Below are 241882 nucleotides of genomic sequence, written 5' to 3'. Positions count from 1 at the left end.
TATGCACCTGTAGTCCCAGCTGCTTGGGAGGCTGAGGCAGGAGAATCGCCTGAACCTGGGAGGCAGAGGTTGCAGGGAGCCAAGATCGAGCCACTGCATTCCAGCCTGGGTGACAGAGGAGACTTCATCTCAAAAAATAAAAAAAAAAACAAAAAACCTACCAGAATAAATTATCACCTTGGACTGTAATTTTGACACCTCAAACAACTTTTAAACTAGTCTTTTTAAAAAGTACACTTAAATAAAAATCTAAACATAGGAGAATGTAAAGTGAAAAGTGAAAGTATGTCTTCTGTTCCCCAGAGGTAACTAGTATTAGGAATCCTTCCTGAAAATATCCATGCATATACTCGGGTCATCACACCCATGGAATCATTTTACATAGTATTTTATAAATGTTACTTAATATACTGATCCACAGTGCGTTTTCATGGTCACGCCATCAGTTGTAGGAGTATGCCAAGAGCAGATGGGCCTTGCCTTTGTACCAGAGGAGTCCATTTACAGTCGCAGGTAATAGAAAACCCAATTCAAACTGGCCTAAACAATGAGGGGAGTTTTTGGCTCCCGAAACTGGAAAGTCCAAAGGTGGGGTGAGTTTCAGGGTTGGGTTGATCCAAGTGGCTCAGTGACGTCAGCAGGATCTTGTTTCCTTTTCTGTCTGCTCTGCCTTCCACAGCATCCCCTTCATCTATGGTGGAGGGAAGGAGTCTACCACAGAAAACCCCGAGCCTCCCCCTGATGGGGGTGGTGTGGTGGTGAAGCCAGCAAGGGAAGGGACCCCCGCTTCCTCATGCTTCATCATCCCACTGAAACCATGTGGCTGTGAAATGCAGCATCCTCCAGGAGGGGGACGAAGGCTGGGGATGCTGCCAACTATTGCCATCGCGCTTCTGTGGATGGGCATTATAGTTGTTTGCAGGGTTTTGCACTTACAAGGACTTAGAAAAAATAAGTACAGTGTTCTGTTATTGGAATTACTTCTTATGGTGTATAAGAAAAAAACCATGTTTTTAGAGGCGTTCTCCTGGGAGGTGGGATTGCGTTTTAATGAGTAGGCGCTCAGGGCTGGGGTGTGCCTGTTGCTGCCTGACCATTGCTGGTGTGTGTGGGTGTAGGGTGGCAAAACCTCCTACCCTGTGAGGTTGTTTCAAGGATTAAATGAGTTGAGATGGGTAAAGCATCTAACAAAGATCCACATTATTTAGTATGCATCCCCTGAATTATTGCTAACATAATTTTAATGATTGGGAGATTTTATCTGTGGCTGCCAGTCCCTACGAAAAAGCTGCCTGGGTCGCATGTCAGACAGCTTAGACTGAACCATGCTGAAATGAAATGGTCCACTTCCCTGTCCCTTTAGGAACAAGGCTTCGAGGTCTGCGGCAAGCCTCAGCAGGCATTTAGAGTTCAAGGTCTGTTCGCTTTCTGTGCCATAGAGGTGGGGAGACAAGGGAGGGGGTTGCTTCTTGCCTGGAGCGCAGATCCTACCAGAAACCAACACAACCGAAGTTGCCTGGGAGCCCCCAGAAGCAGCAGAGTGGCCATCACCAGCCAAGGGGCAAGTAGGTCACAGAGGCCTGGGGCCCAGGAGGGATGGTCCATGGGGAGAAAGGGCATTATTGTGAACATCCGCGCTGGCGATAATGCGCTCTGAAGACAGCAGGACATCATGTTTGGACGGTTGGTGGACCCTATCTGGTCCCACTCATAAAGAGAACAGAGGCCCTGGGATGTGCTGGGACTTACCTGAGGCCTCAGAGTGGGACTGGGTGCTCCTCCGCACCTCCTATGAGGGAGGGTGTCCATCTTTGTGAGGATAGCTCGGCAAGGCTGGGAACCTGGGGGTGGTGCTGGGGGACATGTGTGAGACTAGCATGTGTGGGCCTTGCTTGGCTTGCCCTGGTGCCCTGAGAAAAACCTGGTATTTGAAAATACACAGGGACTGCTGGAAGGTCAGGAAATCCAGGGTTTTGTTCTGAGGCAGTGGAAGTGTTACGAGCCTGTGTTGTCCTCTCTTCTCGCTCCCCCTGCAGCCATTTCAGTCACACTGCCTTTGCACGGAACCCAGGGTTGCAGGCCACGTGTATAGATGCTGATTTAGGCCCAAGTACTCAGCTGTCAGCAGGAAGGACCATAGTGTTTTCTTCTAGTTTTAGATTTGTACTTGTTCTGTCTTTTAAAGTCAGAGCTGTGATCCAATATGGGAAGACGTGAGGTGGCCTCTAGGAGGGACTGAGCACCCTGTCCTTGGAGGTATGCAAGCCCAGGCTACACCCTTCCTGTCTGGGATGATATGGCTGGGGGTGGGCTTTGTGCTGCGTGGATCATGGCAAGCCTTTCCATCTCTGAGAGGTAGTGGTCCTTCCTGTGCCTTCTGTTAAAGATAATTTTTTTAAAAAAGGCATGACTCATAAATATTACATGTACATATGCCAAATCTTTTATTTAACTCAGAAATTGAGAGTGCTGCTAAGATTAACAGCCAGTTCAAAAGAGAAATCACAATGAACCATAAATCTATATGGAGTAAAGGAATGTTGAAACTGGCTGGGTTTTTTTTTTGTGGAGGAGAAAGGTCAATTGAACCTCATTCATATATATTATATGCACATCCATAGACAAGAATTATTTTGCATTAACTCTACAACTTAGTTGTAAAAATAACTCAAAGGCAATGAAAGTCTAGAATCAGATAACTGGAAGGATGCGCCCTAAGCAATGCATAGTTTTCTTTTTTCTTTTTTTTTTTTTTGAGACAGAGTTTCCCTCTTGTCACCCAGGCTGCAGTGCAGTGGTGCAATCTTGGCTCACTACAACCTCTGCCTCCCGGGTTCAAGTGATTCTCCTGACTCAGCCTCCCAAGTAGCTGGGATTACAGGCACGTGCCACCACGCCTGGCTAATTTTTGTATTTTTAGTAGATACAGGTTTTCACTGTGTTGGCTAGGTTTGTCTCGTACTCCTGACCTCGTGATCCACCTGCCTCGGCCTCCCAAAGTGTTGGGATTACAGGCATCAGCCACCATGCCCAGCCCCAATGCATAGTTTTCCACTGAAGACAACCAGAATCTCTGTTTCTTTCTCCAAATTTCTTTCCAACACTTGTCCATCCAGCAGAGCCATTTTTAAAATAGGATGCAGGCAGAAATTTAATGGAGTCAATATCTCATGGTGAAAAGTGAATCCTGAGGGGTTAGAGCATCCGCCAGGTGCCCTAGGTAAGGACCAGCCACTCTGGGAGGCAGCCCAGGGCACTCGCTGTCCTTTCAGTAGTAAATGGATCACTCAGGCCATGTCTGCTACCCAGAGAGCCTGAGTGTCCTCAAGTGCTTGTTAGCTCTGCCTCTCCATCCACTCCTGCAGACACCTCGGTGGCTGCATCCAAAACTGCTGAACTTTGCTTCTTTTTCTCCAACACCTAATTCCACGCACACCCAAAACTGCTCTGCTGCCTATTCCCATCTCAGCTGAGTACTGCCATCCACCCTGTGGCCAAATCGGGGAATGTATGTATCACCTGGGCTCTGAGGATGACATCAGCTCTTCTAAGTCAACAGAATGTCAGGTCTATTCTAAAAGTCTCATCTGACAAGGAGATCTTTAAGGCTTTACTCCCTGGGATAACCATCATGATGGATTTCAGTGTCATTCTGTCTTTTTCTTCAGGATGATTCCTGGGACTCGCCTTGTTTGCAACATGTGCATTCAAGTATCTTTTCAACATAACTGTGTTCTTGTGTTTACTTCCCTTCTCTGTGAATCTCAGTGATTCCTGGAAGATGTGGTTGGTGGGGGATGGGGTGGGAGGACTTTGGTAGTATGAAAAGAGAACCTGCAATGAATGTTCTAAGAAACTGGGGTGTTGGGGTCCTCTATCCCCTGGCTGGTAAACTCTCCACTCCTTCCTCTTTGCAACACAATTCTCATAACTGGAAAAGGTGTGCATTTAAAATTTGTGATTGCAGTCTTGAGTTTTATTTTCCCTGTACAATTCCCCGTTCCCCCCTGCAAGCCTGTACCAGGAGAGGTGTCAGTTGCCTTGGAGGCGGTGAGACATGTGGGTGTTCACTGTGGCCCTCAGGGGTGAGGCTGGCACTGGGGCATCTGGGGCCAGAAGTCCTCCTTTAGTCCCAAGTCTCTGCCACTGAAGTGCATCAGTGAGAGGTCCTCATAGAAAATCTACTGTGGGCACAAAGCTGCCAGGCTGATGGGGGTGGGGAGCAAACGAACACCCTTTTCCCCTTTTATATGAGAGGAAACAGACTCAGACTAAGGAACCTGCCTGCTGCCAGACAGCTGGGAGGTGGCAGAGCCAGGCTTACAGCCCAGGGTTTCCACTCTAGGAACTCTTCTCCCTCCCTCTGACGACACTAACTCGCAGGCCATGATCAGTGAGCAACGATGTGGGCAGGCACAGACGAGGCACAGCAGGAAGGCAGCACAGTGCCCATGACGGCCAGGAACTGGGTACCATTTCCTCAGCAAAATGGGATAGTAACTCCCACACTGCAGCTACGCGCTTGGGCAGTGGTTCACAAGGCCAGCAGCCACAGCATCACCCCAGACCAGCAGCAGCTGCAGCATTACCCCCAGCACTTGTTAAAAATGCAAATTCAGGCCAAGTGTGGTAGCTCGCGCCTGTAATCCCAGTAGTTTGGGCAGCCAAGGTGGGTGGGACACCTGAGGTCAGGAGTTTGAGACCAGCCTGGCCAACGTAGTGAAACCCTGTCTTTACTAAAAATACAAAAAATTACCCGGGCATGGTGGTGGGCACCTGTAATCCCAGCTACTCGGGAGACTGAAGCAGGAGAATCACTTGAACCCGGGAGGCAGAGGTTGCAGTGAGCCGAGATTGCGCCTGGAGTGTAATACTCCAGCCTAGGCAACAAGAGCAAAACACCGTCTCAATAAATAAATAAATAAAAATGCAAATTGTATGCCCCTTCCTTCAGGCCTATGGGACCAGAAACTGGGATGGGGCCCAACAAACTGTTTTAACTAGCCCTTGGGTGGTTACAGAAGGATGGAGCCAGAATAGACTAACCACTAGAACAAACATCACCTACACTTGGGAGGCTTTGAAAAATGTTTATTTAGCTGGGCGCGGTGGCTCACGCCTGTAATCCCAACACTTTGGGAGGCCAAGGTGGGCGGATTATGAGGTCAGGAGATCAAGACCAGCCTGGCTAACACAGTGAAACCCCGTCTCTACTAGAAATACAAAAAATTAGCCGGGGTTAGTGGCAGGAGCCTGTAGTCCCAGCTACTCTGGAGGTTGAGGCAGGAGAATTTCTTGAACCCAGGAGGTGGAGCTTGCAGTGAGCCGAGATCGCACCACTGCGCTCCAGCCTGGGTGACAGAGTGAGACTCCATCTCAAAAAAAAAAAAAAAAGAAAAAAGAAAAAGAAAAATGTTAATTTTTTTGCTCATGCCACAGTCTCCGGTAGTTGCTGGGAACTAGGGTGGGGAATTCTCTGCTCCACACAGTCTTTCATGAACCCAGGCTCCTTTCCTGTTGTGGGTCCAGCCTCCTGTAGCTGTTGCAGGCATCTCTAGTCAGCTGGTGGTTGGGGAAGAGGTGAGGATCAGGGAGGGAGGATGGGAGTACCCTGCTTGTGCTCACATTCTGCTGGCCAGAACTCACAAGCCACCTGAAATGACACAAAGGTCTAGCTGTGTGTGTAGGAGAAAGAAGAGAGTACAGATATTGGAAGACGGCAGTGGTCTGTGCCCCAGGTCCCATGGTTTAGGGAAGTGAACCTTGGCACTGGATTTCCTGGCTTTCTAAATCTCCCTTTATAGGGAACTTAGGGCCCAGTCTGTGGTGGGTGGATTTGCCTGGTTCACAGCCTCTGCTCAACCTTCTTTCTGCTCCACAGGACGGCCTGGAGATGGTGGGCTCCTTGTCACACTGGGTGGGGATGTAGGCTCCACAGGGCCAGAGATGCCTGTGCTCTATGTTCAGATTAAGGGACAGATGGCACATGAATTCCTTCAGTGCCCTCCACATTTGGTCACTAGGGAGGGGTAGGCTGAGCAGTAGCTCTTGGGTCTGTAGCAGTGTGACCCTAGAAGGACTATCCAGCTGAAAACAAGAGCCAAGGGTGTGGGGAGGGGAGGAGGGATGGGGGTAGGAGGGCAGGGGCTACTCAGGGTTCCATGAGACCTGGGTTTAAGTCCTGGATCCATCATTAGCAGCTATGTGAACTTGTGCCTCACTTGCCTCAAATATGAACTTGAGATAATGAAATTACCTTCTTCACAATACTGTTCTAAGAACTGAATGAGGAAAGGTTTACAATTCGGTCCTGGTTGTTCCCCTGGGGAGGGAACAGAGATTGGGGGCACAGGACTCCCCTGGCCTGGGGGAGACTGGCTCACTCAAGTTATCAGCCACTTGCAGGGCAAGGACCCTGCTTCTCCTTGCTCCGGGTCCGAATGGTCTCAAGCCCAGTGGGCAGGGCCTGTGGTGTGGATGGACTCGTCTGCAGTGAGTGAGGCAGCAGGCAGAGCTGGCAGGCTGTGTGGTCTTTAGTGGGTACCAGGAGACCCCAGAGGGCCTTGTGGGAGGCTGTCCACAGCGTGAGCCACTTTGCCATCTGGGGTCCTGGAGTTTCCTCCTGCCCTTTGAGTTAAAAAAGAGTCAGTCCTGGGCTGAGACTTAATTGTTCTAGCGCTGAGTGACCTTGTGTCAGGGGAAATTGGATGGGGCAAAATGTTTTCTAATTAGCAGGACTCACTGACCTTTCCCTCACTGTCAGCAGCTTCTCACAGGGAGGCGCGGAGCAAGGGGGCCTGGAGCCCCACATCTCTCTAATGGAGCCTATGTCCAACAAGGAGGTGGATGGCTGGATTCGGGGCCCTGGGAGGACTTCATGTGGGAAGCAGACCTCAGGAAGGGCCTTCAGTGATGGTGTGGCCCAGGATTCTCACCTCCTTAGTCTCCGGTCCTGTCCATCTCCGCAGCATCCTAGGCAAGAGAAGTGGAAAAACACTCAAGCCACTGGGGTGGTTAGGACACACTGGTGGCAATTGTTTAAAACCTTACCTAAAACAAGGTTAAGCAAAAGCAGTTTACAGGCTCTCATAGATGGGAAGGATGTGTGAGGGTCACATACTGAGAGGAACCAGGGCTGCGGCTGCTGGAAGGAGCCTTACCACTGCCAGTGTGCTTCCTCCCCATCGTCAGCATCTCTGCTCTCTGCATGCCGGCAGCTCTCTCTTAGGGCACGCAGACCTCTCCCCTGCGGGGAAGCATGACTGCCAGCAGCCCCGAGTTAGCGACTATCATAGAAACCCAGTGTATTTCTCTCTTGTTTATCGTTCTGAGACCTGAGTCACAGGCCTGTCCAGCACTCAAGACTTTTTCTTTTCTCTATTTTTTGAGACAGATTATCACTCTGTCCCCCAGGCTGGAGTGCAGTGGCCCGATCTTGGGTGCAAGTGATTCTCCTGCCTCAGCCTCCCGAGTAGCTGGGACTACAGGTGTACGCCACCACATCCAGCTCATTTTTGTATTTTTAGTAGAGATGGAGTTTCACTATGTTGGCCAGGCTGGTCATGAACTCCTGACCTCCCGCCCGCCTGGGCCTCCCGAAGTGCTGGGATTACAGGCGTGAGCCACCACGCCTAGCCAAGAATTTTTCTTTTAAACCTGGAGTTTGGAGATGCTCACTAGTCAGACAGAATCAGCCACCACAGCCCACTCCCTCAGCCAGTATTACTACTAAGTTAGTGAGGAACCAGGCCCCAGATTAAGAAGCAGAACTCACACTGTCATCTGCTGTGCGCCTGGCTGGCTCATGCATACCTTGTCTGTCTAATGTGAACCAAAGCCCTGTGGCGCACCCTGCTGATTACCCCCAGTGGTTATCCACAGAGGAGGAAAGGGAGTCATGGGAGGGAGGACCTGGGAAGTCTCTCGGCTGGCAGGTTGGGTGACACAGGTCCGGTTGGCTGCAAGCCTGGGCTCTGCTGTTGTAATCATGAATGGGTGTGTGTGTACAGTTGTTTACAATGTCAGCGTGGGTGTGCTTGTTTTTAGAGACACATGCCACTGATCCCATGGTGAGGAAAATCCCAAGCCCTCCCCATGATTTTTGCCAGTGTCTGGGGACTCCTGCTCCTGGCAGCCCATGTGTCCCCAACTCCTGTGTCCTTGAGGGACCTCTGTTGAGCCCTGCCTCTATTCTGGCAGAGTTAGAGAAAATTCGTTAAAAAAAAAATAAAGTTTAAATTCATTTTTAAAAGTAATAAAAAATTCTCACAGCACGAGTTTTGATGAGATTTGGGGCAAGGTGGGCCACAACCTTGGGTTGTATGGCCACTTCCCCCTCTTCTTCCCCTGTTGTCTCTGCAGCTCAGAAACCCCAATTTCCTGGCCTGTGTTATGTGGAGGAACTGAGCTCACCCCCCACAGCTTCATCTCCAAACCTAGCAAGGATCCTGCCCAGATCTGGAGCTCCACCTTTTAATAGAACTTATTTTCTCTCCTTAGAAAGCAGTGGGGGTGGAACGATTCTTTTTCCTGATGCAGATATGTAAAACTGGGACATTGCTACACATAATATTTTAAACCTGTCTTCCCTCTTACCAACGAACACGTCACTAGCACCATCTAGGCCAATACATTTCTCAACATCAATTTCAGTGGCTGTATTACATTTTATCCTACGGATGTGCTCTCGTTTATACTCTAAACCCCTTTTATTGAACACATCACTTACTCTGAAATTTTCAGTGTTATGATGGATGTTGCAGTAATTATTCTTATGTATGCACAGAACCCCCAGAGGACATGACTACTGAAGGGTGTGCTGGCAGGATCACGGGTGAGGATCTAGCAAATTGTCCCAGCTTCATTGGGACTGAGCTTTCACCCTCTTTGCACTACTTTGAGCTGCCATTTTGATCATATAATAATGATTTAGTAGAGCTCTTTTTTGGTTCAACCTACCTATTCTTGTATCAGAACTAAAATGTTTAATTTTATAAATTTGAAGAGTGGCACAATATAGAGTTCACTATTCCTCAGTATTTTCAAGGCTGCTTCTTATCTGTTCATTCTTTTGGTTAACTTGGGAATCATTTTATCAAGTCTCTACTTCCCAATTTCCTTTCAGTGTTGGCTCGAAATGATATTCAATGTATACATTAACTTGAGTTACATTTTGCTGCATAATACTGAGTTACATTTTGAGTATTATGTATTACTCATAATACATATTGAGTTACATTTTGCTGCATAATACATTATCCCCAAGTTTAACACCTTAAAGCAGCACATATATATCTCATACCCTTCTGAGGGTCAGGAATCCAGGAGCAGCTTAGCTGGGTGACTGTGGCTGTGGGTCTCTCACGAGGCTACAGTGAAACTGCTGGCCAGGGCTGGAGGATCCCTTCCAACCTCACTCCATGACTGTTGGTGGGAGGCTTCAGTTCTCCACCTGGCTCTCACAATATAATTTCCCCCAGAGTCAGTTATCAGACAGAGTGTGCAACCAGTAATCTATCTGTTAGAACATGTCACTTCTGGCATATTCGACTGGTCACTCAGCCCAACCCTAATACATGTGAGAGTGACTATGCAAGGGTGTGAGTTCCAGGAGGAGAGCATCATTGGAACCATATTGGAGACTGGCTAATACACAGATTAATGGCACATCTGACAATACGGGGTCTTTCTGAGTGTCAGTGTGGTGTGTTCCTATATGAACTTAATTCTATTAAACTTAATTAAATTCTAGGTATGCTCTCAGTGAAGATTTTTACTTTTGTTCATTACAGGTCCCCACACTGTTAAATTCATTCCAAATTAAAGGATCTTTTCTTTTTTTCACATGGCATTTTCTAAGTAATTGTTGCACTCATATAGGAGATGCTGTTGATTTTGACACCCATAATTTTTCAGTGGAGACAAGGCAGACACTACTCCAGACTCTCACCTGCTATCACCGATCCTTATGTGTGGCTGTGCCAGGCTCAGCTGTGCTGAGATGATGGGGCTGTCTGGCCATCATTGGTCATATGGACTTCAGATTTGAAAGGATTTTATGGAGAAGCAGAGTGCCTGATATGACTCTCTGGGACCCCCATTTCTGCCCTCCTTGGCTCCCACTGGCAAGGCTGACTCAGTTCCTATCACCTTCTCCTGGACTTTGGCCAGAGTCCACTGGCTGTTCTCCCTGCCTCCTGCCCTCTCCACACCAGTGCCCTCTCCACACTAGTGCCAGAGCTGCTTCCAAGAGATGCCTCAAAGCCCGCTTCCAGCTCAGGAACCCCAGGGGACATGGATGGTTTCTCCATTGCCACTTCCTAGCCTTCCTGGTATAGGCAGGTCTGGTTTGCCTGCAGGTCCCTCTCTGGGGTGGGTCCCTGCTCCATAGATGCTGAGCCTCCAGAAGTCCATTCTTTTATAGCACATTTGAAAGCCTTTGAAATGCATTATAGTTCAGTCATATGAATTATGTAAGTATATCCTACTCATTGTATAAAACAACACAGAATTGTCTAAACTGTCATCTTTCTCCCCATTCCAAGAAGGAGCTAAGAAGCAATGCTAAACAATTAGGAGTGTGATCTTCCATATTCTTCCCTTTGTCTCCACAAAAGCAATCAGATATACAGAATTTTAAAAATTACCCTGTGCACAGTATTCTGCATGGCGTCTTTTCATTTTCTCAACGGTGGTCACTTCCCTCGCCAAAACAGACAGTCGACTTCATTGTGACAGGAGCAGAGCTCCATGCTGGGCAACCCACCCCCACAGAGGGACACTCAGGTGGTTTCCAGTCACTTGCACAACATTGTTGCGTGCGTGGGCCTCCAGGGCCCGGAAGAAACTGCCTTCGCGTGCAACATTAAACACGCCACATGGGTTGATGAAAAATGAAAGCAAAATAAGACCAGTTGAAAGCCGGCAGAAAACCTGTGTGACTACTCCGTGGCTCCCCTGCCTGGTTTCCAGCCGCGGACTCTTGCTCTTCGGCGCGACCCCTGCTCCTGGGGTCCTCTGGGGTCCTCCCGCACCCAGGCCCCACACACTCGGGTTGCGAAGCCGAGTGCCTCCCCGTGCGGCCGCCAGGGGGCGCCCCAGGTCGGGCCGAGCGCCGCCCCCGCCCAGGAGAATTGACAGACGCGCGGGCGCCGAAGCTGGTCTTTCCAGAAACCGCACCGCGCCCGCTCCCGGGCTGCCATCCGCGGCTGGGTCACGCTCATGTCTCCGCGATTCGGTGTCTCTTGGCCTCCTGCCCCACTGACCTGGGAGTGCCAGGAATCACCCCACCCCCAGCGAGGTCCCCTCTGTTGCACAAAATGGGCGCTAGCTGGGGTCATTCTAGTTTGGCCGCCTCACCCTCCTCCAGGGTGGCACCATCACCATTCTTGCCCGCCTCCAGCCGGCCCATTCCTGCTGCTCCCTACAGCGTTGTCCCTGCCCCGTGCCCTCTTGTGGTCGTAGGCATCTTGCAGCCCGGGAAAGACAGAAAGAAGCTGCCCGCAGGAGCCCAGACCCTGGGTGCCTTCCTCCCCTTGTGTCCTCTCTGGACTTGGGGGTCCCCCACCAGCCACGGCGAGAGCGAGAAAGATAATAGCTGGGCGGAGGCTGGGGAAGACCCTCGGTCTCAGAAACTGAAGGGAGCCAGGACTCCCGGTTGGGGGAGTCAGTGCAAGCCCTGAGGTGGGAGAGGAGGGCGGATGAGTCCAGGACCACAGCTCTGCAGGGGACAGGCAAGTCCTGTGGCGGCTCTAGGAAAGTCTGGGTCACACTGGGACCTGCCAGCTGGACCTGGTTGGGGAGGGGTGGGGCGCCTGACTCTACTCCTGTGACCTGGACATTGCCCAGCTGAGCAGGAGCTTTGACCCTGTGGGCTTACAGCTCATCTGAACCTGCTTAGTCCATCTTCCTGTTGTGTTAAGGCAGAGGGGGAAGAGTGCCAACTCTCCACCCCCCTTCTATCACTCCTGGGTACCTGATCCACCTTCCACCCTCATGGGTAAGGAAGGGGACAGGAAGGTCACCAATCCAACCAAGCCACAGTGCCAAATCCTGTTGGTTCGTTTGTTTTCCCCTGGTTGGGTTATGTTTTCAAACCATCAACAGATTCATAGCTGCTGGTGGATGTCAAATTTCAAAATAGGGGAGTCCCAATACGGTGACTTGACCATTAGGAAGTCACAGGCAAGCCACTTACTTTCTCTGAGTTTCAATATCCTTGTCCCAATAAAAGGGCAACTGTGATTAGCTCTGAGCACATATTTAGGGTGAGCTTTCACCCTAAAGATCTCAGCAACAGCAGCTTCTACTCACCTTCACACATCAAAGAGGATGGGTTCCCTCCCAGCAGAAGTCAACATGCCGCCCTTCCAGTGTGCTTCTGATCAGGCACAGAGGAGAGCCAGTTTCATCTTCTTTCTTTTTGGTCAACTCCAGACATCTGCAACAAACAAGAAGATTAACAACAACCATTAAAATTGGCCCCTGGAGAGTTTATCTGTCAGCGCACGCATGGCTGCAGGATCTCATTATAGGCCAAAGGCAAAGGATGTCTGCTTCCTTTCTGTCCTGGAATTCCGTGATAAAATCCCCTCCAGTTGTTTCTACTGATTCCATTTTGTTTTCTTTCTTGGCTATAACACAGATAGGAGGAAAAATCTTTCCTCCCTCAAGGCAGAGTTTTAAACGCATCACCTCAGAATGCCAAATGTTCTGGAAAGGAAGAAAGTTGGCAGCGAAGGAACCTGCAGAGAGAGGGACTGAGAGGGCTGAAGGGCCCAGCAGCTCCTGGCAGGCTCTTCTGGTCTCTGTTTGAAATTGGCTGAAAAGACATGGAATTTAGTAGGCAAGTCTGCCTCCTTCTCCTCCTCTTATCTGCAGAGGAGAGATCGGTTCCCAGCTGGCCGGGGCAGTGTCATTGATACAGCTGGTGTCATTGTTACCTTCCACTAACAGATCACTTGACACCTACCGGCTCAGGCAGGGCTGGGACTGGGCATTTCCTGGCTGAGCTGGAGGCTTGGGCCCTCCCCATTGTCCCGGAACCCCAGGTGAGGCCAAGACATGGGCTCTGCTGGGATGCCATGCTTGGTGACCCAGCAGAAGGACTAGATTGCTCCTGGTGGGTGCTCCCCCTTGCAGAGTCCCAGCTGCCCCTTTGGGTCCTGTTGCCTGGCCTCTTTTGCTGTCCTGGGTAGAGGAGATGAGTTTGTCGCTGGCTGCAAGCTGAGGCCAACTGACGCTGCTGCGCAGAGAAGGGGCACCGAGAGTGGCCTCGGATTGAGGAGCCTGTAGTGCAGAGCAGCCCGTCGGGCCTTCCGCCTGGCCCTGCTTCCCCAGCCGGCTGCCCTTCTGGTGAGTGCATCCCAGGTGGCATCATGCTGCAGCAGATCCTGCACGACATGTACATCGACCCTGAGCTCCTCGCCGAGCTCAGTGATGTGCAGAAGCACATCCTCTTCTACAAGATGCGGGAGGAACAGCTGAGGCGCTGGAAGGAGTGGGAGACTTGGGAGTCCCTGGCCCAGGACAAGGGTCTCAGGCCTACGAAGACCAAGCGAGGTACGTGGCTGGGAGTCATGGAGGGATGGGCCACCAGTCCCCCAGGAGATAGAAAAATTAGCAGGGCCAGGCTGTGCCCTTCTTCAAGATGGGCACTGGGGTAATGAGGCCTGGGGGCTTGAAACCCTTGTCCTGTAGGCATCAGGTCCCATGAGCCTGTGCTTTTGTCTTTTGGCCAGGAACTTAGGGCTTCGAGGCTGCTGCAGAGGCTGCCCAGGGGCCCTTATTGGGGTAGGGGAGTTGGGACTTGCTTTGTCTTGTTGTAGAAGGCCTGAGTTCTGGGAAGACACCACTGAGACTTCAGATTGTGTTCCGACGTGGTTGGCAATGGTAGGGTGAACGAGGGCATGTTTTTGACCCTTACCATTGGTTCTTGGCCAGAGTGTGGTATAGACATGCAGTTCCTCTCTCCTTGGCACACGTGGCAAACCAGTTCTCGGCTAGGGCCCCATCTGTGGACTGTGCCTCTCCCTCCAGGTCCTCCGGCAGGAGGATGCTGTGGGTTGTCCCTGGAGTCCCACTGGGCATCCGGAGAGAGGGCATCAGGGAACATCCCACACAGAGAATGACCATCTCCAAATGGTCGTGGCAACTGCAGATGAGAAGCAAGGGCCTAGCCTACATTTCATGTGTTTTGTATGCAAAGTCTTGTGCCAGTCAGTCTTATGGACTGGTACACCTGGGGGTGAAGGAAGTCGTTTGGGACCCCTGGGCCAGAAACTGGCAGGCCGCTGAGGCTTGGCTTGGCACAGGACTCAATCCTGCTGGGGATGGTAGTTTCTGTGGATGCTGCCTGCACTTTACAGTTTGCAAGGCTTCGCCTTTTGAAGTTTTCAATCCAGGACAAAGTCCTGTTTCAGGGCTGAGCGCACAGCTCCCTTGGTGATCTGGCTCTTCTCCATGCCAGACTCACTGCTGGCCATTCCCCACCAGGTACCACAGGCCATGCTCGCACCATCTGGACATGCTTGCTCTTGTCTCTGGTCTTCACGTGAGTGGCTCTTACTGTTGGGAATGTCCTGCCTTCATCCACCTGACAGACTCCATCAGGACTGGCCCCCTGCCCCGGAATGTTCATGAATGCTCTTGCATAGGGCAGTACTTGCTCCTCTGTGGCTGCCTGGCATGTAGGACCCACCCCTACCCTGGCACTTGCCACCCTGTCATTGTCATTCCTTGTCTGCTTGCCTGCTCTCCAATGGGCTCAGAGGCACTGGCGTGTGAGGCCTTACTCCACTCTGTCTTCCTCCCCTGGGCCCAGCACAGAGCTGGCACATGGTGTTAAAGACACAGCAGGACCCTGCCGGGGAGGTTGGGTCAGAGCTGTGACTTGGCTGCAGGTGGCGGGTGCCAAGGCTGGGGCCTTCTGGACTGGGCTGCGCTGGCAGCTGCATCACTAACTGGTGGAATGACAAGCCACCTTGCCAGCCCCACCCGGCCTGAGCCCTGGGGACTCGCGTTGCCCGCATGATGACTCTTCTGGGAGGGAGACAGATGCCTAAAATTTTAACTGCAAAAATATTTGTACAGAGATTTGTCACACATTGACATCTACATTTTCATATATAAATTATACATTAAACTCATTTGAATTTCTGGTGCAGAAGGTCCTTTTTCTGGTAATTAATTTTCTGATTTATAAAGAATGGAAAAGCAGGGAAGCATGCTGAGGAATGTGTGTATCCCAGGTCAGGATCCCACTCGGATCCCGGCTCTTTGCTTTGGTCCTGCCTTCTGGAACTGTCTGGGCATGCCACTGCGGAGCCTGGGGGCTGGCCCCGCCCAGGAACCCGAAGAGCTTTCAGCTGGAGGGTCCAGGATGTACAGGATCTGCTTCATGTCCTGGGATTGTGATGAAGGGTGGCAACAGCTTGTGAGCTTTACATTGACTGGGTGCCTACCCAGCCCTTGATGCTCCCATATCCCTGCAGGGTGGCAGGGCAAGTTCCCTGATTTCATTTCAGTTAAGGAAGGTGAGGCTCAGAGAAGTGATGCGCTACATCCAAGGTCACCCAGCTGCTACATCTCATGACTTGGACCTGTGGTCTGGTGACTGATTTTTTTTCCATTCATTCACTTCCAATCTCGGGACTCCAATTAAACAAATGAGCTGTGCACACATTCACTTGTTCACTCATTCACTAATTCATTCACTTATCCAGCATTACTATGTGCTGACTTCTGTGAATGGGACAGTGCTTGTCCTGGAGACAGTGGATAGATGGATCATAGGGAACACAGCCGACTTGAGTGCCAAGGGTGAGGCTTGGTGCAAAGCAGCCGTGCCGTGTCCCAGGGCGGGAAGTGTGCGGGGACGGGCTCCACGGAGGAGTCTTCTCTTTCTTCCCTTGATGTTGCCAGAGGACTCAGAAGGTTCTCCAGATGCTTGTGAGACCCCAGCCCCCAGCTGATGTCCAGGCTCTTGACACTGTCTTGAGAAAGAACTCAGGAATGAGTCAGAATGATAGGAAGGGCAAGAAACTTAGTGAGAAGCGAAAGTACACATTTGAAAGAGAAGTGCGGACGTGCTCATGAGAATGTGTCACGCCCAGCAGAGTCTGGGTTTCTAATTTTATGGGCGTTTCTTTAATTAGGGGATGGAACAATTATTAGGTGTTCTGGAAGAGGAGGAGATTTCAGAGAACCCCTTGGGTTACTGTCTCCTTTCTCCCTTCTTTGAGTTTGCCAGAAGAGCCATGGACAAGTCACCCTGAGTGGGATTTCAGCCGTTTTTGCTCTCTTCCTTTCGGTTTCCTGCTATCTTGTTGTTTCTTTGTCTTGTTCTTGTTTTCGCTGTTGTTTGGGTTTTCCATGCTCCTGTGACCACCCAGTGCTATTCTTGTCTCATTGACAGGCACCCTCTTTCCTGGTCCCCTCCCCACACATTTGTTCTGAAGGAAGCACCTGCTGTGGCCCTGCTGAGCTGTTTGCCGGCCCCTTGGGATCCCTGAGCACGACCTGGCTCAGTCCTGGTCAGCCTAGAGTGACACTGGGCCCCCTCTGGGCCATTGTCCCCAGTGCTCTAAAGCCTCCCTTCTCCCCTCTTTTCTGGGAATATTCCTCGCTCCTGGCAAGCCTGGCTTTACCATCCATTGGGCTCAAGTAACACTCCCCGTGGCCCTACAGACAGGCAGGCAGGACAAGGTGTGCCTTGTGCCCCAGGACCTCACAGCCCCAGAGTTGTGCCTGGTGAGGGCACAAGTAAACACTGGTGATGTGAATCATTCTCGTTTACAGAACCTAGGAGGTTTTCTTGATTCTGGGATCCACATTTGGAACCCACAGGAGTAAGCTGGGGTGAAAGCTTAGAGGTGGACTGTGAAAGGTAGGAAGGAGAGGAGGCGAGGGCGTGGCTGGACACGTCACTCCTCTGAGCACATGGCGTTTCTTTTCTGTTTTCACTTTATGCTTTGGCAAGAACCCTCTGATGTTCTGTACTGTTGTGGATGGTGTGGACCCCTCAGCTTGGTAGGTTTTTTTTAATCTAACATCATGTTTATTGCTCTATTGCATTTCTGACAAAGTTTATTGTCCAGTATGTTGAGTATATTGAGACTCAGAGAAGGCATGTTATCACATTATATCCCAGCAAGACTTAAGTCAAAACTCTCTAGCATGGCCACGACCTGTGCAATCTCGTCCTCTCCTCATTCTGCTTGGCCACCGCAGGAACGCACACCCTGTGTTAGGAATTATGAACTTCACAACCCTGTAGACTCCTCTCTGCTTACTCAGTCATCCTAGGTTCTTGGGGCCAGAGCTGGATGTGACCTGGGGACACATGACTCAAGACACATGTCCACACTACTGACCAAGGAAGCTTCCCTGTTTGGACCTGTCAGTTCTATCTTTTTTTTTTTTTTTTTTTTTAGATGGAGTCTTGCTCTGTTGCCCAGGCTGGAGTGCAGTGGCGTGATCTTGGCTCACTGCTACCTCTGCCTCCCAGGTTCAAGAGATTCTCCTGTCTCAGTCTCCCAAGTAGCTGGGATTACAGGTGCCCACAACCACACCCAGCTAATTTTTGCCTTAAATAGAGACATGATTTCATCATGTTGGCCAGGCTGGTCTTGAATTCTTGACCTCAGGTGATCCGCCCGGCTGGGCCTCCCAAAATGCTGGGATTACAGGCACGAGCCACTGTGCCTGGCCCTGTCAGTTTTATCTTGATTGACAGTTTCTGCCACTGTTAAATTGGTTCCTCTGTGACCGCCTCCTCATCCTTCTGGATGCTTTTGCCTGGGAGCCAGACGTCTTTCCCTCCTACTCTTCCCACTCTCCTGTTTGTGAAGCAAGTCTGCACACTCAGGAAGCTGCTTCTTTCCTTTGGGTTTCCTACCAGGCAGCCAGCTTTCCTGTGCCTGCTCCCTGGCTTGCCCTCATTCCAGCCAGTGGAGTGCTCTGAGCCCAGTGGGGCTCCAGCCTCCACTGCCTCCATTCTCCACAGCTGGGCTCAGGATGTGCTCCCAGATGCAGTCCCGACCTGGAGCCTAAAAGGCTCATCCTCTTTAGCATCCTCTTTATTCCTCAGCATCAAATCACTCCCACTGCCCTCATGGAAGGTGTGTGACACCGTCCTTCTCACTGGCCATCTGGCTTCCCTGTTTCCTGGGCCCATCCGGTAACCACAGCAACCTTGCCTGCTGGGCTTGGGCCCTCCTGGCCCCCATGTGTCCTCTTTCCAGGCATAGAAGTCCCGACCTTGCATGCCAGCCCTGCCTAGACCCCTGCACGGAGCCCTGCACCTGCCTGCCAACATTCCCATGGTGGCCTTGATCTCAGTGCAGTCCCTGCCTCAAGCTCATCCCTACATTTCCTTCCCACAGCAGCCGCAGACCTTTGGACACACGAGTTAGCTCACTTATCCCTCTGCCTCGGTGGCTTTCATGGCACTCATGAAAGGCACAGGTCTTTGCTGGCACCTGCCCACCTCTTCAAGCTAACTTCCACCATGTGCATCCCACTGTGTGGAATGCTGTTTCCCCAGATCCTCATGAGGCTCTTCTGCGTCATTATTCATCTCTCGGTTGAATGCAGAGTTCTTCACTGGCCACCCACTCTCAATGAGCCGCATCCCAATCTCTCTCTTTGAACACCTGCCTACTTTTCTTCCTAGCACTTAGCATGTCTGCAAGTGTCTTTAAAAAATTATGGTAAAATACATGAAATTTACCATTTTAGCCATTTAAAGTGTGTAATCCAGTGACATTTAGTACATTCAGAATGTTGTCCAACTATCACCACTGTCTAGTTCCAGAACGTTTTTCTCACTTCAAAAACAAACCCCATAGCCATGAATGGTCCTTTCCTATCCCCCACTCTGCTCAGGCCCTGACCACCACTGATCTGCTTTCTGTCTCTGTGAATTTGCCTCTTATTCCTCTGCCTTCTCCTTCTCTTTCTTCCACTTGTTCCTCTCCTTCTTCTTCTTTTGCTTCTCCTCCTCCTCTCCTCTTTCTCTTACTTTCTCCCCTCTTTCTTCTTCTCCTTTCTCTCCTCCTCTCCCTTTTCTTCTTCTCCTTTTTCTCCTCCGTCTCTTCTCCCTTTTCTTCTTCTTCCTTTCCTCCTTTCTTTTCTTCTCCACTTCTCCTTTTCTTCTTCTTCCTCCTCTTGCTTCACATATCTGTTTGCTTGTTTACGGTCCATCTCCTCCATTAGCCTGAAAGTGCCATGAGACCATGGATGTTGCTTGCATTGTTCCAGTTTCTAGTCCAGCATCAAGAACAAGGCCTGGGGCAGAGTTGGAGTGTGCATGGGTGAGTAGCGGCTAAGGTGCCTACATGTGTGCTGTGACAGGGGTTTGACTGGGGACACAGATGCTAAAGGATTGCTTTTTTGAGTGAAAGGCTGTGTGCTGCGCATTGTGACCCCTCCACCCCACTACACATCAAAAATCCTCTCTAAAAGTATAGAAATCAGAATATATGTGTGCTTTGGGATTTGTTGTAGAGGCTGATATATAATAATATATGTATAAGTAATGACAAATCTGTCATCTTTTCACTTTTACTTATCTCTCTTTCCATTTTCTTATTTTTTCTCTCTTTTTTCTTTTTTTAAAAAGAAATTTTAAAAAGAAATACTTTTAAAAAGAAATATTTTTTATTTTTTATTTTTTCTTGAGACAAGATCTTGCTGTGTCATCCAGGCTGCAGTGCAGTGACGCAATCTCAGCTCACTGCAACCTCTGCTTCCCAGGTTCAAGTAATCCTCACACCTCAGCCTCCCGAGTAGCTGGGACTACAGGCATGTGCCACCATGCATGGCTAATTTTTGTGTTTTTTGTAGAGAGAGGGTTCCAGCATGTTGCCTAGACTGCTCTCAAACTCCTGGGCTCAAGCAATCCACCAGCCTGGGCCTCCTAAAATGCTGGGATTATAGGCATGAGCTACTGCGCTGGCCACTCATTCAATTTACATTTCTTGTTTTAGGATTTGAACTTGGGTTTTAGCCTGATCAATGCTCCTTTATTTGTTTGCATTTACTTGGTGCATATTTGCCTGTATCTCCCACCACAGCCTTTTGATGCCATTTTGTTTTAGGAGACTCTCTTGGAAAATGTACATTAAATAGCATATGGTATTTTAAAGCTTACTTTTGTAAATGTATTCAAGCCCATTATCTTTATCAGGAATGAAACATGATCTACTGAAGATGAGAAACATAAGCCTATTTTTATATTCTTCCCCATGATTTTGTTGGTGTAATCAAGGATGGTAAATCAGGTTTTAGTTGATTTTGTTTACATTATATATTTCATCTCTCAAGATTTATTTTTTATGCTCATAGTAGAGGTTTTATAATGAAATCCCAATAACAATAGTTATTTGGATGTTAACTCCACTTTGTCTGGTTTCATTGCTCCCTACATGTTTTCTCTCTGAGGGGCAGTGATAAATGCTTTATTTCCCCTTTGCCCCACTGTACAAGTGATTTGTCCAATCAAGCAGTGCACCCCTCACTGTTGGGATTCTTAGCACATTACACTGAAGTCACTAAACACCATGAGAAATTCTTGCTTAAAGCTGCCTTGCGCCCCATCCCTATTCTTGCTGTCATAATATGTTCTCGGGACACCACTGATTTTGGCATGCTGATTTTCCTCAACCTCCTTCTTCAGTTTTTCTTTGTTAGTTCCAACAGCTTTTTGGTTGATTCCCTTGGACTATCTAGGGAGCTATGCTGCACAGGAACACTGGGAAGTCAGTGGAGCACATGCCCTGGATATCTGGACCGTAGCTCTTTGTAGCTGTTGTTCACAACCCCTTTCCTGGACACTGGGGACAGTGATTCTAGGACAGCACTGGGAGGGGGAGGAAGGGGTTAGGGAGGTGACCGAAGAATCTCCTCCCTGGTGTCTCTTAGTGATGTTTATTTACCATTAGTGCCCCATTTCTTTTGTTAAGAAAACATTTCCTGTCACCATGCAAATATTCAAGGAACAATTCTCTGGAGGAAATACTTGATCACGTGTGTATAAGGAGAGAAAATGAGGTGTCTAAAGGTGAGGGACAGTGTCCAGAGCCCTATGGAGGACACTAATTATTTCCAGGAAGGCAAGAAGTAAGAAGCCTCTTGTGCCATGAGAGTTGGGAAGTTGGGGCTGAGTGTGGGTCTGAGAGACCAGTTAAGGCAGCAGGTGGTGAATGAGATATTGCCAGTTTCTGAAGGGGAGCCCCAAAATCAAACAAGAAGAAAATCATTAGAAGTGGATTTATGGTGACACAGGGCTGTCCACCTGACCCCAGAGAGATGTTCTATCACCTGTCACCTGTAGGTAGGTACCCCTTGAAGCTCTGGGGGGTATTTGGAAGGCAAGCAGACCCTGACACTCTTCCAGACTTCCCACCCAAGGGATGCTCCCTTAGCTCATTTTCTGAGGGATTCTACGGTGGGAAATAGTGTCATGGATCATTTTTCTTTTTTCTTAGACAGAATCTCGCTCTGTTGCCCAGGCTGGAGTGCACTGATGTGATCTCAGCTCACTGCAACTCTGCCTCCCAGGTTCAAGTGATTCTCCTGCCTCAGCCTCCTCATAGCTGAGATTAAGGTGCACGCCACCATGCCCAGCTAATTTTTGTATTTTTAGCAGAGATGGAGTTTCACTATGCTGCCCAGGCTGGTCTCAAACTCCTGACCTCACGTAATCCACCCACCTCGGCCTCCCAAAGTGCTGGGATTACAAGTGTGAGCCCCTGCGTCCGGCCTCATTTTTCCACCCTTGGGTGGGCTTGATGCTACTTTCAAAATGCCTATAGCATGGTGGATGGATCCAGGCAACTCAATTTCATCCTGATTCCACTGGGGTGGCTTTGGAAAGTCACCTATGCAATGAGAATAACAACTCTTTCCCAACAGTTTTTGGGAGAATTAAAAATGCTTCTTCAACAAGGGGGCAGCTTCTGCCACCATGTAGGCACCTAAGAGCCAGGTTGTGTTCGTCTCCTTCCTTTCTTGGCTCTGCTGGCAGATCCCCTTGGAATTAGTCTGGGCCTCTTCCTGAGTGCTCCATCGCTTGCCCTAGTCTATGGGACCAGCCACATCACTGCCTAGCCAAACTCAGTTTTTCTGGAGTCTCAGCAATGTGGGGGTGACTTAGGGAGTGAGGTCTTTCCTGTGAGTCTCAGATCATCAACCCTTGTGTACTTTACAAGTGTACTTTTACTTTTTAGGATATATTGGAAGAAATTCAGTTTTTCCAATGAAGGGTCACTCTTGATTCTTGGGATGCTGATGAGCTTTTCAGATGAATGATGTAAAGATGAGGCATCATGGTGGGTGCAGGAAGAGCCCACGGAGAATTGCTGTGATCTGCTGGTAACTGTCGGCACAGCCTGTGGCCTGGGACTCTCTGATTGTGATTGTGTGGCTAAACACAGGGCTCCCTCCTAAGCCAGCCAGTGGAACAAAGGCTAGGGATCTCTGAGAGCTGTGATGGGACTTGGGGTGTGTGTGTGAGTGTGTGAGTTTGGCTTGTGTTCTGCTGGCATTTGGGGCATGCAGAGAGATGCTGGGGCCAGACCTTTCTATTCCATTTGCCTGAACCATGAGATCCAGTATGGCCCTGCCGTGCAGTGGGTGCCCCACCCAGGTTTGTGGTCTTGACATTGGTGGGGCCTCACTTTCTGGCTCCCAGCCTCCTGTTCTGCCTCCAGATGGCAACCAGAAAGGTGAGACAGCTGCATGGATGAGTGAGCTCCTCAGGGGTGTAGTCTCAGCATCCCCCTCGGAGCTCAGACCCTTCATCTGTAATGGGCACGGGCTTTACTGAAACCGCCTCCCTCCAGGGGAGGTTGTGGGGATTGAGTGAGCCGTGTGCAAAGTGCCTGAAGTCCACCCGGCATGCACAGCACCTGCCGAGGGCTTCTGGTTCCTTTGCAGCCTGCCACCTTGCTCTTGTTTCCTTTCTGCCTTCCTCAGGCCCAGCAGTGAGGTTCTTAGTGAGGCAGCTCCACCTGCAAAGGCTACCAGGGCCCACTGCTCCCCGTCTTTAACACCAGTGCTTTCCGAAGCTGCAAAACCTCAGCTTACCAGGTGGGCAGTGAGAGGAGCCAGAGCAGAGGCCGCTGTGAGCAGGCATGGAGTCACCCATAGTCACCGGTGGCGACGGCACTTGGCACCTGACAGGTTTGGGCATCCCTAGGAGTAAGGGTGGTTTTTGTGGCTGTAGAGAAAGATTAATATGTGGAGCCCTTAATTGTCAGCTTTGAGTAAGCTGTGTCCACAAGGAAAGAACTTGCAGCCTTAGTCAGCTAAGGGCTTTTGGTGGGGAGCTGGGGGGCAAAGGGGACCCTGGAAGCTAAGGAGGATGAGTCGGGTGGCAGAGCAAGACCTAAAGGCAGCTGCATGCTGTAATATGAAGGCGAACTCCTCCAGATGGAGGGCCTGTCAGGCCTGTGCTAGGCTCTTGAAGGGCCTCAGCTTATCTTACCTCTCAGTGACCTGGAAGATGCACCCCTCTGCATTTCATAAAACCTAAGAGTGCTTGATTGAAAGACACACCATTGGCTGGGCACGGTGGCTCACACCTGTAATCCCAGCACTTTGGGAGGCTGAGGCGGGCGGATCACGAGGTCAGGAGATCGAGACCATCCTGGCTAAAACAGTGCAACCCTGCCTCTACTAAAAATACATAAAAATTAGCCGGGTGTGGTGGCGGGCTCCTGTAGTTCCAGCTACTTGGGAGGCTGAGGCAGGAGAATGGCGTGAACCTGGGAGGTGGAGCTTGCAGTGAGCAGAGATCACACCACTGCACTCCAGCCTGGGCAACAGAGCAAGACTCCGTCTCAAAAAAAAAAAAAAGAAGAAAAAAAAGAAAGAATAAAACACAAGGAAAAGAAAAAGTAAAAGAAACATGACTTGATTTTCATTTTATTTTATTTTATTTGAGACAAAGTCTCGCTCTGTCACCCAGGCTGGAGTGCAGTGGCGCGATTTTGGCTCACTGTAAGCTCCGCCTCCCGGGCTCACGCCATTCTCCTGCCTCAGCCTCCTGAGTAGCTGGGACTACAGGCGCCCACCACTACGCCCGGCTAATATTTTTTGTATTTTTAGTAGACAGGGGGTTTCACTGTGTTAGCTAGGATGGTTTACATCTCCTAACCTTGTGATCCACCCACCTCAGCCTCCCAAAGTGCTGGGATTGCAGGTGTGAGCCACTGCTCCTGGCCAACATGACTTGATTTTTAAAAATCTTAATAACAGATGCCAAACTTAAAAAAAGAATGAAACTGGATTTAAATAGAAAAATATTTGCAACATATATAACAGGCAAATAATTAATATCCAGAACACATAATGAAGTGCTCCAAATCAATTAGCAAAAGACAACCAATAGAAAAATGAAGAAATAAATGAACAAGCAATTCACAGGAGGGAAATTTCAAATCACAATGAAGATGCAAAAAGACATTCAACTTCACTAATAAATCACCTCCATGCAAATTAAAGCAATCAGATTAGCAAGAGTTAGAAGAGTCTAAGAGTAGTCATGTTAATAAGGACCCAGGGAAAGAGATTCTCTCCCACACTTCAAGGGGTGAGACACACAGCGAGACCGAGTGCCTGTCCCTTTCCAATGCTTCTGCAGGTTCCCGAAGAGCTTGGGCAGATGAGGATGGGGTGGTGGTGTCTTAGTCCAGGCTACTATAAGAAATTATCACACACTGAGTAGTTTAAACAACAAACGTTTCTCACAGCCCTGGACTCTGGATGTCTGAGGTCAGGGAGCCAGCACGGTCAGGGGTCTGGTGAGAACCCTCTTCCTAGATGCGGATGGCTGACTTCTCCTGTATCCTTACATGGTGGAAAGAAAGTGTGCTAGCTCTCTGGTCTCTTCTTATAAAGGCACTAATCCCATTCATGAAAGTTCCATTCTGTTGACCTAATGACCTCTTGCCCTAATTACCTCCCAAAGGCCATACCTCCTAATGCCATTACATTGGGACTAGGATTTCAATGTGTGAATTGCAGGGGTACACAGACATTCAGACTTTCAGACCGTTGTTAGAGAACAGAGGCTCATGCCCAGGGTCACACAGCTGGTCAGTGATCAGTGGACCAGCAGGGAGCCTGAGTTTCGGTGCAGTTTCCCTTTCCTTCCCTTCTCCCAGCTGCTGCCAAAAGCCCAGGGACTGTTTGAACAGGACTGGCTTTTGCTCCTCTTTGCATGGAGGGAGGTGCCTCTCCTGCACTGTTTCAGGGCTCCAGCTGGGGGATGCTGACCTGAGCTGCCCTGGCTTCCTCCCTTTTCCCTGGGATTCTTTTCTGTCCCCTCATTTCAGAATGCTAATGCTGTCCCCTCCCTGCTTCCCCATCTCTGCACCTCCCTGCTTCCCACTTTCAGCCTGGAGGACAGCAGGGGCAGCACCTGAGAAAGGCCACCAGTTGCTTATCTTGGCACTCCCTGTAACTCAAACCCCAGCTCTCACTCCAGCTCAGAGGAGCTGGGTGGAAGCAGGTTGTAGACTACCTGTCCCTCTGCTATCTCTCAGAGTGGCTAGCATTACTGCTTTCCAGGTTTTTCTCACCCAAGAATCAGCAAAGCTTCCTGTGGTTTTCCCATTTGGAAACAGATTTTGCCTTAGATGTTGGGGTCTAAATTCTTTGGGTTCGTTTTCATGTGTATTTACCCCATGTCCTGTTAGAATTACGTAATCCTAGGCTTTAGGCATTATTTATTTTTTGAGATGGTGTTTTACTCTTGCTGCCCAGGCTGGAGTACAATGGCACAATCTTGGCTCACTGCAACCTCTATCTCCCGGATTCAAGTGATTTTCCTGCTTCAGCCTTCCGAGTAGCTGGGCTTACAGGTGCTCGCCACCACGCCTGGCTAATTTTTTGTATTTTTAGTAGAGTCAGGGTTTCACCCTGTTGGCCAGGCTGGTTTTGAACTCCTTACCTCAGGTGATCCACCCACCGTGGCCTCCCAAAGTGTTGGGGTGTGAGCCACCGCGCCTGGCAGGCATCATTTATTTCTATCCTATTATTTCACTGGTGTGCTTTTTTTCTGGGCACCATGGTAGGGTTCTCATTCTCAAACTCTGGGATGCTAAAGATTTAGGATGTCCTGTCCCTGTCCCCAGGACATGTGCAGCTACCTCATTTTACAGATTAAGTGATTTGGATCTCAGAGCTTTTAAGGAACAGGACTGAGAGCGGGGTCTGGGTTCCTCACTGACACATTGATTCTGCTATGTCTCTGTATTGAATGAACTGCAGACAGGGAGTAGGGGTTGGAGGTGGGGCATTGTGGATTTCCCAGTGATAGTTACAGCAAATCCTACTACACATGGGGCATCAAGGCCCCGGTGAGAGCTGTTCTTGGATTTGTTCTTGTTCTGGCAAGAGAGGGTCCAGGCTTCATAGGAGGTGTGGCCTTGAGCTGGGGTGGGGAGTGCCATTCCACAGTTACAAAGTTGGAGGGCATGATGGTGGTGGCTTAGTGTGACCAGCCCCATGTTTGTGTTGCTCATACACAGCAAAGGCAGTGCTGAATACAACATCAAACAGCCTGGCACTATTGGCAGCAGCCCCTGTGCCCACAGAGTGCTAGGCTTTTGCCTTCTTTGTGCCAGAGGCATGTATGATGGTAAGAGTGTCTGGGTTCCAAATTTGGCTACCCACTTTCTAACTGGCTGGTTCCCACTTATTAATTTGACTTTGGTAAGATACTCATGACTCTCTGAGCCTCAGATTCCTCTTGCCTAAACTGGAGATGATGATGATAAGTTCTGCATCCCAGATTTGTGAGGAAGATGAAATGATGGTCCCAGTGAAGCAGGGTATATTGTAAGTACTTGATAAACATTAGCAGAGCACATTCCTCCTGTGCTTAGTGGGGTTCTAGAAGAACTTTTCCAGAAGACTGAAGTTCCAGAAGATAAAAGTTTACAGCTTAGAACAGAAGGCATCTGTGTTAAGAGAACACATTGCTGTTGGGCAGCCACTTCCTCGCAGGATTCTCTGGTCATTAAGTATGATGTTAACTGTAGGTTTTCACAGATGCATTTATCAGAGTGAGGAACTACCCTCTATTTCTAGTTTGCTGAGGATCTTTACTAGGAATGGATATTGAATTTGTCAAATGTTTTCCTGTAACTATTGAGATGATCATATTTTTTTTCTTTTTTAGTCTGCTGATAGGATTATTTTGATTGATTTTTGAACGTTGAACCAACCTTAAATTCCTGTGATAAAATCATATATGGTCATGATGCTTTATCCATTTTATATATTTCTGAATTTAATTTGTTAATACTTTATTAAGATTTTAAAAAATCTGTGTGATCAATATTGTTCTGTACTTTTCTTGAAATGTATTTAGTTTAATATCAGGGTAAGATCAACCTGAAGAAATATGTTGGAACATATTCTCTCCTCTTCCATTTTCTGTGTTTGTGTGCATTTAGTATTACTTCTTCCTTAAATGTTTGATGGAATGTACCAGTAATGTCTTTCATTGTGGGCAGATTTTAACATATAAATTCAAGTTCTTTAGTGTACATAGAGCTATTCAGGGAGTATGTTTCTTCTTTAGTGAACTGTTGTATATTTTGCATCTTTCAAATAATTTGCTTATGTTATCTAAGTTATCAACTTATTGACATAACGTTGCTCATAAAATTCCCTTGTCTGTAGGATCTTTAGTGATGACCTCTCTTTCATGCCTAAAAGTTGTGTCTTCTCTCTTACTATGTTGATCGATCTGCTGAGAAATTTTTCAGTTTCACTAATGGCTTCAAAAACTAATTTTCATTTGTTTTATTGTGGTTTCTTTTTGTTTCTCTGTTTTCCATTTTATCAGTTTCAACCATTATCATTTTTATTTCTTTCTTACTTTTACTTTTGGATTTAATTTGTTCTTATTTTCAAGTTTATTAGTGTGGAAGCTTAGACCACTGATTTGAAACATTTCTTTCTGAATATAAGCATTTGATGCTATAAATGTCAGAGCCCTGCTTTAACTACATCACATCAATTTTTACATGTTATTTAAAATATTTCTTCAATTAAAATATTTCATAATTTACCTTGTGATTTTTTTTAAATCCATGGGCTACTTAGAATTGTGTTGTTTAGTTTCTGAATATTTGAAAAAAATTTTTTCAAGTATCTTTTTGTCATTGATTTCTACATTGATTCCACTGTGGTCAGAGAACATAATATACATGATTTCAAATATTTTATGCTTGTTGATTTTTTTTTTCAATAGCTGAGAATCCTATCTATCTTGGTGAATGTTCTGTATGTACTTGAAAGAGAAAGTGTTCGGCTATCATGTGAAGTGTTCCATAAATATCAGTTAAGTTGGTTGATAATGCTGTTTAGATCTTCTGTAGCTTAATTTTTCCTACTTATCCTATTAATCACCAGAATAAACTTTTTTTAAAAAAAGCAGCTTTATTGAGATGTAATTAATATGCCATATAAACCAACATGGCACAAGTATACATATGTAACAAACCTGCACGTTATGCACATGTACCCTACAACTTAAAGTATAATAATAATAAATAAATTAAAAAATAATAATAAAAAAATAAATTAAAAAAATGCCATATAATAACCATGCATTTATTTATTTATTTATTGAGACAGAGTCTTACTTTGTCACCCAGACTAGAGTGCAGTGGTTCAGTCTTGGGTTACTGCAACCTCCATCTTCTGGGCTCAAGTGATTCTCCCACCTCAGCCTTTCAATTGCTGGGACTGCAGGTGGGTACCACCACATACCCAGCTAATTTTTTTTGTTTGTTTTTTGGTAGCAACAGGGATTTGCCATGTGGTCAAGGCTGGTCTTGAACTCCTGGGCTCAAGTAATCTGTCCAACTTGGCTCTCCAAAGTGCTAGGATTACAGGTGTGAGCTGCTGCACCCAGCCTTAAGTCATGGACTGAAAGCATACAATTTAACACTTTTTATTATGTTCATAGATGTGTGCAACCATTTGTTGCTTGTACTTTTGCTGTCATATTTAAGAAACCCTTGTTTCTGAGGTCATGAAGGTCTAACCTTAGCATGAATATTTATGCTTATATCTATATATTTTCCAAGTTATTAAGATAGAGTAGCACATAATATTCTTTTATAATCACTTATTTTTTTATATTGTCTTTTAATTTCTAATGGTATATATTTTTGTTTTATTTAATTTTTACTTAGGTTTGCCAGGCAGTTTCTTATTTTATTATGTTTTCCAAATAACAAATGTTTAGTTGTATTTATACTATATATGCTTTGTATTTTACTAATCTTAGCTTTTGTCTTCATTTGTTTCTTCTTCCTACTCTCTTTTATCTTATTTTATTGTTCTTTTTTTAATATCTTAGATTAAAAATTAGTGTATTCACATTATATCTTTTTTACAATGCTTTTAAAATTTCTCATTATAAAACATTTGAATGAACAGGCACAAGAGAAAATAATGTTATAGGCCGGGCGCGGTGGCTCAAGCCTGTAATCCCAGCACTTTGGGAGGCCGAGACGGGCGGATCACGAGGTCAGGAGATCGAGACCATCCTGGCTAACACGGTGAAACCCCATCTCTACTAAAAAATACAAAAAACTAGCCGGGCGAGGTGGCGGGCGTCTGTAGTCCCAGCCACTCGGGAGGCGAAGGCAGGAGAATGGCGTGAACCCGGGAGGCGGAGCTTGCTGTGAGCCGAGATCCGGCCACTGCACTCCAGCCTTGGTGACAGAGCGAGACTCCGTCTCAAAAAAAAGAATTAAAAAAAAAAAAAAAAAAAAAAAAGAAAATAATGTTATAAATACCCATGGGCCCATAGTATATTTATCAAATGTTAACGTTAGTGCCTTGTTTTTATTTAAACAATTCAGATTCAGTTGAGACCTACTTTGGTGCCTTTCTACAATCTTGCTCCCCATCTCTTATGCAACCTTTGTTGCAAATTCAATGTTTATCATGCTTATATCTGTTTCTTACTGTAATATAGACTTTGTCCATAAGTAATATGTTGCTTAATCATTATATAAATGGCATTATATGATTATGCTATGATAACCTGAATTTAATTTTGTGGTTCTGCATTTTTTTCTTTTTCGAGACAGGGTCTCACTCTGTTACCTAGGCTGCAGTGTAGTGGTATGATCATGGCTCACTGTAGCCTCGACCTCCTGGGCTCAAAGGATCCTCCTGCCTAAGCCTCCTGAGTAGTTGGAACTACAGGCATGCATCATCACGTCTGGCTAATTTTTTTACATTTTGCAGGAATGGGGTCTCACTGTGTTCCTAGGCTGGTCTCAAACTCCTGGGCTCAAGTCATCCTCCCACCTTTGCTCCCCCAAAGTGGTTCTACATTTTCAAAAGAGTTGTAACTATGTTGTTGAAACCTTTTTTCTTGCTATATAGTACTGTATTTTTAAAAATTATACCTTTTTTTTTTTTTTTTTTTTTTTTTTTTTTTGCAACAGAGTCTGGCTCTGTCACCCAGGCTGGAGTGCAATGACACCATCTCGGCTCACTGCAAGCTCCACCTCCCAGGTTCACGGCATTCTCCTGCCTCAGCCTCCCAAGTAGCTGGGACTACAGGTGCCTGCCACCACGCCCGGCTAATTTTTTGTATTTTTAGTAGAGACGGGGTTTCACCGTGTTAGCCAGGATGGTCTCGATCTTCTGACCTCGTGATCCACCCACCTCAGCCTCCCAAAGTGCTGGGATTACAGGAGTGAGCCACTGCCCCTGGCCCAAAAATATACCATTTTAAAAATTGTATTTAATACCATAATGTAGTATTTATTTGAAGTCATTGCAAGCAACCGTAAATAGACTGGTACACTCAAAGTCATCACTTTAGCTCAGGTTTTCTATTTTTAAAAAATTTAAAAAATTTTAAAATTTTTACTTTCAGTTCTGGGATACATGTGCAGAACGTGCAGGTTTGTTACATAGGTATACATGTGCCATGGTGATTTGCTGCATCTATCAACCCATCATCTATGTTTTAAGTCCTGCGTACATTAGGTGTTTGTCCTAATGCTCTCCCTCCCCTTGCCCCCTACCCAAAATATACCATTAAATTTTTTTTAAAGACATATATTTGTAAAAGAGATGTAACTATATTGTTCAAACCTACTTTCTTGCTATATAGTACAATATTTAAAAAATATACCATGCTTTATTTTTCTGTTTTTACTTGTTGGATATTTATCTGGTTTCCAGTTTTTTTTATTTTGAACAATGTATTTATCAACTTTCTTATTCAGGCTTCTCTAGGCAAATTTGTAAGACTCATTAAATTATTTGCCTAAAACTGCTATTCCTTAGTAATAATTAAAAGCATTCTCAACTCTACTAGATATGGCCAAATATTTCCAAAGTGGTTTTATCAGTACCTTCCCTTATCAGCAGTTTGTAAGAATTAGTGTTGCTCTAGATCTTCTCTGACACGTAGGACCATCCGACTTATTCATTCTTTCCAATCTTGTAGGAGTGTGTACACTTGTTTTAACATGCATATCTTTAATTAGTGGTGACATTAAGTATCTTTTAACGTATTAACTATGTTTTCTTTTCTGTGATGCTTGTTTATATCAATAATCTGACAGCAATGTGTTGTGCCGCAAACAACAGAAAATCGAATCACCAGGGATTTCCATAAGTAAGATTTTTTTTCCCCCACCTAGAAAAAGAATCTGGAAATAGACAGACCTGGGCCAGCTTAGTGGTTCTATGATATTAATATCTCTGGTTCTTCTTTCATGATCCTCTGATTGGCTTAGCATTTTGGGTCTGCAGTGGCTATTGTGCTTCCTGACATCACATCTTCTCTTTGGTATGAAGAAGAGGAGAAAGCAAGCCAGGGTGGTGTCGATATCAGGACGGCAAAAGGTTTCCCACAACTCCCTGGTAACCTTCTATTTACATTCATTGGCCACCCTTATCTGGCCGACTGAGAAAATTAGAATTTTAACCAGGCATATTGCTGTCTTGATTAAACTCAGAGTACCAGTAGCAAGGGGGCAGTGGAGGGAGGGGTAACAGGTAGGTAACTAACAGCGTTTGCCACAATATCTGTTGCGTCTTTTTTTTTTTTTTCCAGACAGAGTCTTGCATTGTCGTCCAGGCTGGAGTGCAGTGGCGGGATCTCGGCTCATTGCAAGCTCTGCCTCTCGAGTTCACGCCATTCTCCTGCCTCAGCCTTCGGAGTAGCTGGGACTACCGGCGCCCGCCACCATGACCAGCTAATTTTTTTGTATTTTTAGTAGAGAGGGGTTTTCACCGTGTTAGCCAGGATGGTCTCAATCTCCTGACCTCAAGATCCGCCTGCCGTGGCCTCCCAAAGTGCTGGGATTACAGGTGTGAGTCACTGCGCCCGGCTGCAGCTTTTAAAAAAAATTTTTTTTTTTTTTGAGACGGAGTCTCGCTCTGTCGCCCAGGCTGGAGTGTGGTGGCCGGATCTCGGCTCACTGCAAGCTCCGCCTCCCGGATCTACGCCATTCTCCTGCCTCAGCCTCCTGAGTAGCTGGGACTACAGGCGCCCGCCACCTTGCCCGGCTAGTTTTTTTGTATTTTTTAGTAGAGACGGGGTTTCACCATATTAGCCAGGATGGTCTCGATCTCCTGACCTCGTGATCCGCCCGTCTCGGCCTCTCAAAGTGCTGGGATTACAGGCTTGAGCCACCGCGCCTGGCTTTTTAAATTTTTAATTTATTTTTAATTTTTTAAAAATAAGGCTGTTCATTTTTCAATTAATGTATAGAAATTATTTATTCTTAGATTTTTTTTTTTTTTTTTTTTTTTTTTTTTTTTTGAGACAGAATCTCGTTTGGTCACCCAGGCTGGGGTACAATGGCATGATTATAGCCCACTGCAGCCCTGAACTCCTGGGCTCAAGCCATTCTCCAGCCTCAGCCTTCCAAGTAGCTGGGACTATAGGTGCACACTGCCACACCTGGCTAATTTTTTTTTACTTTTTTAGAGACAAGGGGTCTTGCTTTGTGACCCAGGCTCGTCTCGAACTCCTGGCTTTGAGCAATTCTCCTACCTTAGCCTCTCAAAATGCTGGAATTATAGGCCTGAACTACCGTTCCTGACCAAGTTTACTTTTTATTTCTATTTTTGATTTTTGGATTTTGTAAGAAAATTAAGCTCTGATACATTGGCGGTGATTCTCAAAGTGTTGTTCATGAATTCCTGGGGTCTGTGACGCTTTTCCTGGAGGTCTTCAAGGTCAACACTATTTTCACAATAACAGTATGAGATTATTTACTTACTTTTTTTTTTTTACGTTTGTACTAATAATGCAAAATCAATAGCGAGTGAATCTTTGGTGGTAGTCATTGTAGTTTTCACCATGACACACTCACAATAAAATCAATGATGGTTTCACTTCTTGGTGAAACAGTAAACTTCGTATTGTGTGACAAAATGGGAAGTATGCGTGAACCGTTTCTGTTGCAAACTGACGTATGATGAGTGTCTTGAGAAAAGCACGTGTGATTGTTCAAGTTACTTGCTGAATTAGCCTCTTTATTTGTGGAACACCATTTTTACTTCAAGGAACATTGACAGACGAGCTATATATGTTTTTTTCAGACTTGGGTTTTTGAAAATAAAGTGAATCTGTCCCTTCAAGGAAAACAACTGATAGAATTCATGCCAATGATAAAAATTCAGCTTTAAAGCAAAAATTAAAGTTTTTGAAAACTTGTGTCTGCCACAATGGGCTTATTAGTTTCCAAATACACAATGACTTTTCTTATAAGATTCATGGTGATATTTACAAATGTGATTTTTCAGATGTTGCAAAATAAAATAAGTCAGTGTTTGGAAGATCTGCTTGACTCAATGAACCAATATTCTTCAAAGAACCAATGAGTAATGTTGCAAAATTATGCATGGGTAAAAGATTCATTCAAAATTAAAAATAAACCAATGGATTTTCAACTTCTTTTGCTTTTTAAATATTAAACTTTTTATTTTGAATTAACTTTAGACTTACAGAAGAGTTGCAAAGTAGTTCAAAGAATTCCCATATACTCAGTTTCCTTTTATGGTAACACATTATGTCACTAAGGTACCCTGATCAAACTAAGAAATGAACATGGCTAATAAATACTAATACAATAAAATACAATAAATTCATTGATATGGTTTCAGATACTGCATTGCAACTAACATTTAAGAAATTACTACTTGTTTGAGTTTTGATGTAGTATCAGAGATTATCTGAAAAAGTGATTAATTCCCTTTTCTTTTTTCCAACTACATAACTGGATGAAGTGCAATTTTTCAAAATATACTTTAACCAAAATTACATTTTGCAACAGACTGAATGCAGGAGCAGATATGAGTAGTCCACCTGCATTCTATTAAGCTGGGCATTGAATAGATTTGCAAAAATGTAAAGCAAGGCCACTCTTCCAATTACACACGCGCACACACACACACACACGTAAATTCCAAAATCTCCTAATCCCCCTCCCTGCCCACAGTCCCCATCCCCTAGTAACAACTTTAAAAAATTCCACATGTGAGGTAATGTGGTATTTGTCTTTCTGTGCCTGGCTCATTTCACTTAACATAATATCCTCCAGGTTCATCCATGTTGTTGCAAATGACAGAATTACCTTCAAAGGGTGAATAATACTCCACTGTGTACAAGTAAGTCCTCACTTAACATCACTGATAGATTCTTGGAACTGCGACTTTGAGTGAAATGACAAATAACAAAATCAATTTTTTCTCATGAACTTTTTAACAAAATGACATTGAACGAAATGACATTATTTAAAAGACTGGCTGTATGTTGTTCTGCTTACAGTTGCAGTTTCCAAGAACCTATCAATGATGTTACATGAGGACTTACTGAGTATGTGCCACATTTTCTCTATCTATTTATCTGTTTATAATCACCTAGGTTGATTCCATATCTTGGCTATTGTACATAATGCTGCAGTGAACATGGGAGTTCAGATAACTCTTCAGTATACGGATTTCATTTCCTCTGGATATTTACCTTGTAGTGGGATCACTGGATCATAGGATACTTCTATTTGTAATTTTTTTCAGGAACCTTCACACTATTTTCCACAATAGCTGTACTAAGTTATGCTCCCACTAACAGTGTAAAAGGCTCCCTTTTCTCAACATCCTCTTCCACATTTGTTACCTTTCATCTTTTTGATCATAGCCATTCTTACAGGTGTGAGGTGATATCTCAATGTGGTTTTAATTTGCATTTCTCTGATGACTTGTGATGCTGAACAGTTTTTTATATACCTGTTGACTATTTGTATGCCTTCCTTTGAGAAATATCTATTCTAGTCTTTTGCCCATTTTTAAAAATTGGGTTATTTGTTTTCTTCTGTTGAATTGTTAGAGTCCTTATATATTTTGGATATTAACCCTTTATCAGATGTATGGTTCACATATATTTTCTTCCATTCTGTAGAGTATCTCTTTACTCTGTTAATTGTTTCCTTGGCTGTGCAGAAGCTTTGTAGTTTGACATTATCCCATTTGTATATTTTTGCTGTTGTTGCATGTGTTTTTGGGTTTATATCCAAAAAATAATTGCCCAGATCAACGCCATGGTTTTTACCCTGTTTTTCAATTACATATTTGTTTTATAATGCATCACTATTTTTCATTAAATGCAGTATATGTTAATATATGATGATTTACCATTATTTGAAATAAATATTTAAAATTTTCTGAGTTTTAATTAAGGGAAATATTGATAGATATAACCCACAACAGAAGCTCTTTGTGATACTCAGTATTTTTAAAGAATGTACAGGGGCTCTAAGAGCTAATTATTTGATAACTCTTGTCCTAAAGGATGCATTATATGTGCTGAGTTAACTCTTCCACAAGGCATATAGGTTGGTACTATCTATATACCATCCTTAGGAAAATTGAGAAAAGTCGTCATTCAAATTATGTTTCATAGGGCTTATTTCTCTTACAGAACCCCAGTCGAGAAAAATTGTACTGGATTTCCATATGTTGGTACATATAAAATATGTTGAACTGCAATTAGTAGCTAAGCCCTCTATAGATGTTAGCTGTTATTATTAGTTTTATTAATAGTTGTGATCATTTGATGGTTACAGGTATTTAAATGTTTTCTCTCATTTGGTGTTTTGATTTTTTAAAAAATTTATTTTATTATACTTTATGTCCTAGGGTACATGTGTAAAACGTGCAGGTTTGTTACATATGTATACACGTGCCATGTTGGTGTGCTGCACCCATTAACTCGTCATTTACATTAGGTATATCTCCTAATGCTGTCCTTCCCCCTCCCTCCACCCCACAACAGGCCCCGGTGTGTGATGTTCCCCTTCCTGTGTCCAAATGATCTCATTGTTCAGTTCCCACCTATGAGTGAGAACATGCGGTGTTTGGTTTTCTGTTCTTGCAATAGTTTGCTGATAATGATGGTTTCCAGCTTCATCCATGTCCCTACAAAGGACATGAACTCATCCTTTTTTATGGCTGCCTAGTATTCCATGGTGTATATGTGCCACATTTTCTTAATCTGGTCTGTCATTGATGGACATTTGGGTTGGTTCCAAGTCTTTGCTATTGTGAATAGTGCTGCAATAAACATACACGTGCATGTGTCTTTATAGCAGCATGATTTATAATCCTTTGGGTATATACCAAGTAATGGGATGGCTGGGTCAAATGGTATTTCTAGTTCTAGATCCTTGAGGAATTGCCACACTGTCTTCCACAATGGTTGAACTAGTTTACAGTCCCACCAACAGTGTAAAAATGTTCCTATTTCTCCACATCCTCTCCAGTACCTGTTGTGTCCTGAATTTTTAATGATCGCCATTCTAACTGGTGTGAGATGGTATCTCATTGTGGTTTTGATTTGCATTTCTCTGATGGCCAGTGATGATGAGCATTTTTTCATGTGTCTGTTGTCTGCATAAATGTCTTCTTTTGAGAAGTGTCTGTTCATATCCTTTGCCCACTTTTTGATGGGGTTGTTTGTTTTTTTCTTGTAAATTTGTTTCAGTTCTTTGTAGGTTCTGGATATTAGCCCTTTGACAGATGAGTAGATTGCAAACATTTTCTCCCATTCTGTAGGTTGCCTGTTCACTCTGATGGTAGTTTCTTTTGCTGTGCAGAAGCTCTTTAGTTTAATTAGATCCCATTTGTCTATTTTGGCTTTTGTTGCCATTGCTTTTGGTGTTTTAGACATGAAGTCCTTGCCCGTGCCTATGTCCTGAATGGTGTTGCGTAAGTTTTCTTCTAGGGTTTTTATGGTTTTAGGTCTAACATTTAAGTCTCTAATCCATCTTGAATTAATTTTTGTGTAAGGAGTAAGGAAGGGATCCAATTTCAGCTTTCTACTTATGGCTAGCCAGTTTTCCCAGCACCATTTATTAAATAGGGAATCCTTTCCCCATTTCTTGTTTTTGTCAGGTTTGTCAAAGATCAGATGGTTGTAGATGTGTGGTATTATTTCTGAGGACTCTGTTCTGTTCCATTGGTCTATATTTCTGTTTTGGTACCAGTATCATGCCGTTTTGGTTACTGCAACCTTGTAGTATAGTTTGAAATCAGGTAGCGTGATGCCTCCAGCTTTGTTCTTTTGACTTAGGATTGTTTGGGCAATGTGGGCTCTTTTTTGGTTCCATATGAACTTTAAAGCAGTTTTTTCCAATTCTGTGAAGAAAGTCATTGGTAGCTTGATGGGGATGGCATTGAATCTATAAATTACCTTGGGCAGTACGGCCATTTTCATGATACTGATTCTTCCTATCCATGAGCATGGAATGTTCTTCCATTTGTTTGTGTCCTCTTTTATTTCATTGAGCAGTGGTTTGTAGTTCTCCTTGAAGAGGTCCTTCATATCCCTCATAAGTTGGATTGCTAGGTATTTTATTCTCTTTGAAGCAATTGTGAATGGGAGTTCATTCATGATTTGGCTCTCTGTTTTTCTGTTATGGTGTATAAGAATGCTTGTGATTTTTGCACATTGATTTTGTAACCTGAGACTTTGCTGAAGTTGCTTATCAGCTTGAGGAGATTTTGGGCTGAGATGATGGGGTTTTCTAAATAGACAATCATGTTATCTGCAAACAGGGACAATTTGACTACTTCTTTTCCTAATTGAATACCCTTTATTTCTTTCTCTTGCCTGGTTGCCCTGGCCAGAACTTCCAACACTATGTTGAATAGGAGTGGTGAGAGAGGGCATCCCTGTCTTGTGCCAGTTTTTAAGGGGAATACTTCCAGTTTTTGCCCATTCAGTATGATATTGGCTGTGGGTTTGTCATAAATATTTCTTACTATTTTGAGATATGTTCCATCAATACCAAATTTATTGAGAATTTTTAGCATGAAGGGCTGTTGAATTTTGTCAAAGGTCTTTTCTGCATCTATTGAGATAATCATGTGGGTTTTGTCTTTGGTTCTGCTTATATGCTAGATTATGTTTATTGATTTGTGTATGTTGAACCAGCCTTGCATCCCAGGGATGAAGCCCACTTGATCATGGTGGATAAGCTTTTTGATGTGCTGTGGATTCGGTTTGCCAGTATTTTATTGAGAATTTTTGCATCGATGTTCACTAGGGATATTGGTCTAAAATTATCTTTTTTTGTTGTGTCTCTGCCAGCCTTTGGTATTAGGATGATGTTGGCCTCATAAAATGAGTTAGCGAGGATTCCCTCTTTTTCTATTGATTGGAATAGTTTCAGAAGGAATATACCAGCTTCTCCTTGTACCTCTGGTAGAATTCAGCTGTGAATCCGTCTGGTCCTGGATTTTCTTTGGTTGGTAGGCTATTAATTATTGCCTCAATTTCAGAGCCTGCTATTGGTCTATTCAGGGATTCAACTTCTTCCTGGTTTAGTCTTGGGAGAGTGTATGTGTCCAGGAATTTATCCATTTCTTTTAGGTTTTCTAGCTTATTTGCGTAGAGGTGTTTATAGTATTCTCTGATGGTGGTTTGTATTTCTATGGGGTCAGTGGTGATATCCCCTTTATCATTTTTTATTGCATCTATTTGATTTTTCTCTCTTTTCTTCTTTATTAGTCTTGCTAGCGGTCTATCAATTTTGTTGATCTTTTCTAAAAACCAGCTCCTGGATTCATTGATTTTTTGAAGGGTTTTTTGTGTCTCTATCTCCTTCAGTTCTGCTCTGATCTTAGTTATTTCTTGCCTTCTGCTAGATTTTGAATGTGTTTGCTCTTGCTTCTCTAGTTCTTTTCATTTCGATGTTAGGGTGTCAATTTTAGACCTTTCCTGCTTTCTCTTGTGGGCATTTAGTGCTATAAATTTCCCTCTACACACTGCTTTAAATGTGTCTCAGAGATTCTGGTATGTTGTATCTTTGTTCTCATTGGTTTCAAGGAACATCTTTATTTCTGCCTTCATTTCGTTATGTACCCAGTAGTCATTCAGGAGCAGGTTGTTCAGTTTCCATGTAATTGAACGGTTTTGATTGAGTTTCTTAATCCTGAGTTCTAGTTTGATTGCACTGTGGTCTGAGAGACAGTTTGTTATAATTTCTGTTCTTTTACATTTGCTGAGGAGTGCTTTACTTCCAACTACGTGGTCAATTTTGGAATAAGTGCGATGTGGTGCTGAGAAGAATGTATATTCTGTTGATTTGGGTGGAGAGTTCTATAGATGTCTATTAGCTCTGCTTGGTGCAGAGTTGAGTTCAATTCCTGGATATCCTTGTTAACTTTCTGTCTCATTGATCCGTCTAATGTTGACAGTGGGGTGTTAAAGTCTCCCATTATTATTATGTGGGAGTCTAAGTCTCTTTGTAAGTCTCTAAGGACTTGCTTTTTGAATCTGGGTGCTCCTGTATTGGGTGCATATATATTTAGGATTGTTAGCTCTTCTTGTTGAATTGATCCCTTTACCATTATGTAATGGCCTTCTTTGTCTCTTTTGATCTTTGTTGGTTTAAAGTCTGTTTTATCAGAGACTAGGATTGCAACCCCTGCCTTTTTTTGCTTTCCATTTGCTTGGTAGATCTTCCTCCATCCCTTTATTTTGTGCCTATGTGTGTCTCTGCACGTGAGATGGGTCTCCTGAATATAGCACACTAATGGGTCTTGACTCTTTATCCAATTTGCCAGTCTGTGTCTTTTAACTGGACCACTTAGCCCGTTTACATTTAAGGTTAATATTGTTATGTGTGAATTTGATCCTTTCATTATGATGTTAGCTGGTTATTTTGCTCATTAGTTGATGCAGTTTCTTCCTAGCATCGATGGTCTTTACAATTTGGCATGGTTTTGCAGTGGCTGGTACCAGTTGTTCCTTTCCATGTTTAGTGCTTCCTTCAGGAGCTCTTGTAGGGCAGGCCTGGTGGTGACAAAATCTCTCAGCATTTGCTTGTCTGTAAAGGAGTTTATTTCTCCTTCACTTATGAAGCTTAGTTTGTCTGGATATGAGATTCTGGGTTGAAAATTCTTTTCTTTAAGAATGTTGAATATTGGCCCCCACTCTCTTCTGGTTTGTAGTTTTTCTGCTGAGAGATCCGCTGTTAGTCTGATGGGCTTCCCTTTGTGGGTAACCCGACCTTTCTCTCTGGCTGCCCTTAACATTTTTTCCTTTATTTCAACTTTGGTGAATCTGACAATTATGTGTCTTGGAGTTGCTCTTCTCGAGGATTATCTTTGTGGTGTCCTCTGTATTTCCTGAATTTGAATGTTGGCCTGCCTTGCTAGGTTGGGGAAGTTCTCCTGGATAATATCCTGCAGAGTGTTTTCCAACTTGGTTCCATTCTCCCCATCACTTTCAGGTACACCAATCAGATGTAGATTTGATTTTTTCACATAATCCCATATTTCTTGGAGGCTTTGTTCATTTATTTTTACTCTTTTTTCTCTAAGCTTTTCTTCTCACTTCATTTCATTCATTTGATCTTCAGTCTCTGATACTCTTTCTTCCAGTTGATCGAGTTGGTTACTGAAGCTTGTGCATATGTCACGTAGTGCTCATGTCATGGTTTTCGTCTCTGTCCGGTCGTTTATGGACTTCTCTGCATTGGTTATTCTAGTTATCCATTCATCAAATCTTTTTACAAGGTTTTTAGTTTCTTTGCGCTGGGTTCGTCGTTCCTCCTTTAGCTCTGAGAAGTTTGATTGACTTGAAGCCTTCTTCTCTTAACTCATCAAAGTCATTCTCCATCCAGCTTTGTTCCATTGCTGGCAAGAAGCTGCGTTCCTTTGGACGGGGAGAGGCACTCTGATTTTTTGAATTTTGAGCTTTTCTGCACTGCTTTTTCCCCATCTTTGTGGTTTTATCTACCTTTGGTCTTTGATGATGGTGATGTACAGATGGGATTTTGGTGTGGATGTCCTTTCTGTTTGTTAGTTTTCTTTCTAACAGTCAGGGCCCTCAGCTGCAGGTCTTTTGGAGTTTGCTTGAGATCCACTCCAGTTAGGCTACTCCCAGTTAGGCTCTCCCAGTTAGGCTACTCGGGGGTGAGGGACCCACTTGAGCAGGCAGTCTATCCGTTCTCAGATCTCAACCTCTGTGCTGGGAGAATCACTACTCTCTTCAAAGCTGTCAGATGGGGACATTTACATCTGCAGAGGTTTCTGCTGCTTTTTGTTTAGCTATGCCCTGTCCCCAGAGGTGGAGTCTACAGAGGGAGGTAGGCCTCCTTGCGCGGTGGTGGGCTCCACCCAGTTCAGACTTCCTGGCAGCTTTGTTTACCTACTTAAGCCTCAGCAATGGCGGGTGCCCCTCCCCCAGCCTCACTGCCACCTTGCAGTTAGATCTCAGACTGCTGTGCTAGCAATGAGGGAGGCTCTGTGGGCGTGGGACCCTCCGAGCCAGGCATCGGATATAATCTCCTGGCGTGCCGTTTGCTGAGACCCTTAGTAAAGCTCATTGTTAGGTTGGGAGTGACCCGATTTTCCAGGTGTTGTGTGTCATGGTTTCCCTTGGCTAGGAAAGGGAATTCCCTTCCCCCTTGCACTTCCCGGGTGAGGTGATGCCTCATCCTGCTTCAGCTCTCATTCATTGGGCTGCACCCACTGTCCTGCACCAACTGTCGGGCACGCCCCAGTGAGATGAACCTGGTACCTCAGTTGGAAATGCAGACATCAACCATCTTCTGTGTTGCTCACGCTGGGAGCTGGAGGCTGGAGCTGTTCCTATTAGGCTATCTTGGTGCCCCTCTCTAGGTGTTTTGATTTTTTTTTTTTTTTGAGACGGAGTCTTGCTCTGTAGCCCGGGCTGGACTGCAGTGGCCGGATCTCAGCTCACTGCAAGCTCCGCCTCCCGGGTTTACGCCATTCTCCTGCCTCAGCCTCTGGAGTAGCTGGGACTACAGGCGCCCGCCACCTCGCCCGGCTAGTTTTTTGTATTTTTAGTAGAGACGGGGTTTCACCGTGTTAGCCAGGATGGTCTCGATCTCCTGACCTCGTGATCCGCCCGTCTCGGCCTCCCAAAGTGCTGGGATTACAGGCTTGAGCCACCGCGCCCGGCCGGTGTTTTGATTTTTAATTGTCTTTATGATATGTTTTTGTGTGTAGAAATTTTAAACTTTAATCTGTATTCAAATTTATCAACATTGTATCTTGCAGCTTATTCTTTTTATGTCTTATAGAACAAATTCTTCCCTTCCCCAAAGTTATAATGATATGCTTTTATATCTTTCTCTAAATGTTTTCATATTTCCAAGTCTTCTTTTTCACAGGCTTAGGAAACCACTCATGTCAGGATCACCAGTGACCTCCATGTTGCTGAATCCAGTGTCCAATTCTCAGCCCTCACTTCATCTACCCATTAGCTGCACTTGCAAGTTTCCTTACTTCTTGCTTCCTGAAATTGTTTCTACACCTGGCTTGGGATACTGCACTCACAGTTTGTTCTCCTGCCTCACAGGCCTCTCTCTCCAGATCTCCTTTGGGTCTTCCTCCTCTTTAAGTATTGGAGTGTCTCTCCTGGGACAATGTCCTTGGGCATCTTCCGTTTTCTACCACTTCTCACTCTCTAGCTGATCCCATCCATTTCCTTGGCTTTAAATATCATCTGTACACTGATGACTCAAAAAGTTTATTTCTTAGTTCCATCCTTTCCCCTGAATCCTATTTGATTCAACTGCCTGTTGAATGTCTAATAAGCATGTCAAACTTAATTTGGCCAAAACAGAATATTGATATCTCCAGCCTCTTTTTCCCATGTTCTCCATTTCAGTAACATAACCATTAATTTTGTGTCTTAAACCAAAAACATTCATTCTATTGTTAAAAGGAAAACTTCAGCTGAATTAAATTAAAGGAATTTAATTGAGGAATGAATGATTTGCCAATCAGGCAGCACTCAGAATCACAGCAAATATAGAGAGACTCCAGGGATGTCTTGTGGTCAGAACAAATTTATAGACAAAAAAAGGGAAATTGGAAGTGAGGTGCAGAAACAAGTGGATTGGTCACAGGTTGGCGTTTGCCTTATCTGAGCATAGTTTGAACACTCAGCAGTCTATGAGTGGCTGAAGTATGGCTGCTGGGATTGGCCATGACTCCCCTGTTGTTACAGGCTCATACTCTTAAGTTAGGGTTTCAATCTTGTATACCTATTAAGTTAGGTTATAGTTCGTCCACAAGGACTCAAATAGAGAGCAACAGAGTCCTTCTCAGACCATTTTTAGTTTACTTTCACACTATCTAACTATATTTTTGTACCCATTAACCATCCCCACTACCCCCACCCCCAGCCCTACTACCCTTCCCAGCCTCTGGTAACCATCGTTCTATCCTCTATCTCCATAAGAACTTTATTTCTTTTCCTTTTTTTTTTTTTCTTTTAAAGAGACATGTTCTTGCCCTCTTACCCAGGCTGGAGTGAGTGCAGTGGTGCAATTACAGCTCACTGCAGTCTCCAGCTCCTGGGCTCAGGGCATCTTCCTGCTTCACCCTCCCTACTAGCTGAGACTAGAGGCATGCACCACCATGCCCAACTGAAGAACTTCATTTCTTAAAGTTCCTTATTTTTCTCAGATGACAAGAAATCTGGAGATGAGATGTGCTGCAATGGGTAATGTTAATTTAGCTGCTCGATAAGATCAGCAAGTATCCCTTCCATTCTATCTTTTGCCTCCCCATCCTTAGCGTGTTGCTTTTTTTTTTTTTTTTTTTTTTTTTTGAGACGGAGTCTCGCTCTGTCACCAGCACGTTGCTTTTATCCTCAGGGTTGCAAAAGTTTTCCAGGGGCTCCAGGAACCATTGCTTCATTACCAGCAGGAAGAAGAAGGTGGGGTAAAAGAATGAAGAGTGGGCCGGGCGCGGTGGCTCATGCCTGTGATCCTAGCACTTTGGGAGGCCGAGGCGGGTGGATCACGATGTCAAGAGATCAAGACCATCCTGGCTAACACGGTGAAACCCTGTGTCTACTAAAAATACAAAAAAATTAGCCCAGCCTGGTAGTGGCGCCTGTAGTCCCAGCTGCTCAAGAGGCTGAGGCAGGAGAATGGCGTGAACCCGGGAGGCAGAGGTTGCAGTAAGCCAAGATCATGCCACTGTACTCCAGCCTGGGCGACAGAGCCAGACTCCATCTAAAAAATAAAAAACAAAACCAAAAATAAAAAACAAAACCAAAAAAACCAAAAAAAAACAAACAAAAAAAGAGTGAAGAGTAAAGAGGTTTCTCCTAAGACTTATCTATTTGTTTGGAGAAGAACCACCCTTCACTGGAACATCTACCTATATCTTCTTTGTCAGAAATGGGGACATCTTGTCATTCATAGATGAATCACTTGCCAATGAGAATAATATTACCTGATGGGATTAGATCAATTTTTTTTTTTTTGAGATAGAGTCTTACTCTATTGCCCAGGCCAGTGTGCAGTGGCATGATCTTGGCTCACTGCAACCTCTGCCTCCTAGGTTGAAGCGATTCTCCCAGCTCAGCCTCCCGAGTAGCTGGGATTACAGGCATGCACCACCATGCCCAGCTAATTTTTGTAGTTTTAGTAGAGATGGGGTTTCATCATATTGGCCAAGCTGGTCTCGAACTCCTGACCTCAGGTGATCTGCCCACTTTGGCCTCCTAAAGTGCTGGGTTTACAGGCGTGAGCCACTGTGCCCTGCCAGATCAATCGTTATTTGTCCTTTGAGGCTGGGGTCAAAACTCCCCTTTCCTAAAATAGGGGGGGATCTCTGCTGCTCCCTGAACCACTTGGGGTTCTGTGGTGAGGCAAGCATGGAGGGTGGGTAGTTAATTGGCAGTATCTGCTGTAATAGCTACCCATTTTTTGTTGCTTTACCTTTTCCCCTTGCTTAGCAGGATTGGTAATCCTCTTATCATTTATTTTTACCCATTATTAATTTGAAAGTTTTATAATTCTAAGTAGTGATTGCCTCTCTGTTTCTATCAGTCACAATTAAATCGCTGTTTCTTTGCTACTATATTGCTTGTAACATACTTAAAAATAGCAATGTACTCCTATATATATCTGGAGAATTACTGCTGCCATGCGCATATAGAAAAACCTGAAATTTCAGTAGATTAATATGATGAAGGTTTATTACTTAACTATTTCACGGTTTGGTGTGGATTGGGTATTTCTTCTGTGTGACTTGCTTTCAAACATTGGCTCATGGATCAGGCTGCTTTTTTCCTTGAAATTCCACCATTTATTTCCAGCTGGGTGGACAAGAGTGAAAATGTGAAGAAGGCACACCAGCTGCTAACTGTCTTAGCCTGAAAATGGCACAACAAATCCCTTCCCTGACATTCCGTAGACTAGAATTCAATCACGTGGCCCCACAGAACTGAAGGGAAGCTGAGGAATGTAGTCAGTCATCTGTGGGCTGAGGAAGAGACATGGGGTGGTGGACATTGCATTGTTACCGTCCTAAGTTGTCATTCTGGCCATCCACACATTTCCTTCTTCTCCTGCCTTAATACACTCACCACCTCTTACAGGGGACGCCTTCAGGTCCCAGCCAGTCACTGCATCCAGCTCAAAGTCCACTGTCTCTGGGGTTCTGCACTCGTCTCCATCAGGTCTGAATGTGCTGAGGAGACATCATTTAAACACCTGTCCTCCCTAAGGCACTGTACACAGTGTTGGAGCAGGGTCAGAATACCCACTAAGGAAATGCCACCTGGAGAAGTGGAGAACGTGAAAGTCACAGTCTCCAGTCTGTAGCATTTCTGAAGTCCTACAGGTCAGGACCATGAAGTTTCCCTGCCTTGCAGTGAAGATAACTCCTTGAGTGAACATTGACTCCCGCCTGGATGAGGCTTTTTGTCTATAATTCCCCTCGGCCTCCTCTGAAGCGAGTGTTGAGGATCACACCCTCTAGACCAGTGAAGCCTTTGAAACCTGCCTGCTGGTCATCAGACTTGGATGCCCAAGGGCCATTTAAGACATGAACAACCAAAGATTTTTTAATCCAGGCTCAAAAACTTAGGTGGCTTCTGTTTGCTTCCATGTCCCAGTAACGGCATCTAAAATTCTTTTCTAGACATATTTCTCAACTTGACATTCTTCCTTTGCCCCTTCACCTTTGCGCCTCTCAGTTTCACCTGAAGGACATCTTCCTTGAAGCTTTTTCTAAAAATAAGTGTGAGAGATCACACTTTTTTTTTTTTTGAGACAGAATCTCGCTCTGTCGCCCAGGCTGGAGTGCAGTGGTGCAATGAGAGATCACATTCTTAATGTGGCTGTGTCAGTCTGGTTTCTCCGAGGAGTAGAGACAGGATGGGATTAATCATGCAAGGTTTTATTAAGGGAAATGTCTGGGAAAGAAAAAGGGCAGGGAGCTGGAGGAGGCTGAGGGAGTCATTACAAGCTTGACCTTGAGTGAAGGAGAGGGCAAGGGACAGTGGGTGGAGGTGTTGTAGGCAGTTGTGCAGTCCAGGGAAAGCGATCTTTCGGCAAGGAGGTGGGCGTCTCCTGGGAATGAGCCTGGCATCCTCAATAAAAGGCTGAGCAGCCTCTGGGAAGCAGGGCCTTGGGCAAACGCAAGGGCACAGGAGTTGCGGGGCCTGGTCAGTGATGCTCCCTGTGGTTGAAGGTGGACGGAGCACATCCTCATGGTCACCACAAGAACTTCACAGAGCCTGACCTGCAGGTGCTGTGTGCCCTTCATCACTTTATTCACTTCAGAAGTTTTCCTGTGCTCTGTCATGCAAAACCTTTAAAAATCCCATCTCTTGCAATGTGGGTCCTGCTATGTGATGAGATGCTTTTTCCAATCGTACAACATCTCAAATTTCTGTATTTGCTCTATTCCCTTTTCATTTCAGCTTGCAAAGCACTCAGTTCTTTCTTGAATTCGTTTCTTTCTCTTAACATCTTGCCAAACACAGTCACTAGCAACCAACACTTATTCCTCATGTTCTATTTTTCAACCTCCTCCCTTAGAATGAAAAGTTCAGAAAGCATGGCGTCTGCCTTTGAAGTTACAGTGTCTATCTAGCTTTTTAAGTGAATGTTTTGCTGCTGCATAACATGGATCTCTAGCCTGTTAAATATCACTCACCACCCAACTGCTATGGCTGTAACACAGTTTATATTTCTGTTTCAGCAGCACCCTGCTTCTGGGATACATTTTCATTTTAGTCCTGTCATCAGTGGAATCTGCTGCAATAGGCAAACTGAGAAATCTCAGTGGCTGAATTTAACACATGCTTATTTCTTGCTAGTGTTACAGTCTGTTGTGGGCCAGGGAGACTCAGGGCCCCAGGCTGCGTCATCTCATTCCACCACCTGATTCCTTGTTTCTAGCCAGTGGACGTGAAGGAGAGAGTGCAGAGCGGGCCCACTATCTCCTAACTGCCCTGGCCAGGGAGCGACACAAGTTTCTTCCTTCAGAGAGTGCTGCAATGTCCCTTGATGTTCTTGTAGCAAAGTCCAGAGCTTGTACTGCTCACAACACAAGAGCCAATAAGTTGAGAGACAAGGTGTGGGGCAAGGAAAGCAACTTTATTTCGGAGACCCAGCAAACCGAGAAGATGGCAACTAATGTCCTAAAGAACCTCCTAAGCTAATATGAATTTTGGGTTTCTTTTATGTTAAGGGAAGGGGGAAGAGGTGGGGGGTTGACATGGAAGGGTGAGTAATGACTGTGGACATCTGGGTGGCAGCGAGGGTAAACTTCTTTGTCCTTAGTCAGGTCACAATGCTCTTATACATTTTTAACATGACATTGTTACTTGTGTGTACACCCTCTTTGTCTCCTGAGGGCTTCGTTTTGGGGAGGGGCTATTATCATCCATGCTTTAAACTATACACTAAATTCCTCCCATTGTTAGCTCGGCCTATGTGCGGAGGTAAGCAAAAGCAGTTAACCTAAAAGATATCACTGCCGGGGCCGGGAGATTAGGAGTAAATTGGAGCTAGTCATCCTCGGCCTCCTTTTCACTGTACATTCTCTCTGCTGGAGATAGAAAGAGAGCTCAGTCTTGGACGCCCACCCCTGCAGGGTGGTGTGGCTCTTGCATTTCTCTCTAGAGGAATAGGGAGTGGGAGATGGTTGTGGACCTGCCAGCAGGCCAGTGTCTCACTGGCATTCTTTTTGTAGATGACAGTGTTCTGTAGTGTGATGTTATGGTTGTGTACCACTCGGCAGCTTAGGTCATTCCTTACTGATTGGAAATCAAACCTGTTTCTTCTTCCTTCTATTGTGAAGCAGCAAGTGACAAGCACATCCAATGGCTCCTAGGGGCAGATGGCGAGGTCTGGGTCTGGATCATGGGAGAAGGCCCTGGTGACAAGCCCTACGAAGCGATCTCTGAGGAGCTGATTGCAGAGAGGGCGCGGCTGCAGGCACAGAGGGAAGCTGAGGAGCTCTGGTGAGGGTTGCTATGGGGTGTTGGGTGGGGCCTGGGCATGGAAGCTATGCTTAGCCCCCTACACGGCTAATTCTTGTATTTTTAGTAGAGACAGAGTTTCATCATGTTGGCCAGGCTGGTCTCAAACTCCTGACCTCAGGTGATCCACCCACCTTGGCCTCCCAAAGTGCTGGGATTACAGGCGTGAGCCACCACGCCTGGCCTTAATGATGGTATTTTAATTGAGAAATTCTAAAATCATGTAAACAACACTGAAAACTATACAAAATAAAGAACAATTCACACCCACCCCCTAAGGTAACCACAGTGAATGTTTAGTTAATACATGCTTTGTAAATTGTTTTATTCACACCTTGACAAATTGACTTATAGATCCAAAACGCAACTTAAGATTACTATATGGTACAGGTATTTATTATAGGATATGAGAAACCAAACTTATTGATCTTATTGATGGACATTTGGATTGTTTACCATTTTTTATATTATAAAAATCCTCTGACAAGCATCTTTTACATGCATCTTTGTTTTATTATAAATTTATTATTTATCATTTTGTTTTGTTTTTTTGAGACAGGGTCTCACTTTGTTTCCCAGGTTGGAGTGCAGTGTCATGATCAAGGCTCACTGTAACCTTGATCTTCTGGGCTTAAGTGATCCTCCCTCCTCAGCCTCCTGAGTATCTGGGACACAGGTGCATGCCACCAGACATGGCTAATTTTTTAAATTTTTAGTAGAGATGGTGTCTCACTATGTTGCCCAGGCTGGTCTTGAACTGGCTTCAAGCGATCCTCCTGCCACTGCCTTCCAAAATAATGGGATTACAGGCACGCACCACCATGCCTGACCTACATGCATCCTTGTACACTTGCGTGAGTGTAGAAAATCTAGGAAACGGGGTTTCTAGCATAGTTTTCCTGGCTTCCAGAACAATTGTGCCAATTTACACTCCCATGCTTGAGACTGCCTGTTTCTCCCTGTCTTTGCCAACATTGAATTCTGATAGAACAAGGAAAAATTGCTCATTGTTTTTATTTCAAGTTCTATTGTCATGTGGCCTTCAGTTTTTCACACAAGCTTATACCTGTGGTGCTCTCTTGGTAGGAGACAGAAGGAGGCAGAGATCACCAAGAAGTTCCGGGATGCTCTGGCCAACGAGAAAGCCCGGATCTTGGCGGAGAAGTGGAAAGTGGAGATGGAAGACCGCAAGGCGGCCAAAGTCTTGGAGGAACGCATCCAGGAGGAATTCAAGGTGGGCCAGTGCATAGGGCCCCTGTGTGCGGCCAACTGATTAGCCCCGAGACCACTGGGACTGGCCTCTGGTTTGGATCAATCCTTGGCCATTGGTTGGTACTGGGTGCTTTATGAGAATAGAAATCTGTCATGTCTGAGCAGGAAGGACATTGACACACCATTTGGGCCAATCCACTTCTTATTTTACAGATGAGGAAACTGAGGGTCAGACAGAAGAGACTTGGCCAAGTTCACAGGTAGTAGTGGTTAGGGATAGAGTCAGGATCAGAACTGGGGACTTTTGCATCCCAAACCACTGGTCCAGAAATGAGGCCTTGTTTGGAATATTCAGGTAATAATAACACTCTTCTGGAAATATTTATGAGGATTCAAGGAGATGATATAGTCACATTTTGTGGTCTAGGATAAGGACTTATTGGTCTATTGACAGGTGCTGGTTAGAACAAATAGTAGGTTTTCTGGTAACATTGAGCTTTTTTGTTTTTTTTTGAGACGGAGTCTCGTTCTGTCACCCAGGCTGAAGTGCAGTGGCCGATATCCGCTTGCAGCACTGCAAGCTCCGCCTACCAGGTTCACACCATTCTCCCACCTCAGCCTCCCCAGTAGCTGGGACTACAGGCACCCGCCACCACACCCAGATAGTTTTTTGTATTTTTAGTAGAGACGGGGTTTCACCGTGTTAGCCAGGATGGTCTCGATCTCCTGACCTCATGATCCACCCACCTCAGCCTCCCAAAGTGCTCGATTACAGGCGTGAGCCACCACACCCCGGTCAACATTGAGTTTTTTAATGGAGGTCTAGAGTCATCCTAGGGACATGACCTTATACTGCTAGAAGCCATGGCCAGAGTTTGATGGAGTTGTTACCTGTGTGCAGAGAGTCATGCAGCTTTCAATATACTCATGGCATTTTCCCATTTAAAAAATTTTAAAACTTTGTTTTGCCCCCATACTAATTAGATAGTGGGGACATTGGCCTTTTCTTTTCTTTCTTTCTTTCTTCTTTTTTTTTTTTTTTTTGAGATGGAGTCTCGCTTTGTTGCCCAGGTTGGAGTGCAATGGCACAATCTTGGCTCACTGCAACCTCTGCCTCCTGGTTTCAAGCGATTCTTCTGCCTCAGCCTCCTGAGTAACTGGGAGCACAGGCATGCGCCACCACGCCCGGCTAATTTTTGTATTTTTAGTAGAGACGGGATTTCACCAGGTTGGCCAGGCTGTTCTCGAACTCCTGACCTTGTGATCTGCCTGCCTCGGCCTCCCAAAGTGCTGGGATTACAGGCATGAGCCACCATGCCTGGCCAATGTTGGCCTTTTCAAATCATGTATGTTGCAAATATTTTTATCAGCGTTGTTTTTTTCTTAAATTTGGTTTCACTATTTTCAGATGTACATAGGATTGAACTTTTAATTGGCTAAATCTATCAGTCTAGTTTTTTTTCATTATTTGCTTCATGCTTAGAAGGATCTGTGACATCACAAGCTTTTAAAAATCTACATTGTTTACATGTCTTTCCTGATTTTATTTCTCTCCAACTAGTTTTCCTTCACTTTGGAGGGTATTGTAATAGAGGGCTCTTACTTTATTTTCTTCCAAATGGTGAGCCAGTAGTTCCCATATTATTTATTATGTAATCTGTCTTTTCCCTTCTCATTTGACTTGCTGCCTTGATTGGATTCTTACTTTTTACTTACTTGTGGGCCTTTTTGTGGGTTTTCTTCTCTGATTTATTATTCCTGAGCCAGACTTAATTGTTTAATTATTGTAGCTTTAAAATAAATTTTAACATCTGTTAAGGTAAGAACCCTACCATTACTCTTCATTTCCAAAATGTCCTTGGCTAATCTCACCCATTTTTTTTTTTTTTCTGCCAGGGAAACTTGAATTATTTTATCATTATCTCCCATCCTCTTAACAACAAAGACCTCGGTGACTTTCATTAGAATTGCATCAATTTATAGCTGTCTTTGTGAAAAATAGACATTTTTACACTACTGAATCATTGAATCTTCTTATTCAGAAGTATGATATGTTATTCAAAGCTTCTTTTTGTCTTTGCTAATTTTTTAAAACACCTTTAAAGGTGCTGACCACCTAATCCCAAACTTTTTCAATAACTTTTATCTATATACCTATATGCTTCTGCTTTTTGGACCTTGGTAAAATTTATTTTCTTTAAATGCTATTTTTCTTTGAGATAGGGTCTCACTCTGTTGCCCAGGCTGGAGTGCAGTGGCACAATCTCAGCTCACTGTAACCCCTGTCTGGGCTCAAGTGATTCTCTCACCTCAGCCTCCCAAGTAGCTGGAACTGCAGGCATGCACCACCATCACACTCAACTATTTTTTGTGTTTTTTGTAGAGACAGGATTTCACCATGTTGCCCAGCTGGTCTTGAACTCCTGAGCTCAAGCCAACCACCTACCTTGGCCTCCCAAAGTGCTGGGATTATAGGTGTGAGCCACCACGCCTAGCTATACATTTCTTTTTTAGTTAAACTTTAGGTTTAATATTCGTTGTTGCTATTGTGAATGAGATTGTACCCATTATTTTTAAACCTATTGCGCTTGCTAGTTATATATTTGGATCCACAGCCAGTGGTTGAGACCCTCAGTGAACCTGAGAGTCTGGCCAGATGGCCCTAGTGATCCACCATGAGTGTTATTATTCTCCTTGTTTAATTTTCCCATGAGTTGTAAATTTTTTAGCAGATTTTCCTGAGTTTTTATTATTAATTAATTAATTAATTTGTTTGAGATGGAGTTTTGCTCTTGTCGCCCAGGCTGGAGTGCAGTGGTGCAATCTCGGCTCGCTGCAACCTCCACCACTCAGGTTCAAGTGATTCTCCTGCCTCAGCCTCTCAAGTAGCTGGGATTGCAGGCACCCACCACCATGCCCAGTTAATTTTTGTATCTTTAGTAGAGATGGGCTTTCACCATATTGGTCAGGCTGGTCTTGAACTCCACCTACCTTGGCCTCCTAAAGTACTGGGATTACAGGCATGAGCCACCGTGCCTGGCCTCTTGTGAGTTTTTTTTTTTTTTTTTTTTTTTTGAGACGGAGTCTCGCTCTGTCGCCCAGGCTGGAGTGCAGTGGCCGGATCTCGGCTCACTGCAAGCTCTGCCTCCCGGGTTTATGCCATTCTCCTGCCTCAGCCTCCCGAGTATCTGGGACTATAGGCGCCTGCCACCTCGCCCGGCTAGTTTTTTGTATTTTTTAGTAGAGACGGGGTTTCACCGTGTTAGCCAGGATGGTCTCGATCTCCTGACCTCGCGATCCGCCCATCTCGGCCTCCCAAAGTGCTGGGATTACAGGCTTGAGCCACCGCACCCGGCCTCTTGTGAGTTTTTTAAATGGAGTATAATGTGGAAAACAGTATTTGGAAACAGTATTTACCCTCCACACATTTTATTTTTTTTAAATTTCAAACATGAAGAAAAGTTGAAAGAAAAAATAAAATGAATACTCACATATTCTCCTTTTAAATTCACCAATATTAACATTTTAACACATTTGCCTTCTCTCTCAGGCAAATGTGGTGAAATGTTAATAATTAGTGAATTTAAATGGAGAATATTTATATACTCACACTCATATACACTTTGTTGTTGCTATTGTTTTACTAAACAATTTTAATGGAAGTCATGGATGATGATACTCTAACCCAGGGGTTGGCAAACTATTTTCTGTAAAGGCCCAGATAGTAAATATTTTAGGCTTTGGGAGCCAGCTGTCTCTGTCACACAACTACTCAACTCTGCTGTTGTAGCACAATAGCAGCTACCGACAATATAGAAACAAAAGGATGTGGGCTGGGCACGGTGGCTCACACCTGTAATCCCAGCACTTTGGGAGGCTGAGGCGGGTGGATCACTTGAGGTCAGGAGCTGACATGGTGAAACTACTAAAAATACAAAATAGTAAAAATACAAAAATTAGCCAGGCCTGTAATCCCAGCTACTCATGAGGCTGAGGCAGGAGAATTGCTTGAACCCGGGAGGCAGAGGTTGCAGTGAGTGGAGACTGAGCCACTGCACTCCAGCCCTGGGAGCCTTAGTTTGCAGATTCCTGATCAAAACCTAAGAAGTTCAGCATGCATCTCCTATGAAGAAGGACATTTCCCTCCACAGCCACAAAAGTCATTATCACACCTATTGAAATGAACAATAACTCCATGATAGTATTTCGAATCCAACCCACAGTGGAGAGATACTTAGTTTATGTTGCTGGGTTTTTCATATGATTATTTAAGTCTGCTGGGGAAGAAAAGCAATTATTTTTATCTCTTTCCTAACCATGAGAGCACCTGCTCTAATTTCTGGCCTTCCTCTTCCCCAGATGGGGGCTGAGCTCCAAATACTGGAAGAGTGGCTCTGTGGAGCTGGAGTCCTGGGGCTCAGCTCACGAGGAGGTCATGAAGGGATTAAGGTATGCGTGGAGGTTTTCTGCTCAGTGGTCTCCTTGAGAACCTCAGTGACAGAGTGGGTGAGAAATTGTGAGATGTTCTATGCTGGGGCTCACGAAGGATCACTAGGGCCATCTGGCCAGACTGTCAGGTTCACTGAGGGTCTCAACCACAGGCTGTGGATGTTATTGCCAAGGAAGGTTATGACTATTATGTGCTTGTTTTGGTTCAAATATTAATTTGCTAAATGTGAATGTTTAAACTTTGTTAGAAATAGTGATCCTGATTTGGTATGTCTTCATTTTGAAGAGCCTCAGAAATGCCTTGGAGAAGCTCATTAGAGCAGTGTTAACAACATTAGAACAAGCACTGTGCAGTTGAATGGTCCAGGTTCATGAGCGGAGGTATTTTCTGTTCACTCTGGCTGTAAGTGCACTGCCCTTTTGCTGTGTGGAACTCTTCATCACAGGAAATAGTTAAGCCTAGGCTGAAACATGATCTGAAAGGTTTCTGTGGTAGGTTAAATGGGATTTGTGGCAAATTGTTTGCCCCTCCTCCCTTTGAGAGGTGGGATCTAGTCCCCCTCCCCTTTTGGCTGCGCCAGCCTTATGACTAGCTGTGATGTGTAGAATGCAGTAGTAATGACTGATACAACTTTTTTATTTTTTAATCTGAGATGGAGTCTCACTCTGTTGCCCAGGCTGGAGTGCAGTGGCATGATCTTGGCTCACTGAAACCTCTGCCTCCTGGGTTCAAGTGATTCTCCTGCTTCAGCCTCCCAGGTAGCTGTGATTACAGGTGCACACCCACACACCGGCTATTTTTTGTATTTTTAGTAGAGACAGGTTTCACCATGTTAGCCAAGTTGGTCTCAAACTCCTGACCTCAAGTGATCTGCCTGCCTCAGCCTCCCAAAGAGCTGGGATTACAGGCATGAGCCACTGCGCCCAGACTGATATAACTTTTGAGGAAAGACTATAAGAGAGTTGCAGTTTCTACTTTTCTCTCTCGTGATGCTCACTTTTGGAAGCTGTCCTATAAGAATCCCTACTACCCTAGACTACATAATGTAGGGAAACCCAAGCTAGCCATGCAGAGAAGAAGAGACTACATGGAGGGGCACTGATGCACCAGACACATGAGCGAAGCCTTGGTTCTGCCAGCCCATTCCAGTGAATGACCCCAACCAAGTAATTGACCTCAACTGATACCACATGGTGCAGAAGAGCCATCCAGCCAAGCCCTTCCTGAATTATTAACCTGCAGAATCATACACAAATAAATGGTAGTTGTTTTAGACCACTGAATTTTCTTTTTTTTTGAGACAGAGTTTCACTCTGTCACCCAGGCTGGAGTGCAGTGGTGCAATCTTGGCTCACTGCAAGCTCCACCTCCCAGGTTCATGCCATTCTCCTGCCTCAGCCTCCTGAGTAGCTGGGACTACAGGTGCCCGCCACCATGCCCGGCTAATTTTTTTTTTTTTTGAGACTGAGTCTTGCTCTGTTGCCCAGGCTGGAGTGCAGTGGTGCAATCTCCGCTCACTGCAGACACTCTGCCTCCCGGGTTCATGCCATTCTCCTGCCTCAGCCTCCTGAGTAGCTGGGACTACAGGCACCTGCCACCATGCCCGGCTAATTTTTTGTATTTTTAGTAGAGATGGGATTTCACCGTGTTAGCCAGGATAGTCTTGATCTCCTGACCTCGTGATCTGTCCACCTCAGCCTCCCAAAGTGCTGAGATTACAGGTGTGAGCCACCATGCCCGGCCTTAGACCACTTAATTTTCTGGTAATTTGTTATTCAGCAGTAGACAACCAAAAACAGCTTCACCAAGGGATTTATGCATGGGTTAGAGATTGGCTTAGATAACCAACCTTCCTTCCCTCCTTCCTTCCTTCCTTTTTTTTTTTTTTTTTTTCCACATAGGGTCCGGCTCTGTCACCCTGGCCAGAGTGCAGTGACGCAATCTCAGCTCACTGCAACCTCCGTCTCTTGGACTCAAGTCATCCTCCCACTTCAGCCTCCCAAGTAGCTGGGACTACAGGCATGCACCACCATGCCTGGCTAATTTTTGTAATTTTTGTAGCGATGGGGTTTCACCATGTTGCCCGGGCTCATCTGGAATTTCTGAGCTCAAGCAATCCACCCATCTCAACTTCCCAAAGTGAGATTTTTATTGTGTTTTTCAACAGTAAGGTTCTAATATTCTGAGTTTTGCTTGTAGGAATGTACCAACAACCTTCATTTAATACTTTCTTTTTTCCTGAGAATGTAAGGGGAGGCTGTTTGTTGTGGGGGAAGAGGGGAGAAATAAACTACCGGCTCTCAAAAGCTTACAGGGTGCCAGGGGAGAGAGAGACAACTCCATGAGCAACGCTTAGTCCCAACCACACCCCGGGGAGTATAATGGAGGGCAAAGGAGTAACTTTAGAGGTCTGGGCATGAGCAAGCACAAGAGACAGAAAGGAGAGCTGTAGAATGATGAATAGTCTGCTGGAGGGAGAGATAAAAATTTCATGATGGATGGAGCCAGACATAAGCCTGGAAAGGAAGTGGGGTGTGGAGCTCTTAACTGCTACATTAAGGAGGTGGACTTTACTCTGTGGGCAAAGCAGGATCTTGATACAAAGAAGGGTGTGGTCAGATCAAATTTTAGGAGCACAACTGATAGCAATGATGTGATTCAAGTGATGAGTTTTCAGGCAAGGAGACTAGTTAGGAGATTTTTGCAATGGTCAAGGCCAATGAGCGAGGGTCTGGACAAAGTCTGTGACAATGAGGAAGGAGAGAAGGGGATGGATATAGCAAAATGGTGGTGGTGAACTCAATAGGGCTTGGCATCAATTAGATGTTGGGATGAGGGAAAGCAAAGAGCAAAGGCATCCAAGTCCCAGGCTGGCAGATGGGGACATGGCAGTATCCTCCCATCATGGGGAGCTGGGGAGGGTGTGCAGGTTTGCAGGAAGGAGAAAGTGCTTAGACTGGCTCCACTGAGGGATTTTTACCCCACAGAGAAGGGAGATAGGTGGAGGCTTGAAGAGAGGTGACAGCTTGGGTGAGAAGCTGGGTGATGGAGAGAGATGGGCTGGGCTCACTTTCGGCAGCTCATGTTGAGGATGTAGGCAGGTTCTGTTAATTCTCCAGGTCATGGAAAAGGTAATAATGACAACTGCATTCGAAAATGGAAAAAAAAAATTCCGGAATCTTTGTATTGGGTTACAGAGGGAACTCTGAAGATGGAGACAGCTGGAAACCAGTTTTTAAAAACCATTCTGCTGTGGCTGGTGCCATTTGAATGTAATTTACGTGCATATAAAAGTGTTCCTTTAGAAAAAAGGAGATCCTGAGGCCAGATAAAATTTGCATTTCTTTCCCCCATGCTTTCTTAACTCCTAAAATTGCTTCTGGACATTTCTTCTTCTGTTCAAGACCACAGAACACGGCTCAATAAACATCCTGTGCTCTCCTTCCACCTGGGGTCCTGTGACCTTCCTTCTCTGCTTTTAATCTCCCTCCCTCCTCCCACGCCTACCTCTTCCCGGTTTTACTCTTAAGGAACAGACATGGTTGATACTGTTCAGTTGTATATTTTCTTTTTCCATTTTCTATTCAAGGCTACTCTCTTTTTTTTTTTCTCTCCTTTAAGTTTGGAGTTCATTTTGGCCACTTAATGAACTCCTATACAACTTTAAAATCGATTACTGCTTTATTTCCAATAAGATTAGAAGTGGTGGGAAAATTTTCTACTTCTCAATTTTCTCTTGAAAAGTTTAGACTTTACCAAAACTTCTCTAGGCAAGGCTGACGCCGACAAAACAACATGATGTGGTGTACCCAGTCCCTCCTGGGGATCATCACAAACCCTGTCTTCTCTTTACCTGATTGATAACTCATGCATTTGTCTGGTCAGCATTTATGGAGCACCTGATATCTGCTGTGTCCTGTGCTGTGAGCTGGCAATGGAGGAATGAACAGCATAGGCTTGGTTCTGCCTATGATAACACTGTGGTGTTATTGGGGTCAGACTAACAACAAAATGAAGATGCCTTTATCACCTGAAAAATGATGAGGTTCATAAATTTGGAAAGGGGAGCTTTACTTCTCATAAAGGGTTGCAGCCTGCAGGTGGCTATTCGGAGAGGCTGGGAAGTGCAGCTTCTGGTCAGAAGCTGGTAGCAGGCACTTTGAGGCAGGGAAGAATGAGACAGGAGTTTATGCTGACCAGGTTAGCTGAGTCTACATATTACAATTAGGCCCTAAACATCGAAAGGCAAAGCAGAGGGCATGAAGGCCCTTAGGATGCATCCTCTGTAGACTGGCCAGAACCACTCTGTGGTTGGTGGTCTCTTATCAGGAAGGAAGGCTGGTCAGTTGTGTCAAAACCATGAAAAGGGAGGGGCAACATCAGGCTGTTGGTTGATATCAGTCTTTCAAAAGGGCTGGTTTCTGTTTAATCCTTAGGGAAGAAAGCCTAATGGGTGGTTACAGAGGCAAGTCTGACCTCCTCTCCCATTATGGCTGTGAACTCAGTTTTTAGTTTCTCGGGGGTGCCCTTGGTCAAGAAAAGGTCTGTTCAGTTGCTTAGGGGGCTTAGGATTTAAAAATTTTTTTTCATCTTCCAGAAAAGGCATTTGTCTTGATGACATTTTCCACAGGACTGTGGCAGACCCTGGCCTCTGTGGGTTCCTGTGGTGTGCTGTTACTGATGGGTTTTGAGGAGAAGGGAGATTGAATAAGCTGGATAGCTCAGAGGGCTTTGGGCAGCCAGAGCAAGGTGATTAATTCCTAGGCAGAAGGGGAGTGTTTGCATATCTGGCCTTTTGGCTGCTAAACCTCAGAAAAATGGACTTTTCTTTTAGTAGTATCCGATGGGTCAGAGAATTCTGATAGTTGAAACAACAATGAGAATTTTTAGGCAATTTCAGCTTTGAGCGTTATTTTAGCAAGACCACATGTAATGCTGTTTATTTGTAGTTGCAAAATGTTTTCCTTTGTCATCCCCATCCTTGTGAAGAGCTTGCCTTTATCACAGTAAATGACCAGTCTGAGTCTGGCTCTGTGGCCCAGGCTGGGGTGCAGTGGCCGGATCTCAGCTCACTGCAAGCTCCGCCTCCCGGGTTTACGCCATTCTCCTGCCTCAGCCTCCCGAGTAGCTGGGACTACAGGCGCCTGCCACCTCGCCCGGCTAGTTTTTTTGTATTTTTTAGTAGAGACGGGGTTTCACCATGTTAGCCAGGCTGGTCTCGATCTCCTGACCTCGTGATCCGCCCGTCTCGACCTCCCAAAGTGCTGGGATTACAGGCTTGAGCCACCGCGCCCGGCCATTTTCCTCTGAGATGGGCGGTTGCTGTAGGCCTCTGGTTCCCTGGGTGGTGTCCAACTCTACAGGTGAAGAAGAACTGATTGAATGTGGCCCTACCATTTAACTTGCTGCTTCCTGTTAGTCACAGCCAGTTGAAGTAGGACCATTGCATTGTAATCTGAGGTGGCTAAGGGCCACTTATCTGCCATATACCAGTCATACACTTTTCCACTGTATGCCAGTCATTTCCTGGGCTCCTATCTCCTTGTTATGGGCTGAGTTATGTCCCTGCTAAAATCCATATGTTGAAGTCCTAATGCCTGAGACCTCAGAATGTAACTACATTTGGAGATAAGGTACGTACACAGGTAATTAAGTTAAAATGAGATCGAGTGGGTTAGACCCTACTCCAATATGACTGCTGTCCTTATAAAAAGGGAGATTTGGACACAGACGGGCACACACTCAGAGGGAAGGCTGTGAGTGACACAGCAAGAAAGCAGCCAGCCAAGGAAAAGGTCTTCAGCATGAAGCCAACCCTGCCACAGCTTGACTTTGGATTGTAGCTTCCATGACTGAGGAAACAGAGTTCTGTCGTTTAAGCCCCCTCAATCTATGGTACTTCATTATGGCAGCCTGAGCAAATGGATACGTACCTTATCTGTACAAGGCAGTGGCAGCACGCAGTTGACGTCCCTCTGGCTCTGACACACCTTAACTGTATTTTCCCTGAGACCTGCTTCTCCCTGGAAGACCCCAGTGGGTCAAGGGTGGGTCCTTTGGTATATTTCAATGGATCAACAAGCAGATAAAAAGAGATAACTGTGCATTTTTACTCCGTTGTTTTAAAAATGACAAGATTTTTGTTCCTTCTGACATGACATAGACTGGGGACTTTTCTCCAATTCAATGATTAATTTTTTAATGCAAAAAATAGACAAAATTCTGACTTCCTTATGACCCACTCTCTAAGAGCTGGGAATTAAGGGCTAAAGAAGGTAAGTGACTTCTTCTAATTGTTCACCAAAAACTTTTTCATCTGTTTTTTCCAGGCTACCACCTCCCTCCCTCTGGCCAGAAGAAGAGGGAAAGTTGAAAGGGAAACGTTGGGGTGTTGGGGTATCAGGCAGAGTAAAGGCAGCAGGAGGGAAATGGGGAGATTAAGGAGAGGTCTGAACTCTGAATGGTGGGACCTGCAGCCAGGGTTGCCCCTAGGGTGTACAGAGCTGGCAAATATTTCCCTTTGCAGTCTTTGTTTATATTAAAAATCTGAGTCACATAAAATCAGCCTTTTAGCACTATTCTGGTGACCCAATCTCACGTGATCCTGTGCTAAAAATACTGTGCTGGCCAGCAGGATTCATCTGTTTGCTAGGCTACCCTTCTGGAACCAGGACCCCCACACTGGGGCCCAGGATGACTTCATAAATAGGAATCCTGGAGTTCTTTGGGACATCTGCTCAATCCCTTGATAAGGGAGATGATCAGAGAGCACCCTGAAGGAAAGAACAGGGAGTCAGGCTCATGTAGAACCTATTCTGGGCCTAGGGCACCTTAGTTGGACACCACCACCTGCCCTTACCATTCCTGGGGGTCTGACTATTTCTGGCCAGTCCTGAGGGGAGACTTGAGGAGGAAATTTACAAGAAGGTGCTTTAAAGCATGGGTTTCTGTGAAGCATGGGGCTTAGGCCAGGAGCCCTGCTTGCTGCGGGCAGTCCTGCCTGCAGTCTGCTCCCCTCCAATTCCTGGACTGCTGCGGATGATACCACCCAGGAAGGACAGAGGAGAAGACACTGAATAATCTCAGAGAAAGGGCCTCTAGATACTTACATCTGAGAGTCCTGCAACATGGCTGGTTCCCCCTACGATTGCCCTAGAGCAAAGTCCTCCTCTCAATGAAGCCTGGAGCATGCTCTCTGAGTTTCCTATTCAGATATTTACTTCTCTCTTGAATATGAATAGTCAGGGAACATCAGACAGCTGAGGAAAACCTTTCACATGTATGACAGGCACCAAATCAAACAAACTTAAAAAAACCACACGCACACACAGAGGAAACAGACCTAAATCAGAGTACGTGGGAAGAAAAAGCTCTAAAATCCTCAGAGAAATGAGTTATCGCATTCATAAAACAAGTGCAAGATGCAATGAAGAGAAAAGAACAGCCAAATAATAAGAATGAGAGCTTGGAAATTACACATGTGATAGCTGAAATTAAAAACTCAGTAGAAGGTTTGGAAGATAAGGTCAATGAAATCAACCAGGAAGTAGAACAAAAAAGACAGCAGATGGAGCTGGACACAGTGGCTCACGCCTATAATCCCAGCACTTTAGGAGGCTGAGGCGGGCGGATCATCTGAGTTCAGGAGTTCGAGACCAGCCTGGCCAATGTGGTGAAACCCTGTCTCCCTAAAAATACAAAAATTAACCAGGTGTGGTGGCATGTGCCTATAATTCCAGCTACTCGGGAGGAATTGCTTGAACCTGGGAGGTGGAGGTTACAGTGAGCCAAAATTGTGCCACTGCACTCCAGTCTGGGTGACAGTGAGACGCTGTCTCAAAAAAAGAAGAAGAAGGAAAAAAAGACAACAGATGGAAAGCAAGAGAGGAAAACGATAAGGCAGTTAGAAGATCAACTCAAGAAAACCATTATTTGACAAATAGGAGCTCTATAAGGAAAAACAAGAATTGAGAAGAGAAGAAATTATCAAAGAAATCCTAAGCAAAGATGAATTAGACTGGAAAGATAAGAAGCTACAGACTGAAAGTACCCCCAAGTGTCCAACACAATCAGTGCAAGAAAATCCACACCAAGGCACATCATATTAAAAAGTTCAGAACGTCGGTGTTAAAGAGACCCCAGGGGCTTCCAGAGAGAAAAATAAATGCCTTGTGCAGAAGAATGAGAATCAGAGTGGTAGTTCTGGATGATAGAAGACAAAGAAGTCTTTAAAATTCTGCAGGAAAATTATTTTTAATCAAATTCTGTGCTCAGCTAAATTGGTAGTTACATGTAAATGTGGCATATAGACATTTTCAGACAAGACTCAGAAAGTGTCTCTATGCATTCTTAGCTGAGAAGTGCTAAATGTTGCTGCAAAATGGCGGAGTGTTCAAAAAAGAAGCAGGGGCTCCAACTCAAGGAAGGTTGAGAGGTGTGTCGTTGGTGGGTGGATGGAGAGGAGCCTTAGGTGGTAACCAGTGCAGATGGGAGAAAAAAAGATGGCACCCGGGGTGGCGTGTCCCTTGGAAAAATAACTTTTGTATTGTCTGTTATAAGAAAAAGCACTTGTTAAACACAGAGAATGACTTACTACATCTGGGAAAATTTTGGGAAAATTCAATATTCAGCTTCGAGATGTATTAACTCAGGAAAAACCGGAAAAAAAGGACTAGAAAGAAAAGGCTTCCATACCTAGCATATTTTACTGAATTTAAGTTACCATTAATAGCAAAACATATCATTATTTAAGAGGAAAAAATTGTTGCTTATTAAAAAGCAAGCTGTAAGTTGTAAAATACATCCAAATTTCAGAGATGTTACAAAGTTAAAAAAATGTACTTTTTGGAATTGATGAAAATAGCATGCTGTTTGGCTTTGCAGCAAACTATTTTGATGCTGATTATTGATTTAACCACAAATTATGAGGCAAATTTATTGTGAGGCTGAGGAGACAAAAAATAGGGAGTATGGGTGTTCACCTGTGGGAAATGTAAGTGCTAAATATGCATGTGCCAAAAAAAGAAAGGCAAGATTTAACATCTAGATTGATAAATTGATAAATCAAGGATTAGCAGCATTAATCAGACATATGGACGTAGCCCAACAAAGGAACAGCTAACATAGTTGAAAATGGTGGCCTCCAGCATTGGTTTAAGGTTGGTTGGATTGGGTTCTGGTGAAGTTATTTAGAGACTGCTGATTTTCATTAGCAGCCTGTGGTCCATAATGCACATTTAGCACATACATATTACTTTGATGTAAACAAAGGTAGAAGAAAATACACACAGACACAACCTTTTTAGAGCTCAGGAGTGGGACAGAAATGGGAGATTTAGGGCCCCCAAATCTACTCTCTCTTTAAGATACTTTATCCAGACTTAAGGTTAAGACATAATCATACCCTGCTTCACTGGCTTTCAGGAAGAGACCAGGCGCCCCTCACTGTGTCCTTCCTCCCTCTTCCTCCAAAATGAAAGTACACCTAAGGATGGCACGGAGTCCTCTTTTCCTTTCTTTCTTTTTTTTTTTTTTTTTTTTTTTACAAGATGGAGTCTTGCACTGTCACCCAGGCTGGAGTGCAATGGTGCAATCTCAGCTCACTGCAACCTCCACCTCTCAGGTTCAAGCGATTCTCCTGCCTCAGACTCCTGAGTGGCTCAGATTACAGGTGCACGCCACCATGCCTGGCTAATTTTTGTACTTTTGTATTTTTTGTATTTTTGTATTTCTTAGTAGAGACGGGGTTTCACCATGTTGGCCAACTGGTCTCAAACTCCTGACCTCAGGTGATCCGCCCGCTTTGGCCTCCTGAAGTGCTGGGGTTACAGGCGTGAGCCACCGCGCCCAGCCAGGATGGCACAGAGTCCTCTTACCTCTGCAGTAAGATGTGGAGTTAACACATTGTTCCACATTTCTTTCTTTCTTTCCTTTCGCTCCTTCTTTCCTTCTTTCTTTCTTCCTTCCTTTCTTTCCTTTCTTCCTTCCTTTCTTCCTTTCCGTCCTTTCCGTCCTTTCCTTCCTTTCCTTCCTTCCTTCCTTCCTTCCCAGGCTGGAGTGCAGTGGCACGATTTCGGCTCACTGCAACCTCTGCCTCCTGGGTTCAAGCCATTCTTGTGCCTCCTGAGTTAACTGGATCTTGTTTTTTCTGTTTTTTTGTTTGTTTGTTTGTTTGAGACCGAGTTTTGCTCTTGTTGCCCAGGCTGGAGTTCAATGGCACGATCTCAGCTCACCGCAACCTCCTCCTCCCAGGTTCAAGCGATTCTCCTACCTCAGCCTCCCTAGTAGCTAGGATTACAAGCAAGTGCCACTACGCCCGGCTAATTTTGTATTTTTAGTAGAGATGGGGTTTCTCCATGTTGGTCAGGCTGGTCTCGAACTCCTGACCTCAGGTGATCCGCCCGCCTCAGCCTCCCAAAGTGCTGGGATTACAGGCGTGAGCCACCGCGCCCAGCCTTTTTTTTTTTCTTTTTTAACTTTTATTTTAGATTCCAGAGGTGCATGTGCAGGTTTGTTACAACGGTATGTTGTGTGATGCTGAAGTATGGGTTATGATTGAACTCATGACCCAGGTAGTGAGCATAGTACCCAATAGGCACTTTTTCAGTCATTCCCCCTCTCCCTCTCTCCCACTTACAGTAATCCCCAGTGTCTGTCATTCCCATCTTTATGTCCATGAGTACCCAGTGTTTAGCTTCCACTTATAAGTGAGAACATGCAGTGTTTGGTTTTCTGTTTCTGTGTTCTTTCACTTACTATAGCGGCCTCCAGATGCATCTATGTTACTGCAGAGGACGTGACTTCATTCTGTTTTATGGCTGTGTAGTATTCTGTGGCATTCCACCTGTTTCAACCCATTTTCTCCTCACCACCACCTTGTCAGTTAGTTGGCATGATCACCACCACTTTATTACTAAAACACCAGGGTTCCATCCAGGTCCTGCTGTTTGCGGCACAGAAAGTCAGTCACCTAGATGATGAGTATTGCCCAGGAAGAAGGCTTTAATTGGGTGCTGCAGCACAGGAGATGGGAGCTCAGCCTCAAATCCATCTCTATCTTCCTAACTGACTAAAACTAGGGGTTTATGTAGCAGGTAAGAAATGTAGCAATGTGTATGAAAACAGGAAGTAGGGAGGAGCTAGGAAGCAATCATCTCATTGTGGGGTCAGGCATTGTGGTGATCTGGTGAGTTTCAGTAATTTGATACTTTTTGAGAGGCCTGAGGGATCCTTTCCTGAGGAAGCAATTCAAATAAAACAAATAGAAGTTTCAAGCTTTAAGAGGGACAATTTATGTGTTTATCCAAAACAACTGTCTATGGGACTACTGGGTAATTTCAATTTCATACACGTAGGGACTGAGGCTGGAGAGGCCACTGGTGCACTCTCAGCCTCACCCACTGCAGAATCCCAGAGGTATTTCTTTCTTGTTTTTCTGAAATGTTGTGTCATCTCGTGTTGTTCTGTCCCCATGACATTTCAGAGGAAAGAGGAAGAGGAGAGGAAGCGAGGAGAAGAGCAGATTCGCCTCCAGGAAGAGCAGAGGGCAAAGGAGCTCTACTGGACCCTGAAGCAGGCTCAGCTGCATTGCCAAGCGAGTGAGAAAGAGGAGCGAGAGTGGGAAGAACAGTGTGAGTAGAGCTTGTGCCTCAGGCAGGGAGACCAGTCGTGCCTCCCCACCCACCTCCTCCCACTGCTGATTTGCTCAGTCGTCATTTCTGTTCACTCAGCCACCCCATCGGCATTTACTCAGGCCCAGCTGTGTGCTCAGTCCTGCTAAGAATTTAGAGGGTAAGTTAGGCTTCATCCTTGAAGAGCTTACCTGCCTGTTGGGGATATTTCTTTTTTTGTTGTTGTTGTTCTTTTTTGAGACAGAGTCTTGCCCTGTCACCCAGGCTGGAGTGCAATGGTGAGATCTTGGCTCACTGCAAGTTCCACCTCCCAGGTTCAAGTGATTCTCCTGCCTCAGCCTCCTGAGTAGCTGGGATTCCAGGCGCCCGCCACCATGCCCAGCTAATTTTCATATTTTTAGCAGAGACGGGGTTTCACCAGTCTCTACTGGTGACCAGGCTGATCTCAAACTCCTGACCTCAGGTGATCCACGCACCTTGGCCTCCCAAAGTATTGGGATTACAGGCGTGAGCCACCGTGCCCAGCCAGGGATATTTCTTGTATTAAAAAAATAAAAGCCTAGCCTGGGCAATATGAGACCCTGTCACTACAAAAAAATAAAAAGTATTAGCTGGGCATGGTGGTGGCATGCACCTGTAGTCCTGGCTACTCGGGAGGCTAAGGTGGGAGGATTGCTTGAGCCCAGGAGGTCGAGGCTGCAGTGAGCCATGATTGTGCCACGGCACTGCAGCCTGGGTAACAGGGTGTGACCTTGTCTCATATTCTACCTTTACTGAGCTGCCAATAATTTCCTGGCTCTGTGCTAAGCCCTGGGGTTCCAGGGATGAGGAATAACAGTCCTCATCCTGTAGAAACTCATCAAGAAGAGCAGCAGACAGACACATAGACTAAGGGCTTGGAGGGAGGATGTGGCACATATAATGTGGTTGTCCTAGTGGGTCTCCAGAAGAGGTGTCATGAAGTGAGGCTTGCTGGTGACACAGGAATAAGCCAATCAAAAAGGCTGGGAAGGGGGCTTAGGTAGAGGCTCCCGCATGGGCAAAGGCTTGGTGACAAAGGAACATGTCATGCCTAGGAAGTGTGGGGTGGTGAGAGTTTGGGGAGTGTCAGGTTGGTGAGAAACTAGGTGGGAAAGGGGAGGTGGAGCTAAGTTTGGAGGGCGGTACTTACATGCCTGGGATTTGTTTTATTTGGGTATGGTAAGACATGCAGGCCCAGAAATGAGGCGTGTAAAGGAAAATGTTTTTACTCACAGGTCCCTAGAGACGGGAGACACGGCAGGCCATGCAGGGCTACATGGGGAAGCCCCAGGGTGGGTCAGGAGGCAGAGGGAGTGGGGGAAAACACGGGCAAAAACATAGGCAAGAGTGTTTATTGTGATTTCCTGGGGAAGGGTAAGGAGAGGCAGGCTAGGCAGGCTTAGGATTGGCCAGTGTAAATAACTAAAGTGAGCTCTTGGGTGTAGGGGCTATCTCTAGTTTTGCATCATCTGGCTGTGGGGTGAGTAAGGCAGGGAGACAGTGGCTCAGAGTGCGAAAGCCCAACAAGGGAGGTAGTTGTGGGATGGGCTTCCGATTGAATGGTTTGCATATGAAGGTGCACTTGCAGGCAAGCCCTTTACTGTCCCTAGGAATTGGCTATTCCTGGGAGGGGCAATCTCTCCAGAATCAGAAAGGCCTCAGAGGTCAAAAAATCAGAAAATACAGAAAATGAAAAGGCATGATTAATACACGTGGACAGTGGGAAACTCCCAAAGGTGAGTGACATGATCTGGCAAGGTTTTGGGAAGAGAGCAAGGAGGCTGTTGTGATGGTACACTTGAGTGATGATTGCAACTAGGGCCATACGGGGAGAGCAGAGACGTGAGGTGTCTTCTACTGGCCAGCCTTCTGGTCCTATCTTATGCCAGATTCATTAAATAGACTTGAAAATGGAGATACAACTTACATACCATAAAATTTAGCCTTTTAAAGTGTACAATTTAGTGGTTTTTAGTATACTCAAAAAGTTGTGCAATCATTGCCAGTATCTTAATTCCAGAATATTTCTATTACTTCAAAAAGAAACTCTGTATCGATTAGCAGTTACTCCTCCCCCTACCATATCCCTGGAAGTTACTCATCAATTTCTGTCTCTAGAGTTGCCTATGATGGACATTTTATATAAATAGCATCATGCATTATGTGGCTTTTGATGTCTGACTTCACTTAGCGCAATGTTTTCAAGGTCCATTCATGTTGTAGCAGATATCATTCCTTCCTTCCGTTTTATGGTTAATAATATAATATTCTAATGTACGCATATACCACATTGTTGTTCATCCACTTAACAGTTGATGAACATTTGGGTTGTTTTCACTTTTTGGCATTTTGAATAATGTTGCTATGAACATTTGTGTACAAGTTTTTGTGTGAACATATATTTTCAATTCTCTTGAGTATAACCTATATGCCTAGGAGTGGAATTTCTGGGTCATATGGTATCTTAATCTTCTATTTCTATAACTGAATATCTGAGACTGAGTGACTTACAAAGAAAATAAATTTATTTCTTATGGTTCTGGAGGCTGGGAAGTCCGAGGTTGAGGGGCTGCATCTGGTAAGGGCCTTCTTGCTAGTGGCTACTCTTTAGAGTCCTGAGGCAGTGGAGGGCATCACATGGAGATGGAAGGTACACTAACAGCCAAACTGGCTTTTTTTTTCGAGTCAGAGTCTTGCTCTGTCGCCCAGACTGGAGTGCAGTGGGGTGATCTCAACTCATTGCAACCTCTCTCTCCCAGGCTCAAGAGATTCTCCTGCCTCAGCCTCCCTAGTAGCTGGGATTACAGGTGGGTGCCACCACACCTGGCTAATTTATGTAATTTTAGTAGAGACAGGGTTTCATCATGTTGGTCAGGCTGGTCTGGAACTCCTGACCTCAGGTGATCCACCTGCCTCGGCCTCCCTAAAGTGCTGGGATTACAGGTGTAAGCCACCATGCCCGGCCCAAACCGGCTTTTATACAGGCCTGCTCTCTTGATAGCTAACCAACTCCCATGATAACCCATTAACCCATTAATACATTAATCCATGAAAGGATTAATCCATTCTTGAAGGCAGAGTCCTCATGATCCAATCATCTCTTAAAGGTCTCACCTCTTAACTGCCACACTGTTTTCCAAAGTGACTGCACCATTTTATTTTATTTTATTTTTATTTTTTATTTTTTTTTTGAGACGGAGTCTCGCTCTGTCGCCCGGGCTGGAGTGCAGTGGCCGGATCTCAGCTCACTGCAAGCTCCGCCCCCCGGGTTCCCGCCATTCTCCTGCCTCAGCCTCCCGAGTAGCTGGGACTACAGGCGCCGCCACCTCGCCCGGCTAGTGTTTTGTATTTTTTAGTAGAGACGGGGTTTCACCGTGTTAGCCAGGATGGTCTCGATCTCCTGACCTCGTGATACGCTCGTCTCGGCCTCCCAAAGTGCTGGGATTACAGGCTTGAGCCACCGCGCCTGGCCCCATTTTATATTCTTACCAGCAATGTATGAGGAATCTAATTCCTTGGCATCCTTGACAACCCTTGTAATCTTTTGTGTTTTTTATTATGAAAGCCTTTCTAGTGTATGTGAAGTGACATCTCATTGTGGTTTTGATTTGCATTTCCCTAATGACTAATGATGTTGAACATTTAAAAAATGTGCTTTATGGCTGTTTATATATCATCTTTGGAGAAATGTCTATTCCAATTCTTTACCCATTTTTGAATTTTTGTTGTTGAGTTGCAAGAGTTCATTGTATATTTTGGATATTAATTTCTTATCAGAGATATGGTTTACAAATATTTTCTCCTATTCTTTGGGTTGTCTTTTCACTTTCTAGATAGTCCTTTGAAGCACAAAAAATTTTAATTTTGATGAAGTTCAATTTATCCATTTTTTTGGTTGTTTATGATTTGTGTCTTATCTAAGAAACCATTGCCTAATCCAAGGAAGGTCACACTGGCTTACACCTCTCTTTGTTCTAAGAGATTTATAGTTCTAGCCCTTACATTTAGGTCTTTGATCCATTTTGAGTTAATTTTTGTGTGAGGTAGGGTTCCTACTTAATTTTTTTTTCATATGGCCATCCAAGTTGTCCAAGCACCATCTGTTGAAAAGACTATTCTTTCTCCATTGGATGGTATTGGAACTCTTGTTGAAAATCAATTCACCAAAAATATGTCTGTTTCTGTACTTTCTGTCTCTCTCTCTTTTTTTTTTTTTTTTTTTTATTGAGACGGGGTCTCACTCTGTCACCCAGGCTGGAGTAAAGTAGTGTGATCTCAGCTCACTGCAACCTCTGCCTCACAGGCTCAAATGTCTATCCTCCCACTTCAGCCTCCTGAGTAGCTGGACCACAGGCATGCACCACCATGCCTGAGTTTTTTTTTTTTTTTTTTCATATTTTTATTAGAGATAGAGTCTTGCCATGTTGCCCAGTCTGGTCTCAAACTCCTGAGCTCAAGCAGTCTGCCTGCCTTGGCCTCCCTAAGTGCTGGCATTACAGGCGTCAGCCACCGTGCCTGGCCTGTTTCTGTACTCTCAATTCTGTTCCATTGATTTATATGTCCGTTTCTTATGCCAGTATGACATAGTCTTGATTACTGTAGCTTTGTTGTACATTTTGAAATTGGGCAGTATTAGACCTCCGTGTTTGTTCTTCTTTTTCACGATTATTTTGGTTATTCTGAGTCCTTTGTATTTCCATTTCCATTTTAGAATCAGCTTGTCAATTGTTGCAATAAAGGTAGCTGGAATTTTGATAGTGATTACATTAAATCTGTAGACCAATTTGGAGAATATTGCCATCTTAACAATATGCAGTCTTCCAATTCATGATCACAGAATGTCTTTCCATTTATCCAAGTCTTTAAAAATTTATTTATTTATTTATTTATTTATTTATTTATTTATTTATTTTGAGACCGACTCTCGCTTTGTCGCGCAGGCTGGAGTCCAGTGCTGCAATCTTGGCTCACTGCAAGGTCCGCCTCCCGGGTTCACGCCATTCTCCTGCCTCAGCCTCCCGAGTAGCTGGGACTACAGGCACCCACCACCACGTCCAGTTAATTTTTTTGCATTTTTAATAGAGACTGGGTTTCACTGTGTTAGCCAGGATGGTCTCGATCTCCTGATCTCATGATCCCGCCTCGGCCTCCGAAAGTGCTGGGATTACAGGCGTGAGCCACCACGCCCGGTGTAAAAATCGTTTTCAATAATATTTTATGGTTTTCAGTGTAGAAGCCTTGCCTTTGTTTTGCTAAGTTTATTCCTAATTGCATATTCCTTCTGATGCTATTGTAAATAGAATAGTTTTCTTAGTTTCATTTTTGGGTTGTTTATTGCTAGTGCATAGAAATGCAATTGACTTTTGTATATTGATCTTGTATCCCGTAACCTTACTAACCTTGTTTATTAGCTGGAATGTATATTTTTATGTTCCTTATGATTTTCTACATACAGGATAATTTCATGTGCAGATAGAGATAGTTCTTCCTTTCCAGTCTGGATTCCTTTTATTTTGTTTTCTTACCTAATTGCTCTGGCTAGAACTTCCAATACTATGTTGAATGGAAGTGGCAAAAGGCATCCCTCTCTTGTTTCTGATCTTAGAAGTAAATTTTTAGTCTTTCACTGTTTTGTTTTTTGTTTTTTTGAGACAAGATCTCACTTTGTCACTCAGGCTGGAGTGCAGTGGCATTATCTTAGCTAAGTGCAGCCTCAACTGCCTGGGCTCAAGTGATCCTCCTACCTCAGTCTCCTGAGTAGCTGGAACTATAGATGCATACCACCACATCTGGCAAATTTTTATATTTTTTTTTAGCGACGGGGTTTTGCTATGTTGCCCAGGCTGGTCTTAACCAACTGAGCTCAAGAAGTCTGTCCACCTCGACCTCCCAAAGTTCTGGGATTACAGATGTTAGCTACCATTTAATATGATGTTAGCTGTGGGTTTTCATACAGAACCTCGGGTTGAGGAAGTTCCATGCTTTCTTAGATTGTTGGGTGTTTTCATGATGAAAGGTGTTGGATTTTGTCAAATGCTTGTTCTGCATCTGTTGAGATGATCATATGTTTTTTGTTCTTTATTCTATTAACATGGTGCATGCCATGGCTGAGTTTCATATACTGAGCTAGTCTCACATTCCTGGGATAAATCCCCCTTCCTTATAGCATATAATCCTGTTTATATGTTGCTAGATTCCATTTGCTACTATTTTGTTGAGGATTTTTGCATCTGTATTCATAAGGGATATTGGTCTGCAGTTTTATTTTCTTTGATGTTTTTGTCTGGTTGTGGTATCGGGGTAATACTAGCACAAGCTGGAAAGCACAAGTTGGAAAGCACAAGTTGGAAAGTGTTCATTCCTCTTCTATTTCTCATGATGAACTTGTAAAGAGGAATTAATTTTCCTTGAAACATTTAGTATAACTCACTAGTGAAGACATCTTAGGCCTCGGGTTTCTTTGTGGGAAATTTTTTTGATTACGGATTTAGTCTCTTCACTTGTTATGAACCTTTTTCTCTTGAATAAATGCTTCTTGAATTCCTGTAAGCCTTTGGTTAATTTCTAACAATCTGAGAAAGTTGGTTCTGAGGATTTTCCAGTGTTTTCATTGTTTTATGGTGGAGAGGATTTTCAGAGGTCCTTAATTCACCTTTTCCACTGATACCTTTTTAAGTTGACATATAATTAATTTGGTACCAGTCCTAAAACACCCAGAACTTCTGGGACAAATTTGGGGCCATAACTGGGCAGTTGGGAAGGTGGATGGGTGGAAAGTATTTAATTTTGTGTTGAATCTTTTTTTATTCCAAGTGACCTAGCGTGTAATCAAATGCTGGAAAAGGAATAAACCAAACAGAATCTAAAAAAAAATTAAAATTTAAAATTTAATTTTTATTTTGTACAATTTTTGCACCATGAGGCAGTTGCAAATTTTAAGACACCAGTGTTCCTTTTGCTTCTCAGCATTGATGTCCTGAATCAGATTTTCCTAGGTCTCTTGGGCCCTGGCAGACAGAAGGCTGTGTGCCCAGGCCCAGAGCGGAGATTATCCTGTATGCAGATGTCTCAGAGTAGCAATGCCAGCACAGTGCAGTGCAAACTTCATCTCTCAACCAGGCCTTCTGTTTCTCTCTCCTAGGGACTTACTGTTGTATTTACAAAAGAGCTTGAAAACTGGGCTGTCTTTGCTCTCCAAGCTCCCTTATGGCCGCTGTTTTCACACGTTTATGCTGAAGCCCATCGGGTAAAGAAGGTGTGAGCAGCTGGCTCAGGTGAGGAGAGTGAGGGGTCCAGGGACCATGGACCTGAATCCTCCCCGCATCCTGTGGCTTCAGGGACCCCTCTGTGAAACCCTTTGGGCTGTGTGTAATATATTTTCAATACTGTTGCCCTGGCCTAGTGGCTGCCTTTAGCTTGAGAATTTTTTTTCTATTAAGGACAGTTCCCCTCCTACCTGAGTGACTGCTGCACTCAGAAGCTCTTTGAATCACTGAAAGCCTAAGGGATTGTGCTATCCACATAGAGCCAAATCTCAGGCCCACCCCAGCAGTGTAAGCAGGGGACAGACTCCTCTGTCCTCTCCTCCTGGAGCACCAGAGTGGCGAGTCCACCCAGTTCTTCAATTTCTGCTTAATAGCGTGTTCAGGGAGTAGTACTGTCATTGGTTTGTGGGAGGTGGAAAATGATTGGTTCCCTCTATTTGGAACAAGAATGGAATCACACTATGGAATGCATGTGTATGCAGTTGAAATTACAGTGGGATTTTGCTTTTAAGTCTCAATTCCTTGTTACTTGGGTATTGGCGTGCCCTTGGGCTGGGGAGCGGAAATGTGGGTGGGGTCTGTTTGTATTCAGGACCATGCCTCCTTTTCTCTGTTGACCACTTCCAGCCTTGGGACCTGTTTCACTGTTACTTCTTCCTTTCAGAGTTAAAATTATACAAGTGCAACATTGTGGTCAAAGCTCATTTTTTATCTGGGGCAGGCTCTTAGGCGATGCCTCAGGGGCATATGCTCAGGAGAGAATGTTCCCCTTGCTCATTGATAACGACTGGGCAGCTGCTGTTGAACTGTTTCATGCCCATTCACACATAGGTTGGAGTTGTTTTAAGAATTGCCAAATACTGCTAAAAACTGTGCCCTCACTAAATTCATCTGAATGCCCCAAACCCTGAGAGTTCACAAAGCCTTAGGACATTCATTCTCATGCGTGGGGAACAGCCTCACAGCAGAGCATTGGCATTCCTATTGTATTGATAAGGAAACTTAGGCTCAGACTCAGTAGGGAGGTCAGGGCATCAGGCACAAATGAAGGCTTTTCTTTTTCCTTACTTTTGGTCTAGTGTTCTGGCCTGCAGGTTCGGTATCTCGAAAAGCAGCCTGTAGGAGGGATGTCTTTGGTCATTGGCCTCACAGGCCTCCAGTGGTCCATGCACAGGAAGTTCCTCATGGGTTCTGTCCTGTGGAGTCTCTTAAACATACTGCTAGGCATTCCCAGGACTGCCGAGGGGTGGCTGAGGTTGCGGGAACACTAAGCAGACATTACATTCTATAACAAGTTTGTTTGAAATGACAGAATAAAGGCAGATGGAGGCTCTATCTTTACTGAAGCTCACTGCTGGGGGTAGCTCAACATTGATCTTACTCACCGAACGTTTCCCTGCAATGCTTCCTCCTGCCGCTTGGGGGATATGCTTGTCATTTGCACCCAGTAAGACTGAGGAGCAAAAGTATACGCTTGGCCTTGGGTATCCTTGCGTTCTGCATCTGCAGATTCACTCGACCTCTGACAGCAAATATTTGGAAAAAAACAACAATAACAACATGACAATAAAAACAAAACAAAAATACAGCATAGAAACTATTTACATAGCATTCATATTGTATTAAGTATGGTAAGTAATCCAGAGCTGATTTAAAGTATATGGGAGGGTGTGCGTAGGCTATACGCAAAAACTACACCATTTTATAAGAGGGGCTCAAGCATTCGCAGATTTTGGTATTCATGAGAGATGGGGAATGGGGTTTCCTTGAACCAATCCCCTGAGGATGCCGAGGGACAACTGTACATCAGTTGAGCTCCTACTGTATGCCAACCATTGTGTTAGACATACTTCCTCCCCTCAAAAATCTCAGCCTGGAAGAAGAGGCTTACATGCCTGAGTTACAGTTCAATAGGTAGATGTGCCAACATAGGTTTGTATAAAATACATGGGGAGGCTGGGCACAATGACTCATGCCTGTAATGCCACGACTTTGGGAGGTTGAGGCGGGCAGATCACCTGAGGTCAGGAGTTCGAGACCAGCCTGGCCAACATGGTGAAACTCCATCTGTACTAAAAATACAAAAATTAGCCAGGCGTGGCTGTGTGCACTTGCAATCCCAGCTACTCGGGAGGCTGAGGCAGGAGAATTGCTTGAGCCGGGGAGGTGGAGGTTGCGGTGAGCTGAGATTGTGCCATTGTACCCCAACCTGGGCAACAGAGCGAGACTCCATCTCAAAAATAAATAACATAAAATAAAATATATGGGGAGAGAGTGAATCCCTTTCAGAACGGAGAGCATTTGGAAAGACTCTGCAGAGGAAATGGCATTTGGTTCAGGGAAAATGGGTGGGCGAAGAAGGTGGGACAGGGTGTCATAGCAGAGCAAAGCAAGGTCATTGTGTGCATAGGTCATGGTACGTGTTGCAGTGTGGTGGCAGCCTGGGGTTCCAGTGATGAAAAATGAGGCTAGAAAGATAAGATGAGAAAGAGTTAAAAAAGAATTCATTCATTTAAATTCAGGACAAAAGAAGAGGCAGATGGAAAGAGGAGGCAGAGCAAAGGTTTATACTGACAAAAAATCATTAACCATTACAAAGCGGTCACCAGAGGCTACTGCAGTGTGTGGGAAGGAGCACTGGACTGGGAGTCCTGTCCTAGCTCTGCCCACTTACTAGTGTGACCTTGAGCAAACTCTTGCTCCGTTGCTCAGTTTCCTCATTTGTAAAATGGGGTTAATCATGTTGAGCTGAGGCCTTTTGGGAGGGTGAAATGAGAGAGAGGAAGTAACGGTGCTTTCTAAGTTGTAAACGTCTGTGTTCATGAAGTGCACTTCTGTTTTAGCTACACAATGGGATGGAAAGTTAAGAGCGGGGCTGGTTTCCCATTAGGGATGGAGAATGGAAATCATCTGGCCCAGGAGCTGCTTGATTGCTCATTAATGTTCTGTGTGGCAACTGAAAATGGGAAAGCCTCTGAAAAACAAAGAAGATGTGATAATTCAGGCCCCATGGTTTTAGTTCCTCATCTTAGCCTTTCTTAAAGAATGATGAGTTAAACTCCAGAGCCTGTCATTCAAATCCAACAAAACCATTCTGCACTCAATTAATTTAATATGAAAGATATAGTGGCCCATTAATCTAAGGGGGAGCAGCAGTTTTTGATAAAACACCCAAATTAAATTCTCCAAGTTAGAAAAAAAGGAAATTATCCCATTTAGTATCACTTGAATACCATTAGTTATTCCGTTCAACAGAGAATTCAGTCAGTTATTCAGCAGAGCTCTGGCTTCTGAGACTCTGAATACATCAGGCAGAGAAATTCATTTCATAGTTTTTCAACTGTGAACATGTAGGAGTGTGGAGTTAGATAACATCTAGTTGCCCAGAGATTTAGAGATGAGCCAGCCTGACTTGAGAAATGCTATTATTTGTAAAAACTGGACATTTATCATTGCTGCAGTTACTAGGTTAGATTTTGGAGGATTTTGGATAGAATACCAGGTTAGATTAAGCAGGATTTTGGAGTCATCAGAGGGACTTGTGTTCACCTCTGGCTCCTTGACCTGTGTCATTCCGGTTGTGGCCTTTAACCAACAATCTGCACACTGGTTGTCTTGCTTCTTGCCAGGTTGTTGACAGCGCGGAGTGGGAAATGTGGGCTCAGGCCCAGCTTGGGGTCCAGTGATGTGGGTTCCATTCCCTTTCCTCTTAGAGTGTGCACCAGAGTCGGGGTCAGTGATACTGAACTGCTGTAGGCTTGAGACAGGTAGAGCCGCAAGGGGCTTGTCGGGGTAGAGTCTGGACTGGGAGTGGAGTGGGCACAGCAGAAGTTTGGACTGGGAGGACAGCTGAAGGAGAAGACAGCCGAAGGGCTTTCTCTATCCCTTCATGGGATGGGACATCGTGCAGTTTCTCCTTGGACATAACTGGCTTGAAGTGCTCCTTAAACTCTAGGTGGCACATATTTTTGGTATTATAACTCGGAATAATGCTAGCCTGAGCTCCCATGTGGCCGATTCGTGTCCTGCTTAGGGTCTTCTTTCCTCTTGAATTGCTCAGAAATCCAAGCCCCCAAGCCGAGTCATTACAACATTCATAGGGGTGTGAAGTGCTCTGGTCTTAAGGAACTCCTGCAGTGGCTCCTGGAGGCCACAGGGGGTCACTGTTGGCAGCCATCTGGCGTTGCTCGCAGGGTTCAGGACCACAGGAGTGGTTGGCTGCCGACCTCAGAAGCCTCAGATAAGGGTTGAGAGTCCTTCCTGTAGGCCCAAGTTTAGCTGTGGTCGAACTTTGCTTACCTCATCTTGAGTGCCAAGCCCATTCTTCCACCCAGGGACCATGGCTCCAGCAGGCCGAGTCACAAAAGGCCTGTGTGATTCCCTTCAGCATCTCAGCTGCCTGTTTTCCCTCCCCAGGGGTCGGAGGCTTTTCCTACTCATACTTGTTTTTTCCATTCTCTGACAGGAGCCCTTGACTCCACACATCCCCTCCGCTCTCACATCGCTTCCCCACCTCCACCCAGGGACGGACTCTTTCTAAAGGCGCCATTTCAGCCTCTGTATCTCACAGCAAACACGACAATAACAGATAATATTTAATAAACCTAGCCCATGCCAGGGCTTTTCAAGCCTGCTATGTACTGTCCCATTTACGTCTCAAAGCAACTCAGTCAGGTCCCCACTTTATAGGCAAGGAAAGAAGGTGTAGATAAGGTAATTCAGGTGGCCCAAGATCACACGGAGCAGAATTTAAATACATCCACATTCACATACAATTCAAATCTTTACTGATGCCTTTCCCCATATTATAGGATTATTCATTAATTTTCAGGGACATTGTTCTATTCACACAAGGGATTACTACAAATTAATGTTGCTTTGAAACATGGAGTTTCTTTGCAGGATGTAACCGGATCATCTGAATTCTATAGGACACTGAACTTTTTCCGTCTGGGCAGGGGAGTAGGGTGGGCCTGAGATCTCTGAGCTGAGCCGGTTGGTCTGAGTTGGTGAACACGGCTGCACAGAGGCAGGTCTGTAGCTTGGTGGGAGTGTGGTGGAGCTACAGTGCAGAGTAGTGTGTGTGTGTGTGGGTGTGCTGGGGAAGGAGCCCACTGAGCTGAGAAAGTAAGGAAAGTAGGCAGGGCACTTCTCAGGGTCTTACCTGACAGGCCAAGGTGTTTGTATTTTATTCTGTGTGCAGTGGGAGCCCCTGAAGCCTTTTGAGGAAGAAAGTGGTAAGATTAGAGTTGGGCTTTAGGAGAATGGGTTTAATCTTTGTGTGACAAACGGCTCAGGGCCCCACCTGTCTGAATGCCAAAAACCCGGCTCCCTAGTCTGCATATAATTTCCTTCTGCAACCTGCCTGCCTGTCTGTCACTGAATGTCACTGTCTCTCAGGGGCTGTAATCTTCCAAAAGTCATGGTCCTTGTAGGGCACGAGCTTCTAGTTTTTAGTTTGCAGTCAAATGTCTGCAAAGCCCATCCCGGAGCATCCTGACCTTGTTGGAGCCTTTCGTCAACAATACAAGGCAGGTATCATGGTGTTCTTAGGGTCTGGAACTTACAGACCTCCCTTTTGAGTTTCAGAAGCCACAACATATGGATGTCTTCTCAGGGCCTCTTAGCAGACACAAGACCCTTCCTTGAAGAACACAAGAAAATGGAAGGCCAGAGGGAGGGGTGTCTTGGAGTCTTGTAACATAAGGAGTGACAAACCACTGAAACCTCAGTTTTCTCTCTGCAATGGCCTCTTCCCTTTTCTTTCTCTGGAAAACTCTTATTGATCTTCCCACACCCAGTCAAATTATTTCCTGTGATGACTGCTAGCTCCCTAGTAGCATGCGAGGCTGCTGCTGCCCCTGAACTCTGACAGTACTTCATTGGTCTCTTTTTTAAATGATGCTCACTACTTTTTGCATTATGCTAGAGATATTTGTTGGTCTTATTTTCCCAGCTTGCCTCTGAGTGCCTTGAAAGAAGGATTTCCTTCACTATTATCTCTGTATCCAACTCAGGGCCTAGTGCAGCGCTAAATACTTGAGTTCCATCAGTCATACAAAAATATGTATCGCCTGCTGACCGTGTTACTAGAATACAGCAATGAATAGACCAAAGCAGACTCTCCACCTGCCCTCGTGGAGTTCACAGCCTAGTGGATATTCTGCATGGGACACCCATGGGGCCACTTCCATAAATACCTTCTGAGGGACAGACTTCATGCTGCTTTCCTCAGATCTGGGAGATGTTCTGTTCCCAGAAAGCGTTCTTTGACAACTCATGAAGTAGAAATGCTTTCTTTCAGGAACAGGGCAACTGACCTTTATCCTGCGAATACTAACAGTGCAGTTCTTGGTAGGTGCCTGCTATGCATGTGTTGAGTGGCATTGGAGTAGAAACAGACTAAGATTTTACTCTGAGAAGAGAAGGTGACCCACTGGGGCTGGGGCATTAGCCTGGTACAATTAGAAGAACAAAGCCAGCAAGAGGTTTTTGCAAAATAGTTGGATTTTAGAGGCAGATGGGGCCTGCCGAGATGCCATGAGACTACAAAATAATTGGTTTTAATTCCAGAATTTGCCTGTAATGGGTTTTGTTCCCTTTCCCGCATTTTCCTGGTCCCAGACCTCCCTTTTGAGATTTAGAAGGCCTTTTCAAGGCCACTTGGCTGAGACAGGACCCTTCCCTGAGGAGCACAAAAAGATGGAAGAGGTCGTGCATGGTGGTTCACTCTTCTAACCCCAGTACTTTGGGGAGGCCGAGGTGGGAACAAGAGTTCAAGACCAGGCTGGGTAATATAGTGAAGCCCTATCTCTACAAAAAATTTAAAAAATTAGATGGGCATAGTGGCGCACACCTGTAGTCTCAGCTACTCAGGAGGCTGAGGTGGGAGGATTGCTTGAGCCTAGGAGGTCGAGGTTGCAGTGAGCTGTGATCGCACCACTGCACTCCAGCCTGGGTGACAGAATGAGACCTTATCTCAAGAAAATGAATATATATACTTACATTAATATATGTATATGTGAATACAGAGGGCTAGCGAGCTGGGTGTCTTGGGGTGTTGTAAGCTGTTGGAGTTATCAAAAGATCCTCTTCCCCCTCCCCGCCCATACACTCACCTACCAGCTGTCAAGGTCATGGGAAACCAAGAAGGAGCTCCAGAACTGGGACACTAGTGTTTCCAACAACTCATCTTGCAGTAGGAGGAAGGATGGTTCCTGGCCTGGTCCACTTACCCAGTTGGGCAAATTGCTGTCCTTCCTTGGGCCTCAGTTTCCACATGAAAGACATGAGGAGGTTGGGCCAGATGGTCTTTCAATGCTGCTTTGTTTTTTAGTAGGAAAGAGCTCTGGTGTCAGATACACAGGGTTTTAAATCGAAGGTAGCTGCTTGAGTGATGGGGCCATGGTGGGGAAAGAACTGTGTGGGTTTTAGAGCCGGGCACACCTGGGTTTCTGTCCAGGTTCTGCTCCTTATTAGCTGATTTACTTTGGGCAAGTTACTTAACCTCTCAGAGGCTGGTTTCCTCTCCCATAAAGCAGAAATAGTGATGTGCCCTCCCTGGGTGGTTGGGGGAAGTCCCTTAGATAATGCAGGGAAGGCTCCAAACCCAGGACTTGGCACTGTCAATGAGGGTGACGGTGGTGGTGTCTGGAGATGCTGGCCACCTTGACAGGTGAGCTGAGTGGGCAGAGGATTTGAGGAGCTGCTCTGAGCAGGACACTCCCAGGAAGAAATACATAGGGAGATGGAAATTTCAACTCCAAGGTGGCTTGGCCATTCTGGAATGGCGTCACAGGAACAACTAGACAACCCTAAACTGTCAGGGTATCTCTACCTCTGTAGGGACAGGCTTGCCCTAGGGCTGCTGCTAGGGGTGGGCGGGGCCTGCCTGTGATTCTGGGTTCTGAGCTTCTTTGCAGCCAGGTGAATCCTGAGGTTCTTGGACTATTAGGTTGGTGCAAAAGTCACCGCGATTTTTTGCCACTACATTGCAATTACTTTTGCACCAACCGAATACATCCTGTCTCAGCTGGCCTAATGCACTGCCTGGGCTGCGGATCTGGGCTAACGCGCTGTTTTCCTGTTTCCAGTGCGCCGGTCAAAGGCGGCTGATGAGGAGAGGAGCCGCCGAGCCCAGCGCGCCCGAGACGAGTACCGACGCCACTCGCTCCGTGCTATCCAGAAGGGCACGGTCGCCGGCCTCAGCTCCATGTTCCGGGAGCTCGGCCAGAGCCATGAGCAGGAGGCAAGACTCTACCACCACCTCCCCGGGCCGGGTCCTCCGCAGCCCCTCGCCCTGCCGGTCAGGTGGGTCGAGGCTCCACGTTGGCGTGGTTGGGGCAAGGGCCTTGGATTAGGGCATGGAACACCGGGGTCCCAGTCCCGGTTCTGCCCCAGATTTGCTGTGTAGTTTGGGGCTAGCATTTCCCCTCTGGACCTCAGCCCTAGTCTGGGGTAGGAGAGGGAGGAGAGGTGTGGGAGTTGGAGATTTGTAATAACTTTGGAGTTCTGAGAGCTTTGACCTTTTTTTTTTTTTTTTTTTTTTTGAGACGGAGTCTCGCTCTGTCGCCCAGGCTGGAGTGCAATGTTGCAATCTCAGCTCACTGCAACCTCTGCCTCCCAGGTTCACGCCATTCTCCTGCCTCAGCCTACCGAGTAGCTGGGACTACAGGTGCCCGCCACCACACCCGGCTAATTTTTTTTTTATTTTTTAGTGGAGACGGGGTTTCACCGTGTTAACCGGGATGGTCTCGATTTCCTAACCTTGTGATACTGCCGCCTCGGCCTCCCAAAGTACTGGGATTACAGGCCTGAGCCATCGCACCCCTACGAGCTTTGACCTTTTTAAGGTCAAGGATTCCTTTGAGAATCTGAAGAAAGCTGTATACCTTCTTCCCCCTCAAATTTGCAGATATAAAGACCTAGAATGTTTGCATACAGTTTGAGACTCTAAGGGCCCCAGGCTAAGAACTTGTAATGAGCCTTCAGATGGGTGAAGCATGGCCGGGCAGCCTGGACACAGGGCTTGATGACTCTCGGAGTCCCAGGCAAGCCGGTTTTTCTCTAATTGGAATAGTAGGTTTGCAGTTTAGCATGGTTGGATGCAGGCGGGTCCTCACACACATTTGTGTCTCCTAAGGGTTTGCAAGGGCACTTAGATGACTGTCCGAAATTGCCAGGACCAAAGGTTAAGAGGTTGCAGGGAGCCTCTCTTCCTTCTACCTGCCCCCACCTTAGGCCAGCCCCAAGGTTTGGCCTCTCTCCTCTTGGGTGCTCCGGTCCCCAGATCATTGCTGAACAACCACTGTCCCCAGGAGGGCCAGAGGCTGGGTGGTGAGCACCTGGCGGCTCCCTTAACCTCAGGTAATCTGCAGAAGAGTCCAGTCACCCCCAGATCATGAAGGGGTGTCTGAGTTTTGCTTTAATTGGGGTTTGGGGTTACTCATAACTTTATTCTCCCTCTGCCTACAGTGTAGGGACGGTTGATGATGTCTTCATTTCTTCCCTCCCACCTTCTCACCCTTTCCTTTCTTGTCAAGTATAAGATTCCCAAACCAGAAGGTTTAAAAAGGTGTACTGAGAAATGGCTGACTCCCTCTCTCCCTCCGTCTACTCTGTTCCCCCGTCTTCCGGAGGTCACTACTGTTCTTAGTTTTTTATGTATCCGCTCACTTTATTTTTGCAGTTACCATCATGAAAGGCCTTATTCCTCCTCTTTTTTTTTTTTTGTAGAAAAATTGGCATTTTATGCATGGAGTTCTATACTTTGATTGCTTTCCCTCATTTAACTAGTTTTTAGAAGGCTTTTCATATCAATTCTTACATTATCTATTTAGGTTTTTTTTTTTGTTTTTGTTTTTTTTTTTACAGGTGCATAGTATTCTACTGCACAGTGTGTTGTAAATTATCTTTTTATTGTGTTGTCTTTTCCTTATTGATATCTAATAACTTCTTACATATTAGGGAAGAGGATTCTTTTGTCTGTGATAAACATTTTTTTCTCAGTTTGGCACTTATTTTTTGATTTTCGTGATGAAATTTTTTGTCGTGCACGAATTCTTGATTGTTACAAGGTCAAATTTTCTTGTATATTTTCTTTTTTTTTTTTTTTTTGAGACAGAGTCTCACTCTGTCTCCCAGACTGGAGTGCAATGGCGTCATCTTGGGTCACTGCAACCTCTGCCTCCCAGGTTCAAGCGATTCTCCTGTCTCAGCCTCCTGAGTAGCTGGGATTACAGGCACGCACCACCATGCCCGGCTAATTTTTGTATTTTTAGTAGAGACAGGGTTTCACCATATTGGTCAGGCTGGTCTCAAACTCCTGACCTCAGGTGACCCACCTGCCTTGGCCTTCCAAAGCGCTGGGATTACAAGTGTGAGCCACTGCTCCTGGCCTCTTTTATATTTTCTAAATTTGAGGGCATAGTTAGAAAAGCCTTCTTCCCATCTATGCTTTCTAAAACAAACCTAGACATTTTCCCTCAGGCCCATTTGATGGAGCCACATGGACCATGGTGCAGCCTGGCTCTGGGCTGGCTGTGTGCAGCCAATAGGGGAGCAGTGGCCTCACTCCCGAGGGAGCCTCATAGGGGACAAGCAGCTGTGCACACAGGGCAGCAGGCCCAGGCAGTGAGAAGGCCTTCCTACCAGCCTCTCTCCTGTGGCGGCCCCATGGGGTGGGTCCCTATGGCCTCACTGCTCTCACCTCTCTGGTGCCTGCCAGCACACCTCGTCTGTCTGTGCTGAGGGCAGATGCGTGCCGCTGATGGGAGGAGAGGTTCAGATTCAGGAGTGAGGCTTTGGGCCAAGTGGCCTCCTAGAATACACATCTAGTATTTATATGCTTTTTTTGTTTTGAGTTTTGAGTATTTATTATCCTTATTTTAATAAACTTTATTTAATTGTATATTTATTAGATTTAAATTTTTTTAAACAAAATTTGAGACCGAGTCTTGCTGTGTCACCCAGGCTGGAGTGCAGTGGCGGTCAGATCCTGGCTCACTGCAATCTCTGCCTCCCAGGTTCAAGTGATTCTCCTGCGTCAGCCTCCCAAGTAACTGGGATTGCAGGTGCGCACCATCACACCTGGCTAATTTTTTGTATTTTTAGTAGAGCCAGGGTTTGACCATGTTGACCAGGCTGGTCTCGAACTCCTGACCTCAGGTAATCTGCCCACCTCAGCCTTCCAAAGTGCTGGGATTACAGGCATGAGTCACTGTGCTTGGCCTATTACATTTAACTTTTAATGATGTCTATGTTTAACTGGCTTAGAAAATTCCTGAAAATTTAACAGTCAGCTCTTGTGGACCAATACACAAGCTGCTCACATATCTTTTTACCCAGGCTGCTGGTATGACTTTGGCTAGTAATTTCACTGCTAGAATCTATGCTAAGGAAATTATCTGCAAATTGGAAAAAGTGCAAAGATGATTATCATAGCATTATTAATAATGGCAAAAAGTCAGAAGCAATGTAATCGTTTAAAGTGAATTTTGGTTAAGTCAACTCATTGGAATGTTTTGTGTAACTAAAAGTGACTTCTTTGAAGGCTTTATAACAGGGGAAAACGCCATAGATTAGCTGAAAAAGAAAAAAGAAGAAGTGCGAACGATCTAATTTATATAGAATGATCAAAATTTTAAGGTATATAAATGTAGCATTTATGTTCTGGGGGAGTCAGATTCCCTGCTTAGAAACGAATTCAAATCGACTGCTTAGAAACAGAGGGACAAGAGTGTGTGAATTTATTTTTTGCTGTTATATATAACTTCCTATTGCCTTCTAAGGAAAGCGAGTCCTAGAAACTGAAGGAGTTTTTCCCCACCAAGCACAGCTATTTTTTGGGGGATGCAAATGTGGAGGAAGAGGCTGGGTGAAGCAGGCTGCCCTGCACTGCTTAATGAAGAAGAAAGACATTTGAACTTATGAGAAGGAAGAGTGTGAGGACTGGGAACATAGGCCGGCTGACTGTAGGGCTGTAGAGGGTAAAGGAAAGTCCAGAGTGGCAGTGAGTGGGAAGACAGGGTGTGGAGGTCAACTCTACCGATGACGGCTGTAAGCTGTGCAATGTAACCTCACCCTCTGTCCTTCTGACGTCTTTTCTCAAATCTACAGTGTCTGCTACTGTGTGTGCGCATGCGTGTGCATATGTGAGTGTATTCAGTTTAGGGCGAGTAAAGAAATGCCCTGTGGATTTATTCTGGGCTTGTAAGGAGGTACACTGAGCACAGTGTCAAAATGTGGGTGCAGGGCAAATACGTAGACCACATGAGAGGACAGCTGACATTGATTTTATAAAAAACAAGGATAACCGTGAATTCTAAATGCCAGTACTATTAGGTGGATAACAACAACAAAATAAGAATTTACCAGGCTGCTGTCACTCAGTTGGAAGTGGCGAAGAGGCTGTGGTTGTTCAAGGTGGGCTGTTGCCTTGTTCTTCAGATGCTGTATTATTATTATTATTATTATTTTGAGACAGAGTCTTACTCTGTTGCCCAGGCTGGAGTGCAGTGGCACGATCTCAGCTCACTGCCTCCTGGGTTCAAGCGATTCCCCTGCCTCAGCCTCTTGAGTAGCTGGGATTACAGGTGTCTCCCACCACGCCCGGCTAATTTTTGTATTTTTAGTAGAGATGGGGTTTCACCACAACTCCTGCGCTTTTGTAAGGCAGCACCAGGACAGTGAACAGAGAGAGAAACTGGAGAACCTCAATTTGCTCTGGAAATGGCTGAGATTCCCTGCCCAGCAAATAAAATGTATGACACAGGAAACGGAGGCGGAAGGAAACAAAACAGCACATTGGTAACTACGGATGGAATGGGTAAGGGACTGACGACATGGAGGGCAGGAGGAGGAGGGGCACGGGAAGAGTTTAGATGAGGGAGTAGACCAGGCCAGACTGGTCTTGACCTCTCAAAGTGCTGGGTTACAGGTGTGAGCCACCGCACCTGGCCCAGATGCTGTAGTTTTGTGCCATGATTTCATGCACCATGGTGTTACTGCATTGTACTTCACCACATAGTTGTGGGTGCCTGTCACGTGTCGTGTGCTGCCAGCTCTTACTATGCTTTCAGTGTAGCCCGAGTGCAGTGGGGTCTCACTTCGCCCAGTCTGTGTACGCATCTGGGAACCGCAGTTCAGACACGATAACGGTGACAATCGTGGCTCACCTGTGAGAAAACTTTAAAACGTATCTACTCCCTCGTCTGAACTCTTCCCGTGCCCCTCCTCCTGCCCTCCATGCCTCCAGTCCCTCATCCATTCCATCCGTAGTAACCAGTGTGCAGTTTTGTTTCCTTCTGCCTCCGTTTCCTCTGTCATGTACTTTTTATTTTCTGGGCAGGGAATCTCAGCCATTTCCAGAGCAAATTGAGGTTCTCCGGTTTCTCTCTCTGTTCACTGTCCTGGTTCTGCCTTGCAAAAGCACAGGAGTTGTGGCAAAAGCAGGCATCCCCTCAGAGGGCGGGGAGGGAGAGGTAAGGAGGGGATAAGACCCAGAATTCTTTCTGAGGGAGAGAAGGGGATGGGACACACTCAGTTACTTTCCATCAGGAGCCTCCTTCATCCATGCTGGTATTTATGCCCTGGCCATGCTCGAGGGAAAATGTGCCTTTTCTTTCCCTCAGACACCCCCTCCTAGCCTTTTTTCATTCCCAACTGTGTGGCTGTTTTTTGAAGCAATCGGTAACAGTTTTCTTTTAAATAAACAATAACAGGTGGTACATTATAATCTACAAAATGCCTTCAAATACTTGGGCTGTTTTAATCCTCTTTGTAGGCATGGATGTGGGCACCGTGCTTATTCATTCTCTCATGGCTCTCTCCTGCCCCTTCTTCCACCCCCCTTCCTCCTCCTCCTTTTACCTTCCTCTCCCTTTCCTCTTTCCTTCCTTCCCCTCTTCTTTCCTCCTCCTCTGCTCTTTCTCCTTCCTCAATCTTCTGCCCTCCCCGCTTTCTCTCTCTTCAGCAGGACCTGGGAGCGCCCGCTGCGCCCAGTCTCCAGAGATGTCATCGTCCGCTGGTTTAAGGAGGAGCAGCTGCCTCGCCGAGCTGGCTTCGAGAGGAACACCAAGTTCATCGCCCCCTGGTTCCATGGTAGGACCATTTTTCTGGGCCCTGTGCCAGATGATTTCCACATCCTTGCCTCTCTCTGGGGTTGGGGAGGGTTGCCGAAGGACTGTTATAATCAGGGCACAGAGGACTTTATGCAATCTCCATTCTGCCCCCGATATCTCCCAGCGGGAGTCCAGGAGGCTGCAGGCCCCAGGGATGCTGAACGGGCACTCCCAACTCTTCTGGGAAGGGATGACCATGGCTCTTGCCCACTGCCGTCACCTCGCAGCCTCCGTAGCCATCAAGGGCTCCTCAGAGGCATCTTCTTTGTGGTCCTAAGACAGTGAGCCCTGAGAGTTGCATGAGTTCCTGGTGTGCAGGACCCCTATCCCCGGATCCTGGCCACAGCCTGTCACACTGTAGGCTCTGGATACGTGCTTGTTGATTAGATGACAGATGGCTGAATGAAGAGGTCAGCATCACCTAAACATAGACTATTAGGGCAGGGTGGCTCCCTGAAAGCCCCTCCTTGCCCACGTTGTTTCCAAAACTCTGGCCTTGTTTCTGTTCCTCAAACAAGCCATCCTCTTTCCCGTCTCAGACGCTTTGTGCTTGCCGTGGCTCCACTCACGTTTTCTGTTCTTCGGCAGCTCTTTGCATGGCTGACACGTTCTCATTTTCCATCTCAAACATCCCCTCCTCAGAAAGGCCTTTTCTGAACTCCTTACCTACAACAGCCTTCCCCAGTGTCCCTCAGCTCACCCTGCTCATTTCCTGGAGAGAGTGTGCCCAGTTGGTGTTTATCAGATTTTCTTATTGTCTGTCCTCCCACCTGAATGTGAGCCTGTGAGGTTAAGGACCTTGTTTGTTTTCCCCGTCCCTGGCTTAGTAAGTATCCATGGGAAGAATGGATGAAGGTGGGAAGAAAATGTCTGGGTTGGGATTAGATCCCAGGCTTTCCAGTTCCAAAGAACAGCCCTTGCTTCTCTGCATTGAAAATCTAGAGCCACACATGTGTGGGTCAGGGTAGCCTTCCCAGCCAGTCTTAGGCTTGGTGAGGTCAGGGACCTTATGTCTTAGGCATCTCTGTATTCACCCCTCACTCCTGCCTCTCACCCAGGGACCAAGTACAGAAATGCCTCCAAGACGGGCTTGCTACCTTCCCCTGTTGCCACTGCTGTTGAGCTCTCCAACCCAGTGAATAGCATCCATGTCACGTAGGTCAGATTGGATATGCCTCGGTCACAAATGCTTCTGAAGTCTCAGTGACCTCCACCAGTCAAGGTTTATTTCTTACCCATGTTACGTGCCCTTTGGGAGTTGGTTACAGACTTTAGTCTGGGCCTCAGCCTGAAGGAGCTGCCTCTATTGAAAATGCTGATGGTCGGTCGGGTGCGGTGGCTCATGCCTGTAATCCTAGCACTTTGGGAGGCTGAGGAGGGAGGATCACTTGAGGTCAGGAGTTCGAAACCAGCCTGGGTAACCTGGTGAAACCTTGTCTCTACTAAAATATAAAAAAAAATTAGCCAGGCGTGGTGGCAGACCCCTGTAATCCCAGGTACTCAGGAGGCTGAGGCAGGAGAGTTGCTTGAATCTGGGAGGCAGAGGTTGCAGTGAGCCGAGACTGCAACATTGCACTCCAGCCTGGGCAATAAGAGTGAGACTCCATCTCAAAAAAAAAAAAAAAAAAAAAAAAAAAAAGAAAACGGTGATGATCTCACGACAGAAGGAACTGAGAGACTTGGAGAACCACACATTGGCTCCTAAAGCTTTTGCAGGGCACTGACGTGAGGTTGTCACTCACATTCTGTTAGCCAGAGCCAATGTGGCATCCACGTTACAGTGGATAGTTTTGAAGGATAATCTAGTCTGTTGTGACCGCCGTCCACTTTCAGACCTCTTTCTTCTCCCAGGTCACCACACATCTGGCAGAAGGTTGCACTGGCTCTTTAGGGCTCAGAGAGAAGACAGCACTCATGGCTGACTGAGCCATGTGTCCCTGGAGCTGGTGCTGGGGATTCTCTGCCTCTCCCTTCTGTCCCAGTTATGTGTCCCTGTAGCCCCGGTAGAGCTTCCATTAAGTCACCACTGTGCTTTTTATTCAGACGTTACTATGGTCACGGAAGTGCAGCACTGGCATCTTAGGGAGCTGCGGAGTGTCACTCAGGAGTGGCACGTGGGTGAGGGTGGGCAGCTGTGCCAGGTGCTCCAACTGCCTTTGGTAGCCAGTGGAGAAGGTACGACTGAGGTGCTCAAATTTATTTTTAGCTTTGTTTTCTTCTTTGACTTTTTTTTTTTAAGGTAACTTTTATGTTGTCACAGAACCAACAGAACCAAGATTTAAGTCTCATAATTTATGTAGCTAATTTCATGTTCTTCTGACAGTTCTACCATAAAGCGTGCAGAAAAGTTGCTGTTACACAGGCTGGAGCTATTTGGTGACAGAATTTTCATTGATCTGTGACAGAAGGAAAGAAAAAGGCTCACATATGGAGGGTGGCCAAGTAACTTTGCTTAGAAAGGATTGTGTCATATTCTAAGATTATATCCTTTCCTCAGTTTTAGTGTTAAAATGTCCTATCTTTTATGAATTGATGGTGATAGTAAGTCATGGTTAATTTTATATATTGCCTTTGCTTGAAAAAGCAAAAAGTTAGCAACCCAGGACCTCCCCCACCCCTGCTTTTTTTTTTTTTTTTTCCAACTTTACTCACTCGTAAAATCCCGAAGTCTGGAACAGTGAGTGTGTTCCAACTTCTCTTTCAATATAGGAATTCCCTGATGGAGGGGTTAGGAGTTCCTCTGTACCAATTCCTACAGGGGCAGGTGGCCTGCACCAGTCTAATTGTTAAGGAGTTTTTGCTGCAGGTTGGCAGGGGACTGGCTCCGCTGGGCTTGATTGGGCGTCTCAGCTGGGGCATCTTTGTACCATGGAACTCTTACGCTCTTCCTGGGACCAGTGGGCCAGCTCAAGCGTGCTCTTCTCATGGTGACAGGACGGACATCAGAGAGCAATTGGAAGCATGCCAGGCTCTTGAGCCCTAGTCTTGGGGCCAGCACCTTGTCGCTTTGCCTTAATACCTCACAGAACTGAGGAATGGGAAAATATATTCTGTCTTTTTCTTACAAGGAACTGCAGAGTCCTATGTCAAAGGGTGTGGCAACAGAGAGGGAAGAAGAATTTGAGCCAATAATGTAATCTGTCAGAATCCCAATACAAGTCTTTTCTTTCCTGGATAGAAGAGTCTTAGTTAATTTAGTTAGATTTCAGATGCAGGTTAAACATGACTACTCGGATGGTTTCCTTCCCTTTCCTCAAACACATGTGGATTTGTGCCAGTGTTATCCAAACAGCAAGTAGACAGAGAATCTGAAGATATGGGGGTCCATTCTAGAACTTAGCAGCTCTGTGACCTTGGATGTGTCCTTTAAATTCCCCGTCTGTGAAACTGGCATTGTAACATCTACTTCACAGGACACTTAGGAAGACTGAGCCAACAGCAGTGCTTTGTCCACCATAAAAAGCCACGCGAGTGTGTTTCCTGATGTTTCCTGGGGTCTGGGGTCAACCACCAGAGGCTCTACCTCCTTTGGGAAATCAGGTTTGGGGAAATGGACTCAGAGGGCAGAGTGAGAGGGCACCGGGAACAGGCTTTTCTCTGGGACCACAGGGTTCTAGGTAAAGTCTCCTGGGTTACAAAGAGTGATAGTAACTCCTTGTTTCTCCTTTGTTCATTGTTATGTTCCAGGAATTGTGAGAGAAATTTGTAGTTATAACTACTTGCGAGAAGTGCCAGTACATACAAGTTTGGCTTTGGGGGAAAAAAATCTATTTTCGAAATTCAACATGTATCTAAAATTATTAAGAATGTTCTCTGTCAGAACATTGGCTCAGTCAGAACCCATTTCTCTTCCTGAGCTTTACTTCTACAAAAACAGTCACAATGTGGTCTATGATTTATTGTCTGGGCGACAACCTATTGGCTGCCTTGCTGCTTGCCCTTAGGGAGGCTTGGCACAGAATGGGACTACCCGGTGGGTGATGTCGTTGGCATTGGTAAATTATCTCCATGTGACCCTGCTCAGGTGCTGGGAGTAGATCTCGTGTGTGGCCTCACCTGGGCTTGGCTGGGCCTTTGGCTATCCTCTGTGGGGTGTTAGTGGCATGCTTCTTCATGAGCAAGCACAAAGGGGGGACCCCACCTAGGAGGAGGCACTCCCTAGCCATGTAGACAGTTCAGGGATCCCAGCAGTGAGGGGCAGCTTTCCTGTGAGATGCGAGAGTTCCAAAGTAGAATGGACACTTCTTCCCACCTGCTTCCACTGCGACCTCAGAATCTATTCAGAGAAGAATGCTGAAGGTCACAGAGCTGCTGGGGTCTAGAATGGGCCCCACATCTTCAGACTCGTCTGGATTGCTGTTCAGATGACAGCACACAAACAAAACATTGCTGTATTTGAGGGAAGGGAAGGAAATATAAATCACAGAAGTCATTTTAATGATTACTTCGGGAATGTTTATATTGGAAAGGAGAAGCTGTGGGGAGGAATGGGTAGAGGAACAGAACCACCGCTCAGTCTCTGGAGCTCTGTCTTGAGAAAGGGGGATTACTGAGAAGGTCAGAAGGGGACTCCTGGTGTGTGTGGCTGTTTTTGTGTTGCTGTAAACAAATACCCGAGGCTGGGTAATTTATAAAGAAAGGTGGTTTAATGGACTCACAGTTCTGCAGGCTGCACAGGAAGTAGCACCAGCATCTGCTTGGCTTCTGGGGAGGCCTCAGGGAGCTTTTACTCATGGCAGAAGGCGAAGCTGGAGCAGGCATGTCACGTGGCGAGAGTGGGAGGAAGGTGGGTAGTGGCAGGGGCCGCACACTTTTAAACAACCGCATCTCATGAGAACTCACTCACTGTGGTCAGGACCACACCAGGCCACGAGGAATCTGCCCCCATGACCCAAACATCTCTCACCAGGCCCCACCTCCAACACTGGGGATCACGTTTCAACATGAGATTTGGTGGGGACAGATATCCAAACCATATCACTGGGGATGGATGGGGATTCTGAAGAAACACATTTCACTTTAGTAGAAGAAAGAACATTTTTGATGGCTGCAGCTTGCTATTGGGCAGTCTTGATGGGGACTGCCCCCAGAGTGGGGAGTGGAGGGCCTTTACACCCTCTGCTCCTGACCTCTGCCGTGCAGTGTGGTTCTGAGGGCAAACACTGCTGACATTGCTCCACGACTGCTGGCCCTGCCCCTGCCAAGCCACTGAAGTTTGCTCAGGTTGTCATGAGCGTTGGAAAGGTTGGCCAGGGCCTGGGGCTGGCCACAGGGTGGGTGACTGGGAGTCTGTGGACTGAGGACTGAGGATGTTCTCCACCCTGTGACTGTCGGACTTCACCTTGCTCATTTCTCTGTTGATATTGTGTTCATGGTGTAGAAACTGAGGTGTAAGCAATGGTGATCCCCTCCTGGGTAACCCTTCTGGGAGCCCTGTGGATGAGGGGCAAACCCACTGGCTGTCCTGCAGGGAGGCAGCCCCCAGAGAGGCGGAAAGGACTGTGTCCTGGGAGGCAGCAGCTGAGTGGGAATGGAGTTTGGGGTTGGCCCCTCTGACTGCATGCACTGGGAGGGAGGTCACCTCTCTGAGCTGCACGGAGCACGAAGGGGTTGGACAGGCTGGCTGCTGCTGACCTTTGCCATCCTCGGGCATGATGCTGCCACACAGTCCTGCATCCCATGGCACTGCCAATGACTGCATGAGCTGGTCATGGTTAGCCCTTCACAGGTGACCCCACTGAGGACCAGAGAGCTTGAGAAACTATCCCACATTTGTCCAGCAGTCAGCAGGGAAGCTGGGATGAGAAACAGGGTTTCTGGCTCTTAGTTTTACCTATTCCATTCTGGCTGTGTCTTTGCATATACTGCCATCCAGGGATGGAAACTGGGACAGAAACGTGCCCTCTGTGCATTTACAATCCCTTACTATATATTCGGTGAACTTCTTTTAGGCTCGGCCTGGGTTCTTTATTTTAAATCTCACCTCTCCTCATTCCTGACCTTGGCAATCAGAGCTGGCACTGGTTTCCTGACCCAGCTTGAGGGAAAATCTGGGAATGCCCTGTTTGGTCTTTGGGATTACTCCCAGGAACTAGAATTTCTGGAGCTAAGAGGGAGAGAGTGTGCCAGTCCAAACCCCTGTTCTTGGCTTCTAGGATTAGTGGGAAGACAGGAGATGCTGGTGAAGATTTGGAATCTGTTGAGAGGTGGGAGTTAAGATAGAGTTTTTGGGATCTTGGCAGTGTGGACTCAGGCACTAAAATTCACGTTTAGCAAGGAATTGCTGAAGACACCAGGAGTGGAGAAAATAATAACACCCAGTACATAGTGGTGTTGTGAGGATGAAATGTGTCAACATTTTTAAGTGTTTAGAACATGGTGTCATGCAATAAATGCTTTGGTTTGTTATATGGAATAGACAAACATGGTGGCATATCAGGAACCGAGGCATGTGCAAGGTCGTTCATCTCTTTATGGCATACAAAGTTATGTCACTGCTAAAACTCAGAAATAAAGAAAAAGACCTGTGCACAAAAGAAAGATGACAATGATTTAGCCTTCCAAAAAAAAGTGCAAGTCTGAATTTTCTTCTATTATGAGTATGATACCCATCTTGAAACATTTTTAAAAGTCATTAGGTGTAACGCAGGGGCCATTTGGAAGGTTGGTTAGCATGTCACAATCCATCATGGCAAGCGAGATTGCTAATTTTCCTCTCTCGGGCAGAATTTAGAATGGAAATTTTCTACCAACTCTGATCTCAAATGCAAAACTTTCTAGAGGAGAAAATAAAGTAGGTCAGCTGACCCACTTTCCTGTTAAGTTCTTGCTCTAGCGGTTCCAACTAAAAAATAAAGGAATATTTTCTTCCTTTTTTTTTAAGTGTGAGCTGGCTATCTAGTCTCAAAAAGAGACTACAAAGAAGAATGAAGCTGTTTTTGCTTTAGGAAAGCGTAGATTGTAATGGCGTTCCTGAGATTTTAACCCTTTCCTATCAGCTGTCTGTAGTTCCAGTGTCCACTCTGCTTCCAAGCCCCACATCCTATATGGGGCTGTGTCTGTCTGGTCCACAAAAGTACCTTTTGGATCAGTGGCATCCCTGGGCAGAGGACATCTGACTTTTTACTTCTTGTCAGGTGTACATTGACTGGTATCTATGGGATGTGGTGGTTAGCCTCACCTGTGTGATCACACTAGTTTTTGTGTTTTGACTAGTAATTTGGGAACACTTACTTTGCACTGGCATTGTGTCAAGTAAACCTTGAACATCCAGTATTTCACTTACTTCCCAAACAACTCTCTGGACTGGGTAACAATGGTAGCCATTACGTACATAGTGCTTACAGTGTGCTGACACTCTTCTAAACATTTCTCATATGTTCATTTATGTAATCCTATGTGACATCACCAGGCACTTGCTACTAGCATTAGCCCCATTTCACAAATGAGGAAGCTGAGGCACAGAGAGGTGAAGTCAGTTGCCCATGGTTATGTTTTTAGTAAGTGGGGGAGGTGGGATTCAAACCCAAGTGATCTGGGTTCAGAATCCATGCTCTTACCTGTGATGCAGTGCAGCCTTGCTGCCGTCTCACAGCTGAGGGGAAGGTTCAGTAGCTGTTCCAGGGCACACGGTGCTCTGGGGAATCAGTTCTTTTTTAGTCCAGGCGGTCTCCTTGAGGATGGAGAGGTGGCCATTTTCTTTAGGCGGTGCCCAGCTGTCTCTGGGCTGTGGAGCCAACACTGCCCTGCCTTACTGCTAACCGGGAAAGTGTCTGCTCCTCCTGAGGCCGGTGCCACCCTCATAGAATTGCTGAAGAGTGCCATCTGAGTTCCCATACAGTCTGCAAAGTCCTTATGCAAGAATTAGGGTAAAACAGGGAATGGAGTGTTTCAGATTGTTGTTACCTAGACAGGGGCAAGAGAAGGCAGACTCACTGAGTAAAGGCATGTAAATAATTTGTTGATTATTACTGTCAAGCTTGTGTTGAGTGCTAAGTACAGGGTGTGTGGTAATGAACAAAACTGATGCCTTCCCTATCCTCATGGAACTTACATTCACTTGTGAGAAACAACCACAAAAAATTCAAACTGATGTAACCTGAAAGGGAATTTTCAGCTCCTAAGACGGAAAAACCCACAGATAGGTCTAGCTTCAGGCTTTGCTTGATCCAGGGAGCTTAGGCTTTTCAGCAACCAGCCTCTCCCCATCTCTCAGCTGTATTGTTTTCTATGTTGTTTTCATTCCCAAGCCTGAGGTTGCCTGAGGTTGCATGCCTGCATTCTCCCAGGCTCAAATCTAGCAGAAGAAAGGGCCTGCTTCTCTCTCAACAGCCCCAGTACTAGTCCCAGTAGTCTGCTTTGTTGGGTCCGGGTTGGTCACATGTTCACTTCTGGACCAATCACTGTGGTCAGGCAGGTGATCTGCCTTGATTAGCTAGCCCTGGGTCGTATGGTCATGCCTAGAGTAGGTAGATGGAGAACACCCTATTGGAACTGCATAGACTGAGAGTATGTGGCTTCCCAAAAGGTCACAGTTCCCTTGCCAGAAGACAGCCACTGAATGATACTGGGCAGGCAAGACCAATCTGTGTCCACCACAGAGGGAAAAATTACCTGGCTCTGTTCTAGTGAAATTGTCAGTCTAGTCAGTGAGACTGACATTAAACAATCATGCCATCAATTTATACATCCAATGGAGGTCAGTATTATATAGGATCTTGCTGTAGCCAGTTTCAGAAGTCATTTTCCTGGGTGATACCATTCTCTCATGAACAGCAGCACTGGTGATTAGAACCTGGCGGGTCAGCTTGGAGCAGACATTCATAGGCATGGATATTGCCTCTTGTGCATAAATATATCTGGTACCAAGAAGCTCGTCTAGTGAAACCCTTGTCTCAGCAGTTAGCCATGGTTAAATTTCATTTGGCGTTATAAAAAAATGAAGGCATTTGAGCTCATTCATCATAATCTCTGTGGCTTTAGGACAGTTTTGAGATACTGTTGAGAATGAAGAGCTTAATAATTCCAGCCTCCTTAATGATATCATCTGGAAAGTATGGCGGTAAGAAAGGAAAGTCACAAAAATGAATGAGAAATAGCTAAGTGGTAATGGAGGTGTTGTCAGCCGTTGAGGTGTAGCTGCGGTGAAAGCTTTAAGAAATATGCACGTGAGATAAATTGAGATCCATAAAAAGTGAAACGTCGTGGCTGGCCTGCCAGCGTTTCTTTCTTTTGAGGGTGAAGTCCTAACTGAGAAATAAAAAGAGCTCATTTGGTTACTCAGGTTCAATTCTGAGCTAATAATTTCAGGGAATGGAATGGAGGTGGAGGGGCTGGGGACAGAATTCCGGGTTGGCTTTGAGGATTTGCTAACTTGTGGATTTATGGCTCTATTATTGCAGAGTGTTTTCTGAAAGTATACTTACAATGCCTTTCCTTTTCCAGGGTGCTGCTGATTAGTGCTGATGGAGTAAATATTGTAATAGTGAACGTGAAGTTGTTGGCGCTCTCTGAGAATGTCTGTATGGAATCCAGGGAGACGAATAGGGGAGGTGTCAGGAAAGATGCACCGGGATTTGTGCTCAGGGCACAGTAAAAGAGGAGTTAGGCGCTGATGGGGCCACCGGGGCTGCAGTGGCCTGCCTGTGATAGTCAGTGCTGGCACAGGAAGGGTGAAAGCAAGCCTGGACTTGTTTGTCAGGCCAGTGTTCCTCTGCTCTTCTGCATTCTCTGCCTTCTCATCTTTACTCACTGCAACCTGTAACCATGGGAGAGAGGGTACCTACCCTGAAGGATCTCTGTCCCTGTGTCACAGCCCTGTCCTATTCTGTAGAGGCCCAACTGGGAGTGCTATGGTCAGTCTGGCAGCCTCAGGTGCTTGGGCTCAGAGGAGCTCTGGACACCTGCACATGGGCTCAAATGCGTCTCTCCTGAAGTCTCCATCAAGGCCTCTAATCTAAATGCTGGGCTTCTGCCTCAGTTCCCTTAATTATAACTCTGTTCTCTTCTGCCACTGACTTTGGACTTTGTGGCTTAGGCCAAGGCCTGGCTGCAGCAGCCACTGTGGTCCTATCATCCATTATCCACCTGAGATTGTTTCACTTAATATGACCAATAACTGTGGGTGATACTAATGCAATTTCATCTGACCACTTAAGAGAGGTTTACGTGTTCAAGATCAGGCCATAGTGTCAGAGAGATGATTGGAAACTGCTTTGTTTGGCTTTAGCACCAGCTTTCAACAGGATAGTATACTTCATCTCTTAGTCTTTGGGGATGGATTTACCCAAACTGAAAAGACCCTGTCCTGGAGTCTGGGCACACTTCTGTTTTGCAGATGTTTGCAGCCACTCCTTACCCTCCACATCAGGCTTCTTTGGGAATTGCTTCTTGAACTGTGGTCAGCCTTAAAATTGGTCAGGGCTTGGAAGTGCTATCTTGGCTCATCCAAAACAGCAGTCTGCTAAGAGACTTCAGTAGGCTTTGTGGCAGGAGCAGGTTATACAAATCCAAACCTTGCCCACACATTCTCCAGGACATCGTGTATGGAAGGCTGATATCGTTGGGCTCTGTGTTCCCACCCAAATCTCATGTTGAATTGTAATTCCCAGTGTTGGGAGAGGGACCTGTTAGAAGGTGATTGGATCATGGGGACGGTTTCCCCTTGCTGTTCTCATGATAATGAGTGAATTCTCATGAGATCTGGTTGTTTAAAAATATGTGACACCTTCCTTTTCACTCTCTCCTGCCCCCATGTGAGATGTGCTTGCTTCACCTTCACCCTTCCGCCATGACTGTAAGTTTCTTGAGGCCTCCAGCCATGAAGGTCATGGAAAATGGCCATACTTCCTGTACAGCCTGCGGAATTGTGAGTCAATTAAACCTCTTTTCTTCATAAGTTACCCATTCTCAGGCAGTCTTTATAGTAGTGCAAGAATGGATCAATACAAAGACTCTGGATGTGGAATCTGGATGTGGGTTGTACCTGAGGAGGACAGGTTGCTTACAGTCTAATAACAGTACAAGCCTTGTGAATATGACTGACTTAAAAAAAATGCTGCACCCCATCCCAGCTCTGCCATTTATTAACTACAAGACCTTGGCAAGTAACTCAATCTCTCTTAGCCTGATTTTCCACTTTACAAAAATGGGGAGAATAAAAGTATCTATCTCAAAGGATTGTTATGAGGATTGAGTGAGCTAGTGCTTATCACACTCTCAGCACAGTGGTTAACATAATGCTAGGATTCCATAAATGCTAGTTATCAGATTGTAATTTTAATTACTCAGTGATTTATTCAACACTCTTTATTGAAGGTCTACGTTCCAGACACTGTTCTAGACATGAAAATGTAGTAGGGGAAAACCCCACAAAATTCTTGTTCTCATAGATCTTGTGTTTGCAAAATTTTGAAATTTTAAAATAAACTCTTATGGAAGCCATGTTTCTTGCATAAATTATACCACACACTATAGTTTTCTTGTTCTACAACTTTTCTTTTTATTCAGTTGTCAATGTATCTAAGAGATTTCTGGTCATGTCCATGTAAGTGATTCTCAACAGGGTGACTGTGCTACCACGGGACATTTGACAGTACCTGAGGACACATTTGATTATCATAACCGGGACGTGCTTTTGGCATCTAGTGGGTAAAGGCCAGAAATGCTGCTAAACATCCTGCAGTGCACATGACGGCCCCTGGGACAGGCAAAATGTCAGCAGTGTTGGGAAACTGTCTATATTTTTATCTACATCTCCTTCAGACTTAAATTTTTTTCTAGGAGGAACTGCAACAGATGGAGCTTCTTGTTTACTTGTTTTTATAAGTGATCTCATCTTACTTTGGACCTACATTTCCTGTTGATGACTAAAAATAAATAACTTAAAATTTCCAATTAAAGATAATCCTATGTCTAGTGTAAGAGTCTCAGTTTAACTGTGGTTTTCTAGCAAATATTCAATCATTTTAAGCTCAGCGTCCTGCTTCTCCTTGCTTGATGGGTCTCTCCAATGTCATTTCCCTTTGTCAAATGTTGTCTGGGTACAGGGAAAGCTCACAGCCTTGGGAGGATGCCAAAGAAAGGCCCTGGTCAGTGGCTCATCTCTGAGCTGTGTCTTGTTTTAGCACATCTACTGCTGATGGTTCACAGCTGGTGGAAGGATGGTCTGATCTCCAGTACAGCGGGGGTCTGAGGGTCCCCTTCTCTGCACTGATCATCCCCTAAACATTACCTGACCCCACCTTGACTCCTCCTGGGGTCTCTTTGCTATATAGCTGGGATTACAGGCACACACCACGAGGCCTGGCTAATTTTTGTGTTTTTAGTAGAGACGGGGTTTCACCATGTTGGTCAGGCTGGTCTCAATCTCCTGACCTCATAATCTGCCCACCTCAGCCTCCCAAAGTGCTGGGATTACAGGTGTGAGCCACTGCACCCAGCCGACTCGTGCCTCTTTTCTTGGTGGCCCCTTGGGGAGCTGGACTGTTTTAATTATTTCTACCACTTAAGAAGTCCTAAGTGCTGAGAGTTGAGTTTATTGGCCGTCTCTCCCCTGCCCACACCCATGGCTTATTATCGTCAGAAGACACAGGCTGTTCCTTATTAATTTACTTATTCTCCTTCATTTTCATTCCCTTTCCTCTCTAATAAGCAGCCGTTCTGATAGGCTTCATGTGTATCCGTTGAAAGGGTTCTTACATATGCATTGTGTATATATCACCCACAGGGAAGTTGTTCTGCTCCTCTCTTTTTCACATGATGATGTATGTGATTTGACCTTGATTTTTCTGTGGCTAATTTTTACATGAAATTAGGTTTCTTGAGTTTTTCCAGTAAAACAAGGGCCAGGGAAGCATTTCTAACTCCATGGTGCTGCTGCTTCTGTTGTTTTTATGTGGTGTTCACAAATAGGGCAGCTTGCTTTCTGGAGTCTCCAGGCTCTGTCCCTTCCCCATGGGTCTAAACTTTTTCTTTCCTCTATTTGCCTGTATTTTGCTCAATTTTGATTTCACTCACAGTGGTGGCAGGTGGCCCTAGGGGGTCTCACGGTGGGCCCCTTGCACTCACCCAGGGTTGGGGAGGGCAGAACTCTTCCGAGTTTTCGCAGCTACTCTCAGTTGGTCTCCTGCTTTCCAGTGAATTCTGTTGACTGCTCTTGGATCCATTAGCCACCCTTGTTGTTTATTTCTTCTTTCTCCTGGGTAGACACTGGTATCATGAAGGTCTTGTGTTAGTGGTTTATTCCCACCACCATTATTATTTGGGGTTTTCTTAGCCCATTTGAGCTGTTATAGCAAAATACCTGAGACTGCATAATTTATTTTATTTATTTATATTTATTTATTTTTGAGATGGAGTCTCTGTTGCCCAGGTTGGTGTGCAGTGGCGTGATCTCATGTCACTGCAACCTTCATCTCCCGAGTTCAAGTGATTCTCCTGCCTCAGCCTCTCTAAGTAGCTGGGATTACAGGCGTGTGCCACCACACCGAGCTAATTTTTGTGTTTTTAGTAGAGACGCGTTTTTGCCATGTTGGCCAGGCTGGTCTCGAATTCCTGACCTCAGGCAATCCGCCTGCCTCAGCCTCCCAGAGTGCTGGGATTATAGGCGTGAGCCACCACGCCAACTGGATAATTTATAAAGAACAGAAATTTATTGCCTTATGGTTCTGGAGGCTGGAAAGTCCAAGATCAAGGCATAGGCAGGTTTGGTATCTCTGAGGGCTCAGTCCCCACTTCAAAGATGGCACCTTGAATGCTGTGTTCCCTTACCACATAAAGGTAGAAGAGAATGAACCTCCTCCTTCATAAGGGGTCTAATTCCATCTATGAGGCCTCCACCCTCACCACTTAATCATCTCCTAAAGACCCCTTCTGTTAATACCATCGTATTGGTGATTAAATGTCAACATACGAATTTTGATGGACACAGACCATAGCAAGGCTCATGAGGATACCACATGACTAGTTTTGTTGTAAACCTAGTCCATGGACTTTGGGTTTTGTTCTTTAGTTGCACTGCCTGTTCTTATTTGGAGATTTGGAGAGATTTTAAAATGATGTTGCTGCCCCTGCAGGTATCTTCGCAGAATCTACTCCCCTTACCCCATACTTACCTATGTTTACATGAACAGTGAGGTGCTTTAAATATCATTTGTGTTTCCTTATCTCACTGAGCACCATACAGTTAGATGCATGCTGTGTGTGGCTCTGTTATTTCCAACTGCTGCACAGTACTCCACTGGGTGTATCGGCCTAATTTCACTGATCAACTCCCCAAGTCATAGATACTCAGATTGCCTATAATTAATCATTGAGTTCCTTTCACTGGATCCTTATGAACTTGTGCAGTATCTTTCAGCAGTGGAGCTGTTGGGCTGGAGGGTGCATGTGCACTTTATTTAACTAGGCGGGGCTGATGGCTCTCTGGAAGGCTGATCTAGTTTCCACTCCTCCAACCATGTATGAAGGTTGCTCTACCTGTATGCTCCAAATCCCACACTAGAATGTGGTAGAACTCCTGATCCCCACCATTCCTTACTGGAACTTGGTGAGGCTGGCAATCACCATCCTTAGACCTCTCTCTACACATACCATTTCTGTTTAGCTGTGGCTACATTATGCAGGCACAGGGTAACTGATAGACTCTCCAACAGAAACTGGGGTACAGGACATCCTGCTTTCAGCTACCTTTTCAGATTCTCTGGTGTGTGGGTTGCCAAAGAGGGATTAAGAACAGCTCCTCCAGTTCTTCTGTACCTCTTCCCAACTGTAGTCTAGAAAAAGCTCTTTCCTTCTCTTCCCTGTCTGGCAGGGACTTTCATAGGACCTATCCTATATCCCCTCTAGAATAGGTCTATAAAACTCTATGTTCAGATCTCCAAGTATTGCTGTGAATATAGAGGGAGTTTCTAGAATGTGAGAGTCACTTTTTATATCTCTGCCATTCCTGGCTTGCAAGACTACTGACTTTCTAGCCCAGAGTCTCAAATCTGGCTACATATTAGAATCAACTGAGAATATTTTCAGCCATACCACTGCTTGATGTAGCCCAAATAAATTAACCAAACTCGCTCTAGGTGGGACCTGGACATCAGCCAAGGCTGAGAACCATACTTCAGGGACACAAGATAGCCAGCATGGAAATTGAAAACTCATTAGTGACTCTGTTGTTGTTCTAGGTCGTAACCTGCCCTGCCTCCAAAGGACATTGACCAATTTTGAATGAATGCCATAGCAGTCATGTGTGGGAAGCTGCAGAGCAACAATATTAAATTATTTTTAATATTAAATATTGAATATTTACCATATATATACATATGTGAAGGGCATAAATAAAGCTTAAGTGGGAATAGCACCAAATCCTAAATCCCTCACCTGTGTGCTTCTCTCCATTGTAACCTTCTCTCTTTAACAGATATGATCCCTATGCTGAACATTTTGTCCATTATTTCTTTGCTTCATTTATTGCTATATATTAATCTCCAAATGTTTAGCATTGTGAGCTTTTCAACCTAATATAAATGGAGTCACAGTGTATTTATTTTTCAGTTATTTGCTTTTTTGATGCTTCATTGAAAACATTTTTTTTCTCCTTCCGTTTTTCCACCTCTATTATTTGGAGATTTTACCACTCTCAATGTCTATCTTCCAGTAGTTAATTTAGACGATTTAATATGTACACTTAACAGATTCTAAAGTTAATGTGGTTGTCCCTTGGTTTCTTTGGGGGATTGGTTCCAGGAACCCCTGTGGATACCAAGATATGCAGATATTTAAGTTCTTTATGTAAAATTCCATAACATTTGCATATAACGTAGGTGCATCCTCCTACACTTTAAATTATTTATAGATGACTTATAATACCTAATATGATGTAAATGCTATGTAAATAGTTGTTGTAATGTATTCTTTTTATTTGTATTTTTAAAATTGTTTTATTGTTTTTTATTCATTTTTGGTTTTGAATTTTTTTTTTTTTTTTTTTTTTTTTTGAGACAGAGTCTCACTCTGACACCCAGGCTGGAGTGCAGTGGTGTGATCTTGGCTCACTGCAATCTCCACCTCCTGGGTTCAAGCGATTCTCCTGTCTCAGTCTCCTGAGTAGCTGGGACAACAGGCCTGCGCCACCACGCCTGGCTAATTTTTGTATTTTTTTTTTAGCAAAGACGGGGTTTCACCATGTTGGCCAGGCTGGTCTCAATCTCCTGACCTCAAGTGATCTGCCCACTTCAGCCTCCCAAAGTGCTGGGATTACAGGTGTAAGCCACCATGCCTGGCCTGTTTTTGAGTAGTTTTGATCTACACTTGGTTGAATCTGCAGATGCAGAGCCCACAGAAAGGGAGGGCTGACTCTATATATCTTTACCCTCTCCCTAAACAGAATTTTGAAACTCCTACTCTCTACTGCTAAGATATCATCTAGTATTATGGTTCCATCTTTTTCAAAACCTTAAATTATCTATTATTATTATTGTCTTGTAAGTCAGCTTTTTTAGATTGACCTACAGTATCTGTGCTCATCATTTGTTCTGGTATCTCAGATTTTCTATCCAGGATAATTTTTTTTCTTCCTGAAGTGCATCCTTTAGAATTTCCTGTAGAAATCAACCAGCTCAAATTATTTTCTGAAGTTTTTTTTATTTTTTCCTTTTCTTTGAAAGGTAGTTTCATTAAACACAGTTATTTTTCTCTCAGCATATTGAAACTTTTATTCCATTGTTCTCTGGCTTTTATGGTTGCAACTGAGAAGTCTGCTGTAAGGCTAATTATTTATTCTTTGTAGTGATTTGCATTTTCTCTCTGGTTGACAAAAGAAGAATTGAATATCTTTGCCTAGTTTTATAGTATGTGTCTGTGAAAATTGTTAACTATTCACTCTTAAAATGTTGCCTCCTCTCCTCTCCTGTGGGGCTTGGATTCTATATATGTTAGACTTTCCATTCCATCTGCCATGTGTCTTAACCTCCTGAGATTTAAATTAAGCTTCTCTCATGTTAGATTTATATAAATGCCCCATGGATGTGTCGTTCCTGGTCCTCACTCTGATTTTTCACTCATCTTGTCCCTTCTTCTCCCTCACACCTCATTACTACTCCTCACTGCTTACACAGAATCTATCCGACCTTCAAGGCCCACCTCACATTCCCGTTCAGTGCCTCCACAGAGCCTTCCCTGATTTCTCAACCTCTTCCTTCTTGTTTATTTCACAGCATTTACCATCCTTTGCATGAGACAACATGGTACAGAACAGAGAGAGCACTGGACTTGGAGTCCAAGGACCTGTGTTCAAATCTGCCTCCACCACTTAATAGATTCTCTGTAACTATTAAGCTCTGTGATTTTGGGTGAATCCCTTCTTTTCCTGACATTCAGTGTCCTCAGTTGTGAACTGGTGATGAGGGTTGGTAGGAAGACCAAAGGAGAAGGGTCACAGAGGCCCCAGATGGTGCCCAGTGCTGACTGTGACATAAGCGTCTCACAGGAGCTTCAGTGTGTCCCTTTACCTCTATGCCTCAAAATGGAAGCCATTTCTGGGAGGGTAGGTGTCAGAGAGCCAGATATCGATGGTACACTGTGAAATGTAGCCATGAAGCAATTCTTAAGTGAGGAAGCCCGCACTGAGCTGAAATCCTTGGCTCTGAACCATAATCCTTAAATCCATATTCTATACTTGAACATTCTTGTATCTTTCTTCTGTATAGGAAACATCAGTGGCTGTCCACTGCCTTCAGAATTAATCCTCTCAGTGGTATGGAGAGCCCTTTGGAGCTTGACTGCTGCCTATCCTACACCTCTGGCCACTGCCCAGCTCCCACCTAACCCCCCCCCTCCAGCCACAAAGAGCCACGTGCTAATGACTTTTGCAATCTTCCCTCCTTGCCTTGCCCACTCTTGTCCCTTTCTGGACTCAGTCTAACCATCACTTCTGCCCCTGGGCTCCAGAACTGGTTGGGGCGCCTCCCCTAGGTGCAGCCACATTTCCTGATTCAATAGCTTATGTGGCCTTTATCACCATTGCTCACAGTTAGCCCTTTATTTTTATATTAAAAAATTCTCATCAGTCTTCATTTCTGTCTAGAGTCAGAGCTTCTGGAAGGCAAGAACTGTTTCTCATTCACTGCTGACTCCCAGGTGCCCAGCTTGGGGCCCGGCTTCTAGATGGCACTTCATACATATTTATTAAGGGGAAGAAGGAGAAAAGGAAGAAAAGGAAGGAAGTGGGGAGAGAAAATGTTCCTGGAAACTATAGGAGAAACAATGTTTACCATTGTCTGGGAATGAGAACTGGCTCAGAATCCATCTTCAGTTGCATTCTCCAATATTCATTCTAAAATTGTCACCCTGGAGCGTTGGCTGGTTAGGCTGCATCCCTTAGCCAGGCCCACTCGTTAGTAGTGAGAAAGTTTCAAGGACTCTGACAGTATGCTAGCTCCCTAGCTGGAAGGGGTGAGGTGGGGCCCTCCCCTGTTTCCTCAGCCAGGAGGCTGTAGAGTGCTCAGAAGAAGCCGAGGTGTGATTCATGCTTATTTCCCAGACACACTGCAGTTGGCTGAGAGGCAATCCAGTGGGAGAGAGAGATGAGAGGGTGATATGGTTTGGCTGTGTCCCCACCCAGATTTCATCTTGAATTCCCACGTGTTCAGGAGGGATCCAGTGGGAGGTAACTGAATAATGGAAGCAGGTCTTTCCTGTGCTATTCTCGTGATAGCAAATAAGTCTTATGAGATCTGACGGTATTATAAGGGGGAGGTTCCCTACAGAAGCTCCTCTCTTTGCCTGCTGCCATCCACGTAAGGTGTGAGTTCCTCCTTGCCTTCCGCCATGATTGTGAGGCCTCCCCAGCCATGTGGAACTGTAAGTTCGATAAGCTTTTTAAATTTGACTAGTCTCAGATATGTCTTTATCAGGGGTGTGAAAACAGACTCATACAGAGGGCAAAGTGAATGGGGAAGGAAAACATAGCTTCTCCTTGCAAGCATCCTATACTCATTCTCTTGAGGGGTTGGGTTTTCTATGGAATGCTGTTTGCTATCCTGAACTATGAGGTTATATTACCTTTGGCTTTGTGCCAAATTGCAATTTTGATTTCTAGGCAAATGTGTTAGGCCATTCTTGCATTGCTATAAATAAATACCCTGCCGGGCACAGTGGCTCATGCCTGTAATCCCAGCACTTTGGGAGGCTGAGGCAGGTGGATCATGAGGTCAGGAGTTTGAGACCAGCTTGACCAACATGGTGAAACTCTGTCTCTACAAAAAATACAAAAATTAGCCAGGCATGGTGGTGCATGCCTGTAATCCCAGCTACTCAGGAGCCTAAGGCAGGAGCATTGCTTGAACCTGGGAGGTGGAGGTTGCAGTGAGTCGAGATCATACCACTACACCCCAGCCTGGGTGACAGAGCGAGACTCTGTCTCAAAAAAAAAAAAAGAAATACCCAAGACTGGGTAATTTACTAATATATAGAAAAGAGTTTTAATAGGCTCCCAGTTCTATAGGCTGTACAGGAAGTATGGCCCTAGCATCTGCTTGGCTTGCAGTGAGGCCTCAGGAAGCTTCAAATCCATGGTGGAAGGCAAAGGGGAAGCCGGCATATCACATGGCGAGAGGGGGAGCAAGAGAGAGAGAGAGTGAGGGGGAAGATCCTACAGACTTTTAAACAACCAGATCTCACAAGAACTCACTCACTATCCTGAGGATAGCATCAAGGGGATAGTGCTAAACCATTCATGAGAAATCACCTCCCACTAGCCCCACCTCTGACACTGCAGATTACAATTCAACATGAGATTGAGAGAGGACACACATTCAAACTATATCAGCAATATCAAAGAGGAGGCAGAATTCACAGAGACCTGGACAGTCTCCCAGAAATGGCCCAGCTAAGTTTATGGCACAGGCTGGGGCCCCCTAGGAGGAAGTCACCTTCAGCAGCCCATGTTTGAGAGAATTGACTGTGTGTGTGTCAGGGGTTGTGGGGTGGGGGGGACACAGCCTGACAGTCCTATGACCATTGCAGCTACCAGCACCAGGCAGTCTGTAACACTAACACATGTGTAGAATACTTAGTGCATCCAGTGCAGCTAGTTATATTGTATTAGATATTTAATGTGATTTTTAAGCACTGTACTAAACATATTCATGTATTAACTTATTAATTCTCAAACAGCCTTAAGATGTAGCTGTTATATCACTACCACTTAATAGATGGGACATCAAACTTGGTTTCAGAGAGGTTGAAGTCACCTGCTCTTAAGACCACCCATGGAGTAAGTCCCTGGGCTATGATTTGTGTCTGTGCTCTTGATCACTGTTCCAGAATCCCTGCCAATGTCTCAGGCATAGAGGATATAAAGATGAGGTGTCTGTGTCTGTCAGGTCTTCTGTGAAGCAGAAGAGGAAGAGATTGATTGGAGGAAATGCTTGTGAAAGACACAGAGGGGGAGGGTGTGGGAGAAGGTAGGGAGAGTCTTCAGAACATGGTACACATCTGACACCTGTGGAGGGAGAGAGGGAAGAAGGATGACTGGTAAGGGAGCCTGCTCCTGGAGTGCAGCTCAGAGAAAAATCTTGGCCAGGCTGATTGAAAGCCCCAGAGCAAAGACTGCCTGCTCGAGGAGTCCTGCCTTGGGTAGGAATGGTGGCTCTAGCACTCCTGTGCCCTGCCCTTGGCTGGAAGCACCCTGGGAAGAGCATGACCCCATGGAGGATCCTGAAGGGCACGATGCTGCTCCCAGCAACAGGTCTCTGTCTTGGAGGGAGGCCTGGGCAGCTTGCTCCCATGGCAGCCACAGGCCCCAGCCTTGAGCTGCTCACAGCCTATTTACTAATCTACTGTAAGGTTTTGGCAGGATGTTACAAAAACCCAAATATGGGATATCCAAGAGAATCTCCTGGGAGATAAAGGATTTCCTGGTCAGCTGAGCAGGTTGCACACTGAACAGGGGGACCTGAGGGGTGGGGATAGTTGGGGAGAACAGAGGATTGATGTGCAGGCACCACCTTTCTCAATCAAGCTGTAGGCTTTGTGGGTTTGGCCCAGAGAGGCATGTTTTTCTAATTCAATTACTCAGAAGGTCATCTTTTCCTAACTTGCACAAAGGTAGAGTGTAGGCTGCCCATAGCCCATGATTCTGGGGGGAGAAGAGGATGGGGCTTTCGATGAGGAGTCAGGGTCAGCTGGAGTGAAGGGGGCTGGGATGTGGCCTCAGTTCAAGGTCAGCTTGTGGGGAGCAGCCAGTACCTAACAGTGCAGTGAGCCCAGAGGGGTAGGTTGAGGCGGGGCATAGAGCCTGCTGTCTGCTGTGCCTGAGCCTGGGCTCTGCTGGAAGTTGGGGGAAGCTGCTCAAGGGTTTTAGGTGGGTGAGACACATGACATCGTCACTTTGGTATTACTGGTCATTTTGGCATGTTAAAAAGTCAGGTTTCCAAAATAACATGTGTTGGCAAGTGTTGGAGGAAAGAGACCCTTTGCACATTCTCTTAAGGTATGAAAATACTTAAAAATTAAAGTAGAAGTACCCCATCATCTCAGCAACCCCATTACTGGATATTTATCCAAAGGATATGAAATCAGTATGTCGAAGACATATCTATACTGCCATGTTGATTGTAGCATTATTCACAATAGCCAAGATAGGGAATCAAGGGAAGTATTTGTTTATTTATTTACTTATTTATTTTTGAAATAGGGCCTTACTCTGTTGTCCAGGCTAGAGTGTAGTGGCATGATCATAGCTCACTGCAGCCTTGAATTCCCAGGCTCATGTGATTCTCTCACCCCAGCCTCCTGAGTAGCTGGGACCACAGGCATGTGCCACCATGCCCAGCTAATTTTTTGTAGATTCCGGGCCTTGCTATGTTGCGCAGGCTGGTTTTGAATTCCTGGGCTCAAGCGATTCTCCCACCTTGGCCTCCTAAAGTGCTGGTATTATAGGCCTGAACCACCACACCAGGCCCAACCTAAGTGTCTATTAACAGTTGGATGGATAAAGAGATATGGTATATGTGCGCAATGGAATAGTATTTGGCCTTTAAAAAGAATGAAATCCTGTCATTTGTGACAACATGGATGAACCTAGAGGACATTATGCTGAGTGAAGTAAGTCACAGCAAGACAACTTACCTCATGATCTCACTTATATGTGGAATCTAAAAACATTGAACTTCCAGAAGCAGAAAGTGGAATGGTGGTTACTGGGGGCTGGGAGAGGCGGGCACTGGAGAGATGTTGGTCAAAGGACATAAAATTTCATTTAGACAGGAGGAATAAGTTCAAGAGATCTATTGTACAGCATGTTAACTACAATTAATGATATATTGTATACTTGAAAATTGCCAAGAGAGTTTTTGTTTGTTTGTTTGAGGCAGAGTCTTGCTCTGTCACCCAGGCTAGAGTGCAGTGGTATGATCACAGATCACTGCAGCCTTGAACTCCTGGTTGCAGATGGTCCTCTTGCCTCAGTTTCCCAAGTAAGTGTGCATCATCATGCCCAAATTATTTTTAAATTTTTTGTGGAGATGGTTGTTGCCACAAAAAGTGTGGAGACAACAATTGTGGCTATGTTGCCCAGGCTGGTCTTGAACTACTGGGCTCAAGTGATCCTTCCACCTTGGTCTCCCAAAGTGCTGAGATTATAGGCATGAGTTATTATACCCAGCCAAGAGGGTAGATTTTTAAGTGTCTTCGCCACAAAAAGTAAGTATGTGAGATAATGCATATGTTAATCTTAAGTAGATTGATTTAGCCATCCCACAGTGCATACATATATCAAAATGTCATGTATACATAAATATATACAATTTTTATTTATCAGTGAAAAAGTAATAAACATTACAAAAAAGACACTTGTTTAAAAGAAAAAAAAGTTGAATCGTATTTAATTTGACTGTAGTTTCCCACCCTAGTAACACTCCCTTCCTCTCCAACCCTAGCCCCGCCTGTGCCTCAGCTTGAGGTGCTTGGAATGGGGATGAGGGTTATGTCTTCTGGTCCTTCTTCCTCCCAGGCCCTGGCCCTGCCTCTGGCTCCCCTTACTTATCTCCTTACTGCAGCCTCTTTTAGGGCCCAGGTGTTCTGGTGTTGGGGCAGGGAGGTAGGTGAAGGACAGGGCCAAGTTTTGAGGGATCCTGGACTTTCCCTTTCGGTCTTCTTTTGGCTGTCCAGCTTTTCTGCATGAAGCCCCCAAGACCTTCTGGGGGGCAGCACTGGGGCGCATCCTCCCTCTTGCATGGGACAGTGTTTATTTTTCAGGCACCCTGTGGCGAAAGGGCTCCTCACCTCCTTCCTTCTCTTACTCTTCCTCCTTTTCTGCTTCTAGAGCTTGGCTGGGGAGGGGTGACTGGCTTGGATGCCTCTCGCTGTAAGTCCTGGGCAAGAAGGAAATAGGTGGCCCCTGATTGCGCTAACTGTCTTTAAAGGGTGGGTCATTTGGCAGTGTGGTTGCCTCTATGTCCTCTGCCTTGGGCACAAGGGAAGTCTCAAGTGTGCCCTGTGAGGCCGGAGATTGATGAGAGGGGAGCCTGACTGGGACTGGCTCAGGAGTGGCATTGGGTACTGGGGAGAAGTCACAGGTGTGCAGAGCCTCTCAGGGTCGTGGAGATAGGCAACTCGGCCACTCTATCCCCGTGCCTATCACTGACAGTGTGGAAAGGGTAAGTCCATGGGTGAGCAAAGGGGCAATGTGTTACAATTCACCTCTCCTCTGGAATAATAGATGATAACAGGATCCATCATCTCCACAGCTATTCTCTGTGTATGAAATGAGTTTGAGTCCTTTATTCAACTTGAAAGTCATAACATACCTTTTAACTATTTGGGTTATGATCATCTAAATGTCAAAGGACATTGGAGATGTTGAGGGCTTGGCCGAAAATTCCATAGCCAGGTCGGCAGAGGTAGGGGGTGGGGGTAACCCAGGTCTTCTGGCTTTCCCTCCTCTTCCCACCTACCTGCCTCTGGAAACTGCTCTACATCACTGCTCTTTCATCACCCGGATGACAGCAGCTCCCTGAGAGCATTTCAGGGGATTGCCACCAGCATATCAATGACTCCAAGGCCAACCAGACTTCCAAACTGTGATGAAACCACATTGTGTAGGACTGCAAGTCCTTAGAAAGTTTTGATCTTTGAGCTGAAGTGAAGCTTGATTCTATACCCCTATTAAGAAACTTTTTGCCTGGTGTTCACAGGTATTTGGAAGAAATCTTTTTACTTTTTAAGGGAAAACCCTGTTTTTAGGTGCTCATTTATGGTACTAGAGAAATAAGTGAGTTAATCATCAGCAGCCATTCTGTACTAGTCTTTAAAGCAGGCCTCTTAAGGCTTTTCACAAGCCTGTGTACTTATATTTATAATCAATAATGCTATAATCACAGCTCACTACTAATTCGTTGCTTACTCAATTAATCCAAATCAGCATGGCTCAATGTGGAGGAAAGCGTGCTCAACTCAGGTCCTAGTAGAAACTCTGCCCCCAGGCTCACGGCGGGTGGCGCTGGGCCAAGACGCCCTCTCTATGGAAGGAGGCATGTGCTTGGCCAGCCCTTGGGGCTCTTTTCTTCCTGGCATCCTGGACTGTGTGGATGGCATGTGCACTGAGCCACAGGGTGCGGGGCAGGGAGGAGTAGAGGATCATGGGGAGGCAGTTGTAGAACCTGCTGTGTTTTTTTTTTCTTTCCTATTTTAAATCAGGAATTATTAGCCGAGAAGATGCAGAAGATCTCCTGAAGAACATGACTGAGGGAGCATTCCTGGTCCGGGTCAGTGAGAAAATCTGGGGTTACACCCTCTCCTACCGCCTGCAGAAAGGGTTCAAGCACTTTCTTGTGGATGCCTCTGGGGATTTTTACAGCTTCCTGGGAGTGGACCCCAATCGCCATGCAACGCTCACGGATCTCATTGATTTCCATAAGGTATCCCTCATAGGGATACCAATCGGGGCGGGTGGTGGGGCGAAACTGGTGGAAACTCGAGCTGAAGAGAGAGCTAGAGCAAGAGAAGCAAGGCTGCTTGCTGGCTCTGGGCTGTGGGGCTGGAGGGTCTCAGAGATGTAGAGTATTAGGGCAGACGAGACCAGAGGTTGTTCCCACCAGGCCCTAGGGCCCACTGTTCTGCTCTCTGCTTCACTCTCTGGGGCATGTGGGTACCTCTTACCCTGGTCCTCAGGCCTCTTCTCACCTTGGGTACCTGAGTGCTCCCTCCTGTTAACACAAGGACTGGATGATCATCCCTTTCTCCAAGCCTGGTTCTCATCTCCAACTCATTCCCTAGAACGTGTCTCATGAAGACCTCCAAGCCAGGCCTTTAGCAGCTTCTGAGAGTTAGCAGAAGTGCAGTAGGCAACACTGTGATTAGAGAAGCTTTTGTAGTGGTGGAGTTACCATGTCTCTTATTTGAACTCCAGCTTAACCACTTACTTAGTACATGTGTGACCTTGAGCCAGCACCTTAGGCTCACCAAGCATCAGTGTCCTAGCCAGTCAAATGGATGTAAATAATACTTTAGCTCGGACCTTGTGAGCATTAAATGAAGTCAAGTACGTAGCAGCAGTTTGTGACTGTAAAGTGCTTATGGAAAGTGTTGTTTCTCGGCATTCTTTTTGTTATTTGTCCTCCCGCCATGGACCCTATATTGCGAAAGATGTTGTCTTCCAAGCAGTGTATGTAGTAAGAAGCAATGTTTATGTTCGTGTGGCGGTTGGCATCATTAGTAACTGGGAGAAAGCCGGAGGTGGAACTCAGTGACCTGGAAGGGCAGGACAAAGGATTCTGAGGGGCAGAGTGGTGGTAGCTCAGGCGTCCGACATCTAACCAAGTTTCGCGGGTGTAGATAGTTTCACAGAATGACTTGACGGTCTCACTGGAGTTTTGCTATAATAGGGACTCGTAGGTTTGTATTGCTTTCTCTTCGTCTCTTCATGGAGGTCCCTAGAACTTCAGGGACAGCCCTGGACCTTATGAATAATACTCATGGAGAATCACCCATTCACAGATACTCGGGCACTGGGTGTGGAGTACTGCCTGGAAACTGGACTAACCAGGATCAAGGTTGATTTCTATGTGTTGGGAAGAGCCTTCTAATAAACAGAGGAAAGAGAAAGGGAGGGGATGTGAGGACATTGGCACGTTCTCTGTGTCAAGCACTGACCCTGTTGCTCTACATCCATGCTCTTATTTAATCTTACCAATAGATCTGTGAGGGAGGCATCTTTTTATTTATTTATTTTATTTCTTATACTTTAAGTTTTAGGATACATGTGCAGAACATGCAGGTTTGTTACATAGGTATACATGTGCCATGTAGGTTTGCTGCACCCATTAACTCGTCATTTACATTAGGTATTTCTCCTAATGCTATCCCTACCCCTGTCCCCCACCCCACAACAGGCCCTGGTGTGTCATGTTCCCCACCCTGTGTCCAAGTGTTCTCATTGTTCAATTCCCACCTATGAATGAGAACATGTGGTGTTTGGTTTTCTGTCCTTGCAATAGTTTGCTGAGAATGATGGTTTCCAGCTTCATCCATATCCCTGCAAAGTAAATGAACTCATCCTTTTTTATGGTTGCATAGTATTCCATGGTGTATATGTGCCACATTTTCTTAATATAGTCTATCATTGATGGACATTTGGGTTGGTTCCAAGTCTTTGCTATTGTTGAATAGTGCTGCAATAAACATACATATGCGTGTGTCTTCATAGTAGCATGGTTTATAGTCCTTTGGGTATATACCCAGTAATAGGATTGCTGGGTCAAATGATATTTCTAGTTCTAGATCCCTGAGGAACTGCCACACTGTCTTCCATAATGGTTGAACTAGTTTACGCTACCACCAACAGTGTAGAAGCGTTCCTATTTCTCCATATCCCCTCCAGCATCTGTTGTTTCCTGACTTTTTAATGATCACCATTCTAACTGGTGTGAGATGGTATCTCATTGTGGTTTTGATTTGCATTTCTCTGATGACTAGTGATGATGAGCATTTTTTCATGTGTCTGTTGGCTGCATAAATGTCTTCTTTTGAGAAGTGTCTGTTCATATCCTTTGCCCACTTTTTGATGGGGTTGTTTTTTTCTTGTAAATTTGTTTAAGTTCTTTGTGGATTCTGGATATTAGCCATTTGTCAGATGGGTAGATTGCAAAATTTTTCTCCCATTCTGTAGGTTGTCTGTTAACTCTGATGGTAGTTTTTTTTTGCTATGCAGAAGCTCTTTCGTTTAATTAGATCCCATTTGTCTATTTCGGCTTTTGTTGCCGTTGCTTTTGGTGTTTTAGTCATGAAGTCCTTGCCCATGCCTATGTCCTGAATGGTATTGCCTAGGTTTTCTTCTAGGGTTTTTATGGTTTTAGGTCTAACATTTAAGTCTTTAATCCATCTTGAATTAATTTTATGTAAGGTGTAAGGAAGGGATCCAGTTTTAGCTTTCTACATAATGGCTAGCCAGTTTTCCCAGCACCGTTTATTGAACAGGGAATCCTTTCCTCATTTCTTGTTTTTGTCAGGTTTGTCAAAGATCAGATGGTTGTAGATGTGTTGTGTTATTTCTGAGGCCTTTGTTCTGTTCCGTTGGTCTATATCTCTGTTTTGGTACCAGCACCATGCAGTTTTGGTTACTGTAGCCTTGTAGTATAGTTTGAAGTCAGGTAGCGTGATGCCTCCAGCTTTGTTCTTTTGCTTAGGATTTTCTTGGCAATGCAGGCTCTTTTTTGGTTCCATATGAACTTTAAAGTAGTTTTTTCCAATTCTGTGAAGAAAGTCATTGGTAGCTTGATGGGGATGGCATTGAATCTATAAATTACCTTGGGAAGTCTGGCCATTTTCATGATATTGATTCTTCCTATCCATAAGCATGGAATGTTCTTCCATTTGTGTCCTCTTTTATTTCGTTGAGCAGTGGTTTGTAGTCTCCTTGAAGAGGTCCTTCACATCCCTTGTAAGTTGGATTCCTAGGCATTTTATTCTATTTGAAGCAATTGTGAATAAGAGTTCACTCATGATTTGGCTCTCTGTTTTGTCTGTTGTTGGTGTGTAGGAATGCTTGTGATTTTTGCACATTGATTTTGTATCCTGAGACTTTGCTGAAGTTGCTAATCAACTTAAGGAGCTTTTGAGCTGAGACGATGGGTTTTTTTTTTTCTAAATATACAGTCATGTCATCTGCAAACAGGGACAATTTGACTTCCTCTTTTCCTAATTGAATACCCTTTATTTCTTTCTCTTGCCTGATTGCCCTGACCAGAACTTCCAACACTATGTTGAATAGGAGTGGTGAGAGAGGGCATCCCTGTCTTGTGCCAATTTTCAAATGGAATGCTTCCAGTTTTTGCCCATTCAGTATGATACTGGCTGTGGATTTGTCATAAATAGCTCTCATTATTTTGAGATATGTTCTATCACTACCTAGTTTATTGAGAGTTTTCAGCATGAAGGGCTGCTGAACTTTGTCAAAGGCCTTTTCTGCATCAATTGAGATAATCATGTGGTTTTTGTCATCAGTTCTGTTTATGTGATGGATTACATTTATTGATTTACATATGTTGAACAAGTCTCGCATCCCAGGGATGAAGCTGACTTGATCGTGGTGAATAAGCTTTTTGATGTACTGCTGGATTCAGTTTGCCAGTATTTTATTGAGGATTTTCGCATCGATGTTCATCAGGAATATTGGTCTAAAATTCTCTTTTTTTGTTGTGTCTGTGCCAGGCTTTGGTATCAGGATGATGTTGGCCTCATAAAATGAGTTAGGGAGGATTCCCTCTTTTTTTGTTGATTGGAATAGTTTCAGAAGGAATGGTACCAGCTCCTCCTCTTTGTACCTCTGGTACAATTCAGCTGTTAATCTGTCTGGTCCTGGACTTTTTTTGGTTGGTAGGCTATTAATTATTGCCTCAACTTCAGAACCTGTTACTGGTCTATTCAGAGATTCAACCTCTTCCTGGTTTAGTCTAGGGAGGGTGTATGTGTCCAGGAGTTTATACATTTCTTCTAGATGTTCTAGTTCATTTGCATAGAGGTGTTTATAGTATTCTCTGATGGTCGTTTGTGTTTCTGTGGGATCGGTGGTGATACCCCCTTTATCATTTTTTATTGCATCTATTTGATTCTTCTCTCTTTTCTTCTTTATTAGTCCTGCTAGCAGTCTATCAATTTTGTTCATCTTTTCAAAAAACCAGCTCCTGGATTCATTGATTTTTTGAAGGGTTTTTTGTGTCTCTATCTCCTTCAGTTCTGCTCTGAGCTTAGTTATTTCTTGCCTTCTGCCAGCTTTAGAATTTGTTTGCTCTTGCTTCTCTAGTTCTTTTAGTTGTGATGTTAGGGTGTTGGTTTTAGATCTTTTCTGCTTTCTCTTGTGGGCATTTAGTGCTATAAATTTCCCTCTACACACTGCTTTAAATGCGTCCTAGAGATTCTGGTATGTTGTGTCTTTGTTCTCATTGGTTTCAGAGAACATCTTTATTTCTTCCTTCATTTCATTATTTACCCAGTAGTCATTCAGGAGCAGGTTGTTCAGTTTCCATGTAGTTGTGCAGTTTTGAGTGAGTTTCTTAGTCTTGATTCTAATTTGATTGCACTGTGGTCTGAGAGACAGTTTGTTGTGATTTCTGTTCTTTTATGTTTGCTGATGAGTGCTTTACTTCCCTATGTGGTCAATTTTGGAATAAGTGCAATGTGCTGCTGAGAAGAATGTATATTCTGTTGATTTGGGGTGGAGAGTTCTGTAGATGTCTGTTAGGTCTGCTTGGTGCAGAGCTGAGTTCAAGTCCTGGATATCCTTGTTAACCTTCTGTCTCGTTGATCTGTCTAATGTTGACAGTGGGGTGTTAAAGTCTCCCATTATTATTGTGTGGGAGCCTAAGTTCTTTGTAGATCTCTAAGGACTTGCCTTATGAATCTGCATGCTCCCATATTGGGTGCATATATATTTAGGATAGTTAGCTCTTTTTGTGGAATTGATCCCTTTACTATTACGTAATGGCCTTCTTTGTCTCTTTCGATCTTTGTTGGTTTAAAGTCTGTTTTATCAGAGACTAGGACTGCAACTCCTGCTTTTTTTTGCTTTCCATTTGCTTGGTATAACTTCCTCCATCCCTTTATTTTGAGCCTATGTGTGTCTCTGCATGTGAGATGGGTCTCCTGAATACAGCACGCGGATGGGTCTTGACTCTTTATCCAATTTGCCAGTCTGTGTCTTTTAATTGGGGCATAGCCCATTTACATTTAAGATTAATACTGTTATGTTTGAATTTGATCCTGTCATTATGATGTTTGCTGGTTATTTTGCTCATTAGTTGATGCAATTTCTTCCTAGCATCGATGGTCTTTACAATTTGGCATGGTTTTGCAGTGACTGGTACTGGTTGTTCCTTTCCATGTTTAGTGCTTCCTTCAGGAGCTCTTGTAGGGCAGGCCTGGTGGTGACAAAATCTCTCAGCATTTGCTTGTCTGTAAAGGAGTTTATTTCTCCTTCACTTATGAAGCTTAGTTTGTCTGGATATGAGATTCTGGGTTGAAAATTCTTTTCTTTAAGAATGTTGAATATTGGCCCCCACTCTCTTCTGGCTTGTAGAGTTTCTGCTGAGAGATCCGCTGTTAGTCTGATGGGCTTCCCTTTGTGGGTAACCCGACCTTTCTGTCTGGCTGCCCTTAACATTTTTTCCTTCATTTCAGCCTCGGTGAATTTGACTATTATATGTCTTGGTGTTGCTCTTCATGAGGAGTGTCTTTGTGGCATTCTCTGTATTTCCTGAATTTGAATGTTGGCCTGCCTTGCTAGGTTGGGGAAGTTCTCCTGGATGATATCCTGAAGAGTGTTTTCCAACTTGGTTCCATTTTTCCCACTCACTTTCAGGCACCCCAATCAGACGTAGATTTGGTCTTTTACATAATCCCATACTTCTTGCAGGTTTTGTTCATTTCTTTTTCTTCTTCTTTCTTTAGATTTCTCTTCTCGCTTCATTTCATTCATTTGATCCTGAATCACTGATACGCTTTCTTCCACTTGATCAAATTGGCTATTGAAAGCTTGCGCATGTGTCACATAGTTCTCCTGCCATGGGTTTCAGCTCCATCAGGTCATTTAAGGTTTTCTCTACACTATTCTGCTTAGCCATTCGTCTATAATCTTTTTTCAAGGTTTTTTGCTTCCTTGCGATGGGTTCAAACATCCTCCTTTAGCTTGGAGAAGTTTGTTATTACCGACCTTCTGAAGCCTACTTCTGTCAGATCGTCAAAATCATTCTCTGTCCAGCTTTGTTCTGTTGCTGGTAAGGGGCTGCAATCCTTTGGAGGAGAAGAAGTGCTCTGGTTTTTAGAATTTTCAGCTTTTCTGCTCTGGTTTCTCCCCATCTTTGTGGTTTTATCTACCTTTGATCTTTGATATTGGTGACCTACAGATGGGGTTTTGGTGTGGATGTCCTTTTTGTTGATGTTGATGCTATTCCTTTCTGTTTCTTAGTTTTTCTTCTGACAGTCGGGTCCCTCAGTTGCAGGTCTGTTGGAGTTTGCTGGAAGTCCACTCCAGACCCTGTTTACCTGAATATCACCAGCGGAGGCTGCAGAACAGCAAATATTGCAGAACAGTAAATATTGCTGTATGATTCTTCCTCTGGAAGCTTTGTCCCAGAGGCACACCTGCCTGTATGAGGTGTCAGTCAGCCCCTACTGGGAGGTATCTTCCAGTTAGGCTACACGGGGTCAGGCATCTACTTGAGGAGGCAGTCTGTCCATTCTCAGAGCTCAAGCACCATGCTGGGAGAACCACTGCTCTCTTCAGAGCTGTCAGACAGGGACGTTTAAGTCTGCAGAAGTTTCTGCTGCCTTTTGTTCAGCTATGCCCTGCCCGCAGAGGTGGACTCTACAGAGGCAGCAGGCCTTGCTGAGTTGCAGGGGGCTCTGCCCAGTTCCAGCTTTCCCATCCGCTTTGTTTACCTACTCAAGCCTCAGCAGTGGCAGATGCCTGAGGGAGGCATCTTAGCCCCATTCCACAGATTAGGAAACCAGGGCTAAGTTTTCATGGTTAGGACCAAGAGTTAAGCCTCAGACTGTTTGCCTCTAAAGAATGTACTTTTACACTAAACCACATTGTGTGCTTTTCCTGTATAATAGGAGCTGCTTTAGCAATGATGAGTTCCTTGTCCCTGGAAGTGTTTCAAGCAAAGGATAAATGCCTCTCACTCAGTTCAGGTTCCAGAGAAAGGCTAAACCAGAGATATCTGAATATCTTTATTCTCTTCCAGATCAAAACCTTTGAGACGCACAATTTCATTTCTAACACTAAGGAGAGGTATCATTTATGCCAATGTGGAGATCTGGTGGCCAATGTCTACAAATTAAAATTTTAATTATACAATTAATTCATGATTACATTCTAAGAAAAATCAAGCACAATACAAAGTAAAAGCCTCATTCGTTTCAAATCTCTATTTCCGTCCTCCACTTTATCAGTTTGCCATGTATCTTATCTAAATATCTCCTGAGCAGCAACATAAAAAACTTATGTACATAAGGAAATATATAGTTTTGTTATTTTTCACATAAGTTGTGTAGCCTTTTCTGAGACAAGGTCTTACTCTGTTGCTTAGGCTGGAGTGCAGTGGTGCGATCATAGCTCACTGTAACCCCAAGATCCTGGGCTCAAGTGATCCTCCCACTCAGCTTCCCTAGTAGCTGGGACTACAGGCATGCACCACCACACCAGCCTGAGTTGCATATTTCCTTACATATAAATGAGTGACTTGATTTTTTTTTTTTTTTTTTTTTTTTTTTGAGACGGAGTCTCACTCTGTCGCCCAGGCTGGAGTGCAGTGGCCGGATCTCTGCTCACTGCAAGCTCCGCCTCCTGGGTTCACGCCGTTCTCCTGCCTCAGCCTCCCAAGTAGCTGGGACTACAGGCGCCCGCCACCTCGCCCGGCTAATTTTTTGTATTTTTTTTTTTAGTAGAGACGGGGTTTCACCGTGTTAGCCAGCATGGTCTTGATCTCCTGACCTCGTGATCCACCCATCTCGGCCTCCCAAAGTGCTGGGCTTACAGGCTTGAGCCACCGCGCCCGGCCAGAGTGACTTGATTTTTTAACATGCTTACTAAATAATTGAATGCAGTTTTAAAAAGCATGGTCCCTAAAATGAGGCTGCTGAGTTTTAAATTCTAACTTATGTGTTTGACTTTGGACGACTATTTAGCTTTTGCACCTTAGTTTCCATCTTAGTAAAGTGAGTTTAATAGTAGCACTCAACTCTTCAGGCCACTGTAAGGTTTTAATGAAACATTACTGTGTGAAGTGCTAAAACAATGTATCTGACACTTGTAATTTCAGGACATGCTGACTGTCATTCAAATATTTCTATGAGCTCTTCCTATGTTAATCCGTATACCAAACCTTGTAAATGCTGTGTGGTATTCCATGGTATGGATGCATATTACAGTTTAATTACCCATTCTCCTTTTGATGGCCACTCTTATCTGGCTTCCAGTTTTTCATGATCTTGAACAGTGTTGCAGAGACTTCTCTGTGTGTGTCACTATGGATACATGTGTAGTACTTCTCTGGGATGGGTCCTGGAACTGGAATTGCTGGAGAGAAGAGTATGCACATTTTAATTAGGAAAGATCTGCCAGATTGCCCTCCAAAAATGTGGCGCCAGTTCAGTCTCCTTCCAAAACTATGTGAGGCTGTTTCCCTGTACTGCTGCCAACACTGGGGCCTATCAATCATTTCATTTTTCTCCATCAGATGGGCAGACACTGAATCTACTGTGGTTTAGTTTGCATTTGTCTGATTACCACTGATGCTGAGGATCTTTTCACACGTTTCATGGCCACTTGGATTTCTTCTGTGAGTCGTCCTTTCATATCCTTTGTCCATTTTTCTATTAGGATGTCTCTTTCTTTTTGATGTGACATTTCTTTCAGCTGCGGAATTGCTCTTTAGTTATGAGCATTCTGCTATTCAGTTCTTCTGAAATTTTTTCCTTTTAATTTAAATGGTCATGCTTTTGGTTTCCAGGTTCTTTAATTGGTTCTTTTTTTTTTTTTTTTAATAATGCCCATTCTCGTTTCATGGATGACTTATTTCTTATTCTGCTGAGGAGAGATTAATGTACATCTCTTAAAGCCTCTTCTGTTTGCTTTATAGACTTGATATTTTCCTGGAAATCATTTCTATTGTTGAGTTCAGCATCTTTCTTTTATGGTTATAATTTTGCTTAAATGCCTATAAATTTTAGGCTCTGAAGCAATATTCCAACTTTGAATTTTCTGTCTATCATGAGTGAATATAGTTTTGTTTCCCAAATCCAGTGTCTTCATGCTGTAGGAGTTGGAGCTGACTGTGAGTGGCTCATCTTTTGGGCATGAGACCATCTGAACTTTTTGGGTCTCTTGGGGCTTCCAAGGAACTGTGTGCATCTCCTCATTCCCCGACCTGCTTGAGGCAAACACCTACTGGAGTCCCTCAACCCTTCTTCAACTTGCTGTAACTGGTGTCCCACATTGACTCCTCTGACAAGCCCCTCCTGCATGTCTTTTGTTTTTCAAGGATTCTTCAATATGTTTCACTTTGTCAATGGCATTCCTTTTTATTTTCCAGTACTTTTTATGAATTCATTTCTTTTTAAAGGCAGAGTTTTTAAATGTCATTTCTAGCAATCTGAATGAGGGGAGACAGATGCATATTCTTAGTTTCTCTGTCTTGAACCTCTCACTCTCTCTCATAGATGTGTATTTCTCTGTCTTGATGATAAATGGATTTTCCTTTTTTTCTCTTTTAGGAGGAAATTATCACTGTTTCAGGAGGAGAGTTACTTCAGGAACCCTGCGGACAGAGGGACAGCCCACCAGACTACCATCCATTGTTTGAATAATATTTTTTTCCTTATTAGTTGGATTCCTTTGGGCATCCTGTTTTTGAACTGAGCTTAAGAACTTCTCAACTCAAATTCTATGGCCTTCTGGAAGATCCACCACTATCCAGAGGAAAAAGTAGATTAATATGTCTCAAGGGATATGACATCTATGGCATAGGGCTACTGGTCTCATCCCAGTGATCAGGACAGAAATTGCTAATGGCTCATGGAACTCTTTCATGAAGAGCTTAGCTATATGACCTTAGAAGACAAAGCCTGTTTGTTATGGCTTCCATAAACTGAGCTTTTACAGTGTGTGGACCATGTTTTAATAATCCAAAATAATTCCAGTGCCGAACCCTAAATTTAACATATGGTAGACATTCAGTAAATATTTGTTAATGAATGCACATCTTCTAAAAGTTTTCCAACACAAATTAGCAGTGGTTTCTCGTAAATTATTTCCTACTTGCCACTCTATAAAATCACGGCAATAATGGAAGATTATGAAGGATTTCTATGGAGGACATAAATGCTACATCTTTCATAATCTCCATTATTACCCTTATTGATGTTATCATTGGAATTATCTAAGGCGAGCCCCAGTTTCCAGGGCAGCTGATTGACACTGTCCTGCCTTCCTTATTTAACCTCTTCTTTTGTCACTCTCCTCTATCTTTGAATCATATCTTGGCCCTGGTTTTGCAATGGTTTTATGTAGTCCTACAGATGTCTTCAAGACCTGGGGTGAGTTATAAATGCAAGAATGGTTTTGAGAAATCTGATGTGGCTCTGCTCTGTGGGATGTGGCCTTCTTTATGCAGGTTACTCCAATGATTAGCTCTGTCCTCATTGTCCTTTTAATTCCCTTGTCAACTTAATCTCAGTATATTCCTTATATTAACAAGAAGACTCACCCTATAACTCCTCAATAACTCTCAGTGATGGTGTCTATTGGTGCATACTTGTGTTCCACAGTTATGGCCATATACACAGAGGTAGTATATGATGAAGAGAATATTACAGTCTTTACAGTCAAGAAAACTTGGGTTCAGATCCTCACCCTGGAACTTATTAGCATTATAATGCTTGCAGCATGTGTTTGGTGAGAGGGAAAGAATGAAGGGACCCTAGGGATGTTAGGGAACAATTTATTCTACTTGATGGCTGTATCAAACATCTCCTATGCCCCTCTTCTTCTCTTGCCTCACCTGTTCCTTAGATTCTTGGTCACTTCTCTACCACAAGCCACCAGCACTGTAACCAGTTTTGCATAGGTTCTGCTCTTCCTCCCTATGTTGATCAGTGTCATGTGAGCATAAACCAGTGGTAGCTTGCCACATGTCCCGTCTCCCGTTGCTGCAGAGGCATAAGACAGAAGAGATGGGAAGTGAATGCCCCATGTGGTGAATCTGGGATGAATGGAAGTCACAGGCTGGTAGATCGCTTTTTCCCCGTTCTTCCTCCTGGAGGAACTATTCTGAGAGGCATCTGTTTGAATGGTCTTTTAGAAGATGGTCCTGCAAGATCGGGCAACCAGTCACGATGAAACCAAGTGGTGGCTGGATCAGTATGACACCCCCCTGCTCCTGTTTGTTCCTTCTTCTCTGCCTTGCCCTGCTCTCTCCTGTTGCTCTGGGATTGCACTTCTGAATGAAGTAGCAGCTTGTAAGCTTTTGCCACGGGCTCTACCTTTTGGGGAATCCAGGATAAGAACCCATCATAGAGAAGTGTTCAATAATATCAATTTTGCAACTCAGCTCCGTGGCTTTCCCAGGTCTGCCTGTCTCACTACATGCATACAGCGAAATGATGGAAAGAACCTCCTTTCTGAACTCTAACATGCCTTAATTGATTATCATTAAAATTGCCTTATTTCTATGGACTCAGAGGAATGATGTTTTAGTTCTGGCTCTCTGATTTACCAACTATGTGACTTTGTCCAAGTCATTTAACTTCAGTAAACCTCAGTATGACTGAAAAGGGAATTTTCTGTATGGCCATCACTAGGTTTTTTTGCAGGTCAGTTAAATGATAAACATGAAAGCTCTGTCCAAATGAAAAAGGTATTTCTAACAACAACCACAATAACAACAACAATTTAGTCCTTAGCCATGATGTGTCGGGGGATATGATGTGATGATTTTCAAGGTGTTGGAAGAAACTTTTGTTCCAAGAACTAACAGCAGCTTTGAAAGCAGACCAAGATGGGTTGAGGCCCTGAATCCCTGGGCTGTTGTTCCTGTCACCCCTAATTAATATGTGAGAGACAACAGCTGGGTTTTCCATCCCTAACACATTTATTTCATTTTATTTGGGGCCTGCAATTTCTGCATGTCTCATATATTTTAGGTTTTACCTTTTTACCTGGCTTTAAAATAAATCCCTTGTAAGTTGTCCTGCAAATGAAATTACTGTCTGGAAAACTGCAATTTCATCTTGAGAGTTTTATTATGCTAATAAATGTCAGGATTCTCAAATAAAGGAATTGCCTTTTTTTTTTCCCCTGAGCCCTACAAATATAATAAAAAACAGTTGGTCAGCTCCAAGACTCAGCAAAGGAAAAATTTACAATCTATAACTAGAAAGAGAAGTTGTAAAAAAAACACTGTGCGACTTAATGGAAAATAAATTTCAAGGAATGAAAGGGTAACTTGGGGTACAGATTTGGGGAGATCCTTGCACGGCAGAAGTATTTTTAGGGACCATCTAAGGGGCATGAGCTGAGAGGTTATGGAGAGTGTTCCCCGAGAGGGGGACATGGGCTTGAAGACCTGGGAGCCTAGGGCATTTGTCCCCCTTTTGTCCCTTTGTTCATTATTCTCAGGACTAAATTGTGATCCTAGGTGAATTTCTGTATTTTTTGGACTACAGTTTCTTCTGTCAAATTAGGTCAACATTGCCTGTTTCAGAGGGTGGCTGTGAAAATAACAGAAGATTTTGTTATGGTAATGACAAACATTGTTTTAAGCCATGTGTGTGCGTGTGTGTGCGCGCACGTGCGAATTCTCACAGCCATGCTTAAGGGAGGAAATGCTATCATCTTTATCTTGTACATGGGGAAACTGAGGCACAGAGAGGTTCAGAACATTCCCAAGGTAAGGTCACTTCCTTGGGAAGCACAGGGGTTGACCACAGTCATGTATCAACCTGAGTGGACCTTAAACTGTGTAAACACACACATGATGGTTGTTGAAAATGTAGGTTCTCCTTCAGCGGATCTGGGATTGGGCATGAGGTTCTGTATTTCTGACAAGCTCCTGGGTGTTGCTGATGCTGCCAGACTATGGGTTACACTTGGAGAAGTCAGGCTTGAAAGCGGGAGTTGGCAGATTATAGCTGCAGGCCAAATTCAGCCTGCTGCTCGTGTTTCTACAGCCTGAGAGAGAAAAATGGCTTTTACATTTTTAAATGTTTGGAAAAAAGAAGAATATTTTATGACCTGTGAAAATTACATTAAATTCAAATTTCAGCTTCATAAATAAAGTTTTATTGGAATTCAGCCATACTCATTTGTTTACATATTGTCTTTGGCCGCATATGGCCTGTAAGGCCTTAAATATTTACTTTCTGGCCCTTTACAGAAAAAATTTGCCGATTCCTGCTTTAAATTCTGATGCATCTGTTAGGAATTACTTTGCTTTCTTTCTCCGCTTTATCTAAATCTACTCTTTTAACACCATCGTTTATGCTTCAGAGAAATCTAAGTGAATGTATTAAATTTTCTAGTAGTGTTCCATTTTAATTTTGAATCTCATCTCTAGAAAAAGGAGATTCTCTTCCTTGTGAAAGGATTCTAACCAAATGTGAGTGAGTAGTATCACAATTATGTAGATATTTAACATGGGCATATGATCATTTACCTTCTAGATTTATTATATTTCTTACACATAACTATGTATTTATGTTTTGCCCTTCAGTCTGTGAGGTCCTGGAAATCAGGCAATGCCATATTTATCTGAGTATTTTAGGGTTCCTGGAATAGTTGATACGGATTTAAATCTGTTATGTGTTAGGAACAGACAGATTGTGCATATTTCAATGAGCCGTTTTAACCTTTAGAGGACCCGTGTGATAGAAAAGTCCACGGTGAGAATTCTGGCAGCTTTGGGTTGGAATCTCGAATCTAGTACTGTTTTCAGTTGTTGAGACGAATAAACAAACAAGCAAACAACTAAATGAGATTGAGAAAATGAAAAACAGCTCTGCTGACAGCTAGTCTGAGATGGGGGAACTGAGAATTAAAACACAAATCACATATTGCAAATCTGCTCTGTGACTTGCAAAACAGTTAAACCAAGCCAAGCCACAGCATACAGGAGAAAGTATCTAAACTCAAACACTAACTAGCACATGCAGACCCGTGTTTTTTGGAGGACATCAGACAAACTGATCTAACAGTCATTCCACGTGACTTTTTAAAAAAAATTGTAGTAAAATATACATAACATGAAATTTACCATTGTAACCATTTTTAAGTATACGGTTCAGTGGCACTGAGTCCATTCACATTGTTACTCAACTGCCACCGCTATCCATCCACAGAAAACTTTTCATCTTACCAAAACAAAACTCTGTACCCGTTAAACATAACTCCCCATTCTCCCCTCCTCCAAGCCCCTGGCAATCAGCATTCTACTTTCTGTCTCTATGAGTTTGACTACTCTAGGTATTCTGTAAGTGGAATAATACAGAATTCGTCTTTTTTGTGTCTGGTTTATTTCGCTTAGCATAATGTCTGCAAGATTCATCCATGTGTAGCATGCGTGCCTTTTTAAGGCTGAATAATATTCCATGGTATGTATACATCACATGTTACTTATCCATTCATCTGTCAATGAACACTTGGATTGGTTCTGCCTTTTGGCTATTAGGAATAGTGTGGCTATGAACATGGGTGTACATCTCATGACTTGGGTGTTCTGTAGATAAAATTACTGACGGTTCCAGCAACTTCCTAGTTTCCAGATTCTGACCAATCCCTGCCAAGAACCTTTAACTCCAGCTCCCCAGTCTTAGTAAGAACGCTTTCCTAACTTTCACCTTTTCATGTTCCGCGATTCCTCTTGCATGTGTGCTCTCTTGCTGCAACAAGTTAATAACCCTAAATTTGGCTGTGTGTGTACTGCTAGTAGGCGTTAGCTGATAGGCTTTAAGAAGACAGACATTATCTGTGAAGCATGTTGTCCGTAAGAGACACTCAGTAAGACTCCGTGCCTTCTCTTGGCTGACCATGCTGGATAGCAGCTGTGAAAGCCCTTCTGTGAGTAGAGTCTTCTGTCCATTTATATCCTCATCTCAAGATGAGCTCATGGTCTTGCTGGACTTATGAGCTCATCTCAGAAGACTGAAGTGGCTTGAGGCGGTAGAGGCAGAGACAGACTCAATAATGGCTGTGTCAGCTGCTCTTCTGAAGGGAACTTGCTTACCCTGGAGGCACCGAGTATCAGAGGTCACTCAGTCATAGGTACCCCGTGGAGAGAAGCTGAGGAGGAGGAGGCTGGGGGAGAACTCATCCCCTGTAGAATGTGGAGGCTAGCAGAGCTTGTCCATAGCGCACCCATGACCTGTTCGCCAAGAGGCCTCTGCTATTTGTGGACATCTCCTGCTGCTTCCTCACCCCCAGTTAGGAGCAGACAACAGCGTATAGAAGGAAGAGTAATTCTTGGGGGTTGTCAATATAAATCTGAATTTAAATGGCAGAGGAAGAAGGGAAGACGCTTCCAGGAAGAAGACACAATTGGCATTAGCAAAGATCTGGAGTCATGAAACTGTGTCTGTGTGTGTGTATGAATGTAGGCCTGAAATGGGCTTTTTTTTTTTTTTTTTTTTTTTTTTTTTTGAGACGGAGTGTCGCTCTGTTGCCCAGGCTGGATACAGTGGTTGCAACCTTGGGCCACTACAACCTCTGCCTCCTAGGTTCAAGCGATTCTCCTGCCTCAGCCCCCTGAGTAGCTGGGATTACAGGCGCCTGCCACCACACCTGGCTAACTTTTTGCGTTTTTTAGTAGAGATGGGGTTTCACCATGGTAGACAGGCTGGTCTTGAACTCCTGACCTGAAGTAATCCAACTGCCTTGGCCTCCCAAAGTGCTGGGATTACAGGTGTGAGCCACTGTGCCCGGCCTGAAATGGGCTTTTTGTACACTATACTCTACCCATCCCTGATTGCAGAAACTAAACATTTGCACAACCAAATTCTTCATAAGGGAGACATTCTGTCCAGATTCTCAGCCAGAAGCCAAGGGTTTTGGACACTTCTGCAACCTATGGGGCAACAGCAGTTTGTACTAATAACTTGGTTATTGGCCAAAAATTTAGCCTAGACCTTCCGTAACTTGATTTCTTCCTCATCTGCCTTTCCCTGACTTGTCTAATCAATATTGTATGTTGTTAACTACCTTTTATGTCCTTGTGCTCACAAGCCTCTGGTTAATTTCCCACTTATTCTTACATCTTCATGGGTTTTTATATTTGGCTTATTCAGATTGGCTGCAATTATTGCTTTTCATTCTGTCGTTAACAATTCTTTTTTTCTTGGGCAGCTGCTGGGCAATTTGATAAGGCGGGGGAACCCAACCCCTTATGTTGGGCACATGTGTGCTTTTCAGCCTCATATTTCTTTTTTTCTTTTTAAAATTTTTAAATATCTTTATATTTTAAAAACATAAGCATTTTTATTTTTTTTTGAGACAGGGTCTAGCTCTCTCACCCATGCTGAGTGCAGTGGTGTGATCTCAGCTCATTGCAGCCTTGACCTCCTGGGCTTAAGTGATCCACCTCAGCCTCCTGAGTAGTTTAGACTATAGGTGTGCACCGCCACGACCCCTAATTTTTGTATTTTTTGTAGAGACGGATTTCACCATGTTTGCCAGGCTGGGGTCGAACTCCTGAGTGAGCACAAGCAATCTGCTTGCCTCGGTCTCCCAAAGTGCTGGGATTACAGGCGTGAGCCACTGTGCCCGACCCAGCTTCATATTTCAACTGGTAGCTGGTTGTTGAATAGAACCACAGAAAGTTATTTGGGATGATTATGCCTCTTCCCTTATTTCTAGTTTCTAATTTATGGAAAGTTGGAAAAACTTATGGCAAAGAAAATAAACAGAACAACCAAAATATTATACCACAATTAAAAAAATTAGTATTCTAATATATAACTAAATTCATTTTAAAAAAATCTGTGAGCTAATAGCCCAGAGTCTTCCTCTAGCACACTATTTTAGGAATTAATCAGACACCTCCCTGAGTCTACCTAACAAAATATAATTTTCTGTGAACAACTGAGCAATTTGTTCAAGAGGCATGGAATCCCTGAGCAAATGGGCCATTGGAAAACTAATTAATGATGTTCTGCGTTAGAATCATTCTTAATTTTAGAAGCAGATCCAAGTCATAGCTGAAACAGAAATGTAAAATCATTTTCAGAACAACTTAACCTTTATTACTTAGTACCTACCAAGGGAGGAATGCTGTGTGTTAAAAGCATTTACCTGACACATATATAGAAACAATGAGGCCCAGGCTAGTGGATAGAACGCACATAGCTGTTAAAGAGAAAATGTCAGTATTCACAATGGAGATTTATGTTCCCAATTAAGCAATTCAATTATTGGTCTAAGGGAGATACCGTTACTCCAAACAATTTAAAAAGCCCGTGAACATTAATTTTTAACTAATTGTACTCAAAAGTACGATGGTGACTCAAAGAGGAGAAGTTAGAGACACATTTCATAGACCTTTGCAAGCTTCTTCTCTTGTCACTGTTTCTTTTCTTTGGGTGGAATCATTCTTTGGTTCCACTGAATAGTAATTTGTCTTTTTCCACAGACCCCAGAGGATGGCTGGGAAGAGAAGATCCAGAGCTGCTGGTGTCCGTACTAGTTACAGCCCTTATAGGAAAGAGGGGGGAGCCTAAAAAAGGGTCGCTTAAGGAGGGTTCATTTAGAAAGTTGGGGTACAGGAGAGTCACAGTGGGAAACCTAGTGACCCAGGGCTTAGTAGCACCCCAGCCTTTACCCACCTGGCCCATAACAACAAAGGAGGAAATAGTTTAGATGAGAAGAGAGACGCACACAGAGTTGGCCATTTTGGAAGGGCAGGGCGGGACTGTGTCCAGGGACAAAGCCAGCCTGAGCCAACCTTGCAGTGAGGCAGCCAGGCAATAAATAAGTACCAAACCTCACCCTCCTCGTTCCTTCTAATCTCTGCTGGGCTCTCATTGGCTGAAGCAGCCTAAGGCCATAGGGTTAGGAACTCTTGGCGTAATCTATACAGGTCAGCAGAGAAGGAAGAACAATACATCTTGTTGGTGGGCAGGGGGCCGGGCGGGGGGGCGAGCTCAGTCCTATGGTGATTCTCTAAGAAATGCAAAAATCCCCAGTTGTTCCTACTTACAACACATAGCACTGAACACTTGACCTCTCATCACCAAAAGGTGTGGGATATTTTTCCCCACCAACAACCAATTCTCCAGCAGACACCAGCTGGATATCCTATAATTTGATTCAATTCTGACACTGCCTGGAATTAGAGTCAGACTCTGCAGGTTAAGTGCTCAGCCCCACAATACTGCCTCCACTGCAGAGATGCCAGTCACAAGCTCCCAGGTTGTTGCCTGTACTTCAGACCAACCAGCTGTAAATCAGGGTTTCCATGACACTCTCTTTGGGTTGAGCTCATAGACCTCAGGGAAACACTTTCTTACTAGTTTATCATAAACTACTTGATGAACAGCCAGATGGAAGTGATGCACAGAGTAAGGTATGTGGGAGGGGGCATAGAGATTCCCTGCTTTCTTGGGTGCTCCACCCTCCAGGTACCTCCGTGTGTTCATCACTCCAGGAGCTCTTTGAACCTTGTCCTTTTGGATTTTTATGGAGGCTTCATTACATAGGCATGAATTGATTATATTATTGGCCATTGGTGATCAACTCAATATTTAACCCCTCTCCCTCCTCAGAGGTTGAGAGGTAGGACTGAAATTTCCAACCCTCTAATCACATGGTGGGTTCTGCTGGCAACCAGCCCCCATGCTGAGGCTATTCAGGAACCCACCAAGAGTTAGAACAAAAGGTACTCCTATCATCCAGGAAATTACAAAGGTCTTTGGAGCTCTGTGTCAGGAACCCTCATCAGAGACCAAATATTAGATAAAAGATTCTTCCTAGCATCGCTGTCTACAAAGGTTTAGGAGCACTGTCTCAGGAACTGGGGGCAGAGACCAAATATATATTTCTCATTATATCATAATATCACAGTGTCCCAACTTGTCTTGCCAAACTTGAGTACTCTCAGATACTCAAGAGGTTGTGTCTCTGCCTATTCTCCTGTTTCATCCACCACAGTCACCTTTCCAGGTCTCCTCAGAACATCAGTTAATATGCCTCTTTCTCTTGCTTTTAAGGCAGAAGCCATAGCTCACACTAAACCTCCAGCATTTCAACTTCGCTGTGGAGTCTACGTGACCCCACCAGAAGGTGACCTTCACCTTTCCCTCCATACCTGGGGAGACAGACATGGCAGTGGTCACTGAACCCTGGGATGACATGCTACCTCATCCATTATGACGCCCTTTGATATGTTGCTTTTGATCCATTTCTTTGTGTCCCACTTTGTTTCATTTTTAGCAATGAACTCATTCTTGGTACATTTCTGTTCTAGCTGTGATCATTTCAATAGTCTCTAATTAAAGGTTGATTCCATTTCTTCCAGCTTCCTGCACTCTCCCCATGGAGTGAGTAGATTCTTTCCTTTTTGGTGTCTCCAAAGACCAAGTAAACAACAGACTTTTGAGATTCCTCAGAAAAGGACATAATTGAAGTCAGCACACTCTGAGCTCTCTTGTCTTGGCCTCCCTAGTGGTTCTTTAACTGAACCTGGAGTTCAGGGTCCCTGCCCGAGTCCATCCAGGCTGGAAGTTGGGGCTCTGCTGATAGGAGAACATGTAGATTTTGGGTTTCACCTACCAGAAAGCTCTGTCCAGTTTCTCCATGTAGTTGTTTTATGGTTTCTGCAGAAGTAGGAGATAGCCATTCAAAATGACTGTTGTCAGTTCCTAACTGGCTAATTGGAGCATGAGATGAAACTCCTAAGGTGATTTCTGGCAAATTAGAAGGGAGAGGTGAAGTTTAACTATAGTTGGGGTTTCAGGCTGAGTCTGATATGGCCGCATTTGAACCTTTGCAAGAACAGAAGGATGGAACACAATCTCGCAAAGAGGTAAAAGATCTTCAGTTGTCTGCTTATGTCTGTGTAGCTGGTAGCAGGATTACATGCCAGGTGTGAACAGGAAGATCTAAAGCAGTTTCTAGTTGTACTCACATTAGAATAATCCAAACAAACAAACAACTGTGTTCTGAGTCAAGAGATGCTGATACCATTGATGTGGGGTGGGCCTCTGCCTTGGTGTATTTTAAGGAAATAGGGTGTCTATGTTTCCAAGGTTAAGCGCCCTCTTCTGTGGGGCACTGGATAGTGAGAATAGGGTGATGTCTTTGTGAGGATTATGGCATTTAATCATCAAAACTATGGAAGCTGTGCAAAAAATGCAACTTTGATTTTTGAACCCGATTTATATCAATTTCCCATTTTGCTGAGAATAAAATTTGGTTATTTTAGGTTAACATCAGCCAATTTGTTATCCCCTCCTCTTCCTAAGGTGGGTTTACTGCACTGGGGGATTCATGACTTATCTTGGCATGTGATGGGGCTAAGTGTCTTCCTTTCAGGAGATACTGTATCCTACTCACCATCCACTGATCCTTGGGTTCTATCCTGCTTCCCTGATGGACCCTGGCAGAGGTTTCCCCTCATAGCTCTCAAACATAGGATTCACACAGTACTAGCCCATAGTCTCATCACAGCTTCAAAACCCTCCAGGTATGCTCTCTTTCAAAGACATCCAGGAAAGGGCTTGTCTTCTTTCTGGACTGTCTCCATCCAGATGTATGGGGACTGCCTTGGGAGAACAGGTACTTTGGGTACCTCCACGTGGGCTACCCTCCTCTGCTTTGATGTGCGGGATGTGGGCGGGCTTGCTGTCTACCCTCAGAACCCCAGCCAATCTGGGTGTGCATGCCCTTCTCAGGGCTCAGCCTGCAGGGCTCCAGGTGCAGGCTCCTTTTGGCTCTGTAGAGCAGAATATAACTATCTTGTTCTCTTCTCCAGTTCTTTTTCATTTGCCAACTTGGAGGGTCTCTTTCTAGCCCAAGAGTTGCAGTGGGCAAGGGTGAACTGGTTTCTTCTAATTTGTGGTCTTCTAAACAGGTCGTTTACGCTTGGACTACAAGCCTTTGACCTTAAAGCCCAACTGTGCATTGGTAATTGTGAAGCTGGGCGATGTGTACTTGGGGGTTCATGACACTTACGTCTACTTGTGTATCTGTTAGAAATTTTCTGTGGTTAAAAAAAAGGTTTGAGAAAAATTTCAAAAAGGTAAGAATTTGATCCACAGGTTCTCTAGTTTCCTTGTAACATTACTGATGCGTGCTTCATGTCTAGATTTCTGAATGGCGGAGGTCTTGGGCAAAAATTAGGAAGTATGCATGTGTCTGTGTTTGCATTTGTGTGTGTCTCTGTTTGTCTCCATGTCTGTGTGTCTCTGTGTGTGTCTATCTCTGTGGGTATCTATGTCTGTCTGCCTGTGTGTATGTATGTGTGTGTGTGCTGTGTGTATGTGTGCATATCTGTGGCTGTGTGTATGTGTGTGTGTGTCAGTGTGCCTGTCTGTGTGTGTCTGTGTGTGTCTGTGTATGTATCTGTGTCTGTGTATATCTGTGTGTCTGTGTATCTCTTTATGTGTTTGTGTATCTGTGTGTTTGTATATCTATGTGTCTGTGTCTGTGTATTTGTTTGTGTGTGTCTCTCTTTGTGTCTATCTGTGCCTGTGTGTATGTCTGTGTGTTTCTATGTTTTTGTGTATCTGTGCCTGTGTGTGTCTCTGTGTGTGTGTGTTCTTTGTGTATATCTGTGTGTCTGTGTGTCAGTGTGTGTTCTTTGTGTGTACCTGTGTGTGCCTGTGTGTGTATCTATGTAGGTGTGTCTGTATGTGTGTGTGTGTATCTGTGTCAATGTGTGTGTATCGGTGTGTATGTCTGTGTGTCTGTGCCTGTGTGTATGTCTGTGTGTCTTTATGTGTTTGTGTGTCTGTGCCTGTGTATATGTCTCTGTGTATGTGTGTGTCTCTGTATCTGTGTGTGTCTCTGTATCTGTGTGTGTCTCTGTATCTATGTGTGTGTCTGCTGTGTTTCTCTGTATATCTGTGTGTGTCTCTGTATATCTGTGTGTGTCTCTGTATGTTCTCTGTGTGTGTCTGTAACTCTGTGTGTGTTTCTGTGTGTGTCTGTGTCTGTGTGGGTGTTTCTGTATGTGTGCTGTGTCTGTGTCTGTGTGCGTGTGTCTGTGTGTGTCTCTTTGTGTGTGTGTCTGTGTGTGTGTATCTGTGTCTGTGTATCTGTATGTGTGTCTGTGTGTGTGTATCTGTGTCTGTGTATCTCTTTGTGTGTGTGTGTGTTTATGTCTGTCTCCGTGTGTGTGTCTGTGTCTGTGTGTGTCTGTGTACCTGTGTCTGTGTGTCTCTGTGTCTGCATGTCTGTGTCTGTGTGTGTCTGTGTCTGTGTGTCTCCGTGTGTGTGTGTGTCTGTGTGTCTCTCTGTGTGTGTCTGTGTGTGTGTCTCTGTATCTGTGTGTCTCCGTGTGTATGTCTGTGTGTGTGTGTGTGTGTCTGTGTGAGTGTCTCTGTATCTGTGTGTCTCCGTGTGTGTGTCTCTGTATCTGTGTGTCTCTGTGTGTCTGTGTGTTTGTGTATGTGTCTTTGTGAGCGTCTCCGTGTGTATATATATCTAGTGTCTCTGTGTGTGTGCCTGTGTCTGTGTGTCTGTGTATGAGTGTCTCTGTGTGTGTGTCTGTGTTCTGTGTGTGTCTGTGTGTGTCTCTGTGACTGTGTGTGTCTGTGTGAGTGTCTGTGTGTCTGTGTGTGTGTCTCTGTGTGTGTGTATGTCTATGTCTATGTGAGTGTCTCTGTGTCTGTGTTTGTGTGTCTCTGTATGTGTGTGTCTGTGTCTATGTGAGTGTCTCTGTGTCTGTGTTTGTGTGTCTCTGTATGTGTGTGTCTGTGTCTATGTGAGTGTCTCTGTGTCTGTGTGTCTCCACGAGTGTGTCTGTCTGAGTGACTCTGTGTGACTATATGTGTGTCCGTGTCTATGTGTGTCTCTGTATGTGTGTATCTGTGGCTATGTGTCTTTGTGTGGGTGTCTCTGTGTGTGTCTGTGTCTGTGTGTCTTTTTGTGGGTGTCTCTGTGTGTGTCTGTGTCTGTGTGTGTGTGTCTGAGTGTCTCTGTGTCTGTGTGTCTGAGTGTCTCCGTGTGTGTGTCTATGTGAATGTCTCCCTGTGAGTGTCTGTGTATCTGAGTGTCTCCGTGTGTGTCTCTGTGTCTATGTGAGTCTGTGTGTGTGTCTTCGTGTGTGTGTGTCTGTGTGTCTGTGTGTCTCCATGTGTGAGTGTCTCTGTGTCTGTGTGTGTCTGTGTGTCTGAGTGTCTCCATATGTGTGTGTCTGTGTCTGTGTTAGTGTCTCCATGTGTGTGTGTCTGTGTGTGTGTCTCTCTGCATCTGTGTCTGTGTGTCTCCATGTCTATGTCTGTGTGAGTGTCTCCATGTGTGTCTCTGTGTGTGTGTGTCTTGTGTCTGTGTGAGTGTCTCCGTGTGTGTGTGTGTCTGTGTGAGTGTCTCCGTGTGTGTATGCATGTGTGTGTGTGTGTGTCTCCGTGTGCGCGTGTGTGTGTGTGTGTGTGTGTGTGTGTGTATGTGTATGTCTGGAGATGCAGGGAGATGCTGATGTTGCAGTCCAGTCCACAGGCCTCTGCTGCAGATTCTCTCCTGCTCCAGGGAAGTTAGTCTTTTGTCCTATCCAGGTCTTCACCTGAGCATATGAGGCCTACCCATATGATGCAGGGTGATCTGTTTTACTCAAGGTCCATCTGTTTAAATGTTAATCTCATCCAGAAACACCTGCACAGAAACATCCAGAATCAATTTTCACCACATATCTTGGTACCAGGGCCCAGCTGAGTTGACACCTACAATTCATCACTAGAGCAGTCGTCAGCTCCAGAGGCCAACGCCGGTGGTAAGCACTGAACTACAGACAGCATAACTGGTCATGGTGACCTAGAGGAAGGCCTTGCTTGGTGGACCCCTCTCTTGGTGGTCTGCCACACTCCTGGGGCCACCCTCTGTGCCTCAGGCTGAAAGGACTCAGAACATTTTAGCATCCCCAAACAGATCTTTGCCAAATCACCCACTCTGCTTCTTCACTCTAAAATGGGAGTGGGAAATTGCCTCCGGCCTCTGCACTTTCTCTGGGCTTGGCCAATTCCAAGGCACCGGACTAAAATTAGCCCTCCCTCCAGAGGCTGCCTGGATGAATTCCTCTGGAGCTGTCCCCGAAGGCACATCTGTCAGCGGCTTATGAGTCTGTCCAGTCCTGCCTTCCACTTGCTGGCAGGCGCAGAGAAGTGAGCCACTGCAGCCACTCGCCCGTGTCCTTTGGGTGTTTTATGTGACTTCTGAAAGCCACTCGCATCAGCTCCAGCTTCAGGCCTCTTCCCAGAGGGATGGGAAGTTGTAGCGCTGCTGTGTCTGAGAAATCCAAAAGCGTGTTCACTGCTCTGGAGATGAGAGTTCATTGAGTAGGGACAGGAGACTCCACCAGATCCTTTCTAATCACAGGGGAGCCTCTGACCTCAGACACACTGGTCAGAACTTGTCAATAATGAAGAGAAGGTAAATCCAGGTAGGAATGCCCTTACCCTTGCCTGGTTTCCCACTCTTTGGGTCTGTCACTGTTCCGATTGCTTCATTTTACACCCTGAAAACCATATGCTCCATCTAAGCAGCTTTTATTCACTTTTGGGACACTTCCTGGTGGCCTGCTAAGCTCCTGCCCAGTGCTGGGTGCTGGGAACATAGAGGCGAGTTAGATACACAGGCAGTGCTGGTGGGGTCTAGTGGGCTTACAGGAGCAGATAGCCTCATGGCTCTGCCCCATCCCCAGGAGCCTATTTTGCCCTTGCTGCTATTGACATGGCACGTTCAATAGCCCATGGCTGCTCCTCCTCTTCAGAGGACTGTTCTAGGGCAGTTGGAGCCACTTTGCAAGGAGGTGTCTCAGAATTTATGTTTCCACCCTCCTTCTCCAGCCCTGGCTGCCATGAAGACAGGCCATTCAGTTATGGGGTCTGGAAGCCCAGACACTTGCCTTGGGTTGGGACAGTGCTAAGGCATAGCTTACCCTCTTGAGTTCCCCTGGGGGGTCAGCCTGAAGACACTTTCTGCTTGAATTTTACCTGAGATTATTCCCTGGCTTGGGTCCTCCTCTTCTGGTCCTGCCCACTTCCACGCTCCCAGCTCCCTCACCATCTTCCCTGGGAGAACGTCCTTCATAAGTCACATGTGTGACATGACTCCTCCTCTCAAGGTCGGCTTTGGGGAGGTTTGTCCTGTGGCAGTCATAGAAACTTAGAAAAATACAAAACCATGTGACTAAGTTTAGGGGTGCTGGGAGTACAGTTCAAGGACTCGTGTGTGTGTGACACACAGAGGAAGGTGTGTCAGGGAAGGTTTGGTTCTACCATGATGCTCATGGAGCATTGCTGATGGTGGCAGCGCAGGAGCAGGCTCAGCTGGCAGGGCCATGGCATTGGCAGTGCATACACTGATGGCTTCAGGTGCTTGGAGGTAGTGGCAGAGGGTTCATCCCTGGAGGGTTCTGTGCTAGTCTTGCTTGTGGTTCTGACTGTGCTTTTCTTCATCCTGTCCACTTATCTAGCTGCTTCCTCTAGCCTTTCCGGTAATACTGTGAGTTCTTTCTCTGCTGTCCTCTTTCCGTTGCAACGAAGAGCCCTGCCTAGTCCTCAAGTCACAAGTTTGGCAAGGATTGAGGGAGGGGGAATGTGAGTGTCATGTGAACAGGCACAGAGTTATGAAAGGGCACCCTCCTGGGGAGCTGCAGGAGTTTGGCATTACTGGGGATGGAGTCAGGGGTGAGCTGGAGAGGGCTGGCAGCCGGTGCAGAAGGATCGTGTGCCCTCTACTATGGAGGTAGGACCTAGGTTGTTTCAGTCACTCTTTGCTTCAAAATGTCATCCAGATGTGGACATAGGCCTTCAACATTTAGGGACCTAAACTCTTTGACTGTATAATATATTGCACTCTGTTTTATTTACAAATGGACATTTCTGTAACATCTGCTGCCTCTAACTTCCTGGATCCATGGATACAGACCTAACAGTGGAGAAAGAGTCTCCATTTATCTTAAATTCCAAGCTCTCTCACACAAGAGGAGCCAAGGGAAGGGGGATGATCATTGTCAAAGCATTTCACATTCTGTGTCTAATCTGGATGTATTACCATCATCATCTCACTTTACAGATGAGGAAACTGAGGCTCAAGTAGCTTGCCAAGCTTATTGAGGCTGCTCAGTTACAGAATATTGATGCTAGTCCTTCAGTTCCACAGCATCCAGTCTTTCCCTATGTGCTCTTAGATGATTTATCTGCAGGTTGTGTTTCATTGTCTGCCCAGCACACATGTGAATTACAGCTCGCCTCCAGTGTGGTGACAAGGCATCAATCTTATTTCTTCTGTGTCTTTCTAGTTTGGATGTGAGAGAAGATGTGCATTCATCAGGGATGACTGAAACCACTGCTAAGGATTCAGCTCTAAACTGACTGTAACCCTTCAGGTTTGCAGCTAAAGGGGGGTCTAACCTTGGCAGCCAGGGACTAATAAATGAAACAATGACATCCGTAAGTTTGAGATGCTGTGATTTACACTTTTGTGTAAATCAGTATCTATATCCAGTATCCACGGGCAGTGAGTTGCTGAAGCCATGAACCTACTGGGAAAAATCCCCATGATGGTAACAGTCACCACTTAATGTTCACTACATGCCAGATACCACATGAGGCGCCTTTATATGTTATCTATACAGTCCACACAAAAGTGCAGTGAGGTAGGTGGGGTCATGCCCATTTTACATATGTGGAATTCAAGATTCAGTATATTTAAGTCCCTTGTCTGGAACTACACAGCTAGCAAGTGGAAAAATTGAGGTTCACATAATTTGGTCTGACTCCAAAGTCCATGCACTTGCATCTAGAATCTTGCTCCTCCAAGTCTTGTGCTTGGACCAGCAGCATTGCCTGGGGGCTTGTTAGAAATGCAGGATCCTAGGCTCTTTCCTAGGCCTAGCTCACCAGAATCTGGATTTTCACCAGATTCCCAGGTGATGTCTATGCACGTGAAATTTCAAGGCACTGTTCTGGGCTGCACAGCCTCAGCTTCGACCTTTCAGGATCTTGTGGATGGAATCCTGATTGCCATAGTCTTAATTGAGCATGAACACAACGACTCTCATGGAACCTTTCCTTTGCCTTCTAGTGTGGAGAGTTGTCCCGTTTTAGTCACCTATCTTACCTAAGGATCTTCAACCGCTGGGGACTGGCCCCAAATCTGTCTATGTAAAAATCAGGAGCTGCCAGGCCTGTGATACTGTGATATTCCGTTTGGCCAGCAGGGGGTATCCGCAGCATCTGCCGCGGCAGCCTCTTGAGCATCAGGAAGAAAGCCGGGAAGTTCAGCTTCCTGCCCGTAAGGAGGGTGGCAGTGGACGGATTAAGAACAACGCTGCGAAGGAAAAGCCTGGCTCTCAGTTTGCTCCGTGTGGAGCACCCGGCTTTGCAGAGCTGTGGTGCAGAGGTGGAGCCGAGCTTTTGTCAATGTGTGTGTTTCAGAGTAAGTGATGGATCTAATCCCTAGGAAAAGCCCATGCCCCTCTCTACCAGCTGCAAACCAGCCCTGGGAGGCAGGCGCGTGTGGTCGGGAGGCAGGGGCCTGGCTTCTAAATTTGGTTGTGCCAATAACTCACAGCGGGACTTTGGGACTTGGTTCTTTTTCTTGGCCCTGGTTCCCTGGGCTGTCTGAGAAATAAAGTGCATAAGATCACCTCGAAGGTCTTTTCAAGCGGTAACAGTCTATGAAGTCATAATTAAAATGCCCTAGAACACTCTGTACTTAAAAGAATTTTTTGTTGTTGTTGTTAAACTGTGCAAAGCTAATTATCACTCCTTAATTCGTCTATTTTATAATTTCCATTTTTTCTATTGTTTTCTTTTTTTTGGTGTAAAAGTGAACTTTTATTTAAAATATGAAAAGAAAACACAAAATACAAATTGAACAAGCGCCAAATACCACAAACATCCCCAAACCCAGAACGATGACATAGTATTTTTTACAAAATAACTTCCTAACACATCTCTATAAGAACTTCCATCTTCCTACAGATTTCTTTTTCTTTTCTTTTTTCTTTTTTTTTTTTTTTTGGCTTCATATGCTGTAGTCATCTCTCCATATATTGCAATTTTATAATATTTTTCATACCAAAATTAAAGATAAGGTAACCTTTTCTCTAACAGAGTTGATAAACTTTTGTTTTATGCGATCATTGTATGCGATTCTGAAGCCATACAACTTCAGATACTGACTACTCACTGTAGTGTTGCTACAGGATTGTATTTTTCAAACAGGAAATCTGAAAATTCATAGTTCACCCAATTCCCATCAATAAAGAAAAAAATGGTGCATTTACAGCTGAATACTCTGTGTTCTTGAATATATTCTTGAGAGTCAAGAACTTCCATTTTGACTAAATGCCAGTGAGAATTCCAGATTGTGGAATTAATTGTATATATTTGATGACTTAAGACGTTTTCACAGATTTAACTTTTGGTTCTGTATATTCTAAACCTTTTTTCTCCTCCATTCCCATTTACTTCTGGTGCCAGGTACAGTGGGACACGTTCCTAGGGCGACAGAACTGGTGGTCCTGTACCTGCAGGCGAGGGTGTCAGGTGAGTCGCCTGGGGAGGAGTTCTGGAAACCATTCCCTCCACAGGATTGCTCCCTGCAAAGTTGTGTGCGGAACCATCGTCACTGCTGAAGGATTTCTGCCTGCAGGGGGCAGTGCAGGCCATTGGCTGTGGCTGTGCCAGGCTTTGACATTCCCCAGGAAAGGCTGCAGAGGGATGGGTGACTGGAAAATCATCTTTCACGTGTAAATTTTTTTCACCTCTCCTGAGCTGGTTCAAACCTCAGTGTCATTTCCCTCCTCTCTGATGTGTCCTTTGTTCCCATTCACTACTTTTCTTGCCGCATTCTGAAAGTCTGGAACATTCCCAGAGTCCGCTTGAAACAGACATAGCTGCATCCTCTCACTTCGAACCACAAGTTGAGGATCAGCATCAGAAAAGGAAGCTAATGTTTTGTTTATTCTGTTCCTCTGGAGGATATTTCTCAGGTAGGTCTCCCTGCCTGTGAGTCTCCAAGGGTTTTTTTTTTTTTTTTTTTTTTTTTTTTTTGAGACAGGGTCTCACTGTTGCCCAGGCTGGATTGCAGTGGTGCAATCTCGGCTCACTGCAGCCTCAGCTTCCTGGGCTCAGGTGATCCTCCCACCTCAGTCCCTCTGAGTAGCTGGGACTACCAAGTACGTGCCACCATTCCCTGCTAACTTTTGTATTTCTTTTGGTAGAGATGGCCCAGGCTAGTCTCAAACTCTTGGGCTCAAGCAATCAGCTCACCTCAGCCTCCCTAAGTACTGGGATTACAGGTGTGAGCCAACATGCCTGGCCAGTTATCTAAGTTTTTATTTTATTTATTTATTTATTTATTTTTATTTTTTATTTTTTTTTGAGACGGAGTCTCGCTCCGTCGCCCAGGCTGGAGTGCAGTGGCGCAATCTCGGCTCACTGCAAGCTCCGCCTCCCGGGTTCACGCCATTGTCCTGCCTCAGCCTCCTGAGTAGCTGGGACTACAGGCGCCCGCCACTGCGCCCAGCTAATTTTTTTTTTCTATTTTTTTTTTTTTTTAGTAGAGACGAGGTTTCACCATGGTCTCGATCTCCTGACCTTGTGATCCGCCCGCCTCAGCCTCCCGAAGTGCTGGGATTACAGGCGTGAGCCACCGCGCCCGGCCTTATTTTATTTATTTTTTTAATTAATCCTCATAAAAGGATGTAGTGAGCCAAACTCAGAATGAGGAAAAGTCTGTTAAAAAGGTAAACTGAGGCATAATAAATTTTTTTTTTTTTTAGAGTTTATTTGAGCAAACAATGATTCATGAATTAGGCAGCTTCAAACCAGAAGTGGTTCTGGACAGCTCCACTGAGGAAGAGGCTTTCACAGGCGCATGGAAGTAAAGCCAAGAAAATGTTTGATGGCTTAGTTAGACAGTTGCCTTATTTGGTCTATCCCACTGGAAAGTCCCTCATAACAATTGTTAAGTTTTCTGGCTGTTTCTGGTTCGTGGAGCTTCAGTTTTGTTTTTCTTTAACGTAGGCATTTACAAGAAGTAGTCCAAGTTAAGTTTTGCTTGTATTTGCAAATCAAACAAGGTTAAAGTCACTTATAAAGCCTAACTGGTTTTGTCTCTGCAGGGATTCTTCAGGCTTGGCCCCCATTTTAATTTACGTGAACAACTTTATAGGACATATGACTCCACTTTTTCATAAAAGAAATGGCATGGAGGCCGGGCGCGGTGGCTCAAGCCTGTAATCCCAGCACTTTGGGAGGCCGAGGCGGGTGGATCACGAGGTCAGGAGATCGAGACCATCCTGGCTAACACCGTGAAACCCCGTCTCTACTAAAAATACAAAAAACTAGCCGGGCGTGGTGGCGGGCGCCTGTAGTCCCAGCTACTCGGAGGCTGAGGCAGGAGAATGGCGTAAAACCCGGGAGGCGGAGCTTGCAGTGAGCCGAGATCGCGCCACTGCACTCCAGCCTGGGTGACACAGCGAGACTCTGTCTCAAAAAAAAAAAAAAAAAAAAAAAAAAAGAAATGGCATGGAAAAAAGGGGGTGAGGTGAGGCAGTAACTTTTAGGTGAAAAAAACTTGAGACAGATCACTGAGTGCAATGTGTGGACATTGTTTGGATCCTGATTTAAACAAACCAACTATAAAACGGCCACCTGTAGGCCAGGTGCGGTGGCTCACGCCTGTAATCTCAGCACTTTGGGAGGCTGAGGCGGGTGGATCACGAGGTCAGGAGATCGAGACCATCCTGGCTAACACGGTGAAACCCTGTCTCTACTAAAAATACAAAAAATCAGCCGGGCGAGGTGGCGGGCGCCTGTAGTCCTAGCTACTCGGGAGGCTGAGGCAGGAGAATGGCGTGAACCCGGGAGGCGGAGCTTGCAGTGAGCCGAGATTGCACCAATGCACTCCAGCCTGGGAGACAGAGCGAGACTCCGTCTCAAAAAAAAAAAAAAAACCCACCTGTGAAACACGCAGGGGCATTTGTGCATGGTCTAAATATTAGTCGACACTGAGGAATTAAGATGGTTAAGTGTGATAATGTGGTAGGTGACAGTTTGGATTATGCTCCAGCAAATGGGTGTCACCCTCTACTCCCCTTTCTTAGCTGTAGGGGTTAGACAGGAAGGAGGCAGCAGATGCAAAACCCCAGGGATTAGGTGACAGGGACCTTAGTCGGGGTGACGGTAGGGTTAGTGGGAAGGAGATGGACCACGAAACCATTTTTCTCTCTCCATCTTTCCCATCTTCTCTTCCTCATACAGTTACACATTTTCTTGTGCTTGGGCTTTCCATACTCTATCGCCCCTTTTCAGGAAGCCCTCCCTCTTTTCTTCCTCTTCCATCTTCCCTTAAGTCAGTCAGGACTCTGATCTTGCTGTCTCCACTGCAGCACACACTGTCCATTCCCTTCCCTGAACACCCCCTGTATTCCCAGGCCATTGCTCACAGGTCAGCCCTGGGTCATGTGCTCATCTCCTCAGTCGGACAAGGGACTCTTTGAGGAAGGGCCAGAGCTGGGTCTGATGTCAGCTTCACCCCCTACATCCTGTGTGCTCAGAAAAAGTTCACTGATTGAGACGTCCACCAAGTTCACCAGGCAAACACAAGTTATCTTGGAATATGTCTTTTCTTCGACAGAGGGTGGCCCCAGCAGTGTCTGTGCCACCTGGAGGGGAATTTGGAGGCAGTGGGAGCACCAGGCAGCAACCTGCAGAACCCCTGGAGGGTAGTAAGTGACAAGGCTTTATTTCATCTTGTCCCATCCCTGACCATGGTCCTTCAGAGAAGCTGCCTTGAATAATGAGGCAGGACTTTTGGCAGATGAGACCCTGGTGGGCTCCACTGCAGTGGCTGTCAACCCTGGCCACACGTTAGCACCATCTGGGAGGGCTTAAAACTCAAGTCTGATGGTGAGCTCTCTGTACCTCCTCCAGACTGATTAAAGACTAATTAAAACAATCTCTGGGGAGTGGGAGCCCAGGCATCTCATATTTTCAAACCTGTTGAGATGAGAATGATTGTAGCTGAGGCTGAGAAGCACTGGGATGTGGGAATCTTTGCCCCACTACAGAGCTGGGATTTAATGGAGCCATTTACAAAGCTGCTGGCTGGTCCTTGTTGGCTGTGCCAACAGGGAGAACAAGCTCACAGTATTTTATTTCTATATAATACAGTCAGTAGTCCCAACAGAAAGCAAGGGAAGGTTCGTAAAGCCATATGCTTCAGGAGAAAACTGGAGTGTGGGACTTGCTGCCAAGAGGAGAAATTCAGAGGTATGGGATAGAGACCTGTTTGCAGAAGAAAGAGGGGCTGGATAAGTAGTTGAGAAGCATGCACATTCCTTGTTGTGGGATGGGATGAGCAAGGGGCAAGAATGTAGGAGGGAGGGAGCCTGAGGAAACATCACTACCCCTTGGAGTCACAGTACAAGGAAGAGCTCTTACAGCCCCGAGAGGTTGGGGCTGCCTGGAGCCCAAGGTCCCAACCTATCACTTCCCAGGGAGGGTGAAAGTGTCCCTGTCCCTAGAGGTCCTCATGGAGGCCTCTGTATCATTGCCAGCCCTTGTCCAGAGGATGTGTCCTGTTGGGGGGAAGGCGTGGCATGGCTGGGAGCTGAGCAGGGCAGGTATAGGTGGCAGAGGGGCCATGGTAGGAGGAGAGAAGTACTAGCCAGCTTGGCATCTCTCCCTCACAGCACCACCCCGCTGTGTGACCACTGAGTAGGGAAAAGGTATGAAGTACTTACATGATGCTTAAGGCACAAAAAGTAACATATTTTTTATTCTTTCTAAATGATACACAAACTAGCCCTGAGATTCAGCTCCTGAGGAGGCAGGTCTGGTCACTTCTGGTCCCTCCCTAAACAAGAACCCTGAGGCTCACAGGATCCACGTTGGCTGCCTGTTTCCTTTCCTTGCTGTGGCTGTTAAGGGCATGGCTTCCTCGAGAAGGCTGCCCTGAAGCCCCATGCAGCAGCCCTTTCCTCTGCCTGCAGCTCAGGCTAAAAAAGCTTTATTTCCTTTGGGTGCCAGGCTGCCGTTCCCATCTGAGACCTTGCCATCCTTGGAGTGTTGGGCCTGAGAGGGGTTCTGGTTACAACTGGGAGCAGAAGCCCAAACCCTTCCCCTCCTGCAGCTGATCTGGAGGGACTGAAACAACGCTTGCTTCAATCTGCAGCATTCAAAGCTGCAAACTCTTCGCCTTTGACCAGCTGTTCCTATTGGATTCACCTGGGGCACTTTAGGAACTGCTAACTGACTCTCACTTCTGGATTTCCTGATTTAATTGGTCTAGGTGCAGGCTGGGCATAGAGACTTAAAGTTCCAGGTGATTCTAATCTGCAGCCAAGGTTGCGAGCTGCTGCCAGCCCAATTCCTCTTCATTAGGCATAGAGAAGTTTCACGGACCCAGCTGTCTGCAGAAAGCGAGTGGTTAACATGAACACAGGATGCCAAGTCTCCCACCTGCACAGATCCAGTGTCTTTAAAAACCTGTGCAGGCTGAAAACAGTGTCTAAAGGGTGGCCCTCAGTGACCAGCATGGCACTACTCACCTGGATTTTTGAAAACAAACGCTTACTCACATCTCATCTAGCAAGTAAGGGAAGCCAATGCCATTGGGGCCAAAAGTTCTGGCTGTATTTGAGGTGGAATAAAACACAGCTGTTTTACATCAGGTTGTAGTTCATTTTTAACAAACCATTCTGCTATACTAGCTTACTTCTTTGTGCCCACCTTGAATGCCAGGTTCCATAAGGCCAGGGATAATGTCTGTGAGTTTTCTGCCGTATCCCTACATTACAGGACAGAGTCTGGCACTAAGCCAATTTTTGTTGCAAGAACAGATGAATACCTGAATGGATGGATGGATAAATGGGTGGGTGGGTGGATGGATGGGTGGATGGGTGGATGGAAGAACGAATGGATGGATGGGTGGGTGGCTACAGGTTGAGCATATGGATGGATGAACCAGAATCCCTGCCTCCTGAGATGCTCTGGAAAATCCGCCTCTCACTCAGGCTTTGTAGTAGTTTGTTCTCATACAGCTATAAAGAACTACCTGAGACTGGGTAATCTATAAAGAAAAGAGGTTTAATTGACTCGCAGTTCTGCGTGGTTGGGGAGGCCTCAGGAAACTTACAATCATGGTGGAAGGCAAAGGGGAAGAAACTTGTCTTACCGTGGTGGAGCAGGAGAGAGAGAGGGAGAGAGAAGGTGCTAAACACCTTCAAACAACCAGATCTTGTGAGAACTCTATCATAAGACAGCACTAAAGTGATGATGCTAAACCCTTAGAAACCACCCCCATGATCCAATTACCTCCTACCAGGTTCCTCCCCCAGCACTGGGGATTACAGTGCAACGTGAGATTGGGGTGGGGACACAGAGCCAAACCATCTCGGAGTTCTTTTCAAAAGCCAGAATTGGCGAGGTACCCCTAAAAGCAGAGCAACATATCACTTCAATTTTTAAAAAGGTGAGAACCCCAGAGCCTAGGAAAGTTTCTTTTTAGCTATTCACGTGGTCACCATTTAAGATTTTGTGAGTAGCGACCACATCGGCCTCTCTATCTTGTGATACACACTCCCCATGATTGGGAAGAGAAAGAAAGCACATTCTTAGGAAAGCCATCAACCTCACAGAGTGACCTTTCAGATACAGTGATTTATAAGAGAAGAAAAAAACACTGCCATAAAAAGATCTCTTTCTTTCATTCTTTTCCAGCTACTTTTATTCCTAAAGGGAGTATCTTTTGAGTTGCCTTTTATTCTATCATTGTATAGGCCTCCTCTCTGCTACCTGTATGGAAGGGAATCCCTCAGGGTTGAGATATTTCTGAGAAGGTTGGGGGTGATGGGAGGATTCGAGGTGGCTGTTGTCATTTCCTGTCCTGACCTGGTTTCATTCCAGCTGTTCCTAATTGGCATGCAGGGCCTGCTGGCCTCTCCCGTCTGTCTCTTTCTAGTGAGTGAGTACAAGGTAGGCCTTGCCCCTGAAGTGTGCAGCCTCCCATCTTCCAGGGACATTGGATCCAGGCCTGTCTGCAAGACCGTGTCTTGAGTGGCTGCAGGTTCTTTGCTCACCTTATGGAAGGTTTCGGATCTTGACGTCAGGCCTTGAGGACAGAGGGGCGAAGAGGAATGCAGGCCATGGCCTTGATTTTGCTTTCTCTTTGTTTAGTAAGAACTCCTCAGTCAGCAGTTTGTTCCACTACTCTGATCAGCTCTCACCTCTGACCCTTGCCTGGGCAGGAACTGAGCCCGCCAAACCCTGTTTTTAGACTTTGCCGTGAACGGTAAGCCCATCTCCTGGAGGGGAGTCAGTGCTCTGCCCCCATTCCATGCAGCAAGTACACGAGAAGATGGCTGAAGTGTGCTTAGTATCCAGCCTGCCTAAGAGGAGCCACTTAGCTGATGTGGCTCCTAACTCAACACAGACAGTGCTGCGTGCTAGAACCAGAAAGGATCCGGTGAACCAGCAAGGGGCATCTTTTTTTGAGGACGTGGTCCTTCCTGGGGGAGTCCTGCTCCTGTCAGGTATGACATTCTAAGTACTTACAGATGACCTCCCAGAAACCAAGGGCCAAGGCCAGACCTCTTGTTGGGCAAGGTTAAATTGTTTACTACACAACATCCAAATTGAGACGTCAAGTAGACTGTTGGGTATATGAGTCTGGAGTTCCATGGAAATGTCTGAGCTAGAACTAAAATGGTTGGGAGCCTTAGACATGAGGATATTATTGAAATCCAGGGGTAAGTAGAAGAGGCTTGAAGACAAAGCCTGGACACTGTACCATTTAGAAGAGGCATAGAGAGCCCGAGTCAGCTAAGTACACTGAGTGGTAGCAGCCAGTGAGTTATGAGGAAACTAGACCCTTTCATGTCTTTAATATATAGAGAGATAGATCATTATGGTACAATACCAGAATGGTTAAAGGTATCAGACTCATAAGTACCAGAGAGTTTGAAAAGAAGAAATATTACTAGTGTTTAATGGAGCACTTAATATGCATTAAGACCTATGCTTGCATTGTGCACAAAACTTCAGCAGCCATCTACTCCTTTAAATTCTGCATTTTATAAAAATTACTAGCATTTAGTGAGTGCTTAATATGAGTTAGGATTGCTGTTCACATTATGCACAAGACTTTATGAGATATCTTTTCTACTAAATTCTCCATATTACAGAAAAGGCGTGAAGTCTTAAGAGGGTAAAGTGACTGGCCCAAGGCCAAATGAGATTTACTGTATGTCCATCTAACTCTAAAACCCTCTGGTTAAGGACTAGGTAACACTGCCTCTCTGGGGCACTATGGACTGAGGAAGGAATGAGAGGCCCTCAGAGGAGACAGAGAGCACTTTCTGTAGGGCTATTGGAAGCAGACAGAATTGCTCTATGCAGCAGCAGAAGTCAGCCCCAGGGCCATGTTGGAGCTGCTGAGATGATTTCATTTGGCACAGGGAAGCCTTTCTGGTACCTGTGGCTCTGTGATTCACATGCAGGTAGTGGCATTCCTCACAGCAGTGTGTTCAGGGAGGCGTGGACAGTGTCTTCTTTCCATTTCACCCTGCTGCACCTTGTGTGTGACAAGCTGCTACTGGGGGCCAAGCTCTTTTTCTGAGCTTCCCCCCTCCTCCTTTTTTTCCATGCTTTCTGGGCCATTAAGTGTAATTCAAATACCACAATCCACTTCCTTTTTTCACACCTTACCTCCCAGGGTTATTTCCCATACCTTCAATTTTCTTAAATGAAAATCAGCCAATCAATAAGCTACAGTTTAGTGCATGTCATGTGGCTGGTGCTATACAGGACTAAACTGGGCACTAAATGTGTGTCAGGTACTGTGCTAGGCACATTCCAACAACCCAATGAGGTAGGGATTACGATTCCCATTTAAAGGTGGGGAAACCTCAGAAAGGTGAAGTTACAGAGCCAGGATTCAAACTTCAGCTGGCCTGGCTCCAACCCCCATATATAATAACTATGACTTGACCGTGGTGTTACATACACTTCTTGAGGTTGGCCAGGCTCATGTGCAAGCTATCTTGTCAACCTCACTGGTTAATTAGAGGATTGCTGTGTTTCTCACCATAAGCCATTAGCAGTAAATGAGTAAGTATTGAAGTTTTGGTGAAGGCTCAACATCAGAAAACTTAGTTGAGGAATAACGTGGTTCTTCCTTGAATATCAGCTGTGGGCAATAGGGGCTGGACAGCCACCCACGTCCATAGCTGCTAGTATTTATGCTGACCCAACACTCAGGCAGGGCTCAGCCGGGGATGTGGGTGCATGTGGTAGGGGAACAAGCACTGATTTCTACATAATTTGAGTCTTTAGCTTCATGCTGTTTTTTTGGCTAATGATACTTTGTCACTAAATCACTGTAGAGTTTGCAAAGTGCATCCTCCATAATCTTACGTGATCTTACACCTGGAAGCACACAAGGTAGGTGCTGCTTTTCTTGTTTCATAGGTGAGGAAACTAAGATCCAGGGAAGCTGAGCAAAATGCCCAAAATTACAGTCAATTAAGGCAGAACAGGGACTCCCATCTGCTTTCTGCTGCCTTTCCAATGACCTACATCTGCCTACCAGCACCTTGACTGTGGGCCCAGGGAGAGGAGTCCAACCGCCTTCCAGAGTTGGAGGGGTAAGTATTGGAGGAGAAAAAGAAAAAAGACAACAGCTATTGTGTTTTTCTATGGGAAATGCTGTACAAAATTTGATTATCTCCAGATTCCAAGCCAAATATGGCAGCTGGGCTAGTACCCAATTCTTAGGCTTGCCCATGCATGGAGGAAAATGGGATATTGAAGACATATAAGGCATTATTGCTGCATTAATGAAGGAGCTCGCAGTGATTGCACTGTGAAATTTACCTGGCAGCTCAGCAGGGAAATTGCAGCTAATTAATTTTGCCTGACTTTATGGAAGCCTCCTCATTTTTAATCCTCTCTCTGCTTTATGCCAGAACGTGAGTGAGGGGGATGTGGATGGAAATGTAATCTGTTACTTGCAAAGTAGCTTCTATGTGTGGTAGCCTGGCATTTACGCCGTAGCCCACCCTGCATTTTCCAGCATAGACATTCTCTTCTCATGGAGCCTGGGCAGAAAGAAAGAGGGTTTCATTCAATTCAGCAGAACTGCAGAGGAATTGAAAATAAGGAATTCAGAGAAGGAAGGAGAAGGGGATTTAAGAGGCTGGCTGTGCAGGTTTGATGGAAAAATTCAGACATTTTTTTGGAGCTGGAAATGTTCTCAGAAGTCATCTATTCAATCCTGTCGATTCTAGCCCTTCTTGTGAAGTGTGGCAATCTCTGAGTCAGTTTGGACTGTGACCCAGGAAATTGACCTGTAAGAGGTGAGCTTAGACAAGGGCCCATGGAGCGATTATTGTCCAGTGCTTGATAAGGCCTAAGGATTGGGGGTGACATCTGAAAATGATCTGTGGCTGTAAGGACGGAAAACAGCATCTGATCCAGGCAGGTCATTTAGATCTGAACTGAACCATGACTAACTATATCTAGATAGTCTGGCTGGTGGAGGGACCCATATTAGGCCAATGTTGGGAATCCAGCCTGGGCTGCTGCACCTTCTTAGTCTTCAAGCTTAGGGAGTGGAGCAGCAAGAGTTCCTCCAGCTGTGACTACATGTCCCCAAGGCATGCCAAAGTCCCTTTTGGGGAACCATAGAGAATGCTTTGCAGATCAAAACCAGGGGCCATCCCCAGGCCTAAGCCATTTTACAGAATTCTCTTTTCTTCTTTTGCTGGACCCTGTCTTTTTTAGTGTTCCCACACTAAAAACATTCTGTTCCATAGCCTGGGTGAGTGGTACTGATATAGTTTGGATATTTGTCACCTCCAAATCTCATATTGACATTTGACCCGCAGTGTTGGGGGTGGGCATAGCCAGAGGTGTTTGGGTCATGGGGGTGGATCCCTCATAAATGGCTTGATGCCATCCTAGGAATAATGAATAAGTTCTCTGTTAGTTCTCATGAGATCTGATTAAAAAGAGCCTGGCACTTCCTTCTCTCCATTTCCACCTCTCACCAGATGATGCTCTCCCCTTTCCCTTCCACCATGTGGAAGTTTCCTGAAGCAGATGCCAGCACTGTGCTTCTTGTACAGCTTGCAGAGCCGTGAACCAAATAAATCTTTTCTTTATAAATTACCCAGCCTCGGGTATGCCTTTATAGTAATGCAAATAGACTAAGACAGATAAGAAGCAGGCTTCCCATGTCTCTCCATTCTTGCTGCCCTGGTCTCTGGTTTTGGCCCCCCTTAGGAATGATCTTCTCTAAGCATTTCTTCTAATCCTTCCCTCCCACTTCCACATTTCACAATTACCAGAGCCACAGGTCCCTGGAGCACTTGAGTGTCCCTGTGTGAGCAGCCAGTACCGTGCAGGAGAGAACTTTGGCAGGAACACTGTGCATATCTGCAGCACAGCAGAAAGGTTACCAACTTGGCTGAGGCTGGCCTTCAGCCATCTAGAGAAATGTGAAGGGGCATTAGCCTTCCTCTTCCCTTCCAGGGCCTCAGAGGTCAGGGGAAAGCAGATCACCTCAGGGAGAACATTCTGAACTACAGGGCTCCCTGTGCATGAAGCTTCTGGCTACCCCAGGACAACCCTGAGGGAGGCCAAAGGTTTTTTACCCATTGGTGTGAATCCGTGGGTACAGGTACTGGGTGGAGAGAAGGGGTATTCCAGGCACAGAGAAAGGCAGAGGCAGGAAGGAGCAGGACATATTTGGAGAAGTGGCTGGTGTGCAGAACACGAAGGCGGTCGTCAAGTAGATGAGTTTATAGTGGTTGGCAGGGGCAGCCACCAAGGCTGTGCTTCTTGACAAGGGACTTGGATTTAGAAGTACAAGAACCACTGAAGATTTTCTTTTTCCTTATTAGATTTTAAAAATGTAATAACTTTTTATTTTACTTTTTAATTATATATTTTTAAGGTGTGCAACATGTTTCCACATAGTAAAATGGTTACTATAGTCAAACAAATCAATGTGTTCATCATCTCACATAATTACCCTTTTTTTGGTATATGGCAAGAGCACCTAAAATCTGTTCTTTAAGCCAAAATCCTGAACACATTATGAGCTATAGAGTTGTCACGTTGCATGTTAGATCTCTACACGTGTTCATTCTACATGCCAATAACATTTTATTTAGGAGTAGTTTTTAGATTTACAGAAAAATTGCCAAGACAGAACAGAAAATCTCCATTTCCCCTGTGATATTGTGATCTGATTGGAAATATGTATAGGCATACCTCAGTTTATTGCATTTCACTTTATCATGCTCTGCAAATATTGGGTTTTTTACAAACTGAAGGTTTGTGGCAACCCTGTGTCAAACAAGTATATCAGTGCCATTTTTCAACAGCATGTGTTCACTTTGTGTCTCTGTGTCACATTTGGTAATTCTTGCAATATTTCAAACTTCTTTATTATTATTATACCTGTTTTGGTGATCTGTGCCTAGTGATCTTTAATGTAACCATTTTAATTGTTTTGGGATGCCATGAGCCATGCCTATATGAGATGGTGAACTTAATCCATAAATGTATGTGTTTTGACATTCACCTATCGGCCATTCCCCCAGCTCTTTCCTTCTCCCTAGGCCCCCCTTTTCTCCGATAGGCCAATGAATAATCCTACAATGGCCTCTAAGTGTTCAAGTGAAATCAGGAGTTGGACATCTCTCACTTTAAATCCAAAGCTAAAAATGATTAAGCTTAGTAAGGAGGGCTTGTCAAAAGCCAAGACAGCCTGAAAGCTAGGCCTCTTGCTCCAAACAGCCAAGTTGTGAATGCAAAGGAAAAGGTCTTGACAGGAATTAGAAGTGCTATTCCTGTAAACACACAAATGATAAGAAAGTGGAACAGGAGAAAGTTTTGGTGATCTGAATAGAAGATCACGCCAGCCACAGCATTCTCTTAAGGCAAAGCCTAATCCAGAGCAAGGCTCTGACCCTCTTCAATTCTATCAAGGCTGAGAGAGGTGAAGAAGCTACAGAAAAAGGATTCAAAGCTAGCAGAAGTTGGTTCATGAGGTTTAAGGAAAGAAGCCATCTCCGTAACATAAAACACAAGATGAAGCGGCCAGTGCTGATGTACAGGCTGCAGCAAGTTATCCAGAAGACCTAGCTGAGATCATTGATGAAGGTGGCTACCCTTAACAGACTTTCAATGGCCAGAAAACAGCCTTCTACTGAAAGAAGATGCCATATAGGACTTTTATAACTAGAAAGAAGTCAGTGCCTGGCTTCAAAGCTTCAAAGGACAGGCTGACTCTTGTTAGAGGCTAGTGGAGCTTGTGACCTTAAGTTGAAGCCAGTGCTCATTTACCATTCTGAAAGTCCTAGGGGCCTTAAGAATTATGCTAGATCTACTCTGCGTGTGCTGTATCAATGGTACAACAAAGCCTGGATGACAACACATCTGTTTATATGGCGTGGTTTACCAAGCATTTTAGGCCCACTATTGAGATCTACTGCTCGAAAAGAAAAGATTCCTTTCAAAATATTACTGCTCACTGACAATGCAAGTAGTCACCCAAGAGTTCTGATGGAGATATACAAGGAGATGAATGTTTGCGTTCATGCCTGCTAACACAATATGCATTCTGCAGCCCATGGGTCAAGATGTAATTTTGACTTTCAAGTCTTACTATTTAAGAAATGCATTTCATAAGGCTATTATCATTGCCATAGATAGTGATTCTTCTGATGGATCTGGGCAAAATAACTTGAAAAACATCTAGGAAGAATTCACCATTCTAGATGCCATTTAGAACATTTGTGATTCGTGGGAAGAGGTTAAAATATCAACATCAACAGGTGTTTGGAACAAGTTGTTTCCAACTCGCTTAGGTGACGTGGAGGGGTTCAAGACTTCAGTGGAGGAAGTCACTGCAGATGTGGAGGAAGTCACTGCAGATGTGGTGGAAACAGCAAGAAACTAGGATTAAAGTGGAATCTGGAGATGTGACTGAATTGCTACAAAATGTGAACACTTGAGGAGTTGCTCGTTTTGGATGGGCAAAGAAAGTGGTTTCCTGAGATGGAATCTCCTCCTGGTGAAGATGCTGTGAATATTGTTGAAATGATAACAAAGGATTTAGAATATAACATAAATGTAGTTGGTAAAGCAGCAGCAGAGTTTGAGAGAACTGACTCCAATTTTGAAAGCAGTTCTACTCTGGGTAAAATGCTGTTAAACACATGCGCATATAGAAGGGAATGACACACACTGGGGCTTATCAGATGGTGGAGAGCTGGGGAAGGGAGAGGATCAGGAAAAATAACTAATAGGTACTAGCCTTAATACCTGGGTGACAAAATAATCTGTACAACAAACCCCCATGACACAAGTTTACTTATCTAACAAACCTGCACATGTACCCCTTAACTTAAAAGTTAAAAAAATGGTGTTAAACAGCATCATATGTTACAGAGAAACTTACAATGAAGGGAAGAATCACTTCATGTTGCAAACTTCATTGTTGTTTTATTTTTAGAAATTGCCGCAGCCACCCCAGCCCTCAGCAACCACCTCACTAATGAGTCAGCAGCCATCAACATGGAGGTAAGACACTCTACTAGCAAAAAGATTATGACTCGCTGAAAGCTCATTAGCATTTTTTATCAATAAAAAATATATATGTATTATTATTTTTTTTTTTTTGGAGACATTCTTGCTCTTGTCACCCAGGCTGGAGTGCCATGGTGTGATCTCAGCCCACTGCAACCTCCGCCTCCCGGGTTCAGGAGATTCTCTTGCCTCAGCCTCTTGAGTAACTGGGATTACAGGTGCGCGCCACCACGCCTGGCTAATTTTTGTATTTTTAGTGGAGACAGGGTTTCACTATGTTGGTCAGGCTGGTCTCGAACTCCTTACCTTGTGGTCTACCTGCCTTGGGCTCCCAAAGTGCTGGGATTACAGGCGTGAGCCACTGCGCCCGGCCAGTACAATATTTTTAAATTAAGGTATTATAAACCAAAACAGTGTCTGAGACAGGTATCAATCAAATTAGAGGTTTATCTAGCAAAGTTTGAAGGCGTGCCTGGGAAAAAAAGACACAAGTTACAGTAGGATCTGTGTGTGGCCTGTGCTTTTTCTAAAGAAGGTTTTGAGGACTTCAATTTTTTTTTTTTTTAATTTTTTTTTAGACAAAGTCTTGCTCTGTTGCCAGGCTGGAGTGCAGTGGTGTGATCTCGGCTAACTGCAACCTCCACCTCCCGGGTTCAAGTGATTCTCCTGCCTCAGCCTCCTGAGTAGCTGGGACTGCAGGCACACGCCACCACATCCAGCTAAGTTTTGTATTTTTCGTAGAGACCGGGTTTCATCATGTTGTCCAGGATGGTCTTGATCTCTTGACCTCATGATCCGCCCGCCTCAGCCTCCCAAAGTGCTGGGATTACAGGCATGAGCCGACGACTTCAATATTTAAAGGGGAAAGAGTGGCAGGAGGGAAAGGAGGGAAGAAAAAAAAGAAGTTAGGTAGTGAGGTAAGTGGCCACATTTTTGTGAGGCTTTGATTAGCACTCACTGAATCCACGTTACATGTGAAAGGAGGGGGTGGAGGACCAGTCAATTTTGCATTTGTTTCAAACTCAGTAAATCTATATTTTGCATAGGATAAAGTAAACAGAGTAGAGGAAGAAGTCAGGTATGCATTTGTCTCAGGATGGGAGGAGGAGTGATTTCTAGTCTTGTCTTTTTCATATTTGTGAAGATAAGCTGTTAATTTACATTGTCAGGGCGAGATTCGACAGAATTCTGTTTTTGGATCCAGATTTGGGGGCCCACAAAGAGTCTCCTTGTGAGCAATTTGTGAGGGAGGCCACCTGGGAAGATAGGTGACCTTCTTTTATCGCAGCTATCTGTTTAGGAACAAAAGGAAAGTAGTTTCTGCATGACTCAGTCCCCAAGCTTAACTTTTCCCTTTGGCATGCTGAGTTTGGGGTCCCAAGATTTTATTTTTCTTTCACAGTCTGCACATTGACTTTTTTAGACATAATGCTATTGAATATTTTATAGACTGCAGTATAGTATAAAAATAAGTTGGGTGTGGTGGCTCACGCCTGTAATCCCAGCACTTTGGGAGGCCAAGGTGGGCGGATCACCTGAGGTTGGAAGTTTGAGACCAGCATGGCCAGTATGGTGAAACCCCATCTCTATTAAAAATACAAAAAAATAGCTGGGCGTGGTGGCGGGTGCCTATAATCCCAGCTACTTGGGAGACTGAGGCGGGAGAACTGCTTGAACCCGGGAGGTGGAGGTTGCAGTGAGCCGAGATTGTGCCACTGCACTCCAGCCTGGGTGTGACAGAGTGAGACTCCATCTCAAAACAAATAAAAAATAAATAAATAAATAAAAATAACTTCGATATGCACTGGGAAACCAAAAAATGTTTGTGATTCACTTGATTCTGATATTCACTTTATTGAGATAGTCTAGAATGGAACCCATAACATCTTTGAAGTATGCTTGTATTTGGTCTTCCTTCTGGGTTGCTGGTAGAGCTTCTAAAACACTTGGAATTTCCTGACTGAAGTGTGAGGAAGATTTTTTTGTTATTCATAATAAGCCCCATTCAAACATACCAGAGTCTATGCTAACGAGGTGACTCTTGGTGAGCCCAGAGGCACCTCAGGATGGGGCTGATTGCCAGAGGAAGCAACCATATGATTAGAAGGTTGGACCTTTCAGCCCCACTCCCCAACCTTTAGCGAGGGACGAGGGACTGGAGGTTGGGTTTAATAACCAATGATTTAATCAATTATGCCTATACAATGAAATCTCCATAAAACTCCTAAAACATGCTGTTTGGAGAGTTTCTGGGTTGGTGAGCGCACTGAGGTGCTGGGAGGGTAGTACCTGGGAAGGGACTGGAAGCTCCATGCTCCTTCCCCCAGACCTTGCCCATGCATCTCTTCCATTTAGCTGTTCTTGAGCTGTATAAACCAGTAATAGTAAGTAAACTGTCTTCCTGAGGTCTCTGAGCAATTCTAGCAAATTGTCCAAAATGAGGAGGGGGCTGTAGGAACGAACCCTCCCCCAACTTTACAGCTGGTTGGTCAACATGGGTGTGCACCACCTATGACTTGCAATTGGCATCTGAAATGAGGGTAGTCTCATGGGACTGCTCCCCTAATCTGGAGTCTGCGTTAACTTTGGGTAGATAGTATCAGAAATGAATTAAATTATAGGATAACAAGTTGGTAGACAACGAGTTAGAGAATTGATTGGTGTGAGAAAAAGTCCACACACTTGGTTTCAGAAGTATTCTGTGGGTAGAAATGAATCATAGTAGTAGTAGTCCCAGACCCAGTTTCCCCTGTTATTAACATTTAATATGTTATACTGTGTGTTTGGTATATTGATCATAATAAAGCACTATTGATTTATCATTAACTTCAGTTATTATTATTAGCTGAAGTCCACACTTTATTCAGACTTCCTTAGTTTTTACCTAATGCCCCTTTTCTGTTCCAGGATCCCATCGGGGACACATATTACATTTCCTCATCATGTCTCCTTAGGCTCCTCCTGGGTATGACAGTTCCTTAGGTTTTAAATAGGGCACTACATTGTCAGATTGGAGTTTTGGAAAACTGGGACTAGAGTGATGAAAGATGGGTGCCCTCTCACACATAGGCCTCAGGGTATAAAGAATGACAGGTAGACTTGCTTGCTTCTGGGTCTGACTCTTAGTTGGTGGGGCAGGAGTCAAGGGAGGTGGGCTGTGCTGCCCACTGGGGCAGGGCCACACTCTACCTTTTCCAGAAGCAATGTTAACAAATGTATTCCTTTTATCTAGATTTTATTAATGTATGAAATGACTTTTGCAAAAACTTCGACAGTGTGAGAAATCCAGCACAGCAGAATCCATCTTGCATCTGACCTTATACACTGTCCTTGCTCATTTCTTGATGTAGGCCAAGCTAACTATGGGAGGAACTTTATTTATAGTTTAACTTTAAAACAAAGATGATAATAGCCCCTTCCTGAAACTAGCCCCCTCTTTGCTCAGGGACTGAAACCACCTTTGTAAAACTAACAAATTGGCTAGAAGGTTAGAATTATGATTCAGGATTTGTAACCTCCCCAATTGCTCCTATAGATAACATCAGTATTATAAAACCTAAAACCGGTGTTTGAGGTATCTTTCAGACCTTGCATTTTGATGGACCAGCTGGTGCCACCTGGACTAGTAACCCATACCAGGAAACTAGGGGGTCTTGTGACTCCCATCCAGGAACTGATTCAGTGCAAGAAGATAGCTTCAATCATCAAAAGATAGCTTTGATCCCCTGTGATTTCATCCCTGACCCAACCAATCAGCATTCCCCATTCTGCAGTCTTCTGCCTTCCAGACTATACTTGAAAAACCCTAGTCTCAGAGTTCTTAGGGAGGTGGATTTGAGATTTATCTCCCATTCTTCCACGTGGCTGGTTCTGTGATAAGTATACTCTTTCTTTGGTGCAAACCTGCTGTTCTTAGTGCATTGGCTTTCCTGGACAGCAGGCAGAAGGACCTGTTGGCCTGGAACATATGTAGTTGTTTTATTTGTGGTCATTTAATCCATTTTGTGTCTGTAGATATTTCCTACTTCACTCTTTAGTTTATTCATTTTAATCTTCTCTTTTTTTTCTTGATTAGTCTTGTCAGAGTTCTATGTTGTTAATTTCCTCAAAGAACTAGCTATTCGTTTTATGTAATGTCTGTTTTTTCTAGTTATTGGTTTCATTTGTTTTTGCTCTTATGTATATCATTTCTTCTTCATTCTTTTATTTTTTTGTTATACCTTTTGCAACTTCTTAAATTGAATGCTTTCAGTGTCTTTTTATTTTGCTTGATAAATTTCTGAATATCTGGAAAGTTCTGCTTTAATTGTTCTCATGGATTTAGAAATGGAGTGTTTGTTACTGAGTTTTAAGTACTTATTAATTTCATTTTTGATTTTCTTCGCCCAAAAGTTATTTGTAATATGTAATCCTGTTTGCTGGTCATAGGATTTTTGATGTAACTTTTTGTTGGTAATTTCTTTCTTTCTTTCTTTTTTTTTTTTAAATTGAGACGGAGTCTCGCTCTGTTGTCCAGGCTGGAGTGCAGTAGCGCAATCTTGGCTCACTACAACCTCTGTTGCCTGGGTTCAAGTGATTCTCTGTTGCCTGGGTTCAAGTAATTCTCATGCCTCAGCCTCCCAAGTAGCTGGGATTACAGGGGCGTGCCATGATGCCCAGCTAATTTTTTTTTCATTTTTAGTAGAGACGGAGTTTTGCCATGTTGGCCAGGCTGGTCTCAAACTCCTGACTTCAAGTGATCCACTTGCCTCGCCCTCCCAAAGTGCTGGGATTACAGGCATGAGCTACTGCACCTGGCCCTTTGTTGGTAATTTCTAATGTCATTGTATTATGAGCAGAGAACATACTCTGTGTAATAATAAGTTGTTAAAATTATTGAGACTTCCTTTGTGGGCTAATATATGGTCATTTTTGGTGTATGTATAACATTTAATTAAAAATGCATATTCTATATTTACTGAGTATAGAATTCTCTATCCAGTAATTCCATTATTAAGATATTCTATATTTTTACTTTTTTCCTGCTTTATCCATTTCTGAGAGGGGGTATTACATTCTCCATATAATTGTTGATTTGTATGTTTCTTTCCATAGTCTGTCTGTTGTTTCTTTACATATTTTGAAATTATATTGGAAGGTATGTAAATATTCATGGCTATATTTTCTTACTCTGCTATTCCTTTTGATCAATAGATAACATTTCTCGGTGTTTTGAATTGAAGTTTGTCAGATATTAAGATTGTTCCCTCAACTTTCTTTTGCTCCATATTTGCTTGGGGTGTCTTTTCACGGTCTTTTATTTTTTTAAGGTTTTCTCTGTTCTTTGGTTGCAAATTTGTCTATCTAAGACAACTACAGTATTGATGAATATTGTTTTCTTTAATCCAGTGTGGGAGTCTCATTTTAAATTGGTAAGTATAACCCTGTAGGAAAAAAAAAAAGTCAAGACCTTCCAAATTTATTATGCAAAAGGGAAAATTAAGCCCTGAAAACTAAGTCGTGTAACATGGCTGTTTATCTTCTTTGGTGCATGACCATTGCTCCCTGGCCTTTTGTTGAGATGTTATCCATTAATGAGATTCCCTCTTCTTTATTCAACCTAGACAAGACATGACGTTGGGGATAGAGAACATTGTGATTGCTACCTCTTTAGAACAGAATGTAAGCCACCCCCTCAGAGAGTAATCAATAGTACCAATGAAATCTTATATCTCTTTGTTAGCTTTTGTATGGAAAATGTTGTAATTCTGTTTCACACCTTCGTTTTTGCCTGTATAAATGATCTTCATTTTTCCCCACACTGGGAGCACTGATCAGCATTCTTTGGTGTAGGTGTGTCCCCAGAAAGCTGTCCTCACATTTTGTACTTGAATAAACTCTTTTAACTGGATCCTGAGCCTTTTGATTATTTTAGGTTGACAACCCATTTGGGTTTTTAAAATTATTACCATTAGATTAGAACTTATTTATTTCTGCCATTTTATGTCATATTTTCCATTTGTTGTGTGCATTTTTTCTTTTTACTGTTTTTCATTGGGTAGGTTGAGTTTTATTGTGCTGATATAAAAGCCATATATTCTATTTTGCTCTTGTTGTGGTTTCTTTCTCTTGTCTGATTGAATTGGCTCTCATCTCCAGTGTGTGTGTTAGTGATAGTGGGCATCCTTGTATTATATCTGACTGCAGCATGAATGCCTCCAGACTTTCCCTGCTAAATATGATGTATACTGTGGAGAATGCACTCTTTATACTATCAGAGTTAAGGATAAAACTCATTTACCCGCCCCCCCCATGGCTGAAATGCATAAGGAGTTTAATAGTCATTTACTTTCATACTTAATCTTACTTGCCAGGCCTTCTGAATGAGCACAGATTTTCTTTTGCAGAAAGTGGTTTATCACATAATAACATTTGTAATAATATTAAATAAAATTGACATTTTATTAGTATTAAACATTTGTGGCAGAGAGTTGTTTACCGTAATATTCATTTCCATTTAAAAACTGTAATTTTCACCAGGGTACACATGGCTGCATGAAATAAAGACTACACTTCCCATCTTCCCTTGTAGTTGGGTGAGGTCACATGATTAGATCCAGCCAATAGGATTAAGAGGCATTGTTGTATAATACATTTCAGATGCTTTGCTCCTTCCTCCTCCCCTCCCTTCCGTGTTGCTTATAATATGAATGTGACAGCTGGAGATTCATGTTGTATCATGAGCAGGAGGGCTGTCCCCTACAAATGTTGATAGATGATTCTGCAGATGCTATTCCAGCCCCGTCCTGCTTACATTGAAACAAGAGAAACATAAACATCTATCTGGTTTAAGCCACTGTCATTTTGTGTCATGTTAGTTGCAGCTGAACTTAATCCTAACTAATGTAGTTAGGGTTTTGGGGTGCTGTTCATTTCTTATTTTATACTATGACTTTTATACTATGAACATTTTATACTATGACTTTTTATGTTTTTATTTTGATTTAATGTTTGGTCTGGGAAGCTAGTCTTTGGACTAGTCAGAATATGAGCTTGAATTTTAGTTTCGTCAGTTACGAGCACAAAACTAGGAATATTTTCTATCTTTTTGCCTTAATTTCTTTATTTATAAATGATTAATAGTATGATTGTTTTGAGATTAAATGTTTGTAGCAAGATGCCTGTCATATAATAACAACTTGATGCATTTTTTTTTTTTTTTTGCCATTTCTCTCTTTATGTACTCTCCATGGTAAGGAATCATTTCCTAACCCTACAGAATAATATTCCAAAATATTTCTCATAAAAATGATTCTGTTTTGGCACTGAGTGACTTATACCATGATTTCTGCCCCATTCGATAACTTATCTTGATCTTTTTCTTTTTGTTTTCCTATGAGCCTCAGGGTACCATGTCTCACTTGCTAATGTCAAGGGTAAGAGTTATTATAGCTCATGATCTATTGCCATTAAATATCATTTTCCAGGAAGATAAAAAAATACATGCTTGAAGTCTTTAATAAGGAGGAAAGAATGAATTTCAAAGTGTCCTGCAGTGAATTATTAGGTTGGTGCAAAAGTAATTGTATTTTTGCCATTACTTTCAATGGTTGGTTTCAATAGTTTCGTCGAATTCAGTTCAGTTCATTTGGTGCAACCCACCCTCCAGCTATGTGTTGAAGAGAGCAAGGCTTTTGCTCTTCAGTAGTTCTATGAGATGTCATATGTTAAGTAAGTTTGCTGAAGGCTGTAAAACATCCAGAGGAAGGCTGAGTGCTACGGGGAGAATGGAAGTGTTAGTAAGTGTGTTAACATCAGACTGTACCCGAAGAGGAGTTTCAAGAGGAGTGGAGATTTTCTGGGTAGGTGACTGGAAATGAACTAGGTAGGCCTGGGAAGGGACATTGAGATGGGAGGACAGCAGACACCGAGCAATACAGGTGTGAAACTGCAGGTCCTGCTTGGGTACCCAGGAGTGGCTCTGTATTGCCTGGTACAGTCAGCACAATTCCCATGGTGTGTGTGCAGTTCTAGGGAGGACTGATTGAAAGCGACAGACAGAGGTAGAAGGTAGGGGGTTTTCAGGGAGGAAAGTCTAAATTATCTAACTACCACAGCAGCAGAGTTGAATGAGAATTGGATTGTGCAGGGGGAAACCACAGAGAGGCAAACCAGCTAGAAGCTGCTACAGTCATTCGTGTGACAGATGATAAAGGCTGGAGTCAGGTGATGCCATCCAGGGATACAGGGAAGAGTGCATGTTTGAGACCTTAAGGAGACAAAATTGACAGTACTTGGCTCCTGATTGGATATGGGATTTCAGGGCTACCTCCCACTCTCTGGAGTGGGTGGCTTAATGAAAGATGAGGCCATCAATGAGGACACAGCATCCAGGAGGAAGGAGACAGTGAGGGAAGACAACGAGCTCCGTTTTGGACATGTTAAGAGGATGCTTCCTTTTCAGAACGCTTTTCCTCACTACTCAGATCTTGTCTTGATTTTTCATAGGGTGCTTCGTGAAACCAACTATCACTTACCTGCTGCTGTTGTGGGGGCATCCTAGCAGCTCGGTTTCAGACATTAGGTGATTTAGGAGAAGTATTTCAAGTCTTAGAAGATAGCCCAGAGCAGAGCAGCATGGGGGAAATGGCAGAGGATTTTAAGAAGGCAGATGCGATGCATTGAAATCCTGGCTGCTCAGATCCTAGGAAATTCATACAGCAAGAGCAAATGAGTCTCAGCACACAGAACCTGAGGAATCCCTGTGTTAGGGAAAGCATATAGGGACAGATAGAAGGAGGAGGCCATGGCTACAGCTCACACAGGAGAGAACTGAGAGATGCTGGGAGTACGGCCTGTGCCCAACCCCAGACCAGGCCAACCCTGGGAGCAGCAGGAACGATTTCTCCTTGGGAGCAGCCAGTGGGCACCATCCTTAGCCCAGGCACAATGACAGGGGGATTGACCACTCAGTGGAAAGAATGAGAGGTGGGAACATGAAGAGAAAGGCAAGGCAGTGCTTGGTGCCAGGGGGCATTCCTGTGCTCCCTAATGAGGCTCTGGCTCACTGTCCCCACAGCCATCCTCACTGCACCATATGCTGACCTAAGGTTGGCCTCACCTGCCACTCTCATGCCAACTGAACAGACCCCCCTCTTGGCCAAAGGGATCCCAGAAAAATCGTAAAAACTGAGTTCCCAGCCATGATGGGACAGGAGGTCAGAGGAGCCTCATTATACCCCCTCCCAAAACAACAACATGAATCTTAAAATAGAGACCATAAGGCTGACGCAATGGCCTCTTTGTGGCAATAAGATACCAAATTATAAACAGGACCTACAGCCATGCCAGGCAAGGATTAAGTCACACCCCCCCCCACCCCGCATTTAAAGAATAACTACATTCTGACTACCACAAGGGTTTTCTTTGTCTCTAGCAACTAACCAAGCACTAGCCTTGAGATAAGCAATGTTAAAACAAGTGTAGCTCAGCCACTGACAGATACTAACTGACCCCCATTCCATAAGCTGTTAACTACAGCTTTGATTGGACAAGAGACTGATTTTAGTAACTTTCTCCTGATATGAGACCACTGATCAAGGACTGGTTCTGGCCAGTTTACAGAAGCTGCACACTTGAGTGCCTTCGTGTCCCTTCTTCACCTTTTGACGTGTAGGGCCTAATTGTAATACATTTAAATGTTAAGCCTCCACCCCAAAGTGATCATATGATGCATGTAACCTGCATGCTTGTTCAGTACACATGTATCAGGACCCTCATTGTGAATATTCACAGCTCCTTTTATAACCTGTCAAATATGTATGCTTGGCCAACCCGTCTGGCTAAATTCCTATTGCACTCTCCCCAGTCTTGAAGTACCGGCTTCTGGGCCCTGCTGGAGGCCACACTTCCCAGCTGGTTGGGATGGCCACCCTGTAAGCTATAACCCTTTATAAGAAATAAAGTTGGCTGGGCACAGTGGCTCACATATGTAATCCCAGCACTTTGGGAGGCCGAGGCTAGTGGATCACGAGGTCAGGAGATTGAGACCATCCTGGCTAACATGGTGAAACCCCATCTCCACCGAAACTCCAAAAAAAAAAAAAAAAAAAAAAAAAAAAGGCCCGGCGTGGTCGCCAACGCCTGTAGTCCCAGGCGCCTGGGACTACTTGGGAGGCGGAGGCAGCAGAATGGCGTGAACGAGTGGGCGGAGCTTGCAGTGAGCCAAAATCGTGCCACTGCACTCCAGGCTGGGAGATAGAGCAAGACTCCGTCTCAAAAAAAAAAAAAAAAGGAAACAAATTTATAAATTCTAAATTTATAAATTGCGTGATTTTTCAATTGACACTTCCCATGAGAAAGCACCGCTTTGGTAGGAAAGTAAGACTTCAGGAAGGAAAATCAAAGTTTATTTCACTTCCTATTGGAAAAATTAGCTAAAGTCCTAATTTGTAGTGGGTGCCATTTGTGTTTTAATTAAGATTTTACATATGTGATTAATCAGTAGCCCTTTCAATTTCCGGCCAAACTCCTGGAATTTTGGCAGTGGTAGGTGCATTTATGATGTGGAGGGGCAGTCATGCAGAGTCAAGATGTCTGTGTTTGAGCTAATACATTTGTCCACTTAAAAACATCTTTATTTTATTTTGTATTTTTTTTTGTTTTTTTTGAGACAGAGTCTTGCTCTGTTGCCCAGGCTGGAGTGCAGTGGCACCACCTTGGCTCACTGCAGCCTCGACTTACTGGGCTCAGGTGATCCTCCAACCTCAGTTCTGCTGAGTAGCTGGGGCCACAGATGTGTGCCACCGTGCCCTGCTAATTTTTGTATTTTTTTTTTTTTTTTTTTTGGGTAGAGATGGGGTTTCACCATATTGCCTAGGCTTGTCTCAAACTCCTGGGCTCAAGCAATCTAAGCAATCTGCCTGCCTTGGCTCCCCAAAGTGCCGGGGTTACAGGTGTGAGTCACCGTGCCTGGCCAAAACATTTTTTTCTAAAAATTAAAATAGTTCTGCTGGGAGTTTATGTGACGTTACATAGGGACAGCACAGAACAACTACACACAGTGCTCTGTTCAACTGGCCAGAAGTCTGAGAATTAAGCCACCCTTTGCTGCTCACTATTTACTTAGGAAAGTAATTTATTTATGAGGACTGCTTTAGCTCCAGTAGCTTGAGGGCCAGTTTTCTAATGGCACAGTCACAGAATGTGATGTTTTCTACATGACAGGGAGATGTGGTGAGGGGCAGAGGCATGGGTCAGATAGACCTGAACTGGAATCCTGCCTCGGTCACTTATTTGCTGAGTGACTTTGGCAAGTTACTTGACCTTCCTGTGTCTTGGTCGCCTTGCTTACAAAGTGGAGGGGTAACATTTGCCTCATGGGACCGCTGCAAGGATTATATGAGATAAAGCATGTAAAACACATAGTAGGTGCTCAATCAAGGTGATGTCACCCTCCAAGAGAGGCTATATTAGAAAAAGCACAGTGACTGGGAGCAGAGGACCTGGACTTAAGTGCCATGTCCAATCCTCCCAGCTCTGAGCAGCTCTGAACTCTTCTGAGTCTCGCTTGCCTTATCTATGAAAGAGGGCTAATATAATTGTACTCTCTAATTACCTCTTGCAGATGCTATGAGGACCCCAACTCACAATATTGTTGAAAGTCCTGCATGAGCCACAAAGCCGTCTTAGTTATCAGGATAGAAGGATGTTTATGAATGGGCAAAAAGGAGAAGGAAAGATATGTGTTTGTATATAGAGGGTTTGTGTGGGGAAGACATTCATTCAATATTCAACAGATGTTTGTTAGTGTAGGCTTTAGCTGTGTCCACTGTAGGAGTTAGGACTGTGTGGAGATAGAATTTGACCCTGGAGCTGATTCAGTGGAGAACATTGGGATCCCTCTGAACACGAACTCATCAAGAAGGGAGATGACATCATGGCACATATGCCTGGCTTCAAGCCAAAGCACCACTGTGGGAGAGGTGAGGTGGGATTCCCAGGGGACTGTCCTACACTCCAGACCCTTTTGACAGATGCCTGAGCCCTAAAGTAAGTGGGTCTAACTGGGCTATATATTTATGGTCTCCTGCAACCTAGCAGCAAATCTGACAGTCTCAGTAACCAGACCCTCAGTAATTATTCTGAATGCCTAAATGTGTTGAGTGTGTCTCTGTGGGACACAGAAAAGACCAGGCACTGATATAGATTTGGGATTGGAGATGGCAGCAATTGACCTGCAGTGCCTTTGGCATTGGGCTTCAGTGTCTAATGAGCAACAACTGGACCTTGCTGGGCATTGGGTCATGGCTCTCACTTTATGAGTGGGTAAAGTTGGTAGATATCGCCATGACAACTCTTGGAGGACAGGAAGCAAATCGCAGACATCTTAGTTGAGAGGGCTTGTTCTCAAAGCTCATGTGCGAAAAGGATTGACTGGAAGGAACTTCAGAGAGATCAGAGTTTCCATAGAATGAGTGAAGCACTTTCTGGATGGTCAGGCTGATGTGTTGTAACATGTGTCTGAGGCATGTTGGAAAGAAACAAAGGTAAAGATGAATTACCTCAATTCCTAACACAGTTATAGTCTCATAGAGAAGGAGACATGTACATTCCTGATGAAGGATGAGCGGAAACAACTAGGTTCAGAAGAGAGGCCCAGAGTAGGTGACATGAGTATTCAAAGGAGGATGAGATGGCATCTGGCTCAAGATATCAGTGAAGGGGTGGGCTTTGATCTGGGCATGGAGGGCTGGGCAAAACTGGGTGAGGGAGATGAAGCAGAAGGTCATTTGGACACCAGTTCTGGATCCCTAGAGGGAGAACCCAATTGCTCCCCCCATGTCATTTCTCCATGCTATTCCTCTCAACTGTGGCTGTGAGGGAGGTGAGGTCCTGAAGGGAAGAGATGCCTGCAGGTGACGCCACTTCTTGTCCCTCTACTCAGTTCTTTAGAGAGACATCTCGGGTATACATCCCATCCTTGGGGCTATTCTAACAGGCTCTTTACACCTAGAAGCTGGTGATCTGGCTTCTATAGAGCCACCTAATTAATCTCCCAGAAGCATGACTCTATTAATGTTATGACCCTGCTCCAAAACCTTCAGTGATTCTCAGTTGACTCTGCAAAGTTTAAAAAATGCCCCTGATGACAAGAATTTCTAAAATACCAGGACTCTTCCCCAGAGATTCCAAACCAGTGCATCTAGTTGGAGGCATAGTGATTGATTTCCTTAACAAGCACGTCAGGTGATAACTAGCCTCAAGCATATTAGAGAAACCAATTATCCTGCAGAATACATTATAAAATCTTGAATTTAAGACTGGAGAATCCAGTAAAGTGGTCTGCAGATAAAGAAGAATAAATTGATATTTAGGGAGGGGCAAAAATTCAAGAGAGGGGGAAAGTCTCACCAATTTTTCACTTTTCACTGGACATCCTGTGTTCTTATAATAAGTGTTCTTTATTTTGCCTGAAAATACATGATCTTCTACAATGTGCAACTAAGATCTCATGACAAATAGAGGAAGGATTGCAAGAAGTCATCATTCTAGTGTGACAGGCACACAGACTGGTGAGTGCATTGTCACCTCCTATGACCCTGTCTCCTAGAGGGTAGTTTGGCTCTGACACCCAGTACCCTCTCCTCTTTCTTCCCTTTTCCCTCTTCACTCTGAACTTCAGCTTAAGGAATTTAGAGTTTATCTGATTGCGGAATCAACTTGATCTAGTTCAAACTCATGTTAGTTGCCTGAATCTCAAGTCCTTGTGTGTCTGCCGTCTCTGTTTGGACTCTAGAAATGAAGGGGAACTCACTACTTGCAATTTTAAAGAGTTCCAGGCCGGGTGTGGTGGCTCATGCCTGTAATCCCAGCACTTTAAGAGACCAAGGTGGGTGGATCACCTGAGGTCAGGAGCTGGAAACCAGTCTGGCCAACGTGGTGAAACCCCGTCTCTACTAAAAATTAGCTGGGCATGGTGGTGGGCACCTGTAATCCCAGCTACTTGGGAGGCTAAGGTAGGGGAATTGCTTGAACCCAGGAGACGGAAGTTGCAGTGAGCCACAATCGTGCCACTGCACTCCAGCCTGGGTGACAAGAGCGAGACTCTGTCTCAAAAAAAAAGAGTTCCAGTGCTTAAAATGCTGTTCTCTTATTCTTTTCCACTGAACCCAGCTCTGCCCTCTAAAATGACCCATGATACCTCCATTGTCTTTTCCACATTATTTTTCAGCAATCTGAGTTCAGATATAGTGTGTGTTTAGTTTTCTCTTCCGTAAACTTCTGGATATTTAATCACAATGCCTCACATTATTTTGAGTTAGCTTGACTTCCGGGTTGCTCTTCTTGGGAATGCTCTAATTTGTCAGTTTTCCTCTTAAAGGAAACGTAGTTCTCCACATGAAGTCTGATCAAGAAAGAGAAGCATCTCTCTTTCTTTGGCATTGAAAGTTTGTTAAACTCTGTGTGTGTGTGTGTGTGTGTGTGTGTAGGTGCACATGATAGATCTGTGTGACAGTGGTTAGTCAGTGAATCCTTTGATTTCACATTTGGTGAATGGTGACTTTGCAGCAGGCATATCACAGTGCCCTTCCAGTCAATCAGAACCTTTGACCCTTTTCGCAGGTGCTGCCGACAAGCCAGGTCTGCTAGTGAATGTGTTCAATGTCTACAGACACAGCTAGCTCTTTAGAGGCATATCAGGGTGCTGAGTTTTCTTCTGGGAGATAGTTAAGTCTGGAATTAGGACAATCTCAGGTTAGAAGTCTGGCTCCTGAGTTCTGGTCTTGGCTCTGCCATTGGCTTACACTGTGGCCTTGTCTCCACTTTCCTCTCACTGGGCCTCAAGTGCTTCCTCTTCTGTAACACAGGAGGCCAGGACTGTAATATTGGCTCCCAGCCAACCTCTGGTTTGGTCTATGTGGAAGGCAGAGGTGTGCTTAGAAAAATGTATACCTTGTAATCCCAGCACTTTGGGAGGCCAAGGTGGGCGGATCACGAGGTCAGGAAATCAAGACCATCCTGGCTAACATGGTGAAACCCCCATCTCTACTAAAACTTCAAAAAATTAGCCGGGCGTGGTGGTGGGCGCCTGTAGTCCCAGCTACTCGGGAGGCTGAGGCAGGAGAATGGCGTGAACCCGGGAGGTGGAGCTTGCAGTGAGCTGAGATCACGCCACTGCGCTCTAGCCTGGGCAACAGAGCGAGACTCTGACTCAGAAAAAAAAATGTATCCATGCCCCTAATTTCCATTGCTAATGGGGAGAGGTGGGGAAAGGGATGCTTAGGAACAAAACCGGTTTCTAGTGAAGCCCCTGTTTCCTGCAGCTCTACCCCTGACGTGTACCAGGAACCTGCAAGGCAGAGGGATGAGGCAGAGTGGAAAGGCCTGGACCCCAGACACCAAACATGTGTCCCCTTTCCTCACCATTAGGCAGATGCTTGGGACTGGTTATCCTGGCCAGGCAGTTGAAGAAATCCTCCATCCCCTAACTCCCAAAGGAACTTAATGTTTGAGGAGAAGTTTCCTGAAATTGGAGGGAGAGCCCTTGGTCCCAGCAGCTGGGGGAGAAAGCTGGAGGGCAGAGAGCCAGACAGATCATGTTTCGACCTAGTCTAGGTTCCTCCTTTTTGAAGTTCTAATGTTGCCAAAGGGGATTGGATTTCCTATCCTGGGACCTGGGTGAACCTGAACCTCCTGGACAAGCCCGGGGTTAGGGCCAGATGAGCTTGGGCTGGGGCAAAGGCCAGCATGCAGAGCATGCCCTGTGAGGCTGGAAGGACAGTGCCAGTCCTAAAATCCAAGGTGAGCCCATGGGACCAGAGACGGGGTTGAAGCTGGAGGTAGAGATGTAGGATGCCGGAAAGGACCGTATGCTGAGCACTGGGCCCTCACCTGCCCCCAGTACCACAGGAGCATAGTTCTGTGGCCTGGGTGAGGCCAGTGGGTATAAGGCTGTAGTTCCTGGCTGGATAAATTTGGTACATGTAAAGTCTCAGGGTTAAACACAGGGGCTCCTAGTTTCCGCCAGCTTCAGACATCATTTGGCAATTCAGAAAATAGGCACCCATGACTTGCTGAGGCTGGCAATGGATCCACGGGGTAATGTTAGGGAGAGGCCCTGGGGAAGGAGCTTCAGGAATGCAAGGAGCTCTCTTGGAAGGACACTGTTCTCCACCCACCATCCTTCCCAGCCTCCGCCCCCACCCTCTGCCCAGGGCCAATGATCTGTGGGATTTGTGGCACGTGCTATCACCCTGGTGGAGGCGCAGATGGAGGGCTAGTCAAGCAGCACCGTTTATTTTTTGGAAGCAGCAGAACTGAAAACCTTGTGTCATTTTAACAAAGAAGAAATGAAACAGCAGGCAATTAGGCAGGAGTCTATCAATTAGTGGGCCAGAAAAATGCTTTGCAATATTTTGATGATTCAATACAGTCAAACAAAAACAAAATAAAAAAAAAATCACCCCAAACAGATACCAGAAAACCCACAGAAACTGTTAAATGATCACTTGGTTTAAATGCATTTAAAATACAAGGAAATGGAAAAAAGAGACAGAACCATTTGGTAGGGAGGACAGAATTAACAAAATGTGATGAACACCCCGTTTCTAAAAGGAGTATATTTGCCTGGGTTCCCCTCTCATACTCTCCTCTCAACCCTCCTTGACCAACAAATTATTGTGACCATCCATACTTCCCAGCCTGGAAAATGTATTGAGCCTTTCCTGGAGTTAGGCACAGATAAAGCAGGCAAGGCACATTACTTCCCTCTTGGGCTCTGACACCGAGTGTCTCCCCAGCAGGTCATGAGGGCCAGCACCCTGGAAGTGTGTGGAATAAGTCTTTTTCAAGTCAGTAGATAAGGAAGTAGAGTGTGTCTTGCCATAATCTGGCCTTGGCGTTGAACCTCAGCTTTGACATTCACAAGAAATGGAAACCAGGGGAAGATAGACTAGATTTTAGAGGTTCTGTTTCCTCATTTGTAATCAGGGCAATGATTCCTATTTCACAAGGTCATTGCCAGGATTAAATAAGATAATATATAAAAAGTTGGTGATGCAGAGCAGGTGCTAGACACGGCTGTTTCTCTTCCCTCCCTAGAGCTTCAGACTTAAGGTGACTGGCATCTCCAGGAGCATTTCCCATCTGACTTGCCATACAAATGCACAATGGAGAGGGTCATTTGGCCACATGGTGACTTATGGCCTTGCTGGATATCTGGCCCTGGCAGGTCTCCTGACAATAGCTCAAGTTGCGTTCTTTGGCAACACTTTCCTCATTTCCCCACAACAGATTTACTTTGAGAAGAAGCCTTTACAGGGAACTCAAGGCCTCTGTTACTATGATCTTTTGTTCTCTCTAAGTGGAATGTGCATGTTGGTTTCTGCTTGCTTTGTATCTCTTCATTGCCTCAAGTTCTTCAATTCTGGTGTACAAGAAAGATATTCAATGCAGTTTGTTAGAGTATGTATGTATGTACTCATTCATTCATTCTTCATTTTTGTATATCTATGTCTTGCTCACCAGACAGAGGCTAATGTGGCACGTTTGCAGGGATGGGATATGGAGGATGAGGTGGGGGAGGCCTTAGGGTGCTGGGGGTGCCCTCTGCTGGGACGATTGTCTACACCTGCAGTAAAGAGCAGCCCATGCCAAGTGTGGCTCCCTGACTCCAGTAGGAACAGGATGCCCTTTCAGAGGTGCCTTCCTGTGTCCAGGCCCTCAGCCTCGGAGCAGGTGGGTTGAGGCTGGCCTTGGAGACAGAACAGTTTTCTTCAGCTGAGTTGAGGAAGGGCCCGGGCTGCATTGGGTAAACCACATGTGTGTCTGAGTGTGAAGGCCATTCTGAGATGTGTGCTGAGGCTGGTCTGGCCCACCTCTGTGTGACAACCCTGTAACTATGATCATGAAAAATGTATTTATTCTCACATGCAGTACCCACTGTGCATACTTCCACATAACCACCTGCCCAGAGCCCCGCGACTGCAGAGCTGGTGAGCCACTAGTGGTCACTTCAACAGCACCATCGTGATACAAATGAGGAAACTGAGATCCAGAGCATGGAGTTCACAAGTCCAAGATCACTCTGAGAGCTGAAGGCAGGCCCTCACAGGCCCCTGCTGCCCCCTCTCCCATCATACTCAGTCCTGCTCCCTGGACACAACCTCTCTCAATTCTCTAGCTATTTCTTCTCTTCATTTTTTGTTTCCCTGAATTACAGGTTTTGACTGCTGCTGCTTATCAGGTTTTGGCAATTATCTGCTGACTTCTCATCAGGTTGATGTGGACTCAGCTCGCCTATTTCCTGCCCCCATCTCATTTCAGTCTCCTCATCCACCCAGGTCCTCTCGATTTAATTAAAAACATTGTTCACTGCGGGTCAAGTTGGTGCTATAATTGCATTTTCTTTCTTGTACATCTTTTCATTTTCCTAGAATTAAAAATTGCACATTGCTTTTTCATTTGCAGTTTCTGATGTGCCTGTTATTGTGTTTCCCTGCCATCAGATCTGTCATAACCTTGGCAGATGGGTTTTCCCAAAGGGGGAGCTGCATTTTCAACCATGTCTTAGACCAGTTCTATTCCCAGGGTGTTCCATCCTCACCAGTCTGGTTGGAGGCACAAATGGGGTAACACTGCCAGGAGCCGTCTGCATGGCTTACACAGGCCTGGACCTCCCTCCTGGAGTTCCAGGGTGTCTCTCCCATGTGCTCACAAGTGACTCTGCTTATGGCCATTTTCTGCTGTGTGGCTGCCTCTGCCAGAGCCTCCTGCTTCTCTGCTCCTTCCAGCTCTCACCATATTAGCCTCTCCTACCAGGGGCTGTAGATTTCTGCCAGGTTCCCTGCTTAGTGCTCTGAGGGCGTCCTGATGCTGGCCGGCACTGCAGTGTACTGCAGAACGCTGGGATGGATGCCGCCTCTGCTGCTGGCTCCCAGGGCTATATGACACTGACACTGGGACTGGGCCTACCATTGCCCTGGATCGTAGGGACATTCCACGTCGGTGGGTCAGGGTCAAGGTCAGGGTCAAAAGCACAAGAGCTCTTTGTGCTCCCACCAATCTTGTCCAAGTCCCCACCATTCGTTCACAGGGGTTTACACTGGTCTGCGGCTGTTGGCTGCAGGATGGGTTTGATGAAGGCGTTGCCCTCCAGCACAGCTTCTGCTTGGTCCCTTTCCCTGGGTGCCCCGATCCTTTTGCATCCTGGTCTTTCTTCCTCTCCCCACTGCAAGGACTTTTCTCCTTCCTCACTTTCCTCTTCTGTCCCTGTCACCAAATAAAAGCACCTGCTCTGGTAAAAACACATTGCAGGTCACGTTTTACCTAGGTCAGTATCTGTCTCTTGGAGTCTTGTTTCAGCGTGGGGTGGCCCAGGGCACCTGTGAGAAGGGAGAGGAAGTACACAGAAAACAAATCCATTCATACCTGGAGTCCAACCTGCCTCCTCAGGACACACATAGGTGCTGCCCATGCCTGGGTCTTTGCGTTTTTAAGGGAAAGGCTGCTGCTACCTGATTTAATTTTTGTTCCTTTTAGGAACTGGCAGGTTCCTGGGGCTGGCCTGAGGACAGATTCCTCAGTGCCTTTGTGATCACTCCTCTTGGGCCCCCGGGCACCGTCTCTGTTGCTGGGTCAAGCTTGTTCTGCCTGATTCCCTCTCTGCCAGCAGGAGCCCCTGTTCCTCTGCTCACTGTCTTTTCAGAATAGGTCTGGATGTAGCTTAGGCTCAAGCTGAGTGATAGGGTCTGGCTGTGTCCCCACCCAAAATCTCATCACAAGTCAAGGGTGGGACCAGGTGGAGGTAATTGAATCATAGGGGTGGTCTCCTCCATGCTGTTCTCATCTCACGAGAGTCTCACGCGATCTGATGGTTTTATAAGCATCTGGCATTTCCCCCGCTTGTCTTCATTCTGTTCTGCTGCCCTGTGGGGAAGGTGTCTGCTTCTCCTTTGCCTTCCGCCACGATTGTAAGTTTTCTGAGGCCTCTCCAGCAATGCAGAACTGTGAGTCAGTTAAACCTCTTTTCTTTATAAATTACCCAGTCTCGGGTATTTCTTCATAGCAATGTGAGAACAGACTAATACACTCAGACCTGGCACTCTTGATTTAAATGAGATATGATTTTGAATGATTTTGGTATGTTTTAATGAAATTATACTATTTTCAGTACAAAATGTATTAAAACTGAAAATATGATTGATTTTATAAGCTCACATTTCAGAACTGACTCCCCCTCCCTCCCTTCCTTCCTCTTTTTATCCTCTTAAAAAAAATTAATAGCATTTTGGTTCAGAGATATGGGCCACTTCACCTGTAGAGGGACACCTGCAGCACGCATCCCTGTTGTGGCTTGATTGATCAGCCCTCCCTCCTCAGCCAGGAATCCACTGCAGCTGCGGAGTCTCTGCTCTCTTTGCCTCCAGAGAAGTTGCATCAAGCAGATGGATGGGCACTTTCCAGCTTTGGAGGAAATTCACTTCAGCAACCCCAGAGCAGTTTGAGAAACAAATGTTTCTGTTGTAAACATCTCACACAGTCGTAAACTTCAGCCTCTTTTTAGAGCCCCAGAGAGACATGACCCTGCCCTTCCCTGACCCTTGCACTGTGGTTTATGAGTAGTTTTCTCTGCAAGGGGGAATTGGTGACTATCAAGGATGAAGAGAAGCAGAAATCCAAGCAGGTACCTTGCAGGGGCCTCAGGCAGATCCTGCCAGACTGTGCAATGTAGACAATTCAATTCCACTTGGTCCAGTGACCAGCACTGTGCCTGGAACTGTGGTGAGAAGCCAGATGTGTGGGTTCCTGCCAGGCTCTGCCCTCTGTGAGTGTGAGTCTACATCCAGGCCCATAATTTTATTAATTATAAAATCATGCCTCCTGTCTGACTTCCATGTAAGGCTAAAGTCCTGTTTCATTGAGCAGCAACGGACTTTATTATACTAAGATGATAGATTAGTTTGCCAGGGCTGCCATAACAAAACACCACAGACTAGATGGTTTAAACAACAGAAATTTATTTTCTCATGGTTCTGGAGACTGGAAGTCTGCGATCAAGATGTCAGCAGAGTTGGTTTCTCCTGGGCTCCTCTCGGCCTGCAGAAGGCTGCCCTCTCCCTGTGTCCTCACATGGCCTGTTTTCTGTGCACACATCCCCCTGGTGTCTCTGTGTGTGCTCACATTTCCTCCTCTTTCAAGGCACTAGTCAGATTGGATTAGGGCACATCCTAATGGCCTCATTTTAACTTAATCACCTCTTTAAATGCCTCATCTCCACATATCCACATATTAAAACATGTGAAACATGAATTCAGCCCATAACATAAGAAAGAATAGGCTTAGAGGGAACAAGGAACAAAAAAGAGGAAAAAATAACATTTATTAAGTGAAATAGAATAGACTTGGGCATTTCAGGTATAACACCCATGAAGAAATAGGAAATGTGTTAAATATGTGAATATTATTGATTTTACTCCTCTGAGAGTTAATGTTATGAAGGAATTTGTTTTTTTGCTGGGGCTTTGATTTGAGTCTTGCACTCTTTGAATCCCATGGGTAGGAGGGTTCAGGAACTGCCCAGAACCCTCATCTCAAAAGGGCTCAGTGCTTACGTACACCCTGCGCAGAGGAAATGGTATGTTCTAGTAACATGTGAGCGCTTGGAAACATCTACAGACACCAGAGGCCACCATGCCGCGAGCCCAGCACCTGGCTCCATCCAGGCAGGTGTGCAATAACCTAGGTCGGCGCTTTCTGTTGTTCATAACAGCCCTGCACCATCCTGATAGATGGGGAAACTGAGGCTCAAAGAGTTTAAAGAATTAGTGTCCCTAACCAAGGAGTGACATGAGGGTGACGTGGGAGAAGTCAGAGCCCTGAGAATCAGAACAAAGAGAAGTAATGCAGATAAATAAATGAACAATCCTGCTACTGATTGATCCTGTGAAATGTCCAGATGCGGAGACCAGTGCCCATGACACAAGCTTTCTGTGGAAGGCGAAGATCTCCCGTTCCCGCTGGCCAGGGTCAGGGTTGGAGGAGCTGGACGGGTACCAGGGAGGTGGCCTTAGGGAAGCCCAGGTCGCCGGTGCCGCCGCCAAGAGTAGACTTTAGCTGTGTCCAGCAGGTGGCGCCGCGCAGCCGAGTATCCGAGGAGAGCAGGCTCAGGCTGGAAAAACCGTCTGCCGAGGCTTCTTCCCAAATTGCATGTCCCCAGTAGGGGACTCTGCACTGCCAGGGCTCCTGTCCAGCACGGCATCTTCTCTCCGGGGAATTGAGAAAGAGGATGTTTGTTGTCACCTAGAAAACGGCCTCTACGCACACATCTGTTGGAGAGAATAAAGCTGCTGCGTGGCCCTAGGCTTGCTGGCAGGCAGGGGTGGCTGGTGGGCAAGGCTGGGGCCAGCCAGAATGCTCTGCTCCCAAGAAGCCTGGAACTCTCCCTGGAACAGGGCGAAAGCCCCCCCAGTAGCCAGAAATGGAAGATTCTCCCTGGAAACCTGAGCCTGTTCCGCAGCAGCTGGTCAGTTTCATTTGCTCCAAAGCTGCCCCTGAGATGTGAAAATCTTGGGATAAACCAATTAATTGTAAACATGTTCCTAAATATTTCTTTGGACTTGAATTGTTATGTCTAAGGTCTTTCCTGCCCTGATACTCATCCCTTTGTACACTAGCATGTCAGACATAGTGTGGCAGTTGCAGGTACAGGGACTGGATCTGAATCCAGACACTTCTATGACTTGCTGTGTGATATGAGTTTTTTAACCTCTCTGTGCCTCAGAGCCCTCTTTAGTAAGATGGAGATGGTACCAATTCTTATCTCATGGGTTTACTGTGAGGATTAGCTTAATAAATATAAATCACTTAGGGACAGCGTCCGACAGGCAGTTATTAGATCTAAGTGGTTGTTATTACCATCAGCTGGGCATACAGCAATTTTCTCAACTAGGTCACGTCACACTAATGCTGGGCATGCAGTAGGTTTCCAATAATGCCGAATGGGATTTAAATGGGGGAAAAGAGCTTCTAGCAGGGAGTGAGGAGTCAGGCAGCCTATACTGGTGGATGGAGGGCACCAACCAAGGGCCACAGGGATACCCATCCCCCTCCCAGAAAGATATCTACTCTTCAACCAGCAGGCCTGAAACGCCAGGCAATTTGGAAGGATTGATGTGTGGAGGAGAAGAAAGAGAGAGATGTGAGTGCTGTGCCTTCAGCTGGGGATGCCAGTGGCAGACTGGGGTACCCATTGGGGTCCATGCATGGGAAATAGGAATAGAGTCCAGCTCTAAGGGAAGGACGGGCAGGAACCATGCCACCCAGGAGCACAGCCAACCACCAGCCTGGATGGAAAACCAGGGACCAAAGACCAGAGCTGGCCAGAAGTCAGGGCCCACATAGAGAGGGCAGGGAAAGAGGCTCAGCTGGACACTGAAGGCTCCAGTCCCCGTACTCGCCCCCGAACACCTGACGGACTTGGGAAGAGCCATAGGCCAGGGCGGGGCTGACAGACACACTGCAGCAACCTCTCTGGGCTGCAGCTGCCACATAGGTAGGTGCCTCTTGGAGGCCCCATCTGAGGCCACCCCTTTAATGGCTGGATCCTGAGCGGAGAGTAGGGAGGGGCTTGGCAGCCAGGCCAGCGGGTAGATGGATTGGGGCAGTGACTTTTTGTCAGCCAGCTTGGAAGTATTTCATCAATTTCACAACGAACATGTCTGTGTCCATGTGCCCGGCTGGGCCCCAGCCCTAGTCTTCTTCTCCACCCTGTAGTCACCTGATTTGCATTGGCCCGAGGGAGCCGAGAGGTGGGCAGCTGGGGAGGCTGGCACTGAATGACATCCACATATTACTGCATTCCCACATGTGCCCAGAAAGGGCAGAGCCCTGGCCATGAAGAGTGAGGAGCACTAGACTGCCTGAATTTGAGTCATGATTCTACCACTCCAAGCTGTGTGACCTTGGGCAAGTGACTTGCCTTCTCTGTGTCTCAAATTCCTGCTTCCTGTTTTCTAAACCGAAAACAAAATGAGTACCTTTCTCACAAGATGCTATGCGGGTTAACTGAGCAATACGTGTAATACATTTGGAGATATTTACACATAATATTTAGAGCTATTCAAAAAGCAGTAACTTTTTTCATTAAGCACATGTTAATTCTGCATCATCTTCCAAACTACACAGTTCCTGGCCTTAAGGACACATATGTATTTCGGAGGGAACTGTGAACTCTGCCTCTGTGGAGTACGAGCAGGTGAACCCAAGGATCAGAGAGGGAAGGGGTTGACCCAGGCCACAAGAATGATCAGTGGCAGAACAAGGGAGGATCCAGGCCTCCTGAGGCCTGTCAGAGTCTTCATGGGTGTAATGCTGTGATATGGGCAACCCACTTTCTTTTCTTCCCTTCCTCCCTCTAAGCTGATACTTGGACTCTGATCCCCAGGGATGAGGAAGAAATGACAGTGGAAATAGCCAGCAAGTCTTTATGGATTTATTTTCCAAGGTCTTAGCCTGAAGAGCAGGGATTTGAGGCAGACAAGACAAGCAACTGGGACAAACATGTAGTAAGGATATCCCAAGACTAGAGGGATCTGAGGGGAAAGCGGGAGGGCTGTGTAGACCTTGGTTGTGGGCCAACACTGGCTGCCGCTTGGTCCCCATGCCTGTGTTTTGTCATGAACTGCATTTCTGCAGGCCCAGCTCTCTCTGTGGCTATTTTTTGCTGCAGAGATTCAGGCCACGGAGGAAGCTTTTTGTCTGTACACCCCTCAGCAATGAATGGCCACAGCAGCTGCCTGTTACAAACGCCTTCCTCTTTCCGAGTTGCTGGCGTGTGAAGGGTTTTATAGGTGGCCTTGCTTCAGGTGGAAATAGAACAGCTCTGAACTTGTTACCTATTACCTAGAAGTCATTTTGTGTAAAATTATTCTCTTTGTGGCACCATCAAGCTTGCACACCAGTAGCTGTCGTGGGTTTGGATATTTAACCATCTTGTGTTCACATGCACGTGGGTTTCACCTGTGCCTCTGTGAGACCTCTGGCTAGTACCCATGTGTGTTGGATCTTAAGTGGCCTGTTCTCATTATTGGTATTGTCATTAGACTTGAGGCTGCGTGAGGGGCCGGAGTCCCTGTGCAGTCGCCTCAGGACCCAGAACTGACCTGAACAGAACTTCAGTCTTTCCTCCCGCAAGCTCATACGTTACTATGTGTCACCCATAACTCAGCATGCATATTTTAACCAGTTCATTTTGGAATCCTTAAGAGAGAAAGAACATGACAGCGCTGGACTGAACAGGAAACCAGGTCCCTGGTGGGATGGAGTGAGGGTGACGGGTGAGGGTACACCAGGTCCCTGAGGAGCCTGGAGGGGAAGGGGGCAGGGCCACTAAAATCAGATTTCTTGGATTACACTGCAGAGGTGACTGAGGAATCTCCCAGCACTTGACAGGGAAGTAGGAAAAATCCAGGCTGTAAAACTTTCTTTTGAAACATTTTGTAGGTTACTTTCCTTCTCTGTTTGTTTTCGAGTGCATAACAGTGATCAGTGCCTTGCTCAGCCTTCCTTTATGTGTCATCTTAGGACCAAGGTTGGCTGGGGGCTGGTGTGTCAGTTAACAGGCCACGTGCCCAGAGCTGCCTGCCTGGCGCTGGGCCTCGGGTAGCTCCATTCTCAAAGACTTTGGACAGAAGCCCTGCACAAAAGATGGTGCTGATGCCGTCGGTATGGTCCTGCTCCCCGGTTACAGAAATGAGGTGGAGGAGGTGTGGGGAGGAAAGATACTGTGAAGCCCCTGTTGGTTGCTGTAGCAACATTCTGAAATGACTGGAGATCAATTGCAACAGTCTAAATTTTATTTGCTTTTATTTTCTCTTCGGGAGGAGCATCAGGGCTAAAAATAAGAACAGCAGAAACCCACTGCCGGGCTGGCTGGTGCGGCTCCGGTGGCTTCCCGACTCCGGAAGGTCCAGGCAGAGGACAGAGAAACGGGGGTCTTTCAAACCAGTGTGGTGAGAGACAGGATGGAAAAGAGCCATGTGGAGTTGGTAGGGGCACCCCTGCCAAGCTAGTTAGCCTGTTTTGTAGCCTTGTAATTTGGCAGTCTGGTCCCTCCAAGGAAGGAAAAATCAATAGCGCTATCCACACACACTCAGCTTCTGACCACTTTAACTTCCATAAAGAGGCATTGAGGAATATCGAGTTAGAGGTGAGGCGCAGAATTTCTGCTGTGGTGGAGTTCTTGTGGGCCAGAAGGTGGCTCCTTCGCCGTAGCCTTTTAGCATTTGTTAGCTGCTGTTTCTTTCATTTCTTTTAATTTTTGAATATGCAAATTCCCCAGCATATACAGATGTAAGGAGAATAGTATTCTCTACACTGGAGCCAGTTCATTTAGGATGCTTGGAAAAAAATTTTGAAGACCAAAGTCTCTGCATTTAGGCAGAGAAAAAATGCTCTGGCTTTGATGGAGTTATTTCTGACACACTGTGAGATCTCCTGGTTCATCCCAGTGCTACTGCACTAAAATCCCGAATTAACCTTTAAAAAGAAGAAAGTCCTGCGGCTTGCGACAACATGGATGAACCTGGAGGGCATTATGTTAAGTGAAATAAGCCAGACACAGAAAGACAAATACTGTATAATCTCACTTATATGTAGAATCTGAAAGTCGAACTCATAGAGTCAGAGTAGAATGGTGGTTGGGAGGTGGGAAAAATGGAGAGATGTTGGTCAAAGAGTATGAACTTTCAGTTTGCAAGATGAATAAATTCTGGAGATTTCATGTACTGCACGGAGACTGTAGTTCATAATACTGTATTGTATACCTGAAATTTACCAAGAGTATAGATCTTAAGTGTTCTCATCACACACACACACACACACACGGTAACTATGTGAGGTGATGGACAAGTTAATTAGTTTTATTGTGGTAATTATTTCACAGTGGAGATGTGTATCAAAATATCAAGTTGTATATCTAAATAGACACAATTTTTATTTGCCAATTATACCTCAATAAAAACTCTAAAAAAACATGAAAAAGGGTCATCTATTTTACCACAATTAAAAGAAAAATCACCTCTTGAGAAAAGGCTACCTTGGGCAGAGGAGATAGCAGGGCATGAGGAGGCCGTGGTTGGAGGCTTGGACCCTGGTGATAGCTTGGAGTGGAGAGAGGTGGAGGAAGTTTTGAAATATTCTGAAGTCATTGCTGGCAGGATTTACTGGGAGATTAGATATAGTTTGTGATGAGATTTATATATAATATTAGAAGAATGATGTTATGTAACTAGCATGACCATTAAGATATAAATAATAATAACTATAGTATGAACCTATAATTTATTCAAATATTGAATCCCTCTCATTTTACCACACTCTGCATTTGGTTTTTAGACGGAATCTCACTCTTTCTCCCAGGCTGGAGTGAAATGGTGCAGTCTCAGCTCACTGCAACCTCCATCTCCTGGGTTCAAGCTATTCTCCTGCCTCAGCCTCCCGAGTAGCTGAGATTACAGGCATCTGCCACCATGCCCAGCTAATTTTTGTATTTTTAGTAGAGATGGGGTTTTGTCATCTTGGCCAGGCTGGTCTCTAACTCCTGACCTCAGGTGATCCACCTGCCTCGGCCTGCCAAAGTGCTGGGATTACAGGCATGAGCCACCGTGCCTGGCCTCACAGTCTGCATTTTTTTTGTATATCAGCTCACTGAGTCCTCAACCCCCCACCCCCACCCAGAAAAAGGTTACATAGTTGTTTGAACTTTCAACATGAGACCACTGAAGCTCAGAAAGATGACAGTTTCCCCAAGGCGACCTAAACTCTTTTGAATTCATTTTTGGAGATCTTGTTGCTTGGCAGAGGTGATGGTCCAATGTGAAGCCTGAGGCTACATTTGCCTGTCATTGTCTTCTTGCAGTCTCCCCACTATAGCACCAGGGCTTCTGAACACAGCCTCTGTCTCACCGTCTTTGGACACAGTGCTCACAAGACTGTTATAAGTTTCCCTGCTCTCTTAACTCTCCCTGGAGCAATATTGGAGGGATCAGAAATGGTAACCATTATTAAAAAGTAAAAACAAACAAACAAAAAAACCAGGTGGTAGTGAGGATGAGGAGGAAAGGGAACACTTATACATGGTTGGTGGGAATGTAAATTAGCACAATCTCTATGGAAAACAGTGTGGACATTTCTCAAAGACCTGAAAATAGAACTACTATTTTGAGAGGTGAAGCCGGCTGGGCTTGGGTCGGGTGGGGACTTGGAGAACTTTTCTGTCTAGCTAAAGGATTGCAAATGCACCAGTCAGCACTCTGTGTCTAGCCAAAAGTTTGTAAACACACCAATCAACGCGCTATGTCCTGCTAATCGGGTAGGGGACTTGGAGAACTTTTCTGTCTAGCTAAAGGTTTGTAAACACACCAATCAGCACTCTGTAAAAATGCACCAATCAGTGCTCTGTGTCAAGCTAAAGGTTTGCAAACACACCAATCAGCGCTCTGTGTCCAGCTAAAGGTTTGTAAAAACACCAATCAGTGCTCTGTGTCTAGCTAAAGGTCTGTAAATGCACCAATCAGCACTCTGTGAAATGGACCAATCAGCAGGATGTGGGCGGGGCCAGATAAGGGAATAAAAGCTGGCCACCGAATTGAGCAGTGGCAACTGGCTCGGGTCCCCTTCCATACTGTGGATGCTTTGTTCTTTTGCCCTTTGCAATAAATCTCACTGCTGCTCACGCTTTGGGTCTGTTACTTTTATGAGCTGTAACATTCACTGTGAAGGTCTGCAGCTTCACTCCTGAAGTCAGTGAGACCACAAACTCACTGAGAGGAACAAACAACTCTGGATGCACCACTTTTATGAGCCATAACCCTCACCACGAAGGTCTGCAGCTTCACTCCTGAAGCCAGTGAGACCACGAACCCACCAGAAGGAAGAAACTGTGGACACATCTGAACATCTGAAGGAACAAACTCTGGACACACCATCTTTAAGAACTGTAACACTCACCGTGAGGGTCTACAGCTTCATTCTTGAAGGCAGTGAGACCAAGAACCTGCCAATTCTGGACATAATTTGATCCTTAAATCTCACTGCTGGGTATTTACCCAAAGGAAAAGAAATAATTATATCACAAAGACACTTGCACTCATATGTTTATCATAGCTATATTCACAATAGCAAAGATATGGAATCAACTTAAGTGTCCATCAGTGGATGACTGGATAAGAAAAATGTGGTATATATACACCACGGAATACTACATAGCCATGAAAAAGAATGAAATCATCATGTCTTTTGCAGCAACATGGATGGAACTGGAGGCCATTATCTTAAGTGAAACAACTCAGTCAAATACCAATGTCCTCCCTTGTAAGTGGGCACTAAATAATGTGTACATGATATATACGCACATAGATTTACAGATATATATAAAGAAATAGCCACATAATGTTGGAGGGGGGATAGTTGAAACAAAATACACCATAAGTTGGTGAGGTGATAATTGTTGAAGGTGAGTGATGGGTTTATTGTACTATTCTCTTTACATTTGTATAGCCTGGGAAATTTCTGTATTCAAAAATTAAATGAAAAGAAATAGCAGCTAACAAATTAGAAACTAGGAGAATGAGAAGAGAGAAGCTTTGTACCAGCAGCAAACCCTAGAAGAGGAAGAGGATAAGTCTTATTTTCAAATTAAGATTGTAGATGTAGGAACCCAGTTTTCAGATTCCTTCCTGGGCTGGGGTCGCCGCGAGAGACCACTCGACACGGAAGTCACAGCGGAGAGATTTATTGCTAGCGCGCTAGGGTCCTATGTCCAAAGTTGGCCACAGGACCCCGAATGCTTGTTACAGACAGTTTATAAAGGAAAAAACCACAAAATTTTACAAAGCTTGAGGCGCAAGATGATTGGAGCAGGTTATGGCCTGAGCGAGATGTCTTACTTTAATTGGTTGGTTTGAACCTGGTTTGAACCCGCGCGGGGTATTTCCCGGACTTGTTCTTCTGTTTGAGTTCCAGGAATATGGGTGGGTGTTTTAGATAGCCACACGGACATCAGGCGGGTGCTTTAGATGGCCACCTGGTCGTTGGGTGGGTGCTTTTAGATAACCACCTGGTGTGGCTTTTCTAAGCTTCTAAGTTTCTAAGTCTCTAAGTTTCTAAGCTTCTAAGTCTATAAATTTCTAAGTCTCTAAGTTTCTAAGCTTCTAAGTTTAAAGGTTTTTAAGTTTCTAAATCTATTTTCATTCCCTCCTCTTTTTGTGACCAAGAGGCTCAATCTTGAGCCTCCTCTTCTGTCCTGAGGGCTTGGTACTGTTGGGTTAGGACCATAGCCTGCACAATGTTTAACTTATCTTTAATAAAGGCGAGTAAGCGGTTAAGTATACACGGCCCGAAAGTCAGGATGAGCATGAGCAGGATAAGGGGGCCTAAGATGGTGGAGACTAAGGTACTGAACCAAGGAGACTGGTTGTACCAGCTTTCAAACCAATTTTGTTGAGACTCTCTTTCTTTTTTCCGTTTGTCTAATCTTTCTCTTAGTTTTGCCATAGAATCTTTAACCACTCCTGAATGGTCTGCGTAAAAGCAACATTGTTCTTTGAGGGCTGCACAGAGCCCGCCTTCCTTTAAGAAGACAATTTCTAGTCCTCGCCGGTTTTGCAATACAACTTCTGACAGAGAGGTTAGAGATTCTTCAAGTTTTGAAATAGAGTGTTCTATGGCTCTAAGGTCCTCATCCATGGCTGCCCTAAGTTGTTGCAGATGGTAGCTACCACGTACTAAAGCTGCTGTTCCGGTCCCAACCCCAGCTGCTACCCCCACTCCTAGCATTACAGCGAGGGTGAGTGAGACAGGTTCCCTTTTGGGTCTACTATAAGCTTTCTGTTCATACCAGAGGTCAAAGGAGTCTCCAGAGTGATAGTATACTCGGGGAACAACCTGTACTAACACGCAGTAGTCTGTGCTGCGGTTAAACGCTGCTGTGGATACACAGGGAGTGAGTCCAGTGTTGCAAGCCCACCAGTCTGTCCCAGAAGGGACCAAATAGTGATTGGAGCTAGGCACTGTCAGAGTCTTGTCACAGAGATGCTGATGGCTAGTGGGCACCTTTCCTATACAGATTCCTGACCCAGAAACTTCAGCCAGGGTCAGCTTTTTATGCTGATCCCATGCACATCCAGTAGGATTAGTGGAGTTGGTGAAATTATTAGTGGAGGCAATGCCCTCATAATAAGGGGGGGCTGTCGCTAGGCACAGCCAACAAGAGGAGGTAGATTCTGGCCTGGTCTGGTTCAAGGCAAAGTAAGAGCCCTTTATGAGATTAAGGAGCCTGTCACCTAAGCCCGGAGAACTCAAGGGCAGGGTAGTGCCTTGAGGGGCCTTTGGCTGAGGGCTCTGAGGGGCCTCCGGCTGAGGGCCCTGAGGGTCCTTCGCCTGGGAGCCCTGAGGGTCCTCCGGCCGGGGGCCCTGAGGGTCCTCCGGCCGGGGGCCCTGAGGGTCCTCCGGCTGAGGGCCCTGAGGGGCCTCCGGCTGAGGAGGCCTTGCTTCTGGTAAAACTGGGTTTTGCCCTATTGAGACAGGAGCTGAGGCAGGGCTAACTGCTAGTCTAATTTGGATGGGGATCCCAAACAGTGGCTTTTGGTGTAAATATAGGCCCCATATTAACCCTGACATCCAGCGGCCATCAGATTTCGCCGCTTTTTTGAATTTGATGCAGACCAGATTACAATCAGCCGAATACCGGGTTCTGGTGCAGGGCTTAACAAAGGACATGGATATGTACCATGGTGTTGTGGCCCATTTCCATTCTCCATCATTAGTAGTTACACAAGTCCAGCTAGCACAATACAGGGAAGTTATATCCCCGCAAGTTTGTTTCATTTTTCCTGTCCGGAATCCGGGGCAGGCATAGAACCCGTTCCGGCTTATGGACACCCTTCTAGCCTGTTTTCTCCATGCTCCCCCTTCCATGTTATCTACCCCTGCTACTCTATCTAGGTTGAGATAGAGGTCAGGGAACCAAGTTCCCACAGGGGCAATTTGTGAAGTCTCATATAAGACTTCATGGGTATTAAAATTAGTTACTTTCCAGGTTAGGTTAAAAGGTTGGTGGGGGTTTTTGGTGTCAGCGACGCGGGGAAGGAGGGCTAGTAGTAAGTAAAGGGTTAGGTACGAGTGAGTCTTATCTTGAGGGGGTCCTCGGAGCGACGGAGTCTCCATGTCCCAGGTGGTCCGGGCGTCTCTGGAGCAGCCTTGGCGTGGGATGCGTGGATCCAAGTGGCGATTCCGTCAACCTTTATGGCTGTGGGTGTGGTCAGGAGAACAATGTAGGGTCCTTTCCACCGAGGCTCCAGTCCTTGAGAACGGTGTCGTCTAACGTAGACGGAGTCCCCCACCTGGAAGGGGTGGCTGGTCTGCGAATGTCCTGGCCGGTACAGTTCTGCCAAGGGGGCCCAGATTTGGGTCTGTACTGCTTGTAGTCCTTTTAGCTGGGCCTGTAGGTCAGTCTTAGAGTTGGAGGGAGAAAAGGAGTCAAGTAGGGTTGACAAAGGGGGAGGTCCTCCATAGAGGATTTCATATGGAGTGAGCCCAAAGCGGTTAGGCGTATTCCGGGCTCTTAATAGAGCTAGAGATAGGAGGCGTCTCCAATCTTTTAAGCCAGTCTCTAAGGTCAATTTAGTAAGGGTCTCTTTTATTGTTCTATTCATTCTTTCTACCTGTCCTGAGCTCTGGGGTCTATAAGCACAATGCAATTTCCAATTAATCCCCAGTATCCTGGCTAGCCCCTGACTTACCTGGGAAACGAAGGCCGGCCCGTTGTCTGACCCAATTACCTTGGGAAGTCCAAATCTAGGAAAGATTTCTTCCAGAATCTTCTTGGCTACTATGTGTGCCGTTTCTTGCCGGGTGGGGTAGGCTTCTACCCATCCTGAAAAGGTATCTACAAACACTAGTAAGTACTTATACCCAGCATAGTGAGGTTTTACTTCAGTGAAGTCTACCTCCCAATAAGCCCCCGGGCGGCTGCCACGGGTTCGTATTCCTGCTGGCACTCGAGTAGCCCCAGCGTTCACCTGCTGACAGACCTTGCAGGCAGAAGTCACCTGTTCTATTAGAGTACTTGCCTTAGGAATTAGAAAGTCAGTTTTTTCAATCAACATTTTTAACTTCCGGCTACCTAAGTGTGTCCAGGCGTGCATCTGCTGGATCATAGCCACGGCTTCTTTTTGTGGGAGGACTGTTTTCCCTTCTTTTTCCCAGTTCTTGGTGTCCTTGTTTTCTATAGTTCCTATGGCTCTTGCCTCTTCCTGATCTTCTGGGGTGTAGGTGTGTCCATCCTGGTCAGTCTTGTTGGGTTCTGAGGCTAAGGTTAGTACTTTTGCCATGGCTGCCTGCTTGGCCACTTGGTCCGCCTGTCTGTTTCCCACTGCAACTGGATCCTGTCCTTTCTGATGTCCGGGACAGTGGATTATGGCTACTTCACGTGGGAGGAAGAGGGCTTTTAACAAGGCAATTATTTCAGCTTTGTTCTTGATTTCTTTCCCCTCTGATGTTAGGAGACCTCTTCTTTCATAAATACTTCCATGGGTATGAGCCGTTGCAAAAGCATATCGGCTATCTGTATAAATATTAGCCTTTTTCCCCTTGGACAGCTCTAGGGCCTTGGTTAGCGCTATTAGCTCAGCCTTTTGTGCAGACGTGCCGGGGGCAGTGACTGCGCCCAAATGGTGGTGTGGCCATCTACCACTGCCGCTCCCGCCCTCCGGGTACCTGAGTCAAGATAGCTGCTGCCGTCTGTATACCATGTGTGGTCCGCGTCTGGGAGTTCTGTGTCCTTGAGGTCCTCCCGCGTTCCGTGGGTTTCTGCCAACACCTGCCGACAGTCGTGAGGGCTCAGTTGGTCTCCTGGTAGCGGCAGCAGCGTTGCAGGGTTCAGGGTGACCGGAGGGCCAAACCGGACACGGTCTGTGTCCAATAGGAGGGCCTGGTAGTGGGTCAAGCGTGCATTGGTAATCCACCGGTCCGGGGGCTGTCGCACTATGGCCTCTAGAGCGTGTGGAGTAATAACAGTCAATGGCTGCCCAAGGGTTAACTTAGCAGAGTCTTTGACTAACATGGCAGTGGCTGCCATGATGCGGAGACACGGGGGCCAACCGGCTGCTACAGGATCTAGCTTTTTAGACAGATACGCTACCGGTCTCTTCCAGGGCCCTAATTTCTGGGTTAAGACTCCTTTTGCAATTCCTTGCCTCTCATCTAGGAAGAGGGTGAAAGGTTTTGAGGTATCCGGTAACCCAAGGGCTGGGGCAGAGAGGAGTGCTTTCTTTAGAGTCTCAAAAGCCAATTGATGTTCCTCCTGCCAGGTAAAAGGGGTGCTTCCCTTGGTGAGGGTATAAAGGGGGGCGGCCAGTTCAGCGAAACCGGGTATCCATAAGCGACAGAACCCAGCAGTTCCCAGGAATTCATGCACCTCTCTGGGATTCTGGGGTGGTGGAATGCGAGCTACAGTCTCTATGCGCCCAGGGGTGAGCCACCTTTTCCCCTCACTCAGTATGTACCCCAGGTAGGTTACCTTGGTCTGACAAATTTGTGCCTTCTTGGCGGATGCCCGGTATCCTTTTTCACCCAGTTCCTGGAGTAGATGCCTAGTACCTTGCATGCAGGCTTCCTTTGTGGGGGCCGCCAGGAGGAGGTCATCTACATACTGGAGCAAGGTCACTTCTGGATGCTGGGTCCGGAAGTCGGTTAGGTCCCTGTGGAGAGCCTCATCGAAGAGAGTGGGAGAGTTCTTGAACCCTTGGGGAAGTCGGGTCCAGGTCAATTGGCCTGAGATTCCTCTCTCAGGGTCTTTCCACTCAAAGGCAAATAGTTCCTGGCTTTGGGGGGCCAGGGGTAAACAAAAGAAGGCATCTTTTAAGTCCAGTACTGTATACCAGCTGTAGTCTGGTTTTAAGGTACTGAGCAAGTTGTAAGGATTGGGGACCGTGGGGTGGATATCCACAGTTCTTTTGTTAATTTCTCTCAAATCTTGGACGGGCCTGTAATCCTGGGTACCAGGCTTTTTTACTGGCAGAAGAGGAGTATTCCAGGGTGAGCGACAAGGTCGCAAAACTCCAAGTTCTAGAAATTTGATAATGTGTTGCCGAATGCCCATATGAGCCTCTAGGCTCATGGGATATTGTTTGATAGATACAGGCACCGCCGTGGGCTTTAGATCAATTATGATTGGGGCTTGACACTTGGCCCGCCCAAGTCCTCCCGTTTCCGCCCAAGCTTGGGGAAAATCTTGTAACCAAACATCAGGGAGGCTAGTGGTGACCGGGGTGTCAAAAAGCCGGTGTTCATCTTGCAGAGACACAGTCAAAATTTGGATGGGCTGGCCGTCTCGGTCTAACACTTGGGCCCCTTCCTCGGAGAAGTGGATCTGAGCTCCGAGTTTGGTTAGGAGATCTCGTCCCAGAAGGGGGTATGGACATTCGGGTACCACCAAGAAGGAATGTGTCACCATTCCTTGCCCAAGGTTAACTGTCCGGTGGTTAGTCCATTTGTGCATTTTTCCCCCTGTTGCCCCTTGGACCCAAGATGTACGAGAGGACAGGGGCCCGTTTGCCTTGGTCAAAACCGAGTGTTGGGCGCCTGTGTCCACCAAGAAGGTGGTGGGATGCCCCCCTACAGATAGAGTTAGCCGGGGCTCGGGGGGGGCTCCAGAGCCTTGACACCCCTATTCGCTGTCCTCACCTAAGGTGAGGACAGGGGCAGGTTTCTTCTGGTCTCTAGGACGCTTGGGGCAGTCTTTGATCCAATGCCCTCGCTCTTTGCAGTAGGCGCACTGGTCCTTATCTACTTTAGGCCACCTCCGCTTTTCCCCCTGTCTCCCTGGCCTTTTCTCCGTTACTACTGCTGCCAGGATTTTTGTCAAGTGCTTATCTCTTTTTCGGTCTCTTCGATCCTCCCGTTCCTCTTGTTCCTTCGCTAGCCTGGCCTCCCTTTCCTCGGGGGTTTCTCTCTTATTATACACTTTTTCTGCCTCTCTGACTAATTCCTGTAATTCATAGGTCTGGATCCCATCTAATCTTTGGAGTTTCCCTTTAATATCTGATGCTGCTTGGTCTATGAACGACATGGCCACGGTAGCCTTATGTTCCAGAGCCTCTGGATCAAATGGGGTATACATTCGAAACCCTTCCAGAAGTCTTTCCATAAAGGCTGCCGGGTTTTCGTCCTTTCCCTGAATTATGGTCCTTACTTTGGCCAAATTGGTGGGGCGTTTCCCTGCCCCCTTGAGACCCGCCAACAGAGCCTGGCGATAGATTCGGAGACTCTCCCTACCTGGTGCTGTCTCATAATCCCAGTCCGGGTGGGTGAGGGGAAATCCCTCGTCTATTTCGTTGGGGAGCTGGGTTGGAAGGCCTCCTGGCCCCGGCACATTTTTCCGGGCTTCCAGGAGGACTCGCTGCCTTTCTTCGGTGGTCAGAAGGACCTGCAAGAGCTGTTGACAATCATCCCAGGTAGGCTGGTGGGTGAGGAGAATTGATTCTATCAACGAGGTTAAGGCCTGAGGGTCTTGGGAAAAAGGGGGGTTGTGAGTTTTCCAATTGTAGAGGTCGGAGGCAGAAAAGGGCCAGTACTGGATCGCGCGGTTGACCGTGCGAAGGGGGAAAAGGGAAGACTGCCAGGTGGGAGTGCCATCCGGGTCTTCAGTCCGCCGCAAGCGGAGACGAGGTGTTGGTGGCGGCGTTCTAGGGGTTAATTCAGGCGGGGTTGGAGAGGGAGGCGAGCTCGAGGGAGGGACCGATGAGGGTGCTGGAGAAAGAGTAGGGGCCGAAGGAGTAGTGGGAGGGAATGGGGATAGGGTAGGGGACGAGGGTGAAGCGTAAGGTGGAGGCCTCAGGAGGGGGTCGTGAGGAGGAGGAGGAGGAGGCGGAGGGTCGAAAAGGAGGAGGTCTTGCTGAGTTCCATCAGGGAGGACTGGCTTAGGGGGATCCGAAGTCTGATTCTTTGGGGCTTCCATGGCAAGGAGGGTAGATTGGGACGGGGAGGGGGAATGAAAGAAGGGTTTCACCCAGGAAGGAGGGTTTCGGACCAAATCTTCCCAGGTGATTATGTAGGCCACTTGGTCCTGGTGTCCTTGTGGCCCAGGATTCATCACTTTTGCTTTAACCTGTAAGATAATGGAGAGGTCAAATGTTCCGTCTTGGGGCCACCCAACCTGGAGGTTTGGCCATTCAGACGAACAGAAAGTTTTCCATCGTCCTTTACGGACTTCCACGGAGAGATCGCGGGCTCGCGCCCGGACGTCAGGGAAGTGGGTCAAAGTCAAGGCTAAAGGAGTTGTTAGTGTCTGTCCCATAGTTTCGTCCAGAAAGTCACGCACACACAAGGACGAAATGACAACAATAAACACAGTGACCAAACAAACACAGAGGAGCCGCGCGGCCAGAGAGTGGCGCCACAAGATTACAAAAGATTCAGACGGCAGGCGCAACCTGCCGACAGAGACGTCAGCTTTCCTTCCGAAAACCGCCAGGGCGTCCCCCGGGGCGCAAGGGGGAAGGTGCCGGACACGTCTGTCCCCCTTTCCCACTTGATTATTCAGACGGAGTACTCCTCAGAGCTAGCCGGCAAGACAAACAGAGCACAGAGCGAAACGAATGTACCTGACAGAGTCCGTTCGTTCGTCAGTCGGTGGCCCGGGCCAGTTGAGTCTCCACCGGAGGGGTCGAGGGTCCTCGGGCGACCCCCTTTCCCGGCCAACGCACCAAATGTAGGAACCCAGTTTTCAGATTCCTTCCTGGGCTGGGGTCGCCGCGAGAGACCACTCGACACGGAAGTCACAGCGGAGAGATTTATTGCTAGCGCGCTAGGGTCCTATGTCCAAAGTTGGCCACAGGACCCCGAATGCTTGTTACAGACAGTTTATAAAGGAAAAAACCACAAAATTTTACAAAGCTTGAGGCGCAAGATGATTGGAGCAGGTTATGGCCTGAGCGAGATGTCTTACTTTAATTGGTTGGTTTGAACCTGGTTTGAACCCGCGCGGGGTATTTCCCGGACTTGTTCTTCTGTTTGAGTTCCAGGAATATGGGTGGGTGTTTTAGATAGCCACACGGACATCAGGCGGGTGCTTTAGATGGCCACCTGGTCGTTGGGTGGGTGCTTTTAGATAACCACCTGGTGTGGCTTTTCTAAGCTTCTAAGTTTCTAAGTCTCTAAGTTTCTAAGCTTCTAAGTCTATAAATTTCTAAGTCTCTAAGTTTCTAAGCTTCTAAGTTTAAAGGTTTTTAAGTTTCTAAATCTATTTTCATAGAGTTGATTATTATATAGAGCCAGACCTTCTAGTTTCTCAATCAAGACTGAGCTTTGTGATTTCAAATGACTTTATAATAACCAGAAATGACCAGGAACATCCTGAGAATTTATCTTAGGGGCAGATGAAAAATTAATCTCACTGGGCAAATTTAAAGGGTATTAGAGAATTTTAGCTAGGGGAAAGCAATAACTATTTTATATAGTGTGGTCTAGATTTAGATTTAGTGTGGATTCAAAACTTGCTACTATTCTCTGTGAGCTACAACTTTTATTTTTGAGATGGAGTCTCACTCTGTCACTAGGCTGGAGTGCGGTGGTGTGTCTCGGCTCACTGCAGCCTCCGCCTCCCAGGTTCAAGTGATGCTCCTGCCTCAGCCTCCCAAGTAGCTGGGATTACAGGCACGTGCCATCACGCCCAGCTAATTTTTGTATTTTTAGTAGAGATGGGGTCTCACCATGTTGACCAGGATGGTCTCGATCTCCTGACCTTGCGATCTGCCCACCTTGACCTCCCAAAGTGCTGGGATTATAGGCATGAGCCACCGCTCCCAACCTCTGCTAGCTACAACCTTGAGTAGTTGTGCCCCATGTTACTTCTACCTCTTCGGGCTTCCATTTTCTCATCTGTACGATGTCTATGATAATGCCTGCAGAAGGTCATTGTGTTAGAGATGACACAAAATGCTTTGCATAACAAGTTGTAGATGCTATTGTTAATATGGTTATGTTATTGTAGCAGTTACATAGCAATGGGAACAGTGTGAACAAATTCTTATTCATATATGCTGCATGTACACATGCAGGCCCTGGGAGGAGCTTGGAGGATGTGAAGGACAGTTCATAGGAGGGAGGGAGAGAGTCCAAGATGCATCCCCCCTACTTATACGTTGTTACAATTACATGAAAAAAAAAAATACAGGGGTTTGGAGACAAAGTTTATCTGTGATTGTATCTTGTGAGCTGTGCCTATTCAACTAGCAGGTTACTCTTAAAGGACCAGCAATAAAACCCGGGAAATGTTAAGGGCCTGTGGTCATGTCTTTGGGGCAGTGTCCCACGCAGCAGCTCAGGCAGTGGTGTGAGCAGTATCTGCAGCTCTGGGGAGGGTGAGGGAGGCTGATTTCCTGGGGCTGTGAGGAGGAACAGCCTGGCCATGCCTGAGAAGAGAGAAGCCTCTCCCTCCGTTCATTATCCCCGCTGGGCAGCTACAGTTCTATTCTAACTGATGTGTGGTCTTAAGGATGTCATGTGTTCTCTCAATCCTCAATTTCCTCATCTGTAATCTGTAAAGTGGGAGAAGAATGGAAGGATGTCAGTGGTGGTCTTCACAGTACAGCATAGCCCAGGCAAGCACAGCACAGAGCAACAAAGCTGAACTTAAATCTCTAAGATCTGTTTCCTGTGTCCTTGGTGAGGACACTTTTTTCTTACTTGAAATGGCAACAGATTCAACAGCTATGCATTGATTTGCACCCTCCCCCACCCCTGACATCCTCCCATCAGCAGAAACGATGATGAATATCAGATTATGCTGACCTAAGGAATGATTATATTTCCTATTCAGATGAAGTATTTTCCCTTTGAATTTTATTAATAATGGGATTAGCAATGAAATAGCTCCATTGGACATTTTAATGTATTTTTTATTACAAAAATGATAGAAGCACATTGTGGAGAATTTTTAAAATGAGAAAGAGGAATGGGATAGGCAGAATGGGGAAGGGAGGAATGAACAGATGCAAATCACTCAAGAACACTTACATGCTTGACTCCTTCCTGTTTTATGTGGATTCTCATTTAATCTCCACATCCCTGTGGAGAAATGCTGTTATCACCATTTTGCAGCTGAGAACACTGAGACACAGGTTAAGTCACTTGAATCACACAGCTCTAGGCAGCCTGATTCACCACCAGCCAATACTGTTTACCAGATACTGCATTCCCACATCAGTTAGATTGAGTTCTGTCCTTTCATGCATCATTTGCAAATTTGTAATTTTGATTTTGATTTCTTTTTAAATTTAGCCCAAGAGTTTTCTTAATTTTAAAGAATTCTATTTTTATGATATTTTAATTGTTGATTTCTAATACAATTGAATCATGATTAGAGTATAGCTTGTAAATCTGAATTTTTGAATTTGACAGAGTTTTTTTGGCTGAAGATATGATCAGTGTTGTAAAGATTCTCAGCTATATGAAAAGAGTTCATTAATCATTTAAGCAATAAATGTTCATATCCTGACTCAAATCCTCATTCCTTTGGTCAACTTGAGCTATAAAATTTTAAAGAAGTATATTTATATTTTAAATTCAAGTTGCATCTTATTCAAATTGTATTGTATTTACAGGAGGTTTTGATCTGGTTTCTATGTTAGTTGGTATAAAGTACATATGGCTGTTATAATCTCATCATGGATTGAATCTTGGATCACGCCATCTATCCTGCTAAATGCTTTGGACTTTAAATTGAGATTTGCTGACATTGAGATGATTGCTATTGTTTATGTGTCATTTGCTTGCTTATTTTCATTTGCTGGTATTCTGTCTCCCCCATTTTCAGTGTTTGTCACTCTGCACTGGAGGTATTTCTTGTGAACAACAAAGAATATGGTGCTGTTATTTAATGCAGTCTAAGTGTCCACTTTTAGATCTAGAAATTCTGGATGACTTGGGATAGCCTTGATTTTATCAATTTCATTTCATTTTATGTAAAGTTTGCCATTTATTTTGTTTTACTGTTTCCTCTTTTTCCCAGTCTTTAAATCTGCTGGTTGGATAGAATTTATTTTTATTCTCCTATTCCCCTGTTTTTTTTTTTTTTTCTTCTGAGAGGGAGTTTCGCTCTTGTTGCCTAGGCTGGAGTGCAATGGTGCGATCTTGGCTCACTGCAAACTCCACCTCCCTAGGTTCAAGCGATTCTCCTGCCTCAGCCTCCCAAGTAGCTGGGATTATGGGCATGCGCCACCATGCCTGGCTAATTTTGTATTTTTAGTAGAGATGGGGTTTCTCCATGTTGGTCGGGCTGGTCTTGAACACCCGACCTCAGGTGATCTTCCCACCTTGGCCTCCCAAAGTGTTGGGATTATAGGCATTAGCCACCATGCCTGGCCTATTCCCATTTTAATTGGGAAGTTCCGATATGCCTTTATGTTCTCTACTACTTTTTCTGTCACATATTCTAAAAGAAATATTAATTTTCTTTCCCTCTAATGCTTTACTTTCCTACTCCTCCCCTTCACCTCCTACTTCTTTTCTCCAATAACTGGATTTATTTTAGTCACTTTAGTAATATAAAATTCATTTTATGTAACACTTCCCCATACCTTTAAGACCGTTCCTTTAAGACCATTCCTTTAAAGGTCTTTAAGACCGTTTAAGACCCTTCCTTTAAGACCCTTCCTCAGAAAGGGCGCTGCCCTGACAGCTTGCTGCCTGTGAGAGCGTCCTCTTCAGTGACTCATAGAAATAGAGGGAAATGGAGGTCTATTCCTCAATTGCTATTTTTGTTGTTGTTGTTGGGAGAAAAGCTGAGGCAGGGTTTGCATGTCTGCTAGACTTGCTGGCTCCTTGCTTCTAGCACTCCCATTATCTCAAGTAGCCATATGTTTCTGATTCACTTGATACACCGCTTCCTTTCAATCCCCACATCCTCACCACCTGTTTGTTTGAGCGCCAATAAATAGCGTGGGCTCCCAGCACTCAGGGCCTTCGCAGCCTCCACACTGGGAATGGCTCCCTGGTCCCACTTTCTCAAACTATGTTTTTTCTCATTCCTTTGACTGCCGGGCTTCGTTGCCCCCACGACCTGGTATTGGGTCTGATCACCCCAACATTTTTTTTTTTTTTTTGAGATGGAGTCTCGCTCTGTCACCCAGGCTGGAGTGCAGTGGTGTGCTATTGGCTCACTACAACCTCCACCTCCCAAGTTCAAACGATTTTCCTGCCTCAGCCTCCAGAGTAGCTGGGATTACAGGCATCTGTCACCACACCCAGCTAATTCCTGTATTTTTAGTGGAGATGGGGTTTCACCATATTGGCCAGGCTGGTCTCAAACTCCTGGCTAAAGTGATCCACCCGCCTTGGCCTACCCCAAGAGTACTGGGATTACAGGCTTGTGCCAACATGCCCAGCTAATTTTTGTATTTTTAGTAGAGATAGGGTTTCACCATATTGGCCAGATTGGTCTCAAACTCCTGGCCTCAAGTGATCCGCCTGCCTTCCAAATTGCTGGGATTACAGACTTGTGCCAACACGCCCAGCTAATTTTTGTATTTTTAGTAGAGATGGGATTTTGCCATGTTGGTTAGGCTGGTCTCGAACTCCTGACCTCAAGCAATCTGCCTGCCTCGGCCTCCCGAAGTGCTGGGATTATAGGTGTGAGTCACAGCGCTTGGCTGCACATTCTAGTTTAAATTCCACAATTGTTTAGTTTTAGTTCCATATTTAAATAGATTAATCACCACTAATCTTTTATCACAACTTTTCATACCTGGTTTTTAATTTTGATCATTTGTTGGAAATTGAATCCATTATCAGGTAGTTTTTACAAGAAGAACTCAGAGTGATATATATGCAACATTTAACCTAATTCCAGGCAGTAATCATTGTTAAATGTTATTTAATAATAATTAGAATAATATAATGATAATAATCTTTCATTTTTTGAGAATAGTTTACTTATTCATCTGCTCTTTAATTGTTTTTCTTTTAAAATTGATGTTCCTTTGTTCCTCGCAGAATGAAATCATTACCTCCTCTTTTTCTCTGAAGGTATGTTTACAGAAGCATTTCTTTTCTCATCTGCCTTTTTATTTTGGTTTCTTCAGCTATGCAAAAGCTTTAATTATATGTAATTAAATCTGATGATCTATTCTTTGTGATTTCTTCTATTCTAAATTTACATACTTGATATTCAATTTTACAGTCTTATTTTTCTATAATTGGAATTTAATATCTTAATTTGTAGCTCTGTAATACATTAAGAAATTTATTTAGAATATGATTTAAGGAGAAACTCAAAGTTACTATTTTTTCCAAATTTATAACCAACATAAAATTTTGGCAATTTCTTTCCTTTCTATATTTGTTGAATCTTAAATTTTAACACCCATGCACCCACCCACCCACACATGCACACTGTCTCTTGGCTTGTTTTTGTTTTCTTTTTAGCTGCTTATTCTTCTATCTTGATCTTACACTCTTGTAATATAGGGCCTATTCCCTGCCCTGCAGCCCACATTGATCGTCTCATCTAGATAGTTCTCTAAATCAGCTTATTCCAAGCTGTTTCTTCTCTTTCATTGAAATCCCTGCAACATATACTGCAAAAATCCTACCCTTTCTCTTCAACAAACCTAAGAGCAAATCAAACTTCTACTTGCCATGTTTACCCCCAGAACCCTGGAAGTGGTTCTTTCTGAAAGCTCCGTGTGTATGGCACCTGCCTCACTTTCCAAGGTTGGGAGACCAGTTGACCCCTCATTTATGCAAATTGATTCTCTCTTCTCTGAGAACAATTTTTTTTCCACCAGAGGTCTTAAGCATCTACACAAATTGAATAGTGCTACAAAGGGGTTTCTTACACCATTACACTGTCACAATGAATGTAAACTCTCCACACACTTGTCAAAGTAAGAGGGCCACTTTGGGCGGGATCCGTAGGACATATTGTTTCTACTGTTACAGTGCTTTGTAGTTTGTTTTGTCAATTTGTCTTTTTTATAATGTAGCTTCTCCCAACGTACTGTAAGTTGAGGGAGGGCAGGAAACAGTGCTCAGCACAGAATCAATCACAAGGTTGAGGTTTAATTACTATTAGAGAATAATTAACTTTTAAGCCACCCTGTCCTTCAAACCAGTCTGTTGAACAACCAGGCAACTGAACAACCATCACAATTGTCAAGCAGGTGCAGTGACACAATTGTCAAGGTCATCTCCCAAGTTGACATAAATCAGTTGTGTTTGTATGCAATCAAGTTGTGTCAGTTATTGGATCTAGATTCTGTGGCAAATTCACACATAAATCAGACACAATTTCCTTCCTCAAGGAACTCAGAATCTCTGAGGATAAATGACATATTAGCTTAAATATAATTTAAAGGGGAAAACTCATTAGTGCCACACAATCTGTGTATCAGGACAGAGAAGAAAGGAAGAGAAGAATCATTTTTTTTCCCCATTAACCTTTGGGGATAAGAAACACCATAATTTTGGTCTTATTAAAGGCCGCCCATGATTAATATTTCCATCTAAGAAGCAATTAAGGAATTATTATCCAGGGAGATTGTGACAAAAGGAATTAAACCTTGCCAGCTCTGTTCAGGCAGAATAAGGCTTAGCTTTGAGTATTGAAAATTAAGTCTATTTAGATGAAAAGCTTACATTTTGTCTTTAACTTTTTGCTCAGGTGCTGTGTAAGAACCACTGAGTAGATAAGTAAAAAATTATCTAGAACTGCTCAGCAAATGCAATCTACAGTCCTAAATGGAATGCATTATAATCATGGCATGATAATCAGAAGAATAATAATTTAACACATGTAGTAAGCTCCAAGGGACAACAACTGTTTCAGTCTGTTAAAGTACTAGTATTTTGAGATAGAAAACTGTACATTTCCATGTTGTAGGAAGTACTTAATTATTTCCAACTGTTACTGAAATAGTGGGGAAATCATCTTGCCTCAGTACCATAATCACAGTGTTCACAAGTGCATTTAATTATACACATTTTATCAGGAAATTTTGCAAACCCAGTTTTTTTTCAGGTGTTAAATGGGAAGGGTTTCTTTCTTTCTTTCTTTCTTTTTTTTTTGAGACGGAGTCTCGCTCTGTCGCCCAGGCTGGAGTGCAGTGGCCGGATCTCAGCTCACTGCAAGCTCCGCCTCCCGGGTTCACGCCATTCTCCTGCCTCAGCCTCCCGAGTAGCTGGGACTACAGGCGCCCACCACCTCACCCAGCTAGTTTTTTGTATTTTTTAGTAGAGACGGGGTTTCACCGTGTTAGCCAGGATGGTCTCAATCTCCTGACCTCGTGATCCACCCATCTTGGCCTCCCAAAGTGCTGGGATTACAGGCTTCAGCCACTGCGCCGGGCCGGGAAGGGTTTCTATAATGTGCATAAAACAACTTAAAAAATACACAAGATATCACCTAAAAAATAGGTATGTTTTCCATATCTATAGATTTATGGAGGAGTAGAAGAGGAAAAGACCCTCTCTTAGGTGAAAGTACTGTGCCAGAGACCAATTGTCTTGCCAAAACACGTAGGGCCAGGAGCAAAACCTGTGTTTTATCTTCTGCTTAGTGCTTGAAATCCTATATGTTGCTGTCTTTGGCAGACCTTTTTGTGGAAGGAATGAACTTTTTAATCTACCCACTTGAGAGAGAGAGACACTGAGGTGTCGTATCATGAAACAACATAGCTGAGTCAGGTGGGTGGTAAGTGGTGGGTCCTTGACCAGGATTAGAGTCGACTTGCTACGTGCTTAGTCGACTTGGTATGTTCTGCCGCCCCCCTGCATGGCACCTGGCTCAGAGCTGGGCTCCTCCAGCGACACCATCTTCTACAATAAGTTCAGGGTTTTCTAGCTGGTCTGTCTTCACACCCTTGAAGAGGTTGCAGCTCCTCCTGGAAACATTAAGGGCTATCAGGAAGAGGCCTGGAAGTTCCTGTGGATGAAGTTAGTTTTATTACCAGAATCTGCTTCAAGTTAGCAAGTGTTTATCAAGCACTTGCTCTAGAAGCTGGAAAGAATGACTAAGACAAGAAGCTTTCTTCAAAGAACTTATGGTCCTGGAGAGAGAGCGGCCAGAGGGAATAAACAGGAGAAGGTATTGTAAATCCTTGGTGCTGGGAGGTGGCTTTGGAATGACAAGTATCTCATTCCACATTGCAGATGAAAAGTTTCTTTCCTCTGAATGTCTAATTTCCACAGATCCCAGTGCAGTGACATTCTGCTCATTCCTTGAACCCACTAGTTTCAAAAGACTTGTGTATGCTGGTCATTTCTTTTAGCTCTTTTCAGAAATTTTCCACGTGGTTAATGTTACATTAAAAAGCCTCCACTTCGGTTATGTTTTGCCATAGATTTCACATGGCCGAAGCTGTCAGTAGGTCGTGCTGCATGATAAATTAGCCACTCTGGGGATATCATATTTCCTCCCTGCAATGTCACTGCTCAAAATTACACCTGAAATGGACAACAGAGCCCTGGGTACAGAGGATTCTCCCGATGTGATTCCCAGACCCTTGACAGACGGCAGGTACCGATGGAGGTCCTCACAGAGGACTGATTCTCCGCAGCAGTTGCTGACAGTGGGTCTCTACATCGCCACAGGCTTACAGGTTTCTTTTCACCACTGTTTATGATGCGTGTTTCTGTTTTTCTAAGTGGTACACTTGAACACTGTGTGAAGACACTGCCTTCATCATTTCTTGGGAAGTCTTGAATTACCCCGAGGTGAGACATGGCATTTGACTAAGTGAGCCACAGTCCCTCATCGCCACCTCCAGTGGGATGCGACTCCACCAGGGAGGGTGTGAGTGTGGGTCAGGACAGCCTCCCCTGGCCTGGCCTGGGTGCTCACTACTTCCACCTTTGATCATGAATGCACCGAGTTTTCATCCCCTCCTGCTCACAGGACTTCTCCAAAGTGGGAACAACACAAACCACTAGGCTTCTGTTCAGGAAACTACAATCACTGCTGCTTCTCCTTGAGGCTGTGCCCAGGGCACCTTGGGGAGGGTTTGGCGGTTTGCATATTCTCTGATCAAAATCGCCTGGTTTGTTCCCACGTGGCTTGTTATAGTGTGTGTGGTGGCTTACCCCCAAAGGGCAACCATATTTTTATATCTTGTGGTGTTAGGACTCTGCATACATTGAGAGGAAAAGCAGCTGCTATTGCCATTTTCATGGCAATTGATAAGACTGGAGGAGATCTGAAGCCAGCCTCTAGTTCTTGCTCACCCAGGCAGGGGGAAAACCATCAGACAGGCATGGCTGACTGAGCAGTGTTCCTTCAGGTCCAGCAGGACTTCTGTTTTCAGGTTATCCAAGTTGCAGTGTGTCATCCATGTGGCTCTTGGCTGTCACTCAAAGGTGACGACACTGGTCTGGACCTTTGCTGCCTGTGGGTCTTTATGATTTACGGAAGATGCCCTGACTCTGTGTGTCATTTCACCCAGAGTTCATGTTCTTGCCCACATTCCGGCTTTGGAGGGAGGCCCTTTCTGCTCACACACTCACTCATGAGCTGGCCTCACGACAACTACCTTGCTCCTTGGTGTGGCTCTGAACATGCATGCTTTCTTTGTCCACCCACCAGGCAATTCTGCTGCTAGATTCTGGGGATAGTGCCTTCTTTACTCCACAGGGTGATGGGGGAGATTCTCTCTGAGCGAGGGCCACTGTGTGATTAAGATGGGACTGAAAACAGACCTGTTTGAGCAGAACCCAGGCTTCCATGACAGTCCACGTGCCACCACCCCATGAAATATCAGTGAATGACTGCATCTGGTCCTTGGCTGAAGAAGTCAGTATTATATTGGTTACTACTACTTGGCCACTCTTGAGTGGGTTGCACATCAATAAGGTAGATGAAAAGAATATGAATAATTGCTGGCATTTGATTTTGGCTAAATGGAAGAGCCCCATGGTTGTCCCTAGATGGGCTGCCTCAGTGGGGAGTGGGCCTCCTCCATGCTGACCTGAATTGCACCTGTTGGAGATGCTGGAAGGGCAGCCTTTGCTCCCTTCCTGCTAGACAGGGGGTAGACAGGCTTTGTCTTTCCTCAGTGGGTGCTGACGGTGCACAGCTACCTCTTTGTTGCCATCTGGTCCAAGCCGCCTCTGTTTCTGGGACTACTGTGTGGCCCTCTTCACTGATTTCTCTGCACCTACCTGGCCTTGCGTCTTTCTGAACATTTTCCACTCTGTAGCTGGCATTCTGTGAATAAGGCCACATCACTTAGACTTCAACAACTTCCCACTGCACTGGGAATGAGGTCCAAACATCTTACTGTGGCCTACGAGGATTTACAAGATCTGGCCCAGCTTACCCACATCCTGGTCTCAAACCACCCTCCCCCTGTTCATGAGCACTGGCTCTTCCCTGTCTCAGGCCTTCAGCACTGGGAGCTCCCTTTGCATGGAGAGTTCTTCACATGTTTAGGTCTGTCTCATTCTGCAGATTTGCTCAAATATCCTTTCTTCAGATAAACCTTTCTTCTCCTAAATGTGAATATACTTTATTTAGTCATTTTTGTTTATAATGGAAACTGTGGAAATTCAAAATTAACATCTTTGCCCAGGAACTCCCTTATAGACACCAGAAAAAGTTTCAACCTTGTGCCCCACATGGTTCTGCTGTGGTTTGTCCAAATGAACCTTCCTGAGCTGAATGCTAGCCAGTTTCACACAGATTCTTTTGCCCCGAATTTCACTTGGGAAGACCAAGTCTTCAAGGATTGCATCATGCATGGCTATTAGGGTGCAGCTCCTGGGACACTTTTGCTTTTTTTTTTGTATTGTTTTTTCAAGTCGGCATAGGCAGACTTTTCCTCTGAGCAATAAAGACAGCATGCTTCCCACCGAACTTTTTCTCCAATTCATGTACTATCTGGACTTGGATTTTTCTGGAAAGATTTCAGCTGAGGAACGGGAACAATGATTATAATAAGCTTTGTGACCACCATCAACTTCAGGTTTCTTGGCTGCTGTTATATTCAGCTCCCTGAGCTGAGCCTTGAGATCCAAGTTCATCTTCAGCTCCAGAAGATCCTGGAGATGGTGGACTTGAACTTGTCTGGCTTCTCGCCATTGGGCTTCATGATCTTGGTGCTTGAACAGAACGTGGCCGTCTTCTTCCTAAATGCCAGCCTAGGAAGAAGCCCAAGTCTCACGAGATCTCAGAAATCAAATAAACGTTTCTTGACCGTTATCTATAGCATACCTAAACTTACCTTGCCCTGGTACCCTCTATAACATCACCCTTTTTATGCTCATCAGAGCACTGATTTTCTGAAATTGTCTTTGTTGTTGTTGTTGATTAGACCGTCAGAAGAATGTACCATTGAATAGAGCTCTCTACAAAGCTCTAGGTGTGTGAATATTTGGCCAAAACTTCTAGAGTCGTTTCAAAGCTACACATGGCCAGGAACATGACAATGGAAAGAATCTTGTCTAAAACATTGTTTCCATGTATTTTGAGGCTTGGTTATCTCTTGCAGGCCAGAGTCTGTTTCCTCATTGGTAGTAAGAACAGTAGGAAATGGACCATACATGCTCTTATGATCTTTTCTGCTCTGAATTTTGATGATTTTGACATATGACTCACTGTCTTTCAGGGATCCCTGTCTTCTCAGATTCTAAAATGGGAATAATTGCACCCAGATATTTATGACATTCCTATAGAGGTGTATTTATGAGATGACTGTATTGTATTAACTAATCTTTAAATGTTTTTTCTCAGTATAAAATGGTTTCTCTGATTTAGTTTTACATCTGAGTTTTTAGTCTGGAAGCAAACATTCACAGTTTTGTAAGAGTAAGAGACCTGTGTGTGGGGAGCATGCACAGTGCATTCATGAGTTGCAAGCTGGGCCTTCTTAAAGCGTGTGTGGCAGGGTTCCATCTGGTCATGTAGGGAGAGGGAACTGTCCTTCCCTCTTGTCCTCTCGCAGGCCCAGACCTGTGGGGGCAGGAAGTTAATTATCACCTCCTAGGATGCTTGGAATCTCCTCTCTTCTTGAAAGGACTATCCTTGTGCTGGTCCTCAGAAAGAGACCCATACAGAGAATTATTTCCTTAGCTCCGAGCCTCTCTGTGTATACATGTGCCTGTCACACTTGAACTTTGATCATGAGACTTATGCAGAATTCAATGTAGAGAGAAGTGCTGGCTGAGGAGGTGCTAAAGCCCCCCTACTTGGTGATGATAATGAATGTGGGCATCTACTCTGTGCTGAGTCACTGTGGGAGTCCAGTGGGCTTCGGCCAAGGCTGCTACATGGAGCTGCCTCCCACAGTTGCCTCCCACAGTTGACAAGATCAGACTGTCCAGAGGGCAGCGGATGTCAGACATGAAAACAATCCTCTCTGCCACGGCTGCCTCTCATCCCACCAGGCAATCTGCTGTGAGGAGGTGGGCAGGGAAGGCCTAACCCATGCAGTCTGAGCCCTGGGAGAGTGTGAGGGAGGTTACCTGACAAGGTGGGAAATGTGCCACACTTTTCAGGACAAACTGAAGTCCCTTTCTCAGCTTGCTTGGAAACTCAGACTTGTAGGGGCCAGCCCTGTGCTGTGCACTGTGCCTAGTGATCCACATTCTCTGTGTCATTTAGTCTTGACGGCATCATGTGAAGCAGGAATTTTTTTTTTTTTTTTCTAAGAAAAGAAGGGGCTCTTGAGTTTAAAACGCAGTGGGTACCTGGAAGCAAGATGTTGTACGGCAAAGTCTTCTTTGCTGTGTAACAAACCATTTCAAAACTTAGTGACATAAAAGCCACTATCATTTTATTATGCTCACAGATTCTGCGGGTTAGGAGTCTGGGGAGGGCACAGTGAGGATGGTCTCTGTGCCAACAAGTACTCCCATGATTATAGGTGACCTGAGTGGGGGCTGATCCCTGAAGTGGGATGTTTGGAAGGTTGGATTCAGCTTGGACTGTTGCCCAGAGCACCTACGTGTGGCCTCTATATGCAAATGTGGGCTTATCCCCCCATGGTGGGACCATCGGAGACCAAGCATCCTGAGGACCAAGGCAGGAGCTGCGAGGCCTCTCCTGACCTAGCAAGCCACCTTTAGGAGTACCACCCGACTAGAGGGCCACCAAGTTAGGAGTATCACCTTCCTCCTAACTCTATTGGTTAAGACAGTCAGTCACAAGTTGGTCCCATTTCAAAGATAGGAGACACGCAGACCCCATCTTTCAGTAGGATGAGTGTCAAAGAATTTACGGCAGTGTTTTAAAACGGCCACTCAGGAATTGAATCCAGGTTCCCTGACCCTACAGCTATTGCTCTTCCCATTAGACACTATTGCCTGGATGTAAGAGGCAGTATGCTCTGGGGGAGAGGTCTGCAGGGAAATGGAGAATATGTCTTTAACATGGCTGCATCACTAAGTCCCTGAGACTTTTTAAAAAAAACCCAGCATATAGCCGCATGGCTTGGGAGGCAGCTGCTGGGGTGGCAGTAGCCTGGGCAGCTTTGGATGACCTGTACACGGTCTAGGTCTTCCTCTGCACCAAGGGGATAACCACAGCATCCCCTTGCTTACTGTAAGGATGCAGTGCCCAGGGGAGGTGAAAGCCTCAAGGACGTTCCAGCCTGCTCTGCAGACAGGAGGGAGGTCTCTGTCTACGAAGAAGCCCTGTGCCCTCTGCTCTCAGACACACTCGGGGCCAGTATTCCAAATCCTGCTCATATCCCAGAAGCCTAACCAGTACCCCAGATGACATGCTGTTCCATCCCCACTATATTGATTCTATTACACATTGTTCATCTGCCAATTCATCACATCCTGGAAAGAATAATAAACTTGGAATCACAATGTCCTCCAAAAGTCTTGGCGCCATGAAATACTGGCTCAGTAACCGTGGGCATATCACATAGCCTTCTACAGCCTCCATTTTCCACAAAACAGTGATCAGTGTATTTGTTTCTCTGAAAAGTTATGAAGACTGAGTTTGTGTGAGAGAGTATTTTCCAGTCTAATAAGCACAATATATACTAGATGTTTTTATTATTGCCATTTCCACTAATACTTAGCAAGCAGAGTGTTTCACTCACAGCAAGCGCTTAATAAATATGTACACTTTAGTCTTGATTTACTCCAGACCCCAGATGAAGTTCACGGTAGAAGGAGATTGGAACTTTTATCTTCTGTCCCACTTGGGGACATATGTCACAGAAGTATTTTTATATGAATTGGCTGTGCTGTGCTTTTTCTTACCCTGCCAAGCTGGAAGAGGGATGACAGGCTTTGAAACTGACATAACCACAGCATTGATTAAGAAAAAATAACTGACTGTCAATTTAATTAAATAGCTAGGGATATGCAGCCCCAGTCTCAGGCTATTTGCTTCAGGGCAAAACTAGCATGGGAAGGGTGATCTGGGCCTGTGATCTGGCGGCTCCTCTTCCAGGAGATTTTGGAAGGTGAATAAATTTTCACGACTACTCATTTCATTCATCAGAGACTCAATTAAATTAATCTATGAAATAGGTGGAAATAGTTCTTTCCACACCAAGCCTCTGCAAAAATGTTGACCAGAGCAAACTCGCAAGAGGCAAATCTTGGTGCAAGTCACATTTCTGAAAATTTTCAACCCGCTGTGTTTTTATTGTGATCAATGGATCTGTGTTTTAAACAGCAGGTGTTTATTAGGTTCTCACTGTGTGCTCAGTGCTGCGTTAGAAGCTATGTGGACTACAGAGTAGGAGAAGCTGTCCTTGCATTTGTGACTTTTTTTGGTGTCTGTTCTGAGAAGATCTTTTAGTGTATAATACTGAATATTCATAAGAGCATTTTGTGCCAGACCAGACAGTGAGCCTGAGAGAAGCATCAGGGCTGGGCCAGGCCACTGGAAAAACAACACGGGCATCCGTGTTTGAGTTATATTTAGTTCTATTTCCTTCTAACTGGCTGTGCAATGTGGGCAAGTTATTTGACCAATACCAATTTGATTCTTATCTTTTGTACTAGTCAGTTCTTAGGCTGTTAAAAAAGACATACATGAGACTGGGTAATTTATAAAGAAAAAGAGGTTTAATGAACTCACAGTTCCACAGTGCCTGGGGAAGACTCACAGTCATGTTAGAAGGCAAAGGAGGAGAAAGTCACGTCTTACATGGTGGCAGGCAAGAGAGTAGGTGTGGGGGAACTCCCCTTTATAAACCATCAGATGTCATGAGACTTATTCACTATCTTGAGAACAGCATGGGAAAAACCCACCCCCATGATTCAGTTACCTCCCACTGGGTCCCTTCCACAACACATGGGGATTATTACAATTCAAGGTGAGATTTGGGTGGGGACACAAAGCCAAACCGTATCACTTTTATAACAGGCCTCATAGAGGAGACTGTTGATAGAATCCAATGAGATCTAGAGAGTAAGGCTTCGAACTAACCCAACTCAGTAAATACTTGTTAGTCTCGTGTATAGAAGCGGGGGGATGGCCTTGGATGGGTTCTTTTTTTTTTTTTTTTTTTTTTTTTTTTTTTTTTTTTTTTTTTTTGAGATGGAGTCTCCCTCTGTTGCCCAGGCTGGAGTGCAGTGGCACAATCTCCACTCACTGGAAGCTCCGCCTCCTGGGTTCATGCCATTCTTCTGCCTCAGCCTCCCAAGTAGCTGGGACTATAGGCGCCCGCCACCATGCCTGGCTAATTTTTTGTATTTTTAGTAGAGATGGGGTTTCACTGTGTTAGCCAGGATGGTCTCAATCTCCTGACCTTGTGATCTGCCCACCTTGGCCTCCCAAAGTGCTGGCATTACAGGCGTGAACCACCACGCCCGGCCTTGGATGGGCTTTTGATGAACTATGTCTGCCTCAAGAATCACCCCCAAAACTTAGTGGTTTAAACAACAACCATGACTCTTGGGTTGACTGGGGTTTAGCAGGCCAGTTCCTTTGCACTTTGAAGATGGTGCTGGATACTTGTGCTGCTCCATGTGGCATCTGGACCTCTGGGGCTTCTCCACATTGACCTCTTTCTCTATGCTAGACTTTTCACATGGTCAGCCTGGGGCTCCAAGAGGAAGAATTAGAAGTGGTCAGGCTTTCTCAGTGTCTGGGCTTGCAAATCTCAGGATGGTGCTTCTCCATATTTTACTGGTCAAAGCAGCCACAGGCCTAGCGAGGGATAAAGCTCAGATTCTACCTCCTGAAGGGAAGGCAGAGATGTTTGGGGGTAATCTTAGGGCCCTTGAAACCCCACCTGCAGAGCCCTTCCCCAACAGACTGTTGGTGTTTGGAAGACATGCAGGTCCCATTTTCTGTTATGATCATCCACATGCATTTTGGAGAGAGGGAAGAAGACCCATTGCTGTCAGGCAGGTGGATGGGTCAGCCAGTTCTTTGATGTGTAGTCCTTCTCAGATCCAGTTCTTTGATGTGTAGGCATTCAAGTCTGACTGCCAGGTCAGGGCAGCTAGGGTTTTTTTTTTCTTCTTCTTCTTCTAAGGTTCTCAAGGACTTATTTCCATGAACAAATCTCACAGGGAAGTGATATGTAACTTAGATTATTGATGTGTTTATTTGCAATGGCACAATTACTTTTCCTTCAACAAAACATCTGGGAGGCTGAATTCTTCATCAGAGAACTTCAGTCCTGGACTCAGGCAATGACGTAGGGATTCTTGAGTAATATCTTATTCAACCTGGAAAACTATGACAGAACTAGCCCAATTCAGGGTCTCCAACTTGGCTTTGGCATTTCCTTTTCCAAGGACCATGTAGATCCTGCTTCTGCTTATACATTTTTTCCACCTACATGAATACCATTGAGAAAAGTGCAGACGCCAAGGAAGGTCTTGATCAGATCTGAATTCTATTCTTCCTGCTATGCCTGAGAAGGTTCAGATATTTGAGGGTGACTTGCAGAATGCTCATGTCTCCATGCAGTGCTAGCTTCAATAGCATAATTAACTGCCAAGTTCAGAGAGTGGGTGAGCCAGGAAGGCTTTCTGTACATTGACTGTGGTGGAGACAGGCATGCCAACAACATGTCATGGCTCAGAGTGAGTGTAAGAAGTGCTTACACTGGGCACACTGCCAGGAGAACTTTCAGGAGAGCCACATTCATATCAAGTGGTCAGAGGCAGGAGGTCTTTCTGGAGGAGGTAGCAGGATAAGATTGGAGAGACTGGCTTTTCCAGGGTTCTGGAAAAGCATAAAGCAGGGCAGGGGAAAAGCGCATGGCATTAGAGAATACTGGTAGATTAGTATGAACTCTAAAGGGTCATAGAGATGCAGGTTGGGATGATTAGTGTGATTATTCACTATGTCTTGTTTTGAATTCTCCAACTAAGGTGAACATTCCTTGAATGTCAAGGCATGTCTTGTTCTGAAGTTTCTTGGCACTGACTTTATTATTATTATTATTATACTTTAAGTTCTAGGGTACATGTGCACAATGTGCAGGTTTGTTACATATGTATACATGTGCCATGTTGGTGTGCTGCACCCATTAACTCGTCATTTACATTAGGTATATCTCCTAATGCTATCCCTCCCCCCCCCCCACAATAGGACCCAGTGTGTGATGTTCCCCTTCCTGTGTCCAAGTGATCTCATTGTTCAATTCCCACCTATGAGTAAGAACATGTGGTGTTTGGTCTTCTGTTCTTGCGATAGTTTGCTGAGAATGATGGTTTCCAGCTGCATTCATGTCCCTACAAAGGACACAAACTCATCCTTTTTTATAGCTGCATAGTATTCCATGGTGTATATGTGCCACATTTTCTTAATCCAGTCTATCACTGATGGACATCTGGGTTGATTCCAAGTCTTTGCTATTGTGAATAGTGCTGCAATAAACATACGTGTGCATGTGTCTTTATAGCAGCATGACTTATAATCCTTTGGGTGTATCCCCAGTAATGGGATGGCTGGGTCATATGGTATTTCTAGTTCTAGATCCTTGAGGAATTGCCACACTGTTTTCCACAATGGTTGAACTAGTTTACAGTTCCACCAACAGTGTAAAAGTGTTCCTATTTGTCCACATCCTCTCCAGCACCTGTTGTATCCTGATTTTTTAATGATTGCCATTCTAACTGGTATGAGATGGTATCTCATCGTGGTTTTGATTTGCATTTCTCTGATGGCGAGTGATGATGAGCATTTTTTCATGTTTCTGTTGGCTGTATGAATGTCTTCTTTTGAGAAGTGTCTGTTCATATCCTTTGCCCACTTTTTGATGGGGTTGTTTGTTTCTTTCTTGTAAATTTGATTGAGTTCTTTATAGGTTCTGGATATTAGCCCTTTGTCAGATGAGTAGATTGCAAAACTTTTCTCCCATTCTGTAGGTTGCCTGTTCACTCTGATGGTAGTTTCTTTTGCTGTGCAGAAGCTCTTTAGTTTAATTAGATCCCATTTGTCAATTTTGGCTTTTGTTGCTGTTGCTTTTGGTGTTTTAGACATGAAGTCCTTGCCCATGCCTATGTCCTGAATGGTATTACCTAGGTTTTCTTCTAGGGTTTTTATGATTTTAGGTCTAACATTTAAGTCTCTAATCCATCTTGAATTAATTTTCGTATAAGGAGTATGGAAAGGATCCAGTTTCAGCTTTCTACTTATGGCTAGCCAATTTTCCCAGCACCATTTATTAAATAGGGAATCCTTTCCCCATTTCTTGTTTTTCTCAGGTTTGTCAAAGATCAGATGGCTTTAGATGTGTGGTATTATTTCTGAGGGCTCTGTTCTGTTCCATTGGTCTATATCTCTGTTTTGGTACCAGTACCATGCTGTTTTGGTTACTGTAGCCTTGTAGTATAGTTTGAAGTCAGGTAGCATGATGCCTCCAGCTTTGTTCTTTTGACTTAGGATTGTCTTGGCAATGCAGGGTCTTTTTTGGTTCCATATGAACTTTAAAGTAGTTTTTTCCAATTCTGTGAAGAAATTAATGGGGATGGCATTGAATCTATAAATTACCTTGGGCAGTATGGCCATTTTCACAATATTGATTCTTCCTATCCATGAGCCTGGTATGTTCTTCCATTTGTTTGTGTCCTCTTTTATTTCACTGAGCACTGGTTTGTAGTTCTCCTTGAAGAGGTCCTTTATATCCCTTGTAAGTTGGATTCCTAGGTATTTTATTCTCTTTGAAGCTATTGTGAATGGGAGTTCATTCATGATTTGGCTCTCTGTTTGTCTGTTACTGGTGTATAAGAATGCTTGTGATTTTTGCACTTTGATTTTGTATCCTGAGACTTTGCGAAGCCTGACAGAGATACAACAAAACAAGAGTATTTTAGACCAATATCCCTAATGAACATTGATGCAAAAATCCTCAATAAAATACTGGCAAACCGAATCCAGCAGCACATGAAAAAGCTTATCCACCATGATCAAGTGGGCTTCATCCCTGGGATGCAAAGGCTGGTTCAACATACACAAATCAATAAATGTATTCCAGCATATAAACAGAACCAAAGACAAAAACCACATGATTATATCAATAGATGCAGAAAAGGCCTTTGACAAAATTCAACAGCCCTTCATGCTAAAAACTCTCAATAAATTTGGTATTGATGGAATGTATCTCAAAATAATAAGAGCTATTTATGACAAACCCACAGCCAATATCATACTGAATGGGCAAAAACTGGAAGCATTCCCTTTGAAAACTGGCACAAGATAGGGATGCCCTCTCTCACCACTCCTATTCAACATAGTGTTGGAAGTTCTGGCTAGGGCAATCGGGCAAGAGAAAGAAATAAAGGGTATTCAGTTAGGAAAAGAAGAAGTCAAATTGTCCCTGTTTGCAGATGACATGATTGTATATTTAGAAAACCCCATTGTCTCAGCCCCAAATCTCCTTAAGCTGATAAGCAACTTCGGCACTGACTTTTTATAAGATTAGGTAATGAGGTGATGGACACTCAAGGGGAGAAGGATGGCAAGGTAGGTAGACTCATTGTCCCTAAGAGGATTCCACCAAATTCCTGAGACACTGAATTCAGTGAGATACAACACCCACAGATATGTTACCTTACAGGGTAAAAGAGACTTTCCAAATGGAATTAAGATGACTAATCAGAGACTTTAAGATGGGAAGATTATCATGGATCGTCTAGGTAGACCCTGTGTAATCATGCAAGCCCTTAAAAGCAGAGGAAGAAGAGGAAGTCAGATTCAACGTTCAGGAAGCATTCAACATGACATATTGGCTTGATCGAAAGGACCAGGTGTCAAGGAAATGGCAACCTTACTCCTACAACCACAAGGAACTGAATTCTGCCAACAACTTGAATAAGGCTGGAAGTGGATTCTCCCTCAGAGCCTCCAGATAAGGTCCTAAGTTGGCCAGCGCCTTGATTTTGACCTTGTGAGACCCTGAGCAAAGAATCCAGCCACAGTATGCTGGACTCTGAGCCACAGAAACCTTGAGGTAATAAAAGTATGTGTTTTTTAAAAGACACAATGTATGCATTGTTTGGGTGGCATTGGGAAACTAACAGATGACACACTTTCTTCTCCTCATCAGTTTCAGCTCTAGGTTCTCCTTAGTCTTCCATGAGGAGGCCAATACCACAAGTGTGTCATTATTGTCTTGGTCTGGAAGAGGCAGCTAATGGGTGGCAATTCATTTGGGATTTGGGGAGTTGGGCTCGACGCTGGGCTCTAGGCTGCTGGACTAGTCTGTGGAAGACACTTGAGAAATGGCTTCCACAGAAGGACACCTGGGCTGCCTTCTTTCCACCCTTGCCTCCTCAGGGGGCCTGAGCAGATATTGGCTTGTCCTGGGATCCCTTTTCATCTCTCCTCCACCTCTTGGTTGACTGCCAAATTTCCTTCTCACAAAATGTCTTGATAACGAAGTGGGTTCTGTCACTCAAACCATCCTTAAAGCTCCCTTCCCTGATGACGGTCTTAACTTGGTGCTGGTCAGATTTTGGGAATTAGCACTAAACACTAATGTATACATGCAGTTATTCAGGCTTGGTAGAGGGTATTTGCAGTCTCCAAGAGAAAGTTTAACTCCAATTTTTAGAATTCATTACACAGGCATTGAATTTTATTTCTTCCTCTCTTTTGTTAACATTGAGAAGGTTTCTGTTGTTCTTCATCTTTTACAAAATAATCTCTTCTTCATTTGGTCAATTTACCCTTTAAGGTTCAAAGCCACCTCGTCTGTGGAGCATTTCTTGATTCCTTGCAGCATGGTCCTCATCCCCTCCTGTATTTGCACACGCTGCAGCTGTTATCCTCATCAGACTCTACAGAGTGCTCTCACGATGTGTTGCCTCCACTTCTGGACCATAGCTCCTTACATGTTGTATTGCCACAGCACCCAGGATAATGTTCTGGGCATCCAGGGGTTGCTCAGTAAAATGATGGGAAAGAAGCAATGAATGCAGAAGCAGCCTGCTGAAAAACCAACAGATGGGACCTGCCAGATTGCAAAAAGCAGCTGGGTGTAAGGCATAAAAACCAAGGCAGTTAATTAAAAACATTTTTATTTGACCTGATTGAAAAGAAGTTAAAGCTATGAGAAGTTTCTGCTGAGGAATTAAGGATATGAGTCAGGTGAGTGGTAACCTGAACTCTAGGGTGAAGAGAGGTAGAGGAGTCAGGAGTCCTTGACTGGAGCCCTAGCAAGGCCACCAGCCCACGGGGTCCTTGGCCCTTGGGCTGTTGTCCACACAAGGCAATGAAGATTTGCATTCTTTTTTTTTGAGATGGAGTCTCACTCTGTTGCCTGGGCTGGAGTGCAGTGGCACAATCTCGGCTTACTGCAACCTCTGCCTCCTGGGTTCCAGCAATTCTCCTTCCTCAGCCTCCCGAGTAGTTGGGATTACAGGTGCCCACCAGTATGCCCTGCTAATATTTTGTATTTTTAGTAGAGATGGGTTTTCACCATGTTGGCCAGGCTGGACTCTAACTCCTGACCTCGTGATTTGCCCACCTCGGCCTCCCAAAGTGCTGGGATTACAGGGATGAGCCACCCCGCCTGGCCCAGGATTTACATTTTTTCGAGTACTTAGGGCTCTTCCCGCAGGCATCTAATATGCCTCCTAATATCAGGGACATCTTCTGAATATCAGGAATCAATATATTCCCTGGAGGGTGAAAATAAACATTCCTAATGGAGAGCTTTCTTCCTAGACAAAAGGTTGCTTCTTGGTAGGGTGGAGTAGTAGAAAGAGTCTTGGAATTCAGCTTCTACCATGTGACCTTGGCCAATTTTCTAAGTCAGTTTCCTTACTTGACAACTGGGGACATTAACCTTTGCTTTATTGGTTTGTTGTGAAGATTAAATTATTTAACGTATAAAGGACTTCTACTTTAAGATGGCCTCAGGCAATCAGCACTTGAAAGAGTTTTCTCCCAATTGCTGTGTGAATACTAAATAAATTATACAAAAATAGTAGTTAGGAAATTTCCCCCCAAATAATGTAATTGACTATGTTACTGTTTCTGAAAACAACATTTGGGAGAAATTTTCTAACTATAGTTATCATGAAAGATTGACCCCTTGTCTCATGACCTCTCTTTTTTCTTTCTTTTTTTTTTTTTTTTTTTTTTTCTTTTTTTGAGACGGAGTTTTGCTCTTGTGACCCAGGCTGGAATTTAATGGCATGATCTCAGCTCACTGCAACCTCTGTCTCCCAGGTTCAAGCAATTCTTCTACCTCAGCCTCCTAAGTAGCTGGGATTACGGGCATCTGCCACCATGCCTGGCTAATTTTTGTGTATTTAGTGGAGACAGGGTTTCACCATGTTGGCCAGGCTGGTCTCAAACTCCTGACCTCAGGTGATCCACCCACCTTGGCCTCCCAAAATGCTGGGATTACAGGCGTGAGCCACTGCGCCTGACTGTGACCTCTCTTTTTCTTATCAATACAGGTGACTTATAACATTGTTTGGTAATCTAGTATCAATCTACACCAAAACTAACCCAGAATTTTTAGCTTCTTTGGTGGCATGGTTCTGTCCACTGTCCTCTCTGAAAGGAGTGGTGCCATTTGCTCTTGGATAGGTAGGAAGAACAACTACGCCTCTCCCCACGGGTCAGAGACAGAGTCTGTGCCAACCAGGAAACAGGCACTTCCATAGGATCTCTTCTGTTTCATTTAGAGTCCACAACTCTTATATACAACCACATGGAGGGACTGGCTGTTGTGGACTGGATCTTAGGGACTGTTATTAAAAATGATGGAGAAAAGCTGAACCTTGGGAACAGGGAATGCTGGGGGTAGATAGTGGTTTAAAGGTTTTTATAAATTGCATTTGGTCAAGGGAGAGTCTTTTTCTCAGTTACAGTGGGTAGCTAGTCAGACAGTAACAGGGCAGGAGAAGGGACCCCACACCCCACCAGGAAAGTCAAGCCACCATCAGGTCATGGTCAGGCAGTTGTCACACTGCCTTTCTAATAGGTTGCAGCCAGTGTCAGGGAAAGTCAGCCTCCCAATAGATAGGAAACACCTGAAACTGATGATCAGCAGCTTCCTCATAAGATCTCAGGAGTTGGGTGAATGGGCTCAAGCATGTGCATTAAGACGCAACATGGGCTGGGCACAGTGGCTCATGCCTGTAATCCCAGCACTTTGGGAGGCCGAGGTGGGTGGATCACAAGGTCAGGAGTTCAAGACCAGCCTGGCCAAGATGGTGAAACCCCGTCTCTACCAAAAATACAAAAATTAGCCAGGGTGTGGTGGTGGGCACCTGTAATCCCAGCTACTTCAGAGGCTGAGGCAGAGAATTGCTTGAACCTGGGAGGTGGAGGTTGCAGTGAGCCGAGATCATGCCATTGCACTCCAACCTGGGTGACAGAGTGAGATGCTGTCTCAAAAAAAAAAAAAAAAAAAGGCAAAATGGTGGAGTATGACCTTCCAGGGACATTCCACTGGAAAAGGGAAGAATACCTTCAGTGAGCATACATACAACTCTTGTAAACACACTGCACATGTTCAGCTCCCAGGTGCTAGTAGGCCACCATGTATGTGGGCAGCTCACCCCAAGGGAAGAATCAAGGGAAAAGGGATGCAAGAAGCTGGGAGTATGCCAGCATATAAAACCCAAAGTCCAAGGTCAAACAGTGCACTCGTCCTCCAAGATGTCCACTTGGCTCTCTTCCAAGTGTACTTTTCATTCCTGCTCTAAAGCTTTTTAATTAACTTTCACTCTTGCTCTTAAACTTGCGTCGGTCTCTTCTTCTGCCCCTCAGTTGAATTCTTTCTTCTGAGGAGGCAAAAATTGAGGTTGCTACAGACCTGAACAGATTCATTGCCGATAACTCAGATACCTGCCACCCTTAGTGATGTCAGACCATTTTGGTTCATCAGATGAGTAGTAAGTAAACTTGTATTAGATGCTGGAATTTGGAGTTGGAGGTGAACATCAGTCTTCCTTTTAGCTTTAACTCTGAGAAGGTATTCTTCCTGGCCATGACACTTTCTGGCTGGGCTCTCTTGGATAAGATATTCTGCATCTTGGAGTTCTCATTTCTAAAATAGAGATTGCAACCTCTATGTCATAGGCCTGTTAGGGAGATTAAGATAGTTCTCAATTCAGAGTATTTGGTTGTTAGTACCTAGTAAGCCCTCAATGAATATATTATTATCAATTATAATGATTAATCCCATAACTGCATTGGTAAGGTAAGCCATCCACCCTATTAACAAATTCCAGGCTTAGCTAGAAAGAGCCATGTTTAAGGATGAAATAGCAGAAAACACAAAATGAGAAACAGAATGAGGCCTTCCAAAGAATCCTGAAGCAAAAATTATTTCTAATTGAAGCACCTAAGAATATTTACCTGGCATGTGCATTTTGGAAAGCATGGCCTTCATGAGTCAGGAGTAGGCAAAGAGGCTGGGTGCGGTGGTTTATGTTTGTAATCCTAGCACTTTGGGAGGCCAAGGCGGGTGGATCACTTGAGGTCAGGAGTTCGAAACCAGCCTGGCCAACGTGGTGAAACCCCATCTCTACTAAAAATCCAAAAAAAAAAAAAAAAAAAAAAAAAAATTAGCTGGACGTGGTGGTGGGCGCCTGTAATCCCAGCTACTTGGGAGACTGAGGCAGGAGAATTACATGAACCTGGGAGGCGGAGGTTGCAGTGAGCCGAGATCGCACCACTGCACCCCAGCCTGGGAGACAGAGCAAGACTGTCTCAAAAAAAAAAAAAAAAAGCAAAGAAAAGGAGATAAAGGAATTAGGTGTAAAGTCAACAGATGAGATGGTAAGAAAGTAAATTAAACTCAAAAAAGACTTTCAGAAAAATGAAACAAATCAAGCTGTGTATCCAGTTGTTGGCATAACCATGCAGAAAGGAAATATTCCAAGAGACACTAAAACACAGTGTTTTGACATCTCCAGTGGGTTATTCCCAAAGGACAAGAAGAGGCTAAATATCTTCAGTTTTATTCAGAATGCCTGTTGGTGGTAGTAGTGTTGACACTGATATTCTGAGACTGTTGTGGGTGTATCATGGAAATGAATCAAACGAGTGATTATGTTGTTGACATTGAGAATTGAGGGTTTCGGCATGGTTGAAAGGAGGAAAAGATGTAAGATGGATGAGATTAAATGAAAACCGTAACTCTGAATTTGAATTGTCAGTGTGAACTGTATTTTACCTTAAAAATTTTCTTCTCAGTCGACTAAGAGACTGAGAGGTAGTGGCCAGTTTAGTGGCTGTGAGCATCCCCAGTGTGAAAATTGTGATCTCTAATGCCATTTGCCACTAAGATGGACCAAGTCTTCTTGGAGAATTGGCTGATTCTAACTATGAATCAAGAAGAGCTTAAAATGACTTGTTATACTAGATAGCAAAGAAGCTATTAAATACCACTAGAGATGGGTTAAGGGACTTGGGAGACCACCTAAAGAACCTCCCAGAGGCCAAAGATGGGACATATTGGTCTTCCAGAATGATAATAATTGCAATGAATTAAAACACTTTGAATAGGTTTCAATGCAAGTGTTCATAATGATAACACATAATAAAAAACCTCATCAATTATTTTTGGAGAATGCTAGAGAATCATTATTTTAAAATCTAGGAAATACATTGAACATATTAAATATTTAGCCTGCCTTTTTTATTTTTTTTATTTTTTTTTAAGATGGAGTCTCGCTCTGTCACCCAGGCTGGAGTACAGTGGTGTGAATTCAGCTCACTGCAACCTCTGTCTCCCAGGTTCAAGTGATTCTCCTGCCTCAGCCTCCTGAGTAGCTGGGATTATAGGTGTGCATCATCGCACCTGGCTAATTTTTGTATTTTTGGTAGAGACAGGGTTTTGCCATGTTGGCCAGGCTGGTCTCAAACTCCTGACTTGAAATGATCTGCCTGCCTCGGTCTCTGAAAGTGTTGGGATTATAGGCATGATCCACTGCGTCTGGTCTATTCTGCTTTCTTATACAATTTCTTTCTTTGAATAATGGGTTGAGTAGGGGTAGCTTCTCTATGTAGAAGAATTTCAGCTGATAAGCCAAGAATGACAGAATTAGACTATCTTCAGGCTCTAAAGATATAATCCAGGTAGAGTCAGACAATGCTTATAAATGGTGATAATATCACAAAAAAGAGAGATAACCAGACATTTATGTATGTTCTGATCAAAATAAACACCAATTTTCAGGAAAGGCAGGGGACAAAGGAACATGTTAATGATGCAACAGGGATGCAATCAGCAAAATCTAGAGTATAGGAAACTCTACATGACAAATGGCTGGTTTTTAAAGGAAAGAAAGAAAACCAAACAACAAAAACAAAACGCACAGAAAATCCAAGGACAAAAGAGAAATGGAGGAAATCTACAAATTAAGAGAGATTTAAGAGGCATCCACAAAGTTGATTTTTGGTTCAAACAAACTGTTGAAAAAATCCTGATAAGACATTTGGAAAAATCGGAACACTGATTGTATGTGTTTATGCTAAGGAAGTGGTGTGAATTGTTTTGGGTGTGATTGTGAAATTCCAGATTTGTCTTCAAAAGAGTAATCATCTTTTCCGGATACATACTGAAACAATACTTACAGATGAAATGATAGGTCTACTTTTGTAAACATTTAAAACAGTTCATGGTAAAAAGATAGTGGGGAAAAAAAAAAAGACTTCCAGGAAAATGAGGACTAAGCTCTGATTTTTTTTATCTTGCCCAAATTCCTACCTAAGGGGTCTGGGGAATCATGCCCTACAAACCATACATTCTCATCAGATGGGTTTTATTTAACCTTATACATTGTGACTCACTGTCCAACCTGACTCTGGCATAACCTTAAGAGACAAGGAAGAAAATCAAAATATTTTACCCTAAAACATGTTTCTTTGCCATATCTTAAAATGGCCCTGCAAAGCTATCCTTTGTGGGGAAAAATTTACAGCTGTAAGAATCTCTATTAACATAACTAGATCTTTTTCTTCCAGGCCCTCTCAGTCCTAAAGAGATTAAGAGTCTAGCACCTTTTAAATATCTGAATAGGAAACATTCGTCATCTATTTTCTCTAGGGCAGCCACTATAAGACTTCAAAAGAACTTTGGTCTCCACAATCTTTTATCTTAACCTGAACGTTTCCTGTCATCCCAGGTCTTTAGACAAACTCAACCAGTTGGCAACCAGAAAATGTTTAAATTTACCTATAACCTGGAAGCCCTGTCACCTGCTTCCTGCTTTGAGTTGTTCTGCCTTTCTGGACCAAACCAGTGTATTTCTTAAACGTATTTGATTGACGTCTGATGCCTCTCTAAAATGTATAAAACCAAGCTGTACCCTGACCACCTTGGGTACATGTTCTCAGGACCTCTTGAGGGCTGTGTCATGGGCCATGGTCACTTATAGTTGGCTCAGAATAAATCTCTTCAAATATTTTACAGAGTTTGACTCTTTCAGTCAACAAAAATAAAAACACAAAGCCAAATTAAAGTTTGGTTGTAGACCTTAAAGAACAGAAATGACACTGAAAAACTGATCAGTGATGCAGAGTTTTGGCAAGTTCCTCAACAATACAGAGGCAAATGGGTTTAAATGGTTTCTCGACCTTGGTAGGAAGCTTAAGATAAGGTTTTCTCTCCTCCTCCAGTCAACATTTCCACTTTACCCTACTTACAACCACAGCTAGAGCAAGGAGGAACTGTATGGGAAATACCACATGACAATGATTTCGTAGGGAGAGGTAGCTGGCTACACTCACCATCATATTAGTAGAGCCAGACTAGAATCAAGCTCTCAACTGTCCTGGAAAAATAAAGTTCTAGAAAAATAGATCACTTTTCTGAGGACCTGCAAGCAAGATGATCACCAAAGCTTGTCCTGGGACACTGTGACATCAGGAGCATCATGAAGTCTACATTTGTCCATTCTTTCACATTCCTCCTCCCATCTACCCATTGATACCTGGAATCTTTGGGATTTGAGAATATAATGTTATTTCCTGATGCACAAGATGTCAGTGTCTCCCTTTGCCAAAAAATACTGTGGCAAGTCATGTAAGGCAGTCAAACCCTCTCTAATTTTATAAACCCCATGTTCCCCAGGTTCCTCAGCATTGGGTGCTTTGGTCCACTGCTAGCGGCCCAGTCCTACCCATTCCTCCAGACTCAACTCTAATGTCCCCTCTTCCATGAAGGCTTCCCTGATCTCCTTCCATATTTCATGGGTTCTCTTTCACCTTTTGTGTCTATTTTCTCACTCTCTTTTGAAATTTTACAAAGCCTGATCTGTGTTTCTCAAATGGTATTGGCATATTTCGCCTGTTGTTTATGTTGATAGATAATCTTTTCTACTAGGTTGGGGCTTTTGTGTGATATTGTTGGATATGTACTTCTAATAAGCAGTATATATATGTGTGTATGCACACATATTTGAAAAACAAATTATATGTTTTTTCTCTTGGCAAATTTAATACATTTATACTTTGCATGATTACTGTTTACTCTTGTTTTTATATCTAATTTTGTTTTTTTGCTTACATACATTCTTGTATTTATTTTTATCTGCTTTTCTCCTTTATCTGAATGGAAAAAAACCTGAAAATCCCTTTTAGTCTCTCTTCTGTTTGGTTAGTTAATATTGGCTATATTTCTTGTAATAGTTATTCTTAAAATTTTAACATATACTGTATATTTCTTATATATTTATGTAATTTACTCTCCTCTGCCTAACACACACACACAAAAAATCAGAAAAAGGCTTCAGCATACTTTATTACACACAGTTCTTCAATTCTGCCTCTTTTGTTGCTGTTATCTAATACTTTGGGTCTGTAGGATATGGTGAGGTTTCTCTTCAAATAGTCTGATCGATCCTTTATCTTTAATTCATAGTACCCCCCACCCCTTTTTCCTTTTTCTCTTTTTTTTCTTCCTTTCTGCCTTTGTTACATCTCCAGACATGCCACAGTACCAGGCGTTGTCAGTACCAGCTCACATTCCTTTCCTTATTTGGAAAGAAGACTAGCTTTCTAGCTCCTTGCAGACACCCCTTCCCCTTTCCCTCTCTCCTTTACATGCCCATCTTATCTAAAAAAACTTCAAATGTTTAGCCAACCAGCATTAGTTTAGATTGTAAGGCCCAAGCCCGGCCAATGGGGAAAGGGTATAGGGGCAGGACTTGCGTGTGTTCAGGTGTGCTCTCATGGTGACTGGCCAAAGAGAAGCACCCCTCTGTGCAGAAGTAAAATTGCTTTGCTTAGAATCCTTTGAGTGTTCAATTTCCTTAGGGTTTTGAACGTTACTCCCAACAATTCTGCTGCCCAAATGTGGGGCTCAAATATTCTCCTTCGGGAAGGGGGTCTTTGGTCACCCTACCCGGGGGGATGCATCCTGCTGTCTAGTTACAGTGGCCCGAGGGTGAGGGGGATCAGGTCCCACCCGTTACGATGAATAAATCTGGGTTGTCAGCAAAGTGGAGAGGAGAGGCTTGCAAGATCGGCAATACGAGGACCAGGTAATTCTTGTGCACAGAATAAGATAGGAGACTTCACAAAGGTGACAAAAGTATTTCCTTGGTGGTCAGGATACTTTGGAGTTTGAAAGTGTGTGAATGGGGCTAAGCATTATGGTTGTGTGGAGTGAGTGAGTCTTCTCTGTGGTTTTGTGCTGCCATCTATCAACTAGGGGCAGGAACAGTCAGAGTAGACAAAGAGAAAGAAGGGTGTAAGGAACCTCATGGTGCGGGGGTGAGCTATAGGATATGCAGGAAATCCCTAGTAGGAGGGGCTAAGCCTCTAGAAAGGGGGAATTAAAACATTTCTAACACGAGAGGTTGAACCCTTCTTAAAACCTCAGTGAGCATCTGGAAAGAGGGGTAGACACCTCTAACAGGAGAGGTTGGAGCCCCCCATAACCCCTAAGATGGGGAATGTTTCAAGTAAGACAGGAAAACTGAAGAGTCAAGAGAGTGATGAAATTCCTTCTGATAGCCCCTTGAGGCTTATGGTAACGTATTGGAAAGATAATGAGAAAACCAAGTATAAATGAAAACAGCAGATGACAAAATATTGTTATTTTATTTGGGTTTGAGAACCCATCCTTAAACTCTCACTTTTCTGGTCAAAATTTGAGTCTAATGAGGAGTGGATTTGCCAGCTTTTAATCGAGCATGTTAATGATAAGAGCCCTGTCTCCCAGGAAGAAACCGATTACACCCTCTGCTGGCAGCAGGGACCTGTCCTCTACCCTTCAGACTCCAGAGGGAGAAAGCCAAAAGCCAACCCCTCTGGAAGGGAAAGAGTTCCCATGTCTTGACAACCCACACCCATTAACGCGTGGGACCTTCTAGATCATCTTCCTCCATTCAGTGCCCTCCATCCCGCCCCTCTGGGTACCATTTCAGGTCCCTCCCCTGCTTGTGTCACTCTTCCAGCGGCCCCTGATCCCGCCCCTCCAGTTCCCATTTCTGTTTCAGGTCCCTCCCCTGTTTGCGTCCACTCTTCTGGTTGCCCCCAATCCCGACCCTCTGGCTCCCGTTTCCATTTCAGGTCCCTCCCCTGCTTGCATCACTCTTCCAGTTGTCCCCTATCCTGGTCCTCCAGTTTCCATCCCTCTGGCTGCGGTTTCCGGTTATTCCCCTGCTGTTTCAGGCCACTCCCTCACCTATGTCACTTGCCCCTGTTCCATTCCCCCAGCTGCTGCTGCAGATCCCTACCCCGCTAGTGGTGCCTCTACTCATATTGCTCCTCCGCCCTATAATCCCGACTTTGCATAGTTACTGTCTTGTGAGCCTGCCTCCCACCAACCTATTAAGTATCCCTCTTTAAAAGGGCTTCAGTGTGAGAGCAATGTAAAAAAGATACTCAAAGCTTTCCATTTCCCTCCACACCTGAAGAGCCAGATCCAACTTTCTTTCCTCTAAGAGAGGTACTACAAAGGGGGTGGGCGCTATTGGCTTTGTAAATGTTCCGTTGACTAGTTCAGAAGGCCAGAATTTAAAAAAGGAGCTTAAGCCATTACTGGATGACCCTTATGGAGTAGCAGATCAAATTGATCAATTTCTAGGGCCCCAGATATACACTGGGCCGAGTTGATGTCCATCTTGGGTACCCTCTTTTCAGGGGAAGAATGAAGTATGATTCGGAGGACTGCTATGGCGGTTTGGGAACGTGAGCACCCTCCTGGTCAAAATGTACCTCCCGTGGACTATAAATTCCCCCGCCAAGACCCTCAGTGGGACAATAGCAATGCAAATCACCGGGAAAACAAGCAGGACCTAAGGGAAATGATAATAGGAATTCGAGAATCAGTACTCCAAACTCAAAATCTTTCTAAAGCATTTGATATTCAACAGGAAAAATATGAGGGACCCGCTAGATTCTTAAATAGATTGAGGGAGCAGAAAAGAAAATATGCAGGCCTTGATTTGGAAAACCCCCTTGGACAGGGAATGTTAAAACTTCATTACTAAAAGTTGGCCAGACATTTCAAGAAAATTCCAAAGATAGAAAATTGGGAGGACCATCCCCTGAGTGAACTGCTCAGGGAGGCTCAAAAAGTATATGTAAGAAGAGATGAGGAAAAACAAAACTTGTGTTATCTACCTTCCAACAGATGGCCCCAAATCCATATATTATATGGATTTCAAGGGGCCAGAGATTATAAGGGGCTGAAAGCCTCCTTTAGAGGACCCAAACCTCCATCTGGAGGGTTGAGGTCCTCATTTAATAAGCCCCCTAAGGGGTGTAGGGGAGCAAGGGCAGAGAATGCTAAGACTAAGAAGGAAGAAGGGCAAGATAGATGCTACAGATGTGGAAGAACAGGCCACTTCAAGAGGGAATGTCCTGAACTAAAGAGAAACTTTCACACTCATTACTTTTGAAGAACAATAGGGGAGTCAGTGGCTCTGCCTCTTTTATTATGAGTCCCACCAGGAGCTCTTGTTAAATTTGGAGGTGGGACCTAAACATGAATTTATCACCTTTTTAGTCAAGTCAGGGGCTTCACGCTCCTCTGTTTGTTTCACTCCACCTGATCTTACCTGCTCTTCAGAAGAACTTTTAGTCTCCGGGGTAAAAGTAGAAGGATTTAAGGCAAAAACTTTAAAAAGCACAGAAGTCAGATATCAAGATCGATATATTCACTTTTTATTCCTGAAGCGGGACCTAATCTATTAGGAAGGGAGTTAATGTTAAAGCTAGGTATAGGCCTTCAAGTGGGCCCTAAAGGATTCCTTACTTCACTGCATTTACTTACTGCTGTGGATGAGAAATATATTCATCCTGATGTCTGGTCAAAGGAAGGAAGTAGAGGGAAACTCCAAATCCCTCCAATATATATCAAACTAAAAGCTCCTGGAAAAATAGTAAGGAGAAAGCAATACCCCATTCCTTTAGAGGGCAGAGTAGGGCTAAAGCCTGTAATTGAAGGTCTCATTGAAGATGGGTTTCTGGAACCCTGAATGTCTCCTTACAATACCCTAATCCTGCCTGTTAAGAAATCAGATGGGTCATATAGATTAGTGTAAGACCTTAGAGCTATTAATCAAATAGTCCAGACTGCCCACCCCATTGTTCCTAACCCTTACACCATTCTTAGCAAAATTCTGTAAAATCATCAGTGATTTGCAGTGATAAAGGATGCCTTCCGGGCATGCCCCTTGGCTGAGGATAGCCGAGATATATTTGCTTTTGAGTGGGAAGACTCCCATTCGGGGCAGAGACAACAATATCAATGGACAGTCTTGCCCCAAGGGTTCACAGACTCCCCCAACCTCTTTGGTCAGATCCTAGAACAAGTACTAGAGAAAGTCACAGTCCCTAAGCAAATATGCCTGCTTCAGTATGTGGATGATCTTCTTATATCTGGTAAACATATAAAGGGAGTAGGTGACATCTCTACACATATTCTCAATCACTTGCAATGTGAGGGGTTGCGAGTCTCAAAAGGCAAATTTCAGTATGTAGAACCTGAAGTTAAATACTTAGGTCACCTAATCAGTGCAGGTAGAAGAACAGGACCTGAAACAGTGGAGGGAATTATTTCCCTACCCCTGCCTCAAACTAAACAAGAACTCAGGACATTTTTAGGACTAACTGGATATTGCCATTTATGGATTGACTCATATGCATTGTAAAAGTAAACTTCTATATGAGAAAGTTGCCCAGTGGAAACCTGATCATCTCTTGTGGACTTCTGGGGAAATCCAGCAAATTGAGGAATTAAAAGAGATGCTCATAACTGCCCCTTTTCTAGCTCTATCTTCCCTAGAAAAAGCCATTTCATCTTTTTGTTAATGTAAATAATGGGGTAGCTCTAGGATTGCTTACCCAAGAGCATGGAGGCCATCGACAGCCTGTGGCCATCTTGTCAAAGGTCTCAGACCCAGTCACTCGTGGGTGGTCCCAATGTATCCAATCCATCATGGCTACAGCAGTATTAGTTGAAGAAAGTAGGAAGTTAGCCTTTGGTGGAAAATTAACAGTAAGCACGCCCCACCAAGTTTGAACTATTTTAAATCAGAAAGCAGGAAGGTGGATCACTGACTCAAGGATTTTAAAATATGAGGCTATCCTACTGGAAAAAGGTGATTTAATATTAACTACTGATAATTCACTTAATCCAGCAGGCTTTTTAATGGGAGATCCAAACTTAAAAAGACAGCACACATATTTAGATCTGATTGATTATCATACAAAATTTGACCAGACTTAGGAGAAACTCCCTTCAACACAAGGCTGCACTTATTCATAGATGAGTCCTCCCGGGTAATTGAAGGGAAAAGACATCATGGGTATTCAGTGATTGATGGAGAAATGCTTGAAGAAGTAGAATTGGGAACACTGTCTAATAATTGATCTGCCCGGACTTGTGAACTGTTTGCACTCAGCCAAGCTTTAGAAATTTGCAAAACCAAGAAGGTACTAGCTATACTAACTCTAAGTATGCCTTTGGGGTGGCACAAACATCTGAAAAAGTTTGGATGGAGAGGGGTCTTATCAATAGTAGAGGCCAAGATGTAGTTCATAGAGAACTTATTGCTCATGTCCTCAACAATCTCCAATTGCTGGAAGAGATAGCTATTGTACATGTCCCAGGACATCAAAAGGACTTGTCTTTCACAAGTCAGGGAAATAATCTCACAGATCAGATAGCAAAGCAAGTTGCCGTTTCTTCTGAAATGTCTGTTTTTCATTTAACTCCATGCCTGCCTTCTCCTACTTCCAACTCCGTTTTCTCTTCCATTGAAAAAGAGAAATTAATAAGAATAGGAGCTAAAGAGAATGCAGAAGGGAAATGGATATTACTAGATCAAAGGGAGATGTTGTCAAAACCTCCCATGAGGGAGGTCTTGTCTCAATTACACCAGGGGACCTATTGGGTTCCCCAAGAAATGTGCGATGCAGTTCTCCAGGTTTATGGGTATATAGGAATTTACACCCAGGCCAAACAAGTTATAGATAGTTGTTTAATATGTAAAAAGACTAATGAGCAGATTCTAAGGAAATCACCCCTTGGAGGAAGGAATCCAGGGCTGAGACCATTTCAGAGTGTTCAGATTGATTATACTGAAATACCCCCAGTTGGTCATTTAAAATACTTATTAGTAATAATAGATCACTTTACCCACTGGGTAGAGGCTATCCCATTCTCAAGTGCAACCATTAATAATGTAGTTAAAGCATTAATTGAAAACATCGTGCCCAGATTTGGACTAGTAGAAAATATTGATTCAGATAATGGAACCCATTTCAATGCACATGCCATTAAGAAGTTAGCCCAGGTACTAGATATAAATTGGGAATACCATACCCCTTGGCATCCATCCTCCTCAGGAAGAGTAGATTGGATGAATCAGACTCTATAAAACCACTTAACTAAGTTAGTTTTAGAAACTCAATTACCATGGACTGAATGTCTTCCTATTGCTTTGTTAATAATCCGGACTGCCCCTCGGAGAGATACTGGCCTTTCCCCTTATGAAGTGCTTTATGGATTGCCCTACTTACACTCCACTACTGATATCCCTACATTTTAAACAAAAGAACAGTTCCTCAAAAATTATATACCTGGTCTATCCTCTACTTTCTCTTCCCTTAAGACTGAAGGTCTCCTAGCACAGGCGCCTCCCCGGAGTTTCCAGCAGATCAGCATCAGCCTGGAGACCACATCCTCATCAAAGGGTGGAAGGAAGGGAAACTCGAACCCCAGCTTGGGAAAGACCCTACGTAGTGCTCCTAACTACTGACACCGCAGTCCAGACAGTGGAAAGAGGATGGACTCATCACACCTGAGTCAAAAAGGTGCCGCCACCTCTAGAATCATGGACTGTCACTCCAGGGCTCACCCCCACCAAACTAACTCTAAAAAGAGCTTAATAATCACTTGTTTATTTTCTTTTTTCTTTTCAACAGAAGGTCATCTTGCCATCAATGTAACTCAGGGTAGCCATCCTTTAACCCTTCAGTTCGATGCCTGTTCAGTCATGCCATGCGGAGACGAGCAAGCTCAAAGGAAGCTATCCCATGTTGATAAGTATCTATGTCCATACCTCAAAGCGTCAACCAAGTATAAGTATGGAACTTTAAAAGGTCCCTGTAGTGACTGGGCAGATGTTTGGTGGACTACTAAGTACAAAGGGTGGACAGCCAGGCCCCCTGCTTCAAATAGGTTACAGGGACTAAAACAAAAACTCCAACTAGTCCATGGTCCCACCCCACCAAATTGTAAGCCATTGCACTGTAACCCCTCACTGCTGATTATAAATAATCCCCAGACAATGGCCCAAGAACCCTCTATATTCGAACGGTATGGGTTAGGAGCAGATGTTGCAGGACAGGACCCGGTGGGAACCTTCTCCCTAAGGTTAGTTAAACCACTGGTTAACAGTAATAAAGGAATTCAGACCCAGAGTCTGGGAGACACGTGGAACCCAACACTCTCTGCAAGTATAGCGAGTCCAACGTCCTCCTTCCATCTCCAAAATGACCCAACCAAGGTAACGGTTGTGGAGGTAGAAAACTTAAGGCAAACTATTGCTCTAGAGACAGGATATCAAGATGCAAATGTTTGGCTGGAATGGATTAAATATTCCATCTGCACTTTAAACAAAAGTGAATGTTATGCTTGTGTGCATGGTAGACCAGAGGCCCAGATTGTCCCCTTTCCACTTGAATGGTCTTCCAGCTGACAGGGCGTGAGCTGTATGGTAGCTTTCTTCCAAAACCCCTCAGCCTGGGGCAACAAATCATGCCAAGGTCTTTCTCTGCTGTTCCCTGAAGTTTGACACCCTGCGGGTCAGCCCCCGAGGGCCATTCAGCGTCCATCTCCCAATGCCAGTTTTACTTCATGTCTCTTACAATGGGGAGAAAACTTAGGGTTCCTGGGAGCCTTAACAGGATGCAGTGAGCTTAAGCCCTTCCAAGAGCTTACCCATCAGTCTACCCTTAGCCATTCTCAAGTGGATGTGTGGTGGTATTGTGGTGGACCAATACTGGACACTCTGCCAAGTAACTGGAGTGGAATTTATGCTCTAATTCAATTGGCCATCCCTTTTACCCAGGCATTTCATCAACCAGAAAGCACAGGAACCAAACATCGTCAAACAAGAGAGGCCCCTCATGAGTCCTTCAATTCTCATGTTTATATAGATGCCACTGGGGTCCCAAGAGGAGTGGCAATTGAATTTAAGGCCCAAAATCAAATAACTGCCAGATTTGAATCTACATTCTTCTGGCAGTTAACTGTAAATAAAAATATGAGTTGGATAAATTGCATTTATTAAAATCAACAAGGATTTATTAATTATACTAGAGATGCTATTAAAGGGATAGCTGAACAATTAGGACCCACCAGTCAAATAGCCTGGGGAAATAGGATAGCATTAGACATGATACTAGCAAAGGAGGGTGGAGGTTGTGGCATCATTGGGACCCAATGCTGTACTTATATTCCTAATCTGCTCCTGGCAGGACCATAACTAAAGCATTATAAGGTCTTACTGCCTTATCAAATGAGCTAGCCAAAAATTCTGGACTAAATGATCCCTTCACAAATTTAATGAGAAATTGGTTTGGTAGATGGAAGGGACTTATGTCCTCAATCCTCATCTCTCTGGCCATCAGAATGGGGTTGCTTGTTCTTGTAGGATGCTGTATGATACCCTGTGCCTGAGGACTAATACAAAGACTTATTGAAACAGCTCTCACTAAAACCTCTTAGGATCCTCCTCCCCTTTATTCAAATGAGCTTTTCCCTCTAGAAGACCAAGTAGAACAATGGAGCCAAATTATGCTAAAAAGATTTGAAGAGAAAGAGTTATAAAAAGAAGAAGGGGAAAGCTCTGGGATATGATGAGGTTTCTCTTTAAACAGCCTGATCAATCCTTTATTATTTAATTCATAGTACCCCTCCCCATCCCTTTTTCCCTTTTCTCTTTTTTTCTTCCTTTCTGCCTTTGTTACATGTCCAGACATGCCACAGTACCAGGCATTATCAGTACCAGCTCACATTCCTTTCCTTATTTGGAAAGAAGACTAGCTGTCTAGCTCCTTGCAGACACCCCTTCTACTTTCCCCTGTCTCCCTAATGTGCCCACCTTATCTAAAAAAACTTTAAATGTTTAGCCAACCGGGATTAGTTTAGATTGTATGGCCTGACCCCGGCCAATGAGGAAAGGGTACAGGGGCCGGACTTGCATCAGGAATAAAGGCTGTCATGCCCCTTTGTTCAGTTGTGCTCTCATGGTGACTGGCCAAGGAGAAGCACCCGTCTGCGCAGAAGTAAAATTGCTTTGCTAAGAATCCTTTGAGTGTTCAGTTTCCTTAGGATTTTGAACATTATTCCCAATAGGTCTATATCTTTAGTATGAAAATCTTAATTTTATTGTTTCCAGTCAATATTTGGGCTCTTTAGTCAGTGTTGCCTCCTGTGTTCACATCTTTTTGTTGTTACTGAAATATATTATTTAATAATTTTTAGTGAGGGTATGTAAGTGGTAAATTTTGTAAGTCTGAAAATATACTTATTTTGCCATAACTGGTGAGAGGATTTTGTAAATATGAATTCCAGGTGACAATTATGTCCCTTTAACACTGGGAGATTTCAACCCATTGTCCCCTGGCATCTGTTAGAGCTTATTAGAATCTCAGAGCAATTTCATTATCTTTCCTTATATCTTTTACACTCTGTTTTCTTGATTTTTGCATCATCACCGCCACAGCTTATCTAGTTGAGGATTTATTTTGGTCCCTCTTGTTTGGCTTTCCACTCAGGAAAAAAAAAAAACAAAAACAGAAAACCAAAAAACCCAGCCAAAACAAAAAACCCAACCAAAACAAAAAACCTCCTGTCTTTTTTAGTGCTAGAAAATTCTTGGCCATTATTTCTTTGTCTGTTGCTTCTCCTTAATTCCCTCTACTTTTAAGTTTGGGGGTGCTTGTTAGACGTATGTTGGAACCTTTCAATCTAGTCTCCATATCTTTTACTTCTTCAGACTTTTTAATGTTATTTTCTCTGGGTAAAGTCTTCAGAGAGCTTTTAACCCACCAATGCCAACTTTAATTCACTAGTTCAATTGAACTCTCTGTAATCTGGAGTTTATTAAATCTGTCTCCATCCACTAAAAAAAAATTTCAGTGACCAAATTTTTATTATCCAGAATTTGCAATGGACTTTTAAAATGTTCATTTCTTCTTCTTCTTTTTTTAATGGAAAACCTTTTGTTTTTTTTTAATTGGACTATAAAAAGCCTCAAATAAAAACCTTGACCAGTCACCTTCATCATAGTTCCTGTGTGCTGTTTACAGCCTAACTTGGGAACATCCACTCTGTGTTGTCACTGCCTTTCCATCAGCCGTAGGTAGAGTATGGGCACTAGAGTATAAGATTATATTAATTATGCTAACATTTTGGAAGAGATAATACAAGTTGTTATACACTTGTACATTTTGATAACATGGGCTTATTTTGGATTCTCTTATTTTAAAAAGTGTGCTTGGACCACCCAGGTCGGAACTGTCAAAACATCAGTTCATAAATCTACTTATTCCATTTTCAACTGCTGTGGCACTAATTTTATCTATAGGTAACAATTTTACTAGAAGTTAAATTATTTTATGTAAATTATAAATTTTTTAATGTAAATCCCTGGTTTATCTGTTACTTAACTGAAAATTATAATAATTTGCCAAGCAAATGAAACATATCTGCTGAAGTTCTTTTGTCAGATTTTCTTGATTATAAGAATGTTATTGGAAACCTGTCTACAAAATTAATAAAGAATTATGTATCTTCATGATTTTTAAAACTATCAATTGCCTACAAAACTAATATTGCGTTATTTTCAAATAACTCAGAAGTGTATGAGATTGCTTGTGAAGACCATAGTTTCAGAAGCAATTTGAACCAAATTTAAGTTCTATCCTTCAGCTAGACTTAAGCAATGTGTTCCTATCTGAAGTTCTTATTTATATTCAGGTCTTTCTGGCCACAGCATAATCTTCACTCACTGCACACATGAATGAAACATATATCCTGAATTGTATTTTCCTTCTATTTCTTGGCCCTGTTTACCTTCTGGAAACTTATAATCATCACAAACCTCCCTAGTTACTGGCAGCTGGAAAAGGTATCTGTAGAAGGCAATATTTGAGCTCTGAGATGCCCATCACCTTTTCCATGATCCCTCTGAGGTAGGAGGTCGGCAGGACTTGCTCTCCAGACCAGAATGAAGACAGCCCGTATTAGTCCATTTTCACACTACTGTGAAGATACTACCTGAGACTGGGTAATTCATAAAGAAAGGAGATTTAATTGACTCACAGTTCTGCATGGCTGGGGCGGCCTCAGGAAAGCTACAATCATGGTGGAAGGCGAAGGGGGAGCAGGTACCTTCTTCACAAGGTGGCAGGAGAGAGAGAGAGAAAGCAAGCCCGCAGAGGAAACTGCCACTTTTAAATCATCAGATCTCCTGCGAACTCTCTCACTATCACAAGAGCGGCATGGGGATACTGCCTCCATGATCCGATCACCTCCCACCAGGCCCCTCCCTCAACATACAGGGAGTACAGCTCGAGATGAGATTACAGTGGGGACACAGAGCCAAACCATATCACAGCCCCAAGCCAGAAAGTGATGCTGAAGGCCACCTCTAGTTGCCCTTGCTGCCCATCAGCGTAAGACACTCCCACCAGCACCATGGCAGTTGCCAAATGTCATGGCAATGCCAGGAAGTTACCACCCATTTTCTAGTGATTTCTGAATAATTTGCCCCTTTATTTACATATTATTAAAATGAGTATAAATGCAACTGCCAACCACCCATACACTGCTACTCTCTGCACGCTGCCTGTGAGCTGACCCTGCTCTGCAGGAGCAGTCACAGAGTTGACTGCTGCAAACTCAGTAAAGGTGTATTCTTCCACTGCTGGCTCACTCTTGAATTTTTTCCCTATGAAGCCGAGAACCTGCCCTGCATCACCAACTCAGGCTTCTGGGTGCTTTTACTACTTATGGCCATCTTAAGGCTTATCTGTGGGCTATGATATAGCTGCCTTCGCAGTAGGCACAGAGAAAGGAAAGTGGGAGTTTATGCCAATGACTAGTTCAGGAGTATGAAAGCCCAGCTGCCTTGCCTCAGCGCAGGAAAATCTCTGAGGTGTAATTTACATGAGATCACACTGACTAACTTTGCCATTGCACCCTTGCCCTGCACTTTCTTTTTTTTCTGTGCTGCTCCCCACTCCTTACTGGTTCTCCTAGGAGAACTTCCTTAACACATCATTTGCTTATGATCTCTAGCTCAGAGCTGGCTTCAGGGGAACCAGACCTACGACAGGGACCATCCTCATTGCAAACCGGTGATGTTCATTTCTCTTCATATTTAGAATATCTGTGTTATAAGGAGAAGGGTGAGATTTTCAAATTTTATCATCCGTGAAAAAATAGGTGAAACTTGGCCATGATTTTGGGAGGTTATCTTTTGAATGCCGTGGAGTGATCCTGCACAGGGCCAAGCACTGCACAGAATGAGAGCTGGAAAACCCAGCATGCCTAGAAGAAACTCAGCTTCATCCATGTGCTGGGCCGGGGAGATGGTGAGTTTTCTATGGGGACTTTGAGTCAGAAATGAAGGGTCCTTTCCTTGGGTACTCTCACTGGTCCCTTGTTGGTAGTGACCTGTTCTGTTTCATATTGTTTTTGTTGTTGTTCTTTTAAAAGATGAATGTTGCCAGGCATGGTGGCTCATGCCTGTAATCCCAGCACTTTGGGAGGCTGAGTTAGGTGGATCAGTTGAGGTCAGGAGTTTGAGACCAGCCTGGCCAACATAGTGAAACCCTGTCTCTACTAAAAATACCAAAATTAGCTGGGTGATGTGGCGTATGCCTGTAATCCCAGCTACTTGGGAGGCTGAGGCAGGAGAATTGCATGAACCCAGGAAGTGGAGGTTGCAGTGAGCCAAGGTGGCACCACTGCACTCCAGCCTGGGAGACAAAACAAGACTCCATCTCAATAAATAAATAAATAAATAAATAAATAAATAAATAAATAAGTAAATAAAAGATGAATGTCATTTCTGCATGAACTCTTCCAAGATCTTAAAATATGCTTATTTTACAGCCCTTTGTGAGATTGTTTTGCATTGTGTTGGTAGTAACTCGTCCCCTTATTATTAATTTTCTTGGCCACCCTTTGGAGTTTGCATTTCTTCTGGGCTCGTACTGAGTAGGGTTTTTGTTTTCCCACTGTCTATACTCACTTCTCCCTGCCCAGCAGTTTTATGGCCAAATGGAACCCCAAGTGCAGGACTCCCATGCCATGTTGGTGTCAGAATTATTGCACACACAGGAGTTGGTCCTTCATAAACAGCATTCTCTTCTCCCTCCCAGAAGTGCTGTTCTTGATGCTTCAAGTTGCAGACCCAGGCATGGTTACAATTTGTTTTCAGCCTTCTTTCATCTGAGGGAGCCAGTCCACGTCCTGTTTTGTGTAGCAGATGGCTCTTTCCCTCAGTCACTGCTGGAGGCGGGTGGATGGGATCTCCATTACCCTTGTAGTGGAACTCTCAGCCACTTCTAGTTTTGACCTGGAATCAACAAGGTTATGGGCTCAATGCCTTCTTAGCATCTGATTAGGTTGGTTTTCTGTTTTTGGTCCACCACTAAGGAATTTCCTTTCTCAGAAAGTGGTATTGTATTGACTTTAAAAACTACAATTAAAATTTTTAAATGGAATTGGTCTGTTGAGAGTGTTAGGGGTAGTTTAAAGCATAAACCTTGGATTAGAAGTCTAGCTTTGAGTTTCTTGAGGAAAATATTTGCATTCTCTCTTTAATCTATAAACACATAGGGTTAGCCGCTAGGCTTGTGATGCGCTCACAATAAAATACTTGCTCAATAAATATTTGGTTGAATGTTTTCTTTATTTCTTTTCTTTAATTGTGGTAATAATGGTTAACATGAGATCTACTCTCTTAACTTTTCCTTTTGAGACAGTGTCTTGCTGTGTTGTCCGGGCTGGCCTTCATCTCCTGGGCTCAAGCAGTCCTCTTGCCTAAGCCCCACAAATAGCTGGGACTACAGGTACATGCCACCATGTCTGGCTACTTGAAAACATTTTAAGTGCACAGTACATTATTGCTGACTATAAGCACCATGTTGAAGAATGGATCTCTAGAGCTGATTTATTTTGCTGAACTGAAACTTTATGCCCATTGATTAGTAACCCTCCATTTTTCTCTTTCTCTGGGTAGCTTTCACACTTATTTTTCAGCACTGGAGCTTTTTTCCCTGAACAAAATTTTATGTAAATGTCTTCGATATATTAAAAAATACAAAATGATATTTTATTCATATATAGGTATTAAGTTCACAGTTTTGACATTTACTTATTTTAAAGCCAATTATTGAGTTTAAGGAAACTTGGGAAAAATGAACTTTTTTTTTCAATTCCTATGGATTAAAAAAACCATTTTAGCCTCAGCTTCCAATATTCTTTTCTGTTTCCTTTTTAAAACTTACTTCTCTTTCTTTACTCCCCCCCCACCCCACTTTCTTTCTTTTTGTTTTTTGGATGTAGTTCTATTGTTTGTTTTTGCATTATCCTCTAAGTACTTCCACAAGTGATAGGTTCTATGAAAATCGCTAGAATCACAGTGCCCTGGGAGGACAGTTGAACACTTTTGCAGGTCACACTGTGAGTCAGTGTCAGAGGTGGAGTCAGACCTGGTCTTCTTCCCACATGGAAGCCTTTTCTCTTACTGTGGTGTCATTCCAATGAGAAAGGAAACAGCCTGCAGAGTGAAGTTTGACCACCTCTCCTGGTCTTACATGATTTGCAATGCCACAGGCAAAGCTTCAATCCTATCTTTTTCATGCCCCTACTTTTCTCACTCTCCTTCAAGACTCTCTTGCTCAGTGTGAACAGCAGGAACAACAGTGAATAAAAACCGACAGCTCCTGACCTCAGGTGATGACATGGCTCTGAACATCAGCAGAGGATGAATTTGAGCCCTCCTTCCTAGGCAGAGCACATGTGGTTAGACTTTGTGGTTAATGCTCAGTGACAGGGTAATGATGGTCATATTTTCTTAATGTTCTCTGTTGCTTTCTGAACAGAATCTGGAAGCAAGTATCCAGGGAGAGGGAAATATGATGCTCTCATTTCAACGGGATTTCAGCTGGAGAGCAGCAAACACAGCCTGGCGTCGTGATGGGCTGGTAAACATTAACAACCGCCCCTCTGGAAACTAAAGCTTTTGTTTGTAGCATTTACAATTTCCATGGTATAAACACTCCCAGCATGGGCAATTTCAAGCTATCAAAAATTTGACAACTGGTTTTCTCAAGCTGGTACAAGCTGGCCCTGGCACACCTTTGGCTTAGAGACATGTGGGTGAAGGGCATCCTGGCCAAGTTCTCAGTGTTCTTGTTTTGTGTGGAGTTCCAGGTCAATGTATACACCTCTAGCTCTTTTATCAGATTATTTTCTAGAATTCCCAGTCGGCCTCAACATCCTCACCCTTTGTCCCCTGCTGCTCCTTGTTGGAATGTCCTTGGTGGCAGGTGTTTAGATAAGCAGTCATCACAATTGAATTCTGTATTAGTTTTTGTTTGCAATTTGGAATGAGGGAAGTAACTTTTTATAAAGAGAAGCCGATATGGTTTGACTGTATCCCCACCCACATCTCATCTTGAATTGTAGTTCCCATAATCCCCCCGTGTGGTGGGAGATACCCAGTGGGAGGTAATTGAATCGTGGGGGCGGTTAGTTTCATGCTATTCTCATGATAGTGAGATCTTGTGAGATCTGATAGTCTTATAAGGGGCCTTTCCCCCTTTGCTCAGCACTTTTCTCTCCTGCTGCGATGTAAAGACGGACATGTTTGCTTTCTTTTCTGCCATGATTGTGAATTTCCTGAGGCCTCCAGCCATGCAGAACTGTCAGCCAATTAAACCTCTTTTCTTTATGAATTACCCAGTTTCAGGTATTCATAGCAGCATGGGAATGGACTAATACAGAAGCCTTATATTTTAAAAATAACTTTTTGGGAAAGGATGAGAGTAAATAAAATCCTACCAATTTGGATTACCCATGATTACATCCTCTGGCTGCATAACATGGTAGAAGAAAGATGGAGAAAATGGACTAGTGTCTTGTCACTCCATAAAGATACTGTCCGCACTCAGTAATAGAGAAAAATTTTGAGTAAGTAGGTGAATAACATTGCCTTGGGACAATGTTTAACTTCAGGAGTTTCTTCTCTATTTTTATTGGTAGCTCTACCAATATGTTTACAGAGAAAAACAGTCCCAGAAATCCAGTTATTTTGGTCATGGCATGATGGTGGCTTATATATAGTCAGTGACTCAAAGAAAGCAATTCAGGAAATAAAGCAAATGGTGACTGGGACACTTGTCTTGAAATTCATTCTTTGCTGGCACAGATCATTTTAGAATTAGGTCTTTAAGTGAGGACAGTGTATTTGATTGTTAGCAATAAAAACCAAAGAAAAGCCTCATGACACCTGTTTTCCTAAATTTTTGTGCTGATTTTAAAACATACAAAGCATATATTTATTGAATTTGTTGAAAGGGTACAGAAGAGAAGGTTGGTCTATAATTCTGCAAGATAATGATAGGAAAATTAGGTCGTGATCAGGATGATTTCCTACATGTCCTCCACATTGGAAATTAAGAAACACTCTGATGATTATATTTGTTATCTTTTTCATTCCATTATTCTCATTCACTGGTTGCAGATGCTATCAGCAAAATCATAGAACACTAAAATCTCAGAATTGGGAAGGAAAAGGGAGATAAAAATGAAAAGGAAAATAAGCTATTATTTATCGAGCAACTCCTATGTTCCAGGAAACTTTTGCTAATTATATTCAGACTATTTTGTGACTGAGGTGTGGAACACTGTACTACCTATTTTATTTTATTGTTTGAGATGGAGTCTCGCTCTGTTGCCCAGGCTGGAGTACAGTGGTGTGATCTTGGCTCACTGCATCCTCCGCCTCCCAGGTCCAAGCAATTTTCCTGCCTCAGCCTCCTGAGTAGCTAGGATTACAGGTGCCTGCCACCATGCCTGATTAATTTTTGTGCTTTTTTAGTAGAGACGGGGTTTCACCATGTTGGCCAAGCTGGTCTTGACCTCCTGACCTCAAGTGATCCACCTGCCTTGGCCTCTCAAAGTGCTGGGATTACAGGCATGAGCCACTGAGCCCGGCCTGTACTACCTATTTTAAATATTGATGGCCTCCTCCCACCCATGCCCCATTCCTACAAGGGCCCCTAGTGCTTTTCCCATGGGAAGATCTTACAGGTTCTCTCATTGGAGTTAGCCTCAGCTGTGTGATTTGCTTTGGCCAATGCAACATGAGCGTAAATGACGTGTGCCTTTTCTTAGCAAAAGCTTTAAAAACCATGCCGCTTCTGCTATCACTCTTCTCCATCTGCTATGAGAATAGCAAGGCTCAGATAGCGGCAGCTGATCCTTTAGCCTGAGTCCCAGAATGAAGAACATACCAGGATGCAGCCAAAATGTATATAAGTGAGAAGTAAACCCTTTTTGTAAGTCACTGAGATTTTGGGGTTTGTTATGGTAGCAAAACTTAGCAAAAAGTTGACCAATATGGAAATTGGAACCATAAAAGTGATGTTGCCTAACAACGACAAAAACATCAACAAAATCTAAAATATGGGGCAGTACCCAAACTAATGAACTTGTGGCTTTATGAGGAAAGTGAGAAATTAGAATGTTGTAGCATGACTTGGTTGTTATTGGAAATGTTCTAAAAGACTGAGGTTAGCTCAGAAAAGAATTGGCCGATATTCAAGCAGAATTGAAAGGGAATGTAGCAAGTCTAGAAATTTCAGGGTTTACATGGTTGGAAGATGCAATTGATTTTCACTTATAACTCATACAACATAAAGTTAAGTGCATTGGTATGACTCAAGAACTGTGGGTGCCACTTTACATATATTATTGATTGGATCCAATGATAAAAAGCTACATTTTTGAGAGAGTCCTACAGCCAAAAGAGACACCAGCATGTGTTAAAGAAACTGAGACTTTTGAGTATTTAAAATGGCCGTAGGGCCCTCCAGTCTTCTATAAGAAATAGCTACTCAGGCTGTAACACGGGCATATTCTCCAGTGCCATTTTCAGAGAGAGATAAGATGGGAGGATTTGCAAGAGGGGACAGCTGTTAAGAACAATGGATTCTCAACTTCGGGTTAAAGGACTTTGTTAAAAAATCTGTCCAGTAGGATTTCAGGAATTTATGTAGCAGTGTAAAGTGTGACCTCCTAGTCTTTCCCTTTCCATGTAGAAGTGCCTGTTTTGATCACACTGTCCTTCTTGCACCATTGAATGCTGGGTGAGCATGCATGTGTATGTGGAGGGGAGGGGATGTGCTTGTGTGCGTGTAGATAACTTTTCTTCAGGTGCATAGATCTCTATATCAAGGTCTGTATATCAAGAGAATCCTTGTGGCTCAGAGTCAGAAACTATTAAAGATCTTGGGCTTTGGGTCTGAAACCACAATTAGCTAGGCCTTTGAGAAATATTTTTCCTTGGGGTGTGAGACAGTGTATTTTTAACCCAAAGGGAGGAAAGTGAATATCTGTGATCAGGAAGGCAGATTATGGAAGATTGTATAATTTGTTCAAAGGATTTGCTACCCTCTACTTGCTGCCTTCTTTCAGAGACCCTTTCTTGTGCTCTTCTATTCTATTCTTTGAACCTGTGACTTGCATTGGTCAATGGAACATGAGTAGAAGTGACATGAGGTTCTTCCCAGCAAAAACTTTGAGAACTATCGCTGTTTCCAATGCTGTGTTTTCCTCTGTTCAGATAGTCACATATTCCTATTAGCAATCTGAAACCTAGAGGGATGGAGACACATGGAGCAATGTCCCAGTCAGCCTACAGCCAACATACACCATGAGTGAGAAATAAAACTTTATTGTTGTAAGCCACTGAGACTTTGGGGTTGTTTGCTACCACAACATAACTGGATGAAAGTTGACAGACAAGAAGAGTGAGACTCACATATGTGGCAATTTCAACTGCTAAGAGTGTGTAAGGAAAGCTCTCCTTTAACTACACCCATGCCAACCCTGGTATTCATTCCACTGTTTTTATATTTAACATCTTGATAGACACACATGTATTTTGTATTTTATCCAAATAATCTCCATTTCTACAACTATTAGAGAAGCCAAACACTTTTTCACATATTTCCATTTTAATTTTGGGAATTTATTTTCTTTCGTGAACTATGTCAATTTCCTAACTTTATTTCATTACTTGCCTTTCTTAGCAGATTACAAGTGTATTTAAAAAAAAAAACTTATTAAGGACATTATCTTTATTTCCCATAGACATTGAAAATAGTTTTTCCTAGTTGATTTGTAATGACAATTTTTGATACACAGAAGTTTAAACATTTCATGTAGTCGAAAAGTGCATGTGCTTGATAGTCCCAGTAAGCATGGGCTTAATAAATCAATGGGCTGGGTGCAGTGATTCACACCTGTAATCCCAGAACTTTGGGAGGCTGAGGCAGGAGGATTGCTTGAGCCCAGGAGTTCAAAACTGTCTGGGCAACAATGCGAGACCCTGTCTTTACA

At 44.6% G+C, this 241882-nt stretch overlaps 1 protein-coding gene and 1 pseudogene across 2 annotated transcripts; one reads left to right on the top strand and one right to left on the bottom strand.

Annotated features, from left to right (window-relative positions):
• Nucleotides 1-12923: 12923 nt before the first annotated feature.
• Nucleotides 12924-124842, top strand: SH2D4B (SH2 domain containing 4B). Of its 2 annotated transcripts, XM_007962760.3 has the most exons (8): nucleotides 12924-13560; nucleotides 48658-48820; nucleotides 49925-50072; nucleotides 65983-66130; nucleotides 81510-81726; nucleotides 87389-87516; nucleotides 112230-112450; nucleotides 122304-124842. In XM_007962760.3, the coding sequence occupies exons 1-8, from the start codon at nucleotides 13377-13379 to the stop codon at nucleotides 122394-122396; spliced, it is 1302 nt and encodes a 433-aa protein (XP_007960951.3). In that variant the 5' UTR covers nucleotides 12924-13376; the 3' UTR covers nucleotides 122397-124842. The 2 variants fall into 2 exon arrangements, with proteins under 2 accessions (XP_007960951.3, XP_072875120.1); XM_073019019.1 differs by lacking the exon at nucleotides 112230-112450 and having other exon boundaries at nucleotides 87392-87516.
• Nucleotides 124843-203902: 79060 nt separating this feature from the next.
• On the bottom strand, nucleotides 203903-205718 carry LOC140712465 (small ribosomal subunit protein eS7-like; annotated as a pseudogene).
• Nucleotides 205719-241882: the final 36164 nt, after the last annotated feature.

Source organism: Chlorocebus sabaeus, chromosome 9 (assembly GCF_047675955.1).
Source record: "Chlorocebus sabaeus isolate Y175 chromosome 9, mChlSab1.0.hap1, whole genome shotgun sequence".
In the NCBI taxonomy this organism is placed as follows: Eukaryota; Metazoa; Chordata; class Mammalia; order Primates; family Cercopithecidae; genus Chlorocebus; species Chlorocebus sabaeus.
Note: the sequence above shows the minus strand (reverse complement) of the source record. Positions and strands in the feature narration are given on the sequence as shown.

Excerpts from the sequence above, each read along its gene's own strand:
- SH2D4B (XM_007962760.3), top strand. The coding sequence starts at position 13,377 with ATGCTGCAGCAGATCCTGCACGACATGTACATCGACCCTGAGCTCCTC. Across the intron at positions 50,073-65,982 it reads GCATCCAGGAGGAATTCAAG|AGGAAAGAGGAAGAGGAGAG; the intron begins GTGGGCCAGTGC and ends ATGACATTTCAG. Across the intron at positions 66,131-81,509 it reads GCGAGAGTGGGAAGAACAGT|TGCGCCGGTCAAAGGCGGCT; the intron begins GTGAGTAGAGCT and ends TCCTGTTTCCAG.